Below are 287,284 nucleotides of genomic sequence, written 5' to 3' on the forward strand. Positions count from 1 at the left end.
ACCGCCTGGCGCTGAGGGGGCCTTCGCAGCGCCCACCGTGTTGCCCGTAGCAAAGATGGCGCCTCCTCCCTCGCCCACGGACTGAGTCCTCCGCATGCGGCCCTTTCCCTATGTTTCACAAGGCAGCGGCGGCAACCACAATTTTTTTTTAAAGTAGAACAGTGTCAACACGCTCCTTATTGTCACTTCCGGTAGAACACCGAAACTATTTTATTTGGTCCCAGTGAAAGACAAACGCATATAGGGCTTCCATCATAGAGATGCCAGGGGCTAGACGCCACTCCTGCGCTCATGTAGGAGAGAATCGCGGCTAATGGCGGCTTCCAGTGTAGAACCATAGACTTGCAATGGCCTTAAAAAAAAAAGTTTAAACGGAAGTCCCGGATGTAAGTCTATGGCGAGTCTAACGGCCCCCTCCCTCTCTATGAGGTTTCCTGCTTGGCAGGGGGTTGGACTCGATGGCCCTTGTGGTCTCTTCCAACTCTATGATTCTATGATTTCGCCTACGTTCTGACGCCGGAAGGGCGGCTGCTCTTGGATTACTGCGCAGGCGCCAAGGGCTTCCTTGCCAACGGAAGTGGTTCGCCGCGGGCCGGAAGTGGGAGGAAGAGCGGCTGTGACTGTGTGACAGAGATGGAGATGGAGCCGTTGAGTCCCCGCGCTGAGCACTCAGGTTGGCGGGAGAAGGAGGAACAGCGGTTATCGCCGGGGACCGCCAGCTGAGGGAGAGAGGGGACTGGCTCCCAGACCCTCCTCTGAGAGGCTCGCCCCATAAGCTGCTCTTTACATGGGCTCATCTCATAGGCTGCCGCTTGCCCTATAAGCTCCCTTCTTCCTGCCGATGGAGAGATGGGGACACGCCCCCACTCCTGACTCCCCCCTCCCGCCTCTCTGAGCTCTCATCCCCATGCTGTGTGACTGAATCAGATGTACATGCAAATAAGGCCAAGGGGTTAATATTTGCTGAGAGCCAGTGTGGTGTAATGGTTAAGAGCGGTAGATTCGTAATCTGGTGAACTGGGTTCGCGTCTCCGCTCCTCCACATGCAGCTGCTGGGTGACCTTGGGCCAGTTACACTTCTTTGAAGTCTCTCAGCCCCACTCACCTCACAGAGTGTTTGTTGTGGGGGAGGAAGGGAAAGGAAATTGTTAGCCGCTTTGAGACTCTTTCTGGTAGTGATAAAGCGGGATATCAAATCCAAACTCCTCTTCTTCTTCCATGCTCCCTCCTCTGTGACCAGTATGGAAATATAAACTGCTGGCTTTTTACCTGGCTAGGTAAAAAGAAGAAGCCTTCTACCCTGGTGGGCAAGGGATAGAGTGAACTGGCTCGCTTCTTAACAGCCTGCTGTGTTTCTGGGCTGACCATGGAGGAAGTGAATTTTCTTTGTAGCTAGCATGGAAACTTAAGTGGGCTGATGGAGAAGACAGATTGATGTGTCTGTACTCTTCCCAGTTTGCTCATTCATCCTGGAATTCTTGGTTGCCTATGGCTACCAGACAAGTTATTAAATGCAAGGCTTGTGTGAGAGGGGAGGTGCATTTTTCTTTTCCTTTTTTCACAGTTATGTCCTCCAAGGAGCTCAGGGTGACCTTTGGGTGGCGCTACCCCTTTTATCCTAACAGCCACACTGTGGAGTAGATTAAGCTGGGAAAAAGGTGAGCTTCAAGGTTCAAACAGGTTCAGATCCCTGCTCAGCTCCAAAGCTATGCCAGTTTACCCTGTCTCAGCCTAGCCTATGTTACATTGCACGCATCTTCCCTCTCAACAGTCTTGATACTACTTTCAACGTTATGCCAGCCAGACACTATGAAAATGACATAGTCTCTACCTGGGTGTCTTACAGTTTACATTTTGACATAAAATGCAGGGATGGATGATACAAAAATGAGCAAAGGGGAAGCGCCTTAAGAAAATCAGAGTGACAGAGATGTTATATTCTGAGGGAGCTCCTGGTGGTTCATTCCTTTGTCGTTAAACCAAAAGTGGGATAGGACAGAGCTGCTATGCTAGATTCCTGGCAGATGGGTGGCTGTTGTTTGCTGGGATGGAGAGGGACAAGGTGGCAGGGAGGTGGGTGTGGTTCAAATAGTCCAGCGATCCTGCCAATGTGTTTGCATTATGCCAACCTCCCTGCTTCCTTCCTTACACCCCTCATCTGGTAAGCAACAGTATCCCACTAGCCAAGAAACTAGCCTAGAGGGGGCTTGCCTGTCACCTTCTTTACAGGTGTCAGGAAAAAACATTCCTCTTCTTTGGCTAATTAAACAGTCTCTGGCCTTTTAAAACTGGGAGTGGGGGGCATTGTTGTTGTTATGCTATGTATTTTGGTGTTTTTATATTGTAAGACGTCCTTTGATCTTTGGATAATAGTGGCTTTGCCTCAGCTGGTGAACTGTGTCTGCTCTAAACCCAGGATTGCAATTTTTGTTAGAGGCAGATGCCTGCGAGTTAAATACAGTGGTACCTCAGCAGCTTCTTTTTTGTCAAGTCTTAAAATCTTAATCTTTCTTTACTCACAGTAGTGGAGGGACAGGTTTAATGAAGCCAGGGTTGTTAAAGAAAGGCTTTCCTAAAGAACTCTGTTTTCATGAAGAACTTCAGAGCAGGTGAGATTGGGAAGCAACAGCAAATAGAAGCTGACCCAAGTTGAAGAGCAACATGGGAGAAGCAACATGGGAGAAAGCGTGGGAGGCAAGAGAAGATGGTGAGCTTGTGTAGATGTAAGGAGTAAGAGATTTGGAGTAAAGGGAAGATGTATGATCAGAATGGGGGATCACATTAATAGGGAGGAATAGAAGCCTGGTGGTGGTGAAAAGTGCAGTAAGAAGCCAGTGAAGCAACTTGATGCGTCTGGGGAGTGGGAACGATTCTGAATTCTTCTCTGTCAACTCCTAGGTATTTCTTCTCTTCTGTTTCCATTTCGTCTTTGAAGACTTGATTGCCCTCATCTTCTGACTTCAGTACATAATGGTCTCCTGTGTTCTCAGGTTTCCATGCATGAGTGAATAAGTCAAAGTTCAGAGGTGGAGTGCAGGTTTTTTATGTATAAGGTGTTAGGTGCCCTGTTAAAAGATCTTGGGCATTACACTTGGGAAGCAATTTTTGCTTGTTAGAGGGTTTCTTGGTATATATGGAAAGTTAGATGGACCACTGTTTTTGTGGTGCTGGGTATCTCCTTGAAAAAATGAATGTTTGAGGAAGGTGTGTAAATGATCATATGAGAAAGCAAGAAGTGATCCTCTGATTGTAGGAGGTAAAGTGATTTGTTCGCATGAATCTGATTTTTGACCAGCTTTTTAGCCAGTTTGTTTTCACAGCTTTGTGTTCAACAACACATCAAGGTGAGCTCCCTTTGGCAAAGAAGTCATGATGCTAAAATATCTCTTAATTTGTTAGTAGTTCCCCGCACTCCCCGCTCTGGCTCAGATTTGGCCACCAGCCACCTGAATTATCAGCTTAGTGTGCATTCACATATTAGAACATATTAGAATATAATGAGTCTGGCACTGGAGGGTCACAGGCCATGTTTCATTATGTGTCAGTGTAGCAAGCACCAGGAAATGTGAGCAGCTGCCTGGATGAGTGGTAGTCAGGTGGCAGCCTTTTTGCTTGCTGCTGGTTGGGAGCAAGTGTATTCAGATTTAGCTAACCACCAGCACACATTGTGCTGTTCCTCTGTGTTATAGGTCATAAAATTAGCTCTGGGAGGCCACTGTGTTACTGCTCTTTGGGATCATGGCCACTGTCTGTGCTTTGGGAAAACCACTTTCAGCCTCCGTTTCCCATCTGTAAAACAGGACTAATAGGGTCGCCGAGGCTATGAAGCACTTTGTAAATTAAAAATGCAATAGAGATATAAAAGAGCATGGCTTTCAAAGAATGACTGAGAAGCAGAGTTAAAAAGAAAATATAAAATAAGTGATCAATATTGCATAAGTTGCTTATGGTCAGTCTGGGAGATAACACTGAAATGATGTCAGTCAAAGACATACTTGAAATTATACCCCAAAGATAAAGCTGCATGGCTGACACAAGTGTGGTGCATCCTTAGTTTAGCAACATTACAAACTCATAAGAACATAAGAACTCTGTTAAATTGGAACCAGTTAATCCGATAACTCTCCCACTCAGGAATTAATGTTTAATTTGGAGCACAGGACCAGTGGTACTATATGTGTGAATGGATGCTGGCTGGGCCCTGATTCTTCGCTTCCAAATGTATTAATATATACTACACCAAGATCTTAACAGCATGTACTGAAACTGAGACAGCTATTTTTCACTACTGTAGTTCCAAAATAGGGAGAAACCATTTTTCCGTTTCTAGAGGGATATTTGTTTCAATAAGTGCAATAAAATAAAAATTTGAAAAACAATGCAAGAGAATGGAGATGTCTTCTAAAAGTCAGGTAGTTGTTTATGATTTAAAGTGAGATATAATAAAATAACAATACAATGAAACATAACTAATAGCTATTAAAAGTAGCAATAAAATCAAGAGCATACAATGAGGCCATTAAAACACTGGAAAACAAAGAAGGCTTCCCCCTTGGTGCCTTAAAACCATCATATTTTATGCCAGACGAATGGACAGGGGGGGAGAGTTCCACAGATGATGTGAGCTGACTCTTCCTGGTAGCCACCCCCACCTCCCCTCCAAAGATGGAAGCACCCAGAGCTGGCCCTGTGGTGAAGATGTTCATGATTATGCTTTGCCTTTCTGTGCAGAGCAGTTACAGTGCATGCAATCTCTCTCCACTCCTATGAAACAACATAAACATTTTTTTTTAAATCCATACAAAAACCCTGGTCAAAACCAATCGTTATTAAAGCACAGAAGTTCATTCCAGCCCAAGAGCCTTCAAGAAAGGTGCACAGTTCATACACAACTCAAATCTTTCCGTAGGTTTTTGTGGGTGGTGGGTGGGGAATGTTTAAAAAAACCTTTAACCTCAGACAGCAAGACTCATTTCCATTAAAATAGGTATATGTTGAAGTGGAAACGGCTTTTAAAGAAATAACCTCCGCAGAGACGGTGTCCAAAAAAAGGTGGTGGGTAAGACAGCATTTCAATAAGGAAATTAAAGTGACTCAAAACGGAGGGGAAACAAACTACATCTTTTCTTTAGTCAAAAGAAATGAGCAGGTGAAGAGAATTATTTAGACTTATTAATAGAAGTATACAGTATTGAGAAATGAATTCTCGAGTTATTTTTAATATCTTAATCTACAGGATAACTGTAAATACATGGAGAGGTGCCTAAATCATTGCTTTATAGAAGAGTTCAATGCGTGCATTGCCATGGATTTTATCAGGGAATCCTGTATTATCACATATCTATAATTTGATTGCCTCAGCAATGCAAGGTGTGGAAAGGTACCAACACAGTGAGTGCCTGGTGCCCTCTGGTGGCAACTAGGCTACAGTGCAGGACTTAAAAACCATTTCATAGTTCCATTTTAAAGGATTTTTAAAAACAAAACCTGCCGTCTGGCTTTTTAGATTTGCATGCTCTTCTTGACAGGAGGGGATAAAAATGGAGGTAGAGAAGACAGGAGTAGTTTGTTATTGAAACCATTGACCTGACTAGAAATGTTGCCAGGCTTAAATTTGCATAAGTTTATTTATTTATTTTTTAAAACACACTCAAAGATTTTGAGCCACAGATGACTGCTTGGCTGTACTCATAGTGGAAAAGCAAGCCTGCTTGATAGTCTTTTGCTGATGTGGTGAGCAGTTTTACTTCCTTTTTCAAGAGGGTGTGTCTTTCTGTCCTTGGGGACAGCTCTAGCTGTTTCATCATGTTGCACAAAGCCTTTCTCTTTCATGTGCAGCTAGTTTCTGCTCTCTTTCCATTATGAGGGACAGGATGGGTATGAAGGAAGGGTTTATATATTACAACAACCCCGGGAAGGAGGTACAGTGTGTGTCTGCACATAAAGACACATTGCACACACGCTTCTGGGATCCTTGTAGATGAAGGCCAGATCACCAGTTATTGGTCTGGAGGGCAGGTTTTGCCCCCAGCACCAAAACTCTGTTAAATAGAGTTTGCTGTTCAGAGTTAGTTATGCCAGTCAGTAGCAGATAGGGCTCTCCGTGGCTCTTACTAATGATAGCTAAACAAATGCTGCTGAGTACCAGATGCTGGCACATACAGGAAGGGCTGTTGTCTTTGTGCTCTGCTGGTGAGCTTCCCGGAAGCATCTGGTTGGTCACTGTGGAAAACAGGATCCTGGATTTAGATGGACTGTTGCTCTGATCCAGCGGGCGCTGCCCCCCCCCCCCCGGTCTGCTTCTCTTAAGTGTAACTCATTATTTCGTCCTTCACCTCTATGGGGAAATTGTTCATTCATACAGAGGCAAGTAAAGGTACACTGAGTAGCCCCTTCTGGCATGGAGGATAAACCTTCTCTCTGACTTTGGTGACTCCAGCCGCTGAATGTCAAGCCTGCCCCTGTTGCATTGCTGTACCCCCTTCAACTCAATACCCCCAGGTTTTGTTCAGTGTCTTGGTCAGTTCAGAGTGCGACAATATTTCATATATTTTGGAAAGTGGTTTGTCCATCCACCCACCTGCGTGTCTGTTCTCTATAGGTTTGGCTGCATATCAATATTTTTTTGTGTGTATTTCTATTGTAAACAAATTTAATAAATAATAATAATAGATCATCCTGTGATCCTCAGATGAGGAACGGTATATAAGTTTAATAAATAATAAATAGTAATAATAATAACAACATATATCATTGCCAAACTTGGCACAAGAGTTCCCAAGTTAGGCAACTGTCTTTGTTGGTGTTGGACGTTGAGTGCCATTTTGAATCAAATGTAACCTTGGCATGACTTTGTCCAATTTTCGGTGTGACGGGTCCAAACACACAAATTGCTGTATCCTTTTAAAAATCATGATTTATTTTTGTTGTTTCTAAGAATTCCCAGGCAGTGCCAGACATTCCCCACAGGTATTTATGTAAACAGGTTCCTGTTTATGTCTGTCATTATGATGGATAGTGTGTGTGCATGGAGGAAGCGTGCAGTTAAACTATGCCATTCCCTACCACATCACAATGATAACCACCAGGAAAATGGCTAGGTAGTGCAGTCAAGAGTTAGCTTTGTTTCTTTAACTACAGTTAAAATCCCATCTTTATTCCAAGGAGTTCAAAAAAGCACATGTGGCTCTCCCATTTTATCTGTCTTAACAACCCTATTAGCCTAGAGATGGGGACTGCCCCAAGGTCACCCTGTGTAGTACAGCATCGCAGGGGCCAACCAGATGCGTCCTCTGGGAAGCCCAGAAGAAGGACCTGAGGGCAACAGCAATGCTCCCCACTTGTACTTCCCAACTACTGATATTCAGACACATGGTGCCTTTGGCAGTGGAGGTAGAGCATAGCCACCATGGCTTGTAGTCATTGATAACATTAACTTGCATGTCTAACCCTATTTTAAAGCCATCCAAGTTGTTGCCACCACTACCTCATAGCTGAGTGCAATTTGAACCTGTATCTCCTTCATCACCCAGTGGTTAGAGTCTAGAGCCACTACATCACACCTGCTCTCTTAGTCCAGAAAACGAGTGTGGAAACCATTATTTGCCTGCCATTGACAAACATGGTGCAAGTATTATCCTGCGTGATGTTGAATTTATTATTATTGATTTCAGGTTTCAAAATCTCTCGGTGGATTTTCCTGCATGGAAGGCAGTGGTGACCCATTGGATGATCTCCAAGGTCAGAATGCTGCAGAGGAAGGAAGGAGACCCTCGTTGCCAAGAGGTGGTTCGGTTTGCAGTGCTTTGCAGAGTGCTCACTCTTTTCCTCCAGGCAAGTCCCCCAATACAAAGCACTGAAATATACAATGTCGCTGAAATATAACCCGCCTGGCATTCTCATATCAGGACAGATGACATCAGAAATAAATACTGGGTTCTTTTTCATATGTTTAAAGTTCAAAAGGTAGTATATCTCTTCTAGATAGAGAGGGGTCAGACCTAGCTCAGTGTTGGAGCACACGCCTTTCTTGCAGAAAGGTGCAGGTTAAAACCCTAAACATCAGTATAGAGAGTCTGGGACAAGTGGGATCCACCAAGGATTTGTATTACGGGGCTGCTGTTTTTAACTTGCTCATAAATGATACAGGGTTTGGGGTGAGCTGTGTGTTGACCCAAGTATGCCAATGATACTAAAGTATTAAAAAGGGGATTGTGAAAATGATCAAGGAGCTGTAGCAAATCCCATGAAGAGGAAGGATTTCAGCATTGGAGCTTTTTAGCTTAGAAAAAGGGTGAATAAGGAGGGGAGAGGACATGATAGAAATGTATAAAATTATGCATGGCATGGAGAAAATGAACAGAGAGACGTTTTTAAAGTACTTTTTCATCAGCACATAGTTTGTTATTCTAAGGCTTTTGCTGCCATGCAATGTAGTAATGGCCACCAACTTAGATGGGTAGTCCAGCTGGTCTGGCAGAGTCTTGGGACCATCTGTAGCCATTGCAGCTGAAGCTTCCTCTGTCTGCTAGCGTCCTTCAATGGTGCAGGAAATATAGTGACTGGGCCCTGTCGCTACAGTTCCCCGTCGGAGACTGTTATGTAAATGATTTTTTACACCAAAAGAGGTGTAATTTTTGGAGTGTGTATGAGTAAGAATGGCATTCCCTCAGCGAATCCAACAGAAATGCAAGAGGAAGCTTCTTCTGCAGATTAGTTATTTGGATGCACAGAATTCATGTGTTGTGGCATAATAGTGTGCTCTCCACCACGTACTCAATAGTTTGGGAACCAAATGTAAGTCCACAGACATGATGTGGACTACACACTTTAAAAAATGAAAACAAAATATTCTCAATAATCCATATTCTGTTCCGGAGAGCCAGAATTTCTGAAGATTAGTAGCTGTGCCTTTGTAATCTCTGAGCAGGCAAGATTCCCCCCCCCCAGCTATTCTTGTGCTCATAGGAACATGAAGCCAGCTGCAGGAGCTCTGTCTACATAATAGGTATTTGACACTTAAATTAGGCATATTTTTACTGCAATAGCAAGGGAGGCCCTGAAAAGAGAGCATCCTGTGCATTTTGCCAAAGATACCACTTTTTCTCACAAAATCTCAACCAACTTGTGAACCGGAAGCACTGCTTTCAGGCTGATAGGAACGTTGCTCCCAATTTCTCTGTGGTGATGGCAACCAGAAATTCAGCTAACCTATGTCATTGGCAGTGTAAGATGAGTCTTCACTAGGATTAAGGCATTAGGGTTTTGGGGTGGCTAGAACCAAAATTAAATGCAGCCTGTAGGGTTAAGGTAACCTTCCCCAGCCTGGTCTACAACTCCCATTATACCTGACCATTAGCTATGCTGGTTGGGGCTGACAGGAGTTGGAGTCAGCAGCAGCTGAGGGCACCAAGCTTGGGGAAGCTGGCTTGAGTCAAGACTAAAGCAAACAGCACATACAAGTTCTGAGGCTTCATACTTGTGTAGGATGAGAAAACCAGGGTAAACTGGAGCCAGAGTAAGCTATTACTAAGAATTCAGTTATGTGAGAGTGAAATGAGGAGAGATGGAAGAGAAACAATGCATTTCTGTGGCAGCCCCCCAACTATGGAATTTATACCCAAAAGATGTCAGATTGATACTGTCCCTGATGGCTTTTGTGCAGGCAGTGAAACACTTCACTTTTTTCCTGGTTCTTAATCATGGTGTTAACTTATTTATTCTCTTTGGTTTACAACCTTTGGGTTTAATTTTGTTTAAAATTAGGTTGCAGGAGGCTAGCTTGGGAGATGGAAATCCATGGCTTGTATTTACATGACACAGAGGCTGAGGAAGTTCCCTGCTGGATCAGAGCAAAGCCCATTAAATCCAGCGTCCTGCTTCGCGTAGTGGCCAACTAGAAGTAGTGGCCAACTAGAAGCTGCACAGTAGACTGTGCAGCGCTAGATGGACAAATAGGCTAAACTGTTATAAGGCCACCTCCCATGTCCCTGTGTTGTACATGGGGCATATTAACAAAGTATGCTGGCCAAAGAGTGTTGCATATTCCAGCCTTAGAAGAACTTGGGGTAGAATGCAGTTTCATCTTGACAGCTACAATGGGATCCTACTAAAGTTCCTTGTAGGGCCATGGGTAAGTTCTTACACTGGGAACTGTGCCAAATACACAGTTGATGCCAGACAGACTGCTAGCAGGAGAATTCCTTTTTGGTCCCTTATAGCTTGGGCTGGGTATTGTCGTCTGGCCAGCCAAACAGCCACAGGGTTGTTGTTTTTTATGGAAAGGCATGACTGCCTTTATTGAGTTTGATTTCATTCGATGTGTGGCTCTCTCTGTTCCTTGTGTGCCAACACATAATTGGATTGATTGCACAAAGGAAACCCCCGAGTTTGACATTTCTGTATGCTTCTTCTGGCTCGGCAAGTTGGAATGACTTTTCATTTGGCAGATGATCTCGGTGCACATTCAGAAATTGCGGTCTTTGGCATGTTGCTCTTTTCTCCCACAGATTAGCAAGAGGTACAAAGCATGCTCACTGATCAGTTGTTTTCCCCCCAGAGCACCTTCATCTTGGCATACAGGACTGTTGGCTTAGCATAGTGGCTAAGTTGCTGGTTCAGATGCCACCTCTGCCATGAACTCATGAAACAGTCGTAGTTTCAGGCCCACATCTGCAATATGGTGATAGTAATACTGGCACCCTTTACTTGGTTGTTGTAAGGATTGCAAGATACCGAGAAGAGAGCCTTCTTGGTAGTGGTGCCCTTCCTGCAGAACGCCCTAACTGACTTTTAGAAGACATCTGAAGGCAGCCCTGTTTTGGGAAGTTTTTTAAGGATTGATGTTTTTATTATGTTTTTAGATACATTGTAAGCCACCCAGAGTGGCTGGGAAAGCCCAGCCAGATGGGCGGGGTATTACTATTACTATTATTATTATTTTACTTAACCCACTTCCTTAGTCTTATCCATTATATGCAGTTTACAGTCTGTTGGAGAAAGTCTAGAAGACATTAAGGGTTGTGTCCAATGCTAGTCCTATTTGAAGTGGGCCCTTTGGGTGGTCTTCAGGTAAGTTTTACTCAGATACACTGAAATTAATGACGTGACTAAGTTAATTCCATTAATTTCAGTAGGTCTACTGTTGAGTGAAAAGTGGAAGTTAATGGACATGATTAACTTAGGTTCATTAATTTCAGTGGGTCTACTCTGAGTAGCACTTAGTTGGACACTACCCTAAGGAAATAACATTGGTGGCTAAAGAAAAAAGTTCTCCTACTGCTGCATTTGCCCAAGTTGTCCGTTCTCCCATTTCCCCGCTAGAAATGCCTCTAAAACAGCTCCTGCATGAGAAACCGCCCCAGACCCAGACGTAATGCCTGCAAGTCCTTGTTTGGGGCAGGGGATGACTTGCTGTGCGGCTTTGAATTCCCTGGTCAGGTTCAGGTCCCAAATTGGAGGGAACATGTTGCTTTGGGGAGGGAGGGGGACAGGATGTTGACTTGGCTGTCATTTTCTATCCTTTCTTCCCACTTCCCAGGCCCTTTTCAACCTCCTGATCCCCGACCATGCTGCTGATGCCTTCTCTCCACCCCGTTTGTCTGAGTACGGGTTTTGCGACTGGATCTTGGAATGGCTCCTGGGAGGCCTGTCACGGTGGGATGCGGAGCACTTCTTGTTTATAGCTGAGCACGGCTATGTGTATGAGCACAATTGTGCCTTCTTCCCCTTGTTTCCCTTGAGCCTGCGAGCCACAGCGGAAACAGTGCTGTGGCCCTTCCAAGGCTTCTTATCTCTCCGCAGCCGCCTGCTCCTTTCTGCAGCTCTGCTCAATGGTCTGTTCTCTGCCTGGGCAGCATGGACTCTGTATAAGCTCAGCTGCGCAGTCCTGCAGTGCCGCAAGAAGGCGTTCCTATCAGCCATCCTCTTCTGCCTCACCCCTGCAAACGTCTTTATGGCAGCTGCTTATTCAGAAAGCATGTTTGTCCTCCTAGTGTTTAGTGCCATGTGGTGGCTAGAGAGAGGGCAGCATTGGGCCAGCAGCCTCCTCTTTTCGCTAGCTGCTGGCGTGCGTTCCAACGGACTGATCAATGCTGGGTTCCTCCTCTATTCCCAGACAAAACTCTTTGCCTCCCAGTTGCAGGTGAGGACAGGAACTGGAGTAAAGCCGCCACAGATCTTGGGTCAATTCCTAAACCTGGTAGCTTCCCTGGTGGTGATGTCTGCCTCTGTTTTCCTGCCATTTGCTTTGTTTCAGTTCTGGGCATACCTTCGGTTCTGCAACACCACGTTTAGCCCTGAGTATGTTGTGCCGGACCCACTGTTGCAACTGGCTGCACATAAGGGGTATCGTGTAGCAGCCTCAAATGGTGTGGCACCACCATGGTGCTCCTGGAACTTTCCTGTGCTCTACACTTACATTCAAGATACTTACTGGAATGTCGGCTTCCTCAGGTACTTTGAGCCCAGACAGATCCCCAACTTCCTGCTAGCTGCACCTGCCATTGTGCTGGGCTCCTGGGCAGCCTGGCGGTACGTCGCTGCAAACCCCTGGCACTGCCTAACACTTGGCCTGCTGAGAAGAAAGACTGAAGGAATGAAGGGAAAGGACTTGAGCAAGCCAGCTACTGGTTTTTACTCTCCTGGTGCATTTGTTTACATAGTCCACGCAACAGTTCTGTTGGTGTTTGGGACCTTCTGCATGCATGTGCAGGTGAGTTTTGCAGATTCTTGAAGGGCTGTCACATAGCGGGGTGGTGGCAACCTGAGCAAAAATGTATCATGGTGTTGTCAGTGTAGCCTGGCATAAAACCTTGAACTCTGCTTCAAAGGGATACACACTATGCAGGAGCGAATGCTCAGCAGGAAGTGGTAGCCAATCTCTGACCTAAGACATTCAGACTTGAATTTTTTTATGTGTGTAATCTGAAAACTAATCTGCCACATAGCCCCAAGGCTTTGGCCTTTCCTAGCTCTGTTAATATAACATTCCTTAAACTATAGATGAACCCTAAGTCCCTTTATGTGCTAAGCAAGTATGCTAGTATAGACTTGGCATATATTAGGGTGAGAGACCTTAGGTCATGGTAGAGCATGTGTGCTGCATGGAGGAAGTCCAGGTTTCAGTCCTTGACATATCCAGATTAAAGAGTGGCAGGTGATGAAAATGACCTGAAACCCTGAAGAGCCACAGCTGCCAGACTACTGGGCTAAATGGATGATAATCTGACCTGATATAAAACAGCTTGCTATGTTCCTGTGCACTTTGCCACTGAGCAGTTAATCTAGCTTTGGGTTAAGTACCAAGCAGAAGTGAAATAAAGGAACTAGAAGCAGTTAGCTTGGAAAAACAATGATTCTTAAGTTCAAATATGGGGGGAAAGGGATACTGTGAAAGAAGAAAGGTGGTACTCTCCTCCCAGGGAAATCAACAATATTTGAATAACAGCAGCTGAAATTTGAACTGTGCAGAAGAGAAGACTTCATACTTCTAGGCAGCTGACCTCAGTGATGAACTAGGTTGCCTGAGGAAACAGTGAATTCCCCTGCTTGAAGGGAGCAGCTGGATTATTTAGGCTGTGCAGATGTACAAGGAAAAAGGAGTGGGTGTGGACTTTTAGTTAGCTGTTAAATTTATGAATTGCTTTCCGCAGCAAAAAACCGAGAAGTGATTTACAAAATTGAAATACAAAAGTAAAATGCAGTAATAAACGTACATGAACAGACTGAAAACACAACCAAAGTATAAACATCCAATCGCTGAAACTTTTTAAACACTTAGAATCTGGGGTGAGGGGAAACTGGCCTTGTCCTTGATATTCAGACAGGCCAGTAATCACTGATGTGCAAATCTGCCTCTTGGTGGAAGCCAGAAAAATAGGCTATGCTCTCAGCATTATATGGGGCAGAAGGTGGTCTTTGTGTCTAAAAAGGGTGTGGGTACTTCCTCAGTTGACCTCACAGTTGAAATTTATACACCCTTTAAAGATGGAGAAGTGCCTCTCATTAGATTTGCAGCCTGATTCTGTCCGTGCTTATTTGGAAGCAAAGCCATAGATTTCAGAAGGGATTACTCCGAGATTAGTGTGCATCTGCAGATTACTGTGTATGGGGCTGGAGCCTTAGGCAGTGGGATTTCTTTTTGACTAAGCATGCATTGGATCTAGTGAGGTGAAGCTACCCCATTATATTTTTTGGCCCAGAGGCTCCCAGAGTAATGCATGGCATATTGATGTAAAAGAAATGTAATAATATAAAATAGCAAAAACACCAAATACTCACTAATCACACTGGATATCTGTTTGTGAGCTGTATTCATGCTCTTGCAACAGATGCAGCTTCCCAGCAATCTATCATTTCCAAGCCATGCCAGCTCTCTCACACACCCAGCCTGTCACCTAGGAACAAGGCAATCTACTACCAATCACCCTTGGGGAGTGCCATCACTCTCAACACATCCCAAAGGAACAACTGAAAGTGGCTGCCACCATAGGGCTGGCTCACTGGCAATGACCAATCACCGACAGCAGTCTCCAAGTAAATAGGTTTCCTCCCAGCAAACTAACTACACCTATGGCAAAGTTCTTGTCTTCCCTAATGGGCTAGCTGGCCAAAGATGGCTCCTCTGATAGACTGCTATTCTCAAAGTGCAGCAAAAGTGGCTGGGCAGGCTAAGGTTAGTATTCACCTCCCAAGTGAGAACTAGTGTTATGTTGTGTGCCATAATGCTCCTGCTTTAAATTTCAGTCACTGGGTAGTCTCGGGCAAGCTTCTGTTCACTCATCCTTATCTACTTGTCTGCAATATGTGGGTGGTCATACCAGCCTGCCTTACAGGACTTGTTGTAAGGTTTATTAAGATAATGTATGTGGGATGCTTTCGAACACTCAGGAAAAGCACTATATAAATACTATGCAATTAGTATTATTAATTACTGTAGCATCTTAATAGCTATGGGAGCAGCAGCTCACTGGCTCCTAGCATTAATCCCAGATGATAATTTTTATTGGGATGATTATTTTTAAATTTATATAATGCTCTGTCCAGGTGAGAACTCTGTTCAAAAGGTTGCCATATAGACAGTAGTCATCACCTGTTCCCTGGAAGTGCTTTAAGAGAGAGAAAGTTACAAGAAAGGGGAAGTAGGGAATTCCCCTAGATTCTTGGCAGCAAGAGTGTCGTGTGTTTGCTTAATCACTTCCGCTTTTGAGCCTGGTGGTTAGCAGCTTCAGAAGTCAGAGGCATGGTAGAAAAGGCACATGCTGGAAGGCACATGCCAGAACCAAACTTCCAACTGAGTCATAATTTATCTTTATTCCATAATAAATATCTTTCAAACTGAGCTTTGATCCAGAAACCCATTTTGCAATTGGTTTTCAAAGGTTCTCACTCTCGGCACCCATCAGCTGATCTGCACAGAGAGGAAGCTCCTTTTAAGGTACACTCAGCTCCAGTCAGCAGTGCACCTTCAAATGGACTTGCTTTCAGCACCCATGCCATGCCTACTAGGGCCCATGAGCCAGAGGTTCCCCAGCACTGCAGTATACTACACCCCTGGCTTGATAAACTGATAAACATTCAGAAATTTTAAAGTGGCATGCAGTTACACATAGAAAGGACAGTATTTAGTTCTTTTCTGGGTAGAACAGAAGATCTTAAATGTTGAGGCTGACCCTGACCTAAACCTGGCAAATTGTTCAGACCACTTCATCTGTATCTTGTGCTTTTTCTTAAAAGGGGATTTATGTATCTTGGAATTATGTTGAAAGGTCTTGGGCACGTGCATAATGAAATAACTTCTTCAATTTTTTAAAATAGGTCCTTACCAGATTTTTGGGCTCCTCTTCTCCAGTACTTTATTGGTTCTGTGCTCATCTGCTTCATGACTATGAGCCTTTGCTACAAAATGGGAGCGAATCTTCACAGCATGGAACACCCCACTCAGATAAGCCCTCTCTTCCTAACTGGAACAGAAATGAAAACCCTGTGCTCACACTTCTGTACAACTGGAGGCAGACTACCACTCTCACTAAGTGCATTCTGGGATATGTACTTTCCTATTGGATGTTGGGGCTGGTCCTTCACTGCAATTTTTTCCCGTGGACATAAGTATGTAGAACTGGGTAAGCTGATTGACTAGAGCATTAACCGAGCATTTTTCACCTTGGCAGTATTGAAGCTAATCAGCATCTACATGAAACTGCTAGGAGAGAGTTGGAGCTCAGTGTCACCTGTGTGCTGGTGACAACAGAATGTGCCAATTCCAGCCAAGCCAGAGAGAGTATTGAAGTGTTTTGGTTTTTTCCTCCCAATAGGCACTCAGAACTGTGTAGTTATTGAGCATACTTAGTCCGCAATTAGCTTTTGTCATTCCTCCCCACCTTTAGTGTGTGGAGTTGCCATTCTGTAAACCTTTGGGTTCTTCCACACCTGCTGATATCTCCGTCTTGTGCTTACATGGTGCTATTTTGGTTATATAAGAAATGACAATCAGGATTAGTTTTCTGTTGGTATATAGGGTGGAGCAAACAAAGTGATGCTTAATCCAGATAGAGGTGCTCTTGGTTAGAAGAGCTACCACTCTGGGAATAAGAGTTCAGTCTGTCTTGGAGGGTGGTTCACTTCCCTTAAAAACTCAGGTTCACAGCTTCAGAGTTCTAGGTTAACTCTTAGGTTTCCAGGCAGCAGCTGTGGGTAGGACACCTTAGGCTGCTGTGCCCGCTGAGGTTCCCCAAGAGAAGAGATGTAGTCACAGTAGCACATGCCTTCTGTGTTGCATCAAGATTTGCATTACTGCAGTATGTTCTACATGGGGCTGCCTTTGAAGTGTTTTTAAACTTCAGTCAGTCTGAAACACAGTAGTTAAAAGCCAGTTATTGAGAGCACATTGGTCCCATGTTGCAAGGGTTTCACCAGCTGCTGGTCTGTTTTCTAGGCCCAACTCAAAGTACTGCTTCATTTATGAGTGCTAAACAGCTTAGGACCAGGGTTTCCAAAGGGCCATCTCTCATTTGAGCTCAACTACTTATTAAGATCAACTGGAGAGATCACCAAGAACTGGAAATCCCTGCCGTTAACCTTTTTTTGTTAGTACCACAAGGTTTGGAATCTGGCACTGATGGAAAAGCTAACTCACAGATTTAAGGTGCTACAAAAAGGAACTGAGTTGGACAAATTTCAGGATTTATGGTACATTACACAGACCACCAAGGACAAAAATGTTTGTAAAGCTCTAGCCACACATGGTCAACTACACCTAAGTACTTTGGGCTGACAGATAAAATAGAAACAAAAATCAGCTAATGAACTCTCTATATTACTTTGAACCTGATTATATTATGCAACATTATATGATGAATTGTCTCTCCATTGTTACATATTTTTGTAATTTTATATCAAAATCAATAAAATACTTTTTTAAAAAATCTGCTGGAGAGTGTCTCCTTGCATCCTGTCTGTATCTTAGGTGTGTTTGGTATGGATGCAGAGGAGAGCTGTACCTAGACATTTTGAGGGTGATCTGGCTCACCTCTTGCTGGTTTCCCACCATCTCGTGGAAACTTTTGTTTTCCAGAGAGCCCTTGGCTTGCTTATTTATTATTATTTAGCTTATAATTGGTTTGTCGACTATCTGAGGAATGATATTTTTAAAGTGAAGGCAGTGAAGGTCCTGTCTGAGTGTCTGGAGGCGGTTGGAGGATGGATGGCAGCTAACGGATTGAGGTTGAATCCTGACAAGACAGATGTACTGTTCCTGAGGGACGGTCCTGGCTGGTATGGAGAACTCCCTGATCATGAATGGGGTAACTGTGCCCCTGAAGGACCAGGTGCACAGCTCGGGAGTCATTTTGGACTCACAGCTCCCCATGGAGGCGCAGGTTAATACTGTGTCCAGGGCAGCTGTTTACCAGCTCCGTCTGGTACACAGGCTGAGACCCTACCTGCCCGCAGATTGTCTTGCCAAAGTGGTGCATGCTCTAGTTATCTACTGCTTGGACTACTGCAATGCGCTCTACGTGGGACTACCTTTGAATGTGACTCGGAAACTGCAATTAATCCAGAATGTGGCAGCTAGACTGGTGACTGGGAGTGGCTGTCGAAACCATATAACACCAATCCTGAAAGATCTTCATTGGCTCCCAGTATGTTTCTGAGCACAATTCAAAGTGTTGGTGCTGACCTTTAAAGGCCTAAATGGTATCGGTCCTGTATACCTGAAGGAGCATCTCCACCCCCATCATCCAGCCCGGAAACTGAGGTCCAGCGCTCAGGGCCTTCTGGCGGTTCCCTCGCTGCGAGAAGTGGGGCTACAGGGAACCAGGAAGAGGGCCTTTTCAGTAGTAGCACCTGCCTTGTGGAATGCCCTCCCAGCAGATGTCAAGGCAATAAACTATTTTACTTTTAAAAGACAACTGAAGGCGGCCCTGTTTAGGGAAGTTTTTAATGTCTGATGCTGTATTGTTTTTAATATTCAGTTGGAAGCCGCCCAGAGTGGCTGGGGAAACCCAGCCAGATGGGCGGGGTATACATAATAAATTATTATATTATTATTATTATATTAAAGTTACCTTTTCTGTTGTTTCCTTGACTTTATAATTTTTTAAAATTATTATTATATTACATTTTAAATTTTGTAGTAAGCCACCTGTAGCATTTATTCCATAGAAAGATGAGGTATAAATATTTTAATATAAAAAAAATTCAGTATACATGAAAATGAGCTGCAGTTGGGGATAGATTGGGCACAAGTCATCACTGCTATTTATGCCTGCACATGACAGCTTTCACAAAACTTTTTTTAACAATATGCACTTTGTCTAATGTATAAAAAACACTGGATAACAACACTCTGGTGTGACCAAGAAACAGAACCTGAGATGGAGCTAAGGCATGCAGATAGGAATATGCTTGATTTTCAAAGGTTTGGATTGGGTAGGACCAGGAGCAGGTTAAGCTCCCCATGGTGCCCTGGAGTGTAATTGCTTTCCACCATTTATGTCAGAGGTGGCAAAGATGTTAGACTCCTTCCAGCTTAGCCAGCATGGCCAGTAGTTAGGGATGATGGGAGCTGAAGTCCAACATATCTGGAGGACACCATGTTGGCTACACCTGATGTAAGTGAATGGTTGCCATTCATGCCTCTGGAAAAAACTTAAGTGGGATACTTTATGGTAACACTTGTAATGGGTTTGTAAACTGGGGTGCCTGGACTTGACAGGGATCCCATGGTGGTATGTTTGCACACAGAGCAAACACTCTACAGTCCCTCTCAGACAAGGCTGCATGCAGGGTTCAAACCTGTCCTCTGCTCACCCATCACAATGAAGAGCGTTTTGCCAGGGGGAAGCCAGGTATGATTACCATTTGATATTGTAGCCCATTCATCATGTAAAGTGCAACTTACCAGCTGAATATAACACAGATGCAGACGGTGAGTCACTGCACAGGAGACAAAAATGTTTTTTCCCTTTTTTAACCACATCTTTGTTTCACTAGTGCAGCAAACCGTATTTGTCTTATATACATTGTGACTTCTTACAGGATGCAACATAATTTTCATTCATGGGAACATAATAGTATTGCTTTGAAGGGATAGTACATAATTCTGTTGACAAACAATACATGTTTACCTAAGTAAATAGGCAAGAAGTTCTGTAAGCTTAAAATGTTTAAAACAGTGCATGATAAACAATAAACCTTTCTGACATATAGCTTCTCTTGTGTGGGAATAAAGGGTAGCATTTAACTAAGTTTTACTCAGAGAAGACCCATTGAAATGGGCATTTTCTCCATATCTTTAGAAGTAGGAGAAATTATATATGATAGCCAATGGAACCTCCACCTTCAGAGTCGAGTACCAGATGCTCTTGGGAACATGCAATAATCGGAGAAAACCGGTTACAGTGCTTTCATGCCCTGCTTGTGAGATGCTCAAAAGGACCTTGATAGTTCCTTGCGGGAAACAGCATTTAAGGGATACTGATGCGTAGTAGCAACAACAACGGACCAGCCTTGTATCTTTACAAAAGGACGCCGCCGGCACTCTGCCCCGCGGTCAGAGTCACTTCCCGCGGAATTCAATTTAAAGAGAGCGGGAAAAGCCTTGAACCCTCGGAAGCCGAAGGCCCGACAGGCCTTTTGCTTGCAGACAAAGGAGTTTTCAGTATAGAGCAGCGCGGTGGGTGAGGGGAGGCGAGCGGGGCGGAGTGAAGAAGCGGAGGGAGCTGCCTGCGCGGCGGCGGCGGCGGGCCGTGGTACGCGCTTCTTCCCCCCCCTCCTGAGGGAAGGCGGCGGGAGCTGCTCAGGCAAGGCCGGCGGCTGCAGCGCGGACTCCAGGCCGGCGAGCGCGAGGGGGGCGCTGCGGCGGGAGGCCTCGGCGGGCAGGGGGGAGTGTGTGCCGGTGCCCGCCCGCCGGCCGGCTCATTCTCCCTCCGCCGCTGCCGCTGAGGGCGGGGCGAGGGAGCTGCCGAGCGGGTCTCTCCCTGCCTGCCTGCCGGGCGGTCCTGGCTGTGCCAGAGGCCGCCGCTGCCGCCGCTCGGTGGGGTCTGGACGGGGAGGCCGGCCGGCGCCATCACCATGAAGGAATGCGAGTACCGGCAGATCCCGCCGGGCACCCCGGCCGCTCCTCCTTCCTCGGAGCCTCCGGCGCCGGCAGCCTCTTCCGTGGCGGCAGCAGCCGCCGCCGCCGCCACCCCGGCGCACGGGCGCCGCCGCAAGTGGGAGGTCTTCCCCGGGCGCAACCGCTTCTACTGCGGAGGCCGCCTCATGCTAGCCCGGCACAGCGGCGTCTTTCTCCTCACGCTCGGCCTCATCGTGGTCACCAGCGGCCTCTTCTTCGCCTTCGAGTGAGTCCGTGAGTGAAGGAGCCCAGGCGGGGGGGGGGGGACACCCAACGCCCCTCCTGCTTTTTGACATTTATTTACTTCCTTGCAAAACAGTGACCTCGCTTTCCAACCCCAGCCCCCAAAACTGGCCGCAGAGTGTTTCCACATAGTCAACCTTTTTCGTTATTGCCGTCGGCAGCAACCGAGCTTAAGGTTAAGCTAATTGCTAGAGGGTGTAACCTGTTTGCGCCTTGTGGCGACTGAAAGGCTGGCCAGGTGCGGCGTGGAATCAAACCTTTTCCTCTAGAAAGTCCCGCTGTGTTCAGTGGGTGTTTCCGCCCACTTTAGGGGTGCATAGGATTGCGGACTAGAGCCCCACTTCGCCAGGCTAGTATCTAGTCCATAGAAGCTTAACATATGTAACTGTCTGTGTAGATGTAGGTAAGATTTAGGAGCCACTTTTTGATGGCGTTTTCTGAGCAGTAAACCAGTATGCCCCAGTATATTTGTTAGGTGCTGCAGTACTGTGTTTTGTGTGAAGGCACCTTGCCAAAGCTTTACTTGATAAGACAAGATAATACAGTGGTACCTCGGGTTACATATGCTTCAGGTTACAGACTCTGCTAACCCAGAAATAGTACCTCAGGTTAAGAACTTTGTTTCAGGATGAGAACAGAAATTGTGCTCTGGTGGTGTGGCAGCAGCAGGAGGCCCCATTAGCTAAAGTGGTGCTTCAGGTTAAGAACAGTTTCAGGTTAACAACAGACCTCCGGAACGAATTAAATACTTAACCCAAGGTACCACTGTACTGAAAAGGCACAGTGAAATAGGCATGGTTTTTACACTCCTTTTGAAAGGGAGGGTGTGCTTACTTCTGACCCCAACAGGGGAGGGAATTTTGTGATTCCAGTGCCACTGCTGTAATAAAGTTCCTGCTTTTGGATAGGCGCTAAATCCCCCCCCCCCCTATTACATTTCTTAGGGCTTAGGGTAGCTTCCCCCACCCCGCCAATTTATTCTTGCATCAACATTGTGAGATATGTTAGGTGTGAGAAAGCAATTGATACAAGATCATCCTGGAAATATCTGGCAGAGTTCACTTTCTCTCCCACTGGTGGGATTCCCATTGGCAGCAGTAGCCCATAAAAAGCCCTTAAAATAATGTGTTGTGGAGAGAGGCTGAGCCAGTAACACTTGGCCTCTTCTTACATTCTTACTGCTGGCATAGCTCTCCTCTGAAAATGCAGAAACTTTGCTTGGTGCCCACAGCCCACACAAGAGGCACATCAAAATACTGCCTAGTGAAGGCAACCTGCATTGCATGCTTTAATTGTAAGAAAAAGCATAATAAGAACAGTCACAGTGTTAGGAATACCAGAAAACTGGGGAGAGGTATTGACACCCCTTTCCTCCACCATCTTTCTCAGCCCCCTCTCTCCCATGCCACCAAGGTGTTAGCAGTTTTGTATTGAATTGTTAGGATCCTCCAAGGCATTTTAGGACGGATCATAACCAAAGATGAAAGGCAAGATATACATCATTAAAATAAATAAATGTGCAAGACTTTGGGCTCCTCATCTCACTCAGCCTGTATGTGTGCATGCACATTTGTTCTAATAGGAAAATAAGGGGGCGGTGCTTCTCTTTCCCCACTTTGTCTTCCAAGTGCCCTATGAATGGACCTGAGTGAATCTTTTCACCATTGGTTATTTTAGGCTAACATAAGTGAAGAAAGCTGACTTGACTCATTGAAAGTAAGATCTGAGGTTGGGATGATTTAAGAAGTTGTTTTTCAGTGAATAGCACAAACATTCAAGAAGTTAACTTCAGATGACACCATAGGAGAGACTGCCACTTCTTAAATTTGCTCCAGAGCTTAGGTGGAAATGCAAGACATCATTAGAAAGGGTACGATTCTTCTTGCAGAGTAAGAAGCATAATTGTCTATGGGGCAGGGAGAATGCAAAGAGCCACTAGGAGCTACATACATGAAGTTGGATGTTCATGCAAGTGAACGTTTGACTGAGCCCTGTCTGACTTGTGTTCATATTCTAAGCCACTTGTGGGCTGTGTTTGTGTGAGAGGAAACAAGATCTTCTGAAGGCATGCTAGCTCTCTTGCAAAGGCAGGTGGAAGTGAGTCAGGTGTGTATGTGTTTGTTCAGTGTTGTGCTAATGAGTATGATAGAAAGGTCAGCAGTTTGAATCTGCGCGATGGAGTGAGCTCCCATTGCTCTGTACCAGCTTATGCCATACCAGTTCAAGTAGATAATTAGGTACTTCTGCGATGGAAAGGTAAATGGCATTTCCATGTGCTCTGGCACTCATCACGGTCCTCCGTGCACCGGTAGCGGTTTAGTCTTGCTGGCCACGACCCGGAAGGCTGCCTGTGGACAAACGCCGGCTCCCTCGGCCTGAAAAGTAAGATGGGCGCCGCAGCCTTTGACTGGACTTAACTATCCAGGGGTCCTTTACCTTTACCTGCTAATGCGTAGAATTGAGGCAGTTTTCCAAAATACTGCTGCCACCTGGAGACCGCTTGAAACTGTCTTCATTGCTCCATTTGGGGTGTGCTAGCTTGTATCAGGTCTGCAGGGCCTGTCTCCCATTCTGCTAGAGTTGTTTGGCAGCAGTGTGGGGACCATTCAGCCTATTCAGCTGCCATGCATAAGCATTCTCCAGCAGCTTCTATATCAACCTTGTAAATGTCCACCAAAGTGTGTAGGCAGCTTGAGAGCTGGCATCCGGTTCCTTGCTGTCTATGACTAACAGGTGAGTGCTTAAATACATGCCTGCCATATCATGAGATACAACTCTTAATCTCCTTCTAACGTGCAATTAAGACATCTCTGTTAGACTCTTTACACTGACTAGAGGCTTTTAGCCAGGAATGGGTGTGGGGGGGGCATACTGTGTACCAGCTTCACGTTGTGGTATCTGGTGTTTTGCCAAGAATGGTATTTGGCTCCCCTGTTAAAAACCCTTTAAGGGGCGGCATCTTTTGTTACTTACACCCTCTCGGACCACTGGGATTAGCACCACTGTGGGGAAGGAAAAGTAGTGGAGGATTCAGGGATGTATGTGAAGGGCTTATGACATGTCCCTCTGCCCTTGGTTGCACAAAAGGGAAATCAAAGGACAGCTGCAGCAGATGATACTAGTGTTGATCTGGTGTGGCTTCACAACTGAACTTGGGAGATGCATCAGAGTCCTCTAATCCTCTCATGACTAGGTATCAGGAAGTATTTGGGCAGCTTTTTTGTATGTGTTGGGAGTCCGTGTGATTATCAGTGCTTATAATAGTAAAGTCCTTCTGCAGTGGGCGGGGGTGTTCTGTGTTTTCCTTATGTAAACGGTGCATTCCCCAGAGTGCTGGTTTTGTCTAAAGCCTCTGCTTGCGTGTCCAGCTCTCCTTGCCTTTGGTAGAAATTTAATCTTGGGAGTTTTAGCAGCTAGGCCCTGTTATTCCGTTCCAGCCATTAGGAGAGTGGAGTTGTAAGCTTTGTCTTCGCTACTGCAAAACTGTGGGCCAGTTTAATATGTTTTTCCAGCCCATGTGACCTGCGCTGTGGATGGATCTTGGTACTGGTGTGATTGTGGCATTCCTTCATTGTATGCAGTAGCACTAGCCCCATGCCATCCTGTACCACACCACACATGTCAACTACCTAAACATAAACAGAGACCAGCCGCAGTACCCTAGCTGCCTGTAAATCTACATCCAGTTGTTTGCAGTCACAGAAAACCTTAACCACCTTCAGCTTTGACTTTATATTCTCAGAAGCTGACTTTGCTTCAGAAGACATAATAATGCTGTTCCTTAAGTTGACAAGCTTCCTCTCTGGAATTTTCTCTCCCCCTCCCCTGCTAGATCAAAAGTTGATGTGATTTTGAAAAGTGAAATAGTGCCTTGGAATAACTAGGGGTTCTCTCCTCTCCTCATAGCCATATAGTTTTGCAGATTGGAGGGCTGGAGCTAGAAGGGACCTTTGCCGTTCTTTCGCTTGTGTACACTTCCCCTTTCTGCCCACTGTTCAGCGAAATCCATGCTTCTTTTGCCTTGGCTGCAAGGCAGACTGCAAGATGCTGGCTGGCAGGGGGGTTTTGTGCTATTTTCCATTTGCTTGTGCTTTTGGTTATCTGTAGTAGGGGTGGGAATGAAGGGGGAAGTGTGCTTCTTCCTCAGCCAGTGTGCTGGGTTCAAAGGCTGTTACTCCAGAATCCATGCAAATATAAATACATTATTGTTGAGATGATCCATTTCTGGACCGCCTCTCCCTATATAAACCGTCCTGGACTCAGTGTTCATCATCTGAAGCCCTTCTTTGTGTGCCGCCTCCATTTGAGGTCCAGAGGGTGGCAACACAAGAATGGGCCTTTTCTGTAGTGGCTCCCTGTTTGTGGAACACTCTCCCCAGGGGTGGGTTTGTTTGACATCTTCAGTATATACATTTTAGATACTAGGAAAAAACGTTCCTCTTCAACCTGGCTGATTAATATACTACAGCCTGTTAAATGTATCTGTGGGAAAGAGGGGTATGGTTTTGTTATTTTGGTTCAATTTTTTACTTGTGTTTTATCTTGTATTTTATTCTGTGAACTCCCCTGAGATCTTTTGATGAAGGGCGATATATAAAATCAATCAATCAATCAATCCTAGTTAGTCTTTGAAACAGCCCTGTTTACATAGATAAGCTTACGGTAAGTAGCTGCTTGGGATCCACTAAAATCAGTAGGGATTAGTAAACGTGATATGTTATATGTTGCATGCTGCTCGTGATAAACATTTAAGAGGAAGCAGGGCTTGTGCTGAATTTCCCCCCACTGACCAGGGTTGTGGGGCTTTTAGCTGGTCTCTGCATCCGTGCTTCGAATGGCACATGCCAAGAATTGGTAATATTGATCTCCAAGCTATGTGAAATTTCACCTGTTGATTTCCACAGACCAAACTGCTGTTTAAAGACACAGGATCAGACAAGGACATTTTCCCATGGTTAGTTGACAAGCCTCTGTCACAAACTGTGCTTCTGCCATAGTCTTAGTATCAGCTCATTCACTGCCCCTTCTGCAGCCTATGTGGCTGTCTTTCTGCCAAACAACCCCAGCCCTTGAAAATCTGTTCTTTACTGAAAAGAACAGAACAGAAATAGTATTAATTTACCTCATGACACACAGCTCACTCCCACTTCTCAAATCAAGCTCCCACCCACCCTGCTTCTCCTTTTTAAAAAGAATGCCATGGTTACCCTTGACAACTCCAGGCCCAGCGTGATCAGGTTCTCCCTCGCTAATTTCCCCCTCTTCCAGATACGGTGACATGTCCTTGGACTATACTTGTGGTTTCATATATTAAAACCCTAAATAAGGATTCAAATGTCATTGCTACCTCTGGATTCAGATGGAGTTACTGTTCTTTTATAAAAAGTCTTGTTTGGATCTGGCTTCGTTAACATCAGACGCAACAGTTCCGGTAATCTGGCCACCCACTTTTGTGGACCAGAGTACAGTCGTACCTTGGAAGTCAAACAGAATCTGTTCTGGAAGTCCATTCGACTTCCAAAACGTTTGGAAACAAAAGCACGGCTTCTGATTGGCTGCAGGAAGCTCCTGCAGCCAATAGGAAGACATGGAAGCCCGGACATTTGGCTTCCAAAAATAGTTCGCAAACCAGAACAGTCACTTCTGGATTTGCGGCATCCGGGAGCCAAAATGTTTGAGAACTAAGCTGTTCAGAATCTAAGGTACAACTGTATAGCTCAGAGTAGATGCTGGAGGCACAGGGTCTGGTGGCATGTCAACCTTGAGTTAAAGAGAAGGGGGAAACGGCTGTGCTTCAGCAAGGTGATCCAAAATTGCTAGAGGCAGTGAAACTTGTCCTAACCAGTGGATTCACTGTGTTTTCCAACACCAAATAATTGTGAACCAGTGTAATCCAGACAAATATTGGCATTGTCAAGTCTCATGCAGTCATACTGGCCCTGGGTAGCCGTTGACAAGTAACTTACCTCATAGTCCCTGTTCTGCTTCAGTGAAACATAATAATTGTGGCCTCCCTCACAATATCTCTGTGATAGAAATCTGAAAAGAGATTCACCTATTTGTTCATTAAAAATGGAGCTGTATCCATTATATAAAAAACAATGATAAAAGTAGATATATACACAGCAGGTTAATAAGATAAGAGGGCATCAGCTGTGCGACTAAACAGTCTTTAGAAACCGTATCAAGCTTACACTGGAAAGAACTTAGTGGAGATGTGTTGAAAAAAGGAGGGGAAAATAAAGTAACTCTAGTTTGTAGATTTGCTTTCTTCAGGATTTAAGGAAAAACTAGATTTTTTTTAAATTATTGAATTTATATACCGCCCTATACCCAATAACTCCCCCCAGCAAAAAACAAAAACAAAACACATTTTAAAAGGATTGTGTAGTAGGGAAGGATTTACTCCATGAATAAGCTATGACTGATATAAATGATTCTTACATCATAAGATAGCCATTGCTGTCCACTCTGCCCCTTAATCCAGCCTTGCATTTAGCAATTTGCCTGGCAGGCATAGGTGACCAGGAGTTTTATGTAGGCAGGCATATGAAACTCCATAAAGGGAAGGGGCAGTAGATCAGTCTGTCCCTCATCCACTCTGTCCCAACTCCACGAGCATGGATGCACAAGCAATTTGCCTCTTAGCCGACTAGTAATTTTTGCAGACATTTAACTCTTGTGAGCTTATTTGCAAGGTGGTCTTTAATCATATTTTTCTAAAAGATCTACAGAATTTTGCAAGGTAGAATATGAAGAAGTTATGATCTGTTGGCTCCAGTGGCCAACTAAGAGAAACTGTCCGTGAGTGAAGTGTTTATGTGGTGAATGGAGGCCCTACTTTAAAAATGTGTTGTTCTTTTTTTCAGCTGTCCCTTCTTGGCTCGTAACCTGACCTTGGCCATTCCCATCATTGCTGGCATCCTGTTCCTCTTTGTCATCAGCTGTTTGCTGCAGACCAGTTTCAGAGATCCTGGAATCCTGCCCAGAGCCACCCCCAGTGAAGCTGCAGACCTGGAGAAATGGATAGGTGAGGTTCTAGTTGTCATTCTTCTACATCCTTGGAAAAATTTTAAAGCTCTGCTTGTGATCTCATGGTATGCAACATCCTCGTTTGAGCATTTTCCTGAGTCTGAGACTATCATGAAGGGAGTCAAAGCAGTTGCCAGATCTTCACTGGCTTAAACCTTTTCTAGGGAAAACCCGTGGTGACATTGCCTTTCCAAAATCTCCGAGAGAGATGAATCCTGGGTACCTAGGAGTATGAATTCATTGTAGTAGGAAGCTGGATCCTAAAATGGTGATTGTGTATGTTTCAAATAAGGGAATTGCAGGTGTCTCTAGCTTCCTGTTGGATATAACCCTTCATAGGTCACATGACCAATTTCCCAGATGACTCAGCTAGATAACATACCGTATTTTTTGCTCTATAGGATGCACTTTTTCCCCTTCAAAAATGAAGGGAAGATGTGTGTGTGTCCTATGGAGCAAAGACGCCATAGCCGCGCGACCCTCTCCCGGCTGGAGAGCGCGTGAGGGGCTAAAGAAGCCATAGCCCCGTAACCCTCTCCCAGCTGGAGAGGTGACGCGCGACTATGGCAGCAGCCTCTCCGCTGCACCTTTCTGCTGCTCCCTGACCTGCTCTTTGGGGCTGGTGGTGGGCTTCCCCCCGCCAGCACCAAAGAGCAGGTCGAAAGGAACCTGAAGCCTGGAGAGTGAGAGGGGTCGGTGCACACCGACCCCTCTCGCTCTCCAGGCTTCCAAGGTAGCCGCCTGAACGGCACCTTGTTTTAGAGCGGGGAAAAAAGAAGGGGAAAATTCTCCCCCTCTCTGCGCAGCGCCTCCTGCCGCTTCGCTGAAGGGGCGCTGGGCAGAGAGGGGGAGAATTTTTTTTCTTGTTCTCCCCCCTCTAAAACAAGGTGCGTCCTATTGTCCGGTGCGTCCTATGGTGCGAAAAATACGGTAGTTCTGTTTCCTCTGCCTCAGGCATGTCCAACTCCTAAAAGTCTGCAATCTAGTCCCAGTATAAAAAAACCAAACTGGCAGTGATCTACCCATTGTCATTGGAGGGAGGAGGACTGTGCGTGGGGTGGGTGGGTGGGTGGGTGGAAGGAAGGGGAGGATATCCCAGAGTTGTTCAGCTTTTCTTGGGGATGATTCCCCACAGTTGTTGAGCTTTTATTGGAGGCGAGAGAGAAGAGTTTCTGAGCTTTTTTAAAGAGAGTATGCCAAAAATCCCTAATAGGCTGCTAATTAATGCGTCCAGCACTAAATGAAACTATTGTATCCCCAATCACCAGCAGCAGACGCCAAACGACCGCTCACTAGACGTGACGGAGCGACAGAGAGGGGGGCGGGGGGGCGAACCCATCTCCCGGGGATCTACCTGTCGATCGCGGTCAACCGGTTGGACATCTGCTCTACCCTACTGCAAAATTTGGGTTGTTTTTGTTGTGACTTCTACTAATAAAAAATGCAACCCTTTATGTGTTGTGATGGTGGCTCACTGAGCAGTCAGTCCAGAGTTACCAAGAGCAAAATGAATACTTTTTCATTAATTTTTAAAGCAAACAAGATTTTCCAAAAGATCTCTATGCTTCCTTTTTTGCCAGTGATATTCAAGGCAACTGCAAACACTCCATAACAACAGCAAACAGAATAAAAACATGTCATTGGTACAAAAATAGTAGATAAAATCCACCATTAACTAATTCAGTAAACTCATCTTCATATCAAACTGGGCAGACTAGCATAGTGATACTCACCAGTCCCTACAACAAATTATATTTAAATCATGAAAATTGTCAAAAAGATTAATATGAAGTGACCAGGAAAAGAGATGTGAATTTATTGGCTTAAATATGAATGAATGAAACTTTATTTGCGTCAGCCATCGGCCATAACAATAAAACAACAATATGGTATACAAAAAATAGAAATAAAAATCAATTATATGAAAGACATTTTAGCATTTTGAATCAATAGTCAAATAGTGGATCTTATTCTGATTGCCCCAGCTAAAAACCTTGCAACCTTTGCTGTTGGCTTAAATATTGTACCAGCCTTCTCATTTCTGCACTGTGGCTTGGAACAAATTCTGATGCAGGCATAGTGAGTGTTGAACTTGGAGCTTATCCTGTGTTTTAGCCTTGGTGGTGATAAGCTGTCAGATCATTTCTGCCAATTCCTCAACTGAGCCAGATATTTATTGTTGCTGTTTAGGGCTGGGCAATAACTGGTTTTCAAGATTGCAATTTATAACCAGCTAAACATCATGATACATTGATATCTGAAATAAGGAACTACACAGAGGCGAACAGGACAATGTCCTGGCAACTGCTACTACTTAAAGGTCTAAAACTGATAAATGATGATATTATCAATCACCTCATGGTCACTTTTAGCAGCAGGCAAGCCAAAATGTATCCGAATGAGACATTTGGTTTTGGGCTTGGCTACCAAATGGTGGTATTCCGGACAGTCCAAAGTACGGTGATTAGTTATAGTGAATACAGCCTGGCGGCAGCAGAACTATTAACAAAGAGGGCACAGAAGCAGCAGGAGCCTGGCCACAGTGGTACAATAATCAGCAGCCCACGAAGCCTCGGCACGGCAGTGGGCGGCGGCAGCAGAAGCAGTGGCAACCAGTTAGGCCTTGTGTTGGCGGCAGTAGTGCTGGTCTGCAAGGCCTTGCAGCAGTGCCAGAAGCGGTGACAGCCTGCAAGGCCTTGTCATGCCAGTGGCAGTAGCAGCGACTTGCAAGATCTTGCAGTGGTGGCAGGAGATAGTTGCCGAAGCACAGGTGGCCTGCAAGGCCTCGCTGAGGCAGGCTGCCACAACTTCTGCACCAACTCCCACTACCGCCAGGAGGACTTGCTGGCCACCACCACTTCTTGCCACTATGGCGAGGCCTCGCAGGCTGCCACTACTATTGCTGCCATCTCCTGTCACTGACGCAAGGCCTCGCAGGATGCCACTAGTGCCGTCACCTCCTGTGACTGCTGCAAGTCCCAGCTGGTCTTTGCTGCGAGAACTCGCAGACCACCACCGCTACTGCTGCCAAATCCTGTCACCACTGCGAGGCCTCACAGGCTAATGCTGTTACTGCTGCCACTTCCCATCGCCACTGGAAGGCCTCACAGGCTGCTGCCATCACTCTCTTGCAGGCCACCGCCTTTACTGCAGCCATATTCCGTTGCTGCCGTGAGGCCTTGCAGGGTGTCATTATTGCAGCTACCTTTTGTCACTGCCTTGAGGCTTTGCATGCTGCCATCGCTACAGCTGCCACCTCCCGTCACTGCTGTGAGCTCTTGAAGGCTGCCACTGCTGCTGCCACTGCCTCCCATCGCTGTTGTGAGTCTTCGCAGGGTGCTGCCGCTACTGCCGTCACTCTTAGCACTGCCACAAGGCCTCGCAGGTCACCGCTGCTTGTGCCACCACCGCTACTGCCCCCAGCTCCTGTTGCCACCGTGAGGCCTTGCAAGTTGCCACTGTTCATTCCGCCGCCACAAGGCCTTGCAGGTTGTCGCTACTACTGCCGACACATACTGCGGTCATGGCAAGCTGTTTCTGCCACTGCTGCTTCTGCCTCCTAGCCTCTGTCTCCTGCCTGCTGGCAGTCCCAGATTATTTGAATTCACTAATGACTCATTGCCGTACTTTGGATTATCCTGAATACCACCATTTGGTAGCCAAGCCCAAAACCAAAAGTCCTGTTGGGATGCATTTTGGCCTGCTGATGAAACTGAGTATGTGATGATTGATAATACTGTCATTTATCCATTTTAGACCCCTTAGTTGCAGTTGCCAGGATATTGTCCTTAGTTGCCTCTGTATAGTTCCATCCTTATTTCAGACATTGTGGTAGTTTGCAATGTTTAGCTGGTGATATTGTGAGGTTTAGCTGGTGATAACATTGCAGTGTTTAGCTGGTGAGTTATTGCGATGTTTAGCTAGTGAGTTATCGCAATGTTTAACTGGTGAGTTGTCATGATGTTGAAAACCAGATATCACCTAGCCCTTATACATTTTGTGATTCACAATATATTGCCAGCTCAAATATTATGAAACAATTATCACAATGTGAACTTCAAACCGGTTTTGGACGATATATTGCCCAGCCCTTTTCCTGTTCCATTCCTCTGAAGCAATTTGAGGGGCAGCTTGTGTGTGTTAAACAATCTTTCTCTCATTCAGAGCACGGAGGGAAGACAGCTTCTAGCTGTCTGTCATAATTTGTTTCTGGCTGTTCACTTGTAGGTGACCAGGTAGGGAAGCTTACAAAGTTGTTGGAGAGGAGAGGTTACACCAGAACTGACTGATTTTTGTGGGCAGGCACACTAGACTAAATTTTCATGGAGTAATAACTTCTATAAACATTGTAAGGTCACTATTTTATTCAGCATCTAGTCTCCCACCAGAAGTGCATTTAATGCTGCATCTTAAAATTCATTGGATTGGTAAAAGGAGGTGAAGGATGGCTTACTTGAAATCCATATGATCCCAATTCATTAGGAATTGGAAGTGTGAGTTTAAACCAGTCTTTCCCTGTGCCCAAGCTTTGTGATTGAGGAGCCAAATACCTGTTCTTGTGGCTTTACTGATTCTTCAGATACATTTTTGGAGGTTTGTTGACAGGTCTGATGAACATTGATTGGCTTGTTTAGAATTGGTTTTATTTATTGGTTTAATGTATATTGTAAACCGGTTTGTGATTTTGTTATATGAAAGCTGGTAAAGAAGTATATTATAACGTCACCCTTGTTCATTTTGTCCACTGAAATCTAAAGAACTACATTTTGAGTGTAATTCAGTTATTTGCAAATCAATTTATCCAGCAATATGGAACTGCAACTTAAATGACAATGAGGAGCTGTTGTGGAGAAGGGAAATAGAGTTGTAAGGGTAAGGAACCAAATACATGGGACAAAAGTCAATTGTCCAGATGCATTTTAGAGTTGTGATACTGGTTGGAGTCTAACTCACATGTAAATGCATATTAATCCTATTCTGTCCCAACTGCACTGCTTTCCTATTTGCTTCTGAGTTCAGTTCAAAGCATGGCATTCACCTTTACGGCTGTAAGTGGTCTGAAGCTTGTGTAGCTGTGGAAATGCCTTCTTCCATATGTTATCTCCCCAATTCCTTAGATCTGCAGGGGAGGTGCGCTGATGAAATGATTTTTAAATGTACAGTTGTTTATAGCCAAGTAGCCTGGATTTGCTTCTGGCTGTGATTTTATGTTCTGTGTTAACTGTATTTTCTGAATACAGATTTAACTACTGAAGCTGCATACCACTGAGAATCCAGCTAAATAAAATGAACTCTTCTGCCACGCTAAGAATTATTGTGCAATAGCACTACAGAAAAAATGTCTGGAGGCTGTGTTCAGTAGCTTCTCCCATTTACTTAGCTTCAGCCTGATAGTGTGATGCTAGCTGGAAGTGCTTGGATATGATGGAGATAAGGTAGAAAGTTGGCATATTTTATGTTTCACAGTGGATCAGATTATGACTAGCAGCAATTCTATAAAGAAAGCACTTAAAGCAGGAATGTCAAAGATATGCCCACAGATTGTATCAGGTCCTTTGGAGGTCTTAAATGCTCGAATTGTCATCTTTTTGCTGGAGTCATCTTAAGCCATCACTGTGTGCAAAATTTACAAAGCAAGAGTACCTACTTAGAATCTCTTAACAGTTTAAGGCACAACTAATCTGTTGTAAGTGATCCTTACTATTCAGACTTGCCAGTGGTCCACAATATTTTGCTGGCCTTGTAGTCAAGAAACAAAAACTGTGTTCCTGCATGTGCCCTCCAGCTTGACTAATGAAACCCCCTTCCTTTTTTCATATGTGGAATGCACCTTAATCAAGCATTAGCCACCCCCCTTCCTTTTTTGGCAGAGAGAGTCTTGCCTTTGGCTGCTGTTTGGCAGAGGGGCTCATCTGCTGAGTAGCAGCCAAGGAAACCTCCTACCTCCCTTTCCAGCTCTGAAGCAAGGAAGCAGGCAGGATCTTGCCCCCTTGCCTCTGTATGACTGAAGTGCTTTAGGCACCTTAGGCACATAATTGCCAAAGAATCCAGTCTTGTTTCCAACCTTGGTATTGGGGAGGGAGCCAGGGATTGTCGTAGAGTTGCTGGGACAATCCCTGCCTACCTCTGTAGTTTCAAAGCCTGGAAGTTAGGATAGATGCTGATCATGCTCATTAGGGTAGGGACTGTCTAGCTGCCCTCATTAGTTGGGCAATCAAAGATGTGGAAGCCTGCTTAAGAACATAAGATGTGCTCTTGCTGGATCAGACCATAGCTGGCCCACCTATTCCAGTATTCTTTGCAAGGATCCAAGCAAACAGCAGACACTAGGTGGCCCACAAAAATTTGGTTGATGGTAGACCATAATATAGCACCTGCTTGCTTCAGAGCTGCAAAAAAAATCTCCACAATTCTAAAGTCTCTTGCTTGTAGCCAGGGGCCTGTTCTGTTGAATGTTGCAGCCAGGCTTGTAGCACCATGGAACATAAGGACTGCATATAGGAATCCAAAGAGAAATCCTGTACAAGATCAGGATCTAAAGAGAAAGACATGTGAGAATCCGAAAGGTCTGATTCTTTCTGTCTTGAGGTCAGTAATTCACACATCTATTTTCCACTCTGGATTTTCTTAAAAATCTAATTCAAGTGAACTTTCATTTTAAAGTAGAGTATGTGTTCTGAGCATGGGTTGTTTGTTCAGAATCCTACACTTTTTGTATGAGTTATAATATTGTATAGACATGAGGAACAATGCATATTTAAAAATTAGCCTCTAAAAGATGCACTGCAAAAATGGATTCTGTTTCATACTTGTGGTGTTCTATTGTTCAGATGGCATGTGTGTGAGTTGCGAGTTCTGCTTTTGGACAGGGGACTCAAAGAGAAGATGGTCACATTCCCTCCATCCCTGTGTTCCATTCTGGGATGAGTGTAATATGTGGATGTTTTTGCCTTTGCAGACAGCCTGGGCACTTCAACCTACCGCCCACCTGCCCGCACCATGGAAGTTGTTATAAATAAATACATGGTGAAGTTGAAATACTGCTATACTTGCAAAATGTTCCGTCCTCCCAGGACCTCCCACTGCAGTGTCTGTGACAACTGTGTAGGTAAGTTCAGAAAGAATTGCCTTACAGGCTGTCAGGGTTGCAGTTCTTATCTAATCTTCCTGCTTCACCTGAAGGCCAGAAGTGTGTGAATATGAGGCAGTGTGTCTCCTCTTCCATAATCAATCTCAGCTATGCCCCAGATGATGATATTTGAGTCTGGGTAGACACACGAAGAGAAGTATTGTCTATTTGCAGAGTGAAGAGAGGGCTGGGCAGGACTTCCATTGGCTGGTTGATGGGCTTCATTGTGCTTAACAGATCAGATAGGCTTCGTTGACTGTTGCACCTCCCCACCCCAATTTTTGTTGTACTCCCATCTCCATTTTCCTGTTTTTGCTGCTTCAGTAACCACCACCCCCAATGCCAGACTTCAAACGTGAAAGCCTCAGTCTTGGAAGAACAATAATCTTTTGTTCTAAATTGCTCCAGGATTCTCTCTTGTGTACATGCAACAGATTAACCAAGCCATTTCTCTAGTGTCTTGGAGGAAGAATACATGAAACACAATACTTGTAGAATTTCTAAGGTGTATAACATTCTTTTTTATGTAAATTGCAGTGACTAGACAGTACTCCCCTCACTGAACACACACATACACAAAAATGCATGCATTTTGAAAGCAAAACTTTGGTTTCCTTGATATAGGATTTAAATTGACACATTGCACTGACTTGGGGAGCATCCTCTTGGAGAAGGGGAGATGTATATTCCTGGAAAAGATTGCCAAGTTCTTAGACATGCTAGGATCTGTTGAAGTAGTTATGGAGAGGTGACACAGCAATATTGAGCGCAATGTAACCTTGCTGAAAATTCAAGGGACAGACAAGTTGCAAAAATATTTCTGCTTTAAAGAAAATTCAGCCCTAAATGCCTTCCATTCCTGGGCTGTTTGTAATGGTGAATTTTTCCTTTAGCAGTGGATTGTAATAAACATTAAAGGGCATATCAAGACATGAACAAAAGCTTTGGATACGCCCACATTGTTAACTCTTGCCAGGACGTATAGTGCTTCAGGGGGAGGGGGAGGTCTCTGGGAGACAATCAGTCATGAAATGGATTGCTGGATGCTTGAATTGCGCAGTTTCTTTCTCTCGTTCTCTTTCTATATATGCTAAGGCAGACTGATGAGTATACCTTCAAGAATTCAGTCTGAAAACAGATTTCCTTCCTCAGCCAAGTACATGTATAGTCATGTAGGTTATAGAGAGCAATTACAAGAACCAACTCGAAGGAAGTGTAATGTTAGGTTGAGTTGCTGGGCAGCACAGAACAATCATGTTCTGGGCTGGCTATGGCCAGCAGCCATTCAAAGGCTTTTCAGTAAGACATATGTTTTATATTCATCCAAAGATCTCAAGGCAGTTTGCAGCATAAAAATACAAAATAAACAGTATCCTTTGTGTGTGTAAGAGAGAGGAGGGTGAGGAATATAGGATCAGGGACCAGATTTTATAACATGACTAGTGTACTTGTTTTTGTACAAGTAAGACCACAAATCCTTGCTTTGGGAGTCTTTAAATGCATATAGATCTGGTAGTGCTGCAGGACAAGGAATATAATTAATAACAGGATAGATCCACGCAGAGGGCTTAATGGCTAAAGGAAGACTTAGAGTTGGCTTTTCCACAACCAAGCCAACACCTGAATATCCCCCAAAAGGTGAGCCCTCAACAAGGTTATGTGTGATACAATCAGAAGCATCCATTGATTTCAGGCAAAGTGACTTGAAATAGCCACAGCCCTCTCCTTTTTTTCATTTTTTAAAAAATCAAGTTATTATTCTCACTGTGTATATATTAGAAGAGGACATAGTCCTAAGAGTGGCCTCCAGTATTATTATCTTTTTGCAGTGCATTCTCTTGAAAATATACTTGAAATGCTGAAAATAAAGCTGCCAATATAATAATGCTACTATACAAATCTATTGTGTGACTCCACTTGGAATGCTTTGTACAGTTCTGGATGCCACACCTAAAAAATGATGTTCTAGAGTTAAAAAAAGAAGCAGAAAGAGGCAACCAAAATAATCAAGGAACTGGAGCAACTGCCCAGAGAGGAATGGTTACAACTTTTTAGGTTAGAAAAAATGTCAACTTTGGGGGCACAAGATAGAAATGTATACAATTATTCATAGCGTAGAGAATGAGTACAGGAGTGAGTTCCCATCTTCTCCCTCCCTCAAAATACTAGACCCAGTGGGACATCCAATAAAGCTGAATGTTGGAAGATTCAGGACAGACAAAAAAAGAATATAGTACACAATATAAAGTGGAATTAATGGAATTAACTACCATAGGATGTAGTGATGGCAACCAACCTAAAAGGGAATTAGACAAATTCATGGTGCTGCTATGCTTCTTTTGCTTTTGTTTTCCTTGGGTTTGTGGTATGTAAACCACCCTAATATTATCATCTTGTTGCCTTCCCTCCACAGAACGGTTTGATCACCACTGTCCCTGGGTGGGCAACTGCGTAGGGAAGCGAAATTATCGATACTTCTATGCCTTCATCCTCTCCCTCTCCTTCCTGACAGCCTTCATCTTCGCTTGTGTCATTACCCATCTTGCCCTGCGTAAGTATAGCTTTTAATAAAGTACTTTCTGAACCAGAGGCTCTTCAGCTGTCCCTGTAGGTGTCTGGGTGAGCACATTTCCAAGCCAGGATGCTTTTCAATCCACCATGCCACCAATCTCTTTGGATGGAGGGAGAATTTACAACACCAAGACAACTGTAAAGTGTTATTTAAAAGCTGGTAGAACACAACATTTTACATACGTGCATTATCGTGCTAAATTTAGGCAAACCTATCCAGGATAGCCCAAAACGTGCCTCACTGCTTCAGTCTTCCTGAGAACCTGAGCTTCCAGAAGGGTTCTGTATGCTGTCAGTGTCACGTGACCTCTTGCATGCTTGAAATATAAAATGGCTTCATTCAACTCATTCCTCTTTTTGCTTTGCTTTGCAGGCTCCCAGGGAAGTGATTTTCTCACTGTTTTGAAAGCAACACCAGCAAGATATCCTTTCACTATCGGTCTTCCTCCCCCCCTCCTTTTTTTTGTTGGGGACAAAGAAAGAGCCAGTTTAGCATAACGATTCTAAAATCTAAAATGTCTTTCAACGTGTTTTCTGAGTGGGTAAAGCAAGAAACAGCCAAACTCTCATGATCACTCACATAGGGAATCTTCTTCCAGCGGTCAAAGAAAACTTTTGCTTTAGGGCTCGATCTTTGTTAATCATCTCTTTTTTTCTTTTTGCAGAATTGTCCACATAATTCTGCCTAACAGCTAGGACTGATACAAAGAATGGCTTCATTTTGTAAAAATTTGACTACGTAGCCCAGTGTTTTCAATCGTGCCCAATCTGAAAAACAAATTCCCAGTGGCCCAAAGCAGAAATAATATTCAGCCATGTGATCAGACTTCCCTTGAGAGCCAGTATGGTGTAGTGGTTAAGAGCGGTAGACTCGTAATCTGGGGAACTGGGTTCGCGTCTCTCCACTCCTCCACATGCAGCTGCTGGGTGACCTTGGGCCAGTCACACTTCTCTGAAGTCTCTCAGCCCCACTCACTTCACAGAGTGTTTGTTGTGGGGGAGGAAGGGAAAGGAGAATGTTAGCCGCTTTGAGACTCCTTAAAGGGAGTGAAAGGCGGGATATCAAATCCAAAATCATCATCATCTTCTTGATGCAGCTTGCCTGGTGCCATGTTTATTTCTTATTGGTGTCAAATGGAGACCTTTTACATCTTCATTTTAACCTGGACTGTATGGCTGTCCTGTATGATGTACTGCTTTACTTTGTTGCCGCCATTTGTTGTTAGTTTTATTTTCTTGTTCATGAGTTTTAAATTTTAAAAACCTGCTAATTACTAGTACCTTTAACTAATCATTGAATCCTTTAATCATTTAATTTAATCATTGAATCCTTTAAGTATGGTGTAGTGGTTAAGGGCAGTGGACTCGTAATCTGGTGAACCGGGTTCGATTCCCCGCTCCTCCACATGCAGCTGCTGGGTGACCTTGGGCTAGTCACACTTCTTTGAAGTCTCTCAGCCCCACTCACTTCACAGAGTGTTTCTTGTGGGGGAGGAAGGGAAAGGAGAATGTTAGCCGCTTTGAGACTCCTTAGGGTAGTGATAAAGCGGGATATCAAATCCAAACTCCTCCTCCTCCTCTTCTTCTTCTTCTTCTTCTTCTTCTTCTTCTTCTTCTTCTTCTTCTTCTTCTTCTTCTTCAGGACTGAAAAGCTGGGTATCTGATATTGCATATAAATAGCTACAGATATTAGAAACTGAATCCTGGTCCTCATGTACAGTATGTTTCTTGTTTTAGTGAACTACTTATGAGAATTATCAACCAGTTTTTTTGTTCATGCCACCTTCCAGAAATATGCTGAAAGTGGTTTGAGGGGTGGTAAGCTAAAGGAAAAGATGCTTGTCTAGGGCTATTTGGGGTGAGTGGGTTCTCCACAATCACTTACTGATGTTCCTTCCTTGACTCTTCACTCACTGTGTTGGAATTGGTGGTCTGTTTTTTCTCAGTATGGTCTATTTTTGGCCTCTCAGGGTTTCACACTTACTTAGTTGCCTCCAACTTGACAACCAATGAAGATGTGAGTATATATTTTTTCCATCTCCGTTCATCAAATAGAAGCCCAATCACTCCTTATTAGGGTTTTAAACCAATTCCATAATCAAGTAACAGTAGCACCCCTATTTCTAACCAATCACCCCAAAGACTATAATCTTTGTTTCTGGATTATACCTGCATATGCTGCATCAGGCCCCACCTTAGAAGTCATTCCCTCTTGTGTAGGAGAGAAAGGAGAATGCTTCTTCTAAAGTGGTGCTTGCTATCCACTATTTCTGTCAGATTCTCATACGAAATCCATCTGATTTCATCAGGACAACTTTTTAATTGATTATACTAACTTGTTATTTGATGAGATATGTTGTAGTCCTAATTCATGACTGAGGATAAGAGCAAAGCAGCCCTTTATGCTTCTAAAGACTTTTATTTTATATTTGAATTTGTTAGTTGCTCTTCTATTTAAAGTGTTCAGATTGGCTTGCAAGAGAACGATAAAATTCTATATTATGTAAGACTTTAATCAATATATGGGGAACAAATCATTGTCATGCACTCCTCTATTGTGGAACTCTCTGCTCTGCACCTCAATAGATTTCATATATGTAAATGGGGAGAATACAGAGTAAGGCCTCTTAGATCTCCAGCATATTGGAGCGGTAATGATGCAACAATGCAGCACCAGGGCTCTCTATGATAGCAAAGTGTCATTGTGTGGTTTATGTGCTTGTCAGTACAGTGTTACCTCGGGTTACATATGCTTCAGGTTACAGACTCTGCTAACCCACAAGTATTACCTCCGGTTAGGAACTTTGCTTCAGGATGAGAACAGAAATCATGCTTCAGCGGCACAGCAGCAGCAGGAGGCCCCATTAGCTAAAGTGGTCTTCAGGTTAAGAACAGTTTCAGGTTAAGAACGGACCTCCGGAACGAATTAAGTACTTAACCCGAGGTACCACTGTATGTACCAACTTTCATAATAAAACATTAAGATGATACAAAAATGCAGATGGTGCTCTCCACTGAATGGTTATAAATTGTGCAAAAGTCAAAGGATTGTAGGAGACTTTCAGCAGAAAATGTATTGTATAGATCACACACACACACACACACACACACAATTTCAGTTGATGCACTAAGCAATTACTGTGTTGTGCATTTTGAGCCCTGTTAAAGAGGTTAAGATTCAGCCACTAACTTGTCAAGAGAGGGAGTAGTGTTTGCATGAAACCCCTTCTTTGCTTCCCTCTAACCAAACAGTTGAAAATCCCATCCTTTGGATTAGTGTGATAAGATTTGTAGCATTAAAATATACAGTTGTTTGTGATGGAACATTCACAAATAAATGGTGTGTGCTTTGAACTTGATATGTTTAAATTTGTAAATTTTCACTTGAATCACCCATGCAACCATTTTGGCTCCCAAGGTCCAAATTTCCCTACCCATCTGTCAGTCAAAGGATGTCATATGAATGAGCACTTGGTGGGGCCACCCATCTGTCAAAATCCCTTATGCTTTGTAAAGCTAGTCTTCTTCCCTTCTTCCTTCTGCCTTTAAATCCCCAATCTCAGAGGATTAAAAGGGGAGCAGGAGGAGACTCACAAAGCTTTTTGCAAGTCTCCTCGTGCTTCGCTTTCTAAGCCTCCAAGATGAAGAACTTAAAGCGGAAGGAAGACTTGCCAAAGGCTTTAAGACAGCCCCAGTTTTCCGATTTGACCCTCCAGAAGCTCAAATGGGAGCACAGGGGTTGTCTTAAAGCCTTTGCAAAAGCCTCTTTGAAATAGCTCCCATGAGCTATTTCAAAGGGTGTTTTTGCACAGACTTTAATCCCCACTCAGATGTTGAGCGGGGAGTAAGTCCTGCTGCCTGCTGGGAACAGCCAGTGCAGGATTAAACCCCTGGTGATGTCTGCTAATGGGTGGGTGGACCTAGTTTTAAGAAAATGGCCTTGCATGTGAAATTAAAGTAGCCTGCAAGCTGGAGGTTTAGTTTATGTCTTTAAATTAGGGATAGGGAAGCTGTGACCCTCCAGATGCACATCATGCTGGTGGGAGTAGCAACAACATCTGAGGAGTGCCACTTGCTTCCAGCCTTCCAGTAGAAGAGTGATGCGGAACTTGTGGCCATCCAGATGTTGCTGGACTCCAACTGGACTCCTTGACCATTCTGTCTGGGGCTGATGAGAGTTCAACAATATCTGGAGGCCCACATCCTAATGCTCCTAATGCAGATAGATCATAGAAATTACCTAATCATGTTAACTAAAGGCAGCTGCAAGTTCAGGCACTTTGCATTCTGTGGACAGTTGTTTTCTTCAGAAATTCCTTCATTGCTGAAGTGTGCAGGCACTTCTGTGATTTGCTGATTCTTCAAAACTTGTGCATGTAGTCTATCTGCTCCAGAGCGTATATGAACGACTCCAAAATTATTTTATAGAGCATTCCAACACATGATTTTCATTATCTCCTGGCTCCCTTTCCTTTCTCTAACCATCTCTCTCTTGGATTGTAGCTCAAAGGAGCATGGTCAAATAAAAGAGGCTCTGAATTTGCCAACCCCTACAGCCATAAAAGTATCTTCACCAACTGCTGTGCAGTGCTCTGTGGACCATTCTATCCCAGGTAAGGACACTTGCTCCAGAATACCTGCTCCTGAATCATGTTCAAGTTAGGAGATAGATACTGAACAGCAGTGACTTGATGTGTGTGTCAATATTGATTTGATGGATAAGATATCACAGAATCCCAAAAGACAGGGACTTGCTAACTTGCCTAATTTTGCTTCTACTTTTGAATTGTAAAGTTGAGAGGGATGTTGCTGTTTTCTGCCATGACTGGCTTCTACTGCTACTCTGTGCTACTGTGCATGTAGGGAGAACAAAAGGGAGAAACAACCAGTGTGTCAGGATCACACAGGTGGCCCATCACCGTGAGTAAGGAAGAAATGGGCATGTGCTTCCAAAGGTGGGAAACTAACTGCAAAAACTATCTATACTGCTCAGAATGATAGCTGCTTGCTCCTTAAAGCTTGAGAGAGGTTGGTCATATTCACACATAACACAAAGCTGAGGTTATTGGCTTAATAAATCATGCTAAGCACAAAGTGCATGCAAATCAATTGCTTCCACCTCGTTCCTCCCCTGGTGAGAGTATGTAAACACAGCACAAAGGAGATGGTTTGGCATTGCCTCTAAACCCAGCATTGAGGTTGGTTTTGTCCTAACAAACAGCGATTGCTCGCCAACCTTAAACTATGATTTGTTGTTGGCTTACTGGTGGTGGTTAGGATGAAACAAACAATGATCCTGGGTTCAGATGCAACACTAAACTGTCCCCTTCATGGTTTGTTTACTTGCTCATGCCAGGAGAGGAGTGAAGCAGGACCGATTAAGTTGCATGCATGATATGATTTGTTAAGCCAAGAAGCTTTGCTTACCATTATGTGCACGCATGTCTGTTGAAACAACACACACATACTCCTGTTCAAAACATAGACTTGGAAAGATGGAGGAAATTAAAAGAGATGGCGGTGGGGAGGGCTTGGGGGACGAGACTTAAACTAAAGGTAAGCAAGAAATTAGGGACGCGGGTGGCGCTGTGGGTAAAACCTCAGTGCTTAGGACTTGCTGATTGTAAGGTCGGCAGTTCGAATCCCCGCGGCGGGGTGAGCTCCCGTTGTTCGGTCCCAGCTCCTGCCCACCTAGCAGTTCGAATGCACCCCTAAGTGCAAGTAGATAAATAGGTACTGCTTTATAGCGGGAAGGTAAACGGAGTTTCCGTGTGCTGCACTGGTGCTGGCTCGCCAGAGCAGCTTCGTCACGCTGGCCACGTGACCTGGAAGTGTCTTCGGACAGCGCCGGCTCCTGGCCTCTTGAGCGAGATGAGCGCGCAACCCTAGAGTCGGTCACGACTGGCCCGTACGGGCAGGGGTACCTTTACCTTTACCTAAGCAAGAAATTAAATGTTGAATGATGCAGAGCTCGCTCAATATATTTTTGCACTTGAGGCAGGAAATTTAAGTTCATCCTCTCTCTCCTCTCTGCCCCTTAATATCACACACAAATTGCCTCCTTCAGGCAGCTTTTCCACTCAGTCTCATGGCAGGCCCAGCCCTGGAAAGATGTCAGATCCGTAGTGGTCTGAATTGCAAGTGCTATTATGAGCATTTGACAATTGCTGCTGTGAGAAATCTCCATTGAGTAACATTCTTGTCTGTCTAGCACACAGTTCCTCTGTATTTACAGATCCAAGTTTAATCTACCTGGTGTCTCGCTGATAATCCTAATTTAGCAATCTTCATGTAGTCACAAGGGGGCAGAATTGGACAAAATGAAGGGCAATTATATCACTAGCATGTGGTGTTTATGAGATGACTCCTTGAAGGAATTCATGAATACATATACAGGAGGAAAAGTTGTCAGCAAAAGGTTTTCCATGTAGAGTTTTTGGGAAGGATGATTTGGGCAGGACCTTTTGTTTCTGTTGAGTGGTTTCTATGGTATCCTGAGAAAAACTGGACATCTATGTGAGCCGTAACTTTTACACAACTACAAAATTACATCAAATAGTCACTCCATGAACACTAAAGTTCAAATTAGGCTTGCCTCTTGGGTTCTTGATACTGTATGTTAGAGGGTACAGCCTGACGGTGGTCGAATGAAATCAGTGAAGTGAAATATAGTGAAAACTTTTTTTATTGATTTAAATGTTTATATACTGCTATATCAGAAAAATAGAGCAGTTTACATAAGAGGTTGTAATGTACGAGGCAAAGTGTGCTTTGGCAAACTCCTGTTGAACATGTCTGCAGTCCAAGAACTACAGAGGAACCTTGGTTTCTGAACTTAATCTGCTCCGGGAGTCTGTTCGATTCCCGAAACAGTTTGGGAACCAAGGCACGGCTTCTGATTGGCTGCAGCAGCTTCTAATCAGAAGCCGCGGAAGCCGCACCGGGCGTTCGGCTTCCAAAGAATGTTCAAAAACCGGAACAATTACTTCTGGTTTTCGTTTGTTCGGGGACCAGAACATTCACCTCCCAAGGCATTTGGGAGCCGAGGTTCCACTGTAGTTGAAGAGCTCTTTCAGCTCAGCTTATTTTTTTACAGTTACTTTTTGTGCCACTGTTATTTTGGATTCCTCAGCTCCTGTCTTCAATATATAGCACCTCCACATTGTTCCCTCTCTGAAACTACAATGGGCAATGAGCTGCTCTCTTCGTATGGGAGTCTGGTCTTTACAAAACTTACTCAGAACTTAGCCATGATTTAACAGTACTTCCAGTAGACAGAGCTCCATACCATCCAAACCACCTGCAACAGACACACTAAGTGTTAGATGGGCCTTGGACTCTCCACTAATCCCTTCCTGGATGGAGGAATTTATCTGCTTCAGGCCTTCTTGAAGGGAAAATTCAAGGTTTTTCTTTATGAACATTTACCTAAATTTTTGACCATATGCCTTTGTATTCCCTTTTAAACATATTTATCATTGTTTTAAAAACCAGGAAGAGAAGACGCAAGTAAATATAAAAAAGAAACATACTTTTCACCATTCATAATGCAAATCTTGATCTCCCCACCCAAGGGGCCAACTTTGAAAGGGACCACTCACCTCTCAATTATCTGACAACGTAATGACATCACATGTGGCACATGAGGAGGAGAGAGTGACCAACAGGACTGAACTTATGCACCAGCTGATGCACAAAGAGTTTCCTCCTCCTTTATGTAGAGCTTGGGGGCAGGAGAGTGTTCCCTGCAAGGAACTCACACATGCACTTGAACCAAGTGGGATTTAGGTTCTCTACCCTTGCACTAATGCATAAATGATGCCCCTGATTTCATGTTTGTGATCCAAATGCAGATTGGAATTCCCACCTCATCCACAAACATGCATTGACAAGGTGAAAAAGTGCTGCTGTTGCTGCTGCTGCTCATTTGGTTTAGCATTGATTACCAGACTGACCTCCCTGTTATTTGTTTTTCTTTCCTCCCACTCTAGCCTAATAGACAGAAGAGGATTTATCCAGGCAGATGTTGGGACCCCATCCACTCCTAAGAGTGAAATTCCTTCCTTTGGAACAAAATCTGATGCCAGCATGGTATGAGCCAACCCTTAAGCAGTCCTATGCCTATGCCTACCTCCAGCCGGTGCCTCTCCTCCATTTTACCATTTCCTGGGCCCAGGAAGGACAGCCTTGTAGGGCGGAGCCTCCAAAGTTCCTACTCAAAGCACATCCCATCGCCTTGTGCATTGATTTTTATTTGGTTTCATTTTTATACAGTGGAACTTAAATTGAACACTGCGGACTGCTGCAGTTAAGCCTCTAGACAGGGCCGTCTTTTCACAGGGGGGAAAAGAGTACTGGAGCCGCTTAGAGCAGAGAGTGCCTCTGGTTGGGAAATGCCAGCTTCTTGAAAGCCATCCATTCTCAGAGGGTCTTCTGCAGGGGTTGGTTGAAAAGGATGTAGTAACTTGCATGGAGTTAGTACAATGAAGCAGGGGGAAACCAAGGTATCTTCCCTGAAGCTATATTCTGGGTTATTTTTGAACTTGCTTCTTGGTTAAGGTGGACTGCTCTGCATAAGGGATCCCACCACAAAAGATAATTGGTGCTGCCCTAAGTTGTAAGGCAGAGAGCTGAACCATTTGAGGACACAGCACTCCATGCCGTAGCAGCAAGTGGTGCTTGCTGATCTGGTTTGCCTGGCTCCCACCGATAGGAATGAAGGGAGTGCAAACAGTTGAAGATCCCTAAGAAAGATCCTGAGCAGATCTACTGGATCAGCAGACAATGATTTCTCACTTTGGGAACTGACCAGGAGTTGTCCTTGTTCGTTTCAATTGCATGATTGCTGTGACAAGAGGATAAACACAGCCCAGTGAGGTTCTTTGTTTAATGGTTAGGAAAAAATGAAGCAAGCCAATCTGAGATTCTTAAGTGATGTGAATAGAGATGAGACATAATTCATTGATGTGCATATGGGTTAGAGAGCTATGGTGGGGATAGGGGTAAGGAAATCTGTACACAGGAGACCTGTTGACCAAAGGCTATTTTCAAAGAGGAATTTGGAGGGATATCTTCCTGCGTACACTGTCCAAAAATAAGCTTGTTTCCTGTAGGAAGTTGAGGCCATTCACTTCAATTCTTAACCAGTGACATAAAGACCAATATAACATGTTTCTTCTTACTGAAGATCCTCTTGCAGTGCCTCCCATCTTGTTCTGCTGAGTCCTTATGCATATAGGAAGGTTAAAATATGTTAGATACTTGAAATGTGTTTATTAAAAGCTGCTGGATATTTTTGCACATATTTTGTAGGTTTTTCTAAGGGTTTTTTAAAAAGTGACTTTTTACTATACATAAACCTGTGTCACAGGTTCTTGGAACCATGTTAGATATATAATTATTATTACAATGTTGAAATTTTTGTATCAAGTAATTTACATACACAAAGATCTCTAAGCCATTATTTCCTAGACTTCACCAGTCCATAGGAAAAGATGGGGAGCCCATAGCACACATTACGGCTAACTAGATTCTCCTTTCTTATCCCTATAGACCTGCAGAAACTAGGGTTTGTGGAAAACATGGTAGGATCTCTGGGCTCAAAGGGACAATTAAAGGGACAGAGAATCAGGAAAGGACAAACATTGCATTTTTTAAAAAATAAAAATTCGCATAATTGAAGTCACCTTGTAGGAATTTGTGCTAATAGCTAGTGACTGAGTTAGCAGTTGGATAGTGAATAAGTCAGATCTTTCCTTCCAACGTCATTCATGCTGTTCAGGGCCATGTGTTACATCCATCAGCACTTTTGAGTAGCACCACCCCATTCAGCAGAATGTCCTTGAGAGCGATCAGTTACAACAAACAAGCACCTGGCAGACTTCACCCACTGGCCACGTAGAGGATTCTTGTAAGGGTTTCTCAGACGGGCAGCAAATTACCCAGCACTGTAAAGAGGTATGTGTTTTGTGAAGAGGAAATTAGCATTCTCCACTCTCCATTAATAAGAGTTAACTGACATATTGTGGTGGGAGTAGCCATCTGTGTGTCCTCAAGATGTTTTTGTACTATAACTCCTATCATTCCTAACCTGATAGGAGTTGGATCTAGAGGTTCCTTATCCCACAAGTTCCTTAACCTTGTTCTATGCTTCCCTTGCTTTTCTTATTAATTTTGATTGTTCAAACAGCATAGTCCCATTCTAATGTTGCCTGACAAATCAGGAGAGTTACAGTGAGAAACCAAGAAGCTCATATAATCACTTCCCTTTCTAAAGCTTGGGTTTGTACTTAAGACAAGCTCAGGTACATACTGGACCAGGACCATACTGGAACACTCTGCTGGTGTCTAAAGACTTCCACACCATTTCCCATTCAATCGGGTGTGTGTCTGGACTTCATGATACACACCCATCTCTATAATAGGGCTGCTTGACCAGCATATTTATTCTGATAGGTAAAATTTGGCTTATTCATAGTGCAGATCTGAAGGGTTTTGTAACTGATCGGCCTCTTGGAGAACCTCTGAGTATGACTTATTCCCCCAGGAGGTATGACAGGTCTTGCAATTCTCTTCTGCTAAATATAGGAACCCAAGATACTATGGGTTTCCTAGCTAGTTCTCATCCTGACATCTGGATGCTATTGCAAAGGCTATTCCAAGTGTTGTGCTGGCTGATGCATGGGACAAGCGCTTGAACTCATGTGCCACTTAGGCAAGTGCCAAATCCGTTAATATTAACAGTCATGAACCTTGATGTTGAAGGCAGCAGTGCCCCCCAGTTGTGCCCTGCATCATGCCAGAGATGTCAGCCAGTGCTGTTCCCATCGCAGCCACATTAACAGTCTCATCTGTGAAGGGTGCATTTCCAAAGGATAGCCTTGCCAGCAAAGCAGTTTTGGTTGGCCAATGGAGCCCCATATGTTTCTGGAACTACCTTCTGAAAAGATAGCAGCTTTGCTTTCCAAGAGTTGATCTTATTTGGAAACACACTCATTTCTTGTACAACATTTCAGGAACAGAATCAGAAGTGCAGGAGGGAGAGAAGATTCCTGGCTTCCATAAGCCAGGCACACTAATCATTGTCCGTCCTAGATTACCCTCTTATTTACAGAAGGGTGGCCTCATTCCGTTATCAGGGAAGGATCCTGTTCTTGTTGAGGGAGAGCTCATGCCACCCTCCAACACCATCATATTTGTAAAGCTCAGGTGGGGAGGGAGGGGACAAGGACTTGTAGCAGTGTTACGTCTGTGTGAGGAGTTTCTTTTGTTATTTGCTTTTGTAATAAAAAAATTATTTTTAAAGAGCTAATTGCTTTGGATTTTGTGTTTGCATTTCCTTAATGCTAGATTTAAGAAGCTCAAGCTCAGGCTCCTTCCTATGCAAGAAGCTGAGCTTGGGCAAATCACTGGAGGAAGAACACCTGCTGGTTAAGATGGTTGCCTGGATGCTGACACTAGAACCCAGCAGGCATAAAAGCAAATACTAAGGGCTCTCATTGTGGTTGAGGATATACATGGGGGGTGGGGATCTGTGTACTGTTAATTGCAGTGATTTAGTAGTGTAGAGTTTCAAAGTAGCCATAACTTAAGCTGGCCAATCCCCGCACAAAGCACATTATGCTACTGATGGAGGGCACCCATGCTCTTTCTTTCTCTCTTCCCCTTTCCCTCCCCCAATTCTACTTCCCCAAACCTGAGACTGCCACGGTGCATAATCTCTGGTGTCTTCTCTAGGAGGATGCCTGCCAGGACTTTGCCATATCTTGCACTGCCTGATGGGATAACCCCATCCCACAGGATGGGTTAGCACTGCTCTCTGAAGGTTAGCTGGTAAGAACGCATTGGTTTTTTCCCCCTCGCCCTCATCTGGTGAATCATCTCATTGTTGCCGCATGAATTGCTTCAAGCCTGGAGCCCATCTATCCCTCCAGTCTGTGTGGCTGTTCTCATTTTGTTGTGTGCCCTACAACCCATCCCACCAATAGCTTAAGCCACGTGAAGATCTGTGAGGCCTGTGTGACAGCAAGGTAGCCTTCAGGGATAGGTTAGGAGAACCTTGAGCAAATGAGATAGATGTTCACGGTACCTTCTACTCTCACCTCCCACGGCAGGACTCCCTGTGGCACTAAAACCATCATTACACATGTGGAAGTTTTCCAGGCAAACTTGTCAACGTGATGGGAACATGTTTTCACACAGTCTGTTGCTTGCCATGTATGGGCTACTGCCAGATGCCCGGCTTACCCCAGTGGATTTTGAGACTACACAGAAGGCAGGAAATGTCTTCACAGGCTTTTTTGGCAGGTCTTTACACTTCTGTATGATAGGTTGGGGGACTAAAAATAAAAATTACCTCCCATGTACTAGTTACTATCATGAAGTAGTCAAAAACTAGGCAGAAATGTTTAGGTAATCTCTTGTTTGTGTAAATCAAGTTATAAATTAAGGTAGGATTGTGGTTGAGCCTAAAAGATGTCATGAGTATGCCATGCACAGTTATTTCCCAAAAGCTGGGACCAGGGAGATGCTTAAGCCAGACCTGGGGGTGGGGGTGGGGTCCAAGACCCAATACTGCCAACTCATTATTGAAACTAGTAGCAGATTATTTTTTTATAGTAGGTTATCAGCTCAAAAAAATTTGGGGGGCAGAACAAGGGATGATGTCCAGGATCATCAGCCTGCACCTACCTTGTTTTCATAAAGGATCTTTTTGTTCATGGCAGGTTAAGGTGGGGACAGGGTAGAAAATATCACCACTTAGCATTTATATATAACTTTTTATATAGTATGTGAAGAGCTTCACATTATCTCTGTTTTTCTTATGACTACAGTCTTCTCCCTATATTTCAGGTGGGACAGAGGCTGTGTGTGAGTGGTTTGCCTAATAGACCCACTCTCACATTTGAGGTGACAATTGAACCAAGAACTTCTTGGTTTACAGCCCAGTCTCTTAACCATTACCCCAGCTGGTGTGCAGGGTATCCACACCCAATTTTTTAGTGAAAAGCCAGAATCTAATCTGCTATCTTGGCTCTGCTCTTTTAATGGCTGTTGCCCCCACCCTCTCTGGTGCTCTCATTTTGTTGCCATCTCACGTCCTCCAAAATGAGGCTTAACCGTATCACATCTGTATGTGCACTGCTGGTAAGTAATTATGAGGATGCTTTGTTTGACAACAGTGTTGAATAAAGTGTGCAGGTGTTTCAGAACTCTGCTTCTCATTTGATTCAAAAGAGTATATTGATGTATGGAAGTTCATTGTTTTAACTTTGGGAAGTTCTGAATGCTTATATTACAGATAGATGGCCTGAGGTCTTGAGATGGACTTAAAATATGGATGTTCTGGAATAAGAGATATCTGGCAGCATTATCACTCGGAAACAGTCTCCTATTTTAATGTCTGTTTGCCTGGCTTGAATTGGTGCTGTTGCCCAGCCTCTTGGTTTACTTGTTGTGACTGTTCCATGGCAAAAATAGTCATAGCTTCCCAAAGTCTTTGATTTATATTAGGGATGGGCAGGGAGAGGGGTCTGCCTCTTGAGCCTCTTACCAAACCACCCCACCCCTCGCCAGGAGTGCTTTGCACCCTTCCTTGAGTGTCTTTGCCTTGAACTCTGATAATACTTTTTCACTTGTCTGGATGAAGGATAGTGTGTGTGACGTGTGTGGAAACAAGCCTGCTGTACAAAGGTAAAATTAACATTCATTGCTCCTTCTGGCCCTGCTCATGGCTGTCATTTGCCCCCTCAAGCTTGCCTAGGGCTGAAAAACAGGTTCCCCACCCCTAGTTTATATGCTACCCTTGGTGAAGAAATGCATGTTAACCACCCACTTGCCCACCTCACTTTCTCCTGTCTCCCATCAGCAAAAACAAATCTGGAGAACCTTCCTTATATCTTGCTCTCTCTTCACCTTGCCTTCCCCACTCCCCATCACTCACACAGAAGGGAGAAAGCTGTTGCTGCCCACCTGTCCTTGGCAAGAGCAAGCAAAAGGAGCAGCAGCTGGGGCAATGAGGGTTCTGCTAGCCGATAAAGTGAACTGCTTGTGTTGGGCTTGCGGCGACAGTTCTCTCCTTGCTGGAGTGCTGGGCAGAGCAGAAGAAGACTGAGCACTTGGGTTGAGCTTCCCAGCCATCTGCCTGCATTCACTGCTAGGGAAAGGGTGGGAAGTGAATTCCAAGTAGAACCCATCCCAGGCAAAATGCAACTTGCTTCCATCTGTTGCCCCACAGCCTGAGTGCTCAAGCAACCCAGCAAAGCCTCTCCTCACACCAGGGGCAGCCAACGTGATGCCCACCAACAGCTGTTGTACTGCAGCTCCCATCACCCCTAAACATTAACCATGGCAGTGGCAGGTTGGAATCCAACAACTTCTGCAGCTTCACATTGGCTATTTCCTATTTAATGACTGTTGCTGCATTTACAGTATTGTATGATGGGGGCAGTGTGAAATGAAGTTCCTAGCCATCCTGCTGAAAGTGGGCCGTGTATGTGTCTGAATGGAAGAGTCCATCAAACGGTCCTTTACCACACTATTTCTAGTGCTGAGATGCACCATGAACTTTGGGACACTTCTCTCGTCCGATGTGGCAGCAGAAGCTGTAGCTCAAACAGATGCCAAGGGAAGTGAATTAAGTGACTTGGGAGGCAACCTTACACACTTGGCTTCTGCCTGTATTTTGCTATCCAGACATTATGAGAAGGTCTTCTGTCCTTGCCTGTCCTTTTCTTACACTTGCATGCCCACATGAAACACAAATCAGAAACCTTTTTTTGTGTTTTTTTGTAATTACACTTAACTAATCAGGATCACTTTGAAATCCCTTTCTTTGGTAGTCTGAAATACCCAAGCCTCCTTTTCCTGACATTTCTCACCTGGACATTCATAAAGTCATCCTTACCAGAATGGCACTTGTTCCACATTTACCCAAACTGCACTAATTTCCCAGGATCTTCCCCCTTCCTCCTCTTTAGCTTGCCTGAAGGCACACCTACTCCTGTGATCATCCTTTTTTCTATCTCTGGTGTTTCCTTTTACTAATCCTATCTCTTTCTCTCTCTTTTTTCCCCCTTCCTGCACTGCTTGGGAACATCCAGTGTGTCCGGGGCACAAAAGAGATTTTGAGGACCCTCTGCGCCTCGTGGCAAAACCCAAGGCGACCCCAAGAGGCTCTGTCAAATATCTGAAAGTACAGCCATTGCCACCACCTGTGCCTCTCTACCCTCCAGGGCTATCTATTTATTTATATTTAATATATCGCTGCATCTCTTCCCGTTTCACAGCAAGGATAGGGAGATGCCACATGCACAAGGAAAAAGCTACTCCAAACCCTCAGGCAGAGGTTGCTCCTGCTGTCTGTAGGGTTCGAAGCTTAAAGCCATACATGCCACCTGCTGTGAGTGCAATAACGGGAGTTCCTATTTTTTTGTGGGTGGGGGGAATAGATTCTAGCATCTAAGCACATCAAAGCCGGGGAGAGTTTTTATCTAGTCCTGCTCTGCAGAAAAGATGTCTCAAGGCTCCAGAGATTCTAGGAGATAATTGTGTTACTTTTCTAGTCAATTGAAGGCACCCACCTCTTCTCTCTCCCCTCCACCCCGATCTGCTTGTGATGTCAAGAACTGATGTGTCTTTAGCTGCAGCAGAGCAGGGCCCATTAAGCTGTGTTTGCACTAGCTGTTTAATGTGCTCCCACTTGATGCAGTTGGTCAAAACTTGCATCTGTTTGAATGCGATGTGGTGCATTAGAACTGTGAACCAATACCCAGGGCTCTGTGTGTCTGTGTGTGATGTGATGTGATTCCACAGGAGCATTAAAAACAATTTTGTTTCAATGTGGTAATGGATGCAGAATTCCTGTTCCTGAGAATCATATGCTTTTTTTTCTTTAAAAAGGGCAAGTTCTAAACCTTAATTGTTACAAAGATATGCTTACTATGTGTAGGTGCTGTTTCTGCCGAAATTTCAAAGCCAGAAGGGTAGCAGACTTGGATTTCCAATGACTCAAGGTGGAGATTTGGTTCTGTACATCACCTTTCAGTCCTTCCCATCACTGGCAAAAAAAACAGAAATATGCAAATTTGTTAAATGATTATGTAAATAAGTCAACTAGCATAATTTATACACTGCGGAATTTAGCTTTTCATGATATAGAACTTTCTTTTCTTCTACCTTCTTAAGCACAGAGTGGTACACAGCCCTGCTATATAGGATGCTGTGCCTAACCCCTGTCTTGGGCTGCCCCACGAGGATGAGCGCAGCCAGGTCACCCCTGCTGAAATGCACAAATGTAGCTGATACAGCCTGCAAAGCAGGATTTTGCGTAGGCTGTGGATTAGAAAACCCACATCTAAGCTGCTTATTCAAACTTTTGAGTGTTGGGGGAAGGTGCACACTCCTTGGGTGTAGTCAGATAGGAATTTGTACCTTCCGGCATTTTAACTTGCTAATAAGCTCACTTGTTTTTAGGATTCCTTTAGATCTATTCCCTCTCTTTCATCCTCCACACCAAAAATGAATAAATATACCATTAACAGTATTTTGTAGTGCTTATCTAACAGTTCCTGTACAGAATTCTGCCTTGCCTCACCTTTTGCAGGTAGGTGAGGGCCAAGGAGCAGGGAGGTTGTCAGGCGGCTCTATACAGAGAGCAAAACCAAACCCTTTCGGTCCCTTAAGTGTAGTTGTGTAGGGTTTGAAATTCAGTTATGCCTTTCACTTTTGTAACAATAAAATTTCTCCTATCTTACTCCATGACTCTCTGGTTTTTGCGTTTTAATTGATGGAAACATCTTCTTTGCAGGGCTGTCCATTTTTCTTTGCTGCCTACTACTGTTGCAATGCAGTACTGTATACACCTAACTCTGCCTGTGATCTTGCAATCACATGGTGTGTGACATGGTGGACTGTGTTGCAAACAGCAAACTCTTTAGACTTAAATCTGCAAAGGCTAGATGGATAAATAGCTGGTACGAGGCAGCTTTGTATGATATATTCTCTCTCTCTCTCTCTCTCTCTCTCTCTCTCTCTCTCTCTCTCTCACACACACACACACACACACACACACACTGCATTGTGTACCACAGAGCTGAGGAACTTGTGTCCCTCCATCTGTTGCCTGTCTCCAGCTCCCATCATCCCTGCTCATTGGCCAGGCTGGCTGGTGCTGATGGGGGCTAGAGTCTAGCAACATCTGCAGGCTCACAGGTTCCTCACCCCTACTCTACAATGTACAAATGAGAAAACGTGGTACAGAAACTGACAACTGTGGTGGATTTTTACACTACATGTAACATTTTTATGGTACAAGCAAGACAATGTCACTCCATACTTATCAAGTCAGAAGTGTTTCTCAGATTCTAGGACAAAGACTAATGTCTGTTCTTGTAATGTATGGTTGGATAATCAAGAAAAATGAATGGAACCCAGATCTCCCTCTTTCATTGTTATTTAAATGTTGAACCAAGATAATCAGTAGAAGGTAAAGGTACCCCTGCCCGTACGGGCCAGTCTTGCCAGACTCTAGGGTTGTGCGCTCATCTCACTCTAGAGGCCGGGAGCCAGCGCTGTACGCAGACACTTCCGGGTCATGTGGCCAGCGTGACAAGCTGCATCTGGCGAGCCAGCGCAGCACACGGAACGCCGTTTACCTTCCCGCTGGTAAGCGGTCCCTATTTATCTACATTCACCCGGAGGTGCTTTCGAACTGCTAGGTTGGCAGGCGCTGGGACCGGACGACGGGAGTGCACCCCGCTGCGGGGATTTGAACCGCCGACCATGCGATCGGCAAGTCCTAGGCACTGAGGTTTTACTCACAGCGCCACCCGCGTCCCCAAGATAATCAGTACTTAGGTGTTAAAAGAAGACTGCTGCTCTGGATGCATCTGCTGTCTATGTACTGAGACAGCCTACTTTGCCTTTTTATTTTGCAGCATTTATGTTGCTGTATGTGCAAAAATATAAATTGGCTGGGGGGAGCAGAAATCTGGGAAGGATACTGGAAAGTCTGACAACCATTCTGTGTCAAGCTTTCTATGTTCAGAACCCCTTCTCTATATATTTTTGTTCTGACATTTTTTATTTTTAACATGCAGAGTTCTGGCACCCTTTGCGCTGTAGCCTTGTTTTTCCTTGGTGCAGAGTAAATATTATTATTATTATTATTATTATTATTATTATTATTATTATTACCCCGCCCATCCGCCCATCTGGCTAGGTTTCCCCAGCCATTCTGGGCAGCTTCCAACAAAATATTAAAAATACATTAAAACATCAATCATTAAAAACTTCACTAAACAGGGCTGCCTTCAGATGTCTTCTAAAAGTCAGATCGTTGTGTATTTCTTTGACATATGGTGGGAGGGCGGGCGCCACTACCGAGAAGGCTCTCTGCCTAGTTCCCTGTAACTTTGCTTCTCGCAGTGAGGGAACTGCCAGAAGGCCCTCAGCGCTGGACAATGGGGGTGAAGACACTCCTAAATGCAGCCCTAGCACGAGGTTCGAAAGTAGACAGCATGGGCACTTCTCTTTCATGATGGCAGCATGCTCTGTACTGTTTGGAACCCAGGCACAAAGACCCGCCCAGATGTCTGACATTCCAGCCTGTCATAGTGAGTTTGAGCCTTTCCTCTCTAGCAGGGCTTCCCAAGCTGTGGTCTACAGCATGGCTGTGAAGAGTTCAAACTGTAACACAGCGAAATACAACATATGAAATAAAAGCAGCAAGAAAAATACAATTAAAAGCAGTAACATGCTGACCTGTGCTCTGCATTTGCTAAAGTGGTTCACCCAGGTCCTCAGCAATTATCGAGTACTGGAGTCCATGGGGAGGTGGGGAGGGGCAGGGAGGAAGTGTGGGAACATTCAAATATCTAGTTATTTACAGCATAAAGTAAAAGTTGCTTACGGTTTAAAATATGACTCAGAGGTGGCTGGAGTGGCAAGGATAGTGGAGGGATCTTTGTGGGCATATTCCAAACTTTGGGTTGCCTGAGGTTAAGCATGTGTTTCATAGGGCAGGTGGGTTTCGAAGCAATAATAGGCACCAGCCAGAGCCCAGTTGGTAGCATTTATCTCAACCCTAGGGCAGCCTTTCAGGCCTCTAATTGGAAGGACACCAAGCACTCGCTCTCACACACAATAATTGCCAGTTAAGTCACTGCTGTCATCTCACTGTGTGTGTGGAAGGAGACGAAAAGGCTCTAGGTGACTCCTCTGCCTTAGGAAGTCATTGTCCATGGAGGTTCAAATCTCTCATCTACTATCACTTAAAGCACCCCCCCCCAAAAGAATCATGGTAACTATAGTTTATGCATGACAGCTACAATTCCCAGCATCCTTAACAAACGACAGTTTTTCTTTTTTGTGGGAGATATGTGCTTTTTAAAATATGGCAACCTTAGGATATTGACTTAGCTTACAGCAGGAATGGGTAGCCTCTTGCACTCCAGATATAGCTGAATTACAATTCTCCATCATCCCTGAGCATTGCCCATGCAGCCTGGGACTGGTAAGAGTTGGAGTTTAATAACATCTGGAGGGGTGTGAGCTCCTCACAGGTTCTCCCCTTAGAGGCTTCGGGTGCTCAAAAGCGCTTTACACATGCTAAGTATTGTTCCCTGATGTGGACAGCTGTTAGCCCTGAGAAGATGGAACCGCTTTACACAGAGGTAATAAACTTGCTGGGGCTTCTCCCCCATTTATTTATTTTTTACATCCTGCTTTTAGACTTTCTGGAGGCAGCAGGTGTCTGACTATTGCTGGGAATGTGAGCAATAGCCATCTTGTATTAGCTGAAAATACTTCTTGGTGGCTTAGTCATGACATCAGTATGCTGACCAGCAGCAGGCAAGCCCCTTAGATTCGGAGCTGACTCAAGAATCATGAACTTTCTTGGTGAGTGATTAGAAAACACTGATCTGTTTCCCAAGAGTTCTCGCCTGGCTTGCCATGGCGCATTTGCACTGATGGTACCAGCCGCATGCTCATTATATTGTGTTCTCTCCTGGGAATCGTATTCCAGCACCCCCAATGCCAGAAAACTGCTTGGAAATTCATCCTCCCAAACCAACATAGCCACAGACGTTGGGGACATTGCTAATGCCAGCAGAAGCACTGTGTTTGTCATGAAAAAGTGCCACACAAGCATATAATTAAGTGTCCTGCGATTCTGCAATCTGATACGAGACACTCCCTTAAGAACCTGCAGGAATGTGAGGAGGTTGCAAGTGTAGCTCAAGAACCACCTTAGTGCAGAATCTGATAGCAGACGCCCACAAGGTTATTTTGTTTTCCGGTGCTATTGCTTTTTCTAACATTTCTACTACCACCCTTCCTATAAAAGGCTGTGTACAATCAAGCAATGAAAACACAGGGACCCTTGACAAGAAACGCAGCCCCTCCAAGTCCTAGCTTGAGGAAAGAATTCATTGTTTGTGAACAGTTTTAATTTATTTGGATTGGAATCTTGGGGAAATACCCTGTCCCTAAAACAGGCCAACTTCCTTGCACAACCAATTAGCAGTATATGGATCTGAGTCAGACCCATGACCCATCATCTATATGGGCTGACAGCAGCTTTCTAGCTTTGAAGGCAGAGTGTCGTCCCCCACCCCCCATTCATCACTTGCTGCTTTTACAACTGAACCTGGGGCCTTCTGCATATAAATCAGGTGTTTTGGGCATATAGCATATAGCACTCTTCAAATACTTGGTGTGCTGTCATACTGAAAAAAAGGCCAAAGACTTGTTCCCTGCTGCCACAGAGGATAGGCCTAGATCACATAGGCTTAACTTACAGGGAGTTTCAGCTGAACATAAGGAGAAAGCTCTCAGCCGAGCAGTTTGCCAATGGAACCAATACCTGGGAGCAGATGGGCTCTGCCTTGCGGAGATATGCAACCAGTCACCTGCAGAGCTGCACCTAGAGGTTGGCAAGACTGCCCCCCCCATCACCCCAGAAACCTGTATCCAGCTATCTGTGAAAGACTGTGAGGTTAGATAAGAGCTGGGAGCTGAGCGGTAAGAGCAGGCATAGGCAAACTCAGCCCTCCAGATGTTTTGGGACTACAACTCCCATCATCCCTAGCTAACAGGACCAGTGGTCAGGGATTGTGGGAATTATAGTCTCAAAACATCTGGAGGGCCAAGTTTGCCTATGCCTGGGTAAGAAGAAGAGGAAGAAGAAGAGTTTGGATTTGATATCCCGCCTTTCACTCCCCTTCAGGAGTCTCAAAGCGGCTAACATTCTGCTTTCCCTTCCTCCCCCACAACAAACACTCTGTGAGGTGAGTGGGGCTGAGAGACTTCACAGAAGTGTGACTGGTCCAAGGTCACCCAGCAGCTGCATGTGGAGGAGCGGAGACTCGAACCCGGTTCCCCAGATTACAAGACTACCGCTCTTAACCACTACACCACACTGGCAAGAAATGGCAAGAGAGTATGATGGTAGATAGCTGGAGACTATGGGGTGTATGACATATATGTGTGTGGCGACGCAATGCCGCCGTCACAGCGAGATCAAACACAGGAGAAGCTTGCTTCAAGTACTTGGGTCGCGTAAAATGTAGTAATTTCTAGTTCAGCTATTGCAGTAAGGTGATTTTTTTGTGTGGAGGGGGGAGCACCAATACAGCTCCTTGCCAAGGGCGCAAGGGACCCTAGGTTTGCCTCTGGCCATCTGTAAAAGGCTGCTCTAGCTCTGGATCCCCTGCTATGAGCAAAGGTTGGATCAAATGGTTCACAAGGCCCTCTCCTTCCAGTGCTCTGAAAGTGGACACCCCTCCTACAGTGCTGGTTGCTGCCCATTGTGATTGCCGGGGCTGAATATGGGGAGCCCAAACAGTAGATGGCACCAGAGCTAATGAGAGGCAGAGCCACCTAATTCTGGTTTTGTCACCATCCTCCCAGCTGAGTTCTGCTAGGATTGCACAAAGTCAGGCAGGTGGGCTGGCTGAGACTAGAATAGAAGTTGGTGGGGCAGTACCCCATTTAGCCTAATGGACCTGATTCCACTATCCTGCTACAAGGCCCTTGAAGTCATCTGGGTGTGTTCAGGGCTCCTGACCCATTCCCCCCCCCCCTTAGGAATCTCCCTGCACCACCCAGTCGCTTGAGTTGAAAAGAAAAGTGCGGTCTGTGTCACTGTGCTAAGATGCTATGAGGGAGTTTTGCTCAGACCACATAACGTAGATCAGCAATGAGTCACCCCTGGTGGAACAATTCACCTTCTCAAGCTGGAGCAACTGAGCTATCAGCCGCACCCATCCTCTCCTCCTGCTAGCCTGGGATGTATCACCCTAGGGTCAAAAAACACTCAGCAGTGCAAGGAATTTGTCATGCAGTTGGGCTTTCTCCCGTCTGTCTCTTTGGCAGTGTCGGAAGAAAGGAGAAGTCTTTCGGCAAGTGGCAACAGGTTTAGTTCTGAGAGTGAAACTTTTTCTGTACTTTCATGGAGACAAATGTGGAGCACGGCAAAGAAAAGAGGAGAATGTATGGGTAATGTCTGTTGAAGTCTCTTTGTAGCTATATAGAAGGTTCCAGGTTCGTTCATTCCTCAGCATCCCCAAGCAGGTCTGGGGAAGACTTCTGTATGAAATCCTGGAGAGATGCTGCCAATTAGTGTAGATCAGTCAACATGGTGTCTTCCATATGTTGCTGGACTATAAGTCCCAGCATTCCTAGCCACTGGCTATACTGGCTAGTGTTAATGGGAGTTGGAGTCCATCAGCATTTGGAGGGCACCACATTGGCTATCCCTGCTGACTATATGTTACTTTATATAGCCAGTTAGTGTATATGGAGCTAGACTCTGTATATGGCTGAATCCTGTGCAATGCTGTACACGATAGGCACCAACTCCTTAGGGCTGATGTGTCTTCAGCCCAGTGGTGTAGCATGGGTTGTCAGCACCCGGGGCAAGGCAAGTAATTTGCACCCCCAACCCGTGGATTTGCACCCCCTAACCCGTGGATTTGCACCCCCTAACCCGTGGATTTGCGCCCCTAACTCTAACCCCCAGATGTTGCGCCCGGTGTGGCCGGCCCCCCCTGCACCCCCACACTACGCCACTGCTTCAGCCCCCTCCATATTGTTTAGCAGGGGGCTCAGCCCCACTCCCAATATTGAGGGGGCAGAGGAGGCTGAGCCAAATGTGGTGCAGCATCAGTGGCAGGCTCCTTTTGAGTGCGTGAGAGAGGAGGAGCTGTGGCCATTGACGGGGTGAGGCGCTGGGCTAGGCACTCAGCTGCCTCCTGACGATGCACTTGCAACATTTGTGGTGGGGAAGAGAATGTGCTTTAAATATACAGTGGTACCTCGGAAGGCTAATGGAATCCGTTCTGGAAGTCCATTCGACTTCCAAAATGTTTGGAAACTAAGGCACAGCTTCTGATTGGCTGCAGGAAGCTCCTGCAGCCAATTGGGAGCCATGGAAGCTACGTCAGACATTTGGGTTCCAAAGAACGTTCACAAACAGGAACATTCACTTCCAGGTTTGTGGTGTTTGGGAGGCAAAACGTTTGACTCGCAGGGCGTTCGTGATCTAGGGTATGCCTTGTATGGTGTATATGCAGCCTTAATGATTTGAGTAGGGCCTCTCTCAGAATGCAGTGAGTCAGTTATAGTGGTACCTCGGTTCTCGAACGTAATCTGTTCCAAAAGACTGTTCGAGTTCCAAAATGTTCGAAAACCGAGGCGCGAAGGGCTGTCCGCAAATTCAACTGAGAAAATTGAAAAACACGTAGTGGATGCCGTTCATCTTCCAAGGCGTGTTTGAAAACAGAAATGTTTACTTCCAGTTTTTCAGCATTTGGGTTCTGAAATGTTAGTCAACGGAGACATTCGAGAACCGAGGTACCACTGTATTCTGCTGCATTTGGGGGCCCTTCCTGGTGAGCTGGGCCCTGGACCTCGGTCCCAAAGTCCTTCCCTGACAGCACCTGCAGTTGCTACCAGTCAGAGTAGACAGTACTGGGCTAGATGAACCAGTAATTTGATTGACTACAAGCAGCTTCCTAAGATAGGTGTGCGAGATCCTTGGCCTGTGATGATTTGTCATGGCTGATTCACATATGCCAAACAATCACATGAGGTTGCAATCACCGAGTGTGAACATGTGTGAACAGATGCCACATCCGCACCTCTCCGAAGAGGAGTCCACTCCTCCCTGTCAAACTGTAAAGTGACTGTTAGGTGTGGCAGGTGCTTTTTGGAGATATCACAGAAAAAGAAAACGACTCCAGCCAACAAGCTTGACACCTTTGAGCTAAATCTTGATGTCTTTAAGTGATTATCTGTATTATTGTCTTCCTATTAGCTGCAAGTCACTGGGCTAAGGAGATTTATGTTCTATCACATGCAGAGTTCCTTGAACTTGGATCTCTATGTAAACTTGAATAGCTGTGTTAAAAACAGAACAGTTAGGAGGCTGGGCTATTAGGGCAAATGGGACCGTGCCCCACCAACCTCAGTCTGCCAATAAGCTTCCAGTGTCTTAGTCCTGTGCTGCCAGCCACGGCAGAGCTCAGCAGAGGGAGAAGCCAGCCAGCCAAGTCTCAGGGGGGTACTTGCCTGGAGACAGAGTTTGCATACAAGGTCCAGGCCAGTCCTAAGGTCAGGAGTATCTTAGTTCACGTAGTCAAACAATCCAGGGGTCAAGAAAGCCAAGGGTCCAAGGTCACAAGAAGCAGCAAGGACAGGCCAGGAACGACGAAGGTTGTTTCCCTCAACTGACTGAGGCTGGAAACCCTGCTTAAGAAAGTTGGATCTTGCTGGTTCTCATCAGGAGCAAGAAGGCTGATCAGCAGCAGGTGGAGTAAATTCGCCTTCGGCTCCTTCAGGCTGCTGCTCAGCAGGTGAAGCTGACTCCTGGGCCCTGACATCGAGTGAGTTTCTTCCAAAGAGCATCAACCTGGAGCTTCTCACCACTTGGAGAAGCGGGGTGAGCATAGCCATATTCAACTATCTGCACATTATTGCAGGTGGCAGTGGAAATGTGTTTAGTGGGAATATGCCATTTTGAGTTACAGGCAACTTATCATTTACACAGGGGTTACATTCCAAGCCACCATGCATTTAAGTGAAATTGCATATATTTGAAACACCATTGAAAAAGCCTGCAAACACCCTGTTCTGCCCCAACCCTGTCCCTTTCTGTGACGTTTTGGGGTCATGTCTGTGTTCGGCACGGTTGCACACAGTTTGCACACACATATTCAACACACGTAAATTGCTCCAGATAGCCAAGTATTGTTGTCTCAAATAATCCTGGGAACTCTAGTTTGTTATGGATGTTGGGAATTGCATCTCTGTAAGGGGTAAGCTGTAGTTCCCACAATTCTTTGGGTGGAACAGTGTACTTTAAATGTATGGTGTGTAGGCAGCCTAAGGCACCTTCCAATGGTCTTATGTTCCTAAATGGTAAAGCTGTTCCTGGTTAGTATTGCTTCAGTTTGCAGGTGGCTTATTTCCCCCCACATATTTGAATAAACATAGTTTAATGTTTTCTGTGTGCGGGAGAGTAGGATTACTTTTGTTTAATGGCAGAGTATCCAAACATGCACCCCTTCTCCTCTGCTGTGGTACATTTCAGGGAAAGCTTTATTTGTTAAAATAATTTACTATATATACTGCTCTCTAATTTAAAATGGCTCACGCACCCATAAAATCACAATAAAAATCCAGTTTAAAAGATCAATAAAACAACAACAGTATATCAGCCGCAGTAACCGCTGTGGTCCTGTTCCATTGATCATATAAACTGGTCCCATGTTTGGAAGGGAGGCGATTTCACATAGTCAGTACTGGGCGTGTAGATGCCACACATTTAAAGCACACACAACAACAACAATTCTGGGAACTGTAGTTTACCCCTCACAGGTCTAGGATTCCCAGCACACTTGGAAAAACTACAGTTCCCATTTTTGGGGGGAGGACGAATGTGATTAGATATATAGTTGGCATACTGAAATCCTCTGGAAAATACTGGCTAGAGAATGCTGGGGATGGACAGGTGTTAAGATTGGGACTTGTGGGTCAGGTTAGGTTTTTGTGCACTGCCCCCTGGAGGGGAACAGACACTTTTATTTGAGCTCATGCTCTGTGGCCCATTTTTGTCCATGATGCCTGTCAGGAGGACAAGCGACCTCTTGCCTAAGAGGTCTCAGGGTCTCTCTGTCTCTCTCTCTCTCTCTCTCTGCATCCCTGGGCAGGTGAGCATTCATTCACCGTCTTGCTCAAAGAGTGAATCACTGCCACTTTCCTTTTAAGGAGAGGCTGCAGGAAAGGAAGTGGGGGAAGGGCTGCTCATTGAGCGCTTCTTCACCACGCCTTGTTCTTGCTCCAGGCTGAGACGCCAAAGCCAAAAGCCGATCCCGGCAGCTGAACTCAGCAGAGACTCTTGAGGGCTCTTCGAGTAGCTGCCTGATCTCTCTCCTTGCCCAGCACTCCCTTCCGTTGCCCCCACGATGGCCAGGAACCACCAGGTGCAGAAAGCCAAGCTGGCTGAGCAGGCCGAGCGCTATGAGGACATGGCCGACTTCATGAAGGCAGTGGTGGAGGACGGAGCTGAACTCTCGAACGAGGAGCGCAACCTCCTCTCCGTCGCCTACAAGAACGTGGTCGGCTGCCAGAGGTCTGCCTGGAGGGTCATCTCCAGCATCGAGCACAAGACCGAGGAAGGCGACGACAAATCCCAGCTGGTCAACGAATACCGGGAGAAGATTGAGAAGGAGCTGAAGGATGTCTGCAACGTTGTCCTGGGGCTGCTGGACAAGCACCTCATCAAGAAAGCCAGCGACCCAGAGAGCAAAGTCTTCTACCTGAAGATGAAAGGCGACTATTTCCGCTACTTGGCCGAGGTGGCCACTGGGGATGACCGCAAGCAGATCATCGACAATGCACGGAAAGCTTACCAAGAGGCGATGGACATCAGCAAGAAGGAGATGCAGCCCACTAACCCCATCCGGCTTGGCCTCGCCCTCAACTTTTCGGTCTTCCACTATGAGATCGCCAATGCCCCAGAAGAGGCCATCAAGCTAGCCAAAACCACCTTTGACGAGGCCATGGGCGACCTCCACACGCTCAGCGAAGATTCCTACAAAGACAGCACCCTCATCATGCAGCTTCTCAGGGACAACCTCACATTATGGACCGCAGAGTGCTCAGGAGAAGAAGGGGGAGAGGCTGGTGAAGAGCCAAAGAACTGAACTTTGCAGACTGCAGAACGACGGTAACTCATTGTCTCCCCTGCAACCTCACTGTCTCTCTCCCACCCGTCCCACTTTCCCAACCCATCCTATTTTTATAAGATTCATTTTCTCCAGCTCCTGGGAGCTCCAGCTGGATTTTTATAGCAAAAGGGGACTGATCCATGCGCAAATGGGACTTCAGCATTTACCTAACTCTCCTCATGTGGCAGCTTTTTGGAGGGGCATCGCTATTTCCTGGCCTCTGTACTTCCTGGTATGTGACCTCTTCCTGCAACCCAGAGCTCCTTGCTTGTATTAACTCTTGTATCTATCTGGTCAGCACCTGGTTAACACGAGAGTCTTCCTGACCTGTCATGGAGGACAGAGATATCTGAATGTATATGTGTGTATACATATATTTAGTGTTTAACTGTGGAAGAAAGAATTTTTTTGTTTTGTTTTGTGTGGTAAAGTTGCCAAAGTAGCAGCTGAACAGAGTTAAGCAAGAGTTGTCACCTTTGCTTCTCACGGCACCTCTTTTTAAAAAGTTAATCTGCTGGGTTTTCTCACTCAGGGCATCCTGTTGTAAGAAGATGGAGGTGGTGGGCCTTTTCAAGGGTAGCGGGGGGGCAGGACGGGGGGGAACTCTTCTGAGTGGGTTAAGAATAGCAATCTCAAGAGGGCCTCTTGTTATCATGGTGTTACTGAGGTGGTTTGCTACAGTCTTCTTCCCCAATAAAAAGTTCACTTTCACACCTACCTTTTGTAGTTCTGGTCTTCACTTTCTTTCTCCCCGCACCCCAGACCCCCTGGGCAGTAGGAGGGGGAATGGGGTGGCACCCAGAGGGTTCCCCAACCCTTCTTGCTGGCATGCTGTGGGACGGGGAGAGAAGATCTGGGAAATGCGCAAGCCTAAGCAAAGCGTGTGGAAGACAGGTTGGTGCACGTCAAGGCAGCCTTTCTGCTCCTCTGAAATCGGAGGCGCTCCTGCAAGCTTCGGGGGAGGCGGGAGGAAAGGTTACGCCTGAAGGCAGAGCGGTGCAACCTGAAGATGAGGTTGGGCCTTATCTGGGAAAGAAAGAGGCCAGGGTGGAGTTGCAGAACCACCCTGGGGAGAGGCAGCCAGGGACAGGTATGGCTTTGATCTGGGCAGAAAAGGGAGGCTGCTGCTGCTGCTTACCTACCCAGGGGAAGAGCGTGCCCTTGCTTCTCTCTACCTGTGCAAATGTTTCTCCCTAGCTCAGATGACAGAGGAGACAGAGCTAATCCCACCAATGGGATCCCACCCACCCCGCACACCACAAAAAACTGCTTCAGACTTTGGACATTCAGGGAAACATTCCGCTTTGACTCATGTGCCAAGGACTCCCATTGCCATACAGAAAATTGGTGAGGAGGGTGCATGCCTTAGGGCAGGGCCATGGCTCAGTGGTACAGTGCATGTGTGTTGTGCACAGAAGGTCCTGGGTTCAATACTTGGCATTCCCAGGTCAGGCTGGGAGAGAGATTTTATCTGAATTTATGGCTGAATCCAATGCTAGTCCAGGCAAAGTAGACCCATTGATATTAATGGACCTAAGTTACAGATACATTGATTACAGTGAGTTTACTCTAGGTAGGACTAGTATTGGTGACAACGCAGAGTTCCTGTGCAGGGCACACACTGGCCTGACCAATTGGCTCCTCACAAAAATGAGAATGGGACCAATAATTTAACCAATATCCTTATGGGCTGAAAGTGTGGCTGGCCAACTGCAATTCCACTTGCAGCTTTCAGCAGAAGGGGAATAATTTTGTAGAATTTATGTGTAGGGATAGGGAAGAAACACAATCCAATTCACATTTAAAAGCAAGCTTACCTAATTTATATTTTCCGAAACAATGTGTGAACCAAAACACAGCCATCCTTTTAAATTCGCACTTCTGCAAATCTTGCTGTGGCAAGTTATATATGCAAAAATGCATTATATTTGGAGAAAATGCATTGTATAAATGTGCATACAGTATTAGGCACCAAATTTGCTCTAAAATGTTGACAATTTTTCACGAGGGCTTAAAAATACCAACCACTGCAAACTGATGTGTATAAGTAGGGAATTGAACTGACGACTGGAAAAATGAGAAACTAAAAGACACCAAAGTTGAGATATCCACACATCCCTCCTTATGTGCTATTAGCACTCACAAAGGAATCCTTGATAACCCATCCACCCATCCACCCCCAAATCCCACCGTGATTCCCTGGAACACAATAAATTAAGCCAAACCTTCCACTTTATTTCTGGAAGAAAGGGTTTATTAAACTGCATTGCCTCTATCACAGGGCGGATGAGCAAATGTTCTCAATTATCAAAGTGATTTTTCTAGTTTTCACGGAACCTGACAATGTGTTGCCAGTTTCTACTTCCAGTGAAACTGGAGAGGGTGCGGCTCAGACTGCAAGCAGCCAGCAGCTGGGACTGTCTCCTGTGGCATTTCAGTAGCCTAATGCTTTTCCCAGGACCTTGAGAGCTGCTGCAGTGCCACTCATTCCTGCAGCACGGCATGAGAAGCTTGATCTCCAGGCATGACCAGGAAAGACTCCTCTCTGAAACTCTAGGGCAGAGCTAGCCAATGCAGTGCCCTCCAGATGTTGCTGGACAGCAACTCACACCATCCTTAACTTGGCCATGTTAGCTGGGGCTAATGGGTGTTGGAATCCAACCGTATGAAGGGCACCACATTGGCTCTTCCAGCTTTGGAAATTTGTTGCCTGTCAGTGTAGACAATACTGAACCAAATGGCCCAATGGTCTTGACTCACTATAAGGCAGTTTCTTACGCAGAGATTTGGCAGGCATTTTATGTGGCAGGGCCAAGCTCAGTAGTACAGCCATGCATTGCATGCAAAAGCTCTTGGGTTCAATCCCTGCCATCTCCAGATACAACTGGAAAAGACTCCTTCCTGAAACTTTACAGAGCCACTGCCAGTCAGTGTAAACCAAACTTGGGGCTTCTGTGGCCCTCCAGGTGTCGCTGACTACAACTCCCATCATCCCTGATCATTGGCCATGGTGGCTGGGGCTGATGGAAGATGATCTCTAGCAATATCTACCAAGTTCCCCACTCCTGGTGCAGACAATGCAAAACTAGATGGACTAATGGCCTGATTCAGTATAAGGCAGGTTCTTATGTTTTCCCGGCATAGCCTGGAGTTTCTCAGTGCAGGAAGGAGTGGTTTTTCAGCAGCTTACACACCACTGAGATGAGTAGCAGGCCATGGTATCCCTTTACAGACCAGTTCGGTGTTAGGGAACACTGAAGTGGAAAATTCCACTTCTGCCTTCACCAATACTCCTGACCTACAGCCTGGTGCAAAAAACCAAAAATACATCAATGAAGGACATGGACTGGAATTGAATTTTGGATGCAGAACACTTGGTGTGCATTTACCAAATTTGCAGAGTTTATAAATATGAAAATTATGTTTGGCAAAGAACACCAGCCCATTTGTCATACACAAAGGGAACCTGCCAATCCTGAATTTATAAGCTGTGAGGCCCCTCCACATTTTCAGGCTTCTTTTGCACATGAGGCACACAATTCACAAAGAAGATCAGTTGTGCAATCCTCACTGAAGTGAACGGGAGCTGACTGAGAGCACAGCTCTGCACCTGCTCATTTCATAGCACCTCCCATTCATTTCAGTGATGCTTACAGAGAAAAACATGCCTGTCTCTTGTGCTCCATTTAATGCAAGAGGACTCTTGGCTCATGGGGAAGGAACATAGAAGGCTGCCTTATACCAAGCTGGACAATTGGCTAATCTAGCCCAGTGCTGTCCCAGTACACTGGCTGGCAATGGCTCTCCAGGCTTTCAGATGGGAGCCTTCCCCAACCCTGGAGATGCCAAGGTCTGAACCTGGGACCTCCTTCTCCAATGCAGGCCATGCAGCTTACATAGGAAGCTACCGGTACCTTATATCATTTAGCTCAGTATCATCCACACTGACTGACATCAACCCCCCCAGGGTTTCAGAAAGGGGACATTCCCAGCCATGTCTGGAGATGCAGGGCATTGATCTAGGGACTTTCTGTACCCAAAGCAGTTGTTCTACCACTGAGCTACAGCCTTTTCCCTTAGAGGCCAGTATGCCTGCAGACCTGCTGCTGTTCCGGGCACAACTTATCAGCTTCCTTTCCCTCCTTGCATTAGCTCTCTCACCCCCAAGGTATTGGGACAAGGGAGCGACTTGCAGGAATGTGGGAAGCATCCTTTTAGCATGGGAGGGCATCCGTCGCCTACAAGACATCTGGGATGAAAGCCAGCAGGGTTCTCCACCCCACTCACCCACATTCAGCTGTTGATGTATTGTGAGCTCTACCCAAAGGATTGCACTAACTTCAAACGAGCAGCGCAATCCTATAAATGTCTACTCAGAATGAAGTCCCACTGGCTTCAGTGGGGCTTATTCCCAGGAGAAACCAGAGGCCTTTCTCCTGGGCATAGTTGACCAATCGGTGTTAAAGAAGGATAGAACTTTCTTTATGTACGCCACAACAGCAGCAAGAATACTCATCACAAAATATTGGAAGACACAAGATCTACCCACTTTGGAAGAATGGCAGATGAAGGTGATGGACTATATGGAATTGCCGGAAATGACCGGCAGGATTCGAGACCAGGGAGAAGAGTCAGTGGAGGAAGATTGGAAGAAATTTAAAGATTATTTACAGAGATATTGTAAAATTAAGGAATTTTAGAATAATGTTGGATTGGAACAAAGTGGTTTCTAGCTGTGATGGGTTAAAAGAATATGAAAAAATGGGTTTATATAAGTAAAAATCTAAGATTGTAATAATTTAAGAATAAGATTTGGGTAGTAAAAAGAGGGGAAAAAATTGTTGAATTAATAATTTGATTTGGAATACAAAAAAGGGTGGTATGAGGAAGTCCGAGAAACAAGTAAATGAAAAATAAGGAGATGGAAAGATTGATTGTTTTTAACAATTTTTGTTGGATACTTTTTCTTTTTTCTGTTTTCTGTTTTTTCTTTTTTGTAATGTAAAATCCTTAATAAAAATTATTATATTAAAAAAGTGGGGCTTATTCCCAGGTAAGTATGCACAGAATACGGTTGTGGCCTAAAAACAGCACTCGTATGTATTGCCACTCCTGATGCACAAACTCAAAAACATGTAGACCATCAAGGACTGTCTACCCTCTACACTGCCCCACACAAACTGTTTCCCCCACATTGAACATTTGGAGGATAAGGCTATCGGGACCCACAATGGTTGCTGGGAATCACAAGTGTGTAGAATGCTGTAGCACTCAGGCCCGGCTGGCAGGCTTCCCACAGGCACCTGGTTGGGCACAGTGAGAAACAGGATGATTGACTAGATGGGCCACTGCCCTGATCCAGCAGGGCTATTCTTGCGTATTCACTGCCTTGCCTACCTTACAGGGTTGAGAGAATCACTGGGCCAATTCCCTGAGCACATTCTGCACTTAGACCAAGCAAAGAACAACAAAATAAATGGAATGAACACCCATGTTACATCAATGCTACTATTTTAGCATGGGGACATTATATTCAGTAGAGAGTTCTTTCATCTTTCCATTTACTATACCTCCATTAATTATCCACTGTCCATATCATGTTCTCCAAATCACTGCTTTCCCACCCCACCCCACCAGTCTGGATTTCATCATACCAGGGATACTTTGAAAAGGAGAGGGTATGAGAAATCCAGATTGAGGGAATGGGAAAGTGTGGGAAGGCCGTGATTTGGAGAAGAACGTCATATGGACAATGGATAATTATTGGGCAACCATCCAAGAATCATATATGTCAGTGGATGTGACCTGAGGCAGAAGTCAGCAGAACAAAGAGTACTAATTTGACCTTTCTCTATATGTAGGCTAGTTTCTGTGCGCACTTACACACCCCTCTCCATCCAGGCAAGCGAGAGGTGTTATCAGAGACCAAGGACACCTTCCGGCCAGGCAATCACACTCAAGGGAGGTGCAAAGCAGGTCTGGCGAGAGTGAGTGCAGCTAGGGAAGGGTGTGTGACATGGGGAGAGTCCCAAGAGCCAGGTTGACAGGCTTAGGGGGCTGTATTTGGCCCCTGGACCTGAGGCTCCCCACCCCTGCTACACATAAAAGCATCTCTGCATTTTCCTCTGGGTGACTTTTTTATTCTCACTAAGTGTTGTAGCCAACTAAATTTTAATCAGAATAGACCCAGTGAAATCAATGGACCCAAGTTAGACCTGTTCATGAACTGCAATGGGTCGGGTCTGAGTAGGACTCGTATTGGATATAGCCCTTTCCCTTTGATCATTTAGCACTGGGAAGCAGGGTGCCTCATAATGATGCAATCCATTGGGAAGTTCTCTTGCACAAGACCTCTTCAAACAAATCAGAGTTGGGGTACAAGATGCCTAGAGCTGCCATACATTCAGATTTTCCCAGGCATTACCAGGATCTAACAGGCAGAATTGACATCTGGGGGGATTTCCGAGAGGTGGCGCTTTGTCCTGGATCTTAGGCAAGTCAATCAATGACTTTCGTGGTGTCCTGGTTTTTACTCTTTGAAATATGGCAATCCTAAACATGCCCAAGTAGGAGAACCTTCTGAAGAATCATGCCCTATAGCTCAGACCTCCTGCTGCGGCATACTTAACGGTGCCTAATAAGATCCACCCCCTGAGGCTTTTGCCTCTGAATTTCTGACGTTCACCAGAATATACGTGCTAACATGTAAGCTTCTAGAAGCCGTGAGTGTCAAACGTTAGACCAGAACCACTCCCACAGCCTTGTTGGAGGAGGAGGAGGAGCCAGAGTAGCTGATGCAACATTTCCCCAATCCTCGTGGCGGATTCAAGCGGCGAATGCCCTTGCTCATCAAACACACTTAATTGCCCAGGGAAAATGAGCAGGGAACATTTCACAAGGCTATAGTTGCTGACTCAGTGCATTAATAGAGATGGTACTTAATTTGGCATTAATTGTGGGCCCACAGCTACCAGGCAGGAAGGGTCATGTGGGATATGGTGTCTTTACCCAAGCAAAATCATTGACCATGCACTTTGAACTGGTAGGAATCATACTGGGGCTGAAGGAAGGATCTCAAAGCAGCTGATGAACAATTTTGATCTTCACAGCACTCCACAACCCATTTACTCATTCATTTAAATATTGTCTCAAGGCACTGGATGGATCCATAGTAACCCTCCATCCTCACTTAGCCTCCCTTCAGCCCAATGAGGGCAGTGGGGGCTGGAGGTGGGGGAATCCACCAAAAGTGCTGGAGCTTTTTGCTAGCCCTGGACCTGTCCTGTTGACAGCCCATATGGCATACAGGAAGTAGAAGCAGATTTTCTCAATGCAGATCTCCATGCCAGGAAAAAGTCTCTTAGCTGCCAAACTGTATTACAGTATATGTTCATTTCATGTAATAATTCCCAGGAGCGTTAAAAAAAACTACAGTTCCCAGGATTTTAGGGAGGGAAATGTGCTTTAAATGTATTGTGTGTACCCAGCCTAAAAATGAAAAAAGGGTTGCCATAAAGGGAGGGCCAGCCTAAGCATTTAACAAAATGGACTGCCTTAGGCAATTGATGCTGGGGATGACGGCCAAAACAGCAGTCCCACCCTGCTGTTCTTTCTGAGGCACCCAGCCATTTCCCTATGTTGTCACATGGCCTTTCCTGGACCCCCTAAGCTGGTCTCCTGCCTGAGCGCCAGTAGCGGCTGCTATCCTGTCACCACTGTTGAAGTAAAATTGGATTACAGTGGTACCTCGGGTTACATACGCTTCAGGTTACATATGCTTCAGGTTACACACTCCGCTTACCCAGAAATAGTGCTTCAGGTTAAGAACTTTGCTTCAGGATAAGAACAGAAATCGGGCTCCGGCGGCACGGTGGCAGCAGGAGGCCCCATTAGCTAAAGTGGTGCTTCAGGTTAAGAACAGTTTCAGGTTAAGAATGGGCCTCCAGAACGAATTAAGTACTTAACCCGAGGTACCACTGTATTGTTCTAGGTGGCTTCTGCTTGGGGAATGGGGAACGGGGTGCCATCTTGTCCTTGCCTCGGGTAGCAACATGTCTTGGAGTCTGGGGTGGGGTTTGAGAGACACAATATTTGAGAAATAGTGGGCTGCTGTTTGAGAACCACATTTCTCCCTGAGCATGGGGAACTAGAAGCATGTTTTTTGGCATCCATCTGTCTTTAAAGACAATGGAGTGCACCTCCAGGGGCAAAGTCAAGCCACTGGAGAATCATAGTGCTGCTGTGGCTGCAGAGACTGGTAACTCGTAACTGCTGCCTCCCAAGTTGTTTTTCCTGCGTTAGCAGCACTGAAGTGACCTCTCCAAGGTGTAAGCCTGGGCAGTGTGTACGAAGGCTCTGGGCTGCCTAGATGATAACACCCCCTCTCAACCTCACTGATGTGGTGAAGAAGAAGAAGAGTTTGGATTTGATATCCCGCCTTTCACTCCCCTTCAGGAGTCTCAAAGCGGCTAACATTCTCCTTTCCCTTCCTCCCCCACAACAAACACTCTGTGAGGTGAGTGGGGCTAAGAGACTTCACAGAAGTGTGACTGGCCCAAGGTCACCCAGCAGCTGCATGTGGAGGAGCGGAGACGCGAACCCGGTTCCCCAGATTAGACGACTACCGCTCTTAACCACTACACCACACTGGTCCAAATGAAAGCAGAGAAATACATTTGGCACCAGCTTGGCTGCAGGAGTTGCTGCAAGGTGGTGTACAGGACGCCACCCAACCATCTTAGGAACACCAGATTTGTGTAGGGTTTACTCCTTAGCCTTTTATTCTCCCAAAGATGTTCCGCAAAACAGTGGGTATAGATTTTTCCTCAGAGTTCACTCCTAAAGCCCTTCTCATGGATGAGTATAGCTGCAAGACAGCAGACGTTTAGGATCAGAGTTTTCCTTCTCCTAGATGGGCTACCTTCCCAAGGTGACAAGCCCCACCTGCCCCTCATTTCCTTCTAAAGCACATGCAGAAACCACATTCTTGACCATTGGACACACTATTGGTCTTGTCCACTCAATCCATTTGAGCATGTTTTGGCATGCAGGCAAAGACCCTAACTAACCAAAGGTTTGAGGCCCATTGGCTACACTCACCTAGTTTAGTCAGTCAAAGCTGTTTCCCTGGGTGTGGCTGCTGTCACAAGCTGACAGCTTCTAGGAGCCACAAATGAGAGCCGAGTGCAGGGTGGAAGCAAAGATGGAAAAAACTATCCCAGAAGGAGCACGACATGTCCCCCACCAGAGGTATTAACACCCCAAACATCTCAGTCGATATACAAATGCAAAGTGTGTCAGTTCAGCTCCACCTCTGGAGTAGTTTGTGAAACTGCTGCAGGTTATTTGCTCTGGGGCCTGTTTTAATTGGGAGGAGGGCAGGGAGGAAAATATTTGCAAGAAGGAAAGAACATGTCTATAATGCTTTCAGCAAGAAACCAATAGATCCCCCAAAAGCTCCAACTTGAGTGTCTGGTTATCAGCTTACTCCTCCCTCCTGCTGCTGAACCTTTTACCAGCTGCATGCCATGAATAAATTGAGGAGGCAAAACTTCCTCACCCACCATAATCACTGGCATATCAGGGGAGGGGGCCCATGTACCCTGTGTCCTCTGTTTGAAGGGTTGTCTGGACCAAATCTTGTTGAAAGATAAGGAATGCCTAAGAAGGAAAGCTACCAACATGAGTCTGACCAAACTGCAGGAGGCAGTGGAAAACAGGAGTGCCTGGCGTGCTCTGGTCCATGGGGTCACAAAGAGTTGGACACGACTAAACAACAACAAAAGAAGGAAAGGGGGAGAGGAGGTGGAGCTTAGAAGTTGTCCATCAGTTCTGAACAGCACCTGGACAGGCACATCTGGCCACAGTCTTCCCCACTATGGGGAGATGCAGTGTTGGCCCAATACATTTTAGCACCTGAGGTGAACCACAAAATGGCGCCACGGAAGAAGGGCCGAGTGAAGATCTACATCAGGCACAAGCAGTTGCCTCACTTGGTCTCATAGATGGACTGGCTCTGGTCAGATGGATCCCATTTCTCTTTTATTTGTATTAAATATTTCTAAATCTGCACCTATACATGTAAATGAGTATGTGCATATTTTATGCAAACCCCCCTCCTACAAACACATTGTACATCTCTCAAAATTATTTAGGTTTTTCAAACTCCTTTGGCTTGCCAGCACTTATGCCTTGAATAGCTGCCTAATATGATTAGAAATTCAACAGGGGAAGCCTTCTCCATCGTGAAGCTGTGGTGAGCTAGAAAGCGGAACCTAACCTGGCAGAAATGTTGGGGCGAGGTGCCCCAGGGAATAATTGCTGAACAGCTGGAGGACAAATAGCAGGTAAACCTAAAACAGCTAAAATACTTTAATTGTATCATTTCTTACTAGGCAATTGGTTAGAATGCAACTTGCATACTTATATTGCCACACCTAAACGGAGTAGATGTGTTTCTTAAAATAAAGTTAAACATTCAAGAACAGAGCCTGAAATAACCCTGAGGTAGTTAGGCCCTCATAATCCTTGTCTCTACCCCAGGCTACACAGCACTGTGTGCCAGAGGACTTATTTCCAGCCATGCAACTGTTTTAAAGCACAAGCACCTCTGTCGGGAAAGGAGTTGGCAACCCTTTTGACACACCCTACTCTGATGGACTTGGAAGATACATCATGAAAGCAGTGAGCCAGGGAGCACTGGGTGGGTTAATGCAAAGAACTGCACCCTTGCTTGGCTGAAGCAAGAAGCAGCTTGGATCAAAGAACTTAGCACATTCCAAAACGCTTCCACACCCACCTCCTCCATTCCTCTGGGAATCGGGGAAGCTGCGCAGCTCCTGAACTGGCCCCTGTCCCATTTAATTTCTCCTGGGTGGAGCTCGGCAAGCTCAGCTGTGCTGGGGTTTCTCACTAGTTTCAACTTGAGTGATTAATTGCAGCCAAATCCAGTCATGCCACCTTAGGGCTATGAACTGTCTAAGCCAGCAGAACAGAGCCTGGGTGCCCCACGACATGGAGGGGAGGCCCAGGCAGCAGCTGCAGCGAAACTGGGTGGGTGACCAGGCCAGTGTTACTCTCTGCCTTTGAGATGCTCCTCTCTGCAGTATGCTTCCAGCAAATACCAGTTGCTGGAAACCGCAGAAGGGGAGAGTGCTGCTTCATTCATGTCCTGCTTTCGGGCTTCCCACTGCGGCAGCTGTTTGTGAGAACAGGATGCTGGACTAGATGGGCTAACTGGCCTGATCCAGCAGTGCTCTTCTGATGTCCTTGTGGGCTTTCTGTCCAGCTGTCTGTTTCTTCTCTGTCTGTTTGTACTTGGACTCTGATAATGCCTCCTGCTTGCATGTATGGAGGCTAGAGAGCAGTGTGCATAAAAAATAGCCTACTGTACAAAGGTAATATTTACATTTGTTGCTCTGTTCACTTTTGCCTCTGACCCTACCAACCCTGGCACATGTGGCCAGCCTCTGGCTGGAAAAGGTTCCTCGCCTCTGGAGTGAATGAATCTCAGCTTGAGGGTGCAAGAGTCTGGCTTGTAAAAATGAGAAATCTTATGCTCTTCCTGTGTTCTCATGTTTGCACAACAAGCAGAAATTAAGCAGCAGTGTTAGGGAAAACGTCAACTGCTGAATTTCTGCTTTGCACGGAGGGGTCTGCACAGCTGCTGGCCCACCAAGCTCATCACAGCTGTGTACTTGCACCTGCCAAGTGCAGATTTAGAAATATGCTGCTGTTTTTCAATCCTAGGCAGGGAGCAAAAAAAGCAGGAGGTTTATTAAGCACCCAGAAGGCTACTATTAGGATTGCCAGTTAACCAGAGGGGGTGGGGAAACTGGCTTGTCCTGTTTCTCTGCCTCTAAGAGAAGTTTGGGCCCAGAAATCACCAGGAGGAGCTTCCAGTGGCCAGCAGCAAAGCATTCAGTTGCTGCAAGCTATACTGCCATTCAAGAAACAGTAAAACAGGCTTGTTCAAAAGTTGGCAGTCCTAGCTGCCCAACGTAGCTGGTAGGCTTCATTTGGCCTCATGGGCCACAAATTGTGCAGGTTGTTAGTGATAGATAGATAGATAGATAATACAACTCTACCATGCCTACCCACCCCTAACTGGTCGAGTTTCTGGCATGAAAACAAAGGGATAGGTCAAGTTTTAATTCAAGGATGGGGAGCTAGTGGCCCTCTAGCCCATGTTGGCCAGAGTGGATGGGAGCTGGAGTCCAACCACATCTGGGGAGCCACAATCCCCCAGACCTGATTTCTGTATGTCATGCTGCTTGAATGCACAGGAGGACCAGTAAAAGGGGGTATTTAGTACTCCCAGCCAGATATGATGCTTCTGGTCTAATCATTTAGCTGGTGGTGATCCAGTAGCGGAAGAGAGAAGCGCAAGCAAGGAAGCATCACTCTGAGGTTTCTAATGGAAAGGGGATCGAAAATTGCTGGTGTTCACTTATTTGACCCATATCCAGAAAAGAAATCCAGTGAATATGATCAGTACTGGTTGATATGTAGTTGATTACACCCCTCCTCCCTTCGTGTTTGCTTTGCATTAAAATGAATGGGGTGGAATAACGTAATGACAATGCAATGCAATGGCAACATAATTTAGGTAATTTATGTAATTAATTACGTAAATTTGTCAATTACGTAATTTCACCATAGTGAGCAGTGAGGTAAATAATGTTATTTTTGGTGGAGGATGAACTACAGTGAAACAGAAACAGTGCTGCGTTCAATGAATACAGGGCAGAAAAACAGAAAAGAATGTGTTCTTGTATTCCTAACAGCGGGATCTTATCAGAAGTGTGCCTGCACAATGGGTGTGCCATTAAGGTCTCCCAACTCACCTTGCCTCCCCTTGGGTGTGTGCTCAGCTTTGAGCTTGGCTGCTGTGCCACACCCCAGCTGGTACTCTGCTCTGTCAGTCTTCACCTTTCTTTCAAAGTGTTTGTGGCTTCAAAGTGTGTGTACTCAGAGGCATCTATTGCCAATCTCCTGGTGCAAAGCTGCCTTGTTTGTGCCTTGCTGGAACGGATGATCCCAGCACATTCCATGATCATCATAGCCGGCTATGCCATCCATATTCCAGGTGCATTTGTCTGGAAGGAGCCCAGCCAGGTGGGTGTGGCTGCGAGCAGACTCAGCATTAAATTTTGAGCTGGGCAGTTGCTGTGCAGGCAGAATGGATGAATGAATGCTAAGCTTAATGGGGCTCTCCTGGGGTCCCCATGTCCCTGCAAGGCCATTATCCCTAGTTAGGGCTGCTGTTGGACCACTTATTTCTTTGTTTTATGGTGTTCATATGAGCCTGCTGGGTCAGGCCAGTGGCCCATCTAGTTCAGCATCCTGTTCTCACAGTGGCCAACCAAATGCTTCAATGGGAAGCCTGAAAGCAAGACTTGAGCACAACAGTACTTTTAGACTCATTCAGTTGACAGGGATCTCAAAGGTAATCTCATCCAGTGGTCTTCAACTGGTCAGGACTTGAGGTCCACCTGTGATCTCCAGCCTGCAACATGAGCCCCACTTTCACATCTTCACTTGTTTTATACGTAGGAGCACTGATAAGGCACATAATTAACCAGGCTTTGGGGTGATTACATTCTATGGCTTTGTGTTTGTGGGAGGCGAGTTATTGGTTTGTTTTTGTTTTACTACATATTTTGTGTTCTCATTTTGTATTTTTATGTTGTGAACCTCCCTGTTATCATTGGATGAAGGGTGGTAAGTTAAAGGTAAAGGGATCCTTGACCATTAGGTCCAGTCGTGACCGACTCTGGGGTTGCGGCGCTCATCTCGCTTTATTGGCCGAGGGAGCCGGCGTACAGCTTCCGGGTCATGTGGCCAGCATGACTAAAGTAGTAGTAGTAGTAAAGAAATAATGTAGGGGGTTTGCTTCAAAGAAAGCCTGTAATTGGGTTGGAGAATAGTGGAGCTGATGTGATGCAGGTATTCAAAGGGCCCTGGCATCCAATGAATCACCGCGACTCCCATTGTTCCTTCTGGGCGGGAGTGGCACAGATTAAATGGGTTTGAGCACTGGGTGGGGCAGGTGTGCTTGTGTCAGAGAGGGTTTCCATGCAGTGCCCCAAATACTTCTGCTACGAAATCTTTCAGAACACCCTCATGTTCCACGCTGGATTCCAGTGCGTGCCTATGAGTCAGCAATACCTGCCTGGGATTTCTAAAGGCTATGATGGCTAGACAATGAAACCCCAGTCAGCAAAATAGTGAAAGGGACGCTGAGTATGTTCCTGCCTCTACGCCCACTTTGTGGGGAAAATGGGGTCAAGAACTGTGTCACACTGCGAGGGGATAAGCATTGGAAGAGACGTTGGAATGAGGCCAGGCTGGTGTGGATCAGCACTGTGTTTGCATGGAGAATATTTTTATTACATTTATATTCTGCATTTCCTCCAAAGAGCTACATGGTTCTCCCCAACCCCATTTTATCCTCGCAATAACCCTGCAAGACAAATTAGGCTGAGAGATGGTTATGGGGGGCTTATCCTCACTTCCACTTGTCCTGTGGCTAGAAAGCAGGGGTCCAAGTGCTGATCCGCTTGTTCTGTGCTTTCTTGACACGGGTCCAAGAGGTTTTCCCTTTGCCTCACCACTCTAACCTAGACACGCGGAACCTTTTCAGCCTGAGGACCACATTCCCTTTTGATCAACCTTCCAGGGGCCACATGACAATGGTGGACAAGGCTAGAGACAAAGTGGCCAAGGAAATTAATGTGGCACTTTGAAAAGTAGGTCACACACACACCAAGCATGCCAAAAGCCAGGTGCTTCTATCTACTCTCATGCACCTCTGCTTCCAGTCAAGCAAGAGGCATGATCATGCTTCAAGGACATATTTCAGCCAGGCAAAAGCACCCAGGAAGGGGCCAGGGCCAGGGCCAGTGAGGGGTGTGGATGGGGAGGGTGGGTGGCCTATGGAAGGACATGGCTTGGGAAGGGTCCCAAGAGCTAGTTTGAGAAGCCTGGAGTGCAACATTTGCCCTCGTGCCTGAAGTTCCCCACCCCTGTTTTACACTCACACACCCTTCTCTATTCTCCATGCGGACAAGCAAGAGGCATTATCAGAGTTCAAGGACACATTCCAGCCAGGCTAAAACAATAATGGAGGATTCAAAGCAGGGCCGGTATGGGCCATGGCCTAGGGAGGAGTAGGCATGGCCAGGGAGGACTAGAGAGAATCTTGAGGGCCAGACAGAAAGGTCTGGAGGCCTGAGGTTCTCCACCTGTGTGCTAATTACTACACCATACTGGCTTTCTCAAAATAAGGGCCCGGAATATCTAACCTTTCCAGTTCGAAAGGATCTTGGCTAGCAGAACTGAGAAAGGCTTCTGCCTCAGATCATGAAAAGCCAGTAAAACAAGAAGTCAGTACTGGCTACATAAACCAGTGGCTCAGTATAATGTGGTTATATGAATACTGAGCAGTGGTGCGCTTAGGTAATTTTAGGACACATCCATGCTAGATAGTTAAAGCACTATAATGCTACTCTTAAGAGTCATGGCTTTCCCCAAAGAATCCTGGACCTGTGGTTTGTTAGGAGTGCTGAGACTGGTTAAGAGATCCTTATTCTGCTCACAGAAGATACCTTTCTCAAAGTGCCCTGCGAAGAGGGATTGACTGTTAAACCACTCTGGGAACTGTAGTGCTGTGAGGCGGATAGGGGTTTTCTAACAAGTCTCAGCACCCTAAACAAACTACAGTTTGCATTAATTCTTAGGTGGAAGCTCATGGCAGTTTAAAGTATAATGGTACCTCTGGTTACAGACACCTCAGGTTACAGAACAAAAAAAATTCCTTCCAGTAGCACCTTGAAGACCAACTAAGTTAGTTCTTGGTATGAGCTTGCACACGAAAGCTCATACCAAGAACTAACTTAGTTGGTCTTTAAGGTGCTACTGGAAGGAATTTTTTTTGTTTTGACTATGGCAGACCAACACGGCTACCTATCTGTAACTCAGGTTACAGACTCTGCTAACCTGGAAGTAGTACCTTGGGTTAAGAACTTTACCTCAGGATGAGAACAGAAATCGCTTGGTGGCGGCAGCGGGAGGCCCCATTAGCTAAAGTGGTGCTTCAGGTTAAGAACGGTTTCAGGTTAAGAACAAAACTCCGGAACGAATTAAGTTCTTAACTGGAGGTACCACTGTAGTGTGGTAGTGCTTTATATGCGTGGTGGTGCAGTTATGGCCTTTGGATTAATGTGGTGTGTGTGCTGCTGCTGCATGCATGCACATGTAGGTGAGAGAGAGATCACTCTTTAGATGGTAATGTGTGTAATTTCTGTTCAAAACGTAAGCCAGCCAGCCCTGTGTATTTGGGAGCCCTCCAGCTCAGGCTTTGAACTGGGGCCCTGGACTTTTTCTTCAAATTCCTGCTCTGTGTTGGCTCCTGCCTGTCTACCGGAGCCATCTGTGAACTGGACCCAGGAACTCTCTGTTCCGTTCTCTCTTGTTCATGAAGCCTTTAAGTGTGACTCTTGTGGGGTCTGAGCAACTTCAAAGGGCTGTTCTGGACATAAATGAGGAATGAAAAAGCACAGTTTGTACACCAGAAAGTACGATTCAGGCAATAAACTCAAAAGATGCAAATTACCTCAGGGATGACAAATTTCGAAAAACAGTTGTGTTTTGGTACTCATTGTTTCTGTAAGTGTGAATTAAGTAGTTCCACCCTAAAGTGCAAAGTGAATATAATGTCTCACCCAAGCCTAGTTACGTTTGAGCAGCTTGGCCTGTTTCTTGACTCGGGGTGGGAGGCCTTTTTATGGCAAAATTTTGGACCACCTGTGCCCCATTTTGTTCAGCCAAGCAGCATCTTGGTCCTCTTTGCTAGAGCATCACAGGAGGTGCTTGCGATTGGATGATTCGTTCCTTCATTTACTGGCGGTCCTACAGACAGCCACACCCATATTGGAGGGATGACCTAAATGCCTTGCTCCAGATTGCTGAGCTGTCTTTTCAGTGATGTAACCGGAGATTCTTTTGGCATTTCGTTACAACTTTCTTTCATGGGAGCACCTGTCTCTTAAGTCTTTTGTATGATGTAATGTCGTGGGAGGCAGCTCTGCGTAAACCTGGACCTGTTTGCCCTGTTTGCAACACCCAGGGCACAGCTCAGCCTAGTCCCCTCCCTGGAGTTGTCACTGGAACACTGGAGTCACACTTTAACCCTTGCAATGCTCTAATCCCCTCCCAGTTTAGAAGTCACTATCACAAGTGCTTTTTCACCATCTCCACCTGGCAAGAAAAGTACGATCCTCCCCATAGGCATCTCAGTTATCCAGAGTGACCTATGTACGATCTAGGCCAGACAGCTATGAAACCAGCTCAGCCAAGGCTGTCTTTGTAGAGAACGTGAAGCTCTGAGTTTGTTAAAATGTGTTGGCATCTTTCCTGACAGCCAGTGAGTCATGGGGAATTAGGGCTGTAGCATTTTCTTGATTAATTAATTGATTAAACACACTTTCATCAGATTAAAAATGTGCCACTTGCCTAGCAATTACTACTCAATGGAAAACAGCTCAAAATCTCACACTGGACACTTGTTACCGCTCACTCTGGAATATAGATATAATAGAGAAAATCATGCGTAATTTGAGATTTCGACAAGGACTAGAACCTCCAGACACATTTTATATGATTTGGCATTCTATCGTTTTTCAAGACAACCCTTGTTGCAATTGTGGGAAATCTGAAACTATGCTTGATGTTCTGATAAAGTTGATAGTCTTAACTTTGTTATTTAACTTATGTGCAACTACTCATTCTATGTGTCTGCTTTATAGTTTTGTACATCTTAATTTTCGTCTGTTATAATTGTTACCTTTGTTTTATATTCATTATAAAATGAAACAACAATAAAACACTTTACAAAAAAAAAGTCTCTGATTGGGCAGCAAATCCCTTTAAAGAATAAGAATAAGAAGTTAGATTTTAAAAAGTAATTACAAAACTCCCAATGGCAAACAGCATCTTCAAAGAACCATTCTGTGTTGTCTTTCACACAGGATGGAAAGCCTGCTTATATCCCCCCCTTGAGCCATTTTGGGACCATTTGGTTCCCCCTCAAAGAATGGGTCTGCTACTAGCACAGAGAAAGAAAATGAAATAAGGTCACCCCATAACTCTTTTACCCTGGTCATTAAATGCAGAACTTTTTTACACAAGTATGGGTAAGCTTTGGCCTGCCACATAATAGTTGTTGGACTCCAGCTCCCATTAACCCTAGCCAGCATGGCCAATAGTCGGGGTGATGGGGGTTGTAGTCCAGAGACCTTTACAGTAGTTTCATAACATGTATTTAATTATTATTTATAAAAGCATCCCTATACTGCCCTCTCATAAAATATCAGGGGGGTATACAGCAATATAAAAACATTATAAAATATTAAAACCCTGTACAGAAAAATAATTAAAATGACTGTCTACTTGAGAGAGTAGCAGAGGACAAGTGACACTTGATTAACTTTCATTATACAGGTGCTCCACAGTAGCAGAAGAAGAACACCCTTCAGATATGGAAAATTTTATGAAAATGGTGTACCAATGGTACTTAACTCCGGTAAAATTGGCTAAAATTTACAAATTAAAATCGAATACCTGTTGGAGATGTAAAAAAGAAATAGGAACAATGTTTCACATGTGGTGGGAATGCCGCCCTATTAAACAATTCTGGAATGAAATCTATGAAGAACTCAAAAAGATGTTTAAAATATCTTTCAGTAAAAAACCGGAGGCATTCCTTTTAGGTTTAATTACAAATGATATCCCCGAAAATCAAAGGAAAGTATTCCTTTATGCAACAACAGCTGCCAGGATGCTTATAGCTAAAAACTGGAAAGGCAGAAAAATTCCATCAGTGAAAGATTGGCAAATTAAATTTTGTGAATACATAAATCTGGCAAGACTCACAGCTTACATAAGGGGACAATCGGACCAGAAATAATTAAAAGAATGGGGTTGTGCTAAAGAGTATATGAAAAAACATTGTTCTGGAGTTAGTATATTGGTATGTAATGAATGATGCTTTACAGGGTTAAAGAAAAAGAAAAATGGTGTAAAAAGAAAAAAAGTACCAAGGTGGAAGTAATCTAATTAGGCACAACAATACAGTAAGAGTAATTTTTTTGAGGTCTTAGAACAAAGGAAGGAAGTCAATTTGTGTTTATGTACATAATGATATGGTTTTGTTCTGTAGATGTGTGCTTTTTTGTTTTTGTTTAGTTTTGTTTTGTTTCCTTTGCTTTTTGTTTCCTTTTCCTTTTCTGTTTTTTCTTCTTCTATATGTTCCGGGGATTTTTGTCTGTATAATATTATTTTGGATTCAATGTTTGTAATTTTTGTTATGATTCTGCATTGAAAATAAAAAATTCAAAAAAACAACAACAACAACAAACCAGATATGGAAGCTGCATGCCACTTTTATTCTGAGGAGAAAGCAGCCACGCAAGTTCCCAATCTGGATCATACTCCCAATCGGAACTAGGCCTCAAGCCTGTTTCCCACTGAAGAGCCATCCATCTATGCTGGCATTTGATTGATTGATTGATTGATTGATTGATTGAGTATATGGTGCTTTTCCACAGTGAACTGTGCCTAAAGCAGCTCACAGCAAACATTCAAAAACGTCAAAAGGTTGAAAATACAAATACGCAAAATACATGTTAGTAAATTCAAATGACAAACAATTGAGCAAACGCAGAATAAATATTACAAAACGACAACAACACCCAATCAATGTTTAAGTACATAAATACAAAGTAAAGTGAGAGTTAAGCAACAATAACTTGCAATCTACAGCAGCTTTGGGGACAAGTACCAGCCGTTCACTGGAAAATGGTCCAGGGCTCTGATTCAATTTGACTTCACACACACACACACACACACACACACACACACACACACACACACACACACTATGTTTTTCCTTCAAAACAGAAGTGCCACAGCTTAAATATGTGTTGTTTAAAGTCCGAATTAACATGCAGTTTGGCCCTACATTGATCTTAAACATAGTGATGGATGAGAGATGAGGTACACATGCATGTAACATATCTGTATACTGTGTAATATATGGGTGCGTAAAAAGATTTAAAAATGTAGAAGGATTGGGTGTAAGAAAATGATTGGAAGCCAAAGTTTATAACTCTAATTATTTCTATTGGAATGTTTCTGCCTCATCATCACCACTCAGATCCATCAACTGTCTGCTGCTAAATCCCATGCTGTGGAGGCCACACAGCAATTTTTATGTTAATTATATTAAATTAGAAGTAGTCTTATTTAATTAACCTATGTATATCGCCTTTGAAAATACACCCACAAAAGTTACTAGGTCTGCATAACATTTTATTTGCTGGTTAAGAGACTAGTAGCCCACATTTCCATTCTAGCCATGGAAGAGGAGAAGTCATATATTTGAAGCACATCAAACATACGTTTAAAGCACATGGCTTCCCAAAAAGATTCCTAGGAACTGTAGTTTCTGCCACAAATAGCTACAATTCCCAGTATGTACCCTTAACAAACTGGTTCCCAGGGCTTTGGAGGGAAAGTCATGTGCTTTAAATGTGCACTGGATGTGGTTTAAACAAAAGAGACAATTAAAACCAAGGGATCCATAGCCCTAGGATTACATCCTGCATTACCTAACTCCACTTGGATGGCCCCACCCCACCGAGTGTACGACCCCCTGGAGCCATCCGACGCCCAGGGCCACAGACCTCCTTCACTGTGGATCATTTGCCCTCTCTTCCACAGCCAGCACACAGAATTACAGGCTATGACCTCTTAGCAAGCTGGGTTTTTTAAAAGGTCTTCTACAAGGTGACTGGTGGAGGAGGGACAGTGTTCTATCCACTATCTCCACCAGGCTGTTGAACCCTACACTGATCATGCATTTGTATGTTATTTTTATTGATACAGTCAAACCTTGGTTGTTGAATGTAGTCTGTTCCGGAAGACCGTTCAACTTCTGAAATGTTTGACAACCAAGGCGCAGCTTCCGATTGGTTGCAAGAGCTTCTTGCACTCAAGAGGAAGCCGCGTCAGATGTTCAGGTTCCGAAAAACGTTTAAAAACCAGAGCACGCACTTCTGGTTTTTCAGTGTTCGGGAGCTGAAACATTCGAAAATTGAGCTGTTCAAGACCCGAGGTTTGACTGTATATGCACACTTTCCAATAGTACCATATGCATTTTCGTACACGTTCCTTGGCTAGAGAACTGTACTTCAAAAATTGGAGAAAGTGAATTTTTAAGGATGGCTGTGTTTTAGTTTGTGTGCTGTTTCAGAAAGTGCCAATTAGGTAAGTTTACTTTTAAATCTGAACTGAATCAAATTTATCCTCCATTCCTACAGAGGAGGGACAGGACAATCTCACTTTGAGCAATCACAGAGAGTAGCAACAACCCACTCACTCCCCTGAATATAATTCCTGGTCACCTACCCTGAACCAGACGCTGCTCAGCTCCTGTCAACTTTTCCCCAGCAATCTGTTTAAAAGCTGCTCTGCCACATTTTTTTAAGAACCAACAATTTTGTTCCATTCTGGTTCAAGTGGACCCGGTCTCTTTTGTACAGGACCAGCTTGTCCCCCTCACAGAGCTACAATTCCCAGCATCCTTAAACTCTAGTTCTCAATATTCTTTGGGGCAGGGGGTATATGCTTTAAATGTGTAGGGTGCACACAGCCTGAATATTTAAATCAAAATGAGGCCTGCTGCATTCAGGGGCCTTCCTGATTCTTCTGCTGAGTTGGACCTCTGCCCCCAAATCCTGCCTCTATGGCACCAATGACACAAAGGTACAATGCAGCACATTGCCTTTCCTTTCACATAATGCAGCGATAGCCTTTGAAGCTGTTGTTAAAATGATTACACACCTCAAATATATCTTTAACTATAAACAAGGGAGGTGGCTGGGCTGATTGCTATATTAGAATTGGGGTGTGCGTGCATACAAGCATGGCTCTACTTTATGTGAAATTAAATTTCTGTGAAATTAAATGTTGGGAAGGGCCATAGCTCAGCGATAGAGCATCTGCTTTGCATGCAGAAATTCCCATGCTCAAATCCCAGCATCTGCAAGTAGGACTGGGAGAGGAGCCCGTCTGAAATCCTAGACTGACTCAGAGTAAGGCAGCTGCCTCATCTTTGGGACGGTATGTTGATTCTCAAAAAGCTATGATGCTGAGAGCCTTCAATGAGTTAACAGGGAACAGCTGGAGCAGAGTTGCCCAATTGCAAGATAGACTGTAGCAAGCCAAGGAAACGCTAGAATTGCCATGGGCACCCAGAACCTCAAAGCCGGTCTAACGGCTTCTCTCGAGAGGCCCACAGGGCCATTGGGCTTGCTGAAAAAGCCGTTACTAAGCAGTTTGTGTAGGGTGGAGGAGCAGGGCATCTCATCACATAGGCTACCAAACAGCTGCCGCTTTGCAAACAAAGCTGTTTGCTCCAAGAGTGCCGCTTGGGTGGTAGATATGGCAGAGGAGGAACAGAAGAGTGAACTCTGGGGAACTGAAGCCAAGAGCAGGCGGAAATCAACTGCAAAGCTCCACCTTGTTCCCATCTGGGGCAGATTCAAATATCCCATTCTAGCCCCAGTCTCCAAGCATTTTCAATTTACTTATTTGTCCACATTGCAATAGTTTAGAGGTGATACATACCAAGACTGGCTGACCAGTGCTGGGCCACCACTGATTTGGGAGGCCCATTAAGGTTATAACAGCTTCCCTTGCAAGTTTCATCACAGTGCAGAACTTTGATCCCAGTTATTTGGTCTTGATTTAGCGACTCTTTTCTTTTTACATTGTGATGGCTTTAAAACATCCTGTCAAGCCTTTTTTGTTTCAAACACTTCTCCAGGAGCCTTTAATTACACTATAATAACCCATGGATAAGTACTAGTATTTCACAATTAGTTGAACCGCACTAAAGTGCATTGAAGCACATTAGCTACGTATAACTTTAATACATTGGCAAACAAGTGGCAGCATTCAAAGTATGATAAGGAACAGCAATATAATGACAACACAGCTAAAAGTGCAGGGAGGTGGAAATAGGAGTCTATTACAGCTCATTAATTCATTAATTCATTTCAGTAATATATTTGTCACTTTTCAGGACCAAGCCCACAAAGCAATCTACAAAGGCAGATAAAACAATATAACCTTAGGCAGAGTATGAAGCACTGTGTGGATACAGATATACAGATAGCCGATACTGAATTAGATTTCCAGATTCTCCTAAAGACAAGCAACAGCAAAAAGAACTGATGGGCCCAAATGAATGTTAACTCAAAGAGAGTTCCAAAATTGTGGGGACACCACCAAGAAAGGCCTTTTCTCATGTGCTTCCCAGCCTGCTACTAAATTAATATGCTACTAGGATGTTGAACCTTGGAAGCCAATTTCAGGGCTGGGAAGGGCCATAGTGCAGTCCCTGGAATCTCCAGGGCTGGGAGAGAATCCTGCCTGAAACCCTGGACAGCCGCTGCCAGTCAGTATAGAATAATACTGAGCTGGATGGATCAGGGGTCTGACTCAGTATAAGGCAGCTTCCTGCATTTCATGTCTCCCACTCTTTGAGCTCTTTCAGTCTTTATAAGGGGTGGGCCTTGACTTTGCCAGCTACTCTTACTTTACTGCCCACATCAGCTGCTGCTGAGCCCAGTGCACAGGGATGGTGTGTCCCGCTGCCTTGTCCAGTTGCTGCCACTTGTGCTGCCCATCTCTGCCAACTCTAGAGAAGCGGCGCTGGCATTGGCACCAATTCTGAGCAAGATCTCATCGATTTTGGGCAAGATTTTACACATACCGCAATATATGTTGCACAATATTGGTGTGGTCTTGGCCAAAATTGGCATTGGCACTGCAGCGGAGGTGATGGGGCAGGCAGGGTGCTTATACTGTCTGAGGCAGGAGCCTCACCCCACCTAATGATTGTGCTGGCCCTGTCAGCACATACCCTGCATAGCTCACTAAAACATGGAGGAGGCTCAAAGGCTGAGAGCTGCTGAGACCCAGCCCTGCCCCATCACACCTGTGAACCTGCCGCTGAGGCTGGCAGAGGGAAGAGCCCTGGCCTTCTTGCAGAGATAAAAGGCACTTGGGGAGGAAATCTAAAGCACCATCTGAAGCAAGGGCTGTGTCTATAGAACAATGTGCAAATCCCATAAATGGGAAATTTGCAGAGGAGGCGGCGGCAGCAAATGATGCCAACACCTTTGGGAGCCTTGGCTGGGAAGAGCTGGAGGGCTGGTCTCTGATGCTCACCCACACCCCATAAAGCTCCCAAGCCAAGAGGTTTCCACGTGCTGTCACACCTGGGCATGGACATGCAACGTAAGGTGGCATACCACCTGAAGCCTCAATCATGCACAGCATTTCCGTGGTGATGATGCAGGCTGCCTCTCAGAAAGAGTTGCCACTGGTGTGGAAAGGAAACACCGTGTGTGATCCTGGGGAGGCCCAACTAAAGCGGCACAAGATGGCTGCAGTCAGTTTAGAACAGGAACACAATATGGAGTTGCCTCCTACCAAGTCAGACTACTTACTAGTCTGTCCAACTCAGTATTGTTTACAGCAGGGATGGGGAACCTGGCTCCAGATGTTTCTTTGGACTAAACTCCCATCACCCCTGACAACTGGCCATGCTTGCTGGACCTAAAGGGGGTTGGAGCTTAACATCATTTGGTCAGACATAGGTTTCCCATTCTGAGTCTCTGGACTGGCTATGGCCATTTTAAATTTATTTTTAAAATTTCTATTTTTTTATTTTATTTATTACATTTATATACCACCCTTCGTCATAAGACCTCAGGGTGGTTTACAGACTATGGCTTGCTATGTCTCCTGACAGGGCCTCCTTCAGCATCTCTCACCTACTCTCAATGTCCTTTCTTTGTGCCAGTTGCTTTCTTACCACACTTCCCTCTCAGGCCCAATTTCTTATGCAACTTTTGCTACAGTAAAGTAGCTGTGAGTTAACAGAAAAGAGTAATTCCCTCCTGCCATTCTGGGACCGTATTAGTGAGCTGAGGTATCTTAAGCTTAAGGACAAAAGGGAAGCCAAGTGATTTCCAGAAGCTTCTCCTGAGCTTTCCAGAAGCTTCTCTCCTTGGGTTTACCTCAGCAACTATGTCCTTAATCCACTTTCACCTCATTGGTGTCAAGGACAAGAATTCACTGACTGGGCAAATACTTATAGAGAGTTCTAAAAATTGCTTACAGCATTAACAATGATTTTTTTACAGGCTTTAAAAAATATCCACAGTAATACCCAAGATCTACATTGAGACCAGAGGGCTCTTATCAGCAACACACACTCAGAGATTGTAAAAACTGCAGCCTCTGCCATGTTAGAATAGATCTAGCAAGGCAAATGTATCTGTTCTTACATGCTTAGCATTTGATTTTCCGCTTTGAGGTATGATAAAACAAGTGACTATAATGATTTCAGCAGGCTGTGTATGTCTCATGCTGTAATTCAAACACATCAACAACCAGATTTTTATTTTTTAAAGTAAGACTCAAGACAGTTCTGCAGGCTTGCTTCTCTCCCCCCTTTTTTTTGTTAGGGATCCCCATTCATAATGACACAGACCATGAGAACACGCCTAAGGCCATCTTTGTCCGCAAAGTTTTGTGCTGGAGACTAGTTTCAGTCCCAGGCACACCCAGCAGTCCTCCTACCTGTTCCTTGCAACAGCAACCCCTTGTGGCACCAGTAAAGCTGTACTCGGTTGAGTGGAAGAGATGCTTCTCCGGCAGCAGCACTCTTGCAAGATCCTTGCTGGAGGAAGCCAAAGTCCAACATCCTGTTCTCACAGTAGCCAACCAGATGCCCATGGGAAGCCAGCAAGCAGGACCAGAGTCCTGTGATTCCCAGCAACTGGTATTCAGAGGCATACTGCCTCCAACAGAGAAGGTAGAACATAGCCATTGTTCACTTGCAGGATCACCTTAACTCACATATGCCCATTCAGTCACTTTGATATGAAGAACAGACATCGTAACAGGTGCCACACATTACCCATTAGTGCTGCAGGACTGAGATAAGCTGCACCTGCTAGAATTCTCTCTACACCAGTTCCAAAGGAAGGCTCCAGCATACAACCACCACATTACAGCTTATCAAGAATTTCACTTCTTTCACCTGCAGTTCGAATCCTGAAAACAGCTTCCTGGCCCAGTGTGATTTGAATTGTGATAACGGCTTCCTTTCCCACTATAGGTGTTAAGTGATTTGGCAAAGTTTGATAATCAATTATTGCTGTGGTCATGGTGCTTTTTTTGCTTTCTTTAAAGCTTTACCTAGTAAAATTTACTATAACTGTCATAGATTTTATTTTGCCTTATTATATTTCCTTTCCATCTGAACTCACTCTTCCCATCCCTCACCCCATGAAGTGGGACTCTAGTCCATGAAAGCTTCTTCTGTACAATTTAGGCAACAAATATCTAAAAGACTGCCTGCTTCCCTGCAGACCCCATTTTGAATATTAATACCAGCAGAGCCCTCTTGGTAATTCTACCACACACAGATGTTTGGTGGCAGGAGTGGTGGCTCAAGAGAGAGCATTCTGTGGCAGATCCTAGGTTAAAGAATTCCCTCCCAAAATAGTCGTGTCTGGCTCCTTCATTATATAGTTTCCATTGAATGCTAAATATATACCCTCTTTACCCTGGCCTTTGACACTTGAGAAATGTTTGCAGGACCCACTCTATTTCTGTGACTGCAACTTGTTATTAATTGCTGTTAATATTAAATTTTACATGGCTGCAACTAGCCCTGAGACCTTATGGTAAAGGGCGAGTAAGAAATTGAACAAAATAGGAGTAGTAGTAGCAATAATGATATATTTAAAGGTGTCTTAAGTGTACAGTGGTACCTCAGGTTAAGTAATTAATTTGTTCTGGAGGTCCATTCTTAACTTGAAACTGTTCTTAACCTGAAGTACCACTTTAGCTAATAGGGCCTCCCCCTGCTGCTGCGCCGCCGGAGCACAATTTCTGTTTTCATCCTGAAGCAAAGTTCTTAACCCGAGGTACTATTTTTGGGTTAGCGGAGTCTGTAACCTGAAGCGTATGTAACCCGAGGTACCACTGTATATTGTTTCTCTTCCATGCAGTTATTGTGGGTGGGGAAGGAAAGCAATCCTCATACGAAAAGGAGAATACCAGACGTGGATATAGACACACAAGTATGGAACAGAGTGTATTGGTTGAGCAGTCCCTCCACCAGAAGAAATCTCCTAGAAGGCGAAGGCCGAAACCTGACATTTACCGGGTGTGTGTGTGTGTGTGTCACAGCAAGTGGAGTCAGGAGGCTTTGAGGGTGCTCCTGTCCCTAGTGCCCGGCATCACTGCTTGTCATCTCCACACTTTGAAATGCCAAACAGAGGCAGAGCATTGGCGGCCGCAGAAGAGAAGACAGTCAAGCTCCTATGCAATTGTACAAAGTTAACAGAATTCCATGCTTCTCAGTGAAACAACAACAGAGCGGTCACACTGACAATATTTGGTGCAAACTTCCTTCAGGAAGCAGACTTCTATTACTTTTGCCATTTCACCGGTCATCTTCTGTGCCTCGCAGCTGCCCATACCGCAGCTCACTGCTAACTGGTTTTTTTGGTGGGGAAGCCCCTCTTTGACTCAAGCACAGAGGCTCCCAAGTACACCAGAAAGAAAGTTATTGTGCGGGAGGAACCTAAAGGCACAAGCTGAATCTTGGTAGTCCATATCTCGCAGGGTACTTCTTCAGCTTCAGGTTAATACACATGGGAAACCAACTTGGATGGGAGGAGCTGTCCACCTGTAGTGGACAGTTGCAGCAGGCATGCTACACATCCATGGTTTCCTGTTCCACAGTTTTCTCCTGCGGCTGCACATACTTCTCCTGGACTGCTAACGTGCTGGTTATATGTGAGTCAAGGGGAAATAAACAGCAAGTGGTGGCTGATGCTTAGAGTGTGTGTGAGAGAGAAAGGAGCACAGATCTCTGTTTGACTGCTAGCTGACAGTGCAATTAATGTGAGGACATTCCATCCAAAAGGTACAGTATCGGAAGCAGCAAACAATACAAAAAGGAATTTGAGCTCCACGGAACAAGAGTGGGAGAAGCAATTTATCTCGATCAGAGGTGGCTATCCGGCAGCCCTCAGGCTACGTCCAGCCCACAAAACAATTTTATTCAGACCCCAGAGGTGCTCAGATTTTAATCAAAGAGTGGTAAAAAGTTTGCCCACAGCTCATAAGAAATTGTTTTCAAAAGATACGAGAAAGAGAGTCAGTATTACATCATCTTTGGGCTTTTGCTCTGCTTACTGCCCTAAGGGTTAGAAACTTACTCGTAAAGCCTAATATCTGACCGGACATGCAGAATATGGAGTAATAAACCACAGCTTATGGATTGCATCCATGCTGGCAATCTCACATGCAGGATGCAGGTGGTGTATCTTGGTGCTCCTGGATATCAGCCTGGTATCACCTACATTGGTTCTACATGTATTAATTCACAAAGCCCTAAAAAAATGGGTCCAAAAGGCTCTTAAAGACTGCCTGATTCCTTACTCTCTACTTCAATCATGAAGATCCTTCAATGGTGGTTCCTCATGCCTCTGAGTTTTGGTTGGCCTCTACTTAGGGACTGGGACTTTAGTGTGGCAGGACCTGCCTGTGGAACTCCCTGCCAGTAGAGGATCATCAGGAATCATCCATACCTTTTTTCAGATGCTTTCTGAATACAGGTCCTGCTTTGCTTAGACAGGCCTTTGCAATATGATTTTTCTTTTTCACCAACCAGTATTTACTGATGTTATAGTGAAGTTTCAAATGATGTTGCTTTCACTGATTTTATTATAATCTTGCATACTGTATACTGCCTTGATTAAATTGTATGAAAGTGTCGATTATAAATACTTCAATAAAATAAAAATAAATAAATGCTATTGATATTGTCACAAATATAGCTTATTTCCACAATCACAACACACCTTTGAAACTGGGGTGGAATTGCAGAAACAGGCTTATTCATGCACACTGCACAGGTTTGATTCATAGGTTTATACTGTACAGTGCTTCAACAGCTTTATACTATGAGGCGGACTATAAACTTGTTTAAATGAATAAAGGAAATAAGTAAAACTTCCATCTGATCAGCTACCAGTGCCAATGGTAGTGTAAACTGACCCTCAAAACTGCAATATAGTTATGGGCATGAAGCTTTCCTTTAGATGATTATTTCTTGGGATGCATAAATAAGACTCAGCCTTTCAGCAGGGAAGGGGAACACAATAAAAAAGGATACGATGTGAAGTGGAAATCAGCTCCCACTGCTGCAGACATCAGGGCTTGAAGGCTTCTGTGCTCTGCGTCTCCAAAGCAGTAGCCATTGGCTTTGTCCACCGCCTGCATCACACGCTGCATGCTCTCCTTATCCTAGGAAAATGACATGTTAGGGGCTGAAATTAATTTGTCTTTCATGTTCCATGATGCTACTCACTGGGCCAGTTAACACACAGCATGTACCATCACTTGATTCCTCACCACTTGTGATTCTCATCACTTGGGACTCCATCTGGTTTGGGTCTGATGAGATACAGAAGTTCTAGCTGTGGATTTTGAATTGTAGTAGCTCATTCACACATGCACATTGCCACTTGGTGCTGCAATCATCAGGTGATGAAAGAAGCACATGTGAGGTGGCTTACAGGCAGACTGCAATCCAAAGATCATCTTTCAATATTCCTTTCCATTTCAGCACCTTTTTTTTGTTCACTTCCAGTGTAGCTGGATTCCCCATTAAACTTCCATGATTCTTGCTCTAATATAGGCACGCCTTTCACAGATAAACAATGTCACATGGTGCTTGTATTTTTAAATCTTTTGCCTGTTAGTTCCATGCCGTATTAACAGATGTTTTCTTCTCAGAATAACTGAGCGTAAATACACATATTCATTTATATAGCATATTAATACATGTGGTAGCTTTACTTTCCTAGTGACAAATAAAAGCAGTCCAGCTCCTTGCTATATTTTTAATTCTCTTTGATCCTTTCAGCATCACTCTCCAATCTGGCTAGTATATGCAAACGCATTGCCAAATTATCATCTGTTTCTTTACTTTCTGGAACATAATTTAAGCAAACTTCCTATTTTAAAGTTAGCGTATAGCAATATTTAGCATTACTAAATAGTGCTTTAGAGCACAATCAGATACTCAGGTGCAAGCTTCACTGAGTGAAAGAGGGCTTTCCTTCCAAGTAACTGGGCACAGGATTGTGGCCAGTATTTGAAGGCAATTACAAACATTATCTGAATACTTTTTACAGTGGAAGTGGGGAGCCCATGTCCCTCTAGATGTTGGTGAACAAAAACTTCCACCATCCCTGTCTATTGGGCATGCTGGCTGACATTAATGGGAATTAGAGGCCAACATCTGGAAAGCCACAGGTTTCCCACTCCTGCTTTACAAAAATCCTGAGTCTGAAAGACAGAAGCTTGCTTAGATCAACCAAGTGAGCTCATGGTAAAGGCAGGATTTGAATTGGAGGACTCCTGGCTTCCCAGTCCAGTGTCTTAGCCACTAAACTATATTAGCCATTTATTTCATGTAATTTAATGAAACACATTATTATTTAATGCTATAGCAACAAATTACAGCCAATATCGGAAATGTAAAAGCCTATAAAATCCAGATCCTGAAAGACGCTGTTTACATTTTACAGCAGGAAAAGGAAGTACAGTGGTGCCCCGCAAGACGAATGCCTCGCAAGACGAAAAACCCGCAAGATGAAAGGGTTTTTCGGTTTTTGCGACGCTTCGCTAGACGATTTTCCCTATGGGCTTGCTTCGCAAGACGAAAGCCCATAGGGAAATCTCCGGGGACCTCTTTTAAATGCTGGCGGTGGGGAGCAAAGCCTTTCCTCCCCCCCTCCGGACTTCAGAAGAGGTCCAGGAAGGCCGGCGGGGGCGAAAGGCTTTGCTCCCCACCGCCAGCATTTTAAAAGCGGTCCGGGATAGCAGGGAAGCGCTTCCCGCTATCCCGGACGGCTTTTGAAGGCAGGCGAGGGGGAGCAAAGACTTTTGCCCCCCGCCAGCCTTCAGAAGAGGTCCAGGACCTCTGCCTAACCGGGGGCTTTTAAATCGCCCCGGGACTGTCCGGGGCGATTTAAAAGCGCCCGGACGGCTTTTGAAGGCAGGCGGGGGGAAGCAAAGACTTTTGCCCCCTGCCCGCCTTCAGAAGAGGTCCAGGACCTCTTCCGAAGGCGGGCGGGGGGCAAAAGTCTTTGTCCCCCCTGCCTGCCTAACCGGGGGCTTTTAAATCGCCCCGGGACTGTCCAGGGGCGATTTAAAAGCGCCCGGACGGCTTTTGAAGGCAGGCGGGGGGGAGCAAAGACTTTTGCCCCCCGCCAGCCTTCAGAAGAGGTCCAGGACCTCTGCCTAACCGGGGGCTTTTAAATCGCCCCGGGACTGTCCGGGGCGATTTAAAAGCGCCCGGACGGCTTTTGAAGGCAGGCGGGGGGAAGCAAAGACTTTTGCCCCCTGCCCGCCTTCAGAAGAGGTCCAGGACCTCTTCCGAAGGCGGGCGGGGGGCAAAAGTCTTTGTCCCCCCTGCCTGCCTAACCGGGGGCTTTTAAATCGCCCCGGGACTGTCCGGGGCGATTTAAAAGCGCCCGGACGGCTTTTGAAGGCAGGCGGGGGGGAGCAAAGACTTTTGCCCCCCGCCCGCCTTCAGAAGAGGTCCAGGACCTCTTCCGAAGGCGGGCGGGGGGCAAAAGTCTTTGTCCCCCCTGCCTGCCTAACCGGGGGCTTTTAAATCGCCCCGGGACTGTCCGGGGCGATTTAAAAGCGCCCGGATGGCTTTTGAAGGCAGGCGGGGGGGAGCTAAGACTTTTGCCCCCCGCCAGCCTTCAGAAGAGGTCCAGGACCTCTGCCTAACCGGGGGCTTTTAAATCGCCCCGGGACTGTCCAGGGGCGATTTAAAAGCGCCCGGACGGCTTTTGAAGGCAGGCGGGGGGGAGCTAAGACTTTTGCCCCCCGCCAGCCTTCAGAAGAGGTCCTGGACCTCTTCCGAAGGCGGGCGGGGGACAAAAGTCTTTGTCTCCCCTGCCTGCCTAACCGGGAGAGCTGGAAGGCAGCGCTACGTTTTCCGCTCTCCCGGTTAGGCAGGCAGGGGGGACAAAGACTTTTGTCCCCCGCCCACCTTCGGAAGAGGTCGGGGGACACTGTCCCCGGACCTGGTCTGAAGGCGGTTTCCATAGGAACGCATTAATTGATTTTTAATGCATTCCTATGGGAAACCGTGCTTCGCAAGACGAAAAGACTTGCGGAACGAATTAATTTCGTCTTGCGAGGCACCACTGTAGTCCAAACAGAACCTAAACTGAACAGCTGCCTGCTTCTCAAATGTCAATTATTACTTTCCTGCTGATTTGGCTTGGCTACCTGGACATTGAGAGGAACAAAAGAAACCAAGCTGTAGTCTTCAATCACTTCCACAAGCTTCTTGTTCAAGTGTTGATAGTTCTTGAAGAAAGGATCTGTAGCCAGGTGATCCACTAGATAGGACAAATCAAGAACCTCTGTGTAATAATCGAGATTGAAGGCTGCAAGACAAAACAAACAAACAAACAAACAAACAAAAACAAGTCTCTAGCAAATTCAGGAACAAAAGGTGCAGATAAAGCCAAATCACATCACTCTCTACCCATAGGCTTACAATCTAAAATAGGTATGCTATGCCTATATTAAAGGCCATTAAAGAGTTGGCAAGCCCACTGGAGATCCCAGTCTCCTGTTAATGCCAAAAAAAGTGGCTTCCTAAATATATAAAGAGCTGCCTTGGGAACCTGCAGACATTGCTGGACTCCCAACTCCCATCAGTCCCAGCTTGTATGCCCAATGATCAAGGGTGATGGGAGCTGTAGTCAGCAGCACCTGGAGAGTCTCAGGTTTCTCTTCTCTAATGTAATGACTAGAATCTAGCCCAACAGTGGGGAACATTTAGCCTCCCCGCCGACACTGCTGAACTACAGCTCCCATCAGCCTCAGCAAGCAAGGCCAATGGACAGGACTGATGGGAGTTGTAATTCAGCAATATCTGGAGGGTCAAAGGTTCTGCACTCCTGGGCTAGCCCACAGCTGTCTTCTCTAACTGGCAGCTTCTCTCTAGGGCAGGCATGGGGAATGTCAGGTATGGGGATCAAATGAGGTTCTCCACGTCTCCTTATCTAGCCCTTGGGGATCTCCCAGGCCCCATTCTCTCCAAAGCCACATCACTCAATGGCCTTGCTTTGCACTCTCCTTGTGTGTTTTTGCCTGACTAGAATTGGCCCTTGAACTCTGACAATGCTTCTTGCTTGCCTGGATGGAGGATAGGGGTGTGTATTTAAGTAGGTGTAGAAACAATCCTATGGTGCAAAGATAGAATTGACGTTCTTCACTCTGCTCGCTTTTGATTCTTGCCCATCCACCACTAGTATGAGGCTCCTGGATGCTTGCTTAGAAGGGTATGTGCCTCTCAAGCTGAAAAAAGATCCCCTCCCTTGCTCTAGGTTAGAGGGCAATTGTCTTTTCCAGAACCTGCTGTCTCCGTTTCTTTTCACTGGAAAGGTAGTAACCAAGCATGCAGGGCAGGTGCTCTAACTGAATTATGGTCTCTCTCAGGCTACAGCATCTCAATTTCCACAACTTCTCAATGTAACTTAGTAAAAGGTTACACCCGTCTTCCCCATGGCCGTTCATTCAAGGACCTCCTACTGGTGGCTCTCACCCAGTTTCCCATACTGCTCGATTAGGTCCATTTTGGAGAGGATGTTGATGTGGGGTAGCTCTACGTGCAACATGGTGGAGAGGGAAGTGCAGAGAATGGAGATGAACTTGCCGGGGTCCGTACAGTAATGAGAATCCACTAAATGGACAGCTGCCAGCTGTGCAAAGAAGAAACAAGAGAAGGATGAGAATCAGTGTTGTGTCAAGTCTGGGACATCCTGACAAGTTAATGGAACAAGTAATCACTTAAGGCAGGGATGGGGAACGTGTGGTCCTCCAGAAGTTGCTGAACTACAACTCTCAACATCCCTGATTATTGACCATGCTGGCTAAGGCTGATAGGATTTGCAGTCCAACAACATATGGAGGGCCAAAGCTTCCAAAGTCTCATTGTCTGATGCAACTGATAAATATAAGTAATATTACATAGCAACAGTAGTACCGGCTTAGGAAACCCATTGTAGTGGAAGTTGGGTTGCTTACAGAGTAAGTAAAGAAATAGCCCTCTTTCCCCTCTAAAAGCCCATAAACCAGCTGCATTGAAGACCCCCACTCCAGAATCTTGCAGAAACATGAACCTACCGGAGAAGCCAGGGATTGAACCTGCAACCATTTGCATGCAAAACTGATGCTCTACACAAAGCCCTTCCCCATGTAAACCACGCTCCATCCAGTTTACCAAACAGCAGGGTGGGGTGGGGGGAGGTTATCCAATAATAGTCTTTAGTCTTGAGGTAGGCAGCAGCAAAAAAAGAGGCAACTGCACCTTAATCAACCAGAGATCATTATTTGATATTTATTATTGTTTTCCATGAGGTGACCAGTCTGTTGCACCTAGTGGTGTTCAGAGAACAGCTAGAATGGGTTATCTCATTCCTGACATAGAGGCTTCATCTTGTGCCTCCACCTATTCAATGCCTATACAGTCTCTGTGTAAGATTATTAAGAGGTTTAAAGCCAAGTGCCATCATTACATTAAAATCAGAGAGCTGTACCTTTTCATTTACATCTGATATAGCAACTTTAGTACTGATACTTCTCTGGAATCTGAACACTATAGGAGGTTGGATGCAATTATGCCAGCTGAAGCTAAATCCAGACATGGTGGGTGGTAGATTTTTTTTTTAAATCTTCATAAAGTGATAATGGCCATCAAAACTGAAATAGGGAATACAAGAGCACAGGACACTTAATCCTAAAGCCCAATTCACACATGAATCTTTACAGCATGGTAGCCAGTCAAAAACACAGGTGCATGGAGGCATCCAAGCTATTCAGATGTCAAACCACCCCTTCCAGCTCAGGCAATTTTAACCAATCAATACAATCCACAGAAATAAAGGAGTTGCAATTGTGTAGTTTGAACTGCCTGAACCATTTCACTCAAATGGAAATGAAAATGAGTTGTAAAAGGCTACTATGCTACATAGAGCTAATGTGCATTGGAGCCAAATCTGGCTTGTAGTTTGGCACCAAAGGATGCTCTCACTCCCAGTACCCATTTTCCATGCAAAATTCTACCACCTAACATTGTTTTATTTTTCTGCACCAGGGGCAGGGGAACTTTTTCATCCTGAAAGTGGACAAAGCAGCAAGTGTGACTTTTACCTTGGTGCATTAGGCTAGTTTCAAACACTCTCACCCACCCTCTCCCTTTCCAGGCATGCAAAATACATTATCAGAATTCAAGTGCACATTGCCGCCAAGCAAAAACTGTAAAAGAAGCTTGAAGAAGAGGTGGTGAGGGGGTGCGGTGCAGGGAGAGCCCCAAGGGCCAGATACAAATGCTTGGAGGGCTACCATCCCTCATCTACACCAACCATACCCTGAAGTTCCACTTAGCAAGCTGAGCAAAGATGTTTCTCAATGAACTATGATGGGTGCAAAGCTCCACTTGTCCTGGGCAGTCAAATAAGAAGTAATGCCCCTTAAATTGGGCCAGTTTCTCTTGCAGCCAGTCCAAGTTGGCCTCCAGATACTCCATGCAATAGATCAAGCCACCGTTAGGTCCCAGTTTCAAGTTCTCCATTACATCGGCCAAGGTGATAAGTTCTGAGATATCCACAGCGCACTGGTAAGGAATCCCTTCATTGGCTGGGTCCAGGTTCACTACAGCTACTTTGCGCCCAATTGCAGAAAGAAATTCCTGCATGCCAAGACAGTAAGTTGTTTTCCCTGAGCCAGGAGGCCCAATCACTACCTGACCAAAGGCTACTGTGGGCTGCTTCTGGATGTACGACATGATGCAACTTTTGTTCTTTTTCTAAAAAAAGACAGCAAAATGTCAGAATATATGGACCATTTCACACAGTATTTAGGAAGCAAACATGGGTTTGTTATCAAGCATATTCTCAAGGAAAAAGCTGATCCAATTCTGATCCAATTGGTGAGTGTACTTCCATGACACCATGTTTGCTACATTCACAAATTACGGGCACTTCTAAAAAAACAACCCCAACAACTGAAGTGTACAACTGAAACAAAAATATTTCTAAGGTAATATCAGGTAACTACTGACTTACAGAGAGACTGATACAGTAATGAGAGCAAGGGCAGTCAATGTGATGACCTCCAGATGTTGTTGGACTACTACTCCCATTAGCCCCAGCCAGTATGGTCAATGGTCAAGGATGGGGGGAGCTGTAGTACAGCATTGTGGAGGGCACCACAATGGCTACCCTGGATTGTAGTGTTAGACCAGGGGTGTTCAGATATCTGAATTCAAATATCCAATCAGGCCCCAAAGCAGTTGATTCTTACTCTGACACTGTTGACACAGTAAATTCCTCCACTATACCTGAGGCAGCAGGATAGTTTAGTGAGACTAGGACAGACCATGCGGTCAGTACATAGTTAAGTCCTCCTATGGAGCAGTATTGTCAGGGGAGCTTAGGAGGAGGAGCTGCTGGAGGGAGAGAGAGACTGCCTATGCTGCCCCTCCAGCATCTGCTGCCTGAGGCACCCACCTCATTTTGCCTAACGATAGAGCTGGCCCTGCCAGTACTGAAATAAGATTCAACTACCAGTCCAGTCGGTACTTCATGTACTTCTGTACATGAAGAGGGCAGAGTGCACCTTGTCCTATTGCCTCTGGCAGCAAAATATCTCAAGCTGGCCCTAATTATAGTACTGTGCTATTCTGAATGAGAGTACTCCCCTATACTGGTGTTTTCTGCAGGAGTGTGTGAAGCTCCTCTACTTCTAAGAGACTTAGTGGGTAAATGGAGAAAATGAGGTGCAATTTGAATAAACTGCCTCGGCCCAGAAGTCGTGCATTTTATGGCTAGGATGGGCTTGCAGGGTTGTGCATGTGGTTGAGGGGCAAGAACTCAGAGCTGTGCCTGGAAAGGAACGGCATTGTTAAGATAGGAGGGCTCCTTTCCATTAATCAATCAATCAATCAATCAATCAATCAATCTCTTCTACGCTGCCCCTAAATAAGTTGGGGAAGAAATAAACAGAGACACAGAGGGGGCCAGGAGAGAAGGAGAATTAAGAAGCATTCAGAGCAAGCGCAAATGCGTCTCTCACCTCCCGAGCAACTGCAACACGGACTTTTTTCAACAACACACCTTGACTCTATGTCACAGAGATAGTAAAAAGGTTAGAGTGATGCACAAAGTCTGAAGATCGGCAAAAAACAACAACCCCCAGATAGCCATAGCCGTAATCACTCCACTCATTAAAACAGTCTAACTGACTTCTGGTTCACTCAGGTCTCCTCTGCCCACCTGTCCATGGTGGCTGTCAGAGCTGCCAACTGAATTTATTGGGAAAACCTCTGATTGTATGGAGTGACCAGTGTGCCTCTGTGCCACCTCACACAGCAAACTCAGGCCTTGTTTGGTGTGGAAAATGAACCAACACTTCAGTTTATTTAATTTTTTGCATTCTTTTTCTTGTGGCATTTAAAATTGCAATGTGTGTCCATGGAGGTCAACAGAGCACGAGGTTTTCTGCACACAAGAGAGCACTGCATTTGGGTAACAGAGAGAAAGGGGGCCCTTTTTCAAATCAGCATTTTTCAGACAACATAAACCCCAGATTAGAAACAATTCCACTCTTTGCTGCTTCCTTTTGTTCCAGGGTTGATTAATTGGGGCTTAGGCTTTGGGCATGATTCCTGCATTGCAGGGGTCGGACTAGATGACCCCCGGGATCCCTTCCAACTCTTAAGTTCTACTCTATGATTCTCCGTTTACTTCTACGGGCAGTTCCCAATGGACACCCCGAAAAACCAGAAACAAACCAGGAAGGTTCCTCTGCGGACAACAGGATGAGCTTCTCTACATTTCTTCCTTCTATGGTACAAGCAGCGTCGCTTTAGGGCTTGGCGCCGCCCAGGCAACTTTGGTCGCTCCGCTGTACGTTCTTATTTCAATCCGGAGGGGAAAAGGAGTGGAAAACGAAGGTTCCGCGCGTATTTTTTCGAACATGGGACTCCATCCTTATTAACTAAGCGGCGAGCGCCACTTGGAGGACAGACGTTGACATCACTTGTGCTTTTGACGTGCTCTCTGAAGACGGAGGTGGGGCATGGCAGCCATTATAGAGCGCGTAGTAAAAGCCGTGAAGTTTGGAAGGAGTTGCTATCCTTTGTTTACTGGAAAATGTGAAAATGATGAAACCAAATGGCCATGGCAATATGTTGCATTTCCAAACACTGTTTGGGTAACCAGTCATCCTCACTTCAATGTATTCAACCCCCTTTCTCCCCACTCTCCATGACCATTCGGTGGGAATAATTGTATTCCAATAGGACACCTTTTTGAGACCAGTGGCATATTTGGGAAATGTAAGACACTCATGGGCACCACCAAATACTTACATCACATGGGAGTGAGTGGGATTGTGATGCTCAGAACCTGATACACTAAACAGGCAAAATATCTACTCTCTCCAAAGCCAGTGAAACATAATGGAAAAAAAGGCAACACCTCCAGAAGAAAAACCACTGGGGAGGATAGATGCCCTGGGGCACATCATTGCAGACCCCTGCAATAGGCACTCTGTCATTATTTATGGCTACATCCTTGGCTCTTAGGCAGGGTTGACTTTGTGCCAGCACACACTAGGGCTTAACCTCCAAATTTGCTTTGGAGCTGTGCAGAAACTATGCAAATAAGTGCATCTAAGCATGGGTAGAATGTATTCCCGTCACCCTGGTCAGTCACGTTCAGAAATAGCTGCCAGGACCATTATGAGCTGGCTTTTGAGATATATTTGAAACCCAACGCTTCTCATTTTAGAAATTAAGCTGCGGGTGAAAGATACAGACATTGCTTTCTACAACAACATTGGAATTATTGTCTGCAAGCTTTAATGATTGGTCCTGATTTTATCATGCAAGGTAAAAGCCTTGCCTGTTGTTTTCTGAAGCTCTACATGTCTTGTTATACTACAGTGCGGGGTTTTTTTATGCTTTGCAAGCTTATTTCCCAATAAATGTTTTCTTTATTCACTAGTTAGCACCAGCTGTGTGTTCCCCTCTCCACACACAAACAAGGAGCAAGTGCAAAATGTTAGTGGGATAGACATAATGGATGTGTGGGGGCGAGAATCTTGAGCTCTGGAACACAGAGCAATTGGTTCAAGGCTGAACTCAATAAAAACACAGAAATGCACTGATAATGGAAGGTGAATTGACATACATCTGATCCATAGATCATGTTCCAAAGTGGTGAGACCTGCTGTATGGAAGAACTTGACTTTCTTCATAGAAGTCCCAAGGGTTGTTGGCAAGGACAAAATGAGAGCAGCAGAACACATTACGCAGGCCACTTTGAGGAACTTGAAGGGCAGGATAAAGCATAAAAACCCATTAAAGTTATCCATGGTGGCTTTAGGATGCTAAACACTACCCAGCACAGAACTGGAGCAGGGAGACCTGGCCTCAAATTACTCCTCAAATATGGATCTCATTTTCTGAGTGATTCTAAGTTCTCATGGGGTTGTTGAGACAATACAATGGCAAAACACTGTGTATGCTTCCTTGAAAGAAGTTCTAAGAAATATTATAGACCACTTTATTTTATTACTCCCAGTCCAGCAAGGTTAAAATCGCACCACTGATAAAGTTGTGGAAATTTCTGTATTTATTCATCCAGGAGTCCCACTTCTCTCTTCTCTCCACAGCAACAATATACTCCCCCCCCCCCGCAACAAATACTGCTTTCTTTTGCTATTTCTTGCTAGGAATGGTTCTCTGCATTAGAGCAATGGCACATGGAGGACATTATTCTTGATAAAGGCCATTGATTAGCTAAGCATGATGTAACGCAGCATGGATCTTGTGGCAACCCAAAAGAAACACAAGCAAGAACCCTTTAATTTAGTTTACAAGCACCAGGATGCACCCATATTGATAAAAAAACACTAAATAATAAATACTAAACATTTTGCCCTTTATTTGGCAACTTTCGTTAATTAAAAAAAATTATTTACAAAAGCAAACATTGCTGCAACATAGTCCGAAAGCCATTCCTGGCTAGCAGCCCCTTCATGAGGAACTGGAACTGTGATGAACACCATGCATGGCACGGCCAAATGCCACATCTTGGCGATGCTTCATACTGATTGGTAGCTGGCGCCGGAGCAACTGCTCTCCTGCATCCACAGGATAAGGGTCATCATAGATGGTGGAGATGAGGATGCTGTTGTCCCCACGAGGCTTCTTGGGGGGGTGAAAGTCTGGAGCTTCTCACCATGGTACCTACAGAAAAGCAATAAAAGAAAGAAAGGTTCCATCAGGCACAGGGAGAGAGACTGGACTGCAAAGCCTCTACATCAGCTTTGCAGGAAGACCACCAGGCTCCTCCCTTAGTTATCGTCTATAGCAGCCATTCTTGTCTGTGAAGCTGTAAGACCTGCTCCTTGCCATGCAGGTCTTTTCTCACCTGGACTGGGAGGGCGGGGCCCTGGCTGACTCCAGCTACGAGGCTGCTGAAGAAGCCAAAGACTACCTTGGCTTTCTCTTAGTACAGAACCAGATCATCGAGCCTGAGCTTTTACAGCCATCACCTGCCATGAACTACCACTGGAAGGATTGAAAGCAACAGCAGCAGATTTGCTCTATACTTATATTTTATTTGCTTGCTAATTATGCTATTTTGAAAGTGTGTTTTATATTTGACTTCCTTTAGTAATGTTTGCTTTTGAAATGTTTAAAGTTTTTTTGTTAACTTTGCTGCATTAAATGTGCATTCTGTAGCTGACCTCCTTTGTAATGTTTTACTGTGAAATGTTTCAAGATAATATTTTAGTTTTCTGTTAATTATGTTGCTTTGAATGTTTACTTTATATTTTACTTTCTTCTCTAATGTTTTATTCTGGATTGTTTTATTTGATGTTTTAATGTAGGTTCTAAACAGCTTTGAGATTCTTTTCTTAAAAATATAAAGCAATATGGTATTGAAATGAAAATAAAAATAAAAATAAAAATAAAGAAGAGGGGTGATTATGGAACTGCAGGCCCTCTACATTAGCTCTGCTGAAAGATAAGTAACTTTTGACTTCTCCTCTCCTAGAAACGCATGCTGCAGGTCATTACAAGAACTCTAAAAAAGAGTGCACTGAGTCGCTTCCCCAGTCCCTTTGTCATTTACAGGGTACATCTGAGGGCAGGGACTGTCCTATCAACCTTTGTCAGTTGCCCTGGGAGCCTTTTTTGTCTGAAGCGTGGGATTAAAATGCTTTAAACAAAGTCTTCAGAGACACAGCAGAGTGAACGGGAATTTAATTTGACCATATGTTTGTGGAATCCATGATCAGAATTTAAAAGATGAAAACTTTGCTCAGAGCAGATACAAGATGAGCAAGAGGCTTACTAGCAAAGGTGTGTTAAAAAACAAAACACAACAGGCCTGAAGAAATGTTCTTGCTTTCATTAAAGATGTCCATGGGGCAATGGTTCTGAAATGCTGCAGACAAGGAATTCCTCACTTGAGTTATGATCTAAGTGTTTGGCTCATGGGAGCGCTGTGAAAACAGACTGGAAAACATGGAGGCAACATTTGCCCAAAAATCCAGTGTTTTGTGTTGAGGAGAGGAAAGGGGTGAGAAAAGTGCAGAGTTCCTGGGTCCTAGGTGGCTGCCTGTTCTTACCATCATTTCTAGTCACTCTCCCTTAGCCAGTGTACTACTGTAGTGGTTAGTTTTGACCAAGACTGGAAACAACCAGGTGCAAATCCCCGACAACAAGTGTCTCTTAGCCTAACCTATCTCACAAGGTTGCTGTGAGGATAAAAAGGGGAGGGGAAGACACATGCATGCCACCTAGAGCTCCGTGAACAAAAGGTGGAATATAAATGTAACAATAAATAAATATTATTACAGTGGTACCTCGGGATGCAAACGGGATCCGTTCCGGAGCCCCGTTCGCATCCCGAACAGAACACAAGACACGACGGCGCCTTTGTGCGTGCGCGGGCCGCGTTTCGCCGCTTCCGCACATGTGCGTGACATCATTTTGAGTGTCTGCGCATGCGTGAGCAGCGAAACCCAGAAGTAATGTGCTCCGTTACTTCCGGGTTGCCACAGAGTGCAACTCGAATGCGTTCAACCCGAAGCGCATTCAGCTTGAGTATGACTGTATCTTTATTTATTTTATATAGGTGGAGAGGCTGAATGTCTCAACTGCGTGTATTTTTAAAGGACACTCTTCACTTACCCCAAGCCCCTCTTGCATTTGGGATTCTGGCCTTCATTGTCTAGTGCTTCAGTCATCCCTGAGTTGCTGCTTCCCAGCCCAAGACCCTCAGTCCAGCCTTGCCTCTCCATCACTTTCCTGCCGATACCCTGGGGAGGAAAAAATATGTTACTTTAGAGATTCTTCTATCAATTCCAGAACAAAGAGAGCAATTGCTGAGGACACTTAGCATCAGAACCAGATTGAGAATGATTGGCACTCGCCCCAAAAAGGCCATTATCAGCAGACCCAATACAGCACAACAACCCCCTACCCTTTGTATTAAAAGTACTAATGCAGTTCAGATCCCCAGGCTCTTACAATAGGGATTTTTCAAATCAAAATAAGTTCAGATGTTTCTATGCTCTTCCCTTTTTTTATTCTTACCTTGGTGTATTTTTCAAAGTTTCCAATTTGTTGGCTCAGAACAGACCCATCTTCCAAACCATCCCGGAGTCTCTGCTCAAACCGCATCTGGACCAAATCCCGGGCATCCTTGTCACCACCATCTGGAATGAATGGAAACCCTGTTATCATTGTCTCCCCATGAAGACCTGAGCTTAGTGGAGAGCAAGTGTATGCAGAAGGCCCAGGTTCATCTCTGGTTAAAAAGAGAGCAGGCAAAAGGTCTGGGAAAGGACTCTAACAGAGACCTCGCAGAGCCACTTCCTGTCAAGCAGATAGTACTGGGCTTAGGTGGACAAAGAGCCTGAGTGTAAAACAGCTTCAGATGTTCATAGGTCTAGAGTCTCTTTTTTAAGAGAGAGACTATAAGAACAACCACCACGAATTCTTCATTGCAGCTTTGCCACCTTAATACAGCCACTGCATTTTTTAACAGTTTCTGTTACTGTCTGGTCGGTGTTCGAAATAAATATTTACTGATTGATTGAACTGTTTCTGTTATACTAAGCGCTGCTGATCTTATGTTAGTTGCCTGGAAAAGTAGCATAAGGTAAAGGTAAAGGTACCCCTGCCCGTACGGGCCAGTCTTGCCAGACTCCGGGGTTGTGCGCCCATCTCACTCAAGAGGCCAGGGGCCAGCGCTGTCCGAAGACACTTCCGGGTCACGTGGCCAGCGTGACATCGCTGCTCTGGCGAGCCAGAGCTGCACACGGAAACGCTGTTTACCTTCCCGCTGGTAAGCGGTCCCTATTTATCTACTTGCACCCGAGAGTGCTTTCGAACTGCTAGGTTGGCAGGTGCTGGGACCGAGCAACGGGAGCGCACCCCGCCGCGGGGATTCGAACCGCCGACCTTTTGATCGGCAAGCCCTAGGCGCTGAGGCTTTTACCCACAGCGCCACCCGCGACCCCGAAAAGTAGCATATAAACCTTTTAAACAACAAGAGGCATTGATAGCATAAAGAAGGTACTTCCCCTCTCAGTCATCTTTAGCCTTAGCAATCACAATGAGAGAAATAATAGACTAATACCTGTTATGCTGGGCTCAAGTAAAAGCTTTGCCAATTTTACTAATCTGGAACAGTTTCACTCGCTTGGGAGGAAGTGGGAATCCATTTTGGGGTGAATTTGTTGTCATTCATTTTTAAAAACCAAAATTATGAGGTAGGCAATTCTAAACAGGGCTTGGAAGGGGTGGTAGTGAAGAAAGGAACTGGACTGGTTCATGTTCAGAGGTTGGAGTAGGAAGGTGCCAACCAGGGTAGAGGAGTATGTAGGATGTTGCAAGGCAACCTGCCACCCTTCAGATGCTGCTGCACTACAATATCCAACACCCATAACCTGTTGCCACACTGATTAGGGCTGATGGGAGCTGCAGTCCAGCCTCTGGAAGGCACCAGACTGGGGAAGGCTATTAAGCCCACATACTGGGGCAGGATAGCAGCTATGAAGATTTGTCATATTACAACTGACACTAGAGCATGTTATTTGAAATCTGATCACAGCACAGCAGGATGACTAACACAAACACACACAAGCCCCAGCACCTTGAATTGTGTCTGGAAGACTGAAGGGTGCCAGTGGAAATGCTGGAGCCCTAGTGCAATATGTTTGTGACGCCCCATGTAGCCAAGTAGTTGCAGAAGCTAAAGCTTCCAAAATGCATTAACAGCAGCCTCAAGTACAGCATGAGGCACTAGTTTAGGTTCTGTCCATTCCTTGCATCACAGATCAACAGCCCTTAGCTCAAGTACCTTTATCATAGTAGATGCTCATGTCTACATCCCAGTCGTCCGCTGTCTGCTCATCAAAATCTGCCAAAAGAAAAGTTAATACATCAAGCAGGAGGTATTGGCTCATTGCAGATGAGTGTTACATTAAGATCATCCTCCCCTTTCCCACATTACGATCATGCTCCTCTTCCACATCCAAAGACTGCAGGATTAATTTTATGCAGGACATGCTGAACATAGATCTAGAGTTCAGCATCCTAAAAATCTCAGCCCCATTCCTCCCCTTTTGTACAGGGATTTATTCCAGGACAAAGCAGCTCTCACTAAGGCTGAAATATTTAGAGATGGGGAGAAAGCCCTCTCTTCAGAGAGCTTACTGCAGACATAACTATTAACCCCCAATGTAGCTTTGAAGATTCCCCTTATAATCACCATGACCTAATCTATTAGGTCCTCTTGACCACTTCACCAATTTAGCAAACATGGTGAACTGCCCTGGATAGAACTGCCCAGGATACAACTGCCCTGGATAATTCTTTGTAGGGCCTGCTGTAGCTGTAGCAGCTGTAGCAGCAGCAGCCAGTGGCGTAGCGTGGGTTGTCAGCACCCGGGGCAAGGCAAGTAAATTGCACCCCCTAACCCGTGGATTTGCGTCCCCTAACCCTAACCCCCAGATGTTGCGCCCGGTGCGGCCGGCCCCCCCTGCACCCCCCACGCTACGCCACTGGCAGCAGCAGCAGCGAAAAGAACCTTATTCTTGCCAGTGCCATCTGGGTTTTCATGCTCCATGTTTAGGTCATGGGGAATAAATGAAGAGCGGAGGCCTTGTGCACCAGGAAGTAAAAAACACACAGTGGTCAATGAAAGGGGGCAGGGAAAGATATCAGTGGACTTGGACCATTGGAGGATAAACAACAGAACAGCAAGAGATATCAGGGGAAGAAGTGACAGACTCCAGTAGAGAGCAAGACAAGAAGTATGCCAGGAAACAGTATGGCTACATTCTTGATATTTTTGCATAAAAGTGTCTCAGACCAGTCCCGAGACATTTTCATGTCTTATTAATGAGGGATTTTGCAAACTGTCTATCTGGAGATGGGCCATGAGTTCACAAAGACTACGCTGATGCACACTCTATCCCAGCTCTCAGCAACAAAGTAGAATCAAATCCAGGATGTGTTGTTCAGGGTTACCTCCTTCTTCTTCTTCTTGCCAGTACTGCGCATCTGTGTAGAAGACCAACCCAGAGCCCCCCTTCTCCCACTTCAGTTCAATCTCCTCCTCAAACAAACGTTCCTTTGTGCGCTCCTGGCTGGTGACATCCTCATGCAAAGCCTCGTGCCGCTCCCACTCTTCGCATCTGTCATCGTCATCCTGTAGTAGAAGGGGGTGGGGTGGGGACAAATACAGGAAAGGTTTAGGCCAGTTTCCCCTCTTTGCCCACTTCCTCAGTTTCACTGGGCCTAGTTGTAATAAGCTCACTGCTAAGGGCCTGCTCAGACAGAACTCATCTTGAACTTCAGGAGACGGAGAAATTAGGAGAACAGAAACATAATAGACTGGTTTTTAGAAGCTTATTGTATGTATGATTATGGACTCACTATAGTTCTGCCAGGACCCTTCATTGTGGTGGACACTGTTTTTAAACATTTTTTATGGCTTAATGAACGCCATAAAGTTATCATTATGCACAAAGGCCAATGGATTCAAAATGTGGAGAGATCTTTAACAGGCAGTAAAAAGTTTTTAAGGGATGGGAACCAGGCTGGGTAGTAACAGGATCTTATCTATGTAGGAGAGTTGGCAGAATCAGGTTACGGGAGATGGTCTTCTCAGCTCTATCGTTAGTATCTTACTTGCATTATTTTACCATAGTTTCCTCCCGTCACCCTATTCTCTACCATGCATGTGTATATACAATTTGCATCTTAAGAGACCACAGGTTCCTTTAGTGCAAAGCAGTCACCCTTGGCTGTGAACTAGTATTCATATTAAACCAGTCAACCCCCACCCCCTTGCCATAGCCTCAGTTTGGTTACAAAGTATTTTCCAGTTAAGCACCTAGCTTGCAGTGTGATGGGCTAATGGAGCTATACAGTTAGAATAAAAGCAAGCTTGGCAGAATGAATAAGGGGGACATTACAAAATGTCAGAATTGATTCTCCCAGAAGATCATCAATTCTGAGGTTTTAATGAGTAAAATATTTTTTTCAGCTAGAGTACAAGAATTCCAGCAAAACTTTTCTACCTAACATTATCATTATGGGCAGCTGCTACCCTGAAGAATGGGAAACCTTGATTCAAAACGCAGTCCATAGGCTCATTTGTGTGGGTCACATTAGTTTTCAGATTCATAAAATAACATATTTCCCAACTTGTAAGGATGAATAAGTATTAGCACATTTCCTTCTTCCTTACAAAATAATATAATTACTTCTCTAAAATAGCTACAAGCACATAACATGACATTGTGTAATTAGGAAAAAAACTACTTACATCATCCAACTCAGCTTCTGCTTCACTCTCTGGATCATTCAAGTATCTCTCTGCCATGCCATTGCCTTGATTGGCTGTGCTCACTCTTGATAGGTCTCCCCCTTCTGTTATCTCCTCTCCTGAAGCTGTGTAAACTCGTTCCTCTCCTACAATAGTCTCAGTTTCTTCATATGAAAATGGTACATTTCCATACCTGCGAGAAGAGCCAGTTCTGGGAAACTGCAACCGCAGCTTCTTGATGGCACGAGAAGGCATCCTGCAGGCTTTAATGAGATCTAAAAAGACACTCAAAGGAGTTCCCACATTCCCACAGGGCATGAAAGATGGTGGGTTTAGTTCAGGAAGCCGTTTTAAATCATCCTCAGTGAAAGTTTCATTTGAGGATGTGCGGAGCTCCTTTTTAGTCTTATAAGAGAGTGTTTCAGCATCTGTAAAAATTATAAACACAAGGGGCAAGAAAAATCACTTAGCAGTAACCCACCAACTTGTATTACATCAGTATACCACTTACATATCTTTGCTTCAGTCTCATTCTACTCTCCCCAGCCAAAAGGAACAAAGTGTTTCCCAGAATGACAGCAGAGTCCATCTACTACTGTGGCATCTGAATATAGACTGCATTTTTAATCAAGACTTATATTGGCTTATATCTTGATCAGGTTCCTAAATTAAATGGGCTTAGATTTTCAAAGGTTTCATGCCAGGCAGAAAAAAACCTTGGCAAGAGGTTTTCTCCTAAGACAAGAGGGCCCCATTGATGGGAAATTACATATGCTGCCCCAAGGCTGAAAAAACACTATTAAGAATGGGTAAATAGTAAAATAATACCAATGTGCCTCCCAGTAAAATGAGCCATATCTTCTTCCTAAGGTTGAAAGGCCAAGAGCAAATGGTTTTGAAAAACAACTGGCTGGAGAAGGGGGGGAGTGTAAACAGGGGAAGAGACTTTTTCTTCACTTTTTATTTTGAGGCTGTAAACTGTTCCTTCCTTTTACTTTGAGGAGATTTATCCTTCTAAAAAGCTATATATGATAATGTATGAAATATATTAGCTTAAATATATTGGCTTAAATGTAATTATGCAAAGGATTTAAGAAATGCTAGATTCATAGAGTCATATTGCAATAGGAGACCAGAGGGGCAAATGAGCCTAGCCCCCCCTTGCCAGACAGGAGACGCCATCGAACACTTCTGATATATAGTTGTCAGGCATTTGTTTAAAAGACCCTCAAATGAAGGAGATCTTTCAATGTTGATGTGAACTCAAGATCCTTGACATCTGTTGAACATAAAAATGTAAGATTAAACATTTGTTTTAGAAGGCAATAGGGCAAGAGGTGAGCTGGTAATTAAGATTCCATGTAAGATATATTATTACTTATATGTCAAATATATAGCTCTTTGTCTCCCTTATAAGGATAGGAGGATATGGGTGTATCTTTTTGTGATTAGTTATAGCAATCAGCCAATAGGAAATCCAACCAGGCTGATTGAACAGAGGCAGCCCCAGGAGGAGCAAAGGGGGCTGGATTAAGGGAATATAAGTGCTGGCCATAATGGCAGGAGGCAGGCCAGAGCTTGGTAACCATATACCACTGAGCCTCTCATTTATTTGTCTGACAAATAAATTATTATTTTAATTTCTCTGTTGCTGCGTTGAATATTTCATTCCAGCTAAGCGTTAACCACAAGCAGGGTGCTACATTTTATGGTGCCTGCGACTCGGATAAGTGGTCTGCTGGAACGCAGCCCCTTCGCCCTATTGGACAGGGTACAAGAGAGAGGATCTCTAAACTGCTTCCCAGCGCGCACTGGTAAATTTTTCCAGGGGGAACGCAGAAGTCTCGTCTGTCTGATACCCTGCCCACTGACGGCGACGGACCGGGGGGGACCAGAGAAATAAACAGGCAACCAGCTAAGGGTAAGTGCACTAAGGGGTTTTGGCCCTCCAATTAATTGGGAGGAAGAGAAGTCCTGATCAAACTTCTGCGTCTCAGTAAAGGGGAACTGAGTACGCTAGGTGGCTGGGTACATCAGATGGTGATCTGGTGTAGGGCAAAGGGAAGATTGGGAGGTAGAGTGTGGTTGAAGTATCTAGTGCATTGCATGTGTGAGAAAGTACAATGTGTAGCTGACCTAAGTGTGGAGTGAGTACTACTTCGTTTCCCAGTAAGGCGTGTGTGTGAGTGACTGAGTGGATACTTCACAGGGCCATACAATGGGAGTTGGGGGTTCAAAGGGGGAAATACACCTCTTGAATGTATGTTAAATAATTTTAAGAAAGCCTTCTCAGGGGCATATGGAGTCAAAATGACGCCAGAGCGCTTGAGAACGTTATGTGAATTAGGGTAGCCAAAACAAAGTACTGGATGGCCATCCCAGGGAACCTTTGATATAAATTTAGTAAGCAAACTTTGGTCTAACATCACCAAAGAAACTGGAGGGTGCCCAGAACAATTTTCATATATAGATTCCTGGCTGAGCACATTAAAAAAAAAAAAAAAATCCTCCATGGATAAGGGAATGCAAAGTCCAACGATGCAAATTATTGGCTGTAAAAGCCGAAGCTAGGAAAGGAATCTTGCCAAATAAACTTAAACCCATTTTTGAGGGACCAGAGGAAGAGGTGCTTCCACCTCCACCCTATGCTCCACAACGAAGGGAGTCTAATCCAAACACTCCACCAGTTGTAACCCCAAGGCAAGAAACTGGAATGAATAATGGGAGTGGAGTCACAGAGCTTGATTCCTTGATAGATTATGATAAATATCTTCAGGAGGCATTGGAGTCCTATAATGAAGCCCAAGCAGAAGTGGTTATTCCACCTGTGAGTCCCAGTAGAACTCCATCTACAGTCTCTTTTAGTGGAACAACTGATTGCCTACCCCAAACCCCTGTACATCCAAGTCCTAGAGAATTATTACAGAAGTTACAGGGAGACCTTAATCGGTCAGCAAGCAATACAGCCAGGCGTATAAAGCTGCTAAAAGAACGCCTTGGGACAAATACCATCCCCTATGATTTGAGGCCCCTAGAGCAAAGTGAAGAAAAAGGTCACGTAGTAGCCCCTCTTAGAAGAGTATTTGATGCACTTGAGGAGCCTGTGCTGGTTAATGGGCAACCTGGACCACGGCCACCTCGAACTTCGACCCTGCAATGTATTCCATTCACAACTACAGATCTGATGAATTGGAAAACACCCCATCTTTCGCAGAAAAACCTCAGGCTATGATGGACTTGGTGACCTCAATAGTAATAGTCCTATTTGGACAGATTGTCGCCAGCTCCTGAATACTCTTTTCACCACTGAGGAAAGGAGAGACATAATTGAAAAGGCACAGATATATTTGCGTGAGCAGGCCAGAGTGGGAAATATTTATAATATTGACCATCATCTCCAGGACAACTTTCCCTTGGAAGATCCTAATTGGGATCCAAACAATGCAATTCACCTGGCCAGGCTTACTACCTACCGCCAGACACTTGTGCAAGGCATCTGCAGGGCATGCCAGAAGCCCACTAATATGTCTAAAGCAGGGGTGTCAAACTCAAATTCATCGGGGGGCCGCATCAACAGTTTGGTCACCCTCAAAGGGTCGGTTGTATCTGTAGGACTATGTGTCCACTCTTTATTTGTATGGTGCATGTATGGGGACATATTTATACTACTGCTGGCATTATATCACTCCGTTTCTCCTCTCTTCTACAATGGGAATAACCATGGCCTACCTCCTAGGATTGTTGTGAGATCACATTAAGTGTGTGCAGTCGGGTACTGCTGCTGCAAGGCTGAAAACAAGAAACCAGCTCCCTAAAATACAAGCTGGCAATAGCCCATTATGTGGGTCAGAGGCGGCTCTGGTGCAAGTTCAGCTTTTCTGCGGAGCTCAGAGAGGCATTTGCCACCCTAACCCACCACGCTCCGTTGGCCCCAGTGTCTGTTGCGTGTGCCCCCGGGGGGGGGGATGATTGCCACGAGGCTTCCGGCAGGTGCTTCACCCAGGAGGGAGAGGGCCCAGCCTGCCTCCATCTCTTACGGCCCTGCACCCCAGGGACCAGGCCGGGCTGTGCCAAGCCTGCAAAGGAAAAGCACAGGCTGCTTTAATATCCCCATGTGCTTGCTGACCCATAACACTGTTTCGTGTTCGGTGCGCACCCACAAAAAGACTTAAGTTGTCACCTTTTGAGCTCCTGTATGGGAGGCCGCCCTCCTTTGTTCAGGATATTCCAACTGACCTCAAACAAATAGGAGACCATGTGACACAGGGACAAGTGCAATCTCTCCCGTGTTTTTGTCTCTCTCCCGTGTTTGTTTGTTTTTTTATCTTAACAGGTGGGCCCTCAAGCACACGCCGTGCAGCATTGCCAAGCCGATTCATCAGCTCCAGACTGGCATAGCATATGGGTGAAAGAGTGGAAACGTGATCCACTTGCACCTAAGTGGCGTGGACCTTACACCGTCCTGCTCTCTATTCTAACAGCGGTGAAGGTAGCTGAGGTGACCCCCTGGATTCATCACTCTCGTTTAAAGAAGTCTGAAGGCAGTTGGACATGCAAAGGTGACCCCTCTAATCCTTTAAAACTGACTCTCTCCAAAAACCCCTGTATCTAGCCCTACCGGGAGCGGGTTAGGTCACGGGCAACATTTGACGACCGGCCTGCTGCAGCCACAACCTGGAAGCTGGCTGACCTGCGCACGCCTGAAGCTTGAGGAGCGTCTAAACCAGCAATTGTGAACGGGAAGATTCTCTTATACAATTGATTGACTGCCCCCTTGTGGAACAATTATAAGTGATATTACACATTGGGGATCCTTGGGATATATGTTTTGGTCTTGGTGGTTCCCCATTTCTGTCACTGGGGGAATTATATTGGGACTAATAATTATTTGCTATCACAATAAGGTAATCTTTTGTGGAAGGAATGCATATGCTAGACATCAACATGATTTTATTATTAATCCTGATCCCTTGGGAAGGGGAAGGGTCCATGAATCTGACCAAATTTGCTAAATATGGATTCCGCCATGACCACAATATGTGGGTAGGCTTAGCTGAGATGATAGCCAATGTTGCAAATAGGACTAATTGCCTTGTTTGCTCTCTTGGGCCAGATGATTCAGAGGGAGGTATGCCCTTATTACCAATACCATTAAGTGCCATTGGTATGGTAAGCGAAATGCCACACCAAACAGAAGTACAGAATTTCCCCGGTTGGAACTCAACTAAACCAATACGAGTTATACCTGTGCAAGGGGAAATCTGTGTGCATAAATCATCAGATGCAGCTGACCCTACCATGATAGGCTCTTCTCATTGCCACTATACTTGGGATTATATTAAGAATAGTCAAACCTGGGCAAACGGTACTACGTATCGAACTCGGAATACCTTGCCCTGTGCACCTCCTTTTATTTATGCATGGAAAGTGGTGTGGAACATAACTGTGACAGAAAAAGGCAATCTAACATACTGCACTGTGAACTCTCTACCTCTTTTGATATTTTCGCCTTCTGTACTCCAAGTACCAAAAACCTCAGACCCGATGGTTGTGGTGGATATGTGGAGAATGGGCATACAAGAAACTCCCTTCCAAATGGAGTGGGACTTGTTTCCTGGGATGGGTATTACCACCAATGTGGATTATGCCCACTAGTTCAGCTAAGCGAACACGAAGGAATGCTGATATTTCTCGTATAGCAGGAGGAAGTACCCAAAGTTGGAGCGGTACTGATGATTGGCCGCCAGAGCGCATTATAGCCTATTATGATCCTGCCTCCTGGAATCCTGGTGAGCTCATACAAGGGGCACGGGATCCTATTTATAAACTAAACAGAATAATTCGATTGCAAGCAGTAGTGGAACTTGTAACCAATGCAACGGCCCAGAGTTTGAGACTTATTGCACAACAGTTGGATGAAAGTAGAGCCGCCATTATGCAGCTGAAAATGGGAATGGATTATGTACTTGCCAGGCAGGGAGGCCTATGTGGAGTCTTGAACTTGACAGGGAATGCCTGTTGCTTTAACATTTCTGATAATGGTGAGGCAATCCGTGTGTTGGCTACAAAGATGGAGAATATAGCACATGTCCAAGTATAAACATGGGAAGGATGGGATATGGGATGGCTCACCAATTGGTTACCTAATGTTGCGGGACTCAAAGGGATATTATTGTCTTGCTTGTTTTTCTTGACGGTAGTAATAATGGTTTTATGTATGGTGCCATGTATCATCTCATGTTTTAGAAGTACAATTAGCAAGATGATTTCGAATGAAACTCTACCTCATATCATGGCCCTATACAGAGCTTTACCTCAGGAATATGATGATCAAGCTATCAAGGACGCTTGGTAAGCAAGGTCCTTGAGCTTGAAAGGGGGGAATGTGGCATCTGAATATAGACTGCATTTTTAATCAAGACTTATATTGGCTTATATCTTGATCAGGTTCCTAAATTAAATGGGCTTAGATTTTCAAAGGTTTCATGCCAGGCAGAAAAAAACCTTGGCAAGAGGTTTTCTCCTAAGACAAGAGGGCCCCATTGATGGGAAATTACATATGCTGCCCCAAGGCTGAAAAAACACTATTAAGAATGGGTAAATAGTAAAATAATACCAATGTGCCTCCCAGTAAAATGAGCCATATCTTCTTCCTAAGGTTGAAAGGCCAAGAGCAAATGGTTTTGAAAAACAACTGGCTGGAGAAGGGGGGGAGTGTAAACAGGGGAAGAGACTTTTTCTTCACTTTTTATTTTGAGGCTGTAAACTGTTCCTTCCTTTTACTTTGAGGAGATTTATCCTTCTAAAAAGCTATATATGATAATGTATGAAATATATTAGCTTAAATATATTGGCTTAAATGTAATTATGCAAAGGATTTAAGAAATGCTAGATTCATAGAGTCATATTGCAATAGGAGACCAGAGGGGCAAATGAGCCTAGCCCCCCCTTGCCAGACAGGAGACGCCATCGAACACTTCTGATATATAGTTGTCAGGCATTTGTTTAAAAGACCCTCAAATGAAGGAGATCTTTCAATGTTGATGTGAACTCAAGATCCTTGACATCTGTTGAACATAAAAATGTAAGATTAAACATTTGTTTTAGAAGGCAATAGGGCAAGAGGTGAGCTGGTAATTAAGATTCCATGTAAGATATATTATTACTTATATGTCAAATATATAGCTCTTTGTCTCCCTTATAAGGATAGGAGGATATGGGTGTATCTTTTTGTGATTAGTTATAGCAATCAGCCAATAGGAAATCCAACCAGGCTGATTGAACAGAGGCAGCCCCAGGAGGAGCAAAGGGGGCTGGATTAAGGGAATATAAGTGCTGGCCATAATGGCAGGAGGCAGGCCAGAGCTTGGTAACCATATACCACTGAGCCTCTCATTTATTTGTCTGACAAATAAATTATTATTTTAATTTCTCTGTTGCTGCGTTGAATATTTCATTCCAGCTAAGCGTTAACCACAAGCAGGGTGCTACACTACAGCAAACACACATGAAAAGTCTTATGCTATTTACAAGACTAACAGTTCTAACGTGGCCATAAACTGTAATAGGCTAAAGCCAAATTCATTAGATACATAAAGACACCATCTCATTGACTTGTACATAGGGGAGAAAATGAAATCAATGGACCCAAAATGCTTTAAAATGCATTAAGTGCCATCCATAATTCAAAGCTCGAATATATCAAAGGTAAATACAGTGACCACTCCCAGCACCTCTCCTTCTTGCCTTTCAGTACCTTTGTCAAAGGAAACTCGAACCCTTCGTATAAGGCACCGGCCAGGCAACGTCTCTCCCTGCGCGTCGATCCAGCGCTTTCCCGAGTACATACGGACCAAGCGGCGGGACCAGCCGGGCTTCACCGCCACCAGGCAGCAGCAGGTCGGGCCTGCCCGGGAAGGAGCGCTCGGACCCTCTATACGTTCAGGGCGATGGCGGTAATGGAAGCAGAGGAAGCCACCGGCCTCGATGAACTGGCTGAAGTAGAAACGGAGATCGGTGGAGCGAAGCTGGGCCGGAACGCAACTGATAAGGCAATATCGGCCGCCGGGCTGGAGGGAAGGAGGGTCAGTGGTGGGCACCGCCATCTTGCAACACCGGAAGCGCATCACGTGAGACGGAGACAGCATATGACCGTGTCAGCGGCGCAAGGTAATGGCGTCACGCCAGGCTCCTCTCCCGACGATGCCAATCATAAACCACAGAGATGAAAAAGGCTAGGCACTGTTAGAGTCACGTGCCAGACATAGACGTGCCAATGGATAGAGCGACCCACTCTGAGGGATTTGGGTTGTATGGTCTAGTCTCTATGATCCTTCTGGTGGTCAGGACGGAGGGACCTCGAGCTTGCTCTTTTCATCGTCTCTGTGGGCCTTCTGCAGTTAACCACATGATCTTGAGGCTGAAGTGTGACAGCTGCTGGACCCTCTTTGCGTCTGGCGTCCACCTTTTAAACTTTCATATTGGAGCTCTAAATGGTGGCTGCTACGCACAATTTTTTTTGTACTTTTAGCAGCTGCGGGACAGGCTGAAATTGGACAGGTGCAGCTTCCCTTCACCCTCAGCATGGGAAATGGTGCAGCTGTTGAATTCCTGCCTATAAATAGGCACAGGAGTCCTGCTACGCTGGCGGGGGAGCATCTCATAGTTCTTTTTAAAAATATAAAACTTCTACTGATCATATTCCTGGGTACAGATTTAATTTTGTAGGGAGTGGGGAAGAAACTACCCAGTTATTCCCTGGTATATGCTTATAAATTAGAACTAGGTACACTTTCTTTTTCATAGTGTTAGTGGAGAAGCAAGAAAAGCATGCCATCTTACCAGATCTATTGGCTTGCAGGGAAGTACAGCCTGCTAAATAAGCGTAGCTTATATGCCAAACACTTAAAAAATACATATTTTTACACTTACAAACTTGAAATCGAGTTCCTCCAGGTCACTACTGTGCAGTCAGACCTCGGCTCCCAAATGGCTCCGTTTTGGAAAGTTTCAGCTACCGGACGCTGAAAACCTGGAAGTAAATGCTCCAGTTTTCAAATGTTTTTTGGAAGCTGAACGTCTGACACAGCTTCTGCTTGAGTGCAGTAAGCTCCTGCAACCAATCGGAAGCCACACCTCGTTTGTCAAACATTTTGGAAGCCGAACAGGCTTCCGGGATGGATTATGTTCAACAACTTACATTCAGTACCAAGGGCTGGCATTCTACTAGTCAATGGATACATGGTATCCTTCAGAGACATTCCATATGCATTTGCAATGGAAACACATAATGAAAAAATTGGATGCCCCCTTGTACAACTGGAAAGTACACAATATGGGAATGGGAGGAGATAACTAGGCTACTCTACCTGTGCTTGAGGGTGGGGATAGGGTAGTTAGTACTCTTTAGTCCTAATCAAAACTATGAGCATGAGTTGAAAATTCGGAACTCAATACAAACATCCTAAGTTGGCTTATCCCCTCTTGACCAACCCCGTGTTCTAGATTTGTGTTTTGACAAGAAATGATGGGCCAGGGACCTTGCAGAAGAGAAAGTACAACTGCTAATAAATTGAGAATTCCTTCTAAATTTCTTTTCAGAAGTTGCTTTGGACTGGTGTGAACTTGAAGATGGCAACAACAACAATTAAATTATTGCAATGTGCAGGCTAGATTGTTGAATATTGGGGCATCAATTTACCTTAGAAGCGGAGCTCTGGCTATTCAGAATGTCTCCATTGGCTAATGGGAGCAACTAAATTTGATTAACAGCATCATCCTGTAACTAAGATACTGTCTTTGAATGTGTCTTTGAATTCTGAAAATAGCTTTTGCTTGTCTGCACAGAGGATTGAGTGGGATGTGTGTGCATGGAAACTAGCTTGCTAGACAATGGTAAAGTTAGTTGCTCTGTCCACTTTTGCCTCTGGCCCCACCCATCACTGGCATGTAGTTCAAAGGTTGCCCAAAAGGGAATGAAGCCTTTGGGATGGAAACGGTTTCTCATTCCTGGACTATAGGATACGACAGAATCCCCACCCTGTTGGTGCAACATAAGATACACGACCATTGTGAAATAGATGCCGTCATGAATGATGTCACACAAACTGCTTAGGTGTATCTGTGCCAATACTGTACTGTTAGAATCATGGAGTCTCTCTCCTTTCAGCATGATTCATATAGGATAGCTCAGCGCATGGTGATATAATCTTTTGCTGGAAATATAATCACTACAGACAGACTCTCAGGAGACATGCAGAACCTGGCACCCTCAGCTGTACATATGGTCTATTTTATAATGCAATCAGGTTCTGTTATGATTTTTGGTAGAAAAGGAGACAGTGAGCTGATTTGCAGTCATGTAGTGTGGACAAGCAACATGCTGTAGTCAACTATGGTGTCTCTACTGATGAACATTTGGTGAAGGATTTGGGCAGCCTAAGTGGGACATTTGTGGATGATGTGTGAATTCCAAAACAGACATATATTGCTCTAAAATTTGAAAAGAAACAGATTTGGACACAATATCTTTATTATACCTTGGTGTTAAACTATTGATCAGCCCAAATCCCTCCAGTCTTCAAAATGACACCAGCAATTGTCCAAATTGCAAAAACGTTTTATTCATTGTTGAGGTGGTGTTTTTTAAAAAATAATAACTTAGCACATCTTAGTTTTACACACAAATTACAAGAAAGCATCCATCTACAAAATACTGACACCCAAAGTTTATGCCAAGATGGTCTCATCCCGTGTACTACAAACTGGAGCAAATGGGCACTACATGTGAGGGTAGGCTGGAGTCTAGCGAAATCAGGGAGGGCAGCTTTTATATGGATAGTGTGATGAATAGCAGGCAAGAGGAATTACGGTTTCTGAAAGCTGTTCTGAATGTCATGGCAAGCAAAGGTTGAAGAGAAATAGACAGAGCCACCAGTCACAGAAACTATGTTCCAACTAAATACTTTGGTTACAGGAACAGCAGCTCCCAAGGCCAGGACTTTGCAGGCAGTGGACTTGGAGTCCACTCAACAGATTGGGCTAGTGCTCCTCCTCCCAAACACAACAGGACTGGCTCATCACATTCTGAAGTAAGAGATTTAATACATAATACAATCTAAAGCAGAGTGGGGGCCGCTCCTGTAAAACCATTGAAGCCCACAGAATAACATTCCTGAACTGCACCACTGACTGTAATCAGGGCCAGATCAACACATTTTCCTGCTGTCAACGAAGGAAAAAATGCTTGCCCACCACCTTTCTGCAAAAAGCAGCTCATTGGATTAGCAGCTGAATCTTATTTCAGCACTGGTGATGGGACAAGCTAGTTTAGGGGCACAGGATAGCCTGAGGGGCTCATAAAGAGCTATATTTCTTCACTGTGTCTCCACCCTCCCCTTGTTGCCTGAGATGGCTGCCTCACTCCCTCATGGAAGGCTGTACGTCCCTTTGTATTCTAAGATCTGCCATCCAGTAGCCCCTTTGTCTGAAAAGTCATCACTAGGAGGCAGGCTCTCTCTGCCACTGCACGATCCAGATGGACTGCACACCGCCACTTGGAAACTGGAGCAAAACTGAGCATGTGGTGGGTGACCTGGGAGCCAACCCAACTGGAGTCACTGTGGCCAAGGGAGCTCTCTCGCCAGCATCATTTCTGTCAGTAGCTCCAGAATGTCTGCATTCCCAATGACCGGTTGGAAGAAAAGGGCAGTGAGGAGGGCAGGAGGGATGGATTTCAGCGAGGAGGAGATCAGCAGGACATGGGCAAAGCGGCCTTGGTCCTCTGGGTGGAGAAAGGTCATGACTTCTTGGAGTGCTCGCTGAGCTTCTCGCTGAAGGCTCTCGATGTACGAGGAAGCCTTAAGACCAGGCACGTCTGGGAGCAGAGAGAGAGGAGAGAGAAGAGGAAACTCAGATTATTCACAGGCTCTGTGAAAATGTCAAATGATTTGAACGCTTCAATACTGGGCCCCGTCTGCACTACACATTTTAAGCAGCATCATACCACCTTTAAACAGTCATGCCTTCTCTCCGTGAATCCTGGGAGCTGTAGTTAAGGGGTGATGGGAGTTTGGAAACCACTACTTCCCCTCACAGAGCTAACATTCCCAGAGTTCCCTGGGAAGAAGGATTGACTGTTAAACCACTCTGTAGCTCTGTGAGGGGATTAGGGGTCTCCTAGCAACACTCAGCACCCTTAACAAACTACACTTCCCAGGATTCTTTGGGGGAAGCTATGACTGATTAAAGTGTTGTGATACAATGCATTGGGCCCTGGAAGCAGGGGTGGGGGGAATGCAGAAGAAACAAAGGGCATTCAAGTGGACTCACTTGGATGATTTTCATCAGAACATTGTTGCTGGCTGATGGGGCTCTTGTTTTCGCCACCAAGCCAATCCAGAATCAACATGCTCTAGAATGCTTTCTCTACCTTGAAACTCAGAACCTAATCTCTACCAGCTGTCAGTAACTCAGGAGCTTAGAGTGGAGGGTTTCATGAAGGCTACAGGCCTAGCTATCATTTTTTGGAGAAAAAATGAAGTGCTGTGCTATAGTGTTTAGAGCAGGAATTTCAAGAAACGGAATTCAGGCACTCTTAAGAAGCAACAAATTGTCACCCTTAATTTTTTAAAAACCACACTGGGGCAGAGTGATTTGGTCCAGTAAAACTTCATGGGGACAACCCTGTGTCCTAAGCCAAGCAGCAGTGGTTAAAATGCCAGATTAAAACCTGGGAGACTAGGGTTCAAAACACCTCTCATCTCTGAAGCTCACTGGGTGATCTGGGACCAGTTAGTCACTATCCAATCTCTATCCAACCTCGCAGGGTTGTTGTGAGAATAAGGTGGGAAGAACCATATATACAACCCTAAACTTTCTAAAGGAAGAACAGGATGTCAGTGCAATAAACAGTGTTTGGCATACTTATAGCATTTACTGACATTAACGGGCATGACAAACTTAGCACCATTAATTTAAGTGAATCTACTCTGGGCAATTTTTTCTCTCTCTGAGCAAAACTTAGTTGGCTTCAACCCCAGGTTCTTGAAGCAGGTAAATTGGATGCAATCTAGTTTCATCTTACCTCATACTCAGAGGAGGGGCATTGAAATCAATAGACACGATTAACTTAAATCCATTTATTCCAACAGGTGTGCTCTATGGCATAGTTGGATACAAGCCCGCTGTGTGATTTTCTCTCTCCCTCCCCCATGCCCGTGACTGCGCAATTGCACATCGGTAAACAACAGGATTTTAAAAACAAGCACTCTGTGTATCCACTAATCTTCTCTTCAAAGGAAACCAACTCAGCAAAACCAGCCTGGAGCTCTCCACCACTTTGTAGCAGAAAGGTGTGTGATAATCTTTTGCCAGTGAGGATTCATCCAGACCCTAGGGAAATGCTCTTGCTTAGACTATGAACTATCTGTTCATTTCTAGCATGGAAACCTAAGGTTGCACTGGTTCCTTGATAAGAAGAAAGTTAGGATCAACTAAAAAGGTGGATCCATTTAATTAACCAAAAGATTTTGTTTTCAAAAAGCCACCAGAAACAGGCATGTGTGAAGACTGCATTTTGCAAGCACCATCTTAAATGAAGCAGTCTCCCTTCTCTCATAGATGGAAGAAGTTCTCCTTTAAGATTATGCTTCTTTTGATGCATGGATATTATCACCTAAAGGAAGAACAAGTGGGAAACGCAACCAAATGCTGCAGCATGGGTTCCCACCAACCATGGGCTCTTAAAAACAACCAACCAGCCACCCAACCAAAAAACCGCCTCAATTATTTATTTATATCCCACCTTTTTCTCCAAGGAGCTCAAGTTAGCACACATGGTTCTCCCCCTCTTCATTTAATCCCCCACAATAACCCTGTAAGGTAGGTTAGGCTCAGAGGCAGTGACTGGCCCAAGGTCACCCAGTGAGCTTCATGGCCAACTGAGGATTTGACCCCTGGTCCCCCAGGTCCTAGTCTGACACACTTACCACTGCACCACATTGTCCTTTCTCCCATGCCCTCAGTCAGGGCTCTGTGTTCACTGAGCATAATTACTTCTCACTTGAACGTTTCAGGGGTCCCATTTGAGCCTGTCTCCCTCTGGGTTTGTTTACTTCTGTAGTTTAGGGTTCTCCAAAGTCCGTTAATCGCTCACCTCTGGTGAGTAGGTGGTTCTGTTTTGACTGTGCAAGGACCCACACATGCAGAAAAGAGTTTGCTACTAGTACAAAGGATGCTTCTTGTTTTGGAAATATTTTTAAAATCTATTTTTAATGTATTTTTCATTATGCCAGTACTGATCTTATTTGTAAACAATTTTTATATTTACTGCCACTCATTAATTTCTTGAGGATGCATCTTGCTACTGTTTGTACTCATGCCTCAAAAAAGTCATGTCTATTTCAATCTCTGAAAAATAGACCCATAAGATACACACCACCAGGGGTGATGCAGAACCCACAGACTTCGCATCTGTTTGGTGGTTGTTTGTAATTTATATGTCCAAAGAATCTCATGGTTGGTACATTCTTATCAAATATAATTTTATTTGGCGACACTTTATATGCTTTGTGTAAATACGAATCTGTATCCCACCATGGAATATTTTACATAATCCATTCTTTCTTTAGCTTTCTTTCCCCACCTTGTATTTTCATTCTCTTCGCACTTATAACTTTTTTCACGACGTATTTTAATTCGTTGTTTTTTGGTATTTGTAACTTTTATTAAAGCTTTAACAAGAATCATTTTTTTTTACCCTTATCAGATAATTGGCTAAAAATGCATTTGATGAAATGGATTCAAAGTTCTTGACTCAGAATGCAGCCTATGGAAAACACATCCCTAACATGCACTGTTATGATTCTAGCCCTTTTAGTCTACTGTCAATGAAAAGCAATGGCCTTTACAAAGGGCTCCTTTGCTATGCCAGGGTCCAGTGGCACTTACCGGGGTTGAACAGAATTGCGCCCTTCAGATAGGCGTACTCTTTAGGGCTCAGGTCCAGGCTCCAGAAAGAGTTCAGGCTGCACTGGAGACGCTGAACGCTGGCCAGGGTGGGCTGCGCCCTCTGCAGCTCCTGCCTCTTACACGGGCCGTCGAGGAGGATCCTCTCCAGCATGCTGGGGGCTGGGGTCTCCATCACCTCAAAGGTCACCATCTCCTGGACCAAGCCCAGAAGGAAGAGGGGAGCCCAGCAGCTGTCCAGCAGCAGGAGCTGGTCTTTCCAGGGCAGGAGCTGGAAGGAAGGCAAGTTCTTCATGAAGCTGATGGTCTTCACCAAGACATCAGACGCCGCTTGGCAGGTGGCTTGAGGGGTCCGGAGGCAGACGGTGCGGCGCTTCTGGCACAAGCAACGCTTCTGGGAAGGGCTGTGGCTGCCCCTGTGATGGCTCAGGTTCTGGCTCAGGAGGCTGTAGAGGATGGCGTTCTGGTTCTCTTCGTGGTGGCAGGAACACCTCTCGTACTCCATCTCCACGTTGGAGGGCGGCTTGCAGGATCGCTGCTTGGGAGAGCAAATGCTTTATCTGGCCCTGCTGAGCGTGTCCGGTCCCGTTGCAGAGTTTCTTGGTAATTTTTTATGCTATAGGGACCTGGCACCTTCTCTTCGCTTCACACCCTCTTTTTGTCCTTCCAGCAATGGTGGCTGTTGCTTCTCAGCTCTGCTTATAAGGCCCCCGGCAGGGTGAATGAAACCACCCCCCTTCGGCGGCCTTGACCTTCCTTTGACGAGTAGCAGCAGCTCATTGAAAAACAAGTCTGTCCCAAAGTAATTGGTTGGGCAAGCAGCATCTCTACGTGGCACAGAGAAAAGGTTTTCTCAATGAAGGTGCCAGCCAGAGCCAGGAGACTCAGAGGGCTGCCTTATCTGGATTGCCCTTATCAGTATAAACAAAGTCATTAACCCAGCCTGTACCAAGGCACCAAGGCTTCAGGTGTGTAATCAGGTTTCAGGATATGGCAGGGGTCACTGCCAAGGAGTTCACACAACACATCCTGATCACAGCCCAGTGGCAAAACAGCTCATAAAATTCTAACCTTGGAACAAGCAACCTGGAAGTCAAGTTATCTGCAGATTGTTTGTTTAACTCAGACAGTTGCTCTTTGCTGATAACAAAGGAAGGGTAAGGGAGGTGGAGGAGCCAGTAAGTTACTACTAAAAGAAAAAAGGGCAAGTCTGGGTTCCACATGAGGCTGACTCAAGTGCTTTTGCTGCTCTTGGCTGAAAATGAATGGTGGTCTCAACTGCATCTACAAGGGTCGGGGAAAATGAGTGTCCGATTGCAGCCCCCTCATTCTATACCAGTGAAAGCCATGCAATGTTCATGGCTGCGATGAAGTCTTAAACAATTCCAATGAAAATGATTACAGTTAATAAAACTTTCAGTTCTTCTATAGAATAAAATGTTTGGAGCCTTGTAATGTTTAAGCAACATACAGTTGAGGAAAGGAGAAGGTAAAGCACAATGGCAACACTACTTCTACAGCATTAGGAGGGGCAGCTATTGAACTGCTTGGTCACTTTTACTCATTTTGTTCTCTTGTTTTCATTTTAAATGCACCGAGCTCTTGGAAAGAAGACCTGCACCTTTCCCCCTTGTACCCCAGAGGTTTTGGTCCTATGAGGCTCACCACACCTTGCTAAGTCAATGGACAGAAGACAGGATAATCAGACTTGCAAGGAAGAGAAACACATTTCTGCAGGCACAAAACAGGTGAAAGCTTTGTCGTCTGCCAGCCAGCAAGGGTCGGTAGACAACCAAGGCCATTCCAAGGTTCAGAGGATGACAAAAGAGCACAATGGCACAGGGACACTGTATACTGTTGCCTCATGGTGGAAAGTCGAACAGTCATGGGATGGCCACAGGGCGCAAATGAATGGGGTCAATGGCCTGTAGTCAGCTTAGGAAAAAGGGGAAAGGTTGCAGCTTGCACCACAGGGAGCAGGGGTGGAACAGCCCACTGTCAAAGTATGTGAGGGGTGGCTGACATCCTGGAACTTATTTAAAATGACTGGCTACAATGCTGTACATCAGTCTATGTCAACCTGGTGCTCTCCAGGTGTTCAGAACTACAACTCCCATCAGCTGAAACCAGCACTGCCTTGAATGCCATATATTCTATGCCCTTGCCTATATTTTATTCCCAGTCACTGCTCTTCCTTCACTGGAAGAACGAGGGTTCATAAATACTCTAATTACAGTTTAGGAAGGTATGGACAATTTTTTCTTTAATATTCCATACCTTCATAAACTCTGTAAGAGCTGCTAGCTACCTTCTGGTGGCTCAAAAGTTATTCTGGTAGATGGATAACTGGAATATAGTCACATGACACCACATGAAAACTTCACCTTTTTATTTATACATGCAGAATACAAGCCGTTTTTAAAGCAACCACCACAAAAAAATAGAACATGCAGAAGGCTCTTGCTTGGCATGTCCAACACCAAAAGGGGAATGTATGTGGAGTCGCTTCAATGAGGTGGACAGCTGGTCTCTAACAAACCAGAGATCTGTCCGCCATCCAACATGTGTCTGTGAACAGCAGAAAAACCTTGCCTACTGCTAGTTTTAGACACCAGCATTGTTTGTATGGATCAATTCATTTTAGCTACAACAAGAGTAGAGCAAGTCAACCTTTTTGAAGTAACTGATCACTTAACAGACCCTTCCTATTCCTAAATATTGGTTATGTAAGGCCAAATCACCAGCAGTATTGCAACAGGAAGGATAAGGAAGTCATTCTGAAGGGCAAAACCTCTAATATCTGGGGCAAATATACAAGATTGAAGCTCTGAAGTGGGTCCATCAGGGCCTGGCAGAAACAGCTGAGTGACAGATCCAAGTGGAACAACATGTAGGACTGATATACCAGATTCTGATGTGGCCTAAACAGTTTGATACTCCTACACACCACCCATAAGCCTAAACAGAGATGCAAAAGCCATCTATCCCTTTTGCCTCCAAGCTTCTGAACGTAACACTTGAAATACTACAGAAACTTTAGAGGTTATAGAAAGTTCTGACAAGCAGATAGATGGGTGCTTTGTGAAGCTGCTTCTCGTGCTTTCATTTTAACGTCTAATGGGAACTTCCTTGAGTGAAGTGCTTATCACTCCAACACAAGCTATTCCTTGGGAACAATGGTGCAAGTGCAACAAGCATGAGACACCCGTGGATCAAATTTGTCAGTATTTTTTCTTGCAACGTCTGAAAATGCTCAGCGTTGTTGCACTGAATTAGAAGTCTGCAGGGGTTGCTTTGTTTGTAGAAGGAAGGCTGCAGGAAGACTTTCAGCTCTGATTTCAAGAGTAGGAGCTGGGAGAGTAGAGGATGACGAAGGCTGAGTGTCTCTCTTGCTACTTAAATTATTATATTTTAAATGATACTTCCTAGACACTAAGCAAGAACCAAGGGACAATCTGATAGTACTCCCTTTTCCCATCACTCCTTCCTCTCCCTGAAATATTCTTCCCTGTGAAAAGGTAAAATGGGCCTTAGGTGATTGATACTGCTGTTGAAAATCCAGAAGCGTAAGCAGTGTGCTACACGGATTAACCAGTGCAACTCTTTTTACACAGAAAGTTCACTCTGAGGTGATGTGAGCAGTCCCAGGGCTGGGTGAAACGACTATACCGTCTTGCTGATTTATTTTCATTTATATTTTATCCTAATGAGTTTAGAGGAGGGGAGGGGAGAAGAAAAAGGCCAACCATATCAGTTGAATTTTGCTTTTGAGAAATCCATTTCTGGATGCTGTTCCATGAACCTGTAAATATGAGAGAAGCACACATTAGTTGAAAAAGCTAGTAAAGAAGAATCAGAAAGGCAATGTTATGAGTCCGTGAAAATCAGTATTGCCCTCCCTAGGACCATGTACCTACTCTGAGTTTCACTTGCCAGGTAAAAATGAATTTACTTAAAAAATCAGGATTGTGTTGCTGCTTTCAGCATTTATTTATAGCTCTTTTATGCTACTGTACACTCTGGGGTTTCAAGACAGTTTATAAGAGTTACTGTTTTGGTTGACAGATGCTTTGTTTTTTTAAAAAAAATCACATTGTTTTTATTATGGTCCACATGCCTCGTGTTTTATTGGTTGATGTTTTACCACTGGGGGTTTGGGGAATTGCATCAAGCTGAAAACAGATTCCACACTTTGATATTGCCCATTTTGGTTGTTGCATGTTTGAGTTCATGTGCAGTGTTAGGGAAGATGCCCTCACTGCTACACGATGTCAACTTCATTATGCAGTCTAACCAGCTGGCTCAGGGAAAAGGCCCACCTAGTCCAGCATTCCATTCTCACAGGGGCCAACCAGATGCCAATAAAAAGCCCATAAGCAGGACTGCAGCACAACATGCTTTTCCCCACGTGTGATTCTCAGCAACTGGTATATACTTGTGAAAGGGTCGGTTTTGTGAAGGAAAACACACTACTGGCCCCTGGGCCATTATCTGAAAAATAAAGCAGCCTCTTAAAGGCAGGCAGCTGTCATACTGGTTATTAAAGTCATTAAGCTACTGCAGGACCACCATCCACCCTGTCTTGGAACATCACAGGTGACCCTGATATCATTATGACTCTGACTAACTGTAGCCTATGATGCTGCCTTAAGTCTCCCATTAGCAGTATCAGTAAAATTGCCCCATAACGACGTACTACAGTTGTAAATGAGGAATGACAAATTAATCTAACGTGCCCTTGGGAACTATTAGCTTCAGTTCAGACACGTAGCACCTGGCTTATAGAAATGAGTTTTCAAGTCTATGCAAACATCATTTCTGTTTGTGCAATAAGAACACCATGGACTGAAGGGGAACCTTAGAGAAAAACATGTTTAAAAGTCAGGCTTCAGATCTTTCTGGAAGATTTGCTCTGACTTGGGTCTCTTTACCACCAAAACCATGCCAGGAACACTACACAGAAGTATTCAATCTTTTATGCAGCACTTAGCTCATGACCTTGTTTATTTTGGTGACAAATCTGTTCTTTATATTATATTTTTGCAATTCTCCAGTTACAAATGAAAGAAAGAATATAAACACATTAACATTCAAACGAAGAGAAAATGTGGTGGTGGTGAAACAATATATGGAAGGGGACTGAAGGGAAAAGTGGGTTAAGGTGCATCAAGCACATGAAAGATACAGATGAACGATGATTCTGCAAGTTAGATCTTTATACTTTGCCCAATTGATGGGATGAAGTTCAAAGCATTGCCTTAAAGTCACTCCACTGGACACATGCGTAGTCTGGCAAAACAGGCAAGTAGCTGGGTGGTCTATGCTAGTGAGCAACAGCAAAGAGATTGTATGCTTCCAAGTTACCAGGTTCCATACATTTGTCACCTGGCAAGTCATTTTGGACTGGCAATCTTAAAACTATCAGCCTGTATTTGTCTAGCAGCCACAGGCAGCAAAAAACCGTGCATGGGTGATTGAATATCCAGCAAAGCAAGCAGGTAGGCTGCCAGAGGATAAAAATCATTGCCCAGCATAGAAATGTAGCAGGATGCCCATTTCTCATTTGCCAGCCACCAGCAGGCCACTAACTTTCATGGGCTTTTTTACAAGACTGCTACAAATCCATTCTCTCACAACCTGTTTGCTTATTGTACTATTAAATGTACATCTAATGTGCTATCTTGGATAAGAAAGAGGACACCTTTACTAGATGAATAACTGCACATGGTCTACTAGTGTATTTGAGGGTTGTTTGGCCCAAAGTCAATGAGCTCAGATGTGAAGCAGCTAAATTATTATTTAAATCAGCCTCCTTACCATTACAGCCATTAGCAGCAGTGAAGGGAAAATAGGATTCATGGTGGAAATCTTGAAAAAGATCCTGTTTTTGACTTGGACATATATTTGAGGAAAGTGCAAATTCTCAGCTCATCAGCAACACTAAAGACTTCTTCTGAAGCATTGAACGAAGCTCTACAGGTAACAGAAGCAGATGCTGCTGCATTTGATGCTTGCCAATATTAAGACAGTGCATAGCACCTCAGTTCTACTCAGAGTAGACCCACTGAAATTTATAGTTCTCAGCTGATCATACCCATTAATTTCAGTGGGACCATTCTGAGGCTATGGATGCTGCTATTGTGATCAGCCTCTTGTTCTGGCTTTGAAGCACATGGCGATTACAGTCACACAGCACGTAATTGTGCCAAGCAGAGATGGTACTGCCAGGTAGGTAGCTGTGTGCCCTGTAGTTACCCTCTTTCCAACCCAGAGAGCAGGAAGCATCACCCTGCATGGCCTTAACAGGATAATTACTCACAGAAGCATATAGGCAACCTCTGCCAAACAGGGCAATAAAGCTATAAATGAATGTCTAGAGATCCATCTATTGCTGGGGTGAAAGAGGTTAGGCAATCTGGCTCTGAGGAAATTATAGTTACACACCACGTAATTGATAAAAGCCGAGATGGTACTGCCAGGTCATTTGTTCCTGGACAGTGCCCTACTCCCTGGACCTAGAGCTGAACTAGAGCTACAGGTGAGCCATTTCTCACCAACAAGGACTTCTTGGATTCATTGGCCACCAAGATGTGGGTTGGTTTGTGATGCTGTTGACTATACGGATATTTTACTGATTTTGAATTTTAAACTATCAAGGGTACAGGTAATTTGGTGGTACAGCAATGCACAAATGCAGATATCTGTGCTCAGAAAGCGACCCTTCATACTTTCCCCTCATATTCCCCATGAGACACACAAACTGGTCTTACTCACTTTTTCAGGATGTCCTGCTTCTTCTGCTCATCAGATGTGGGGAGCCCCATTGATTTCTGCCGCTGGTCATACATCATTTTCTCCACCATGCTGCGGGTTTCACTATCCAGATCTGATAACTGGTTGCAATGGGAACAAAGCAATGTGGTTTCACTATGGTGTGGGGAATAATTGAAATTCACGCCCCAGCCCTTTCCTTCTCAGCACTTTCTAGCTGCTGCCTTCCTGGCAGCAGCGCATACCAAGGATCTCTGAGTCACGGGCTGAGCAGCCAGAACCACTGCTGGCAGCAGCATATAAAAGGAGAAACCTGTGCCTCTTTAGGGAAGCACACCAACTTCTGAGAACCACAGGATTGTGTGTAATGACTTTGTGTTCTATGAGTTCTCCCATTGAAGATGGCACAAAATCTTGACAATTTTTGAACCAAGGAAAGGTATTCATTGTGGGAAATACATCAGGAAAGGACAGTGACAGAGCATTTGCTTTCTATGCAGAAGTTCAATCCATGGCATTTCTAGGAACGGCTGGGGAAGACCCCTGTCTGAGACCCTGGGGAGCTGCTGCCAATCAGTATAGACAATACTGAGCTAGATAAACCAATGGTCTGATCTGACAGAAGACAGCTTCCTCTGTTCTGACCCAGTGAACACTATCAAATGATGAACTCTCCAGATGAATAGTATATGTACTTGTTCCATGAAACAACAAGCTGTCACTCATCCTTTTAAATAAAAAATTAAGAGCATGAAATGAGCCCTGTTGGATCAAACCAAAGGCTTATCTAGTCCAACATCCTGATTCTTACAGTAGCCAACAAGATGCCTGTCAAAAGCCCACAAGCAGGGCATGACCACAACTGAGCAGGAAAAGCACTCACTTTTGAGTTCTCTGGGTTAATTTTCTTGGTGTTAATCTCTGGGTCTGTTTGGACTAACTTGTTCCACCATTCCATCTTGTTGATCTAAAAGAAACAAGATTGCAGAATTAAATGTTTTCACAACCAGCGTTAGTCATTAAAATTGTTATCGTAGGCTAGGGCAACCCAAAGTAATTTACAACCAAAAAGGCAGTAAAGCCAAGAGGAAACAGATTAAAAAAATATCACCCACTTCCTAAAAGGCTGCAGATAGTTTAAGACCAAAGGCCTCGTTATAGGGAAAAGTTTTCGCCTAGTGCCTAAATATATATGACGACGGTGCCAGGTGAACCTCCCTGGTGAGAGCATTCCACGGAAAAGAGTACCTGCTCTGAAAAGCAGGGGGTGAGGAAGGGGACGTGGGATAGAAAGGGAGGTGGCCAAAGATTTTCAGATAACATCCTGGCCTTGTGGCTCACTGTGGCATGGTAGCCCATTTGATTTGGATGATCAGACAAAACAAAAAGTAGTATTCATATTGCGAGCTCAGTTTTTGAAGCTCCTCTCTTCAACTGGACATTCAACAGCACATTCAAGAATTTACAACTCTACCAAAATTAGGCATGAACATGGTCTGAATCTTTTGCTGTTACCTTCTCCAGATGCACAGTGACTATTTTCCCATCCTCAATCAGCCATGAACTCTCCTCCACCTTCACCTCATTATATAAGTCTTCATCAATCACAGGTGGGTGGCCCTTCAGTCCCACCTTCAGGTGCCGTCTCTGTATGTCGACCAACATATCCTTGCCCTTCAGCCTGAAGTTGACTTTAAATGGGACGGCCAGCTAGATAGGAGAGGGAGCATTGAATCCACACATATAAACCTCTTGTACAGACAATTTGTTAACCGTTACTTGCGGCAATCTATTCCGCCACGGATGCTATATCAGGTCTCCAAGTTTTTTCTTTCTGGAACTGATTCTGTGTCCCAAACTAGTATAGTCTGAAGCAGTCATTAATTAACAAGACTGAGACCCAGGAACAACAACTCCCAATGTTATTCACCTCCCGTCTGTATTTTCCCCCCTTAACAATCAATGCAGGACATACTTGTCTTTTTATGACTCATCATTAAGTTTATCACCTAGTTAAAACATCTCATGTTCTTTTTAAAAAACCATATACTTACATCCAGTTCAGAGAGGGTCTGTGTCCACCTGTAGTTTGGAAGGTCTGCCCCATTCCCAGAGTTTGGTTTAAGCTTGCCTTTGTCCTTCTCATCTTCTTCCTCCTCATCTGTATCCTAGACAAAACAGTAAAAATACTTCTTAGTATTCAACTTTTAGCAAGCCAATTTCATGTAGTCTTTTCCCTGCCTGTTGTATCTTCTGTATAATTGGTGGTTCAGAGGTTCTGCATGAACCTTCTTGAAAGATTATCTTGCTCATGAATCTAATTTTTAATAGTTCTAAGGCCTCAACAACTCCTATGTGGGTTCTTTGAAACAAAGCAATCCAGAGGTTTTCCAGTGTTCACATGTATAAACTCTAGAATTCTATTCTGGTAAGCATACTGTGTGAGCATCCACCACCAAAAACCATCTTAAACCAATGTAGGTTTAAGATGGGAACCAATATCTGTTCACAAGTTTCAAAAACTTCTGAGAATACATTACCTGTTTGCTGGACTCAGGAGATTCCACTGGATTCTCAGCAGGCTTGGAAGGGATACCTTGGGCCTCATTTTCTTTCTTCTCTTTTTTCTGTTTTAGAAGATAACAGTTGAGATCTACAAACCTCTGTGAAATGTTATTTACTGTTAATAGCAGTAGCACCCTGCCCCTTTGTTAGTTCAAAGCGGCTAGGGGGGAGGGCTTTTTGCTACTTCAAAGCACTATAAGTAGTTGTGATGATTTTGCCATGTGGAACATTGTGGGGAATTTCCAGATACAGAATGTATAACGGTCTGGGAAGTGCTATGCCTTAGAACATAAGCAAAGAGAAGGAACTGATTGGAGATATTCTAAGACAGTATCAAAATAATTCTATAGGAGTTGATGCTTTCATGGTTGGTTAAATGCAGTCTTCAGTCAAATGGAAAGCCACTGATAACCAATCAAGCCAGACAGACATAAGCAACATACTTGTTCTTCCATTACAGTGAAGATCCAGTTACAGCAAATGAGATTCACACCTGGTCAATTTCCAGTTGCAACCTTTCTGCCTCCTCCTCAGTCAGTTCTTTAATCCTTGGCTCACTTTCTTCCTGTTTTTCTTCTTTGGCAAGTTTTGCAGCACGCTCTGCTTTCTCCCGCTTTTCTGCCTCTTGACGGGCCTTCTTCTCTTTCTGTGCTTTCAGAGCTAGCTTGTTGTGGCGACTGAATGTCTCTGTGATTAACTGGGGAGACGGAATAAATCCTGTGAAAAACTAGTTAAGAAGCAGCATCCTGTAGTAGACAAAATGGCTTTATCTTTCTCTGTGGTCTAACTTAAGCCGTGCTCTTCTATGAAAGGAAGGTACTTAGTATCAATTCCACCCCCACTCCTCCAATTTGATACATTTGGTGATAAAGGGGATCAGGATTACTTTCATATCACTTTCAAGTTCTATCATCAGCCATTTTTTTAATGGGACAGACACATGATGTGACAACCATTAGCAATAGAAAGGCTATTAATTAATTAATTAAATTTCTAGATCACCCTTCATCACAAGATCTCAGGGAGGTTCACAGAATAAAATACAAGATAAAATACAAGAAAATAATTAAAACAAAAACAACAAAACAATAATGCCCCCTCCCCACAAACACACTTAAAAGGTTGTAAAATATTAATCTGCCAAGGGCCTGACTGAAGAGGAATGTTTTCGTCTGATGCCTAAAAATATATACAGTGGTACCTTGGTTTAAGAACAGCTAAGTTTATGAACAACTTGGATTAATAATGCTGCAAACCCAGAAGTAGGTGTTTTGGTTCGTGAACTTTGCCTTGGAAGCAGAACATGTTTCGCTTCCTGTTGAGTGTAAATTGAGTCCCCCGCTGCTATGGGAAAGCACATCTTGGTTTCAGAACGGACTTCCGGAACGGACTACATTTGTAAACCAAGGTACCACTGTACTGAAGGAGCCAGGCAAACCTCCCCGGGGAGAGCATTCTACAAAAGGAGAACCACTACAGAAAAGGAGGCACATGAATAAGGGCCTCAGATGATGAATGCAGAGTCTGGGACAATTTGTATGGGGAAAGGGGGTCCCTGAAGTACTGAGGTCTTGAGATTCCTATCAACTAGGGAGCTTTTCTTCCATCAGGGCTCATTAAAAAAAGTTACTTGCAGTAACTTATCAGCCCTTTCCCCAAGAGCCCAGAGTTGGAATGACAGGAATACCTTTGCCCACAATTCAGGGAAAAGAGAGAGAGAGGGGCGTGGGGAGAGGAGAGAGACTGAAGGTCAGGGCTCTAATATGTTTGCTGCAAGAGGTGATGTAGTCATCTGACTGCATAACAGACTGAATTTTAAGAATTCCTGCTGCTGGGTGACCTTCACAGCTGCTGCAGCAACTAAAGGCCATGAACAGAAGCACTGACATTGGAACACATGATCCAGCGTGCCCTTTGGACAGTGACATGTTGAAGACTTGTGCCTACTGAAAAAAAACAGATTAAAATCTTGTGTCTCACATTTTAAAAAAATAGAAGCAATCTTTAGATAGTGTGTAACTTAGATATGAATTGAGAAATCTCTGGTTCCATCCATAATATGGAATCTGACTTGTTAGCATAGACTCTGGTAGCTGTAACTGAATTGTATGTTTCTACTGACCTCCCCCCTCTCATTTTATCAACTTTTTAAAAAGCAGAAAAGCATTCCTCCGTAACATGAATTCCTGTTTCCATGTCCCTAACACCTATTGTTCCACAATGTCCACTGGCTTCTTGCATTCCTCAGGATTCTGCCAGGTAAAGAAAAATCCAAACTCTTAAATCCCTGAACTTTTTTTCCACTTTAAATATTAATATTCCGCCCCCTCCAACAAGTGCAACACAAAAGAAAACCTTGTTGCAATAATCCCACTTCCACTTCTTTTATTGACTTGAGAAACAGGCTTGGGTTGAACTTCTAAGGACAAAAGGAATGGCCTGACATGGAAAATATCTCAGAGAATGGAAGGGCAACCTGTAGCGTTAATGATGCATAGAGGGTGCAATATCTCACTTCTTATACAGGGCCTCATTTAAGACCTCAGTGGTTTAAAAAAAACCTCCACATTTCTATGTAGATTGATTTTATTTAATCTAATTCCTAGTTGTTGTTGGGGAATACAGATTTCTCTGAAGTTCTTACATTCACTGGAAGATTAAGTAAGAGTTGTCAAATTCTAAAGGTAGGCTATGTCATATGCTTCTCCTCCTAAAATTAGCAAAGGAACTAAATAATCACATAGCATCTAAGATCACCAGCAGCATTTCTCACATGGTTAAGCAAACTTTTCTATTGGGGGTGGGGGCGGGGGCAAAGCTACCACTGCAGAAGTGGACTTTAGTGCTTTTCTAGGAGTGAACAAACAGAGCAAGCTGGAATTATTGATCCATTGGTGTCTGTTGGAGTTAACTCAGTACGTCTCAGCATGCTTGCTTTTGAAGCTAGCCTTTGTTCAAACAGCAGCAAAAAAAAAAAAATCACAACCAAACAACCTCTCCACTCTCCGAAAAGGTTGTTAGTAGTGTCATCTGCAGATGTGTATATGCTCCTGGCCTTTCACAACTGAGACGTGTGTTTATTGGGGCCCATCTTATACCTGTGACAGCTCTGCTGCGGCTGTTTTTAATTCTGAATTTTAAATTGCTGCAATCCTCCCTGTGACCTGCTGGTGAAGGGCTGGTGAAGGGCGGGTAGGAAACCCAGCCAGAAGGCGGGGTATAAGTAATAAATTATATTATTATTATAAATTTAACAACAACTGATAAACAGGATACCTTCTCAGCGGCACCCTCTTCTCCTCCTACAAAGAAATCAGTCTTGCGCCTCAAGAAGCTAAAAAAGGTGTTCACAAGCTGTAAGGAAAGGATACAATATGTTTTCAAGAACTTGTTCTAAACTCCACAATGAGGAATATGCTCTTTAAAAATTCAATGTCTCTTACAAGTGATCTGATTTGTAAAAGAGCTCCCAATATTGTTACAGTAGCAATGCAATATATGAAATTAATGGCTGCTAATAATATTTCACTATCAAACTTTGCAATCATGATGTCAAAATGCTAAATGCCTTCTTACATACCTTTCTGTTCTTGTTAGTTACAGATAGGTAGCCGTGTTGGTCTGCCATAGTCAAAACAAAAAAAATTCCTTCCAGTAGCACCTTAAAGACCAACTAAGTCAGTTCTTGGTATGAGCTTTCGTGTGCATGCACACTTCTTCAGATACACACTTGTTAGGTTATACATAATGGGAACTGAAGCTCTCAAAGAGGATGTGCAAAAACAACAAATTGCAAGGAAGTTGCCTAGTTGGACAAACAATTTTGTTTTTAATTCATATTTTTTCCACAATATACATATGATTGACTGCCACTGCAAGATGATGTGATGGCCACAAACTTAGTCAGCTTTTAAAAAGGATTTGGCAAATTCATGGAGCAAAGCACTATTTAACATAATGGTAGCTAAATGGAAGCTCCATATTTCATAACAGCAGGAAACCCATCGCCCTCCAACTGTTGTTAGATACCAATACCCATCAACCCCAGAAGCAAATCACGTTACTCAACTGCAGTGTGATTTGCTTTATTATCAAGCCCAACAACCCAGATGGAAAACCACTGTTTGCTCAAAAATCAATAATTATCTAGAAGCTAGCTATGGTCACAGTTTCTAAGGACTTCAATAGGCTAAGGTCCATGTAACCTAGGAACCAGCAGCAAGTCAGATGTCACTTAGGTGCTTGCAAGCAGAATGTGAAAAAGGCTTTCTCTCCAGCATAAAGTATTCCGATACTGGCTCTATAGAGCAGAGGTGTGGGGCCAGTATCCCTCTAGATGTTACAGAACTAAAATTGCCACCATTTCTGGCTGCTGGAGTTGATGGAAGTTGGCATTGCAATAGTTGACGGATCATGGGTTCCCCACCCATACAAAATATGGAGCTTCCATTTACCTATCATGGCTAATAGTAACAGGCTTTTGCTCCATGAATTTGCCAAATCCTCCTTAAAGCTATCTAAGCTTGTGACCATTATCCTATAAATTTATTTTGGAAAACAGTTCTTTTGACCAGTCCCGCACCTGTTATTAGCCAACTTATTAGGTGACCTTGAGTTTTAATATTATAAGGGGAAACTGTTTTCTATAGAGGTCAATATAAATGAAACTGGAAACTTTTGCTTTATGAAACTTAAGTGTATTACAATTATGTCCGTACATGTGATCTTAACACCTTTTGCTGTCTGTTTATGGCACACTTAGATCAACATTTTATGTATCCTTGAATGGCAACAGAAGTTGGATTCTTGTCAAGAAATGGATTTTTAGGGTCTATGCTGTTCTTTCATTAAAACACAGGAATTTCCTCCTATGTCATAAATCAGCATCACATAATACTGAAGGGTGGTCTTATGCAAAAAGCCTACTGTGTTGTCTAAACAGGTGCTTTCTACATTGCACAGAAGCACATACAGGCATCCCCACACTTATGCAGAGAATACTTTCCGGACCTCCACACATATAAGTGAAATCATGTAAAGTGGGGAGCACCCTCTGCATGCCTATTTCCCCCTGCTCTCCAATCCAGACCAAAATATCGAAGTTGAAGCTCTGGGGGCAGATGGAGGCTGTGCAGAAAAGCAGCTGTCAGGCTGGGAGGCTGAGCAGCCTAAACAAAACCCAGCTGTGCCTCCAGTCTCTGCAGGGCATCCTCAGCTTTCAGTGACATCCTCTTCAGGCTCCAGGGAGGGTCTTCTCACAAGCCAAGAGAACTCTCCAGCTCTCTCCTGCCATTTCCTGGTAGGATTAAAGTTATTTATTTATTTCCTGGCACTGTGCCTATATGCAGTTGCAGATGGGTAGAATGCACTAAGAGGTGTTTGTGCGCCTGTATTTTGAAGGTACCATTTCAAACTTTTTCATGGTGCTTATGGAACTCTCCCAAGATCTAATGGAAGGCATTCACACTTTTCCATTATGTCAAGCAACAAAGTGAGTACTATGCTGGCTATCAATGCACCTCCTAGAGACAGGATACTAGTTAGATGAACCATAAATTTGACCTAGAAGAAATAATAAAACAGTGTCAGAACACAGTGGGTTAAAGTAATGGGGCGGGGGGGGGGAATCGACAAGACGTTGCCTCCCTCTCCTGGAGCAACCCTGCAGGTGTCCAAAAGAATTGATCCAGAGATTCCCCACTCCTCTGGAGCATATTTGGAGGAGGTGCGGGGAGATGCAGGGGAGGGAAAGAGGAAGGTGAAGTCATCCAATTTGGTGGCCATCAGTTGCATTTCATGGCAGGTGTTTTTAACATGCGGGCAGCAGCTGTCGCCTGCTGCTCTTCACCACCAAACGGTATTCGGAGAGAAGGGAAATCCTGAGGGGGAGGGGCTAGGCCAGCGAGGGGGTTCGCGAAAGAGAGACTCCAGGAAGGGAGACGGTTAAACGGCGGAGCGGGAGGAGAACTCGGATGAAGGGCCTCCCTTCCTGCCCTCCATCTTACCTCCCGGACGCCGCCTTGGTGCTGCTGGGCCATCGCGAGCAACATGCCGTCGAAGCGCTCCTCGCTATCCGTCCCATCCTCCCCGCTGGCCCCCATCGCCCGCTTAACCGCTTCGCTCTTATTTCAGCTCCGACCACAGACGCTCCGACCTCGCTCCTCTGTTACCAGCACGCTCCGTCAGCGGCGACCCCGGAAGCGGAAACAGCGCGCACTCTGCCGAACCCGTTCCTCGGCAGGCTTCTGGCCAACCGCCGGCTTCTCTGCGTTAACTGGCAAGCGTCTCGTCCAATCAGAGATGAAAGGGAAGGTCAGGGGACGAACCGTTGGTGGCGGTGTTGGGCTCCGTTTGGCGTCCGTTTCCGTGGTTACCGGTTTCCGATGTGCGCGAAGGACGACGGGAAGCTCTAGAAAGCTCTCGTTCATTCCGGACGCGCGCGGAGTCTAAAGCTCGCACGTTGGTCGCACCGGAGCTTGGTGTTTATTTATGGCTTGAAATAACGATTTAAGGCGGGAGCTCTGTACTCGCTTACCTTGGGATTTCTCCCCATTGAACTCAATGGGGTTTACTCCTGAGCAGGCGTGTGGGGTTGCGCTGTAACCTGTGGGTCCCCAGGTGTTGTTGAACTCCCATCACCTGTAGCTAGCAAGGCCAGAGCTCAGGGATGATGGGAGTTGTAGTCCAACAGCATCGGGGACCCACAGGTTGAGAACCCCTAAGCCTTGCTTGCATGCGTTTTATCTGTTTATTAAAGTTGCATCTTGACGTTCCTCCAATAAACCCAGAGTGTCATCACAACAACCCTGCGAGGTATTGTAAGTGGAGATTTAACTGGCCCTGGCCCAAGGTCGTCAAATGTGCAGTGCCAAGTTTCTTGACACTGCACATTTCAATCCAGGGCAGCTCACAGCCTCACACAACAAACGTTAAACGTGCATTGAGTCTGATGTTCTCCAGCTCTTCAGTTTTAGAATTCCTGAATATTGTATATTTTAAAAGCAACAGGGAGGTAGTTAAGTAATGTGTCCTTTTCAAAAAGGTGATGGTGGTGGTAGGAGAATTAATCACACCCAAATGTACGACTGAAATGAAAATAGCGTATGCCCATCCTGGCAACCACCAACATCACCTAGTGAGTTTATAGTAAATGAAAGACTAGAACAGGGTCCTCCTGGTTTGTAGCTCAGTCTCTTAGCCACCATGCTATGCCATAAATAAATGAATACAATAAATGTACTTCAGCACAATCTTATTCTACTTGCTCAGAAATGAGCCCTACAGACAAGGTGTTTAGGATTGCAGACTATTGCATCTTCATCATGAGCTTCTAGGCCAAGACTAGGGCTCCTGTGGCCCTCCAGATGTTTGTTGATGTACAACTCCCACCCGCAGTGACCATGGGTCATGGTGGCTGGGGCTGATGGGAACTGGAGTCCAACAATATCTGGAGGGCCAGATACTGTTTTCCATTTTTGTTGTAGAGGGAAAGACATGGAGTGCTAGAAATCCACATCTTTCCTGGCTCTCTCCAGTCTTGTGATTTTGCTTTATTTCAGCATTAGCATTCAGGGGCTCCTTTGATCTTCAAAGCAGGATAAAAACAATCCATCTGGGGAAATCCACCTAAAGCCCTTCCTATGGAGCAATCAACAATGCAGGAAATTGCACAAGGCAAGGTCATCAGAGAGAAACACCTTCTATTCCGCAGACTTCAAGGGTTAAAGTCCATAGATTTAGGCCTAAAGCCAACTTTAGTTCACAAGCGATCATTCCCGTTTGTAAAAGTTAGAAGATATGTGCAATTAAAAAAGTTGCTAAGAAATGTACAGCCTGAATCTGAAATGTTTACATCAAAGTCTAGTACATTCACCTCAACTGTTTTACCATGAAATTTCCCTGGTTATACCTGTCCTCAGTAAACCATTGTCTAGAGCTCCTATTTTTGCCTTTTAGATGGTGTCTTTAAAAGTCTTATACCACTAAAGCACACTCAAAGCACATTCTTTCACTCAAAGAATTCTAAGTTGGTCTCTAAGGTGCTATTGGACATTTTATTTATTTATTTCGACTGCGTCAGACCAACACGGCTACCTACCTGAATCAAAGAATTCTGGGCACTTTAAGGGCTGAAGGGAATTGTAACTCTGAGAGTGGTAAACTACAGTTCTCAGGATTCTTTGTGTAAAGCCATGTGCTTTAAATGTGTGTTAAAAGTATGGTGCATACACGGTCGATGTGTGTGTGTTGTGTGTTATTCCCACAGCAACTTCAAAGTTTGCAAGGCAAAATGAGAATGACATTGTATACATCTTGGGTTCACTTGGAGGAAGTTTAAAAAGTGGAAGAGATATAGAAACAGCTAACCAAAATGATCGGGGGCCTAGAGAAACTCCCCTGTGAAGAAAGGTTATGACTTTTTAGCTGGGCGAAGGCAGGAGAACATGACAGGTGCATTGCATTGTGGAGAGGCTTTCCCTCTCAAGACCAGAACTCAGGCTAACCCAATGAAGCTGAATTGTGGGAGACTCTGAATAGACAAAAGGAAGTTGTTCTTCATACAGGGCACAGTTTAACTATGGAATTTGCTGCCAGAAGATGTAGTGGTGGCCATGGGAAACTTTGAAAGGGGATGAGACATACTCATGGAGGGCAAGGTGAGGAGTGGCTACTAGTCATCATGATGGTTATGTATTGTTATACACCACCCCAATCTCGACAGCAGTGTGAGATTCCAGGGGTTCCAGACAGTTACTCAGGGTTTGTGTGTTTCCTTTTGGACAATGAGGCACAGCAGAGACTGTGAGGCCTTTATGATATATGGTTTATTTACACATATATACTGCCTGAGACTACAATGGAGGAGTTCACAGCATTCACACCCCAAGAGGTTCTGGCTTCTCCCATAGCCACAGCAGCCTCAGACTAAAACAGATTCCAATCATTGCTCTCAGATGTTGCTCTCTGACTCCCTCTCCAGCCCACTGCTTACTATCGGTGTTGCATAACTCATAACTGCAATCCTAAACACTAACATAACACTGGCATTGTCTTTTAAACTAACTCTCAGCTGAGGGAGGGAGGGAGCCAACTCATTAGCACATGCGATTTGTCCTTGATCCTTTGTGTTGCCCAAACTATCACCTCAAAAGGAAATAAGCCTGGCTAAATTAGCTCATAACACTTGTTGATTCCCTATGATTAAAGAGGTTTCTTGATACACAGCCCAATACACACAGGTCTTAATTAAATTTTAACACTAGCTTGATTCGGAACTTAAGGTGTCTTGCACTGACAAGTCATAAGAGTATTATATTCAGGTCAGCGTAGAATCCCTCTGTGTAACAGTAGCTGGGGAACATGAGTGAGGAGAGTGCTGTTGTACTCAAGTCCTGATTGTGGACTTAACATAGCCTTTTGGTCGGGCACTGAGAACAACATCCGGTAGAGCCTCTTATGTTCCTTCCCTTAGGAAAGTTTGCTGCTGCTCACCAATCTTATTACTTAGAAGCTCTATTTCACCTAATGAGTTTTATTATTGTCTTAGTTTGCCCTGCACGCCTCTCACCTGTGCTGCAGGAAAACAAGGCTGTAGAAGTAGTCATAGCCATCGCTCAGCCTATGAGTTACCCAGCATAAACAGGCAGGTCTCGCTCTGCTTTTCCCGATACAAGGCCACCATGGCGGATTGCCACAGATGCAGTGCTGTCATTGAAGGCCAAAATGTTCAGGAACCGCGGCCTTGGCTGGGCTTAGCGCAAACAGCCTGCCATGTCCTGCAGTTATGAAAACAAACAGGCATGACGGGAATGGACTTTAGCCCTGTGTCCAGAGTGCTCCTTTTGCTTGAGCTGAAGTTGGCTGGGTCAGGTGGCAATGGTGGAGTTTTCTAGGCACAGGAATGGGAAAAATCCAACTGGGGGACACACAGATAATGTTGACCTAGCGTTCAGTTCAGGTAGAAATTCCCCGCCTGTGCATATCTAGATAGGGGTTAGAAACACAGGCTGTTTTTCTGTTGGCACCAGAATTACACATTACAGAGGTCACTGCCCTATAAGCAAGGTTTTTGCCATTACCAGGTCAAAATGCGTCAGCTGGACCCTGATTCCACTGACTAAGGTGCATCAGGTGAAGGTTAAGACTGTCCTGTCCTCATGATAGCTAAATAAAACGTATCGTCTGCAGAACAAAGTCCCCTATGTCTAGGGCATCTCTTCAAGCAGTGACTCCTGTAGACACCTGAGGCCCTCTAGTAGGGTGGCAGCTCATGCTCTGTCAAAAAAGAGGAAACGTCACTATAAAATGGCAAAAGATACTGATTTGCATGTGGTGATTTACAGATACCAATGTCGAGATAATTATTACAATTTAAATAGAAAAACAACACATCTCACCCAAGTGGGAAAGACTGTGCCCATGTGATCTGTGTCTGTGTCCAGGTGCTTCTAACTGGATGAGCAACTTCAAGCCCCCACGAGCTCCTGTACAGTGGTACCTCGGGTTAAAAACTTAATTCATTCTGGAGGTCTGTTCTTAACCTGAAACTATTCTTAACCTGAAGCATCACTTTAGCTAATGGGGCCTCCTGTGCCGCTGCCGTGCGATTTCTGTTCTCATCTTGATGCAAAGTTCGTAACCCGAGGTAACCCGAGGTACCTCTGTATTTGAATTATATCTCCTTATTTATCAATGATTATTAGCCATGATAGATATGTTCTCCCTCCACTGTTGGAGGCAGTATGGCTCTGAATGCCAATGACTGAAAACCACAAGTGTGCTCAGGTCCTCCTGAGCTTCCCATAGCCATTTGGTTGGCTACTATGGAAACAGGATGTCGGGCCGTTATTACTGTTGAGCTTTCTCCGGTCTTGCTAACCTATGACTTCCAAGGCAGAGAGTGGAAAGGATGATTTTCCAGTTTTCTTCCTTACAAGAATCCTTTTCAAATAATGTGCAGGATGTTAAATAGTGGGTAGACATAGCAGACGACACAGCGATTTCTCCAAAGCAGCTCTTTATTTGTAAGCTGGAACAGAACTGAACAGCAAGCAGCTCAGCCGGCCTGCTTTTATAGGCAGCTGGCTGTCAACAACAACCCAGGGTTTCCCGCCTAAAGTAACTGACGTGGACCTGAGTGAAAACTGCATACACGATACTCCTTTTGGCCAGGGTGAGAACTTCAATACATAACACTGGATCCGCAGCAAAATGTTGCAGTAACTAATGTTGCTGTTCAGGATTCCAGCCACTCCACTGCTTTCACACACTCTCAAGTTATCCAACTTCCACCCAGTCAGTGTTTCATGCCCACTTAGACCTCATAGGGCTGTTTAGGCCCCACTCCCTGCCCTGCCCAGGGTCCTTTCTCCTCATTTTTTATTTTCATATTTCTGCAACTTTTGGAATTCCCCCAGGGCTACAGAGAGTGTAGGTGTTGTTGTTGTTTTGGCTCCATGAACAACAGCGCTCGCACTCTGAACATTAGAGATAGATGGATTATCATATTCATTGTCATTATTCCTTACCCACTTTTCTACATACTGTTCAAAGCAGCTTATGCAGAATGATTTGCAAAATGCAATTAAAACCCCAAATAACATGTCACTCAGTGAAATGGCAGCAATAAAACATGGGAGTAGCAATTGTAATAAAAAACCATATCAGACCTGATCATAAAACTGAATGGCAGTCGCCAGAAAATTCCTAAAAGAGCAGAAAAGTTAAACATTAAAAGCCTATCCAAATAAAAATGGCTTCAATCATTGCTTAAACACAAAACGGAGAGGGAGAATCCCTGTGGCAATTCGGAGTAGGGATAGGCAAAAATGTCAATTTTGGCTGCTGATTTTTCCAGTCATCAGTTCTCCACATTTCCGCATCAGTTTGCAAATAGTCTTTAAAAAATAATTCCCCATGAAATTTCACCAGCATTTTATTGCAAATTTCTCATAATACACATTTTCTTATGGCGTTTTGCCTAAGACACGAACTTTTGCAAAGCTGTTTCCCCTTCTGTATATATGCACACTTTACCCTAGTGTATACTGTTAAGTTGTGGGTGAACATATCAGATGACACAGCAATTCTTCAAACAGCTCTTGTTTATTCACAAGCCAGAACAGAACTGAACTGAAGGGTTCAGCCAGCCTGCTTATATAGAGCTCCAGTACAACGCAACTGTAACAACTTTCTGTAACTATCCAATCACTGAACATCACTTTCAATCCCTTATTTGCATATGTGGACCTGAGTGAAAACTATCTACAGTATTCCCCTGCTAGCCCAGGGTGAGAACTTCAGTACATAACATATACATTTTAGCATTTTGGCTGAAGAACTCCATTGCAGAATTCAGAGCAAATTTTGAAGGATTATTGTATTTCAGTACACAGAGTGTTTAGGAAAGTGTTAATCAGGGAGTAGGTTTGCCTTCAAATGTGAATTGAACCACATTTCTCCCCCCTCCCCACCCCTAGTGGGGAAATGCCACTAGGAAATGCCACTTTTGTCACCAAGAAGGCATCTCAAATGCACAGTGCAAATGATTCTGGGAGCACAAACCTTTCGGGTTCCTCCTTGTTCTACATGAGCTGAGAGCACCAGGGCACAGCTAGAGAATTTTAGACTATGACTAGTCTTTTTTGTGTGAGAATACTCTTTAGGTGGCAATGCGTATTTCTTCACTTACTTCAAAATGTGGAAAGCCAGTCTTGCTGTGTTTGGAGGCCCTCCTGCTAATTCCCTTGAGTGGGGCCCAAAGTCCTGTCCTGATGGTACCAACCAGTGGCAAAGGAAGATGGGTGCTGGTGAATTATTATATTTATTGACACACTGCCTTTTTCTCTGACAAGGCGGCTTACAAATAAAAACAAGAACTGCTAAAAACACAGAAAAACAATAATTTAAAAACAACATGAATGGAATTTATAACTACAGACATATATAAAATCTATTAAAACCATGCCAAAAACAGGAAAGTCTTCCTCTGTCAATGGAGGGACAAACAAGGAGGGAGCCAGTCAAGTTTGTCTAGTAGCCAGTGGAGCTGTTACAGCAAAGGAATGACGTAAGTAAGCTTTCTTTCAGTGAAGCTGTCTGCCATTTGTAAACCACTTTGAGGTTTGCTTGTTTGTGTGTTCGTTTTACAATCAAGCTGTGTAACATTTTATGAATCAAATCAACAGCTAATTAGGGAACTTGTTGACAAATGAGATTCAAAAATAACTGTTTGGAAAGTAACTCCAAAAAGTACTTCCTGTTCTGTGAATTTAACTCAAGGTCAAGATTTTGTTCTTTTGCAGAATTAAGGCAATGTGCAATATTATGTCAACTCTGGGGAAAAAAACTTTATTTTATTTTTGTTGCTGCTGCAAAATTCACTTCTACAGTAGTAAATGTATCCTGCAATTCCTTCTTCTGGCACTACATCCTTGATTGACAAGAATTTGAACTGCCTGTTTTGAAGCGGTGCCTATCTTTTGCATTAGCCAGATGTTTGAAATTCCCCAGCCAGTTTATCGTGGTGATGCTGCCACCCTCTGGGAAAGAGAAGTGGAGCATGTGTTATGGCTGTACTAAGAACATAAGAGGGACATGGACGGCACTATGGGTTAAACCACAGAGCCTAGGACTTGCCGATTGGAAGGTCGGCGGTTTGAATCCCCGTGACGGGGTGAGCTCCGTTGCTCGGTCCCTGCTCCTGCCCACCTAGCAGTTCGAAAGCACGTCAACGTGCAAGTAGATAAATAGGTACCGCTCCGGCAGGAAGATAAACGGCGTTTCTGTGTGCTGCTCTGTGGCTTAGTCATGCTGGCCACATGACCAGGAAGCTGTACGCTGGCTCCCTCGGCCAATAAAGCGAGATGAGCACCGCAACCCCATAGTTGGTGACGACTGGACCTAATGGTCAGGGGTCCCTTTACCTTTTAAGAACCTAAGAATGCAAGAAGAGCCAAAGGCCAACATAAGAAGTGCCTGCTGGATCAGACCAATGATCCACCTGGGCCAGCATCCTCTTCTCAGTGGCCGACCAGGTGCCTCTGTGAAGCCTGCAAGCAGAATGTCAGCACAACATCATTTCCCCCTCCTGTGATTCCCAGCAATTGGCATACAGAGGTGTACTGCCTCCGATAGTGGATTTTAATGTCAGATTTTAAATTGTTGTAACCTGCCCTGAGACCTTAGGGTGAAGGCAGGCATATCATCATCATCAAACATAATTGTGAATTTGTCTAATTATCTTTTAAAGCCATCCAAGTTGTTGGCCATCACTACTTCTTGTGGGAGTGAGTTCCATTGTTTAACTATCTCTGTGTGAAAAAGTATGTTCTGTTGTCCGTCCTGAATCTTCCACCATTCAGCCTCATTGAATTTTCCCGGAACTTTGCTTTGATGAAGAACAAAGCTGCTCTGTCTGCTGTCTCCAACCCATTTTATATACCTCCATCATGACTCATCTTCCTCACCTTTGCTCTAAGCTAAAAAGCGTCAAATGTTGTAAACTCTCCAGAGGTATTCTTCCAATTAACAATCATCAGTAAGTTCTCATGAAAAATGGAAATCAATGAACTGGAGAAGAGAAGGTGGCCACCTCAGCTCTATTGTTACTTTCCACTGAAACAAAAATGAGCGTTCATGACCACATTTTAAACAGCAGGAGCTGATTATGCCCCATAGTCACACCAAGGAGAGTCAAAAAGAAAAGCAGCTGAGTTGATTCATAATACAGTGGTACCTCGGGTTAAGTACTTAATTCGTTCTGGAGGTCCATACTTAACCTGAAACTGTTCTTAACCTGAAGCACCACTTTAGCTAATGGGGCCTCCTCCTGCTGCTGCCGCACCGCCGGAGCACGATTTCTGTTCTCATCCTGAAGCAAAGTTCTTAACCTGAAGCACTATTTCTGGGTTAGTGGAGTCAGTAACCTGAAGCGTATGTAACCTGAGGTTCCACTGTATATTTTACCCCTGCTTTGGGCTGGGTGGGCAGCAGCAATACATATAATGCCCAGTTTATTAGGATCAGCATGACTTTAATCCCATGCATCATTTCCTGGGAGTAACTGCCACTGAACTCCCAGTGGTGCTTTCTTCTGACTGCAGAGTGCCAACTTGTATTTATTTGGGATGGCTCAAAGCTTATTATGATGTGCACACACCTGTTCCTTGTTTTTTATTGTCATCTCAGAGAGGCACTGGTAGAAGCTTAAAATTTCTTTTTTCTGCAGAAGAAGTTGATGGTGAAAGCTGGGGGGGAGAGAGATTTTTCTCCTAGTAGTAGGAGAAAGGGGAAAACTGGTTCATCAAGTCCAGTGTGTTCTAACCTTTGATATCCCCTGAAGCTATCTGTTCTCTGACAAAGAGGCAGAGACTTAATCCACCTTGGGCACATTTGAAGCATTTTCCTTAAGACCACACAAGCCTACACCATTTGGCTTCCTTATCTGTGCACACCCACAACTGATACTGCTCCCCATAGGAATTTGCTCTTATTTTTCAGGGTCATCAAATGCTGCTTGAAAGGCGAGTTCCAGACCACATGCAACAGATCATACGCTTCCTAAACCAACCAAACCTAAGGGCTCAGACACTACTCAACCTAAACAGCTTTGAACAATTATTTGATACTACCAACACACTGGAAAAAGGAATCATTTCCAAACTATATAAAAACCTCTTGCTACCCCTCCTCTTATTTCATTTTATTAAGAATAAAATGGGGAAAATATTGTGGAGAAGAGCTAGAGGAACAACTATGGAAACAAAATTGGACTAGACTACCATTCGGATCTCTCTCAATTAGGACTTGAGAAAATGCTCTAAAAATAGCACATGTGCCCAGTCAGATTGAATAAAATTAACAATACATCCAAATTCTGCTGGCAGGAATGCAATTTGCCTAGTTCCCTAATAATCTTTTTGCCCCATTCATTTTCTTTTCGGGGAAATTATTCTTTCAAATAATTAATCAGATGACAGGACAGTCACTATGATGAGACCCAAAACTAGCCCTTTTATTTTACTCTTCAGATTAAGAATACAATTAATAAATATCTCATCCTTCGTTGCAGATTGATTAGTGATAAACAAAGAACTGGAAAGCCTTTAAATGCAAAACTTTTTGAAGCTTGAATTTTGCAAGTACGGGACATTGTGCTTATGGACAAACTATCTCATGAAAGGAACATTGATCTGGAAAAAAAGGACTCGCGTCTTCTTCTGTACAACATGGTATCCTTTTATTGACTTTGTTAAGACAATTGAACATGGTTTTCACCCTCCATTGACACACAGAACCCTGTGATGGACCTTCATTTGACTGCCTACTTTCGAATGTTTTAAGACCACAACCATCAACTGATTTCTTTCTTTCCTGAACAACTGTTAAGTTCTGTATTCCATTTGTGGGTATGTTTTTTGTCAACTGAAATTAATAATCAATAAAAATATGTACATATTTGCAAGTGGAACAAACAAACCATTAGAACATTATGCAAAGTTCGTGGTATTTGCAAAAGGCAACATCGGAACCCATTCCTAAATGCGGCTGTCATCCTTGAGATTAAACCCATACCTTGGTATGGGTGGAAGAGGGGTAGATTTTTTAAAAAATCATCATAATCATCATTACTATTTTTTAAAAGTTCACTGGCTTTTTAAAAAGAGCAAAAGGACATGTATTTTCCATATTAGCTCCTTTCCCAAAGAAAACACACTACTATTTCGAAAATGTCCCCTCCAGGCAAGTTAAGGTACAAAACAGAAAGGTGCAGGAGAGAAAGAGAGAGGCAACAGTGGGGAGTGACTGGCACTTTTTAAAAAATCAGCACAGTATTGTGTATCCAGTGTGTTACTGACAACTAAGTGTGCACATTTAAAAGAGGGGAAATTATACACTGCTACCAGTTCTGATCAAGCCTAAGTTAAAAATGAAGATAAGTATACAGCAAATCACCAAAATGCCACCAGCTGCATGAATTAACCTGGCTGAGGATTTCCCTGCAGTCTTCTGCAAAGAAAAAAACACACACTGGTCCAATCTGGGAAGACACCAGGTGAGAATACTGGGGTTGGGGGAACAGAAAGGAGAAGGAATTCACTCACGAGATGTTAGTGGGGGTGAGGGAAAGGGAGAGCTATGCATTCTCTCTCTCCCCCGTCCCCCTCACAACATATGCATCCTCCCAAGAGCTCCAAAAACAGTATGCAGAGTTGTGGGGCTCTGGACTGTGGCCGCTGTTTAATAACATTACACAAACGTGCTTGCTCTGCCCAGCTAAGCCCAATGTTACACCACACTTATCAGTGGGTCAGTGTGTGATGCTGCCATCAACAGCTCCAGGGACAAGAGTCTTTTTGCACAGCCATCGTTGGAAACTACCCATCCGCAGTTGCAGAACATTTCATCAACATCTCAGCTCTTCCGCCACTGAAATCAAAGCAGCCTGAATTTGAGGCACAAAGGTGAAAAGGGCTCTGAACAAAGGAGCCCTGGGTACCTTTATTCTGTCAACAGATTATAGGATTGCTAAAAGGATGGCTAGTAACAATTCACATTGCTATCTGAGGGAAGCAAAACAACGTAAATGGGTTTCAAACCAGTTTGAATTTCAAGTTAAATGTCCCAGATACACTGTGGATCCCCATCCATCGCAAACTCCTTGACGTTCCATATGAGAAAAAATGTATCAAGTTTCTAAATGTCATTCTGAGGCTTGACAATTACTATGAAAGCTATGATTTGCTTGATATAAGCTGGCTTGTTTATAAACTGGTTTCTTCTTTTACCCTCCAAGGCTTAACTTTGATGTAGAGCGGGATGGACTTAGACAAAAAGAATTGAAAATGACATGTGATGCCGAGTGCTATGGTTTTTCATAGCAAGCCCCAATCTAGCTATCATTTCCAACCCTGGATGATGGTTGTCAGTTGATTGAAACAATGCTCTGCAACAAATGGTTGGTAAGCCATATGAAGTCACGTCTTGGCTGGTTTTCCAAGCAGCTTGCGTTAACTTAGTTAGAAAGTCTGTAGGATGGCCACGGATTACACACTGCTTGAAAGTTGATTTGCCATCATTCATGTCAATTTGCCATCATTGAAGGCGGTTTCATCATCACTCGCTCAACACAGTCCATCCAAGGCACAGATGTGGTACTCTTGAGCCAAGCATACTGTACTAAGTAACGACAGATGTAGAAAGATGTCTTCAAGGTCTCCAAGCACCATCAAACCAACATAATGTGGGATATTGCATAACAGGAGCCCTTACACTAGTGGGACGATCACACTTAGAAAGACGTGTGCAAAAAAACCATCACTGCTACTTAACGTCCATTACAGCAAAAAGTTGCTTATGGATGTAGTGAAAAAGGCACTAGCTTGGTCATCTGAAGGCAAGTTTACAGCAGAATCTATCTTGGAAAATGGCACCAGAACCAGGCATTTTGGGAAAGCCCAACTTATGGCTGGTGCCAATATCCTTTTCCTGTCATTTTGCTGCTAGACAACAATCTGCTTATGAGGCTCCCTTAAAATGCAAGTTAAGGGAGTCAAGTTCAATTATTAAAAATTGACAAACAAAATAAAGTGGCATCGTATTTGTCATTTAGAAATCGGGCACTTGCCCCGTGGCCTCGTTGCCTAGCACGTTATTTCCCGAGGTCCATTTTTCAGCAATATACTTTCAGCAGAGGAGCTCCAGAGGAATCTGTCTCTGTATCTTGGAAAGAAGAGCCTCTGCTCAGGGGAGATCCTTGAGAGGGGAAAACAAAGAAGAGGGTGTTTTAGTTTTAGTTTTTGTTGTAAATAACAGATCACACTGAGTTTTATACATAATATACAAAAGCCTGGAAAATGCATACCCAAAGGATAAGCTGGAACGCTGTACTATAACCAGGGCTGTATATCATCAGCACACCCACCCACCCCAAATTCAGTGAAGGGGGGGAGGGGGAAAGAGAGAGAGAATGAATGAATGAATAATTCTGGTAATTTGAATTGGTCAAATTTGTTTTACTTTAAGTTCCCAAGAGGCTGCAATTTGACATTTTGGAGACTACAAGTTGCATCTGCAACAGAGTTTTGTGTCAAGTGCTCCTGTTCAAGATTACAGACAGTCCATTCCACCAGCTGGCAGTCATTCAGCATTCTATGCCCATGGAACATACTCAGTCCACTTTCGGCTGTTATGGACTTCTGCCAGCCTTAGGGTTCCTTATTTTTCCTAGTCCCTGGGGGCGAAGTTTGACATATGGCTAGGACAACTCCCCTGTCAATCAACTGATATCATGATGGTGGCAGCACCTACTGCAAGCCCCCTCGGACCCACCTACACCTTAACCTGCCCCAGGCATGAGTGGCTTGGGCAAAATGGTCCTGAGGTCCAAATGGTGCTGTGGTCCTAATTAGGCCTACAGTCCAGTGGTTGCCCGCCCCGGTACATATAATAGTTATAGGGCAAGAGGTAGTTCAGGATCTACTGGGCGATGTGCAATGGATTAGCAAAGATTTCCAACCCATAACTGATTAACAAATGCAACAACCAAACAGCTCTCCCCACCCCAATTATGTTGCTGAGATGAAGATTTGGTAACTGAGAGTGGACTTTTAAAAAAAGAAAGAATTGTGAGCTCAGGTCAGTTCTGGTACTCGAACCAAGTTCCGAGGCTCAGAATGTGCTCAGAGGGACTCTTGCTCTTTCATTTGTACTTGGCTCTTGGTTTGTACATCTTTAGGTTCTAGTAAAAAAGGAGAAAAAAGTAGATCCAACAAGCCTGAAATCTGTCCACCCCTCTTGTATTATTTGTTAAGCTGTTTAACTGCAGCAAAAAGGTTTTGCTCAGCTGTTGGAAATTCCATTTTCCATCCATAGTGGAAGATATGAAATTGCACAAATGGGTAAACTGACAGACCACATCTGTCAAAGAAGTAGAGAAAAATAAACAGTCCTCCTCACAAAAAATGGAACCAATTCATCATTTATTGGACTGAAAATCACAATGCAGGAAAACAGCATCTTCTCATATTTATGTAAACATGGTTGCTTTTTAGTTGTTTTTTTAAACCCTGGACCCATCTGCACCATACGTTTAAAGCAGTATCATACTACTTTAAATAGTCTTGGATTCCCCACAAAGAATCCTGGGGACTGTAGTTTGTTAAAGGTGCTGGGAGTTGCAAGAAGACCCCTATTCCCCTCACAGAGCTACAATTCCACAGTGGTTCAATAGCCAACCCCTCTTCCCACAGAACTCTGGGAATCACAGCTCTATTAGGGAAATTGGGGTCTCCTAACCACTTTCAGCACCCTTAACGAAGTACAGTTCCCAAGACTCTTTGGAGGAAGCCATAACTGTTTAAAGTGGTATGATACCAATGAATTCAAATTACACAAAAAAAAGATTCTGACTAAACATTTGGGGAAACTTCCTGATGTTAAGAGCTTTCGACAGTGGAACGGACTACCTCAGAAAGAGGTGGACTCTCCAGCCCAACAGAGGCTGGATGGCCATCTGTTAGGAATTATTTAGCATTGCAGGACTGCATAAGATTGGGGTCCCTTCCAATTCTACAAGTCTAGGATCCTATGATACTGCTTTAAATATATAATGCAGATGAGGCCCCCGTTTCTGTTTGCCATAAAGAAACAGCATTAAAGCCCAGTAGACTACAGAAGTGCTGTTTCATGTTCAGCTGAAGAAGACTTAACTGCATATCTTGAAGTGTCTCTTTGTAGCTACAAAAACTTGAAGCTCATCTTGAGAGGTAGGTGGGGAAAGAAAGCCAGCATTCTTAGCCAAACCCTGCATCATGGATGTGCAGAAGACTCACAGCCCTGTTTATAACTAACCCAAGATCCCATGTAAGACCCAAGAACTGCACCCAGCCATTCTTGCATCAAGCTCGGGGAATGTAGCTTGACCACAAGCTGTGTGCAAGGTGCTCTTGAACTCTGTCATAGTCGGTGTCTGCTAAAGCACAGCTAAGGCACACTGGTGATGCTGCTCTTGGCAGCCATTTTAACCCTAAGAACAGGAGGCAGAAAGAACAAGAAGAGGGAGAGGAGAGCCATACAGGACTATGGCATACCTAGGAAAGGGGTAGAAGAAAAAGAAAATATCTGCAAAAATGGTACGCTGCAACCCCTATATTCCAACGCAAGCAGTGGATCCCTCTCAAAAAGTCCACAGCCATGAGGACTAGAACCTGACTTTTGGTAAGAACAAACAGAACCTGAGATTCTTTGTACCCTACTTAACCTGGTAGATTCCACATCAGACATTACAGCCTGCATTCCACAATACAATCATGGCAAAAGCTGTCTGGCAATGAGAAAGACTGTCATGGGAGACAGTAGGCTCTCTTTCATGGAATAACTTAAGCAGAGGCTGAATGACAGCTGTTAGGGATAGCCATAGTTGTGTCCTGCATTAAGCAGGCAGCTGGACTATAAGGTCTCCCCTGTCTCTGTGACTCAGATTGATGCAGCCTCCACCCTCCACTCCCACCAATCACTTGTGTGGAAACAGGTATTGCAGGAGAGAAGTCAAAACTCCTAAGAATCTCGGCGAGCCTGTAAAAACCAAGAGCAAGTTCTTAGCCTTCAAGGATGTGCAAAGTAGGGTCAGAAAAACACAGGCAATGGCCTTGGGAAACCTCAGGAAGAAGCCGGCAGAGAGAGAACCATTTCCAGCTGCCAGACAGCAGGGCTTCCGTACCTTGTATAGTACTTTGCCTCTCTCCACGGCTAGCAGAAAAAGAATAACGTTACCAAAGGTTGTTGCATATATTAAAACAGGTCAGCAAGACCATAGCCAGAAATGTGCGTGGAAGAGGGTATAGGCTAAAAAGCTAGGCTCATCCAAGAATTTTAAAACAGGATTATCATGGGGAAAGAAGTAGTGACTGGAATTAGTTGCTACGCTCTCTTCTCAAGTCATGTCTCCGATTCTCCTCATTCATCAGTAACACTGAAATAATTAAGCCAATAAATAAAACCAACCCCAAAGTCACATAGGAGAACATTCCACCCACCCTGCTGCCAAAGCAAAGGGCTTGCGAATCCTACCAGTGCCTTTGGGCTCATTAGGCAGAAGGCAGGAATGGGTTTACTTTGCACTCAAGCCAATTGTATGTATCACAGGATCAAAAATATATCTCTAAACAGTTTACATAAAATGGTATAAAATATTCATTACATGTTTTGGGTAGACTAGCCCACATAAAACATTTTTGGGCAGCTGTCAAAAATAATACAAGAGAATTGCCTGCTTGACATTAACAGGTAGGGGATTTCAGAAAATAGGTGCTGCCACGGTAAAAGACTGATTTCTTGCAAGTGCAGAGTGGGTCATTTAAAAGCACCAGTTCCAAAGTGGGAGCATATAGGGGAAGGAGATCCTTCAAGTACATGGGTCTGAAGCTGTTGCAGGTTTTATATATTAACAGTAACACCTTGGATTTATTGGCAGCCAGAGCAAATCTTTGAGCAGATGTGCATTATGCTGACAGGGTCTCACCCCTTCTTATAATCTCTATAAACAAGTTGATAATTCAGGGCTGCGTCACAAGTTTCCTAGCCCTGGAGTTCAGAAGCGCTGTTTAGACAACATACCCCATGCACCTTCAGTTGAACACCTGATTTTCCAGAATTCCCAATAACATAAATAAACGTGCATCATAGGTTCCGCACACTTGTTCAAAGGAAATCGTCGAATTAATCTGCAGTTGGATCCCCAGGACCAGTTGGTGTTACCCATTTCTACATTTGAATATTCAAATTGCATGATTAAACTGCATGGAGCAGAGCTGTGCTCTAAGCCAGGAGTTCCCAAAGAGTGGTCCATGGACCACCAACAGTCCATGACTCAGCTTCATTTGTGTGTGTGTGGCACTGATTCTGTGGAGTTGTGCAGTTATATGTACAGTCATGGGGAAAAGAAAGTGCACTCTCTTTGAATTATGTGGTTTTACATATGGAGACCTAATAGCAATCATTTGTTCCTTAGCAGGTCTTAAAATTAGGTAAATACAAGCTCAGATGAACAACAACACAAGGCATCTTATACTGTGTCATGATTTATTTAACAGAAATAAAGCCAATATAGAGAAATCATGTGTGAAAAACTAAGTGCACCCTTACTGCTTCCATAGGATAATGAAGAACAATGTACGTGTGTGAAAAGCAGAAGATGCAGAGGCTGTCTCTCTCTGAGAATAAAGGCAAGTACAGCAGCCACTCCAATGTTCTTCGAAACTAGGTGGTTTGCAGAATGGAGCGGTTGGAAGAAGGCTCTGTCTTCCTTAAAGGAATAACGCTGCAGCAAATGACCATTGCTAAACAGGCAGAAAAATCATTAAGTGGTTTGCCAAGACCTTCAGCAATTTTCAACTGGTCCAGGGGACAAATAGTTTGAGAATCACGTGGGGGAATCTTGGGAACCACATGGGGAATCTTGACTGTGCAGAGTTCTGCAGGTTCCCCCAAAAGCATAGGTGGGTTAGGGGTAGGATTGCAATGTTGGTGGGGGGCTGGTACAGTGGGCACCGCCAGAGCTCTATACGATTATTCATTCTGCAAGTTGAACTCCTGAATAAGGCTCATGCTATTACTTCAATATAAAACCCAAGCCAATACCTTGCTTAGTAACAAACAATAGTACTGTCTGCAAACAACGTTTATAATGAGCCTAATTCTAAGTGACTTCAGGCTCACTTTGGGAAGGCGGTGATGGCTCGATGGTCGCAAATGGAAAAAGGAGGTAATACGATTCATTCTGTGAAGATGGCTTACCAGCAGCGCTGTATGCTCCATGCCGCATGTTCCTGGCTTTCATATCTGCTGTGGTTTCTACAGATATCTGAACAGGGAAATCTAGAAGACAGATAACCAAAAGAAGAAGAAGAAATTTGAAAGGAAACCCACATCATTTGGCATCTACATATTTTAGGGATATACCCAAACAGCTAAGTGTATGAATGTGGGGAACGGGGAGCTGATGAGCACACACTGGCAACACAGCCAGGTTTGCCTCTGTGAAACAGACAAGGGTATAGCCAGTTTGCTAGTGAGTGCACAAAATGTTACAACCCCCAAATGTACCCAGGATCTTATGTAAGAAAACTTGAGCTTATTTCAGTTTGTAGTCCACCCTCATTCTTTCATTCCTTCTCATCATCACCCTTCAAATTGTGTTACCATTAAATACGAGGTTGAGGCTTAGAGGTAGTAACTTGGAGAATGACTCAGCTGCTGAACTGGGATTTTGGTTCAAGTCTTTGCTGAGTCTTCTAGTGGCCAGGTCCAGTTGCTAAAGGAGAGCCCACCATATGCTGCCTTAGCTATGAGCGAATATTTTCAAGTCATTCAAAATAAGAAGCTACTGATAACCTATTGCAGGAAACCTGTGAATCTCAAGATATTGCTGGACTACAGCTCCCATCACCCCTCATAACTATGTTGGCTGGGTCTGTTGGGAGTCCAACAACATGTGGAAGGACAGGGCTCTCCATCCCTGGCATTCGGGGTGCATGTGAGAGACACAAAAGCATTCTCCTTTGCTTGCCTCCCAGGCATTTCTGGCCTACAGCGAAGAAAAAAGCATGAATTCAGATAGCCTTCCAAGCTGGATTTTCATAGCTTATCAGGGAGTGTTGGCTGCAAACACCCCAGGCATTTGACCCTAGCAGAAGGCTCCTACTAGGTAGCAACACAAGGCCCCTCCTCCTTTTTAGAGGAGGTAATGGCCCCAGGCCTCACACAAGCAGGGGCCACATTCATACTGACGAAACAGTGCGCTCCAGTTGAGGGGTATAAATGACATTGATGTAGGTTTGTGTGTGAAGGAAGGGGGCACATTCTGCCCCTGGGCCTCTCCACATCTTAAACATGCCGGTGTGGCAACTGTGACACTTTGGGAAAAGATGGCTGTTTGAACCTACTTAGGAAGAGTGAGGGATATGCATGTGCATGTGGGAGAGGAGTATACATACAAGCATGCCCACCAAAGGATTTTATTGCATTCTTATTCTATCACTCCTGCAAGCAGCTCAGGGTAGCATACTTTGTTCCCTGCTGCCACTATTGTCTCCACCCTCCATCCAGTTTCATCTTCACAACAGGCCTTCCCAGCAGGGGGACATAAGTGCAAATGGACAACTGATCCAAAATCACCCAGTGATCTTTCTGACCAAACAGGGATTTGGCCAGGGTCTCCCACATTACTCCAGCTTCCAAAGCTTTAAAGTTGCCCATCGCCATATTGTAATGCAGAGCTAGGACCTACAGTGGCATCCTTTTGCAATTTGGGAAGGTAGAGTACCTATGAATGCTGACTCCAGGGGAGGATTAGTGTTGTTTGTTAAGCAAATTGGGCTAAAATACAGGCTATTTCTTTGTATATGGTGTATGGGAATTGGAATAACTACCACCGAGAGAAACCAGATCTGGTATTAAAACTGGTGCTTAACTACTCATGCATATTTGCTTATTTCTTCTTCTTCTCTCTCTCTAATATGTATTAAAAAGCCCCATACTTCATAGGCTTTTTAATGTATCTGTGGTACATTACCCTTGAATATTATGGCTCCCTTTTGCTCTACACACAGCACAAAGCTTCATACGTACCTCCTTCGCTAGGGAGCACAGATGCCAACATGGTCTCGTTGCCACTGTCTGGCAGATTGCCTCTGCTCATGCTCTCCTCCAGACTTGGGCGGGTCGGGACAGAAACGCGGGGGCGGACCCGGCTCTTGCGTGTGCTGATGCGTATGATCCCCCGGACCAGCCTGCATTCGGCATCCTGCTCATCCAAGTGATAATCCTGAGTGATGCTGTTGATGAGGTCTGAGATCTTGTTGGTCTTCTCCAGGAAGACGGTGTCCGACGTACACTTGGCCAGCTCGTCAATTTGGTGAATGCTGAAGAGCTCGGTCAGTTTCCTGTGGATCAGGTAATCAATCCGACCACTGGATATAGAGCTATTCTTTGGGTCACTGTCACTGTCGGTATCCAAATCGTCGGCGGAGTAATCCTCAGAGCTTCGAAGGCTGCTGGGGAGAGGTTGCTTCTCTATGCTGTTCCTGGCTATCTTCTCCGGAAGAGGCTCCTTGTAGCATGAATCAGTATCTGTGTGGGGGCTAGGGGTATAAATCCCCACTGGGATCCCTTTCAGTTTCACATCTGGGTAGCTGAAACTGCTCCCAATTGTGCTCTTTTTGGTTTGGCTCCCGTTTTTTTCAGCAGGGGAGCTATTGGCAGGACTGTTTGGCGAACGCCCATTGCACTCTCGGCTCTCATCTGTCAGTGCCTCATTGTAGAGGCTCCTAGAAGGGCAGTCCCTGAAGCAGTCCCCGCATGTCACAATGCAGCAGAAGATCGCTTTGTAAACACTCCAGGCCTGGGACAGAGTGGGGCAGCATGGGGGCCGGGGGGTCTCCACAGCGCCAGGGATAAAGGTACTTGTTTCGCCCTCCCTCCCACTGGCATCTTTGGGGTCGGCTTTGCGGCTTCTCGCAGCTCGTGTTGGCTTGCGGGTTTGCTTGAGCTCAGGGGTAGAGCCACTGAACACCTCCAGGCTAATGTCAGTTGCTCTGGGAGAGTTGATCTGCTGGGGTACCGCAACATCTTTATGGGGCTGGTGGTAGCTGCTTAGGTTTTGGCGATGTCCTTGTGTCTTTCCAAGCATGACTTGCCACCCTTTCGACTCCTGACAGGGAGAGAGGAAAAAAACAGAAAACAAAAACCACACATGCTCAAACACACATGTTCCCCATCAAATCCAGATGACCTGAGCAGAAGCGGCAGAAGAGAAAGAGGTTAAGATGCTCAAGTTCTGCCTCTACCAGGACAGCCAGAGTCTGCTACGGTCAAGATTCACTTGGTATTAGGTCCCATGTTACTGCTGCTGTAGTGTGGGATCTGTAGCTGCACAAAAATCCCACAAAGCAGAGATTGCAAGTGGCTCAGAGAAAGAACGATGAAAGGCCAGTTTTCTAATGAAAAACTCCTTTGGGCACTGGGAATGCACCAAAGACCCTCCTCCAACATTGTATATAGGTGTCAGATGATACAAGTTTCCCATGAGGCTCCTTTAAGAGGCCAACAAGCTGTGGAACAAAGATTTTCTGTACTAGTGCCCACTTCAGATTCTTACCCTCCACCCTTTGCATTATGTGCTGCAATTCAATGGAAGCACATGTGGCAACATTGGATGCAGAATGCAGTTTCCTGAGAAGATCAACTTTCTGTTTGAAATAAAAATAAATCAAGTTTCTAGCCCTTTGAAGATACAATGGAGTTCCAGATGACCCCACATATAAACATAAAGCACTTCTGTTATTGGTGTTGAAGACAAGGCTTGCCAACGTTGCTTTCCAAGTGCAACCCTTTGTGTCATATGGAATTTTTGCCCAGGGCTTTCAAGCATAGCTTTTGGAAGGGTAGATATGCCTGCAGGAAGCTGAAGTGAGGATGAGCCAGGAAAAGACATGTGCAATGTGTCTGGGGTGGTTGCGGCTGGTGGTGGGAGTTCTGTGCACACACAACACACCTGTCCTATGTGGGCGCTGGGTGGCTGAAGAAAACCTCCAGTGGTGAAGGGGAGAGTCTGAGCTTTGGCATCACACAGAGCTCCTTGTAATGGCAAAGCCAGAATCAAGTTATGGAACGCCATAAATATTGCAGGATTACACAAATTAAGGAATCGTGCAAATGATCTCATTTTGCCTTATTTGTACAGGTCTAACAAAGAATTCAGCTTTCCTTGAAGACAGAAATAGAGTGGCCTGAGGGAAGAAAGGCAGGATTCCCCCCCTCCCCCCAGCACAGAGCATGTCATAATCTTTGTGCCGACTTTTTCCACCTCCCTTCTCTTCCCCCTCTCTCCCCCCAAAAAAACCCTCTCCTTTTTTGTTATTTACCTTTTGCTTTGTCTTCTTTGGGGTTAATCTAGACCCTAAGCAGCCGCTTCGTCCATTTCAGAATATCCTGTGCTCACAAAGACAAAAAGGAAAAGTTTTGTTTTTATTAAGTAGATTCAGAGGATTCGTTTCTCTTAGTTTGTAACTGTGCAAAAGAGACTGCTTTCCCAGGGCAGCTGACTAAGATATTAAAACAATTTTAAAACGACATACAAATATCAAACATTTCGCTAATGTCAATAGCAGCGGTAAATCATTCTCCCTTCTTCCAATCCAGTTCCATTAGCCATCCATCTGAACAAAGTTAAGAAGCTCCTTACCTCTTGCATATCCCCCCCAAAAGCAGTCACAAATACAAATTTAAAAATGCATTTCGGTCCCTCTTAAGTGTTATCAAGAAGGAGTCTGATTGTGTATCCTGGGTTAGGGAGCTCCACAATTGTGGAGCCACAATGGAAAAAGCCCCAATCCTTCCTGTCTGCTAGCCTGGCCTCTTTTCCCGACAGGTGTATGAGTAGGGCCTCTGTCAAGAAGCTTAAATATCTGGCAGGTTTGCATGGGGGTAGGCAGCCTTTTTTAAAATAACTGGGCCCTAAACCATTAAGGCAGGGGTTGCCAACTGTTTAAAGTCTTTGGATTTTTGAGCAAGTGGTATGGGTACCACCCAGGGCTGGATTAACCATTAAGCAAAATAAGCATGTGCTTAGAGCATCAAGGAAAAGGGGGGCACCACTGAATTTTTCCATTGCCAGATTTACCATGGACCATATGGCACAGCTGAACAAAAAAACAACATTATTTATACAAATATACAAAAATCAACATTGTTTTCCATCTTATTGTAGGTTTCTTTTTATTTTGGCGGCGGCGAATTATTTTACGGTTCATTATTTATATTAAAATTAGATATATATATGGGGAGGGGGGGGGCCTAAATCTTTTAAGTGCTTAGGACCTCTAAAGGTCTTAATCCATCCCTGTTACCGTCCCCTCTGGTCACTTCTCTTTCCCCTTTCCCAAACCAGCCCTCACCCGCCTAGAGAGAGAAAAAAAGAAAGTGTGCGCACCACCTTCACTTTTTCAAGGGATCTTGGTAGAAGTCAGATCCAGTAGAATCTGCCTGAAAAAACACATCAGACTGAAAGAGGAAGGGAGGGGGCAGCACCACACTTCCAACTTCATCCTTCAGCTCTATGAACTTTTTGAGGGAGAAAAAGGTAATCACCTCCACCATCTCATGACCAAGGGGCCGGGCTCAGAGGTGTTGTCAGCACCAGGGAATGGACTCAATGGCACCATTGTTCTCATAGATGCCACACTGGCAAGCCCAATTAAGGGCTTTAAAGGTCATAGTTAGCACTTTGGTGGGACCCATGCTCTTAGGTAAGAAGCACCTAATAAGTCCAAATAAATAATTAACAACAACAACAGCAACATAAAAGCCTTCATGTGTTTTAAGATCCTCTGCAGAAGCCCAGCTACAAGTAACTTCTTTAACTGGGGTACATTATGAATTTACAAAGGAGAGGTGTTTTCTACAGTGGTGCCCCAACTCCAGAATCCCATCCTTAAAGGAGCACTTCTGGTGCCAGCATTACGATCTTTTTGGCCCCGTGTTAAGACCTTTCTGTATGTCTCATTTTAGGCATTTTACTTGGGATTTTGCCTTATTCAGCTCTTCATTCATTTTACTGCATATTGTTATGCTTATTTGTAGGGTTTGACATTGCACTTCTCTTGTGTAAGTAGCTTTATCCACCCCTTTGTACAAAGACTTGTAGTTAAGAAATATTTTAAATTAATACAAATCAATGCTTGTGCAATGGGAACCCTCCAGAGGAAGTAGAACTTTTCCAGGAACTGTGAGCTGTATCCAAAATTAGTCATACTCGGAGAAAAAGGTAGAAGGTAAATGATCCTTGGACGGTTAAGTCCAGACTAAAGGGTGAGGTGCTCATCTCACTTCAGGCCAAAGGAGCCAGTGTTTGTCTGCAGGCAGCCTTCCGGGTCATGTGGCCAGCATGACTAAGCTTCTTCTGGCACAACAGAACACTGTGATGGAAGCCAGAGCACATGGAATCACCGTTTACCTTCCCGCCACAGCTGTACCTATTTATCTACTTGCATTGGTGTGCTTTTCAACTGCTAGGTTGGCAGAAGCTGGGACACAGAGCAGACCCACTGAAATGAATGGACATGACTAACTTTATGACAAATCAGTGGCCGCTAACCATGATGTCTATGTACTATCACCACTGCTGGTGGCAGTATGCCTCTGATGGGGATCACAAGTGGTGAAAGCGCTATTGTACTCAGGTCCTCCTTGCAAGCTTCTCTTAAGCAACTGGTTGGCTTCAGTGAGAAAAGGATGTTGGGTGAGATGGGCCACTGGCCTGAGCCAGGAGGCTCTTCTTATATTGTTCTTAGGTAACTTAGGTCCACTAATTTCAATCGGTATACTTTGTGTAGAACTTAATTGGATATAACCCTGTGTGTTGATAACGGCTTCATCACAAACATTTCTAGGACCTATCTGATACAGATGCAAGAAAATCCAGAAGAACATGAATGCATGGTGAGAATTAAAAGGCTTTGTGAGAGTAATAAGGGGAAGCTTAAGCAGTTAGGCTCAAGCCAGGGTGTCCTTGGTGGACAGGAGCTGTTAAGGTATATGACCAGCATTCAGCATTGCTGCACAAAGGGGTGACTTTGAAATGAAGGAAGGAGACAGACATGTTGAGCAAACACAAGATCTCTCTGTTGGATTCCCTTGCTAAATAATTCCAGAATCATCAGATCAAGCTATGCCACCTATTTGTAGTTTTTTGTTTTGCTTTTTAAAAAGAGAATTGCCCCCCACCTGCATAATTCCTGTTATTGCTTTGGTTTCAACCAAAACAACTGTTCCAATGTTATATGTAACCCCCGCTTCCCCAGTACAACAGCCAAAGCCAGTAATCACCAGTTTCTTTTGGCCACACTATATTTGTAAACAGAATAACTACTGCTGAGGTGGTGTGCAATATGTAGATGACTGTTCTGGCAATGGTGGGTAGGACCACAGCCATAAACCAAGCAACAGTCTACTGCATATGACTTACCCCTTAACATACAGTGGTACCTCGGGTTAAGTACTTAATTCGTTCCGGAGGTCCGTTCTTAACCTGAAAATATTCTTAACCTGAAGCACCACTTTAGCTAATGGGCCTCCTGCTGCTGCCGCGCCGCCGGAGCATGATTTCTGTTCTCATCCTGAAGCAAAGTTCTTAACCCGAGGTAATATTTTTGGGTTAGCGGAGTCTGTAACCTGAAGCGTATGTAACCCAAGGTACCACTGTATTCTGAATCTCCATCCTACCCTTAAATTTCTGACAAAGTCAAGGGTGATCTTGGATAGTGGAACATTTGCTCCTACCAGTATATCAATAAGTATATCTATACTGACCACAAAGGCAAAATAAAGTAGTTACCCTGCATTCCAGGAAGAATGGGGCAGACATTTTAAGGGCTACTCTTTCAGTTCAGTGAGAGTGACATGTTTGCTCCAAAGAAAAGAGAGTGCATGCATATGTTATGGGGTGCAGAGTCTCTGGACTGGTCAAGTTAGTGAGTCTTCAAAAAAACCCAGTTTTTTTGTAAACCACTTTGAGGTTTCTTTCAAATGGTGCATACATTTTATGAGCTAACTAAATAAATACAAGTCGTCTGTGCATAGACAGTCCTGTTAAATCAGACAAGAGGAAGTTCCAAATTTAAAATACTGGTAAACCTCTAGGCTAAAAATCACCAATTCCCCTCCGCTTGAGGCTATAATCTCAAACATACTCACTTGAGCATAAGCAGTAGGAGCAGCACTCTCGCCCTGAAATCGATAGGGCCCCCTGGGATTCATATGCAGGATTGGAGGTGAAAAAGCTACTGCAGATTACCTGTAATGCGGTGGGGTGGTTTCTCCACGTAAGCAAGTGTCAGACCTGCATCCGCCTGTCCCCTCAAAGTTGGTCTGGCCTCAGATCTTCTGGGTTAAAGCCCTTCCTCCCCAAATCGAGGAAGATGCCTGGGTGGGAGGCGAGGGGGGGAGACGGGGGTGGGAACCACTCGAAGACTAGGAGGCGGAAGGAAGGGGGCGACGAGCGAGGCGCCGAGGGGATTGGTGTCACCATTAACACCTGGGCAGGGCCTAGTCCTTCTACAGGTAGGTCTGAGCCTAGCCTAGCCGAGGCCGCTGGGGTGCCCCGGGGCCCGCGCCCGCTTCTCTCCAAGATCCCTGCTGGATCCCTGCGCCCCTCTTCCCCCCGGGAATGGTTTCCGCCCCGCCAGCCCCGCCTTGGCATTACCTGCCGAGCCAGGTGAACGGCGTCCAGGGCCCCTCCTTCACCTGAGCCCAGGTGAGGTCACGTGTCTACGGGTTGCCTCGCGGGACACACTTTTGCGGAAGGCAAAAACCCCCATAAAACAAATAAATCGCTCCCTGGATAGGCCACCGTGTTCCCCCTCCCCACTCGCGGGAATGGTCTCCGCCCCCAGTAAGTAACTCTCACGCAACCCCTGACCCCTCCCTCTCAGTTAAGACACTTCCAAAAAACAAGTTAAGATAGTGGATGAGCAACAGTGTTTTTTAATTAATCTCGGATTCGAGGGGTTTTTATTGCACTTGCTTAGCGGTTAGGGAAAGGCACTCTGTAGCTGCTCAAAAGCATTATTTAATCATTGCTTTTATCTCCCCTGCATATATATAGTAGCCAGGGAATTGTCCAATATCGCAATTCCCTCTGTTTTCAAAGTTAAGAGGTGAGCGTGGATCTTTATGCAGCCAAAACGGAATAATCGATGTGTAAGCAGACTTGGAGAAACCTCAAGATTTGCAGAACTGCAGCAACACACACACAAAAACCAAATGGGGTTGGGGAGTACTAAAATTGCCCAGTGGGAATGGAGCTATTTAGTGGCCACCACACAGGGTGAGAAACTGGTTTTGCGGGTAGGGGGGTGTAAAATATGAGGGAGGGGGTGGACTATTCTGGTAGAGCAGAGGGTGTTGCTGTCTTTTGGATAGCTGAACAGGAGCATTTCACGCTGCAACCCTTTGTTGCAGATTCAATTTTCTATTGTATTCTATTCCTCTCCTGGGATATTTTTTGTTGTTTGTTTTTTAAATCTGACCTGCTGCTGGCTGGAACAAGATTTCAGCATGACGCAGTTAAAATACACTTTGTATTGAAAACCAAGGCAAATGTCACATACCAGGTGGTTATCTCCACAGCGGCAGCTAGGACAATTAGGATTTTTGAAGCTGAATGTTGTTCATTCTTCCCAGCAGGTCTTGCCTCTATGAAGCAGTTGCCAAGACTAGAGGTCCCTGCCTCCCTCCAGCCGTCTATGTCCCCTTCTCCCCAGGGCTTTCCCGAAGCAATAAGAGATTGCGCCTGTGTGCCTGTCTTTGCTCTGTAACTGTATAATGCACACAGATATACCACAACACTGGGAGAGCTGTGTGGTGTGTGTGTGTGTGTGGCAGGTTTCTTCCTCATTGTTAGAAGTAAGTAGTAGGAGTCACGGAGGCTGGTCTTTGCTGTTGACTTCCATGTGACCTGCTTCTTCATTTGTCTCAGGTTAGGTGATACTGATCTTTCTCATGGCTGGGCCTGCTTAATTAACCAAGCCAGAAAAAGAGCTTTCAGATCTTTTGAGATGAAAGAAGTTTCAGAAAAGCAATCTAAATGAAGAAGAGAGTTGAAGGACTGTGTCCGCTAGGTGGCGGGCTAGAACTATGGGCTTTGATCCAGACCAAGTCACACTGAAATCAGTCGGAGAAGTTAGGCGTGGCCAACTTAAAATCTGGATCCAACCCTATGTATGTGGTTTAATGCACTTGCTAATTAGCTCACCAGTACCCAGATGTTTGTGTTATTGTGAGGTTTCATCAGTGTTTTGTGAATAGTTACTGTAATTATTTTACATGCATTTACTTTCTGATGGTAAGAACTGTTCAGATATACCCACAACGTAACTGGCTGTATTTAACTATATAAATTATTTATACATTATATAAACACAACTCTTTTCACATTATCTAGTTGAGTAGAAGCTATTAAGGACCAACATTTAGAACAGAAAATACAAATAGATCAGTTCTTATATGCGTAATGTCCAAATAGAAGCTTTTGTGTTCCATGTATGTACAAATGAATCAGTTTATTTAAACGTAATGTGCAAATAAAAGCTTTTTCTGTTCCACGTATGTCTTAGTGAATACCAGTGTCAAACGTAACAACTTTTAAGAAGCAGTACTTGCAAAAGATGAACTTTTCCTTGTAATGTTCCACATCTGCCTTTGGAAAGTATGGTTGTTGTATGCAGCTGCTGTATGCAGGTATCAGACGAAGGATACAAAAGATCTTAACATTGCCTTTGCAAAATATAGTTGTTGTTTGCCGGTATCAGGCAAAAGAACTTAAACATGACAAGGATTCCCGGAATGATACCTTGTTTCGCCCCGCTGGACTTCGTAAGCCGAGCATACTCTAAATAATGCAGATAAAATTAATAATGTAGTTTTTTTTTACAAATTAGAAAATAAAACATATAACACACATATTGAACAATGGATCTACATACCATATATTGTGTATCAGAGACATGACACAACAGAATCATGTATAACCACCCCAAAACCCAAAGCATCATGATGCACAATAAAAAACTTGTTTGGAGGTTGCCATTGGTTGTTTAGTAGTAAGTAAACCTGTGGTATAGCATGAGTACAAAACATGCTCTAGATCAGGCTTCCTCAACCTCGGCCCTGCAGATGTTTTGTGACTACAATTCCCATCATCCCTGACCACTGGTCCTGCTAGTTAGGGATCATGGGAGTTGTAGGCCAAAAATATCTGGAGGGCTGAGGTTGAGGAAGCCTGCTCTAGATACATTGGCTACTGCCCAGCTTGTGTTGTGTTGGATTGGACTTGCAAGCAGTCTTGGTTAAGTCCTCCTAGCATTCTGCTCCTGTGTGTGAGTCACTATTTTTCTGAATAGGAGTGACTCACACTCTCAAAGTGTCTGGTGGAAAGAAACAAAGTAGCACCTCCAGATTGTCACTATTTTCCAAGGTGGTTTCATGCACATATCCAGAATGTTAGGTTTCTGCTGATAAAGTATATTAAAGGACTCTGTTGCCCTAGCCCAACAAATCCACTTAAGAAAAAATGTAAGATTTTTTTGCAGTTTGCAAAGTGTCAGAGAAATGGACTGAAAAGTGTGGGATGAATGAAAGGCTAATGGGAAGGTGTATAAACACTCCACAAGCAAACCAGGATAAATCTTGCATTGCATATTCTGTACAGGTGCAGACAGACTTCAGGCTTGCAGAACTACTTTGGTTTTTCTAGAACAAAGAGATCCACCAAGTGGAGCCAGGTAGGTGCAAAAAACATAAGCTTAAAATAAAAGAACCCTATGCCAAGGAATTTGAGAACTGCTTTGAGAACCTCAGGTGTGGGAAAGCTTTGGCCCTCCTGAAATTGCTGAACTACAACTTCCATCATCTCTGACCATTGCCTTTGCATGCTGGGCCTCTGGGAGTTGTAGTTCATCAACATACAACTGAACTGAGTTCATAGTCCTTCCACACAAACATCCACTCCTGATTACCTGCACCCCATAACACTTCCTTCCTGCAGTATAATTCAAGGAAAGAGGGGGTGACCATCTTGTTGCCATTGTTAAACAATTGGGAATTTCAATCCATGCCAATCTACTACACATCAAGCAAAGAACTAGCAGCAGATCCTGATCCCCCTTCTGCCCACCCATTCTCTAGAACCAATCTGTTAATGATGTGGTAAGTGGGTATGTTTGTCTGTTTTCTGATCTCTCCAGTGTTGACAACCTACCAGAATGTCACTCTAGAATTGCTGATTGCAGGATCAGGATGTGCACTTTGGCAAGAGCGAGCTGCAGACACATTTGCTGCCTGAGTGATGTCCTGCATCCCAAAGTGAAACGCAGTGTTACTACTCAGCAGACAGAGCTGTGCAGCCAACAGCGCATTAAGGCAGCAGCTGCTGACGTCAAGGCTGCTTATTGGGGGCTGAGCTCCCAGATGGATAAGGCTTGGATGAGGGGCCTGAATGCATCTTCAGTGCAGGATGGGCTGGCGGGCTGCTAATTTAAGCATCTGTTCTGCTCATTGTGGTTGATTGGAGGAAAATCCTGCTGTGTTCTTGAACTCAAGGTGCTGCAGCCAATTTCTGATGCACTTAAAAAATAAATAAATCAGCTATGCAGTCAGAGCCAGCCCAAACATATATTGGAGAACTGCAAAATTCAAGTGGCATTCATCTTCCTTCCAGTGAATGCAGTGCACCATCTATTGGAAAGTTTTCCTGAGTGAATCCCAGTTAAATGAAAAGGAGCTACGCAGAGGCTTGACAACCATATGTCAGGAGTGCTCTGATGGTGTTTCCTGCTTGGCAGGGGGTTGGACTCGATGGCCCTTGTGGTGTCTTCCAATTCTATGATTCTAAGAGTGATCATTCGTATGCTAGAGCTATATTTATAGGGAGGTTTATGCAGTGGAGCATTCAGAGATGGTATATCCACTTAGCTATTTGTGGATGTGTTTCACTACATATGATCTACATAAGTAAATCTCCTCCTGTGCCCAAGAGGAAATTAATCAGCAAAAGTAGGTTCCTCTTGCAGCTTGAATTAGCTGTCCTGGGTCACCTTGCCCAGAAACGCTCAGAGTCGCAGGTCACCTTCCTTGCCTGGTAATAGAACTGGCCAGGAGCATTTGCTACTGATGCAGAGCTATATTCAGAAATGGCTGAAATGCCTGCAAAGCTGAAAAGGGCAGGCTGGTGGTGGTTACAATGGGCCCTGGCTGTGCAATGCATCTGTCATGACAGCAGATGGTTTGAAGAGTTGGGTCAATGCCAGAGTAGAGACCAAATAGAAGGCACCATCTCCACCCCTGCCAGAGTGCTAATCCAGATCAGGCTCCCAAGGCCTATTATTTACTCATAAAATTCATGTTCATGTTATGAACAATGGTTATGTGCCTGAGGTCATGTACATGCTATACCATTCAAGCACATTCAAAAGCACATTTTCCCTCTTAAAGACTTCTGGGCACTGTAGTTTGCAGACTCTCCAAGTGTCCCTATTTTCCAGGGACAGTCCCAGGGACAGTCCCAGATTTACAGAAGCCATCCGAGTTTCTGATTTGATCCCAGAATGCCCTGCATTTTCTTAGGACATCCCTATTTTCATGAGATAAATGTTGGAGGGTATGGAGTTATCTGACCCCCGAGCCTTCTGTATTTTGAAAAAAAAAAATGAACAAATTCCTATGCCTCACAAATAACTCAGAGATGCATTTTAAATAAAAGCACACATTCTACCTATGTAAAAACACGCTGATTCCCAGTCTGTCCTCAGGCCGGACTTAGAAGGTGATTGGGCCTTAGTTTGCCTACCCATGAACTGGAGCTTCCTGAGAAAACCCTGTACTGGAGACAAGTGAAGGAGGATATTCATAGATATTTAACCAGTGTCAGCTTAGCAAACAAGCAGTGCTTTTTTCTAGGAAAAGAGGTGCCAGTACTCACCATAAAGCTGTTACAGTAAACGCCACACTTTTTAACAACAACAAAAGAGGTGCCAGTACTTTGTACCCTGGAATACTCCCTGAACAAAAAAAGGACTGGAAACAAGACTTTGTTCAAAATAAAATGTCAGCTCAATCCATCTCCCCGCTCCTTTACTGAGATTTTGTAACAAATACTTCAAAGAAACCCTGCATTATAAAAGAGACATCAGGTCGAAGAGGGTTTAAATATTTCATCCTATTTAATAAATAGATGTATCCCGGCAGCCTAGTTATGAACAGAGGACTGCAGTAGCACAATCTGCCAGGAAAGGGCAATCATTTAGCAAGTGATGTGCAGCCCAGCAATGAATTTATTCCTGATTTTCTGTAGCACTCCCCAGAATGACCGTACATTGTTCTTTGCCTTCCCATATGTACAGTCAATTTTCTAAGAAAGCATTTCCGTTAGTTTTCAGACAAGAGTGCCTATTTCCAGCTCTGGCTAGTTTTTTAGCTACAGCCCCTTTTGGGCAGAGGCGATCTGGCCATGGTACTGCACACTCTGGTAACTTCTAGATTGCATCACTGCAATGCACTCTACATGGGGCTGCCCTTGAAAAGGACTCTGAAAATATTAACTGCCCCAAAATGGAGCTGGATAACTCAGTTGGTTAGAGCATGGTGCGGATAATGCCAAAGTTGTGCAGGTTCAATCCCCATATGGGACAGCTGCATATTCCTGCAGAGGGGTTGGACTAGATGATCCTCAGGGTCCCTTCCAACTCTACAATTCTAAGATTCTATGCAGCAGCCAGCTTATTGGATGGGATTGCCTTTAGAACTCGTATAACTCTTGTTCTAAAGCAGACACATTGGCTGCCAGTTCATTTCTGAGCCCAATTTTAAGGCGCTCTGCTAGTGTTTAAAGCTACAAACAACTTAGGCCGCAAACATCTCCTTCCCCACAGAATCTCCTGGGTCTTAAATCAGCAGAGGGGATCCTCTTGGTAGTTCCACCTCCCTCAGAAATGTTGGGCGCGACCCCAGAGAGGGCATTCTCTGTGGCAGCCCCTAAGTTGTGGAATTCCTTCCCCACAGAGGTACGTCTGGCTTCTTCACTATACAGCTGAGGGCCCAAGCATTTTCATATAAATGACGCTTGTACTTGACTGGATGACCCTCGGGGATCCCTGACCACTCCACATTTCCATGAGCTGGGGCAATTGCTAACACATGACACTGTTACAATAAAGAGCCATCTTCCTGATATTGCACGGGTCTGTTTCATGTCCTCCAGTATTGTAAACTCACCCTCCCCTAGCCTTTTTAAGGTTCCCTATTGAGAGGCTTAACTTCATGCTATTTTCCTTAGGGAAAAAGACTGGAGAGTAATGGGTAGGTGTACCTCTTGGTCTCCTGAGGCAACCTGGCAGATGGGAAGCACCGCTGATCATTAGAGTGATGTGCCAAGAAAAGCCTTGCCTCAGGGCCATCTTTGATCACCTCCTGCTTCTTACTGGTGTTCTGTGTGTTGGTAAAACCAATTCCACTGGGGCTCATTGTGTAAAAGCTGTACCCCATAGACAAGTGTTCCTTAGGGCCATTCATTTGCAATCATCACATCTTCCAGTCACATGTGCACCTGGCAGAGCTGTTGTCCTTTTGAAGTCTTCAAGCCTGATCCTTTAGGACAAATAGGGCCCTCAGCCAGCCCATCCTCTCTCTGTCCTCTTACAACCAGTTCAGAGGGTAGCACGGGTTGTCAGCTACCTCCTCAACCTTAGTCTTACGTGTTGCACTTGTAGAACCCAGCAGGGAGGAAGGTGGGGACAAAAGTAGTTTTAGTTTGCTCTGCCTGTCAATGGCTTTGATGCCCCCTACAGTGAACCTCCTGCCTTGCACTCTGCCAACCCCAACCGGAACCAGGGACCCTTCCCTACAAATATATCCCCTCTCTCTCACAGGCCTTTTGAAGGGTACTGAAATCCCCACAGTGCACCTCAAAACAGTGGAGCAGTCTACAGCACAGATTTAAAACACTTAAACCAGGAACAGGGAACACAAGGATCTCCAGCTTATAACTCCCATCATCCCTGACTATTGGCTATGTTGACTGGGGCTGATAGGAACTGGAGCCCCACAAAATCTGGAGGGCCGCAGGCTCACCATCTCTGGGTTAAACAGTAATTTCCTCTCTCCAGGGAACGCTGGAAGTGGTAGTTATGTGAGGGGGCATCACATCAGCAGGTCTCTATCTGAAAGCCCCAGCAAACTACAGAGATCTGAATTCAAATCCCCACTCAGTCATGAATCTCAGTGTGACCTGGGACCATATTTCAGCCTAGCCTACCTCACAGGGTTGCTGTGAAAATAAAATTGGCAGTGGGACAGGAGAGAACCATGAATGCTGCTCTAAGCTCCTTGGAGGAAGGGCAAGATATAACAAGTAACAATGATGTTCAACTGAATGTACAGGACCCCTTTTTTTGCAAGCTATGGTCCTTGATTCAGACACAGGAATAAAAGCTTACCTTATGAGTCAGCAAAAGAAAATCTGCAAATGAAGCAGCGTCTGCCTTTTTCTTTTTTTTTTTGCATGTGTTCTATATTATGTTTATGCACAATAGAATATATCTTGCCTCAAGGCAGGAAGGGTCTGTATTCTCATGCCTGGTCTTTGTCTTCAGAGGACAAAGAACAATTCCTTCCAGGACAGGTATAAATCTCTTTGATGTTAACTCCCCCCCCCCCAAACCCAACCCTCCTTTGTCAGCTTTGCAAGGTGATATCAGGAGATCAGCTCAGAATGAAAAGTCTTTAAATAATTTAGCAAAGAGGCTGAGCTGAGGCTCAGAAATGGAGATGTTTGGAGCTGCATTTCTGCAAGAAGCCAAAACATGTTACATTTATACTGGGGTGGGGAAATCTCAGGCCTGGGGGCTGAATGCAGCCCCCCCCCCCCAGGATTCCCTTGGGACTCTCACCAGGCCAAGCCCTTCACCGGTCCTGCTCCATGCCTTCCTCAAGTGCTTTTACCTGGCTAGTCCTTGAATTGTGACAATGCCCATTGCATTTAAAGCACATCTTATCCCAAAGAATCCTGAGAACCACAGTTTACTCCTCACAAGCTACATCTCCCAGCACCCTTAACAAACTACAGTTCCCAGGATTCTTTGGGGGCGGGTGGGAAGTAATGTGTTTAAATGTACAGTACGCATGCAGCTTGTCTGTGTGTACAAAAACTCTTGACTTTTTTTGGGCCTGAATGTCACATTGCTCCACTCACTTTTGTCTTTGGTCCCACCCAACTGACATGCATCTCCCGGCAGTTTCCCCTAGTGTGACTGCGGTCCTTGGGCCAAAAAAGAATTGCTACTTGCACCATGGATAGTGATCCTGTTTGCATTTCTAGCTGTGCAGTTCTGCCTGCTCAGAAATAAACCTCAATTGTACTCACATGAGGTTTACACCCAGGTACTGCCTTAAAACCTAATGACAGAATTGAATGGGTGGAATTTGCATAAAATGAGCCTCCCTCCTCTTGAACATGGAGGTTTGGATAAGAATGCTGGCCACAATGCGGGATTTTATATCCAATTATTATCAGGCTGGGTGCTCTTAAAAGGAGGGAACAACATTTCTGGGAGAAGAAAGGGCGTCGAGTCCTCTCTCTCCCTCTTTTCTTCTTCATATTGCAAGCCTGCTGGGGAGCAGGGATCTGTTTGTACTCTTTTCATTTGACAGCATATGCCGTGAAGCTGCAGAGTCAGTCAAGCTATAAGCTGAAACAGGCAAACAAACATATTGGATGAAGCCCCCAAGTCCCCAAATTCATACTGCAAATTCACCAGTGTCCAGTCTGTTCCAGTTCTAACCAGAAGCAGGGGGGGGGGGAAATCAAATTTTAAAAAAATTCAATTTAGAAAGAACATCCCCAATGGGTAGGCTGCCAACGCTACCTCCTGTTTAGCAGGATACAGCCAGCTCTATGGATGACATTTCGCTGCCACACAGCTCTCAATCTTGTTCTGAGTGGGTTTCCTGTGGTTTCCTGCCAACCCATCCCACTTTAAGCCTTATTAATAAAGCCTTATGTAACCGTGCTGTTGGCAGACACGTTGCAGTATCAGGTGGAACATCTAGTGGAAGGATGCTGTAATTCAGAGAATGTGCAGAAATGGTGGTTATGTGCATGTGTGAGGGGGAGTAATGCGATTAAACAACTCGGAGAGAACAGGAAAACTTGGGGACGGTTCCTTGGGATGAGAAGTGCGAAAATGGGGGGAAAGCTAAATTGTGTATGGAATGGCCACTAAGGGTGAAGCAAGTAAACAGACAGAGCTGGGCGAGGTTCTGCTTTCTTGGTAGGAACCTCTGAGCCCTCATTCTCCCAGGCACAATGAACTGTCACTCCAGGCATCTTCCCAAAGGGATGCAGGTGGAACCGTGGTCTAAACCACTGAGCCTCTTGGGCTTGCTGATCAGAAGGTCGGCGGTTCAAATCCCTGTGACAGGGTGAGCTCCCATTGCTCTCTCCCATGTTTAGAACTGTCACTCCAAGCATGTTCCAGTCTCTCGCTTCCCTTGGCCCTGGCCCCAAAATTCTCCAGCCCATCCGAGTGCTGTTTAAAACCTTCCAACAAATAAAAATAAAAGTATTTCCCCCATAACATAGGAAGAGAGGATGCTGCCTTATACTGAGCCAGTTCACTGGTCCATCGCCACTTAACTGACAGCAGCTCTCCCTACCTGGGATTGAACCCAGGGCCTTCTGCATCCAAAGCAGATGCTCAACCACTAAGCCACAACCCTTCCCCTAAAGAGCTAATGTATAATATAAATTAAAGCATTTATTCCATACCCCACTCAGATCTGCCTGGTTCATGTAATAGAAGGCTGGGTGTTTTGGGGTTGATGAATCTAAGTTCCATTGGAGAAGAATAGCATGTGCATATGCTGCCCTTGTCAGGATTAGGAAATCAAGTAAATATGCACCTCTTTCCAGTAACCACCCATTATCTCCTTTCTCACTGGGCTGCACTGTGTCCCTAAGGTCAATATTTTCCTGTCTGGATTACTATAGAAACATTTCCCGCAGGATGTTGCCAAGGTTTCACCCTCTCATCCGTTACCCCCTCTGAATTCACGCAGGAGGCATGACTGAGACAGCTGAAGCTGCGGCTCTTTGATGAAACTGACTCAAGCTTGCAGTAGCTGCCTTTGCAGGTGGGGTGGGCATGGCAAAGAGAGTCACCTGCATTTTGCACACTGCAGAGAAGGAGCTGAACCAGCCCCCAGTCATGCTTTTTCGGCTGCAATCTGATAAAGCTTTTTCCAGGGAGTCAGTTCTCTTGACTGAGCGGGACTTAATTTCTGAGTAGACATGAGGAGGATTGCACTGTGTTTTACCAGCTGCAAGGGAAGAAAGAAGTTTGCAGATTAATCCCTTCTAGAACAACAAAAATGCAAGCAGCAGAATGCAGAAAGTTAATATTATGATATATTATATACAGAGGGCAGTATCCATCTAACTCACCCTGCCGGTGAAAAGATTTAAGCTTGTGCAACAAAACTCCCCCTCTCCTCCTGTACCCTCCCCAAATCTGCTCCAGAGGGTTGGGGGGGGGGACTCCCAGAACAGATTAGGGAGGGGCACAGGGAAAGCCAGGAGGGGAAAGTTTCATTGTGCAAGACAAAATCATTGAGCCAAAGAAACTATTCACTTAGTGATACCTCGAATATAACCCAACATTCCTAAAATCTGCAAGAAAAGTTAACGAGAAAAAGAAAAGATGGCACCAAAATGGCATAAAAATGAGAGGAAAGCTTCAAGCAGTTTCTGGATAATTTATTGTCCAGGATGCTGCTACAGTTGTCCTCATCAGGGGTGCTGGAAATACAGATAGGAAAAAAGTAAAATCAATATGTAACTTTCTATAGTAAATCTCAAAGGAAACCAATCAGAGTACAAAATGGGCAAAAGCAGAAACTTACTCTATTATTTCATTTTTATTTATTAAAAAAGCCTACCACTCACTGAGACCCCAAATACTAGATTGGGGTAAAACATAAAAATAAATTATAATACTTAATCAATAAAACATCCAATTCATTAAAATATTGGAGAGGCAGCTAAAAACAATAGAGGAAGCTGCATAACAAGGGAGGGGAACAATTTTCCACATTATTTTTCTTCTATTGATTTATTACTCTGTAGATCATTGGTTGATCAATCAATCAATGAAAGCTCATTGGATTGACAGTGCAATCCTATGTTCATTTCCTCAGAAGTCAGTATAAGTTTAGGATATAGGTTTAATTATTACATTTACTTGGAAAATGTGTAGACCATGAAACTTAAGCTAATATCTTTACAGGGTTTACTGGGCCTGTGACTACTATAGTAAAATTCATAATGCATTGCAATGAACAATAAGACTGCAATAAGACAATCAATTTTGTACAGATAGGATTGTATTAAGATTTCTTTCATCAGCCCTAGTTGTTAATGGGTGGAAGGTAAAGGTAAAGGAGCCCTGGACAGTTGAGTCTAGTCAAGGGCAACTATGGGGTGTGGTGCTCAGCTCACTTCAGGCTGAGGGAGCTGGCATTTGTCCACAGACATCCGTCCAGGTCATGTAGCCAGCATGACTAAACCACTTCTGGCGCAACGGGACACTGGGACGGAAGTCAGAGTGCACAGAAACGCCATTTTCTTTCCAGCTGCAGCAGTACCTATTTATCTACTTGCACCGGCAAGCTTTCGAAATGCTAGGTTGGCAGAAGCTGGGACAGAACGGGAGCTCACCCTGTCACACAGATTTGAACCACCGACCTTCTGATCAGCAAGCCCAAGAGGCATAGTGGTTTAGTCTTAGACCACAATCCCACCCGCTCCCTGTTCTTTATGGTCATGGGGATGGGAATTTGCCATGATTAGCAAGCGTGTGTGTTAAGTCAATGTGCCTGTCCACCTTTGCCAGAAGAATGTACTTTGCCCTCAGCAGGGGGTGGGGGAGCCTCGAGTAAAAGTGTGCTATTGGCACGTGTGTATCCGTCGAGGGAAAGGGCGTCGTGAGAAAGGGGTGTGTTTGTGCGTGATCTGGTCTGCCTCCAAGCAGAGCGAAAACGTGTCTGGCCAGAAGCTCCTGCGGCAGGTTGCTGCTGGGTTCGCAGCTGTTCCGTACTGAGGCAAGGGGCGTCCGCGGAGGACAAACAGCGGAGAGTCCCCAGGCGGACGTGCGCGAAGGTGATGCAACCGCCAGGCGGGAAGAGGGGAGCCGGGGTCGGGACTGGCGAAGGGATGCGCACCGGCTGCAGCCGGGTGGGCGGGCAGGCACCGGGCGGGGATTCGCCGGCTGAGTGATGCTCCCGCCGCTTCGATGACTGGCTCAGGGCGGCATCTCTCAGCCGCCCCCCTGCCAACACCCCGCCCGCCCTGCCGTCCCGTTATAAGAGCGCTCGGAGCCATTCGCCACTTCGCCACAACATCATAGACCGGCGAGACTTGCGCCTCGCTGCCGCAGCAGCAACGCCGCCGCCGCCGGTCCCCTGGCTGGAGCCTCGGGGCGGGGGATCGGGGGAGAGAAAGCGCACCCCGAATCCCCGAGGCGAACCTGGGAAGAAGCTCCTTAGCCCCGTCGAGAGCGGAGCCCGGCGCGCCCCGGGCGCCTCGCCAACAGCAGCAGCAGCCGCGGCGGCTTCTCCAAGGTGCGGCGGGGCGCTCCTCTCGCTCTCGGAAGCGCGCGCGCCTGGATGCCCGGCTGCGGACCCGCGCCCTCTGCCGGCGAAGCCATGACGCCGCACAGCCGCTCGGAGGCCGGGAAGCCTGAGCAGGCGGCCGCGGCCGCCGCAGCCAGCCGCGAGCTGGAGTTGCGCGGCGCGGGCGCCTCCGCCTCGTCCCTGCCCGCGGCGGTGCGGGGCGCGCTGGAGCTGGCCGAAGCCCGGCGCCGGCTGCTGGAGGCGGAAGGGCGCCGGCAGTTGGTGTCGGAGCTGGAGAGGCGCGTCGAGCAGCTGCACCGCGTCTTCATCGAGGCCGAGCTGCGCATGGCCAACCGCGCCGAGAGCCTGGGCCGCCTGGGCAGCGGCGTGGCGCAGGCCGAGCTCTACCTGACCGCGCACGGGCAGCGCCTGAAGAAGAGCCTGCGGCGCTGCAAGAAAGCCAGGCCGCCCGCCTTGCTGGCTTCGGCGCTGGGACTGAGCAGCTGCGTGCCTTGGGCTGACTGCAGAATGCGCCGCGGCCGAGGGGGCGCCCCGGAGCCGCCCGAGTCCCCCTTCAAGAGGATCCAGCAGGGGGCAACTCCTTCTCCCCATCAACCCCGGCGAACCCGGCCTTAGAAGTGGGGCGGGGCGCTGCACCCCTCTGCCACCCGCTGGGGGGATGTCGCTAGGAGGGTGGGGTGGAAGGCGACGGGTGCTAATAAGCGTGCAGAGGGTCTTCCTTGCAGAATTTCCCTCCACGAATGGGGACCGTTTCCCGAGCCCCCCAGAGCAGGAGGGTGTGATGATGATGTTGATGAGCATCCTTCCTTCCTTCCCCATCTGCTTGTGGCAAACAGGTCTCTCCAGGCAGATCCACATTATGCATTTAAAGCATACTTAATGCACATTTAAAGTATATGACTTCCCCCAAGGAATCCTGGCAACTATAAATTTGTTAAAGGTGCTGAAAAGGTCTGTGAAGGAGTAAACTACAGTTCCTAGATTCTTTATGGGGAGTTAAATATGCTTCAGATGTATAGTGTGGCTCTTTTCCAGCTGCTCGTCGTCATCAGATCTCTTGGCCTTGGGCTCAACTGTAGGAGACATCTGATTCTCATGACCATCTCATTCATTGACTTTCCTTTGGTTTGGATAAGTTTGGCTTGCAACCAGCCCCAGATTCAGCTGCTGCTCTGCTGCTCTTGAACTGGTCTGCTGAAGCTTTGAAGTTGTTCCAGAACTGGCTTTTTTGCTCTGACGGTCAGAGGGTGAGATGATGGTGAGAACCAGTCCTGGACCGCTGGCCTTTAGGAAGCAAAAAACAGCACGTTCTGCTCCTAGCCAATGAGTCCTTTTTACCAGGAGTCGAGCAGTTGGGCGCTTCAGTTTTGTCTTTTAGCAATGTCTGTTACCACAGGAGGCCTCTGCACTGTATTCTAGAGAGGACCCAGAGCAAAATGGGCGGCATGGATATGTCTAGGCAGCCATTTTGGCAGCAGCTGGAGAGAGGCTGTTGAGTCTGCTGGTTCTTATGCAATCGAAAAGTACCCATCTGTTTTGTAGAAACTCATCCTCTTTAGTCCAGGGCCTGGGAGAGCTTCTGGATTCTGCAGAACTTGGAAACATTTCATCTTTGCATAACTCTTAAAAGCAGACAGTTTTTTGTGACTTGACATTGCCCCTCCTTAACTCTGCTAGTACCCACGGGGCTTTGAAGAAAGAAATTTTGGTACAGGAGGAGAAGAGCAAGTCCCATCCCTCTGATTTTTTTTTGGCTTGGCTTCCAAGTTGTCTGCTAAATATTCCACCTTGGAGTTGCTTGTCCGGCCATGGGACTTTAGTGATGTGGAGGAGTAGGCTTGCCCAAAGGTAAGCACCTGCTTAACAGACTTGACCTTCACCTGACACTCTGCTGCTAGATCTTCCTCAACGCAGGTGCTTCTTTTACCCAGCAAGGCTGCTGGTCATGCTTGGCTTCTGTTCTCCCCTCACCATCACATTTCCGCTTACTGGATCCAAGAAATTGGCCTTAATTTTGCCCTTGTACATAACAAAAGCTTCCTTTGTACACCAGGGGAAAACTGCTATCGAACTGCAACCAAGACAAGAGGTACCACGAATTGCTCCTTCCTGCTGTTTTGGACAATGGCGTTAAGGGGGACTAAGCAGGAACTTCCTACAATGATTGTATTAGAGCTCTTCTTTAGCCTCTTGTCTAGCACTTACTGACCTGAGTTGGACTGACCTGCTGTTCTGAACATCAGAAACACTATAATTTCTCATATTGAGAATCTATCCTGGTCTTTATGGGGGCTAGATTTTGCCTCTTGCTGGTTAGCTGATGGGAACTTCTGAAATACTTTTATTGCACTTTTAATGTAGATGTTGGCGTTGCTTTGCCATTTAGAATCTTACAGGGTAATGAATGGGTGCAGAATATCCACTGGATATTGTGCCCTTGATCCTCTGTATCCAACAGGTTTGGGTATATGGGGTGAAGAAATGCCAGCTTTGTACTTTTGTATTAGTTCCACTTTCAGCTGCTTTGACAAAGGAACAGATTGAATCAGATTTCAAAACGGGGGTCAAAACAGGGCTCTGAAAATGCTGAAACGAAGCCAGGCTGCATTTCTCTTAGGTAGGGCTACAGTATGTGCTTAGAATTCGAAACTAAAATACTCGTTATGTAACAGGAATGTATTGTGCAGTCTAAGTAATACTGGACAAAATTGCACAACTTTCTCACTGCAAAAATAACTGTAGGGGTTTTCTTGTAGAATTCGGATTACTTTTGCATCTAGCGAGGTAGCCTAGTTTCTCTTCTGCATCAAACGCAACAAGAAGCTTTGGGCACCTGTGAGGTTCACCAAGTTTAAGCTTTAGGTGGTGCCATCCAGGTAGGACTGTGGGGCAAATGTCCAGGGCTGCACTCAGCCGAATGGGCATCGGGTAGGGGTGGGGGACCTACGCCACAGGTTTGGCTAATCACATTCTGAAGTAAATGAAGTAAACAGGCATTGCCATCAAAAGAGGTAGGGAGACAAGACCATTAATTCCAGAGATACTGCAATTCTAACACCGCGTACCTGGGAGCATGCCCCATTTGATTCAGTTGGTCTTACTTCTGAGTAGGCATGGTTAGAACTGCATTCTAAAATTACCTAGCTGTGCTGCTGCAGGAACTGGAGCAGTGAAGGAGATTGAGGCATGAAGCACAGGGAGATAGTAGGCGGAGTGGTGCAGTAGGAAGAAAAGGAGCTCAGGAAGAGGCATGAGCTCATTGGGGAAATGTGAGTGTCCAGAGAAACCACTTGGGTTTGATAACAGCCAGACTTAAAAGCAAGAGGGGTAGAAAATCCCTTTAAGAAAAAAGGAGGGAGATTGCAAAATCAGGACTGAAATAAAGTCACTGCATTTAACTTGATGTTATCATAACCACCAGGATAACAAGAGGTTGTTTGAACAACAATAAAAATAGTGGGGACAGCAGGAGAGGAATTTTAACATTCTCATTTTTGAACACAGATTTCTCAAGAGACTGACGTAGTATTTAAAAAAAATATTGGTGTGTATTTAAAGCTTCTGAAATAAGAAGCTTTAAATACACACTAAGGGCTCACCCAAACTTACACTAGGCACAGGTCCACACTTTAAAGCACTGTGTCCCAGCGCTCCCCCCCCCACTTTCCCCAGGTTGAAACCCTGGAAGGACATCTTGAATGGGTTAAATGCATTGAAGAGTGACTGTATGAAGAATGACCATTATCCAAATATTCAACCCCTCTTTTTCTCTGGAACATATACAGTGCAGTCCTATATAGGTCCACTCAGAAGTAAGTCCTACTGTGTTCAAGTGTGGATAGGATTGCAGCCAGGCTGCCAACCACTAGCAATTTGGATAAATGCATGCTTTCAACCACAGAGTTGCATTCATATAGAGCAGGGATGTCCAGCTTCCGAGAGACTGTGATCTACTTGCACTAAAAAAACACTGGCAGTGATCTACCCATTGTATTGACCTTAGTTGTTGAACTTCTTTTAGGGAGCAAAATTTGTTGATTTTTTTTTTGGGGGGGGGTCAGTGTCTCGCGATCGACCAGGCTTGACCACGGACACTCTGTGATCGACCAGTAGATCGCAATCGACCTGTTGGACAGCCCTGACATAGAGCAAAGAAAATTGGGATTCATGTGGTTTGGATAATGAGGGTGCGAGTGTTACTGGTTCTGACCTAGCTGTCTTGCATGGTTGCCAGGCGCAAAAGAGGACAGGGCTCCTGTACTTTTAGTAGCAATGTAGAAAAGGGAATTTCAGCAACTATAGCTGGTCATGAAGCTATTAAAGGTGCAGGAGCCCTCTCTTTTGCATCTGGGTACCCTATTCAGTTATAATATTTCCCCTTCCTGTACAGCAATCCATTTAAAGAATGTAAAGGATAGGAAATTTTGAAGCTGTTTCTCCCCTCCACCCCGACCTTTGGCATCAGAAAGGGACTCGTGTTATCTTCGCCTAGTAGGGGTAAAATGATATGTCCACTCTCCTCTTTTATAAAGGAACTCAAAGGTATTTGCTGGTGTGTTTGTTTTAGAAATAAATAGATAAATAAATTGCTATTTCATGAAAGTGCTGCAGGGACTACCTTAATGTGGAAGAGATAATCAGGCAGCTGGTCTGTTACGTAATCTTTGCCTCCCATATGTTTCTGGTGAAGGGCTCCTGCCCTGCTGATGCGGCATTTGGGCTCTGTTGGAACAAATGTACATATTTTGCTACAGGCACCAGCTGGAAAAAAGCACATAGTTTATACCCAAATAAACATTGTGTTCATTGTTTTGAAGGTGGTTGACTTAAGTCAGATGGAAGAGGTGAGACACACAAAGCACATCCCAGCACCTGGGTGATAGCTTTGCAAATAAACAATGGGAAATACTTTGAAAGTGCAATTTTCTCCCTCCCTATGGTTGAACACCTGTGCATGCTTACCTGGGAGTAAGTCTCATTGGGTATTGCTTTCAAGAGGGCATGTGTAGGAATGCTGAATAGCCACGATCACAAAATCATATGAATCTGGAGGAGTGTCATTGAAATTAAAAGTGCTTATTGAGTAGATTTCTGCAGCTGAAAAAATAAAGGCACATGACGCAAAGTGGAGGCTGACTGATTTATGGGAACGTGAATGTGCTGGTAAGGCGTTGACAGATGCTTGAAGTAGGCTGAGAAGCTGGTAAGTAAAGAGTGGAGAAACCTTTTAGGCTGGTGCAATCATTGTCCCTACCTTCATGGGTCAATGTTGACAGGAGGGTGGGACAACCCACCTGTCAATTATCCATAAATCCCTTGTGGTGCTTCCCAAGCACCCAGCAGACAGCTGGTTGTCTGACACTTGGGAAGAGCAGTGCAGGAGGCTTTGCAAGCCCTTTGCTCAGCATTCAGGATTTGCTGAGCACAGGGCTTGCAAAGTGCTTTGGACAGCACTTCCCAAGCACTTGACCACTAGCAGGATGGCAAAGATGCTGTTTGCGTGTTATCTGCTGTGGGATTGAGTTTGCCACAGGGAATTGTTGTGTAGCTGATGCAGCTGTGTCTCCATCTGCCCCACACGTGACATCACGTCAAACAAACAAACAACCCAAAGCCACATCCTGGTAGCAATATGAGCTGGGAATGAATCTGATCAGGGTTGCAGCACAGTGCAGAAGCTGTGAATGCCTCCTAATACCTTAATGAACACCAGTCATTGCAAGTGCACAATAAAAAATGTTTGGAGAGGCCAACAGAAAATACACCTAATGGCAGACGCACAGGTTGGTATGTTTTGTTCCCAATATGTTTTGAAAAATGTTTCTTAAGGAAAAACAAACACCATTTATTTGCAGTGTGCACCTTAGTAAGATCTGGGAGTGGGAGGAAACTGATGCTGCAGCTCACCAAAACTGACACATAAAACTCCCCAGTGTCATGCACTTAGAACACTGTCAAAGAGTCAATAATGGGCACACCAAGCCTCAAGTCACAATTCAAAAGCATCTCTGCTCTGCCTGACTTAAGAGCAAACAAAATTAAGGCACAGTGTCACAGAGTGCTTGTGTGTGATGGGAATGGCTCACAGGAGCAGCCCGTGAATGAAAATTGTAACGTAGAGAACCACCCCTGCATGATGCAGCCCTATTCATGCTTACTCAGAAGCAAGTCTGCTTGACTTCATCAGAACATATGACTCATCCAGACTTGCCCTTGCCCCAACACTTTCCTCCCAAAAAGCCCAATCTTTAGTGGTATACGTCAATCGGGTTCTGCAGGTTTTCTGGGGGAAAGTGGCGGGGCTAGAGCAAAACCACTTGTCCCACACTTTCTAGGCACAGGTGCAACTGGAAAACCACTAGGACCTGTCCTTTCTAGGCAGGAGACAAACGTAAGTCTGGATGAGCTCTTAGTGTGCTTCGGTCAGGACTATAGTCTTGTCATCCCCAGCACCCCAGCCATGATTACGTTGTTATCCCTCCACTGTTGGAAGCAGTATACCTCTGAATATCCATTTCTGGGAATCACAAGTGGGGAGATTGCTGTTGCTTTCTGTTCCTTCTGTTCCTTCTTGTGGGTTTCTCGGAGGAGACATCTGGTTGGCCACTGTGAGAACAGGATGCCGGACCTTTGACCTGATCTAGCAGGGCTCTTTTTATGTTCTGTTGCCTCTCAGTCATTTCTCCTGCAGCACACGGAACTCCTTCAACCTTTCCTCAAAGTACTTGGATGGAAGGTTTTAGATGTACAATGCAAATCTACACACGTTTCCGCAGAAGTAAGTGCCATTATGCCAATGTTCCCCCAGTGTGACAAGTTACTGAGATGCTCCATGAGGAGGCAACACAAATAAGCAAGCAATTCTTTAAAAAAACAAAACAAACAACACCTCTGCTTGAAATATTCCTGGCAGTGATCCCCAAGCCAGTACTGTTTCCCTTAACCAGCCTGGTGACTTTTCCTACTGCTGTGTCAGAATGTACCAACGCTGTGCGTCACGGTGCCAGCTCATACTGTGGAAATGCCAAGAGGCCTAGCTTGCAGCTGACTCATGCTGCCTGCCTTTCTTCATGCTAATGGGGAAAATGAGCTCCTTCTCAATCCCTCCACTTGCTCCAAACTTCACACTGAGCCATGACAATGTCCAGGGAGGTATGGCACTGTTGAAGTTGACGTAGGTTGTACCGTAAGTCAGCTGCTGCCAGTGTCAGATTCAGGCTTCAAGGGGGATTGAGCTCAGATGAAGTCTGAGGAAAGCCAACTGAAGCCAAGGAACTGATCACAAAGATCAGTGCTTCCACAAGTTTTTTTTAATAATTTGTTTTATTTGGTGGAATGTTTATATCTCAACACCCTTCATCAAACTGATGGGCCCAGGATAAGTAACAAGATGTAGTCCTCATAAGAAACTGCTTATAAAATTGCAGCCAACAGGGTTGCAAGCACGCTTTGTTTGTGTTTCCTTTTGTAAAATGGGGCACTGCGGAGACTCTGGTGTCTTTATGCTATATGGTTCATTTACACATATATACAACCTGAGTATACCTGGGTCAATGCATTACACTCCAAGAGGGTCACTTGCTTCTCTCATAGACATAGCACAGACTATGGGTCTAAGAACAGAGAAATCAGCCATGCTCCCTGTCTCTTGGTTGCAGCCTGTTGCAGTCAGCCCACATGGTGCTTTTCACCCCCATTCTTCTTCCTTTTCACCGCTAACCCAGTGAAACTACCCCCCTCCAGCCTCCATCATCCAAACAGAAATTCTAAACCATTTTTTTGTCTCTGCCCACTAACACACAGCTGGAGGAGGGGCTCCATCCCTCTTGCTGTCTGGCACTGAACGTCATGATGACTCATCTTTTGTTAGGTTAACGATTCAGCCATTGTCAGTCAATTACTTCAGGAGGAAGCCAGCATGTGTTATTTCCATCTTGAATCCTTACTGGATCTGGGAGTTCAGTGTTTGCAGTTTAACTCCCACAACCTTGATTAAAATCTAACACTAAATCTAGAACTTCTGCACCCACAAGCTCTAGCACCAAAAAATTATAACAATATATTTTCTTTAAAAAAACTCCAACAACCTTAGATGTCCTCAGTAGGCTGATCACATGAAAAAAGGTGTTCCTGCACCTTAAGAATGTTGGTTTGCAAGCCCCCTCCATAGAGGCTGGCCCCTCTCACTGTCCTCGGAGCTTGCTTACCGGTAACCTCCTCTGGCTGATATCCAGACAGACCAGGGAGATTTTGATAGGCGACATTTTCCCAAGAGTGGGTAAAATGCACAACCCCTCTCTCCTGCTTCCGCAGGGGAAAGAAAAATAAGTCAGAAATCTATTTACATGATGTTTATTTCTGACATTACAGCAGTAGAGAAAAACACGTCCTTTCAGTTCAGTTCTTCTAGCAAGTCTGACAAACTTCCTGAACATGTGCAGTCAGAAGGCTTCAAGTTACACTCTTCACAAAGACTTATCCAGCCTGTGAACGTCCTGGGAAATTGTTCTTTCCCACAGATAAGTGCATCATGTGATGTCAACAAACTGGCTGTCTGCAGCGGTGATGTTTCCATACACTGACAAAGAACTGTTTCCAGATGGGTGGCCCCTAATGCTGCCCAGCAGTGACTTGGCTGGTAGGCAGAGCAGCAACAATAGCTGCTGCTTAGTGGGAGACCAATGCAAGGCCTATATTTTCAGTGTTGGATTGCAACTCAGCTTGTATTGAATACTGCTGTGTCTGAATGGGGAGAAAGAGGAGAGAGAGAGGGACCTCCAAGCTCCCTAGACCAGGCATGGCCAAACTTGGCCCTCCAGCTGTTTTGGGACTACAACTCCCATCACCCCTAGCTCACAGGACCAGTGGTCATGGACGATGGGAATTGTAGTCCCAAAACAGCTGGAGGGCCAAGTTTGGCCATGCCTGCCCTGGGGCTGTCCTTCAACATGTGCTGACCTTTCTTCGGGTGCTAGACTGATACTCTCTGGGTTGCTTTCCTCATTTCCTTTCCCCTTCTCATTCATCTTCACATTGGGAGGGGAGACATCTTTTTATGTCCCTCCTGCCGAGAGCAAAGTGCAGGCACATGGCTCTTTGCATCTCTCCACCTGGATTAGACAGGCTCTTTCCTAACAAGTATGCATTTCCTTAGATAAACTTAGCATTCTTACATTACAAAACTGAGGGTCTCATTGCGATTATAACCAAGGGTAAGCTGTGCTTATCCAGCAGGGAGCCAGTGCTCTCTTCGGCTTCCAAGCTGTGTGTTAACCCTGCACGCACATTTCCACATAATTGTGTGTGTGTTTATAAAGTCTCCATGAAAATTCATCATCACTTTAATGTGAATTTCTTTTGATATACACATTTGGTATGCAGTTATGCCTAATATATACATTTTTGCAAAAAAACCTTTCCCTTAACATTACCCAGTTCTGTATGTTATTTTCACTATGTTCACTTTGCGGTTTTTGTACACATGGCTTGGCTGCAGCATTGTGGTGCAAAATTCAAAGAAGTGAATTTTTTTCCAGTAGCACCTTAAAGACCAACTAAGTTAGTTCTTGGTATGAGCTTTCGTGTGCATGCACACTTCTTCAGATACTTGTTAGGAAAGAGCCTGTCTAATCCAGGTGGAGAGATGCAAAGAGCCATGTGCCTGCACTTTGCTCTCGGCAGGAGAGACATAAAAGGTATCTGAAGAAGTGTGCATGCACACGAAAGCTCATACCAAGAACTAACTTAGTTGGTCTTTAAGGTGCTACTGGAAGGAAATTTTTTTTGTTTTGACTATGGCAGACCAACACGGCTACCTATCTGTAACTGTGAATTTTTTTGTTTTGTTTTGGTTGTTGTATTATTTGGGAAAGTTCAAATTACCGTAGGTAGATTCATCTTTAAATGCAAATTGAATCTAAAATCTCCCCTATCCCTAGTGGAGAGTGCCACTTTGACCCGGTCTTGTTTTTATTTCATTGATCTTTTAACTATTACTAAAACACAGTCTGCTGCTGCTTCTTTAAGTGAAAGACAGATATGGCACCATAGACCCCATAAAGGAAGTGGAGGAAGGGAAGGCAGAGCAGACCCCCTCCTTTCTCACTGTTGCCATAATCTCATCCAGGGTCTAGTTGGCCAAAAGGAAAGTGGAGAGGATGGTTTTAATAGCAGTGTAAGGGAGGGAGGGATGGAGGAGGGTTCAGACAGGAGAAGGAACACATTATCTCACAGAGGGTTTCAATTAATGATATGAAATGCACAGCTTGGTCTTAAATCCTCCCGTTCTCTCTCCTCACTCCCAATGAGCGATTATTTTCAAATCAGCTTTTGACCCTATTATAGCAAAGCCTACTTAAAAGAATTGAAAAGAAGAGTCTGTAAAAAAAAAAGGAACCCACAAAGATTAAGATAATGCAGTCTGCCTCCCTTTTTGACCCCTTTTAAACATCCAAAAGGAGACACTAGGATATAGAAATAACACAAATATAAGAACAATTAGAGACCACAAAAAGCCAAATCGGAGCAGAGTAAAATAACAACTGTAATATGCCTGGTCAAACAGATAGATTTTGACCTTGAATTGGGCCTGGAAATGAGCTGGCAACCCATGCAGCTTTTTTAGAGCAGTGATTATATGAGTTCTAAAAGCAACTCAAGCCAGTAATCTGCATTTTTTTAAAAATTATTTTTTATTAAAGATTTTCCTCATGCATTGTCTGTTTCTTCAGGTTGTGTTTTCTACAGATCAGTTACATTTGTTGTGAGACATTGGCGTTATATGAAGTATAGGGCTGGGAAGAAAAGTGGTGGGGACAGGAGAGGGGTGGTGGCAAAGCTTATGTTCTTTTACTTAGTGTATGTGTGGGGTTTTTGTGTCAGCGTCATTTGGGTATGTTCTCTTTCTATTCGCTTATGATGTTTCCTTGGTGATGAGAGAGGTTGGTGTGGCCTAGGGCAGGGGTCTGCAACCTTTAAGACAAAAAGAGCCACTTGGACCCGTTTCCAAAGAAAAAACAAACTGGGAGCCGCAAAGCTCGTCATTATAAAAATAACTTTTTTGTCACTTTTTTATTATTTCTTTGTTTGACCCCTCAGAATTACTCCTCCTCATAGAAATAAACATTAAATTAACAAGTTACCTTTTTGTGTGTGTGTGTTCTTCACTCCCCTTCAAAACAGTGACCAGCGTACATGCCCCCTTTCAATGCAGTAACCAGCGTACATGCCCCTTACAATGTAGCGGGTGGGTGGGCGGGAAGGTGATGTTGGGACGGTGCGTGACTAACGCACGCACTGCCCCCATGCGATGTCACAGCCAGTACAGCGCCCGCCACAGTGGGGAGTGTCAGGGCGCACAATGCGCCTCCTCCCCTCGCTAGTATCCACCCTGGAGCCACGGCAAAGGTGTAAAAGAGCCACATGCGGACTTCCGGGTTGACGTGATCGGTGTAATGGCGGATTCCCTCCGAGCTCCGGAGGGAATCGGCTCCACTGAGGACGGGTCTTGCCGCGCCGGCGACGCGGGGACCCTCAGAAACCACAGGTGCTGATACCTGTGGACTTGGTGACTCAGCGGGCACCTTAAGCGCCCCCCTCGACAGTCGAAGAGCCTTTTTAAAGGCTGCGGAGAAGGTACGGGGGGTGGCGTGGTGCTGAGAGTAGACCGCTACCTCAGTGGAGTGAAGCCGCAAGCCATTCACCGGAGAACGTCAACTTTCTACCTGAAAATTGGATTGGAAACAAACACCCCGTGAGTAGAAGGAAATTTGGACTTTAAAAAAAATTATTTTTAATTGGGCAAACGGGGGGGATGTGCTAAAGGGAAGTCCGCACCCCCCCTTCATACAGGCAATTGGAAGCAAGGAGCGAAAACCTAAGATCGGGAAAAAAAGATCCCGTGTCTATTGAGACCGATAAGAGATTCCATTAATTTTTGAGAACAAGCTTTTATCTTTTTAAGTTGTGCTGGAGGGAAGAGGTGAATTTTGGAAACTTTTGTGACCCCCCCCCTTGGACCTGGGAGCGTCCTGCATCAACTTAGCCTGCAGGAATTGGAGTTTGACAGCTGTCAATTGAGCTGTCAGACAGTTGAATAAAGGACAAAATTGTATTGGTTTAAAGGTGTTACATATAAGCAGATGTGATTTGTAACAAAGTAAATAAACAACAGGGTAAAGGACTGCTGGCGTAGAACTCTGAACAATGGCAACCCCCCTAGGGGAAACCAGTGACATTACAATGGCTGCAGAAGGAAAATTACTAGCAGAAATAGAGAGAGCTTTTTTTCTCGTGGGAATTTTGCAAGAGCAAGCCACGGAAATGGACAAACAACTTACGTCCTTGAGTTCTAAAACAAGCAACCCTGTTGACGGAACTAAAGACTTGTTTTTGAAAGTCTCCGCAGCTGAACCAGAAATGATATCCTTGGAGTTGGTGGAAAAGGAAGTCGGAGGAGGGAAAGTGTGGACAAAAAATTTTGAACAGAAATCTATGCTGCCAGGAAACAAAGAAACCCTTTGGATTACAAAACATGAACAGACGAGACTGAGGAGAAAAGTTAAGGAGGAAGTCCCCGGAAACCATGGAATTTTGAAATTTAAAGGAGTAAAGAAACACAACTGGGACTTCCTCCTCTTTTCTGGCCTTGACCATTTGGAATTTGAGGGATTTTTGGTAGAACCCTGGCAACAAGTTTCTTCAATAAGGTTTGAACTGGGAGAAGACGAAGCAATCGTGACAGATATTTTTCGAGACCTGAAGACCAGCAAAGAGGACTATCGGCAGAAAAGCCAGAGAGAGACTGAAATGGATTTGAGAGCGGTGGACGTGAGGAATCCTGGCTAGGAGAGGAGGAGGAGAGTTATTTGGGAAGGGACAGATACCCGGGCAGGGAGGGAGGGGAAAACAGATTTTTAAAAATTTTAGGACTTTTGGTTATTGTAAATTTGATTCATATTTTAATATAAAAAAGGGGAATTTATGGTATTAAAACCTTGATTGATCTTAGAAAAAGGATCTATCGCATATGAGAGAATAGGATAATAATATTGGGCCTAATAGGGAGAATTAAGTTGGAAAATAATGAGAATAAGTTTAGAGAGAGGAATAAGAACTTGCTGAATTAAATAGGGGAAGTGGGATGTATGTGGGGGGGTGGGGGGAAGTCATATGTGTTGTTTGTCTTTATAAAATGTGAAAACCCAATAAAAATTTATATATATATAAAAAAGAGCCACATGCTGCTCCGGAGCCGCGGGTTGCAGACCCCTGGCCTAGGGTGTTGTTGATTGTCTTTGGTTGGCTGCAGTGGAATTTGTTTATGTGTGGGTGTGGCTTGTTGGGTCAAGTTAGCCATATTGAATCGAATGCTGTCGGTAGGTTCATGTTGTTGTCTTGTTGGGCTGTGTATGTGATAAAGGGGAGCCATACCAGAGTGAAGGCGTCGTCTTCTATTTGTCCCCGTGTCAGTTTAAGTCTATTGGTTAGCATTTCTAGTAAGGCTGTTTCTTGATAACAGTGTTCCATGTTTATTCCTGACAGGTCCCTGACAGGCTATGATGTTTCTGGCTGCTGAGAGTAGGTGGGTTATGAGCTCTTTATAGTATGAGTAGGCATTGTTATCTTGGAAGATGTTCAGTAGGGCCAGTTCTGGGGTGACTTCTAGTACCTGTTTAGCTATTTTGCTTATTTCTTGCATGATTGCCGTTTGACGTTTCCAAGTCATTTTCAAGGGCAGCCCCATATACAGTGGTACTTCGGGTTACATATGCTTCAGGTTACATATGCTTCAGGTTACAGATTGAGCTAACCCAGAAATAGTACCTCAGGTTAAGTACTTTGCTTCAGGATGAGAACAGAAATTGTGCTCCATTCGGTGCGGCGGCAGCAGGAGGCCCCATTAGCTAAAGTGGTGCTTCAGGTTAAGAACAGTTTCAGGTTAAGTACAGACCTCCAGAACGAATTAAGTACTTAACCCGAGGTACCACTGTACTGTGCATTGCATTAACCCAGTCTGGGAATTAGCAGTGCATGCAGTTGCATGGCCAGGTCATCTCCGTCCAAAAGTGGTTGTTGTTGGTGAACTAGAAGGAGCTGGTAATAGGCACCCCCAGCGTGGCCATCGACACCACCTGGACCCCTCAAGTGACAATGTTTGATCTAGGTGTACCCACAAGATGTGAACCTGCTCCTTCCAGAGAAGTGCAACCCCAACCAGAGCAGGCCATCTTCCCACCTCCTGGACTTGAGAACTTGGAACATACCTGTAGAATACCTCAGTCTTTTCAAGAAGAAGAAGAAGAAGGTTTGGATTTGATATCCTATTTTATCACTCCCCGAAGGAGTCTCAAAGCGGCTAACATTCTCCTTTCCCTTCCTCCCCCACAACAAACACTCTGTGAGGCGAGTGAGGCTGAGAGACTTCAGAGAAGCGTGACTAGCCCAAGGTCACCCAGCAGCTGCCTGTGGAGGAGCGGAGACGCGAACCCGGTTCACCAGATTACGAGTCTACCACTGTTAACCACTACACCGCACTGGCTCTCAGTTTCCATTTGTTGGCCCACATCCAGCCCATCACTGCTTCCAAGCACCTGCTTAGCATCTCAACTGCCTTACCTGATTCAGATGGAACAGAGAGAACGAGTTGGGTGTCAGTCATATGTTGGTGACCACTACTTGATTGCAGATCCCAGTGGCTTCATATAGGTGTTAAACAGCATGGGGGACAAGCTGTGTAGCAACCACTTCCACCTGAATTATAGAATCATAGACTCATAGATACATTTGAGAGTGTATATCTTGAGAGCCAGACAGCAGCTAAGTGCAGGAACAAAACTGTGGGGTGAATATTTCAGCCCATAATAGTATTTCTGGAAGCAGTAGGGTAACATGCCCTTTTTATGATAAATTGCACAGCATTACTCCATGAGGATGTTAATGTAACTCCAAAGACAGGATCAATCTCCTGAAAGATGCCCCACCTTCAACCACCACCACCTCCTGCACAAACTCAGATCTGTTCCAGGACCTTGGAATACAATGATACAAATGCATACTTGGGAGATAGAGAGATCAACCAACATAAGCTTTAGTAGACATTTCTCCTCCCTAGACTGTGCACCCCCCCCTTAACATGACATGCTTGCATTTTGGAACTGTTGGGAACTGTGGATTGTAACTAGTGTTGTGAGTTGACAGGAGACCACTGTTTCCCTCATGGAACTACAGTTCCCAGACTGATTTAACAAACAATTCCTCTGCCCAGGAAAGAAATAAATAAAATAGGGTGATAACTTTCTTTTTGACCAATATCTAATGCAGGAGTTAGGAATCTTTTCCTGACTGAGGGCCATATTTTCTCCTGGGTAACCTTCTGGGGGCCACATGCCAGTGATGGGCAGGGCCAGAAACAAATGTGAGGGGAGCAATGTATATACTTCTTAATCTTACACACAGTAGGCTTATTTTACGCATTATCAGAGTTCAAGGACACATTCCAGTCAGGAGGAAACACTCACAGAAGTGGCAAACTATGGTTGGTGAAGAGGGTGTGGCCTGGGAAGAGGAAATATGGCTGAGGAAAATGTGTAGCCTAGAGAATGACCTGAAAACCAGAGAGATCGGGGGGGGGGGCAATTTCTCCCTCAGAGCAAGAACTGGCCATCTGTTTAGGGTGCTGACCTCTGACAGGACCTTCCCCTCTCCCCACACCATGGAAGAACATATCAAATATCTCCTTCAAGGGTGGAGTTATTTAAGCCACTAGGAAACAGTGTGGCATGCAAATGAGGTGAGTGTGTCTGCATATGAGATGGGTTTATGACATGTGCTTGTACAGCCCAGTGTGTGCGCCTAGAGAGTATCTGGAGGGAGCTACCATATGGTGGTACTGATCAAAGGAGCTCTCAAGGGACATGTCCACAATGAACGGTTTGGGGAGTTGCCTGAGCTGGAGGGATGAGGATGCTGGACTGGTACTGCTGCTGCTAAGGTATCTCTTCTTTCTGCTGACAACGTTCCCTTTGCCAGCCACTGCTGGGAATGGGATGTCTAGTAGAACAGTCATTTTAGGCATGAGGGTGGAGAACAGCACCAAACCAGGTACTACAGTCTTGGAAAACGGCATCATCCAAGTGGTGGAAGGAAGCACCATCCGGCTTCGGATCTTCGGCCAGGGCATCCACCGACCTACTTGCCAGATGTTATACTTTGCTGACTTACCTGATGTGTCAGATGGTAATGCTCATGGAGACCCCTGCATCAAGAAGAGCAGTGACATGCTGGTGAACCCATACTGCCATGAGGTACGGAACACCACTGCCCTGGTGGATGTGTCAGTCCAGATCCTGCGGAAGGAAATCGAGTTCAAGAACTATGTGATGTGCTTGGAAGATCATTCGGGCAAGCCACGGTATTGGTTCAGCGACCGTGATTTGGTGATCCAAGTGATCGAGGGAGATAATTTCAAACTGCCTCTCTGGCTGAAGTTAGTCCTGGTGGTCATCCTGCTGGCGTTGTCAGGCATGTTTAGTGGTCTCAACCTGGGCCTGATGTCCCTGGACCCCATGGAGCTGCGCATCGTCCAAAACTGTGGCACACCCAAGGAGAAGAAGTATGCCACCATGATCGAGCCTGTTCGGCGGCACGGCAATTACCTGCTCTGTTCTTTGCTCCTCGGCAATGTCTTAGTCAACGCCTCCTTCACCATACTGTTTGACTCCATGGTTAGCGCAAGCCTTCTGGCTATAGTGGCCTCTACATTTGGCATTGTTCTCTTTGGGGAGATAATCCCCCAGGCCCTCTGCTGCCGCCATGGCTTGGAAGTGGGTGCCAAAACCATTGTCATCACCAAGCTTGTCATGCTGCTGACTTTCCCTCTCTCCTACCCTATGAGTAAAATACTGGACTATGTACTCGGTCAAGAAATGGGCCTCCGGTACAACCGAGAGAAGCTGATGGAGATGCTGAGGCTGACGGAGCCGTACATGGACCTGCTGAAGCAAGAGCTGAATATCATCCAAGGAGCACTGGAGCTGAGGACTAAGGCAGTGGAGCACGTCATGACCCCCCTGCATGATTGCTTCTTGCTCAACAGCAACGCCGTCCTTGACTTCAACACCATGACGGAGATCATGGAGAGCGGCTACACACGCATCCCCATCTACGATAAGGAGAGGACGAATATAGTTGATATGCTGTATGTCAAGGATCTAGCCTTTGTGGACCCAGATGACTGCACCCCGCTGAAGACGATCACTAAATTTTACAACCATCCGGTGCATTTTGTTTGCCACAATACCAAACTGGATGCCGTGCTTGAAGAGTTCAAAAAAGGTAACAAGGTGGAGATCGAGTCAGCTTCAGCCTCCATTTAAAAGTTAACTTTTTGTTTCTCTTTTGGAGAAGAAGCAACTTTAAAATAGTGGTTACCTTTAGAACAGGCCAGAGGGGTTGGTCATCATCCAGAGAAAGCGATGGCATAGATTGGTGCCAACATTTTATGGATGACAGAAATGACCCTAGCATTTGAGGCCCAGTGTCTCCCCAGGCAGAACTCAGATGAATCACAGGAGGTGGGGTGAGAGAAGAGTTCAGCACCCCCTTATACAGCACCCTGTCAGGGGCAGCCCAACCTGTTTTGCCACCTGAGGTGAAACAGGAAAGTGCCACCCACGCTGCCACAGTCTTGTGATAGCCCCACAAGAACTCACGGAGCTCTCTCAGGGCTCTGGCAAGATCTTGCCATAACTCAGAAGTCTCAGCCACTTCTCCTTACTTCTCTGCCAGTGGGGGCACCCATGGCAGCACCCCTTGGATTCTGCCACCTGAGTCGGCTGCCTCACTCTGCCTCATGGGTGAGCTGGCCTGAGCACATGGCTCTGTCATCGCTCTTGGCCTCTGGGGATGACTGTCCTGTAACTTCTCGCACTCCATAGCCATAAGGATGTAAAAAGAGCCCTGTGAGATCAGGCCAAAGGCCCATCTTAGTCCAGCATCCTTTTCTCCCAATGGCCAACCACATGCTTATAGGTAGCCTGCAAGCAGGACCTGAATGCAACAGCCCTCTCTCCACTTGTCTTTCCCAGCAACTGGTGAATCCTATGCAGAAGCAGGTGACTGCAGAATCAGCTACAGGCACTTTAAGGATTGCAGGCAGCTTTCCTGAAGGAACAGGAGAAGGATCTCCTACAGCCTTCCCCAAACCTGGTGCCAAGCTCCAGGTGTTGTTTTTCCTTAACTCACAGCCAGAATAGGGATGCCAGGAGTTGTGGCCCAACAATATCTGGAGGGCACCAAATTGGGGGAGGCATATATACTATGACTCTTCTTTAAATGCAACAGTTGTCTTAGTTAAAGCAGAATGGAAGCGGGGGATCTACAGGATGAAAGAAAAAGGCATGTCGGAGGTGGGATTGCATTGAAAGCAGAAAAGTCCTGTGTCCAGTCCCTGACACATTCCATTTAAAAGGGTCAAATAGCAGAGATGTGGAATATTATTTCCCATCAGAGACTTTGGGGAGCCACTGCCAGGCAGAATAGGTTGGGCTAGATGGACAAATGGTCAGACCTATAGATAAGTTTGCTGAAGAGCTGTCAGGCACACCTTGAGAGACACAGGTTTCCCATCTCCATGAAAGAACATCTGTGGGCCAAAGCCAAGATTATATAAGAATTTTATTTAATGGATATACCGGTAACTCTTCAAAACTTTTTTTGAAACTAATATATATATATATATTTGTTTGTTTTTAAAAACATCATCAAATGATGTCTTCGCCTCAGTGCATGGGTGTAGCCAGGATTTTTGTTGGGGGGGGGGAGGACTTTGTTAGGGGGCAGAACTGATGTGATTAGTCAGTTAGTTAAGTACTTCCATTGTTTTACTTGATCTAGGGGGGGAGCTGCCCCCTGCTTCTCCCCTTGGCTATGCCCATGCCTCAGTGATATAACCAAAGTCTGCCCCACAGGTAAATCTCACCTGGCCATTGTCCAAAAGAAGAATGAGGTTGAACATGAAGATGAAGGTGAAGTGTTGGGTATCGTGACCCTGGAGGATGTCATTGAAGAGATAATCAAGTCAGAGATCCTTGACGAATCAGATCTCTACAGTTAGGTTCATTCCTAGTTGTTTTTCTACCTATGAAACAGCAGTGTGTGTGTGTGTGTGTGTGTGTGTGTGAGTGAGAGAGAGAGAGAGAGAGACAGACAGACAGACAGACAGACAGACAGAATCATTGCACTATATTTCCTCATCTTGGGTATGGGTGGGGAAGCTATGGCCCTACAGATGTTGTTGGACTCTAACTTCCATTAGCCTCAGTTAGTATGGCCAATTTTTAGTGATGATGGGAGTCCTACAATATTTGGCAGGCCTTGTATTCCTCACCTGTCTTCAGGTGCAACTGTATTTTGTTCCCAGCAATGGTGACTCAGCTAGCCTATCTTGGACCACTGCCATTTCTGCAGAAAACTCTCTGAGAAGAACGGTAGAGGGAAAAGATCATGATCGGCACTAGTTGTTTCCAACTGAATTTTGCTCTTGCAGTCTGCCTAGAATCAATAGTGTCATGAGGTAATTTGGGACTCTGGCCTTGGGTTTAAGGTTACTGAGATACTGTTGCAGGACCTATAATTGCTCCAAGCTCCAATGTTATGAAGCACCAATAGGCAGAATTAAAATAAGGAAATTATGGGCTGTCAAAACAAGGTGGTGCAGAAGTCCAGGACCTCACTCAGCAGAAGCAAGTGGAGGAATACACATTTATCTGAGGAGCCCTCCTGAATAATCATTACCTAACTGCACCACTGCTTCTGACCTGCTCCCAATGGACTGGTGCCCATTGGGCCTGGTGGAGCTCAGGGCATTGCAAACAGAGCCAGGGAAAACAATAGGCGAAGCGAATAGTCTTTTCTATGGCAACAGTTCCACCAACCCATTTCATGGAAGGCAGCATGGTGAGGCTCAGAGGCACTGCCCCACCTTGTCCTTTTGAGGGGCGCTCTCTAGTTGCTCCCCAGTCTTGCCTCATGGTTTGCCCTTCAGTCCTGGCGTTTGGTTTGCTCCTCAACCTTGCTTCCTGATTTGTCCTCCAGTTCCAACCACCTCCTTGGTCCTGACTGCTGGCTTTGCCCCGGACTCTGATCCCTTTGTGCAACTCCTAGTTCCCGGTTTGGGGCCCCCAGCTCATTAAACTGCAGACAGGTATGGAGCCCTGCCGTTTATCCTTACCTAGCCCTCTGCGTTGCCAGGAAAAATGAGAAGCTTTGAGAAATTCCAAGTACAATCCAGGTTGCGTGTTGACGGTTTTTTCAAAAAAGGCTAAACTCCATGGATATATCAACTCTGAACTTGATCTTGCCAGTTAAACACATTTATATTGGTTTTATTATATGAGGAACGGCTAAGGGAGCTGGGCATGTTTAGCCTGGAGAAGAGGAGGTTAAGGGGTGATATGATAGCCATGTTCAAATATATAAAAGGATGTCACATTGAGGAGGGAGAAAGGTTGTTTTCTGCTGCTCCAGAGAAGCGGACACGGAGCAAGAAAGAAGATTCCACCTAAGCATTAGGAAGAACTTCCTGACAGTAAGAGCTGTTCGACAGTGGAATTTGCTGCCAAGGAGTGTGGTGGAGTCTCCTTCTTTGGAGGTCTTTAAGCAGAGGCTTGACAACCATATGTCAGGAGTGCTCTGATGGCGTTTCCTGCTTGGCAGGGGGTTGGACTCGATGGCCCTTGTGGTCTCTTCCAACTCTATGATTCTATGATTATCTGATATTTATACAAACGTATTTGTTTGGTGTGCTCTGAAGGGACATGATGCAGCCAACATGCTCAAGCTAAGCAGATCTGGGGCTGCTCAGTGCCTTGACGAGGGACCACATGGGGAGTCCTGGGGATGCCATTTTGGGTCCCATCATGGAAAATTTCAATAAAAGCCTAACTTAGGGTGTCCCTGCCACCAAAGGCGTGGTGGGCTAAAGGGGAAGCAAAATTGGTGTTGAGATGGGGGGTCACCCCCTCAGAAGGGGGGACAAGACAAGAAGCTCCCAAATTCCATATCACTGGTTTCTGAGCCATCTCGCAGATAGCTACCATGTGCTTTCAGATTTTCCTCAGTGATCATGAGGACTAGAAACATATATGTTCGTTTAGATCCATATGCGACTGCGAGATTCTGTTCTCTCCATTTCCTTCCACTCTTACATCGCATAGTGTGCCCATGGCTGCTTCTGTAACCACACAGTGTAGTGATTCCTTATTTGGTTTCTTCCCTTGCAGCCTACAATCGTACCAGAAGACGAGATGCCAGCCCAAGGAAGTGGGACTTCTCTGCCTTCAGGGGCAATGACACTGAGTTGAAGATCTCCCGTCAGCTACTCCTGGCTGCACACCGCTTTCTCTCTACAGGTACGAGCCCTCAGGGACCACCTGGGCCACTGGGAAGGTGGAGAAGGCCCTCTAGCACGACTATGAAATCGCTTGATAACTCCTTGCAGGGTTGACCCTGCTGCGCAGCAGGATAAATTGGCCTGCTTCAGACAGCACAATGATGGGCAAAGTGGGCCTGGCCCTACCATTAGGCAGAGTGAGGGGGCTGCCTCGGGCGGCAGATGCTGGGAGCAGTGAGGTGCTTGAGGACAGAGCTGTGTGTGCCACATCATCTGCCCTGCACATCCTAAACCAGTATGAACATGAGTACATAATAAAGAGCTGTGCTGTATCAGGCCAAAAGCCCATTGCACATCAGTGCAGCTGCACTCTCCCCATTTGTGATTCCCAGCAACTGGAGTTCAGAATAGGAAAGGACAAGAAAATGGATTCAGTTCACACTTAAAGCCAAACCTACCTGATTCACATTTTCTGAAACAATACAAGAACTGAAACATAGCCATCCTAGAACATTCTACTTCCTCAATGTCTGCAGCCCAGTTATCCAGCCATGTAATGGGCACAAAAATGCATTGATTGGGGTCAGGTGCCGTAAAAATGCATATATTAGTAGCAGATGTAAAACAAGTAGTTATCATAAATAAAAGTACTGCAGAGGGGAAGAGAGGTAGGACATCAGCTTTGAATGCAAAGGGTCCCAGGTTCAGTCCCTGCCCCCAGCGTCCTCAAGTACGGCCAGGAATGTCCCGTCTGATCTGAAACTTAAAGCCAAACCTACCTGAGTCGCACACATGCATATTCAAACTCCTAGCTCTGTACACATACAGAGTATCTTCCCAATGAGCTGTGCTCCTGCTCAGTTCCTGTTCACTTCAGTGCAGCAGGCACAAAAGGATTTTCAGGTAGCTGACACCCATAATATGTGAGTGCCATCACTCTCCTACTCTGTTCCATCCGACGCCACCCACCATCTGCCTCCAGCTGGCTAACTCGCTTTGCCTCATGGTGGCATGGATCTGGGAAAGGATTTTGCTTCCAGGAAGCATTCTTTGATTCCTGTGCCCTCTCCTTGTCATGCAGAGGTCTTGCAATTTTGCCCGAGCCTCATCTCCGAGAAGTACCTGCTACGTCTCCTCAAGCATCCTGGTGTCATCTGTGAGCTGAAAATTGATGAGCAGGACAAGGAATCTCCCGAATGTAACTTGTATGAAAAGAACAAGCCGGCAGATTACTTCATTCTCATTTTACAGGTACTTTGTTGGCACTTCCTACTCTCTCCGCACAGCCAAGGAAGCACCAAGTGCATGACCTAATCTGTGGGTCATCAATGCGGCACTTTGGGTAGCCAAGGTGCCCACAGATGTCTTCCTGGTGCCTGCTGGGTCCCATCTTTGTGCTGAAACTTAAAAAAGGCCTTCTTTAGCCAAAGGGGGTGGGGTTTACAGCTAGGGAGCAAAGTACATGTGTGAGGCCCACAACAACTTCTATGGTTTGGCATAAGGGCCCATGGATGCAGAAGTACCCCATGCTTAGGCTATAGTCATGTATTCAGACAAGACGACTCTCATGGTCCCTTCCAACTGTAGTTCCATGATTCTGTGACCCTGCTAGTGACAGGCCAATTGGAACAGAGCCCACCTTAAAAGTCTTATCATTCGTGGCACTCCATGTGGCATGTCAGTACCAACTGCGTGTCCTACGGCAACTGTGTACAGCATCTACAGGCCAATGTTGCAGAACACAAAAGGGGGAGGGACCCATGAGGTCATCTGGATCAACCCCCTCGTGTAGGAGGAAATGTGCTCACCATCATCCCTAGTGGGGCATGACATACTACAGGATATATATAACTACACACCAGCATACATGTATATATATATGCAGGCATACATAATAAAATAGGAAGGCCACTGCTGGACATCTAGTCCAACCAAGCAAGCAAGCTGGAAAACCAGTATACACACAAACATACACGCATGCATCCAAATTAATTCTATTAGTAATCCTGTGTAGGGTAATAATTGGTGCCATAACAGGAATATGCAGCTGCCCCATACAGGGATTGGACCTGCCACCTTTGGCAGTTTGTAAGAGGCACTGAGCACAAACCCTCCATTGTAGATGCCAAGCGATAAACCAGGCATCTACTGCGAATGTGCTTGTGCAGATCACATGGCGCCGACCATGTGGCCAAAAACAAAATGGCGCCGACCATGTGATCACAGCAACATGGCACCGTCCATGCATCAGGGACAAAATTAACACCAGCCATGTGAAATAACCTGGTGCTGAACTTGTGTCCCCAAGGGGGGGGGGTTAGCCTGGATGCAACCCCTCCCCCCCTCCCCCCAAGGAGGTCGCTGCCTGCGGACCCAGCAATCCGCCCGTCAGCGCCAGAATAAAGGAAGCCCAGCATTGAGGAGGAGGCAACAACAGGCACCACAACATTGAGACCTGGGCCATGTTACCTTAAGAGTCCAGCTGTGGACCCTGTAAATCCTTGAGTGTGCTTCTAAGAGAAAAGTTATGGTAACCTGTTATGTACTTTATGAAACTGATGATTTTGCAAATTGCCACTGCTCCCCCCCAAATGGGGCAGGAATACAGCTAATACAGTCATAGCTCGGGTTAAATTTGCTTCAAGTTGAGCAGCAACCCGGAAGTAAGGGAGTGTGTTACTTCCGGGTTTCACCGCTTGCGCATGCGCAGACGCTCAAAATGACGTCACGCACAAGCGCAGAAGTGGCGAAAACAGGCTCTGGAACAGATCCTGTTCGTATCTAGAGGTACCTATGTATCTATGTGAATCACAAAGATACAGCTCCCGTTCATATCTAGAGGTACCTATGTATCTATGTGAATCACAAAGATATAGCTCAAAGCTAGAACATAAGTTGCTACATGGTGCAAATGGCTACACGTAACATAGGTTCCCAACACGCACACTAACACAATGTAACAGAACATGGTGGGAATCAGAACTTAATCAGCAGAAATTGCCAGTGCTTATTGCACATGTGTATTAAACATGAAATGAGGTAATGATGTATATGATTGGTGGAAACTGAAGTGCTTTGTTTGAAATTTTATAAATACCACCGCCTGGACCACCAGACGGGGTTGCAGTTTTGCGGAACAATCCGACTGTGACCTATTGCTTTGCAATAAACAAGACTGGACTCCTAACTCCTCATGTTTCTGAGTTTTATAGGTGTAAACTCAGGAGATAAGCTATTTTCTGGCTTATAACAAAACAACGACCTTCCTCGCTGATGCTCTGACCAGAATGGCTGACCAGCATTGACTGCAGCTTCCTTTTCTGGTCCCCAGCTCTGGCCCCAGGGCCGCAGCCAATTGGCTGATGGTGCCGGTTACATGGATAATAATGATTATAAATAAAATTCATTTAAAAAAAAGATTGATGGGAGTCAAAGTCCAGCAACATCTAGAGGGCCACAGGTTCCCCATACCTGCAGTGCTGTAAGTAAAAAAAAAAATAAACAATAATTATTGCAGAATCATAGAATTGTAGAGTTGGAAGGGACCATGAGAATCATCTAGTCCAACCCCCTGTAGTGCAGGAATATTTTGCCCAATATGGGTCTTGAACCCATGACCCTGAGATCAAGAGTCTCATGCTCTGCCCACTGAGCTGTCCTGCGCAACAGAGTGATAGCAGTTGGTCCCTACTTAGAATTAAGGAGCAGGCCTTCTTTCTGGGCCTATCCTACACATGCCAAAGCTACCAAGCCCGTTGTTTGAGAGATGTGAATAATGCTTGTCTGCAATGTTTTCTTTGACTGGGTTTCTTGGGAGTTACTTCTGCTTGCCATGGAATGGATTGCTGTGAGATTCCAGATTGGCTTGGGTGCTACAGGTTGACCCTTCTCTGACAAATCAAGTTTAAAGGTCCTAATATTGCCTCTCTGTTCCAGGGAAAGGTGGAGGTTGAAGCGTGCAAGGAAAACATGAAGTTTGAGAACGGACCCTTCTCCTACTATGGAGTCATGGCCTTGGGTACACCCATCCAAGGAGGTAATCTGCATTCCTTCTCCTCCCACAGTCAGAAACTCTCCCCACTTGATAGTTTAGGCCAGGGGTCAGCAAGATTTTTTGGCAGGGGGGTGGTCCACTGTCCCTCAGACCTTGTGGGAGGCCAAACTATATTTTGGAAAAAAATACGAACAAATTCCTATGCCCCACAAATAACCCAGAGATGCATTTTAAATAAAAGCACACATTCTACTCATGTAAAAACACCAGGCAGGCCCCACAAATAACCCAGAAATGCATTTTTAATAAAAGGACACATTCTACTCATGTAAAAACACGCTGATTCCTGGACCTTCCGCAGGCCAGGTTTAGAAGGCAATTGAGCTGGATCCGGCTCCTGGGCCTTAGTTTGTCTACCCATGGTTTAGGTTATAACCCTAAACACGTCTGCTCAGAAGCAAGTCCTACTGAATTCGATAGGGCTTATTACCAGGTAAGGAGATAAGAATACATCATTTTGCATTATGTCTTCTATTTGTCTCATGCATCACTGTTTCCATTCCACAGCAGTTAATTCTGCACTAAAAAGTGCATTACTTGCCTTTCTGCTGCAGCAAAATTACATAAATTACGTTGCTATTACATTATTCCACCCCATTTATTTCAAGTCAAAGGAAACACAATGCATATGGCAGGAAAAAAATGATAAGTATCCATGATTTGCAGACTGAAAGAAACACAAGTACATCCCAGGTTCAGTTGGCAGAGCATAGAAGGGTTTTCTGTGGGAAAACCAGCAGGGCAAAGGCAAAACCACTCTCACCCATGCCTAGAAAATGTGGGACAAGCAGAAAACCTCTTGGATCCATGCATTCCAGGCATAGGACAAGCGGGAGTATGGGTGAGCCCTATGTGCATTTGGTCTGATTTATTTACGGAACAGTTTACAACAAAGAGCATGCATCCTAGTTTTCTCATGGGCAGGGGTGGAGGAAGGGGTGTGGGGGGTGGTGGGCCACCCCAGGTGTCACCACGGGGGGGGGGGACAAAATGCAGCCACGCAGCGCGCCCGAGCCATGCATCTTTCCTGGGAGTGACGCGGTGGCTTGGGCACCCGCAGGCTCCACGCTGCCCCAAACAGTCCACCCACCGCCTCCCCTCCAGCTGTAGAGTGGCTGAGGGGGAAGAGGCAGGCAGACTCCTTGGAGGCCTCACGGAGTGCCCTGCCCCACCTGGTCCCACCCCTTGGGCATGTGGCCCTGCCCCTGGGCACGGGGCACGCACGCCGCACCAGGCGCCTGATCGACTTGCTCTGCCACTGCTCATGGGGTTTTTATATTCTTTTCATTAATCAGAGGCACCAGGTTGCCCCTGAGACTGAGGGGACCCTGGCATGTGATGCATGTGAAATATCACATTGTCTGGAGGAGGCCAAGCACTTTGGAGGAGCCGGGCACTGAAGCTGTGACGCCGCGCACGCATGACGACCCACACATGCAATGCGCACTGGCCTCCCTCAACAAATATTGAGGGGGCCGAAGATACCTCGGCTCCCTGGAGTTGGCATACCTGCCATTAACCATTCAGTCCACACTCCCCCCCCCTTCACTTTCTTGGCTGCAAAAGGTCAGGTTGGTTTTTAAAAGTGGATTTGTTGTGCCAGGACAACAGAGCAAATTTGGTGGTGATGGAATTGAAAAGTAAATTGTGTGTGTGTGCAAAGCGGCTGAAGCAGCAATTAGTCATCCGTTCCTGTGCATTTTTGGAGGCTGGACAATTGCGTACTTGGTTTGCGCCGTAGTCTGGTGCCATCTAGTGGTTTAATCTGAGCAATTCATCCATCCCCAGTACAACATTCAGGGAAGGGCCCTTGAGTTTGCCTGAGGGTGCCAGACCTTCTTGTGGCTGTTTCCCAGACAATACAACTCCCTCTGGCTCATCATTTCTGCTCTCTCTCTCCCTCTTGGTTAAAAGAGTCCTATAAGCAAGTAGTGCTCAGGCATAGGCATGAAAAGTCTAGCACAATGTTGCTTTAACCAAGCAAGCAGGCAAAACAATCCCACCAGTACCTGCTGCCATCCCCTGTTCCCCAGATCTGCTATTCTCAGTGACCAGCACTCTAGGCAGCCGCCTGGTATCCCCTAGAGACAAACCTGACTGACGGTTGTGGGAGAGGGCTGACAGCTGGGAGAAGGAAATGGAGTACAGCGGCATATTGAATAGCAGCACTTCACAAGGCAACATTTTGTTGCAGGTTCCAGATCTATATCCTTCCATCCATGGCTTCTAGTTTCCCAAATTGTTTCAGTGGCCTCTTTACAGGGATTGTGTCCTTGGCAAGGAGAGACTCTGAAACACAACAGATGTGGGACACATGCGCATAAGCAGCGCTAGCCTCAAAGCAGAACCATTCCCCCCCACCCAAAAAACAACAGCACACCCTTGCTGTTCCCAGAGGCTGCTTCTTGCAGATTGGAACTGTTCATCTCTGTGTCCAGTTCAATGTTCCCTCTTGTTCCCTTTCTCTTGGATACACTTTCCTAGGCAGGACCCTGGCCTGAGCCCCTCCCCTGCTACATAAATGTGACTTGCATTTCTAGCTTCCTTGGGTTGGTGGAAACATGGTTGAAGGCGGGTCAGCAAAAGTAGATGGAGCTGGGGAGGTGTGTTGGTGGGCCAAGGGAAGAAGCTGGGGAAAAGACCGAGGGGAGCAGGCTGGAGTGTACAATTCTTGCTTCACTTTTCCCCATGTGCAGGTATGGAATTCATAGGCTCCCAGATTCGCATGAGCAATATGCAATGCTTTAGCATCACCAGCACCAACCAGGTCCTCCCCAGCAACAGCCTACAGTACATGGCAGACTACACTGTCCGTGCTCTCACTGACCTCCTGTACATCAAGGTGAGGCCTCGACAGATTTGTTTGACCCCCGAAAAGGAGATTCTGGGTGAGGTGAAGGGTGATACTTTCCTAATAGATGCTGGTATATTCATTCATCTATAACAAGGGTGGGGAAACTTTAGCACCCCAGATGTTGCTTTGACAACTCTCATCAGCTCTAGCAAGCCTAACCAGTGGTCGGGGAAGATGGAAGTTGTAGTTCGGCAGCATCTGAAGGGCCCACCTCTGATCTAGAAAATTCCAAAGCTGCCCTCAGTTGAGAAGACAGCTTCAGCTGGATTCACAGCCATTTCCTTTTCTCAGGGGCAAATGGAATGTAATGGCAGCAGACCTGTGTGAAGACTTGGGTCTCCCAGGACATTCCTCTAAGGCAATGGGATGCAAGGGGCATGACTAAAGCACTTCTATGTAGGTCTGCTCAGACATAAGTTCCACTGAGTTCAATGGGACTTCTTCCAGGGTAAGCATGCATAAGACTGTGGCTTTGCATTCACTTTTTGCAGGGTCATAGCCCCACCAATGAATATTTTTGTGTACTAGGTGGAGGTCAAAGGTGTGGTTTAGCATTTGGCGCTCAGGCCCAACCTTTGCTTTGTAACTAGCCATGCTGCTCAGGGCAGCCATTTGCTGTTGGCACCTGCGGCCATGTCTCAGATTTCCAAATGTGCCCCTGGTCATCAATAGTTCCCAACCCCTCATAGCTCATTCTTGAAACGGTCTGTTGAGGCAGGAGAGGAACGCCCTCAGGTTATAGGAACTTGAGAATGTGGTCGCATCTCTCATTATTTTTAGAGTATTCCACTGCCCATCTAGGCTTCACAGAATTGTGGGGGGTCTCCCTCCTCCCAAAGGCGGAGCTAGCTGCTCCAGCACCTGGAGCAGCGCACATGCTGTGTCTTTGGGGGGGCGGCGCTGTGATGTCACACCACCTCACGGATGACACCTGGGGCAGGCTGCACCCCCTGCACCCCCTTCCTCCGCCACTGCCTCCTCCCACTTGGGCAGTTGATTTCACCATCCTGATAAGGCTTCTCTTTAGACACCTATGTGCAGGTGGGTGCAAACTTGATGTTTGCTACTTCTGACTTCTTTGCAGCTTATTCTTTGGCCACCTGCAGTTTGTGGGAGAAGGGGCTGAGCTGCCACCTCAGCAGCCCCCACCACACCATTTCTGGCCAGACTACCTGTGTTTACATAAGGCAGGAGTGAGGAATCTCTTTCAGTCAGAGGGCCTCAATCCCTTCTAGGCAACTTTATTGGAACCACATGCCAGTGATGGGCAGAGCCACGAATGTGAATGTTTACCTTTTATACACCAGGCTGATTTTTACTCACCCCCCTCTCTCACACACCTCTGTTTCCTCCATCCAGGCAAGAGAGAACCATGATCAGAGTTCAAGAATACACCCCAGCCAGACAAAAACACTCAGCCTGCACTTTCCTTGTGTGTTTTTACCTGGCTGGAAAGCGTGAGTAGGCCTGGGGGAGAATCCTGAGGGCCAGATAGTGAGGCTTGGAGGGTAGCATTGCATAGCCCTCAAAAGTCCTGGGGAAAATGAAACATCCTGGTATTTTGTTCGACAGCATGGTGGCCATTGCAAATCTCCTATGTTGGGTGGCTTAGCAAATTAAATAAATTGTAATAATATTAGATAGGTGAGGTCTGGTTGTGCATGCTGGGTGTTGGCAGTATGCTTCTGGAGTAATTGCTTTCTCTCTCCAAAACAGATCACACGGAATCAGTATCAGAACTGTCTTATGGCCTCACTGGCGGAAGTCAATGCAGCTGCAAGTGTCATCCCGCAGGCTGAGACTTCTGACTAGAGTCGGTGCTCCAAAGTGTACCCCAGGCTTGAATTGTCTAGAGTCAGTGCTCCGAAGTGTACCCCAGGCTTGAATTGAATTGAATGAATCTTTATTTGCGTCAGCCATCGGCCATAGCAATCTTTCTTTCTCTTTCTTTGGCTATCACTCGTAGCCAAGTAAGATCGTCTTCCATAAACACGGTTTCAACAATGAGTCCGTAAGTGACTGTGGAGGCCAATTCTGGATCCACACATCTTTCCACAATGGGGACATTGGTTTCTGGGTGGGAGTTGACCACGGTTGGATTCGCCAAGCATGCCTTCCTCTTAGCGTGTTTCTCCCTTGCGTCCTGAGTTTGAGTATCTTCAAAGCCCATGACACCTTTGGTAAAGGCTGTTCTCCAATTGGAGCGTTTGCAGGCAAGTGTTTCCCCATTGTTGGTGTTTATACTACGTTTTTAAAGATTTGCCTTGATACAGTCATTAAACCTCTTTTGTTGACCACTAGCATTATGCTTTCCATTTTTAAGAGTAGTTGCTTTGGAAGACCGATAATTGGCATCCACACAACATGACCAGTCCAACAAAGTTGATGTTGAAGAATCATTGCTTCAACACTGGTGATCTTTGCTTCTTGCAGTACACTGGTATTAGTACGCCTGTTTCTCAAGTGATGTGTACAATTTTTCAGAGACACCGTAGATGGAATCTTTTGAGGAGCTGGATTTGGCATTTATAAATAGTCCATGTTTCACAAGTATACAGTAAGGTTGGTAGTGCAATAGCTTTGTAAACAAGCATTTTGGTTTCCCTGCGAATGTCCCGGTCCTCAAACACTTTGCACTTCTGTTGGGAGAAAGCCTCACTCACAGAGCTCAGGCAATGCTTGATTTTGGCATCAATGGCGGCCCTTGTGGAAAGATAACTGCCCAGGTAGGAGAAGTGATTGACATTTTCCAACATTACACCCTTGAATTGGATTTGTGGTGCTGCAGAGGGGTTATTTTGTACCTGTTGGTACAGCGCTTTGGTTTTTTTGGATGTTGAGTGATAGGCCAAGCTTTTCATAAGCTTCTGCAAAGATATTTAGGATGGTTTGGAGGTAATCCTGTGAGCGTGCACACACTGCGTTGTCATCAGCATACTGAAGTTCTATGACGGAAGTTAAGATAACCTTACTCTTTGCTTTCAGCCTGCTCAGATTGAAGAGCTTTCCGTCTGTTTTATATATGATTTCTACTCTGGTGGGGAGTTTCCCTTCGACAAAGTGTAGGATCATGGCAATGAAGATAATGAATTGAGTTGGGGCAATAACACAACCCTGTTTAACACCTGATCCCAATGGTTCACTTTGAGAGCCATTGTTACCTGTGATTGTTGCTGTCATATTATCATGGAGGAGCCGAATGATGTTCACAAATTTCTCTGGGCAGCCAATTTTCAGAAGGACAGTCCACAGGGCATTACGATTTACAGTGTTAATAGCCTTAGTTTGGTCAATAAATGCCATATACAGGGGTTGGTTTTGCTCTCTGCATTTTTCTTGAATTGAATGCATCTTTATTTGTGTCAGCTATTGGCCATAGCAATACAACAACAATATGATATACAAAGAATAAAAATAAAAAGTCAATTATATAAAATACATTTTAGGGTGTTGATTCAATAGTCAAATAGTGGATCTTATTCTAATTGCCCCAGCTAAAAAACCTTGCAACCTTTGCTGTCACCTGCTCATTTTGATCAATCTCATTACATTCAGACTGCTAGAGTCTTCAGGGAAGCTTCATTCTGTGACCTCCTCACTGGGAAAGTCATAACTGGCCGTGACCCTACAGATAAGAACCAAAAAACCTTACATTCCAAATGTTGCAAACCTGTCAGCCGTGCCAGAAACCAAGAGCCAAACATAGAACGCTTTAATCTGAGGGGGCAATCAGCTGACTTCAAATCAACAACTCTGACACATCCTGGTGCACCCCAGGCTTTACTCAGTTCCTTCCTAAACAAGGACAAGAAGGGACACGGGTGCCAAAAGTGAGGACAGTTGTGTGTCAGTCCAGCAGGCCATGTGGAGCTAAGTCCAAATGAGATGCCTGCTACCCCATCATCAGTGTGAACCTCCCAACTTGTCACTTTCTGGTACTTTATTTCTCTGAGATGGTTTACAATACAGTGGTACCTTGGTTTACAACCATAATCCGTTCTGGAGGTCCATTTGTAAACCCAAACAGGTTATAGCCCAAGGTGCGCTTTCACCAATGGGGCCTCCCCCCAAAAATTGTTTGTAATCCCCCCCCCATGGGTTGTAATCCAAAAGAAATTTGCAAACCGGGACACACACTTCCAGGTTTGACGTGTTTGTAATCCAAAACGTATGCAAACCAGACTGTTTGCAAACCAAGGTACCACTGTAAATGCACCTCAAGGTTAGAAAAAGAAAAGAAAAAAAGGGACCTATGGACTGCTGCCTTGCATTCCTATCCACTCTGTTTCTCTCTTTTTTTTGCTGTTGATTGCCCTCCTGTGAATTGCTATTATCTGTTAGGAAAAGCCTCCCACTGGAGCCAATGGAAGTCTCTTCTTCCTCCTTTCTAACAGCAGCATAGCACAGGGATGAGCGAATCTGTCAATTTCGGTTTCCATCTGTTCCTCATTTTTCCAGTTTTAAGTTGAGTTCACCACATTTCTGCACCAGTTTTTTGTTTTAGGTCTTCATGAACATTCACCAGCATTGTAGTGTGAATTTCTTCTGATATACCTATCTTTGTGTGCAAATTTGCCTAATGTATACATTTTTGAGGACATATTTTCCCTGAATATAATGCATTTTTGTACGTTATTTTCTCTATTTAAATGCAGTTTACCCTGGTAGATGCATTTTGTACATATTATTTGGCCGGAAAACTGTGTTACAAAAATCAGACAAGTGCAGTTTCAAAGGATGGCTGTGCTTATGCTTGTGTATTGTTTCAGAAAGCATAAATTAGGTACATTCACCATTAAATGTGAACTGGAAAAAATATTGTCCCCCATCCCTAGCATGGAGAGGAAGAATTTGAATCAGGACTGTTGCTGGGAGGGGGAGGATTAATCCTCTTGTCCTTGTTCAGCAAAGAGCCACCCTTCCTCTTCTCTTTCTTTATAAACTTGATGTAATGATGTGTTTAGCTTCTTGTCTACTTTGACCCATGGCTATCCTAGCTGGGCACCATAAGCAAATACTCATAACTACTTATTTGGTGACTGGTGACTGGGGGCGGCCGCCTAGACCATATAACACCGGTCTTGAAAGACCTACATTGGCTCCCAGTACGTTACTGAGCACAATTCAAAGTGTTGGTGCTGACCTTTAAAGCCCTAAACAGCCTCGGTCCAGTATACCTGAAGGAGCGTCTCCACCCCCATCATTCTGCCTGGACGCTGAGGTCCAGCGCCGAGGGCCTTCTGGTGGTTCCCTCATTGCAAGAAACAAAGCTACAGGGAACCAGGCAGAGGGCCTTCTCGGTAGTGGCGCCCGCCCTGTGGAACGCGATGTCAAAGCGATAAACAACTACCTGACATTCAGAAGACATCTTAAGGCAGCCCTGTTCAGGGATGTTTTTAACGTGTGATATTTTACTGTATTTTTGGTTTCTATGGAAGCCGCCCAGAGTGGCTGGGGAGGCCCAGCCAGATGGGTGGGGTATAGATAATAAATTATTATTATTATTATTATTATTATTATTATTATTATTATTATTATTATTTTATTTAACAGGACTTATATGCTGCTTAAATTACCAAAAAACCTCCAAGTGTCTTGCATAAAACAAAACAATTTTTTTCATTAAAACTACAAATAAAGCCAAACATTAAAAGCAAGTTGACCAAAAATGTATCAAAATGTTTATTATTTATTATTTATATTTTTTATCTCACCCTTCATCCCAAGGTCCCAGGACAGGATACAACATTAAAACACAATATTTTAAAAAAAAACAAAAATGAAAAAGGCACTCTGCACATGTTTGAGGGAGCCCTAGTCCTCATGACAGTCCTCAAATATTCTAGAGCTCAGCTGAGTGTTGGCACTGGAAACAGGTTCCAGGAAGACTAAATTCTGACGAAGCCTGACTCTAATAATTAATCCTTCTTGTAGGCAGTTTGTGTGTGAGGCTTTAAGGAATTAAGGGATGGGTTGTCTTCCTGGCCCCACCCAACACCTCCACCTTCCATTTTAAAGCGGAGTTGCCATTTATTTTACGGATCCTGCTCCTGCACCTTCAAGGCAGTCTGAGACAGAAAGTATTTTTCTAGTATGAAACATATTTTCCAACCCCCCCTTAATTTCTGCACTCAGGTTGCTGTTAAAGGCATGGCTCCAGTAAAAAAAGGAGAACCAAGCTCTATATTAAGCCTTTTGCTCACTTGCCCCCTCCCATGACTACATCTATCCTTCCATTGAGATGGGGGGGGGGGGGGAATACTTGGAGACCAGCTAGGAATCCAGATCCAAGATTGAGAGAATGTACCTTTTCATTTTCATCTCTGCATTTGTGATGTCTGGTTTTTAGAACCTTGCAGGGAACTCGGACCACAACTGGGAAATAAACTTTCTCTTGCTTTCAAGACATATGTAAACTAGGCTTGCCAACTTTCTCCCCCAAACCCTGCTCCTGTGCTAGGGTAGCCAAATGCAAAAGAGGGCAGGGCTTCTGAGCCTTTAATTGCGGCTTGATTTGTAGACAGTGGCAGTGCTTACCTCTATGTCCTATGGAAACCATTTAACAGCTAATGTTTGCTGCCATTAAGGGCACAAGAGCAGGGCTTTCTTTCTTTCTTTCTTTCTTTCTTTCTTTCTTTCTTTCTTTCTTTCTTTCTTTCTTTCTTTCTTTCTTTCTTTCTTTCTTTCTTTCTTTCTTTCTTTCTTTCTAAAAAGCATTTATGTATTAATACATTAATTTCAACATTTCCTCCAAGAAGGCCAGGGTGAATCTCTCCCTCCCCATTTTCCCTTTACAACAAACCTGTGAGGTGGGTTAGGCTGAGAGAGAAAAGTCACCCAGTGAGCTTCGTGGCCGTGTGAGGATTTGAACCCAGGTCCACCGAGGCCTAGGCCCAGCAGTCTGACCCACTGCACTACCCTGTCTCTCTTGATTTGTTGGCAATCCTAATGTAAATTAAAGCCAGGCACAAATACTTTCCCACAAAGGACTCAGCCCCTGTGCTTTGTCTGGGGCTCAGATGTGGGAGGAATTTTGAGCTTCAGTTCCTCGACTGAGCTTCTGTGCAATGAGCCACGACAACCTGGATTGTCTCAGTTCACCTTCCCACAGCTGTCACTGGCAGCCAGGTGACAAGTGAGCAAGGGATTACAGACAAATAGCTGGCAAAATCTTTTTTGACATCTGAGGAAGCAGGAAGGGAACCCTCCCACAGCCTTGGGGATTAGGGCCAAGATGATGATGATGACAATTCAGCCCAGCCCTGCGGTTGATGTTTGAAGTCCCTTCTGCTTCCTTTCCTTTCCTTGTTTAGATGACAGAATAAAAGGCTGAGCTAGCAATAATCCCAGCCGTTCTACTTTCAGTAAAGTTCTATATATTTATATGTCTCACCCACACACCCACACATCAACATTCAGTAAGTAACCTTTGTCAGAATTGAGTTGCTTGGCATCTAGCATGAGGTAGTTCAACTGTGAGCAGGAACAGAAAGATGTGTCATTTTCGGTTCTCTCAGGTTCTCATTTTTCCATTCTTAAATTTCATTCTCTACACCCCTTCAACAATTTGTGATTTCTTTTCCTTTAAAATCCTTATGAAAATTCATTAGCATTTGGGTGTGAATTTATCCTAATAAACACATTTTTGTGTGTGCATTTTTGACTAAATGAGAATAATAATAATAATAATAAATTATTATTATTATTATTATTATTATTATTATTATTATTATTATTATTTATACCCCGCCCATCTGGCTGGGTTTCTCCAGCCACTCTGGCTGGCTTCCAACAGAATATTAAAATACAATAATCTATTAAACATTAAAAGCTTCCCTAAAATACACATTCTGGCAACAATTTTTTCCTAATGGAATGCATTTTTGTATGTTGTTTTTTCCCCACCAATATATTCATTTGTATCCACACTTTCCCCTTTGTAAACATTGCTGGGTGAATCGAAAACGAGAGTTAAGTGCGAATTTTTAAAGGAAGCTCTGTTTCAGTTCACATCATTGCCACAGAAAATGTGTGACACATTAGCCTTTGAACATGAAGTGAATCAAATTTCTCCCCCGTCCCTAACTGTGGGCTCATCCAGACTTGCCCTTGCCCTGCTGCTTCCCCCCAGGAAATCCTGATCTGCATTGCTGAATTGGAGCAAACGTCAATCAGGCTTTCTCCTAAAGAGGGTTTTCCCAGGGAAACTGGCAGGGAAAGAGCAACACTGCTCAGACCTGTGCCTAGAAAGCACGGAGCAACCAGAAAACCGCTCTGACCCCTTGTTTTCTAGGCGTGGGGCAAGTGGAAGTGCGGACGAGCCCCATGAAAAACCTGTCTTTCCTCTCCCATCCTTATTGTTAAGTGGATGTTAGTGGGTGGATGCTTTGCCATTGGGCCACAAGTTATTCCTTTATTAATTGCATTCACACCCCACTTTTTCTCCAAGGAGCTCATGGTGGCCTACATGGTTCTTCCCTCCTCATTTAATCCCCACAACAACCCTGTGAGGTAGGTTAGGCTGACAGACAGTAACTGGCCCAAGGTCACCTAGTGACCTAGAGCCCAGGTTGAGATCCGAACTCAGGTCCTCGCCTGACACTCTAACCACTACACCATACTGCCTTCTCCCTTACTGGGGCTGTGTTTTGAGGTTATACATTCAGAGCTCATTCACACTTACTTTTTGCCTCACGCTTTCTAGGTACAGGTCCACATTTTAAAGCTCTGCATCCAAGCCCCCCCCCCTTGCCCTGCTGCTTTCCCCAAGTGGCAAAATCTCTTGGGCTGACCTCATGTCTGACCTATTCTCTCCTGGGATCAAGCCACTGAGGAATTAGGATCAGTGCTTTCTTTATTTCTCTACCTTCTTCCCCTTCATCAGGTCACTGTGCTAAACTCATCTTGTGCCAGATTCTGACTTCTACTTGTTGTTGTTTAGTCGTTTAGTCGTGTCCGACTCTTCGTGACCCCATGGACCAGAGCACGCCAGGCACTCCTATCTTCCACTGCCTCCCGCAGTTTGGTCAGACTCATGTTTGTAGCTTCGAGAACACTGTCCAACCATCTTGTCCTCTGTCGTCCCCTTCTTCTTGTGCCCTCAATCTTTCCCAACATCAGGGTCTTTTCCAGAGAATCTTCTCTTCTCATGAGGTGGCCAAAGTATTGGAGCCTCAGCTTCACGATCTGTCCTTCCAGTGAGCACTCAGGGCTGATTTCCTTCAGAATGGATAGGTTTGATCTTCTTGCAGTCCATGGGACTCTCAAGAGTTTCCTCTGGCACCATAATTCAAAAGCATCAATTCTTCGGCGATCAGCCTTCTTTATGGTCCAGCTCTCACTTCCATACATCACTACTGGGAAAACCATGGCTTTAACTATACGGACCTTTGTTGGTAAGGTGATGTCTCTACTTTTTAAGATGCTATCTAGGTTTGCCATCGCCTTTCTCCCAAGGAGCAGGCGTCTTTTGATTTCGTGACTGCTGTCACCATCTGCAGTGATCATGGAGCCCAAGAAAGTAAAATCTCTCACTGCCTCCATTTCTTCCCCTTCTATTTGCCAGGAGGTGATGGGCCCAGTGGCCATGATCTTTGTTTTTTTGATGTTGAGCTTCAGACCATATTTTGCACTCTCCTCTTTCACCCTCATTAAGAGGTTCTTTAATTCCCCCTCACTTTCTGCCATCAAGGTTGTATCATCTGCATATCTGAGGCTGTTGATATTTCTTCCAGTAATCTCAATTCTGGCTTGGGATTCATTCAGCCCAGCCTTCCGCATGATGAATTCTGCATATAAGTTAAATAAGCAGGGAGACAATATACAGCCTTGCTGTACTCCTTTCCCAATTTTGAACCAATCAGTTGTTCCATATCCAGTTCTAACTGTAGCTTCTTGTCCCACATAGAGATTTCTCAGGAGACAGATGAGGTGATCAGGCACTCCCATTTCTTTAAGAACTTGCCATAGTTTGCTGTGGTCGACACAGTCAAAGGCTTTTGCATAGTCAATGAAGCAGAAGTAGATGTCTTTCTGGAACTCTCTAGCTTTCTCCATAATCCAGCGCATGTTTTTAATTTGGTCTCTGGTTCCTCTGCCCCTTCGAAATCCAGCTTGCACTTCTGGGAGTTCTCAGTCCACATACTGCTTAAGCCTGCCTTGTAGAATTTTAAGCATAACCTTGCTAGCGTGTGAAATGAGTGCAATTGTGCGGTAGTTGGAGCATTCTTTGGCACTGCCCTTCTTTGGGATTGGGATGTAGACTGATCTTCTCCAATCCTCTGGCCACTGTTGAGTTTTCCAAATTTGCTGGCATATTGAGTGTAGCACCTTAACAGCATCATCTTTTAAAATTTTAAATAGTTCAGCTGGAATACCATCACTTCCACTGGCTTTGTTATTAGCAGTGCTTTCTAAGGCCCATTTCACTTCACTCTCCAGGATGTCTGGCTCAAGGTCAGCAACCACACTACCTGGGGTATACGAGACATCCATTTCTTTCTGGTATAGTTCCTCTGTGTATTCTTGCCACCTCTTCTTGATGTCTTCTGCTTCTGTTAGGTCCTTTCCACTTTTGTCTTTTAATATGGAAATCTTTGTACGAAATGTTCCTTTCATATCTCCAATTTTCTTGAACAGATCTCTGGTTTTTCCCATTCTATAGTTTTCCTCCATTTCTTTGCATTGCTTGTTTAAGAAGGCCTTCTTGTCTCTCCTTGCTATTTTTTGGAAATCTGCATTCAACTTCTTGTATCTTTCACTATCTCCCTCGCATTTTGCTTGCCTTCTCCCCCCCCCCCCGCTATTTGTAAGGCCTTGTTGGACAGCCATTTTGCTTTCTTGCATTTCCTTTTCATTGGGATGGTTTTACTTCCTGCCTCCTGTATAATGTTACGAGCCTCCATCCATAGTTCTTCAGGCATTCTGTCCACCAAATCTAAATCCTTAAACCTGTTCCTCACTTCCACTGTGTATTCATAAGGGATTTGACTTAGATTGTATCTTACCGGCCCAGTGGTTTTTCCTACTTTCTTCAGTTTAAGCTTGAATTTTGCTATAAGAAGCTGATGATCTGAGCCACAGTCAGCTCCAGGTCTTGTTTTTGCTTACTATATAGAGCTTCTCCATCTTTGGCTGCAGAGAATATAATCAATCTGATTTCGATGCTGCCCATCTGGTGATGCCCATGTGTAGAGTCGTCTCTTGTGTTGTTGGAAAAGAGTGTTTGTGATGACCAACTTGTTCTCTTGGCAGAACTCGATTAGCCTTTGCCATGCTTCGTATTGAACTCCAAGGCCAAACTTGCCAGTTGTTCCTTTTATCTCTTGACTCCCTACTTTAGCATTCCAATCCCCTATAATGAGAAGAACATCCTTCTTTGGTGTCATTTCTATAAGGTGTTGTAAGTCTTCATAGAATTGGTCGATTTCAGTTTCTTCAGCACCAGTAGTTGGTGCATAAACTTGGATTACTGTGATGTTAAAAGGTCTGCCTTAGATTCGTATCGAGATCATTCTATCATTTTTTAGATTGCATCCCAGTACAGCTTTTGACACTCTTTTGTTGACTATGAGGGCCACTCCATTTCTTTTACGGGATTCTTGCCCACAGTAGTAGATGTGATGGTCATCCGAACTGAATTCGCCCATTCCTGTCCATTTTAGTTCACTGATGCCCAGGATGTCAATATTTATTCTTGCCATCTCACTTTTGACCACATCCAACTTACCCAGGTTCATGGTTCTTACATTCCAGGTTCCTATGCAATATTTTTCTTTACAGCATTGGACTTTCCTTTCGCTTCCAGGCATATCCGCAACTGAGCGTCCTTTCGGCTTTGGCCCAGACGCTTCATCAGCTCTGAATCTACTTGTACTTGTCCTCCACTCTTCCTCAGAAGCATGTTGGACGCCTTCTGACCTGAGGGGCTCATCTTCCAGCGTCATAACTTTTATATGCCTGTTGTCTTTGTCCATGGAGTTTTCTTGGCAGGGATACTGGAGTGGCTTGCCGGTTCCTGCTCCAGGTGGATCACGTTTGGTCAAAACTCTCCACTATGACCTGTCCATCTTGGGTGGCCCTGCACGGCATAGCTCATAGCTTCTCTGAGTTATTCAAGCCCCTTCGCCACGGCAAGGGAGTGATCCATGAAGGGGACCTTCTACTTAAGCCCCTCAAATCATTGACCCAGTTATACCTCGGAAAACCGGTTTGTTTTACTCTCTGCACATTAAGATAGCTGACTGACCTTGCTCCCTTCCTGCATCCTGGTCTATTAACTGTTTGATGGTTAGACATCTCCTGACCCAAGCCAATTTGGGGTGTGTAGGAGCTAATGTGCATTATGCATAGAGAGATAACTATTATTGACTATAAGGTTTATTTTTTGAAGCAATTATTTAACGTTGCATGTTCAATGCATGGAAATATATTCTTATTAAAATTTATAGACTACCATGACTTATTTATCCGTCAGGGAATATGAGGTTTCCCACAGGCATCTGGTTGGCCACTGTGAGAATGCTGGACTGAGTGGGCCATTGGCCTGATCCAGCAGGTTCTTCTTATACATGAAAAGCAGATGGATTACCACTGAGCTACTGCCCTTCCCCACACTTGCCACAGAAAGTGATCAAAGCCACAGAACCTGCAATGCTCAACAGGTTAAAAGCGCCACCGCTTCATCTCCTGCCTGTTTAACACACTTGACCACATCTCTGATTAATAGCCTTTTCACAATACACTGAAGGACGCCCCGTGTCTATTTCTGTCCACTTCCCTAATCCGTTGGTTGTGCAGCAGCCAGCTAAGCAGCTCCTGCCAGCCAGCCTTTGGGGCATTCATGCCTCCTGGCAAGGCACATTTAGAGAAAATATTTGAGCCAATAGAGATGGCCCATAGATTTGTTGAGAGCATAAAGGGTCAAGTAGTTTCCTTCACCTCTAATTCCCATGCATTTTATGGCCAGCTAAAACATACAGGCCCATGACAGGGGATTCAGTTACAATGGCAAAGAAAAAGCACTTCATATGCATTGTATATGCATTTTAACACTGTGACACCAGATGGCGCTGTGGAGTTCTGTTTTTGCCAACCCGATTTCTCATACAAAGTTTAACAGAAACACTTCTGGTTATGGTGAAAAGGGAAGGTCACTACAACCTTTCCCACTAGGGATGGAGGAAGAAATTGATTCTGCTTGCATTTTAATGCAAACCTACTTACCAAACCAATACACCAGGGCCGGAGTACATTTTTCAGACTGAGGGTCATGTTCCCTTCTCGCAGCCTTCTGTCAACAGTGTGTGGGGACAGAGGCAAAAGTAGGTGGAGCAACAGAGGCATAGGTGGTGGGCACCAGGGATGGCATCCTTGATTTGAAGAGGTCTATAGGGAAAAGAGTATAGGAGCTTAGGAATCTGCCTGCTGCTGCTGCTGCCAGAAACTAAACAGCAGGGGTCTCCTGACAAGCACCAGAAAGTCGCTAAAGCAGATTCTACACCTTTAAGCCTTGTTTAGATCTGTGCAAACTTAGGTATGAAATTGAACGTTGTCTGAATTGGAGGCGTGAGGGGGTGGTGGGGTTTACAGTGACACAATGCCAGAGAGCCCACCGGTGTAGCTAGCAGCCCCAAGGCCCTGAACATGGAACTGTACTGAGGGCTCCCTCAGTACAGCCGAATTCCTTCCGGCCTGCCTCAGCATCTTGGACGTCAGCAGGGAGTGAAGCAAGGGACTATATCTGTCAGTGACAGGTCAGAATGGAATGTGCTGGGGTGCCAAGATGGGGCCTTTTTCTCTTTCTCCTGTCCACCTCTCCTCTTATGGAGAAGAAGAGAAGGGAGGGCTGAGGGGGGAAAGCCTGGGACCTCTGCACCCACAGCCTGAACAGCTCCTCTTATGGAAAGGCAATGGGGGAAGCCCTCCGTGTCAGCAGCAAGGTGTAAGAGATTCTCCAGGCCTCCCCACAGCTTAACACAGGCTGGAATACTAGCAAAGTGGAATAGCGATGCACTGCATGGACGTCAGTGCAGGACAATCTCCCATCCCTGCCTTGCAGATTCCAGAGAAAGTTGCACTCCAACTTTGTATGGTTATATAGGGGTGTAAAAGATATGCTTCGCTGTCCAAACCAGAGGCAACACGATATATCCCCCTGCTGCCACATTGGAATGCATGTTTAAGATGGTTTAATGTGGGTGGATTAGCTACCCCTTAATTAAAGCCATTTTTGTGCAGCATGCAAGCAGAGTGGGTAAAGGGTAAAAAGAATGTTGCACCCTTTCAATGCATGCCTGTTTAGTTTATGCTGCTTTTATCTTATACTTGTGGGACGCGGGTGGTGCTGTGGGTTAAACCACAGAGCCTAGGGCTTGCCGATCAGAAGGTTGGCGGTTCAAATCCCCGTTACGGGGTGAGCTCCCATTGCTTGGTCCCAGCTCCTGCCAACCTAGCAGTTCGAACACACGTTAAAGTGCAAGTAGATAAATAGGTACCGCTCCTGCGGGAAGGTAAACGGCATTTCTGTGCACTGCTCCAGTTCGCCAGAACCGGCTTAGTCATGCTGGCCATATGACCCAGAAGCTTTACGCCGGCTCCCTCGGCCAATAAAGCGAGATGAGCACCGCAACCCCACAGTCGTCCGCCACTGGACCTAATGGTCAGGGGTCCCTTTACCTTTATCTTGTATATCTTGAACGCCTCCTTCTGATACCACCTGCAGCCAAGCTGGTGCCAAACATATAGACTACTTTCCCTTGGGCCACATCAGTGAGACTGAGAGGGGAGTCTTATTATCTGGGCAGCCCAGGACCCCCATATACACTGCAAAGGCTTGCACGCTGGGGAGGTCACTTCACCCCCTGAGGCACACTCCACTGTGGCTATTGGATGGCCCCAATTTTATGGAGCTCTCCCAGCTACAGTTAGACAGCTCCCCTCAGGGTCTGGGATGCTCCTGACCTGGCAACCTGGCAACCCTAGATGTGCTCAGAGCAAGGCATGATTTCCTGTCCATAACCTGCACATGACCGAGACAGGGAGAGGTGGCTTCCCGTTTCCCTCCCTCCCTCTTCTTTCCCTTCCTTCTCTTTCCATGTTCCCTTTCTTCCGTTCCCTTCATTCTCTGAGTCACTGAACAGTGTTCCTGACCAGGAGCGATTCTTGCCAGTTGGATTTGGATTTCTCTTCCACCTGCTTGAAAGCATAACTCAACTGACAGTTGTGGAGGCCACAATTCCATCAGGGGAAAAGAAAATGAAAGAGCTGCTGCGAAGGAGGACGTTTTCATCCAACGTGCCCAGTTTTCAAGATGGAATGTTCCAGATCCTGTTTATCTGGCTTTGCCTATGAGGAGGCCCGTATAACTCAGGCTCCAACAACTGAGATTTTGGATTGTACATAACAGTAGGGGGGCTTCTTCAGATCAGGACACAGAAGAGACGCTGGTAAAGCTACAGATCGCAGGAAGATGGCAGGGTTAAGGGTCGTCTAACCGGTAGAGGAACTCTCAGAAAAGATAAGGCTGTGTGAATTCTGTTCAAGTAAAGGGAACAGATGGCAAACCTGTCAATTTTGGTTTATCTCAGTTTCTCAATTTTTCCAGCCTTAAGTTTCACATCAGTTTGCTTTGTTTAAAAAGGGGGGGAAGCCATCATTTAAATTCACCAGCATTTTATTATTATTACATTATATTTATACTCCACTTTTTCTCCAAGGAGCTCAAGGTGGTTGTACACGCATCTCCTGCTTACCATTTTATCCTCACAACAAACCTATGAGGTAGGTTAGGCTAAGAGTGAATGGCTGGCCCAAGATCACTCAGTGAGTGGAGAGTTGAGCCTTGATTTTCCAAGTCCTAGTCCAGCACATCACACTAGTGTTGATTTCTCCTTGAGAACACATTTGTATGCAATTTGTTGAATATGCACATTTTTGCATTTTTTCATGTTTCATGAATGTATGCATTTTTACACACACTTTACCTTCACATACAGTGGTGCCCCGCAAGACGAACGCCTCGCAAGACGAAAAACCCGCTAGACGAAAGGGTTTTCCGTTTTGGAGGCGCTTCGCAAAACGAATTTCCCTATGGGGTTGCTTCACAAGACGAAAAAATCTTGCGTCCCCCGGTGGGTTTTTTTTTGCTTTTTTTGCCCTTTTCCTAAGCCGCTAAGCCGCTTATCAGCTGTTCCGCTGATAAGCCGCTTAACAGCTGATCGCTGGAAGCCGCTTGACAGCTCTAGCACTAATCCGCTAAGCTGTCAATGGGCTTGCTTCGCAAGACGAAAAAACCGCTAGACGAAGAGAATCGCGGAACGGATTCTTTTCATCTAGTGAGGCACCACTGTATGTTTTGCTTTTCGTTTTACAAAAGAAATGCATTACTTCCTCAAGAACTGCATTGCAAAATTCAAAGACTTTCAAATTTTGAAGGCTCTCTGTGTTTTGGTGTATATGTTGCTTCAGGAATCAAATCTCTCTCCCATCGCAGAAAATCAGTGTGTGTGTACAGACACATGGACAAAACACACAGCAAGTGTCTCTAGTCCTTTTTTGTTCAGTATCTAGCCAATGCTTACCGACATCTCAGAAGTCAGATCACACACACACACACACACACACACACATACACACACCGGAGAGTTTATAATCCTTATTGCTGAAAGAGTATGGGCACTGCAGGCTCACATCTCAGGTGTCAAAAGGGTCACTAAATGTGAAGAGGAAGGAACTGGTCCAGCTTTCTTCTCTTTCTTTGCAGTCTTCTTGGACAGAATCCAATTACATCCCTATCTGGTTTCCTAGGCACAATTAGATTGACACCATAAAGTGCTAGGGTCTTAGCACTAACGATGAGTTAGAAATGTGATTCGGTTTTAATTTCAAGGCCAACCTCCCTAATTCACACTTTCCAAAACAATACACAAAGTGAAACACAGCTGTCCTTCAGAATTCAAAATCATCTAAATGTAATGTGTAGAAAATGCATATAATGGAAGAAAGGTTACCTAAAAATGCACTTAGTAAAAATAACATAAAAAGGGGCAATATTATATATTCAAATTGTAATAATGACAAAGGTGCATCATTATATACGGGGAAATTGCTTTGGTAAAATGTGAAAACTAGGCAAAACAACATACAAAGATGTATATACATGCAGTCCCCACTTACCAAACATAATGCATTCTCTGGATATTGGTCGTTAGGTGAAGACTCACATAACGAGTCCACAATTTCTATTGATTCCTTTGAGAACATTTCTAATCCAGGATTTGTCTGATCTCTCTTGCCCCTCTGAGTAACAGCCAACCAGCAAAAGAGAGATAAAAAGGAAAACTGATCTCTCCTTCTGTCTGATTAGTTCAGGGGTCAGCAACCTTTTTCAGCTGTGGGCTGGTCCACTGTCCCTCAGACCTTGGGGGAGGCCAAACTATATTTTGGAAAAAAATACGAACGAATTCCTATGTCCCACAAATAACCCAGAGTTGCATTTTAAACAAAGTCACATATTCTACTCATGTAAAAACACCAGGCAGGCCCCACAAATAACCCAGAGATGCATTTTAAATAAAAGGACACATTCTACTCATGTAAAAACACGCTGATTCCTGGACCGTCTGGGGACCGGATTGAGAAGGCGATTGGGCCAAATCCGGCCCACGGGCCTTAGGTTGCCTACCCCTGGATTAGTTCACTTTCATTCGCTTGTCCATTCCCTACATGATTTCTGCCCCAAAATGGCTGCCACTGGCCAGCAAAGCACAAATAAGTGAGGGATTAAGGAAGTGGGCAAACTTCCGCTGTTCAGATATCTGAATTTGTGGAGGGTATAGTGAAGTTTGGACATACAGTAATTATTTACATTCGGAAAAGTGAATATTTGCTTAGCGAGCAGGCAGAAACCAGGACCTATGTGTATTACGAGAAATTCGCACAAAAATGAATTTTCAGAACGGCTTTGAAAAAATTAACAAATCACAAAAACACATGGAAATGTGGAGAACCGATGACTGGGACAAGGAGAAACTGATAGTGACAGATTGTCCCATCCTAACATAGCACATGCGTGTGCATGGCAACCGTATTCAAACATATGCATATTGACAACAGAAACAACTGGACTGGATTTGGTCCTCCCTCCTTGATTTTCTACCCTCCAATTCTGGACATTGGCTGAGAAGATCTTCCTTCCTTCCTTCCTTCCTTCCTTCCTTCCTTCCTTCCTTCCTTCCTTCCTTCCTTCCTCCTCTGTATGTGCATGACTGGAAATGGGAGAATGGGTCATCGGATGGCCTTGTGGACCTCCCTGTTCATGGGAAACCGGCAGAGGGCAGCAAGAGGAGCTCTCTGCACAGAAGCACACGCCGCATCTCGTAGGCCTGGGCGTTCTTGTGCCAGGTAACGCTAACCATCAATTAGGCAGTTCAAGGAATGGTTGTTATGGCGATGCTTTGTCTATTAAACAATATGGCTGTGATTAGGAGGCATTCTATGTGCCAAGCAAGATGGGCGGTGTTGGTGATTTATAAGTGTGCAAGAAATGTCTGGATGTTTAATGAGATTGCATTGGGGCTTCCCCAATTTAATTTCCGCTCTTCAGTGATGAGGTCACTAGGCTGGTTGGCCTTCTGCCCTCGGTGACGAGCTCTGCTTTCTCACATCCAGGCAGTGGCATCCTGATACTATTAGCAGGGCTTGGAATGAACTAGTTTGATTTAACAAATTTCAGGGGCCCATCTGCATTATACATTTAAAGCACTGTTGTAGCACAGTCATGGCTTCCCTCAAAGAATCCTGGGAACTGCAGTTTGCTAAGGGTGCCAAGAGTTGTTAGGAGACCCTTATTCTCCTCACAGAACCGCAATTCTCAGAGCTTCCTGAAATGAGCTACTGACTGCTAAGCCACTACAGTCCCCAGGATTCTTTGAGGGAAGCCACAGCCTTTTAAAGTAGTATAATAGGGTTTTAAGTGTCGTGTAGCCTAGTTCAGAACTCTGAACTACACCTGAAAGTAGTTCTCCAAATTCCTGAGTGACCTGAACTTTTGGGGGCAGTACTTTGAGCAATCTAGAACACTTAATAGAATAGTCAACATTCAACATCTTCAAATTCAATATGTTAAAAATTTGGGGCCTTTAAGATTAAATATCATATTTCTTGGGGGAAATAAATCTAACAATTCACATTCCTCTGTATCTCTGTTTTTTGTTTTGTTTTCTTAGTCTGTATATTTTATGCTTCAGCACTGCAGCTTGTAATATTCCACATGCTGAAAGTTGTTGTTTTTTCATTTCTGGCCAAGGATCGTTTGGATGGATCAAACTGTGAACTGAACGTGAAACAAATCAGATCATTTTGTAAAGGGACAAAAAGGATCTGGAATAAATTGCTTTGGGGGACATGTTGAATTTTAATTAGTTCCTTTTAAAAACGAACTTTCCAAGTTCTGACTCTCAGTCTCTCTTAACATTCCTATTGTTCATTTCAAGGGAGCAAAGTGCCCAAGTAGCCTTTTGCATATAACACTAGCTCTTGTTAAAAGCACAGTTTGCAAACTCCAAGCTGGTCTTGTGACCACCTGCTCCTTCTTTCCATCTCACTTTTCCCCACACCACTTCTCTGATATCCTCCTCCTTGCCCATCCATTTGTTTCTGCATCCAGTGGGAGTAAGGAGGAAAAGGGGCCATTCACTGTCATGGGAGGTGCCCACTTGGAAGAGCCACCAGAGGGCCCACCAGTGTTGGAGCCAGTCAGGTGCCTCCTCATCTCTGGTGCAGTTTTTCAACTGTGGAGGGGAAATTGATCATGCAATTAAATAAGTAGTCAAGTTGTAAGCAAAAACACATCTGTCAATTGCATTGCAACTTGTGATCATGAGGGGTGGGGCAAGGAAATGGGCTCCCCCTTTGTTTTTAAGGTACAGCACCCAAAGAGTGCTGAGGAACACACACATATGTTCCCCCTTTGCCTAGATTTCTTCATTTTAACTGCTGTATGGAGCAGGGAACTGCCAAATGGAACCCTGCCATTTCCTCATCATGAAAATCTATGGGCCAGATGTTATTTTGACAGGTTCGTGCAATAGTTACATATGTTTTGCTTGTGTAACTAACTTTTCAGTAAGCATGCTGTAACGTACAACTGCTGGTGGTTTGGGATGTTCGCTTATCCCTTCTATCTTGAAGGTCTGGCAATGAAGGAGCATGCATTGAGCCTCTGCCAGATCAACCCCACATTATGCATTCTTTTGTGGTGTGGACTCCTAAAGGACAAAGATTTACAGCATGTGACATAATAAAAACTAAGGCCTAGTTCTTCACCAAGGTCATAAGCTGTGGGCTGTACCATTTCATATGGAATGCTTTATTCAAAACAAAAACAACTTCCTGTAGCCTGCCAAAGGGAAATATAAATTACATTCTTTCATAATTAGCTTTCTGTGTGCAGGGATTTAATTTTTGTTAATAAGTAGAAGCATTCAGTCCTGAGAAGTGGTCTCCTGTTTACAGTCAGTAGTGGTACAATTCTAGGACAGGTTTACTGTTCTTAATACCTCAGTTGTGGTGTTATATATTTATTTACTATTACATTTATATCCCAAATTTCCCCCAAAGAGAAAGATGGGATACAAACTTCTCCCCCTCTCTGTTGTATCCTCACAGCAACACTGTGAGGTAGGTTAGGATGAGAGACAGAAACTGGCCCAAAGTCACCCAGTGGCTTCATGGCTGAGTGGAGATTTGAACCTTGATCTCTCAGGTCCTAGTCCAGCACTCAAACTACTACTCCATACTGGCTGTTTAATAATATTAATGTTATAATATTAATAAGCCATGTGGTAAGCCTTCTTATTAACAACCCCACAGAGGGTGACAAAGGTATACAGGATTGCTTATAGCTTCATTGGTGTGAAAAAATTTATGGAACTAGTTTATGGAACTAGTTTTGGACTTCGCTACCATTTGTTTGTAAAAATGGTGGTCGGTCTTCTAGGAGGAGAACTATAGTTGTATAGGGAATTTAATGGGGTAATGAATCCCACATTGGACAGGCCAAGTAGTGACACATAAGGCCAATGTGCTAATCTCTTATACCACAGGAATGTAAAAAGTCCAGACCAGATGGAGGGCTGACAGATTTATGGGCGTTCTTTATTCCAAAAAGGTAAAAAATAAAATAAAAGAGAGAGGGGGCAAATATCATTCTGCTAGAGTGGGGGGTGGTATCTCCTCATGAATCAGTATAATTGCTTTATAATATCCAAAGTATTGCAGATGACTACTTATTGGCTTGGCAGTCTGATCCTAAATCAATCTGACAGAGTACAAGGCATTTACTCATAAGCATGGCCCCAGGTACAGATTTTTGAGGGGGTGCGAGATAGGTGCCTCCACACAGGCAACCCCAGGGCAGCCCAGCCTGGTGCTCCTCTCCCAGGTTTGAAGAACCAATGTTCACAAAGAGGAGCACTGGGCCAGGCCGCCCTGGGGGTGCTGGCATGGGGGCGCCTGGTTTGTGCCTGCCAAGAGTTGCGTCAGGTGGGCAGAGGACGCAGTGCGGCCCTGCTTGACTTCTGGGTGGGGCAGTGTCACCTCAGCAGTGAGGGCTGAGGTGCTGCGGCGGGGTCCTTCACCCTTCGCGCCCTGCCAGCACCCTCCGGGCACACGTGTAGCTCCCCAGCAATTGTATAATTAAAATCAGTAAATCACAGCTTATCATTTTCTATGCAGAGAATGCTTAGATCAGACAACTGATCTTGGGACATTGTTGACTGTAGGTCATTCTTTATCCTTTTTAGTCTAGAAAATGATTTTCATCAGAACAGTGTGTAACCATTAAACACAGGAACATCCTGAACATTGTTTCCACATTTGGAAAAGCTGTCTGAATTTTCTCCTGGAATATTATTTGATTCATACCTTGGTGTTTGGTATTTTCTTTTTCAGGGTGAGCTTTTTTGGCGTACAGGTGGAAGAGCAAAAATTCATCAACTAGACTAAGGTCAACATCCTTTGGATACTTCTGCATCAACACCTTAATGCCATTGTGAATTTGTTCCTTGGCTTCTCACAGGTTCATACAAAAATGAAAAATTGCCAGCTACACTCCTACACTGTTGCTCTTCTTATCTAGGTTGGTTTTGAGAACATTCATGACAGGAATAAATTAATTTACCCTAAACTTGTCCCTTGAAGAAAGTTCATCTAAGGTTTCGGGTGCTGTCCCCCCCTTTTTTGTACCCTCTGTCTTCTTTTGACAGTTTTGTACTCCATATCCGGTACAGCAAATTTCTCTAAAACAGAACAGAAAACATTGGCACCAGGATAACTAAACTTCAGTTGTCATTTGCTATTACTCTAACTCCCCTATCCTACCTCTGCAATATGGGCTTTATCTCCCATGATTTTTTTTTAATGGGTCCAAACTAAATACACTTATTCTGCAATAAGCCTGAGTTAGAAAGATCACGAACTCCTGTCTTTGCTACTACCTTTTGTTTTTGGGTACCCGTGCTACAATCACAGGTACATGGAAATGTTTTCTTAGGAGCGACAATCGCTTCACCACCAAAGAACAATTAAAGGCTTTAAAACGAAGAAATACGTTCCTTTACCATGCAGCGGGTGTGTCCCTCTGGCTTTTCTCTTTGTCTAACTGTCATTATTGCCATGGCTTCTTCATGCCTTGGGTAAAAATACCGAAAGGCAGGAAGAGGCTAGTTTCACTTGAAACAAACAGTGCCTGCATGTTTTGCCTCAAATCTTGGGTTAGGCACTTCAAAACAAAACAAAACAAAACAAAACAATATGGAGAATATGGCTTAACCAGGGAAAGGATTTCCCCCCTCTCTTACCCCCTCCCCAGTAGATCACCTCAAAAATGATATTGTACAGTTGGAAAAGTTTCAGAAAGAGGCAACACAAATGATCAAAGGGATGGAGTGTGGAAAGGCTGCACTGTTTGGGACTTTAGTTCAAAGGAAAGATGAGTAAGGGACAACATGGCGGAAGTGTATAAACTTACGCATGGTGTAGAGAAAGTGGGATAGAGAAAAGTTTTCCTTCTCTCATGGACATCCATGCAAATTCACTGAGAAGAAGGCCATCTGTGGCTACTAGTCATGATGCCTCTGTTCTGCTTCCACTACCAGAGGCATTGTGCTTTCGCTGTGAATCTCAGGTGGGCGAGGTGCTGCTGTGCTCACATCCTGCTTGCGGGGTCCCTGTCCACTGTACGAACTGGACGCTGGACTAAATGGGCCACTGGCACGATCCATCAGGCTCGCCTTATTACATTCTGATGGGTGCCAAGTAGCCCATCTGTCTCTGATACCTCACTTCCCTTGTTGGACTGTAGTCTTCCCAAAAGTAGGAATCATGAATTGTTTTAAGTCTGTGTTGCAGGTACGCCCATACTTCTGTGCAGCCCATGTGCATCTTAAGCACAGTCAGGAACTTTATAAATTCCCTGAACTGAGGATTATGTTCAGCTACAGCAAGATAGTTTCCAGAGGGGCAACTGCATCACTCTATTGCAGAAAATAGGAGACCCACCCGATCAACTACTAAAGGATATTCTGTGGTGATAAAGGATTTATAATAGAATTAATGGGTATTACTTCAAGACACAATCCAAACCACCTTTGTGTTGGGCTGGTGGAAGGGGGCTTGGATTGGGTGGCCCTGCCCCCCACAGCTCTGCCAGCCTCCACCCATGGAGTGATGCCAAAGCCACTCCACCTGGATGAATATTGCATTCCACCCCTCAAATGTGTGGGCAGAAGAATCACCAGTGGGACCCCCCTGGGGTGTTCTGGGGTTGGCAAGGGGTTGAGCTGGCCTAAGTTCTGCTAGATCCTAAGCTGTCCCCACAGCCATCACTTGCTGGCACTAAGCCTGATCCAGACTTAGTTGCTGTACCAGCTGCAGGCCTGTCCCCACTTTCTGCTCTACAGCGCCATCATTCCCTGCCTCTGCCCTTCTCTGATTTGGGTTGTCCTGCCCAATTGCTGTTTTGAGAGCACCAGGTCTTTGTCATTATACATGGTTGTGTCCAGCATCATAAACTCTGCTGGTGAACTACTGTCACTAGCAATTGCAACTTTGCAGATGTTCTATCTCAATTTTGTGGGCCCTTGTTAAGGTTTCTGTCACCTTGAAGATCAGAAGTGACTAAGCCCTCATTCAGGGGCATTTTTTTCCTGCCACCCACCCCAAGTGCCCACTGATTTTTAAGGCAGTGGCAAAACTATGTATATTTAAGTGCATAGCCCACCCCTTTCACAGTTGTTTAGTAATTTGGTCAAGTTGGAGGTGGGTGATGCCTCCATAGATGAGCTGAAGGGAGACACTGACTGTGTTTGTGTGTGTGTGTGTGTGTGTGTGTGTGCGCCTTGTGAGTGTGTGCATAAGAAAGCATAGTGTAGCCACACCCACTACCCTGGAGAGTTGGCCAAGGGTGTACATGGTTTTCAGCCCTTGTTAAAGAAGGGAAGGATATATTCATGATGGCATCAGCTTTCATGGGCTAAAGCCCATGACTCAGATCTCACAGGACTCCTTGTTCTCTTTCTCATTATAGCTGTAACTTTCTAGAGAGGAAGTTAGAACTTGTCTCCATGTTACTTTTCTCACCCAGTGCAAACTTGGAGCAGCCTCTGCCTGAGGGCTTTTCCACGCCACTATCAGGAATGGGTGAATCTCTCCATTTCCACTTCTCTCATTTTATTGTTTCTTCCACTTCTCTGCATTTCCACATCAGTTTGTAATTTATTTCACCAGCCTTGTAGTGCAAATTTCTCCTAATGCAGGATACACAGTTTTCTGTGCAATTTCCCCTAACAGACACATTTTTACAAATCAGTTTCCCATAATATCATGCATTTTTGTGTTTTGTTGTCACTAACATATGCTTTTCCATTCAGTACGTATCCTGTAACTTCCTGCTGAAATCCTGTAACTTTTCATACCACAAACGCTTGGGGTGTATGAATGTGTCATGATTTTCTTATGCTATAGTCCCTTCGAAGAGCAGTAATACGGTATCGTCACAGAACAACAAATATAGCAGAATAAACGCACCATTTGTGGAATATTTTTGCTAGGGAGAAGTGCCTGGTGCCTTAATCAGTTTTATTTAGGGGTGGTTATTGGTTTGTTTTTGTTTCTGATTTCATTTTATGTATTTTGTATTCTCGTTTTGTATTTTTCTGTTGTCAACTGCCTTGGGATTTTCAGATGAAGGGCAGTATACAATTTTTTAAAACAACAACATACACACACTATTATTGTGTCAAGAACACATGGCAGAATACATCTGCACCATCGTGGAAGGGCCCTAAGAAATAATAAAATACTTCATTGCTTTGCAGTAGCAAAGAAGGGAATAGCGGAAGGGAATACAGGGTAGAAATTGGAGAGAGGTGGCTGATGCACATGAGTATTTTAGGATGAAGTCATTGGGGTCCATTTGCAAATAATCTAAAAGGTTTTGGAGTTCATAGGCCAAGGTACCTGAATGTTATATTACACCCATTTCACTCAAGGCTGTTTCCGAAATCACCCAAGAAATGTCATGTTGGTGCCTCAGTTTAACTTATAAGTGGGACTGGGACTTGCAACAAAATCTTGCAGCGTGGAGTACTCCTGCTAGTCTTCAAGGAGCCACTTTTTTTAAAAAAAAACACTGCAATAATTATTTGGGTCAAGGTAAAGCGAGATGAGTGCTGCAACCCCAGAGTCGTCCACGACTGGACCTAATGGTAAGGGGTCCCTTTACCTTTACCTTTACTCTGAGGCAGGGGCTGCTGCCAATGTCCCACCTCCCCAAACCAGTTCAAATTTTCATCCCATCTACCAACAGCTGTTTTTGCATTCACTCTGAAGTAAGTAGTAATGTTTATTGTCCTTTGAGAACACCCTGAGACAGACAGGAACGTCTGTTGCAGGAGTCTCAATACTGGAGTGTGTTATGTGCACCCCACCGATCTGGGTCATCTGAAGTTTCTGTCCCTTCACAGCCTCTTCTTTCCCGGCTGCTTCACAACTGCTAAGTTGGAGCTGTTTCTCTTGGCTTGTGACTCAGGACATTTGGCTGGAGTGTAAAAAAAAAAGGAGGGGGGAGGGAGGGAGTAACGGCCTGACTTGGCCAGAAGCAGCTGTTAGTAATGGCTGGGGACAGCTACTGAGCAATGGAAAATACCAGGAGCTCCACAAAGGCAGGGGGCAAACTGGGAATCTTGGATTCTTGCAGTGGTGCATCTGTGGGTGCTAGGCACAGCGGCACATGTATCATCTCTGGCCACTGTGCTCCATGCTTTGGTAACTTCCAAGCTGGATGACTGCAGCATGATCTGTGTGGGGCTGCCCTTGAAGATACTTCAGTGCAGCAGCCAGATTGCTGGTTGTGGTTCCATAGATAGATAGATAGATAGATTCTAAATTAAATGTTATTCCATCATATATTATTCTAACGTATTTTTAATCTTTGTTGGAAGCCGCCCAGAATGGCTGGGGAAACGCAGCCGGATGGGCGGGGTACAAATAATAAATTATTATTATATTATTATTATATTAGATTTAAACACAAACAATACAGGTAGGATATTAGATTTGTCAACAAAATCAGAAGAGGAGAGGAGATACCTATTAGGAGAAACATATTTCCCACATCAGAAGCTCCAGGGAGTCCTGGGGGTTAGTTGTATTGGTATAAAAGATAAAGATCCCACCACACCATATTAAAATGTTCTGGATTTTCTAAGCTGGGATTCCATTTAGAATTCATACAACCGCTGTCATAAAACAAAGAAGAAAAAAAAGCATCTTACTTGCTTCAGCCTGGCAGCAGCTGGCTACAATTTATTACAGAGACTCAGGATATGAATGTGATTGATAAATAAATACATTTAGGTGTTCGTTTTCTATAGGGCTTTTATACGACCTCATCAATACGTCATGATTTTCCTGTGCTTTCTCCTATCTCTTCTAGGAACTCAGGACATCTGACCTTTTAAGGAAGGAACAGATAAGTTTAATTTCCACAAGGGTAGATCATCTCTCCTCCATGATGCCTCTTCACTTTAGACCCATTTCACTCTTTCCTTTCTGGCAGTGTTCATTTCAGCAGCAATGTTTTTAGCTGTTTGGTTTTTGTTTTTTTTAATTGTGCTTTAAAACTCACTTGCCCGCGGTCATTCAAAAAAGATTCATGCATTTGCACAGTACCACTTAAACAATGACAAAAGTTCTATCACAATTTAAAAAGTGGATTTTAAATTTAAAATTAATATGCTGCTAAAATGGTGTGCTTACATGCATTGCTACTCCCCCAATCTCATGCCTAGTGTGGACAGAATGTAGCACGATGCAAAACCTCTACACCTCCCAAAGCATGGAAAGTGAGTTGCAACAAACCACAAGGACAAGCCATTGTAACCATAAGGACTAGGACATTACATTTTCTCATTTCTTTTTATTAAATGAAAGCTGAGATTGTCAGGGAGCAGAATTCTTTGCTAGGGCTGCCATGCACCTGGGGAATTTCTGGTTTGTCCTGGATCTTCAGCAAGTCAACCAAAAAAGCTCAGAAACTTTGAGGGCATCCAGATTTTTACTTCTCGAAATATGACAACCCTATCTTTGGCCAACACCATCTTATACTTTTTCTGTGTTTTTGCAGAATCACAGCACATTTACATACAACCTGGGCTCTGGTTGACCAGGGGAGCCTGGTCCATTTGGGCGAATGGGTCAATACCCTACCAAGCTCAGTCTTCCCTAGGCTAGCTCCCCAGCTGCCTACCTACCTTACCTACGAATTCTCCAGAGGTAGCCCAACCCTTGTAAAACTCATCAGGACTGAGAATGGGGCAAAATCGTCTCTGCCTGTTGTTGGCTGTGTCTCTGCCCATCATTGCCTCTAGCTCCACCTACTGTTAGCCTCCCTGCCTTTCACCCCACCAGTCCCAATGGACACCAGCCACCACTGTGGTTGCTGATGTGTATTGAATTTCTAGCTAGTATGCCGACACATCTTCCAACTTTACCCAGTCCTGCTGCAGGACTTTCAAATGTTGGCAGTTCTGCAGCAGAAAGCTAGATTTTTCTCTGCCTCTGCCCTTTCCCCCCAGAAAAGGGAGGGATTGATTGCTAAGCTGGCCTCTGCCAGCCACACCCGTCAATGTGCAAGGGTGTTGACTGCATCTATTCAGTCCCAAGGAAAAGGGATTCTGCACATGTTCAGAGACACCAGCATTGCTATGATGGCTTTCCAATGTTCCAGGGCTGAACCTTAAAAATCCAGGCTAAAAGAAAAAGCCTGCCTGCTGTTTGCACAGCCGCACCCGTGTTTTTCTAGACATCTCATTCATGCCAGGGCAGAAAGGTGTGTATTTAGCTCAGGATAAATTCATCAGTCTGAAGGAAGCAAAATAATTCAGTGAATTCCGCCATGCTGTGAGCATGTATGTGTTGGTTACCAGATCTTCTCTCCAGGCCTGCCTGAGGTCTCCTGTCCCCTGTGTGTGTTCTCTGACTAATCTCTTACCCATTCCTGTGGCCAGGCTTCCCCATCAAAGAGAGAGAGAGAGAGAGAGAGAGAGAGAGAGAGAGAGAGAGAGAGAGAGAGAGACAGCCAGCAGATACTAAGAGGAATCCCTCCGCCCAGCCCGGCAGCGGTGTCCCTGGGCAGACGGCACAGGACAAACCTCGCTGCTGGATCCCTGGGTCTTTCTGGAGTGGAAAAAGTTTCTCAAGACAGTTCTTTCCGAGGACAGAGCTGAGATAGCACCAGAGATGGGGCTGCGGGGAAGAGAAGAGGAGATTTGTGTTTGCATTGCATTGAGAAGCCTAAAATGAAATGTTGCAATGCGGTGTGCTCCTCTTTGGGACCAGCCCACCTGTGGGGCAAAGTGAGACAGTTGCCTCAGGTGGCAGATCTGGCCTCTGAGGAACACACTGCCTGCCTTCCTGCCTGCCTGCGTGCCTGCGTGCCTGCCTGCCTGCCACCTTCTCCTCTGGGGCTGCCCGGGGCCGCCCACCACAGCCTGCCTCCTGCTTCTCTCTGGCCTTCTTTTACTCCTCTGTTGCCTTCAGCATGGAGCTGCGGAGAAGGAGGAAGAGGCAGCAGAAGAGGAGGAGGTAGGGGGCCAGCACTTTCTGTTTTGTCTCAAGCGGTAAAACATCCTGGAGCAGCCTTGCTCCTCTCCAGGGTTCCAATCTGCCAGCCAGCCAGCCAGCCAGCCAGCCAGTCATGCCCTCCTCTGGGCACCTCCATTCCATTCCCCATGGAGGAAGTCATGTGCTTTAAATGTGTGTTTGATGTGTTTTAGGTGTATGGTGTAGATCTACCCTTAAAGCGGTATAGCAGTGCTTCAAGTGTCTGGTATGGATATGGCCAAACATTTGTGCTTTAGTCTGAAGTTTGGACTCTGAAATGGGATAGTAGGGAATGGAGAGCACAGCTATTTCCAGGGCAGCCCAAGACATTTTTGTTCCTTGAACTGGAATGGCAAATAGCCCCCTTCCCACCCTCAGTCGAGGTGCAGAGTATCCAAGGCCAGCCAAGTAATTTTGGCACCTGAGGCAGAAAATCCTACAGGTGGTTCTTTTCCTCCCTGGCAGTAAAAATGCAAAGGCTGAATGTTAGAACAAAGTACAAGAATACATTTAAATAAGTAACCCTTTGCTGCCTTTCCATGACACACCAAATCAGCTGCTTCACTCTGCCTAATGACAGTTTCTCATTTTCCCAATCTTAAATTTAATTCTCCACATTTTTGCAGCAATTTTGGATATATATATATATACCCTCAAGAAAATTCACCGCCATTTTTGTATGGTTTTCTCCAAATAAACACATTTCTCTATGACAGTTTGCCAAAGACACATTTTTGCAAAGCTATTCTCCCTAATATAACACATTTTTTGTATGCTGTTTTCACTAATATACGGTCTTTCTCTTATTTTGGCATTCTTTACCCTCATATAGACATATTTTTACATGTTACTTAGCTGGAGAACTGCACTGCAAAATTTAGAGAAGTGCACGTTTTGAAGGAAGATTTGTGTTTCAGTTTGCATATTGTTTCAGAGAATCTGTATTTGGAGGTTTGCCTTGAAAGCAAGTTGAATCAAATTTCTCTGCCACCCCAAGCAGTCCTGTGTGGCCTGTGGGTGGAACCTGGACCTTTGAGCCTCCCTCCTCTGCCTCCTTGTTCTTCCTATATATCAGCACCTGATTGCGCAGAGAGATATGAAGGGAAAGAATCCTTGTTTCGGTTTCTGCATATACGTGCTACCTTACAACAGGTACCTGCCTATTTAAATTTTGGGTGCCATATACGCATTGCCAAACCTGAAGACATCCCTCACCCTAAAGGAGCAAAAGATACAGATTTGCATAAAATTTGTTTACCCTGGTGTGCCTGCATGTATGAACATTTAATTTAATACATCTCACTGTAGTGGATAATGATTTGAGTGGGTGATCTATGTACCAGCTCAGTCTGCTGTCCTGGTGCTAATTGTTGATGGGCAACTTCCAGGCCCCTCTTGCTCTCCCTTTTCAGGGCTCTTGATGTTTAAAGTGGACTTGGGCTGGGTTTAGACCAGATAACAGAGTGAAGGACTGCTCTGTAAAGTAGGACACATGGCCACTCCATTTAAAAGCAGGCCAACAGGGAGATGAATGAGCCTCCCTTGATCCTACCATCCCCACCCACTTTTTGGTTTTTTTGGCTGAAAGATTGAATGAATTGTAGGTATGGATGTGAATGTATTGTTATGGGTTTGAGGGGTGCCTGGACCCCTCTTCTGATTCCTGGACCCTTTCTTTTGACTCTTGGTGCCAGACACTGGATTTTGCATGTTAAAATACAGGTCAAACCAGCTTGCCATGTTCAAGAAATCACTTGGGAGATCACCCATGAACCAAAGAACAAAGGGAAGGTAATGACCCATTAAGAAAGCCATTAAGAAGGCAAAGTCTGAGCCAGGCGGCCCTTGGGAGGGGCCCCTCCTCCAGCTCTGAGTTAATTAGCAGGACAAAGGTCAGAGTTGGGAGGAGAGCAGGGGTTTAGGATTGCAGTTGGCTGGGATGGGAGCTCAGAGAGGAAAAAGTGGGAGGGTGCTAAAAGTCAGCAAGCTGGAACAGAGTCAGAGAGCCATGGCTGATTTCTGCTGGCCTGCACAGCTGTGGCTATGGAAGAAACACTCTTGGAGTGCTAATGCTGTTAGCCCTTCAGTCACAGGTTGTATATATGGGTAAATAAACCATATAACATAAAGACACCACAGTCACCACTGTGTCTCATTTCCGAAAAGAAAACACCAACTGTGAGTAAGCACCTAGCTCCCCTGGAAGCTCACACTGCTCAGAGATTGGGGTGGCATGGAACAGTATTTATTTTGCCAATTTATACATTGCTTAGATTACAATTGTAAGCACAAGTGTGCTCAACGAACGCAGTAGAGATGAGATCCATTAAAAGCTAACTATAAAATAAGTGAATTTAAATGCCCAATGAAAGAAAAATAATCAGTAGGTACTAGATGTATAACAGAGGGAGTGCTTGTCTGCCTACAATACTCAAAGCACAGCTCCTGATGGAATCACCGCCTCTCAGCCTAAGCCTACCTCACAGGGTTGTTGTGAAGATAAAATGGGGAGGGGGAAACCATGTACACCACCTTAAGCTCCTTGTAGGAAAAAAGTGGCATGCAAATGTAATTAAGTGAATAAATAATAAATAAATAAATAATATGAGCGGCACATCCAAACCGTGGGGGACTGCTCACAGTGATTCTCCCTGAAGAGCTCAGTGTTTGGGTAGAGATATATGTACACACATAAATGCCCAGTTCACCTATAGCCTATGAATCTATGAGTGAATGGCACAGGGACCTACATCCATCAATGTCTGTGTTTATGCTGAATCTGCTTTGAATACATTCAAACTGAGGACTGTCCACTGTAGAGCAGGACACATTTGCAATCTGTTTCTTTTTTTCCAAAGTCCGTTCCTCTGTTTTCTGTGATGGTAACAGCTTTTGGCCCCCCAGTTTGGAACATTTCATTTCAGTAGCAGCTGCTGTCTTGCTTATCAGAAAAATCTATGGCAAGTTCTAACAAACTACATGATCTACTTCCCTGAAGGCATGGGCACTCCAACTCACTGAGATATCTCTGCTTGTGGAAGTAGAATTTGGGCTTTCACAAATTGAAACACAGTGAGATCTTTCCTCCCCCCCCCCACTGCTTTTCAAGTCGCTTTCTTACGTCACTGTACGCACCAGAGAGGAGACGGGCATGTCTTCACCTGGTGCCCATTATCTGATTTGTTTCCCTGTGCTGAACTGCAAATTCACTGAAGCTGTCATCTGTGCATATGCAATGGCTGCCTGAAATGTACACACCTCAGCTTAACTGCGGATTTTGTTTTCTAATCGGATGGATGCGGCTCAAGAGAAAGCACATCAAACGGGATTATTTCTCGAGAAACTACAGGGTACTGATGGATTGTGGTTAACGACATGTATACTCATGTGTAACACCAGTGTTGGGAGCGCAATGGAGTAAGTGGTAATGTATACACAGCCTTGGAGTGTGAAATTGTTGTATCACCCTCCACCTTGTGATGGTCAACTGGGCTTTACCCAACTGGGTGGATGATATCCAATCGGGGACACTAGTGTGCATGGCTAATTCTGTCTCTTCAACTAGAGTTGAATCTCAGTCCAAGTGTTTAAACCTCAACTTTTCCTCCTGATTTTAAAGTAGTTATGAAGAATGTGTTTTATTCTATTCAGCTTCCCTGCCACACAAAGTTCATTATTTATTTGTGTCCTGGCTTTGTACGAGCCAGCAGAATGCCCAATTCAGTGAACGATAAGGCTCAGTGTAGCAATTTATCCCTGAGAACAGAGTCCTAGGTAGATGCCCATAACTAGATAGCAGCCAAGATGATAATCCAGGTTGCTAAGTGGCCAGAAAAGCAACACCGCCAGGCCAGCTCCTCTTTCTTTCACAGAGGCTTGTACTGCAGGAATCAGCAGGTAAAGTAACATCAGAAAAGCCTGCTGGATCAGGCCAATGCCCTGTCTAGCCCAGCATCCTGTTCTCACAGTGGCCAACAAGAGGTCTCAAAGGGAAGTGTCACAGTCCGGTTCATGGGCGATCAAAGTCCCAGCAGGGGACACCAGGACCGGGGGCAAGATGGCGGGGTAGGAGCAGGAACAGGGGTCCAGAAGCCAGGAGTCAAGAAGCCGAGGGTCCGAGGGTCAGGAAGAAAGGAGGCACTGTGGGGAACTCTGTGGGGAATAGGGGACCTCCTAACAACACTTAGTACCCTTAACAAACTACAATTCCCAGGATTCTTTGGGGGAAACCATGACTGCTTAATGTGGTAGACAACACTGAGCTAGACAGGCCAATGGGTCAGACAGTATAAGGCAGCCTGTTGGCAGTGGGTTCAGAACAAAAATATCACACACACACACACACACACATTCACTGATGTGTAGATTTCATCATTTAAATGGCTTTTAAGAGTCTGTCAATAGCCATTAGTCATGAGAGGTAAGAACTGCAAAATAAATAAATAAATAAATGTTGCAGTGTGGAGCTTTCCTGCTCCTGGTCTCAGGCAGGCAGCCAGCCATAACCTCTTCCAGGAAACTCCATTCCCTTGCCTATCCCACCTGGTTTTCTGTTCCACTCCTCCAAAGTCAGCACACTCATTCCTTAGTACACTATTCCCAATGTCTTTTTCCCCTAAAGTTTTTTTTTTGTTGTTGTTCTTAGTTCTGCAAAGCTTGGGATTCCCCTCCTCCCCCACAGGCTTCTGGTATCTCCCTCTTGCATGTGGAACTGGATGGTGCCATTTTGGCTATATAAGGACAGGCAGTCAGACAACTGAGGTTGCTATTAGTATAGACATCAGAGCCATCCATTATTTTAGGTCCCCCCCCCCTTTAACAGTTTTATTTTAAATTTGCAATTGCTTTTTAAAATATATATATATATATTACCTCCAAATACTCTTTAGCACTTTCTCTGATGACTTCCAGCATTTTTCCTTGACACAGACAAGGACAGAAGGTCGGGAATGCATCCCCGACATGGAATGAAAGCGGAGGCTGGAATTCTTGGAATAGCAACGTACTGAGTTAACGGTTCTAACTTTCTTCATAGAAACAAAGTCCAGACGTTGGTTGCCTGTTCCAAGTCCCAGCTGGCAGCCTGTCTGGGGGCCAGAGGTAGGGGAGGACACTGGCATGATCAGAGAAGCTAGTGAAGATTTCCTTCTGAAAAAATCGTATTAGGACAAAACCACCCTCCTAAATTCCACCACCATGGGAATTCTGGAAACAATTAACCCATTTGTTCCTGGACCACCAAAAGTGCAGAGTGGAAGGAGGGCTCTTGCCTGCTATGTTGTGCTAAAAGGGAGAATTGTATATGTCTATATTGTTTTTGATGGGATTGGTTTATTGCGTGGTTTAACGATGTGTTCTTTCAGTGCACTGTGTGCTCTTGCTGATTCAGGGACCCTACTTCATGGGAGACAGTCCTCCAAGTCTGCTAAGGGATCGTAAGATGGGGGAGCAGCAGGGGCCTTGAGGTTTCCCCATCAACAGAGAGCATCTGGATAATGGACTGAGCTCACCTGGTCACAAACCTCTCTGCTATGGTGAGATGGATTTGATTTCCATTTAAATCATATTCATTATTTCTACATGTAAATTAGCATATGCCAATTGAACGCAAACCTGTGTCCTCTTTCATCCTTTGTGTGTGTATGTAATACATTTGCTTTACTTTGGTGATCCATAAAAGGTCACCCTACTATCTATCTATAAAACTCTTACAAATGGAACTGAAGTATCTAAATTCAGCAGAAAAGGTAGGTCCACAAAATGAAATATCTTAACTACAGAGTTCCGTCCATCTAGCCAGTGTTGCTTACTCTAATCGGCACCAGATCTCCAAGGCCAGCTTTTTCCAAGTCCTGCTCCTGAGATCCTTTTCAGCTGGAGAACGAACCACATTCTCCGCAACTGGGCTGTGTCATGGAGATAAGAGCCGCTCAATTCCTCACCTGTTAACTTCCTGTGTGCTGGGCTGCTGCTCCAAGCACAGGAGCAGTGTTCATTTAAAAGATAGAAACACTAACTCCCGGTTAGGGATGGGTGAATCTGTCAATTTCTGTTTCTCTCCATTTCACATTTTCCCAATCTCAAATTCAGTTCTGCACATTTCCATATCAGCTTGTGATTTGTTTTTAAAAAGTCATCATGAAAATTCATTCGTTTTTGGTGAAAAGTCCTCCTAATATACACTTTTTTTGGCAAAGCAATTTCCCCTAATATACTGAGTTTTTGCATGTCATGCATATTCAGGCAAAGAGTGCATTAAAATGTATAATGCACTCTTTGCCTGAATATATGCATTTTTATACACATTACTTGGTAAATTATTATTATTGTGAGAAGCAAAGCTACAGGGAACCAGGCAGAGGGCCTTTTCGGTAGTGGCGCCCGCCCTGTGGAACGCCCTCCCATCAGATGTCAAAACGATAAACAACTACCTGACATTCAGAAGACATCTTAAGGCAGCCCTGTTCAGGGAAGTTTTTAATGTATGATATTTTAGTGTTTTTTGGTTTCTATGGAAGCCGCCCAGAGTGGCTGGGGAAACCCAGCCAGATGGGCGGGGTACAAATAATAAATTATTATTATTATTATTATTATTATTATTATTGGTCAGAGAACTGCATTGCAAAATTCAGAGAAGTGCAGACTGTGAAACGTGACTGGTTTCAAAAAATGCAAATCGATAGACTTGCTTTCAGTTGTGAATTGAACCAAATTTCTCCCCATTCCTACCCCAAGTAGACCAGTCCTTGGTTAAATTCCACAGCTTGCAGCATCCATATCCCTTCCCACACTCTTTTCTATGTATTATCTTGCCAATTTGACTGGCAAATGCACTATTGGCTTCCTGTTGTGAATTACAGAGTGTAGCTGCTGTTTTTGTAATAATACTGAATGCATGCAACTCATTTGCCTGAGTGGGAATGCTCCAAACATTTAAACAATGCTAACACAGCGTCCTTGGGGCAAGCTAGAATCACCAACAGGATCTGGAGAGGGGATAGAGAAACTCTTTGCCTGGGCTCCAGCCAGTTGAGTTTCCTATGCAAAATACGTCTGGTGCCTAACAGTATTAGGATAAAAATAAATGCCTTCGTCAGATCCGCAGTCCCTCTAGCTCACTGCTATTTGAGCTAACTGAGAGCGACTCTCCAAAATGTATCAGGCAGAGTTTCTTTCCTAGGCCTACAACGTCAGATCTTTAAACTGGAGATTCAATCGACTGAATAAGGGAGAAGGTGACCATGACTGGATACACACCATACTTGTAAACCACATTAAAAGCAGCTTATTTTTCCCCCACCCAAGAATCCTGGGAACTGTAGTTTGTTAAGGACGCTGGGATTTGTAGCACTGTGGTGGGTAAACTACAGTTCCCAGATTTCTTTGGGGGATAATAATTTGCTTTTGATGCACTTTAAATGTATGGTGTATATGCAGCCCAAATGCAAAGGTGGATCAGCTTCCTGTACTTTTAATAACTCTAGGCAAACGAGGGAGGATTTTGTTTTTCTCACCTCTGGCAGGAGGGGGGGGTGGTACTTTGCCATGACACAGTGCTGCAGCCATTTGAAAAGTCCCATCATTTGAAATCTCTCCCCCTCCCTGCCATTAGAATGATGATTAGGGTAAGACCATTAGGCTGGGTGTTTTGCACGACGTTGTTGTACAAATTGGCGGGGGGTTGTGGCAGTGGCTCTGGGGTAGCATCAGACAGCGTAATGGAAAGGTCGGTCAACAAAGGGAAATGGACATGGCTTGCACAATTGGAATCCAACACAGAACTAAATGGGGAGGGGGGAATGAGGCCTATCTACTCATGCTACAAGACTTCCCTCCTCTTCTCCTCCTGTGCACCTCCTAAACCCGTTTTGTGAGTTCCTCAACCCTCCAGAGCAAATTTTGGGGGTGCAAGGGTAGAAAGGGCGGGGGAGTCTCTACTGCATATGCAACAACTTAGTTGAATCCTCTCTATACAAATTGCCATTTTATTTCCTTACACATGTATATCCCACCTTACATGGGCTCCAAGGTGGCATCCAAGTGGCTCTTAGGTGGTCGCCCATCCAGGTATGAACCAGGCCCAGACCTGCTTAGCTTCAGCACAGTGGTAGCCACATGTGCCTTCAGGCCATACTGAAACTGAAGTTCTTCTGGTGGACTTTCCAGAGGCATCTGAGAACAGGATGCCAGAGTGGATGAGCCTTTGGACATATTCAGTGGGGCTTTTTGTATCTTCTTGTATGAGGGCACATGTCCTCACAGTAGGCCTTCTTTTCTTTCTTTTTTGGAACTGCTGGTTCTTTCTCTCAGTGGCCACTGCAAGGCTGTAGGGTATGTTGACCTCGTAGGAAGCCAGCTGCCAGATCTTTATATAACAACCTTGCACTTTTACTCTCATTCTTCCACCATCTGGATTTGGCCTCTATCTCTTGATAAGAAAAACAAATGGAAATTCTCCCAAGCGATCTGTTGTCCCTCTTGATACTGGCACAGTGAGTTCTTTGGTACCAAATGGGAAAAAAAAACACCCCACAAGTGGCCAGCCAGAGCAAGGAAATCTGACCAATCCGGCCTATTAATATCCGGGATGAAAGTTCCTTCCTACTTTGCTGATAAACTCAGGTGTGCAGTTGTGTTAAACAAGAGCTCTCACCTTGCTGCTTTTCCAGGTCTGGGCCAAGATATTTTGCTGCCTGAGGTAAAAGATAAGATGCCGTCTCCCACCACCATTCCACATACAGAAGATGCCTGGTGTGGCTACTGAATCTTACTTAAGCACCAGTGGCGTAGCGTGGGGGGTGCAGGGGGGGCCGGCCGCACCGGCCGCAACATCGGGGGGGCGCGCTCGCACTCACAGCTCTCTGCCCCTACCTGGCTCACTCACTCTCTCTCACTGCAGTGCTGGCTGTGCGAATCCGATCCGAGCCACAGGGTCGCCGCCCACTGTGGAGGGGGTGGGTGCCAGGCGTGCGGTGTGGAGAGAGAGCGAGGGACTATCTGGGGGAGGGACAGTGCAACGGCCGCCCAGCGCAGCGCTGAGCGCGGGAGAGAACCACACCAGCCCAGCCCAGGCAGCAGCAAGAAGAAGCTGGCAGCGGCGGCAGGTTAGGGGTTAGGGGGCGCAAATTACTTGCCTTGCCCCGGGTGCTGACAACCCACGCTACGCCACTGTTAAGCACTAGTGATGGGATAGTGCCATACCTCAGTGGTCGGGCATCTGGTTTGCATGGAGGCGTCAGGTTCAATCCTACAGTAAATATCTTGTGTAGAAGCACCCTAAGTTCCCCTCTCCTCTGCTTCTTCTCAGCTACATAGAACTTCCCTCCTGCACCACACTAAGCAAAGAAAAAGGGCAGCTGGGGTATTATCATGACTGTTGCCATTTTTGTTTATGGATCCCCCCACTTCTTCTGATGATTGCAAGGATTGTTAAATCCTACATAAGAAAAGAAATACCATGGGCTTCCCACAGGCATCTGGTTGGCCACTGTGAGAAAGAGGTTGCTGGGCTTGATAGGCCATTGGCCTGATCCAGCAAGGCTGTTCTTACGCTCTTGTGATAAATGGATATTAGTCAATAAGTCATTTTGGGACTAAAAAGCTACATTACTCCAGTCCAACGTGCAGCTTGACCCAGGAAGAGCTGACATTGTATTTAGCATTATCTCTGAAGGGTGCAGGGCAAGCTCTGATACCTCCTTCAATACCATATCTTCCCAAGCACTCTGTGTGGTCACTTGTGGCTGAGAGTGAGCTGCATGGATCAAAGTCTGCTTGGTCAGCTTCGCGTCTGAGCGGAGGGCCCAAACAAATGGAGATTTAGGCTGGATGTGATTTCCCCTCCTCTCCCACCCCAACCTTAAAGCACATGCCATGGAAGTGGGCCAGGGGGAGCTTTTGTTCCCAGCAGGAGGGGCTCTTCTTACTTCCCACCCACCCAGCAAGCAAAAAATAAAAAAGCAGCAACAAAAACTGATTCTTCCACATTGTGACAGGTAAGCACAATGGATCATGCACAGGCCAGAGCCAGAGGGGAGAAATCAGGCAGAGGAGCATGGCAGGATTTAGCAGAATGTCTTCAGACGATGTCCAGAAAAACAAATAATACCACACATGGAATGTTACAAAGTACCCCATAAAAATCCACACTTTCTGAGACTGTTTCCCCTTCTTTGAGGGAGGCTTGAAGGAGGGTGACAAGGGAGAAGGCATTTTTTGTCTCCCCGTTTGTGGAATGCCCTCCCTGGTGAGATCTGCCTGGCACTTTCTCAGCATCAGGTAAAAACATTCCCCCTCCTGACACTGCCCCAATACATTTGATGGGCTATGGTGTCCTTGTCTGCTCTTAGGGTACCATCATAGCTTCCTGCTGATGCCGGCGGTGGGTGAGGTTAATTTGGGTATTTTTTTAATGACCTGCCTGTCTTTTTGTGTGAACATGCTTATATTGTAATGTATTCCCCCCCAACGTTTTTGTTTTAAATATGTTGTAAGTGGCATGGATACCCTTTTGTGTAGCAAGTTTAAGAAATAATAATAATAAATAATTCTCCCAGCACTGCTTCCCTGATAAAAAAAACTACTTCCCAAAGCTGCTGTTGCTTGCTTATTTATTATTAAAATAGTTTACCCTTCCTTCCTTTCCATCCTTCAAATGAGACTGTCTGTGTTAAGAGCTCCAAATTATTTCACAATTTAAAATCTTAGCAACAATAAATGTCAGAAAAATATTCTCAGGTCGGCCTCAGGAGCTGATAGCACAAGGTCCCTGGCCTGCTCTCCCTTTCTTGCACATGCCTGGTGCTACGGCATTTGCACCAACATTTCGATAGACTTTGCTGTTAAGGAAGGTCATGTACCTGTTTTGCTTGTTTTTTAGTTACATTATATTCCAGGAGGATATGACCTTAAGGTTGTAACGGATAGCTCAGTGAAGATGTTGCCCCAGGGCCTGGCAGCTGTGGAAAAGGGCACATTCAATGCTAGGGGTCATTAGGAAAGAAATTGAAAACAAACGTGCTGATGTCACAATGCCATTATCCAAATTTATGGCACAAGCACCTTGGGAATGTGCTGTACAGTTCTGGTCGCCTCACAAAGGATATTGTAGAGTTGGAAAAGAGCCACCAAAATGATCAAGGGGATGGAGTTGACTTCCCTTTGAGGAAAGGTTGCAGCATATGGGGCTCTTCAGTTTACAGAAAAGGCGAGTAAGAGTTTGTAAAATGATACATGGCATGGAGAAAGTGGATAGAGAAAAGTCCCCACCCCACCCCAACACTTGACCTCATGGACATCAGCTGATGCTGAATGTTTGGAGATTCAGTGCAGATTTTTAAAAAAGAACCTCTTCACACAGCACACAGGAACTCGCTCCCGCAAATGGCAGTGATGGCCACCAGCTTAGATGGCTTTAAAAGCACTGGACAAGTTCAGGAAAGACCAGGCTATTATTGATGGCTACTACCTAGGATGGCTATGTTCTACCTTCACTGTCAGAGGCAATATGCCCCTGAACACCAGCTGCTGGGAGTCACAGGTGGAGAGAGGACTATTGTGCTCAGGTGCTGCTTGCGGGCTTACCAAGAGCATCTGGTTGGCCACTGTGAGAACAGGATGCTGACCAGATGGGCCACTGGCTTGAGCAAGCAAACTCTTCTTTTGTTCTTGGGATAAATGACTACTAGTCATTATGACAGGGCCAGCTAGTATAGCCAGTGTTCAGGGATGATGGGAGTCGTAGTCCAACAACACCTGGAGCGCCACAGGTTCTCATCCCTACAGTGTGTTTATATGCTGCCACTAGGATCAGAGGCCACATCCCTCTGGATTCCAGTTCCTGGGGAAGAACTGCAAGAGAGGGCTATTCCAGCTCATATCCTGCTTGCAAACTGTCCAGAGTTTGGTCTGGCTCCCTACCATTGGAAACACAATATTGGACTCGGTAGACCTTTGATCTGATCCAGTGGGACTCTTCTTATGCCCAGTTCATCTGGATTTCATGTCGTCCAGTCCTATGCTTGCCCAATTGTGTTCAGTGCCGTTTATTCCTTAGCAAGCATGCTTAGATTGCAACCTAAAATTCCATGCCAAGAAGCAAAAAAGCAAAAAAAAAATCATGTTGATTTAATGATATTCACATTGCCTTATATAACTGACAACACTGTCTACCTGGACAAAGGCTTTAATTCTCCCCTCCTCCCTGCAATGTTTGGAATAAGTTTGCAGCCTAATCTGATGGCATTCCGCACACTCATATGTATGTATAGCAATGCATTAACCTATAACCTCACACACCAGTGTGCTAGGGAGCAAACATTTCCCTTAAGTGTGCACAGCCTTGAGAAGATAATAGCACAAACTCCAAAATGTCAATATTTAACAGGTCTTTATTGGAACAATCCTTTTGGTTTATAGGGAGAAAACAGATCTGGAAGGAAAATATTTATTTCCTTTTCGTTAAACAGACAGGTTATTCATTTAGGAGCTGCTTTGGGGGGACAGTTCCTTTGAAATTATGATGTGCAGAGAGAAATAAAACAACAGAAACTCAGCTAGCGTGATCATAGATAAATTGACACATGAGGGATACTGAACTGGATCACCAGCATTTTCTTTAGGAAATGCAATAGTAAAAATATAAGGCCTTAAGGCCTCCTTGAATGCTAGAATGGAAGGGGGCAAATGAAGGCTAACAACTGGAGCGCAAAGTACCTTAAAGACCACCTGATTCTTTATGTTCCACCTTGATCACTGAGATCTTCTCATGGAGCACTTTTTTGTGGTTCCCCCCACACCTCCACTCTGCCTTAGTCTTTCTAACTACCAGACAGTTGAGGAAGGAGCTCACACCCATTTGCCCCCTGGTGCAGAGCCACTTCCTTAACAACCCATAGTTAGGGGGCCATGACCATGAAGCTGGCCTAGCTGCTTCAACTATTGAATCCCCCATTAGATTTTAGCTCTTGCTGGATCCAGGAATTAGAAGGGACTCAGGCACACAGCCTAATCCTGCCCCCAAACTCACAACAATACATTCAGTATTCCATCTTGTTTGACCCTAAGAAGGACGCTCGGAGACTTTGGACCTGATTGTTTGGACTTTGGACCATTGACTATGGTGCTGGGGCTGATGAGAGTTGTGGTTCACAACAACTGGAGGGCAGCATGCTGGTTACTCCTGCCCTAGATGCTTGAGTGGAGGAGGTGGCAGGAAGACACTTGACGTTGGTTCCTCTAGCTAAGCATTGGCTCCATATCAGGGTTGGGAAACCTGCAGTCCCAAGGGCTGCCTGTGGCCCTCGGCCTCATTTCATGCAGCCCTTGGCCTAGTTTCAAAAGTCTGACCACTTCAGAAACTCCACCCATCTTGGAGCTGGCTCTCCCCATTTTGTCCCCAGTTCCACCCACATTTGGGCCCAGCTCCACCTACTCTTGTGTCTGGTTCTGTCCCCTGTGGCGATGCAGGCCCTGAAAGGTCCCCCCCACCCCTGATCTACATACACTGACCTGCAGCTGCTTGCCAGCATTTCAGCCAGGAGTCTTCCTCAGCCCTACCTGGAGACAGAACCTGGGACCTTCTACAGGCAAAGAAACTGCTCTAACTCTAAGGTCCAGCAGCCTACTGCCTCTGCACATGGAAATTCCATTATTCATTATAGCTAGTCACTGTTGAAAGACCTCTACACTGCAAGAAATCATTATATATCTAGCTCTTAATTACAACAAGACGCAAGAGCATTTATCTTTGGTAACTACTCGTTGCAACACAGAGCTGGAAGCTATGTGATCAAGAGACAGAATGGATCGACAATTACTTAATTACCATGGGATCCTTAAAAAAAAATGGTTCCACATTTATGACCCCAACGTTGATTTCATTGCCGAAGACATCTGTGTCTCTTCAGTAGGAAATCCAACTGTTTATTTTTGTTTATTAATTAAATTTCTGTACCACCCTTCATCCATGTCGGCTTACAAACATGCAGAAATCGAAGACCCTAGACCAGGGAAACAAACCAAACAAAGCTCACTCAGGAGGGGAAAAGATGCCTCCCTTCTCCCCAGCCAATCAAAAGCCAGGAATCACAGGGCCATTGGGTTGCGATAATCACTGATTTGCCATTTATGCCAAGTTGTTTGCTCTGGTTGAGGCTTTGGAATGGGACCGGTTGTTTGCACACCTGACAACTTTGGTCTGTCGGGCCCATTCATCTGGTGCCATAATTGCCCTGAATCAACTCTGGGCTTTTAAAATGGCTATCACCTAATGCTGATAACCTTCCCAGCTATGTACATAAACGAAGCCTACACACAGCCCTTTCTCAAGCCTATGCATGGAGATTGCACAAAGGAGGACCACAATCTTGAAATACGGGAAGAACAGGGTTCTTCCACGGTGGCTCTGAGTGATGTTAAAGAAGGCATTGGAGCAGCACGTGGACCTCAGAGTCACAAAGTGTGTTAAATAGCTTAATAGTAGAGTAATTTTTTTAAAAAATTGTTTATAAAATCCAACTGCCATATGCTTGCATTCTGATGACTGCTGAAATAGATAGATAGCTATTCCATCGAGATATTCAGAACATTTAGAGCTATTTTAGGGACTAAGAGTATTTCATCTCTTGAGGACATATTTGGTCAGGAGGTACACCCTGGGGATGGGCATCTTTGGGGTAAATGTTTAGTGCTTGTTGGAGAGCACATTGAGCCCCTTTTGCTACACAGATTGGAGAACTGCTGCACAGACCTTCTTTCTATCATCTCTGAAAAGGGCTGCCTCACCATTAACAGGACACTGCCACTGATCTAGTCCATGTTATGGGAGACTTAAACACTGCTCAGGAAGTAAGGCTGGAATGTTATTGGGCTGGTTCACAGATAACGTGGCTTAGCTTTATGTGTGAACCCAACCTAGCAGCTTAACTATGGTTTATTACCGTGGTTAAAAGTTGCCTGTTAAATGAGCTGTGAGTAAAGAGCGGCAAAAAATTCAAACTGCTCTCAAGACTGCTCTCGGTGGTGCTTGTGACTATTCTGTGACACCATAAACCAAAAAGGTGATCACCATATTCTCTGATCACCTGCTAGATGCCTCATCTTTAGCTATGGTTTATTAACTATGGTCAGCTTCAATTATAGTTAATAGTATTCATGAATTAGCGTCATTTGCAAACCACTGCTCTCTTAAACAAGGACACCACAGACACAGTAAATACCCCACCCTGACCCCAGTCCCAGTTCAATTCAGTCTTTGCTAGTTCATTGGAATTTGTATTGGGCCATGAGTAGTTTTAACAATGTGCTTGAGCAAGAAGAGAGAGAAGGGGCACCATCTGAATGCAGCTAAGGTATTTCAGAGAACTTGAAAGCTTGCACAGTTTTTGTGACATTTTGGTTGGCCTAATATTGTTCTAAATGTGGATTTTGGAACTATCCACAAAGTTGCTGAAGAGGGGTTTTCATCCTGGGCTCCATGGTTTTGCTTCTACAGTGGTACCTCGGGTTAAGTACTTAATTCGTTCCGGAGGTCCGTTCTTAACCTGAAACTGTTCTTAACCTGAAGCACCACTTTAGCTAATGGGGCCTCCTGCTGCCGCCGCACCTCCGGAGCACAATTTCTGTTCTTATCCTGAAGCAAAGTTCTTAACCTGAAGCACTATTTCTGGGTTAGCGGAGTCTGTAACCTGAAGCGTATGTAACCTGAAGCGTATGTAACCCGAGGTACCACTATATTTCCTCCTGCCAGACCTGCAGGAAATTGAGGTCACTCACGCATCCCTGCTTCTATCTAATGCTGTTCCTCCTCAGGAAGGCAATTGCCTGGCGCCTCCCCAGCAAAGTTCCTGCTAAGGTTGCCTTGGGAGAAAATTCTTTCCCAGCGCATTCCATTCCTTGATTGATCCAGCCCAAGACATATGAGCAATAGGAGAAATACTTTGGGCTTGCACTTTACATGCCTTTGCCTTTGGCTGGTATGAAGCAATTGGGCTCCACCGTTGGGGTCAAATGGACAGCAAAGGGGCATTGCCAATCAGCTGGCGGGGGCATGCTCTTTCGTTGTATTTCACATAGAACAGGAGTGGGGAGACTGTGGCCCTCCAGGTGTCATTAAACTCCAATTCCCATCAGCCCCAGCCAGCATGGGCCAATTGTCAGGGACCATGGGAATTTGTTTATTTTTAATTCATAAAATTTATATACCACTTGATTGTGTGTGGGGGGGGGGGACAACTAAAAGTGGTTTACAAAAAGGTAAAACAATAAGCTCACTAAATATTTACAACCACAATTTACAACATATGGAGAATCAAAAACATAATACAGTAGACTAAGACTGCCATATTTTCAGAGGTAAAAATACAGACAAAAAAAAATTGAGCTTAAAATTTGCATAAAAAATCCCTCCGGACGGGCATGTAGCCCCGCCCCTCAAGAGGACATGTCCAGGGTTTCCTGGACGTATGTATGACAACCCTGGCTAAAAGAAAATAAAACTCATATAAACTTTCCAAACATCTGGGTAGGTTTATCTAAATAATAATGTCTGCAGCAGGGACAGAAAAAATGCAGTGGAGGTATTTGCCTGCCTGATATAAACAGGCAGGGAGTTCCAACGTGTCTGTGCCGCCACACCAAACGATTGGGTTCTTACAGACGTGGTGTGGTCATCATGGGGCACCTGTAAAAGTGGTAGTACAAAGCCGTTTGGAGGGTCACAAGTTTCCCCACCTCTGATATGGATGGAAACTTTCAACTGAACTCCATTGAACTTCTGAGCAGTATGGAAAGAGCTATGTCATTGGATTTAAATGGTTTCTTAAAGGATCAGTCCCTCTCCACCCTGTTATCCTGGCAAATATAGTTCTGCAAGAAGGTGAGCAGAATAGGGACCTCTAATACAGAATTCTTACCTCCCCAAAAGCAAACGTGTGGTTGACTGCCATTAATCGTTGAATAAAACAGAGATGTGGACCCCAGTTGCCATCAACCAACAGCACTTGGAGGGTCATAGTTTAGCACTTGATGACTTGCAGCTGACCAAACTATGCTGCCAGCAACCCCACAGGGTCTGCAAGAGAAGTCTCTTGGTAGAGGAAGAAGACACCCACGTGTACACAACTCTCCGTTTGCTTGTTGCCTGCACTGGAATGTCACTCTGAGGATTCCCTCTTAGGTTATTGCTGTTATTATCGTTTGTGCAGACGCGACACACACCCTTTGGACAATTACACACTCTCTGACTTCACCAGCGTACCTACCCGTGCACTGTCTCATCACAAAAGGAATGTTGTAGCACCAAGGTAGGTGAAGCTCCCAGGCCCAGAAGCAGGAATGAGAAACTGCATTGGAATCTCAGAAAACCCCAGGCTCCAAATTTAGAACCCTGGGGCTGATGCCTTCCCCCAGGTTTCCATATCCTCCAACATTTCTCTGATGAAAATAGGGATAATAATAATAATAATAATAATAATAATAATAATAATAATAATACCTTGCCCATCTGACTGGGTTGCCCCAGCCACACTGGGCAGTTTCCAACAAGTATAGAAACATTATGAAACATTAAACATTAAAAAAACTGACTTCAGATGGCTCAGGGGGTATCAGATAACTCCATACCCTCTAACATTTCTCCGATGAAAACAGGGGCATCCTAAGAAAAAATGGGATATTCTGGGCTCAAATCAAAAACTGGGACGGCTTCTGTAAATCCAGGACCGTCCCTAGAAAACACCTGGAGAATGTGGGCTTTGCAGGCTCCATTCATCACTTCTTCATTTAATGTTCATTCAGATGGTGGCATCTTGAGCACGTTCCTTGAGAGATGTGCTGGGGCCCGAGGAAGATGGGAGTGATCAGCCCTCAGCATATTTCTCTGTGTCGGAGCACGTGTGTTTATGAGTCAACACTTGCAAAGCCAAATGCAATTAACTCTAAACGAAGATCTCAATTAAATGGTGATCATCTGCTGAAGCATCCCATTGCCTTGGATGTCTGTTTTAGGTCTTCCATTGTGAGCAGCACGAGCAGAATTACTAAAGGTCTGTGATGCATTTCCCAGCTAGGAGTCAGTCTCTGCTACATTTGGGCACGTTTTATGCAAAGAGTGGTGATCACGGGATACTGTGGAAACGACAAGCGGCTCGTAAGACGGGTTGCTTTGCTTCCCTGTGGCCCTTGGGTCTGAACAAATTACCCAATTATGACACATTTCAGACCAGCCTGGATGAACATAGCAGGGCAACCCACCCCCCAACAACAACACCTATGATGAAAATACCAGAGCTCTTCTTCCCACCTTCTGGAAACGCTTCCTGTCACACATTTGCTTGTTTTCCACCTCAAACATCTGCACTGGCCATGGAAAGCCTCAGCTGAGAAGAATAAGAAGTAAAAGAGATCCAGTCACCCAAAGCCCTCTTCCTTACTCTGCCCCTTTCTCCCTTGTTGCCCCCTATGACTGGAGCTGCCTCCCAGAATGCCTCTGTGCCACTCCCACCACCACCTCCTTTCTTTCCTTCAATACCCCCTTCTAAATCCACCCTTTCTTGTAAGGCTTTAGGACACCCCCTAACTCCAGATAGCCATATTGTAACCAAATTAATCATTGTAATTCAACTCCCCACATTATCTACCCCCTCTCTATTTCCTTTTCCTTTGTCATTTTCACGTGTCAAATTTTAGGTTGTACGCCTGTGAAGGATATTATTTGCAGAGTGTCATATACATCTGGGGTGTGGCGTTTCCCCCAAATCACACCCACCAGCCCCACACCTGATGTGGGCCAGGTCTTCCTTGGGACTTCCTGTGTGGCTAGTTCCTACACAGATGGAACGTACCACCCCAACTCTCCTGTGAAATTGTAGGCAGAGGAACTGTTGATTGTTCTTCATTCATGGAAGTAGCCGGCCATACTGACAGCAGCATGAAGGATTAGATTTTGATGCTGCTTATGACAAAGTGTGTACCCCAGTTTTATGTTTTGCTGCTCTAGGCAGAGGCCTTACACCATGTGTGTATGATTGGGCCAGCTCTACCTGGACAACCACAGCCCCAAAGAGATGGCCTAAGGAACATACTTTTCATTCTTCACCAGATATTTATACATCCATCCATCCTTTTTTTCAAATAGTGTATAGAAGGGTGTGTGTGTGTGTGTGTGTGTGTGTGTGTTTTCACACATATATAAATTTGCATATACAATCATCAATGGCAAAATTACTCAATTACAATCCAAATGTCTGAATCATATATATCCATTTACAACCCTTGCTTTAAATTAACTACAATTATCTTGTCTTCTAACAATGAAATAATTTAGGCTGCAATCCTAAAAGCAGGGTGTGGTGGAAGAACTAATGGTGAGTGAACTACCAGAGTGAGCAGGCTCTTTTGCACAGATGTCTTCACTGATTCGCCTCCTTTGCTGTCTGTCAGTGTTGAAGCTCAGACATTGGTGAGGGCAAGGCTGCAGAGATTTCTGCAGTGGCAATACAGGGGCCTATGGCAAGGTCAGGTCTCTCTTTCCCTTCCTTCAAATAAGAAGATTCACTTGATCAGGGCTTCCCCCCCCCCAGCTGGAACACACCGGAACTCAGTTCCGGCACCTCTCAGGTGGGCACCATTGCCATTCTAAGAGAACGAGGGAGGTGTTCCTGGTGAGTTCCGGCACTTCTTTTTCTAGAAAAATAGCCCTGTGCTTGATCCTATGGCTTTGGGGGAGCACTTCTAGGGGCCAAAGGATGGTGGGATCCAATAATTAAAAAATGAAAGTTTATAAAGAAAGAATGATCAAAGAAAGAAGCATATCTTCTAATTTGGAACCTGAGACAATGTGGTCTATTGTTTTTAAGCTGGTGGGTCAAGACCCACTCCTGGGTTGCGTCTTGATCCAAGGTGGTTCGCTGCCACCAGTCATGTGCCCCAAAGAGCCATTGCGAAGATCTTGTCATCATGGTTCACCCAGTGAGACCCAGCGAGTGTATGCATTTTTGAATGCATTACTTGACTGGAGAACTGCACTGTGAAATCCAAAAATTTTGAAGGCTGGCTGCATCTCGGTTCACAAAGTCTGAATTAGATAGGTTCACCTTTAAATGTGAACCTGAATCAAATTTATCCCCCATCCCTAACTAGGGACAAGGAGATCTTCCTTCAAGCCCTAGGAATTTATCATATGAGGGAAGAGTAGCTGGCTGGTTAATGACAGCTTCAATAGTCAAACATTAAACCTGACAAGTTGGCACTTCTCTCCAAAAGTAAACAAGGGGATCACACAGCCGAGAGCAGCTGCCTAGTGCCATGTTATCCCCTGCTCCCTTTGCCTACTGTGGATGACCCCAGATGCTCTCCCCCAAGGCCTGAAGCGACAAGTGCCCCAGTGTTCCTGTCAAAAGAAGAACAAGGAGAAATTACCAGGTCACCTCTTCTGGTTTGTGTTCGCCGAGTCAAACCAAACTGTGATTGTTTTGGTCTCTGCATTCAGAACTTCCTGAGATTCACTAGAAGTCCTGGGTTAAGGCAGGAGGTTATAGGAGGTGCACAGATCAGAGATGAAACAGGGTGTCTGGCCTTAAATTTTCACAGGGGCAAACAGCATTGAAAGCAAGAGCCTGTTGGATCAGGCCAATGGCCCACATAGAGCCCAGCTTCCTGTTCTCACAGTGGCCGACCAGATGCCCGTGGGAAGCCCATAAGCAGGAGCCAAGCATCAGAGCCCTTTTCCCCTCTTGTGCTTTCCATCAACTGGTATTTAGCAACCTTACTGCCTCCATCTGTGGAGGCAGAGCATAGCCATCACGACTAGTAGCCAACGAGAGCCAAACAGGATATGTAACTGCCCAGATAACATCATGAGCATAAATAATATTGAATGCACAGTAATAAAGGCTGTCCAGCCCTAAGTTCTACTCAGACCTACTGAAATGAATGAACCCAAGGGAGTCATTCATTTCAGAGGGTTGTCTCCAAAGTAAGTCCTATTTAGAGTTTATCCACTGAAATAATGGGCACGACTAACTTAGGTCCATGGATTTCAATGGATCTACTCTGAGTGGGGCTATCATTGGCTGATCATACAGGGAGAGTGCAGGGCTCCTTGCCCAGTCAAAATGTGGCACCTTTTGGGAGTGTGTCTGTCGCAGATATTTAGATTTTTGAATCTTGGGATCAGCATGGCTTGGGATTCAGTTGTTCATCTCAATTATTAAAAGTATTAAAAACTATTTTCTTTATATTAATACTTCTAGACCAGGCATATCCAACTCCCAAGAGACTGATCTACTCCCAGTATAAAAAAAAACTGGCAGTGGGGAGGATTGCACAGAGTTTTTTTTAGCTTTCCCCCCATAACTTTTTGTACATCGTAAGGATCCCATGATCTACCAGGATCAGCTGGGGATCTACTGGTAGATTACAAATCTACTGGTTGGACATCCCAGTTCTAGACCCCTTCTCTACCCATGGACCCCCCCCCCCCGAGTTTGCAAAGTTTGACCAAAGTTTAAAAGAAAGTAAAAAGCTTAAAAATACACAACCTAACAACAGAGCCATGTACTCATTGGTGGGGAACATAAGGCCCAGGGGCCAATGCAGCTCTCCAACCATCTCACATTGGCCCTTGAGATTCTCCCAAGGCCATTCCCCTCCCCAGGCTGCACCCCTCACTGGCCCTGCCGCATACTCTCCTCCAGAACTTTTGCCTGGCTGGAAGGTTTCCTAAACTCCTGTAATGACTTGCTTACTCGGATGGAGAATAGAGAGGGGTGTGAAAATCTAGCCTACCGTACAAAGAGATATTCTCTCGCTCCACTCAGCATTGGCATGTGGCCCCCAGAAGGGAATGCACCCCCCTGCAAGGACTAATATGATAATCAATCCATTGTGGAAGGAAGCAAAGAGGGAGGAGGAAACAGTGGGGCTTTTTAATAGAGTCCTCTGCTTCATCCCAGTTAATTGTGGCCTGTCTCTTGTTTTATCTAATTGTGTGCATAGGAGTGGGATTAATTTGATGGAGATGGTGAAGAAACCCACACCAAAAGATTATGAAATGCCCCTTTACATTCTAATTCTGCAAATGAGGGTGCTGGAACTGTCACCTGATGGCCTCTGCTTTTGTCTCATTCTTGGCCGTGCAAACTTGAGAGTTGGCCTCTCTCCATTTCTCATTACCGGCAATACAAGAGGAAGGAGCTGCCCAGGGGAGTCATAGGAGGCGGTAGTCCTAGGTAAAACCAGCAGCGCCTGCAAACACAGCTCCTGCTTTCTTTGCTGACCCTTCATGGCTCGTTCTGGTGCAGCCGCTATGCTGGCGATGGGCAGAACCCCAGCTCCAAATCCCAGCTGTGTGGGACGATGACGTCTCTTGTCATGGATCATTTGTCAAAGGGCTTAGCAGCACTTTGTAGGGCTGGAGGGATCCGGCTTCCTGCTGCTGGGGCTTCAGGCCCTGCTGAGAATGGTTAACTGAGCATAGGGATGGAAGGATCTCTCCAGTCCAGCCTTAAATTCAGTTCCCCACATTTCTTCAGCAATTTGTGACTATTTATTTTTTTTAATCTTCATGGGAATTCATCCGCAGTTTAGTGCAAATTTCCCCTAATAGAACACATTTTTTTATGCACTTTTGATTAATGTACACATTTTTGCAAGCAATTTCTCCTAACACGATGCATTTTTGTATGTTAATTTCACCGATACATTGATTTTTATGCACGCATTCCCCCAATATATGCATTTTGGAGAACGGCATCGCAAAATTAGGATAAGTGTGAATTTCAAAGGATAGCTGTGTTTTGGTTTGCATATTGTTTCAGAAAGTGTGGATTGGATCAATTTGCCTTTAAATGAGAACTGGATCCAATTTCCCCCTCATCTGTAGCTGGGCATCTGCTCACAGCAGTGACAGAAAGGCTGAAAGGCTGTATAGATGACAGGAGGGTTTGTCAGACAGCTGGCTTAAAGGTCATGGTGGACACTAAGCTTGAATGAATGGTGGGGAATCTTTTTTTACCTGGACTCAACTGAGCAGAGAAGCAGTCGCAGAGCATTTCCTAGTTTTGAAAAAAGAAACCATCATGTGCAAGACAGTATGATAAGGAATGAATGATTTACTTCTATGGGAGCCAGGCATTTGTGATGGGAATAATCATTCTCCTTTTACTAACCTTTAAAAAAACCAAAACCTTCTCTTTTAAATGTACTCTACTACACCATCTATTATAGCACCTTCAAAGCAGGCACACCTTTAAAAGCTGGGTGATTTTGGCAACACAAATCTGAACATAGGCAGACAGAAGATCAGCTGGAGCAGATCAGTGGCTCATCAGTGGTCCAGCATCCTTTTCCCTAGAGTATTCTACCAGCTGCCTTTAGGAAGGCCACAGGCAGGGCACAAAGGCAACAGCCCTCTCCTATTGTTGCTTCCAGGAGTTTATATTTAGCTATCATGGGTGTTAATGCCTGCTGATGGACCTGTCCTCCATACTTTTGTCTAATTCAGTGGTGTCCAAACATTTTTCAAAGAGGGCCAGATTTGATGCTTGAGGGCCGGCCAAAGTTGTTGAGCTTTTATTAGGATTGAAGTTGTTGAGCTTCTTTTAGGATTAAAGGCAGATGGCCAGGAGAGCAAGACAAATGAGAGAGTGAGCAGCACACTGAGCACACAACGGTCACGATAGGGTGCATGTGCGAGCTGGCAGGTGGACGGTTCCAAGGGTCAATGCTGGAGAGCTGCAGCTCTCTGTTGATGCGTTGGCTTCTGGGCAGAAGAAGCTGAGCAGCAGACACTCGGGGGCTGCAAGAGATTAATTTCTCAGAATTGCTTGGGGGGGCGGATTAAATCAACCAGGGAGCCGGATTTGGCCTGGCGGGCCGGACTTTGGACATGCCTGGTCTAATCCTTATCTAACAGGACTGTGATGGCCAGAAATGATGGGAGTTGTAGTCCAAAAACATTTGTAGAGAACCACATTGCCTACCTCTGGCCTAAGCCCATTTTAGCCAACTATGCCGGTGGCCATCATTTCAGATTGTGTAGCAATGAACCCAACTAATTATGTGTTTTAAACTGAGCTTTAAATTGCTTTTGAGCCTCTCTTGTACTGTTTATGTTAACTTCTGGTTTTGTTTGTGCAGAAGCGAAGCATTTGTAATGTGAGTGAGCACTATTTACTGTAGGGACAGGGAACATTTTTTGCTTGGCGGGCCAGAACCATATTTTCCCCATACCAGCAGACCAATCTTGATGTCACAATGGTGTCATGTGATTGATGGGTGGGTGGATTGTCTCACCCACCTACCAAACCCAGCCATTGTGGGTAGGGAGATACTGCTCAAGCAGAATTGAACTCTCCACACACTAGCCGATCTATGTGTGCGTGTTTCAGTCTTTTTTTCTGAGCATGCCAGTCAGCTCCCAACAAGAACACTCTGACGTGTCTTGTGAATTATTAGCTGATCTGCAGGGAGCTCAGTCCTGCATTTGATAGCTGCAGCTCTACTTTGACCAACACCTGACATCACATACTACATAATGGGTGGGACATGTAGATGTAGCTTTGGGAAATGGCTTTACAGGCCAAATGGGGAGGTCTGGCCGGCCACGTTTACTCTGTAAGTTTAAGTTTTACTAGGTAAGTTTTCTGATCCCATTAAAAACCCCACTGAAGCAAGAATGCCTAAGCCACATGTATGAAAATGTTCTAAGTGTATGAGCTGGATTCTCTTAGGTAAGGCACTATTTTCTCAGCCCTGGTTCAAAGGCTGCAAAATGGGATTACTTACACTGACCTAATTGATAGGATTGTTGCACAAACTGCTGAAATGATGTATGAAATGTTCTTCCAAAGATCTGCAATGCTGTATAAATGCTAATTACTATTGTTACCTGTGACTGTCAAGGCCCCAAGCCTTTGGGGATGGAGTAGATTTCGGGAGGCAGGGGGGAGGCGGCAAGCTTTCATTTTCTTCCTTTAATATATTCAAATTTAATTGTAGCTTTACGTGCATATTAGTTCACTGAGAAGACACTTGAACTTTTCTTATTTTTTCATCATCCTGCAAACAAAAAGCACCTACATGTTTAACTAATAAACAAATTTATTAGTGAAAACCTGGACATTTTTAATTGCTTGGCAACCCTAGTTAAAAGTCTAAGCCAGTCTTTGGGGATGAACTCTCCCTTAGAGGATCCTGTTGCACACGAGTAACAACAATGGAACCCCAGCTTTTGAGTTATTTTTATTTACTATATTTATATCCTGGCTTCTTCCACATAGACCTCAAGGTGACATACATGGTGTTTTCAGGTGGGTTCCTATCCAGGCTCTGACCAGACCAAGACCTGCTTAGCTTCAGCAAGGTGGTGACTTCATGTGTCCTGAGACCATGTTCTGGGATTTTCAGGGAGACTGGGGCCCCCATCTACACTAGACAGTTAAAGCCATATTATTCCCCTATAGAATCCAGGGAACTGTAGTTTGTTAAGGGTACCCACGCAGTGTGTGAGATCTGTAAGTGAAACTCCCTTCCCTAGGTGAGGTTCCCTCTACAGGTGGTTGGAAACTAGTTGGAACCTTTGTCTTGCCTGTGTAGCAAGTCTTAGCTGCTATGCCAAGTTGTTGACCTGTTGTTCATTAATAAATACAACAATTAAAGCTACTCTGCTTCCTGGTATTATGAAAGGTTTCCTCACATAGTAAGTACTCTTCCCAAATCCATAGGATACTACAGCTGAGAGTTGTTAGGGAGCCCCTATCCCCCTCACAGAACTGCAATTCCCAGAGTTCCCTGGGAAAGATTGATTGTTAAACCATTCCAGTGAGGACTGTAGCTCTGTGAGGGGAATAGGTGTCTCCTAAGGACTCTCAACACCCCAAACAAATTACACTTCCCAGGATTCCTTGGGGGAAGCCATGACTGTTTTAGGTGGCCTAGAAGAACAGTCATGGAGCCATTTCCACAGGTGCCAGCAAAAAACTAATGCAGGCAGAAATGGATAACATACAACTATAGAGCCTAGAAGGTCAATCTGTCCACACTTCTGTCTTAAAACACTAACAAGTTTGGGGCTTACCTTCTACTACCACTCTAGGCCCATATAGTCAGGGTGAACCAAAAAGTTACTCATTGCCTTAGGTATGGATGAGTAAAGATACCTTCACTGTGGCAATGGAAGCACATTTCTCATCTGGAGACTGAACTCTTCTGAGAAGAGCAATCAAATGCCTCGTGTCTTTAGCAGCAATACCAAAGCTGAAAGCCTGTGCAGAAGCAAACAACTCCAAGTTCTCACAGAAATATTGATACTGGAGGGCCAAAGATGGCAGGTTCAAGTGTTGCAGACACACATAACTGGAATAGGCAACTCTGTCCATTTCAGTTCCTCACTTTCCCACTCTTATGTTCAGTTCTCCACAATTTTACATCAGTCTGCAATATATTTTTCAAGTTCTTGTGAAAATTCAGCAGCATTGTAGCACAAATTTCTCCTAAAATGCCAAATAAACACATCTTTGCAAAGTAATTTCCCCATATTTAATGCATTCGGGGCTGTTATCTCTACTAATGTGCATGTTTTAATGCACACTTTCTCCAGATGTTCATTTTTGAACATGCTACTTTGAGAGAAGACACCCATGCAAAATTTAAAGAAGCGCAGATTTCGTAGGATGGGTGTGTTTTGGTTCATAGATTTATATTTTTTTTGAAAGTGTGAATTATGTTGGTTCGCCGTTAGATGTGAACTGCACCTTCAAATTTCTCCCTCATCTCTGGGAAGAGGGATTAATTATTAAAACACTCGGAATTGTATCTCTGGGAGGGGAATAGGGGTTTCCTACAACTCCCAGCACTCTTAACAAACAACAGCTCCCATGATTTTCTGGGGGAACCCATGATTATTTAAACTAGTACCATAGTGCTTTAAATGTATGGTGTGAATGGAGCCTATAATGTGCACAGGTGGTAGATGCCAGCTTTCCTCAGTACAGAATGTTATTGACATTCTGGTATAGAATTTTGGGTAGATCCTTGTAGTACATGGTGCCCTTCATTTGCTTTCCTTGAAAAACTGTTCATTATTCTGTTCTACATTTCCTTTTTGTGATAATCTATAGTGACATGTACTACACCATAGTTGGCTTTTAAGAAAGAAAGAAAGAAAGAAAGAAAGAAAGAAAGAAAGAAAGAAAGAAAGAAAGAAAGAGAGATGTCTAATTGCTGCTCTTTTGTCCGGGACACACAAATTTATAGATCTGGGATCTATAAATGTCTCAGTGTGTGACAAACTGCTATGACATTATCATGAGACTGAGAAGGAGTGTACACGCAGGAGCAGGTGTCATGAATACTGGGTTGTTGACCCATTGAAACAAATGAACTTGCTAACCAGGCCCATTGATTTTAAGAAGTTTGACTTAGTTGGATACAACACTCAGAACCGATTTATTCACTGCCTTTGTTTTCTTTTACTTTTCTTCCTAGGAATTCAAGAAGGCAAACATTTTTATTATTGATTGGTTGATTACAGTGATTTGCATGCTGCATTTCGGGATATGAATCCTTACAAAGCTTACAAGTACATAACAGTAAATTACATGGTTTTCTTTCTCCCCCCCCCCCCGCCCTTGCATTTTGTGCTTACAACATCTCTGTGAGGTAGGCCTAGCTAACGAGTCCATTACTAGTCACCCAGTGAACATGGCTGACTGGGGAATGTCTTGTTTTTATTGGTCTTTGCAAGTCACTCTGGAAGCCTTTTGGGCTAAAGAGTGGCATAAAAATACTTCCAACCAATACTACTAGTATTAATAACCATGATAAACACATGGCATTGTAGGAAGCTCAGGGAAAACTCTGCTTCAGCTTTGCTGCAGGATGAACAAGACACTTGGCACTTGGTAAGGAGGAAACTCCTTTGCTGAGTCTTAATTATACCCTTTGCGACGCAGTTTACGATTTCTGGGTTAGTAGTATATGGGAATTTTTGCTATATGAACCATTGATTGCTGTTGATATGGAAAAACTGGCTCAGCTTGTACTCTAGAGATCTGAAGAAGAGGATGGGAGAGTGGAGAGCTGAATGCATGTTAACATTCTGTCCAGCTGCTAATGAATTTAGTTCACATTCATTAGCAGAGCAGGAGTTACATGAATCACCCTATAGCCTTGCAGAGTGAGCACCTAGTTCAAACAACCTCTAATTGCGTACTGAGCAGGGAGAGATGCTTTAAAGTAATCAGATGTTCCATACTTCCACCGCCTTATTTGTGTGTAAAGGAAGGAGAGATGGGTGTGTCTTTACGGCGGATGACTCCTCCTCGCATTTGGGAGCCAAATGTAGGACAAGCTATAAACATCCCTCGGAACGAACTGAAGTTGCTTGCCTTTGCTTTGAAGGCATGGTGACACTGTTCTCACTGAAACTGCCTTTTGATAGTGGGCAGAGATAAGGAGGGTAAATATGCAATGGTGGCAGCATGGAAGCAAGGATCAATGTCTGATTTGGGGTCAGAGGGACCCTGCCAGGAACATCACAGAGGTGAATTCCCTATCAGTGGCTTGAAAAGGGATTGATTAAACAGCTGTCGTTTGAGTTAGAAAGAAAGGCTGGACTGGACACAACATACTCTTTTGTAAAGAATCCAGGACTTTGGTCACAACACGCCCCCTCCACCGCATACTTTTAAGTCACACGGATTCCCCAAAAGAATCCTGGGAACTGTAGTTTATCCCTCACAAAGCTTCAGTTCCCAGTACCCTCATCAAGTTACAGTTCCCAGGACTCTTTGGTGGAAGCCACACATTTTAAATGGGCTTTAAGCATTATGGTCTGGATATAGCCGTAATTTCATGTTCCATAAGCGGAATGTCTAGGAACAAAACGTTATGCAATCCTCTGACATGCAGGTGCTGTGCAGGTAGAAGAAGACATTCCCTTTCTCCCCAGAAAACACACCACCACCACTTTCACCTGCCACATCTCTCGCCTCACCTCTGCACAGAAAGCCTCCACCAGTTTGGTAGGTCAAAGCCAAGCCATCAATCTCTGTGGCATGTCAGAAAAGTCCTGTTGTTTCATTACGACTGTGGCTCTTTTTGGGGACGCCAGAGAGATGGAAGAAAGGGAGATCCTGGTTGTTTCCAGGGTGTCAATATTTTGTGGTAGGTCTTCCACTGCACACTGGCAAATGCAGAAAGGATAGTAACAGGGAAAACCACTAGGAAGTGTGGGGTCCATTGAAAGGAAGTTGCCCAACCTCTGCTCAAACCAGTAGGATAGATGCTCAATAAACAGGTGAGCTCTGTGAAAGAGAGGAATCTAGGGCTTTGGATAGGGTCTGCCCCAGTGTAGAGACAAAGGGATGTGGAGGTAATGTCCTTGGGAGTGAGGTGAGGGGACTAGCCGTGATAGCCAATGTGGTGTGGAGTGTTAGACTAGGACCTAGGAGAGCAAAATTCAAATCCATACCCCATCTTTAAGCTTACTGGGTGACTTTGGGCCAATCACCACCTCTCAGCCTACCTACCTCGTAGGGTTTTTGTGAGGATAAAACAGAGAGGAAGAGAACTATGTGTAGCTCCTTGCAGGAAGGTGGGATAAAAATGCAGTAAGTAGAACAGAACCAACAGAACAGATAGCTACGGTCTACTTCCACTGCTGGAGTCAGCATGCCTTTTCTGGGAATTGCAGGTGGCGAGACTGATTGCTGGCTTCCCATGGGTATCTGATTGAGAACAGAGTGCTGGACTAGATGGGCCTTTGACCTGACCCGGCAGAGCTCTTCTTCTGTTCTAATAACTGGAAGGGAAGATTAATCTTGGGTAGTTTCTACAGGGGTTTTTTTGGGGGGGGGAGGTCTTATTATTTTGCACTTTGTGAAACTGTGAAGCATGGTAGATGCTTCGTGTCGGCAGGATGGAAGGGGGAGAATTGTTGTCAAAGTGTAAACTGTCCTCAGCCTTTGGAACAGGGTGGAACTTCTTTTTTAAAAAATAAATAAAATAAAAATCTAAGTAGAATATTATAGCAGAGGAGAGCCTGAAGCACCCTCATTACGGACAGGAGTTCACTAACCCACATCAGAACCTCAAAGATAAGGAAAAAGCTTCCAGGGTTCATAGCAAGCTCTCTTCACACCTCCTCACATGCCCCTCTGGTTTTCTTTTTTTATGCACAGACTTTAAAGGCCCAACCTTAGTTTGGGGGATGGGGGTCTGTCCCAAATGGTTCTCTCATTCCAGGGATGATCTCTGCATCTAGAAACCATATTTTTTTAAAAAAAAATCAGCCCCCATAAAAGGGCACCAACTGAACATCCCTGGCAAATTGACGTGAAATTCCCCTAACATAGAATATAGCTGGCAAATAACAGTGTAACTGTCTGGGTATGTGTTTGCAGCACAAAGAGAGTTTGGGGATATTGGCTTTCAGCCCTTCAGTGCAGGGCCAGATTTAAGTTTGATGAGGCCCTAAGCTACTGAAAGTAATAGGGCCCTTTATATGTCCAGCTGTCTTTTGTCGACAACAAATTGTCACTGTTTTTTTGTGTTGAATACCGTATATGCTATATGGTAATTTGTGGACCTAATAGGTATCTAAAGCCATAATGGGATCAAAATAAATAAATTATGTATTACATGAAATCAAACAGTAGGCATAAGACCCATCCCCTTAGTCTATGCTGCCTGATCAGTCTACAAGCACTCTTTAATATTAGATAACAGGTATAACAGCTTGACCTACATTCAACTGTGTTGCACTGCAGTCTGCAGCTGCATTCTCCGTGTTGCCATGCAACCAGTCCATGCAGAATATAGGCACCCTATATATAGAAATGAGCAAACCAGTGGTATTTTAGGGAGCAGGCTAGCAGGCGGGGCCCATTACTTACATCATAAGAGCCTACACAACACAAAACACTGTTGCATTGCCCGAGATGGCTGTATATCCTACTAAAAAGAGGACAGTCCTTTATTTGAAGGGTTGTCAAAGGACAGTTCTCTGTTTCAAGGGTAGGGAACCTCTGGGCCCCAGGCAAACTTTGGCCTGTGAGGCCTCCTCATTTAGCTCGCTATGCCATTTCCTCCAAACCACATCCACCTGCTCCATACCATACATCATATGTGATGTCAGGTATGGGGCAGGTAGAGAAGCAGTTGGATTGGCTGCTGGGAAGTCCCCAAGCAGGACTGAACTCCCCACTCATCAGCTGTTGGGTGGGGAGTCATTATCCTCACCCTCACTGGCCAGCTGCAACAAGTAGGCAGTACCATCGACCTGCCAATCACTTAAACTCCTATGATACCAGATGGTTGATAGGTGGGTTGTCCCACTCACCCATCTAAGTTGAACCAAAGGGATAGGTAAAGATCTGGCCTGCTAGGCCAATAAAGCTTTCCCGCTCATGCTCTGTTTGAAGGAGTTCACTATTTGAAAGACTGTCTGGTCCAAGTCTGATTTGAAGGCAAAGAGTATTAACAAGGAGGAGAGCGGGAGGGATCTTAAAATTGCCAATCAACAGTTAACAGCACCTGGGCAGCAGACAGAGCAGGCACATGCAGCTCACCTGGGGACAGTCTTCCTTGCTATTGTGACATGGGCTGTATCTCAATTTAAATTATATTTAAAAATTCCCAAATTTGTACCTGTCTGTATAAATTTGCACATGCATTCTTAATGCAAATCTGTAACTTTGTCCTTTTTGGGGTGATGTTTAAACAGCCACCCTAGTGTCCCTTGCCAGGCACTGGATTTTCCAAAAATTGTGGGTGGGTGGAGGTAATTTCCCATCTGTAGGGAAATAATTAAGGGGTTTTTTTTTAATTAAAAAATGGATCTCCCCTTCCCACGGGTTTGCGTGCTTTTATCATTGTGGTATTAAAATATTGGTTCAATATCCACCCTACCCAACCCCCACAAAAAGGTATTTTAGATGGGATTGTTTTGCCCTTAGAAGTTCCAGACTCTGCAAAGGAAGCAGAGAAATGATGAGCGTTAATAAGATAACAAAGACATTTCAGCAAAGCAGGAAAACACATAATGAGATTTTATCTAACTGCTGACTGGAGCTATTTGGCTGGGACAAGCCTATCTATTTAACAAGGAAAGTGCATCTCTCAGGTTTCACTGGTGCCCTGACATTTGAAAATCACCTTGTGAATGTTTTAAGAGCAAGTCCTTTTAAAGCATTGCAGCTGGATGACACACCAGGCAAGCACAATGGGGCTGTTGCTCACTGGGTGTGGGTCCACGAGGCAGTGACTTGTCTCATCGCCATTTGTTGCGTCCCACCCTCTCCACTCCTGTCTGCATAACAGACTGGCATGATGGCAGCAGTGGCGGGGTTGCATTGTTCAAAGGAACGGCGTCAGCACCTGCTCTACCTATACTGCACCGGTCTCGGCTTGAGGTGCTGCAATCTGTCTCGCAGCCGTTCCGCCCACATGGGGCCCATCGGAATTGATAGTGGAAACCTGGCTCAAGCTACGACTTTCGAGTGAGCATCACATGTGACTTGTCTGATCACCTGTGTGCCCTGCCCTCTCTGCCTGTCATGACAGCAACAGCCGTGATTGCATTGTGAGAAGGAACGGTGTCAACAGAGGCCTTTCCCTCCGGGTAGCATTGAACTACAGCCCCCACATCATCCCTGGCCATTGGCTGTGCTAACTGGGGTGGATGGGAGTTGGGAGTCCAGCATCAACAGGAGAGCCACAAGCTGGCCAGCCCTGGCACAGAACTGTGGGGTCCCTATTGGAACCGAGAGTGCAAAGCTGGCAATGCAATGAGCACAGAATGGCCTGCTATATTTGCTGCAGCTTTGTGGGTTATATTCCTTGGCAATGTTGTTGTTTAAATTGCTAGAGCACAAGCTGTCTTGACATGTATTGATTAAACATGGATAAAGGTAAAGGTAAAGGTACCCCTGCCCGTACGGGCCAGTCTTGCCAGACTCTAGGGTTGTGCGCTCATCTCACTCTATAGGCCAGGAGCCAGCGCTGTCCGCTGACACTTCCGGGTCACGTGGCCAGCGTGACGAAGCTGCATCTGGCAAGCCAGCGCAGCACACGGAACGCCGTTTACCTTTCCGCTGGTAAGCGGTCCCTATTTATCTACTTGCACCCGAAGGTGCTTTCGAACTGCTAGGTTGGCAGGCGCTGGGACCGAATGACGGGAGCGCACCCTGCCGCGGGGATTCGAACCGCCGGCCATGCGATCGGCAAGTCCTAGGCACTGAGGTTTTACCCACAGCGCCACCCGCGTCCCTTAAATGGATAAACATGGATAGCTGTTTTTAAATGGATGACGAAAATAAAACAGAAAATGTGTCACCTGTGGGCTGACATATTTTGAAGAGCAAAAAAAGAGGATGCATTTGCCAACTTCTGCTTTTAACTTTGGATCGCTAGGACGCATGAAAAAGAGAACGTGTCCCAGAAAAGGAGGACATATGGCAACCCTAATTATTTGACTATGATCCTCAGGGTCCCTTCCAACTAAAAAATTCTATGATTCTATGCCGAGCACAATGATTTATTTTTCTTCTGTGGACACTAGGTCCCTACAAAAGTGTGTTGTTAACTACCATAGTACGAAACGTTTGCTCACTTTATTAAGTTGCACTTTGCATCGAGCCTGAAAATGATTGGGCAACCGACACCACTGGACAGAACTGGTGCAACATGATCTGAATGCCAGGCCTCCTCGAGCAACCTGCCAGCTACATGCTGTGCTGGCTGAAGCGCCTCAGCTCTTTAAGGGAGCGCATTACAGCGGCCTAGTCTAGCACTTGAGAGCATGTTACGAGAGCCCTTGTTTGGAGTTTGGAGTATATCTGGTCCTTGCAGCCCAGTCCACACTGCTTCTCTCACCCTACTGGCACACAGTGATGGATGGGGTGACTAAAGGATGGGTCCAGCTTGTTCAGTCTAAATGCAGTCCCCATGGGCCCCAGAAAGAAGGGCTGTGGCTCAGGGGCAGAACACCTGCTTTCCTTGTGAAATGTTCTGCGTTCAGCCTGGGGTAGGGCAGAGAAAGAGACAGACACCCCTGCCTGAAACACCGGAGACCACAGCCAGACAATGTAAACCAGGGATGGGGAGCTTGGGGTCTTCTAGATGTTGCTGGACTCCATTGCCCGTCAGCCTCAGCCAACATGGCCACTGGTAAAAGATGGAGTGAGTTGCAGTCCAGGAGCATTTGATGGGCTACAAGTTCCCCATTCTCAGTGTAAATAAAACTGAGATAGATTTATACTGAGTCAAAGCAAGCCTCCAATTAAGAGCTAAGTGTTCTTACAGAGTAGTGGGGGTAGACTGGGAATCTACCTGCCATTCCCAGGCCAGAACTCGTGATCCAAAAATGCCAAGAGGTATGGGCAGAACTAGCCTTTTTGCTGCCACAGGCCAAGTCACGCTGTCTATGTCATAGTGCTCCAGACCAACCTCCCAATAAAACATGTCCTCAGTGTCCCTGCCTAATATATCACCCTGGAGGGATTTTCTGCTATACTGTTACTGTGCCCATCAAGAAAGGGTAGAGCCAGGGAGCTTTAGATCCCCAGGGCTTTATATTTTGGCAGGGACAGATCCCATCTCTGTGTCATGTAAGATCAGCAGAAGTCCTCATGAGAAAGACAAATTATAAATGTAGTTTAATCTCTCTCCTGACAGTCCATTTCTCCTCCAGATATTTGTGGTTTCCCAACCCCTGGTAGCTCCAGGCAGCATGGCCAAGCCAAGGGAGCTGTAGTCTAACTACATCTGAAGATGCAGAGATTCCACATTCCTAGAAAAACAAACAGCCAAGCCCAGAGACTTTTGAGAGGGGGAAATAGGTATGTTTGTGCAAAATGCAGAGCGAGCGAGCGAGCGAGCGAGAGCGTCATTATTCAATTGCACGTTAATGCATGGCAATGCTCCTTTCTTCCAGGGAGCTCAGAGTGACACACATCATAGAATCTTACTGCTGGAAGGGACCCAAGGGTCATCTAGTCCAACCCCCTGCAATGCAGGAATCCCAGCTAAAGTATTCCTGACATATGGCCATCCAGTCTCCAAGGAAGGTTTGCCCTTGCATCTTACTCCCACAACGCCCCTGTGTGGTAGGCTGAGCTGAGAAGTCCAAAGGTAAGCTTCAATGAAGTAAACCAGCTCAAACACAGCTATTCCTGCTCCAAGTCCACATCCTGGCTCACATGAAGATAGCTTCACAGCAGGCAGGCCCAACAAATTTGTTTATGTACCACTTCTGAAAGCAGATACTGGGAAACCCTGAATTGCCAATTGTGATACCAACCCTGTCCTGAAATTCCAAGTGGAAAGCAGCAGGCAATGAGCTGCTAGATATCAAAGGGCAAAATATGGGGCTTATTCATACTTTCCCTCTGTCTTTCCATGCAGAGTTCATGCTTTAAAGCTCTGTGTATGAGCACCGTTTTTCCCATCCAGAGCTTTCCCCCCACACACCCCTCTTTAATATTGTGATGGAGCAAATGGCAACCCACAGAAAAACCAAATTGCTGTTTGCTCTGATTGAGAGCTAAAGAACAGGTTTTCATGAGGGCAAAAAAGGGTGTTCTGATGGTTTGAAACGTGAACCTGAGTCTTGAAAGAGAACAAAAGGTAAGTGTGGATAAATCCAAAGTTGTGTTTGCCCAAAAGTCCTATTTAAGATGCACTTTACCCCAACAGACTTATGTATTCATTGCATTTATATCCCACCCTTTTCCCTCAAAGGAGCACACATGGCACACATGGTTCACCCCCTCCTCATTTAATCCCCACAATAACCCTATGAGGTAGGTTAGGGCTGAGGCAGTGACCGAAGGTCTCCCAGAGAGCTCCATGGCCGAGTGGGGATTCGAACCCTGGTCTTCCAGGTCTTACTCCAAAGCTAAGTGCTACCTTACACTGGCTCTCTACTGAAAGCAGAAAGTCTTAAAAAAAAAAACTCATCTGACTCCCCATTCCCCAAGTAAGTAAGTATTAAAAACAGTGCTATCAACTCAATAATAATAATAATTTATTATTCATACCCCGCCCATCTGGCTGAGTTTCCCCAGCCACTCTGAGCGGCTTCCAATCAAGTGTTAAAAACAATACAGCATTGTTTCTCTGAAATAAGTTGCCATTATATTTTCTGGGGATCTAGTGAAGTGTCTCAGCTTTGATTGTTAAGACAAACTGACAGGCCAGTAATGAGCTTATAGGCATTGATAAACCATTGCCTTTTAGCATTTTTGTATTCTGCTTATCCAAGAAATGACAGACCACCTTCTGAGAAAATATATTTTTTTATTTCATTTTTTTTAAAAGATCAGACACTAAAAAAAAATTTTGAAAGCCTCTTTTCAGATCAAACCTAGTGTTTTCTACCAGCATCCTTTTGTTCAAACAGATCAGGCTAAACAATGGAAAAAGCCAACCAGGTCAGGTGTTTTGTGCTGCTCTAGTCAGATTAAAAGAGACAACTGTCTACTGCAGAAAATAATGGACAGGAAAGATCATGCAACTGGAATAGCAAAAGAGAAAAACTTGGTAGGGAGAAACCGAAGGCATACTATGCATAAGGGTAATGTGTCCTAACACAAGGAAGTCTTAGTTCTGCCTTGAATTCTCCCAGTGAGCTGCGCATTGATTGCTGACACAGAACTAGGGCAGTACATGTAGGTTGCTAAATTTGACGTTGTCTGAGCCCATGTATCCACCCCACTCTAATTCTGATATTAGACTGCAATTTCCAGCCAAAGAAACATTATTTCCCTTGTAATCCAGCTCAGCTTTCCCTAACCTGGTTCCTTACAGTATTTGACAATGCTCATTGACTCCTGACCATGCTATCTAGGGCTGATAGAAGTCAGGAGATAAAACGATACCTAACAGGCACCAGGTTGGGGGTTTTCTAGCTCAGGTGTGGGGAACCAGATATTGCTCAGCTACAATGCTGGGGCTGATGGGAGCTGTAGTTCAACACCACTAGGTGGGCCAAAGGTTCCCAAATCCCGCTGAGTTTAATGGCTTGCTTATGCAACGCTTAGCCTCAAGCTAATTTGGCCATCTCATGGATCAAGGTTTCTCAATGAATTGCTCCCACCACAATTAAGTCCGCTTTCTCCAGCTTGTTGCCCTCTAGATGATGCAGAAATTCTATTCTCAGAGGCTGATGGGAGTTGGAGTCTGACAGCCTTCATGGGGACCCAGGCTGGAGGAAAAGCTCCTTTAAACTTTGCTTCCACCCCTGACCAGTCACTCAACTCCAGGAACAGACTTAAACAAGCCTTCATCACAAGCAGTATGCCTGGCAGTTAACGGAGCACAGGTAGAAACATTCATTCTACCAACTTTAGTTAAAAGGGGGGCCTATATGTGCTTGTAATTACTCTCTGCCTTCTTCGTTAAGGTGGCTGCCATCAGTCCCGGTGTAATACAACTGGTGAGGTGCCAGCCATTGTTTCTGAAGTGCCTGAGAAGATATTCGGCAGAAGATAGGGTAGCAATTTGAAAGCCAACTCAGGGGACAGGAATGCTCACGACCTCTTTTTGCCCAATTCGCCTTGTTTCAGACAAGTCATCTCAAAGGGCAGAAGGGTGGCAAGTGGTCATGGCACCGTCGTGCAATCAAGTAAGAAGAATAACCCAAAAAAGTTCAATACATTGTATTTATTTATGGTGACAGATTCTAAAGAATCTAGCAAGTTACGTCAGGCCTACTGCATGACAGGTTCGATAGCTGCAGAACACATTCAAACGCAAGACTGGAAATGCCAAAGTGTTACACTCTTCGAATCTTTCAGATACCCCCACACATACAAAGAAACAGCAGGATCACAGCATTTGTTTGATGCAGCCATTTGTGAGAATTTCACCACGCATTCGCACACCACAAAAAGTGCAATTTTCTTTAAATTTCTCCAGCAAGCCCTTGGATTGGAGGGGAAAGTTTGTTTGCTTAAACGAGGCAGGTCTACCACTTAGGCTTCTCATTCACAATTCTGCCAAAAAGTGCTGCTAATCAGCTGTGCTCCTTTAGTGCGAAACCACTTCTCCCCTTTTAAATGTGAAGTACTGAAAGCTGTCAAAAAGGAGATAATCGAGAAGAAGCCCTTTCCTCAAGTGAAGGAGGAATAACCTGGTGAAGCCCCTTACATTAGACCCTGCAGCCACACACATCTTGGAGCATGGAAGGATTTACTGTACATAAAGGAAATGTCTTTGAGAGCCGTTTATTTTTCGGGGAACTCTTCACTTACATAGTATTGGACCTCTTAAAAGATGAGCAATTGTGCCTTCTCAGCCAGTCAGAGTCGTGACAAGACAGAAGCAAACAACATGGCAGCAGACTTTTAAAACAAACAGCCCAGCTTGGTCTTGCCAGACTAGCTCGTGTTTCCCAGGAAGAGGCAGAATTTTACTTAGACACAATCCAAGTATGATATTTTATTTCAATTTTTTTTCAGCCTGCCCAAATGTGGTACAGCTTTACTGCAAAGAAACAGATTAGTAAGTCAGTCGCCCTTCAAGGATACACCATGAAGCATCTTCTTGTAGCCCTTTCAAAAAAAGCAGGTCTACCCAAAAAGCTAGCAATCTTTGCCTCAGCTTCCTAAAAAAGCATTAAAACAACCTGAACTGACACATTGCACAAGGAACTGGCAGGCAATCCAAAAACATCAGTAAAAAGAACTATTGTGCTGTGCAAGTAACTACTTCAAAAGCTTGTGTATTTCAGGTGTAGGCAACACGGTGCTTTCTAGATGTTTCTGGACCAACTCCCATCACTACTCAGTCAATAAGCCATGCTAGCTGGAGCTAATGGGAGTTGTGGTCCAACAGCTGGCAGCCTCTGTATTGACTCTTCCTATTGCATTTGAACAAGACACCAAGAGCCTCTTGGGTTCAGAAATTTGGCTACCAACAGCTCTCTCCCACTGCCTTTCCACTGCTAACACCAAAGTACCAAAACTTGGGAATCTTTTCCATATGGAGCCAAGCAGCTGCACACAGGCCTCCAGAAAGAAGAGCAGCTTTCAGAGCCTATGGATGATGTTGGCAGCTGCTGCCCTTCACTAAGAGGATCAGGGCATCTGGATCAGCTCTGCAACTACTAAAATGAACAGACTTCTCTGCCCATGTTGGCGCACTGTGTGCAGCTCATTTAAACTCCTAATAAAAGTTAGCCAGTCATTTTAATATCACACTGAATTCCCATACCTGCTCATTCCCCTGATGTTACTGATACAGCAAACACTAGTCTAGATCCTTTCCTTCAGAAAGTCACATCTTTGGGGGGTTTTTTGGCACGGCACATTGAGTAAGAGTAATACTTTGGGGGCAGGTTCCCATTCTTTTAGTGCTCATGATCATCTGTCAAAACATCTGCTGCTGTGAATCCAACCCCATTCTCTTGTCCCACCCCCACCCTACCCCACAGCTCTCCTCTGACTAATAAATACAGCTGGTCCATCGGGGCAGCAAGCCATGGTACACTGGCTCCTTTTACAAGCCCCCGGCCCACTTCGGTTCCCCCAACAGAAATGATCAAGCGACCCCCAAACTCCCCCAATATTCATCGCAGACATCCCAAACTGAACTACCAACAGGGAGTTCTACCCCCTACAAAAAAAAAATTAAGGTACAGTGCTTTTTTTTCTTTTTTCTTTTCTGTTTTTTTTTTGGTTGCAGGCACTTGAATAGGATTTCTTTGGTCCCCTAAAAGGAATCTGCCACTCTGGCATATCTTCAGAAACAGAGTCTGCACAGCCCTTAATGCTTCGTGTACTAAAGAAAGAAAATCAGCTTGCATCTCAGGTAGTGCAGCTCTGCTTTTTTAACCTAATCCTATCCATCCACCTCATACATAAACTCAATCATTTTCTTACTGTAAACATCTCTGGTAACTACTCATAACACTGCACAATTGCCCACAATATACAGCAGACTTTGTTCCTATGTAGGAGGAAGACATTTTGAGCAAGAGACCCATTTTTCTTCTGAATTGTACAGCCTCTGCTTCCCAGAGAACAAGGACTGGAGCAATGTCAGTGGTTAGTTGCAGGGAAGCCAAGTTGGATAGGAGTGACTGCAAGGCAGCAGAGGCTGCATGTGGGTTACATAGTAGTTTACGTTTACTTCGCTGGCGTAAGGGGCTGGCTGATAATAGCAGGTCACGTTCGTGACAGTCGGGATTATGTTCTGCTCAGCCAGGACCCTCACAGCCAACATGGCAATGAGGTTCAGCGTCTGCCTCCTCTCGTGTCCCATCAGGCACACCGTACTCTCATTCACCACCCTGTGAAGGGTCATCAGGCAATCGTACCGCTTGCTCTCCATCCCCGCAAAGTGGCTCTGAAGGTAAGACTCCAGCTTCCGCTGCTGCTCCCCAATGTCAGGAAAGTCTATAAAAAACCTGGAGCACATGTATCGCTGTAGCGCCTTCATGTCTACTTCCGATTTGGGCTTAAATCCCCTCACCAGGAGGTTGCAGTACTTCAGAAGCCCACCACCTCTGATCTCCTCTGGATTCCTGGTGGCAATGATCCGGTTCCTCAGGTGGTCCATTGCCTCCTCAAAGTCCCCGTACATGCTCTCCCCGGTGACTGTCGGGTGGAAGTTTGCAGACATCGGGTTCTCTGAGCACTCTCCAAAAAGCAACAGTGAGTCCAATATTATCTGGAAGGAATCTACGCTGAACTCAAACTGCCGCCGGAGAGTGTCTACAAATTTGAGCTCCACATTCTTCCCGCTGTTGTTTGAAAGTGAAATAAGGCTCCAGCGGTCTGTTTCATTGCACACTTTCACTAGCTTCTGCACATAGGCCTCCTTTAGCGTCATAGGAGTGATCTTATCTTTATTTACCCCTTCCGGGAGGAAGTCCAACAGACAGTCCATCACTACATCTTTCACTAGCTGGAAGACGTCCTCACTCTTCAAGTCTACACCAAAAATGAGGTCCAGATCTTTATACCCCAGACCGCTGTCCTGATGCAGCACGTGGCTTGCGGCCGAGCCATTCAACCTCACGTTGTGGACTGCAATTCCCTGCTTCTCCAGACGGCTACGGACCACCTACAACACGGGGAAAAGCACATTGCTGTAAGTATGGGAGGAAACTTTAAATGGCCTAAGCAAACATCAGCTGGTGTGTTTAAATCGGTGACCTGTGTGAGTATGTTAACCTAAGGGCTAAATGCAAGACTTGGGGCATATCCAACACATCCCATCAATACAAGAATTTCCGCTCATGCTATGCAACTTCCCTCCTCTCAGTCCTCTGCACATGGCCCAACATACTCCCCAAATCTGCTCCAAAGGGTGGTCATGGTGGGGAACTCCTAAAACACATTCAAGGGGTGCTGGGGGGGGGAGGCATCCATTGTGCAAGGAGAAATCCATGTACTGATTAAATGAGTTGCTTAATGCTACTGAGGATACAACCTTTAGTTTCCATGGATGCAACTAGATCAGGAGATCAGTGATCATACGTTTTTGGTTTTAAAAGTAGTTCAGCAGCAGCAGGGGCCACAGGTCTGATGGTAACCATGCTGCTTCTACTAGCCATTCAGCCTTCTCCAATGTGCCAGCACCTCCACTAAGCTGCTCAGTGACTCAGAGGGGAACCCAGGCCATAGGTACCTGTATGTTTCCAGGGGCGAGTTGCTTTGACAGAGCAATTTCAAACTAGGGAGTGACATGGGAAGGGTTTACACCTACCCAAGCGACTATTCCATTGAACAAAAAAACAAAAAAAACTGGAAGATCACCTATCTGCTGACGTCGCATCTCGTTTGACCTCAAATAGGCTTCGGAGCACAAATGGGCTTACATGAGCACTGCTGTTCAGGCATTCCATGTTGGGAACTGGAGATCTGTTGCTGATCCCCACCCTAAAGCAGCAGCTGCCTGGACAAGTTCAATGCAGGAAACCATGCCTCCTCCTACAGCCTTTATTCTTAAGCCAAGAGTATCCTAGAACTTTCATCTGGCGTGCAAAATGGCAAGATTAAGAGCCAAGGGAGGAGCCTACAGCACCAAACACGTCTAACTGGCACAAGGCGCCTAAAAATATTGGTGGTGCTTTTGTTCATTTCTGGAGCTGCTCTTACCAGGGCTCTATAGCAAAAGAACCGCCATATGAACCTAACCAGAGTCTTGGGTTTCCAGGCTGTGTCTTTTTTGAGCACCTTTGGCCTCTCCAGAGGCTGCTGAACTACAACTCCCATCAGTGCCAGCAAGTTGTCAGGGATGATGGGAGTTGTAGTTCAGCAACACCTGGAGAGCCAAAGGTTCTCCACTCCTATTTTAGAGATTTAACTTGCCAACATGAAGCCAATCCAAGGGGCAGCTGCAAGGGTGACGCTAACTGTGAGAATCAAGGTAGGTTAAAATATACCAGGCGTCAAAGGGAAAGCCCTGTTTTTTGGGAGTTCAGGTCAAAGTTGTTGAGCTTTTCTTAGGGAGGAGGAAAGCCCCATATTTTGGGGGTGCACGGCAGACATCCAGTGACCTACTGGTAGATCACAATCTACCTGTTGGACGTGCCTGAAATATACCAAAGGGGAAATAAACCACACCCACAGTCTGTTAGTGGATCTTCCAGAGTAAGTCACCGTAACTTCAATATGCCTGCACCAAACATGTAGGCCAAGTACAACCAGGTATTTGCAAGTACTGAAAGGGTAGCTGAACCATACAAAGTGTATCCTTCGTCATCCGGACAAAGGCTGGAGGCAAATATAATTCATCTTGGAGGCATTTATATTATGCTTTTTTAAAAAACAAACAAACCCCCAACTAGAACACTAACACCGGATTCATAAACCTAGAGCAGAATTTAGCCTACGAGTACAGCTTAGTCAAACTTTCAAATATGCAGCAGGGAAGAGAAGACTTCGCTTTCAGATATATTAGGAAAGAAGCTATCTTAATTGTGTATAAGGGGGGGGGGAGCTTTAATATGAAGGAATTTGGTAAATTTTAATGTTAAGGAAGTTGGTAACTTTATTACTTTTATCCCTGACAAATGTGATGCGCCCCCGGCGGTTGTAAAATAGCAAAAAAATAATTAAAACATGAACAGGCACACTTCAGTTTGGATTATGAAAAGAAGAAAGCTGTGTGGTAGGGCAAACTCTCATTTATCTAGCAACAATTTGGGCTGCTTGTTGGCAGAAGCTAACAGAAGAGGGCTGCTTGCCTTCTTTTGGGGAACACGGGTCCGTATATAGAGCTACTGTGTTGCCACCTACCCACTTGGTAGGCCAGACACAGCAGCTTATTCAGCTGCCTTTTCATCCAGTGTTCCTTACCTCTTTTGGTTTAAAGGCTACACACATCAAGCATTCACAAAACTGACTGCCTTTTTAGGTTACTTGCTCAAGACTGGCAAGCTCTGCATCTGAGACTGACTAATGTTTATCTGGTCAGAGTCATTCGCCTTTCTGTTTACAGAAAACTGCCGGGAGCTGTTTGAGTGTGCGGCTAGGGTTCTTTTTGTTTTGTTTTTAAAAAGCACTGGCTTCCCTTTAAAAACATCAGCCCTTTAATGCTAAAGTAGCATTGCTGAAAGCTACATGGGTGTGATGTTTCTTAAAACAAAAAAAGATGTGTGGGCAGACACATGCCATCTATAAAATATAATAATAATAATAATAATAATAATAATAATAATAATAATAATAATAATAACAATTTTATTGCTTATACCCCACCCATCTGAGTTGCCCCAACCACTCTGGTTGTTTAAATGGATGGGCAACAAAAGGCCCTTCTTAAAACCTGTGCTTTGGCACAGTCGAATCTATGAGGCATGTTGGCTCCTCTGGATCTATTTGTCACACTGCAATGCAGGCTATAATTAACATCTAACAAGGGATGAAGCCAAACAGAGGTACGGTATGTCTACTCCAAAGGGTACCCCCAGTGCTGACACTTTTGACAAGTTCACTTTCTAGAGTAAAATGAAACTAGTTGGATCAAATTGGCCCTGTTTGTATATCGTAGTAAACCATAAAGATGGCTCTAGCTTCAGTCTACCCTTAGCCTGAGCATCAAACCAAGGTCCCGGGGCCAGGTTTCTTGCGTTGCTCAGGCCATCCATGATTGATAAAGCCAACAAACTTTGTCCTCAGAATGTGGCTCCTGGGTTTGGGTGCCAAAATTGTGGCTTGTTGCCTTTTCAAGCAGAGCAAGAACCACCTGCACATTCAGAGTAGACTGATGGTTTAGCACAGTGTGCAAATGCAGCCACAGAAAAGTGCTATGCTACCCTTTCTGCTAGATGATGGAAGTGCTGGACGGATGCAGTTGTTTAGTGACGTGTCTTCCAAATGACCTGGGCAACATCTTTTGTAAAATATGTAAATGCCATGCAAGTTCTATGGAGTGGTTAAGTAGGTTATATACCGGTACTTATTGGAGGCATCTGCAAAAGCTTTTACAAAATTGGCTGTGACCTGCCTAAAACAGGGTGCTTTGCCCCAACCCATCTGCCTAAATAAGAGCTTGAACAACTCAGGCTTGCAGTTTCTTTCTAGCCAATCAATAGATTAACTTAAATTGCAGCGCATTATACATAATCAGATACCACCTCTATTTGCATTCAATAGAAACTGCACTGTTGCATTTGGTTCAGTGCTCTACTTCTACTTGTCTTCTTCCCCACTCTCAAATGATAGCTACTTTGAATCACATTGCAGCCTGGCATATTTCTGCTAACAAGCATTCTATTTAGATTTCATAGGTATGCGTCCACCAGTTACATGGTGTGTTTAGCATGTCATCCAATTGCAACCAGTTCCATGCCTTAGGATTTCTGAGCATTTCGTAGCCAGGGCAAATGGCTCCCTTTTGACTAGTACAAAGTAGTAGGAAGTTTAGGAAGTTACTCCTGCAAAGGAGGAAGTTACTTCGAAGAGGCAAATCTCTATTACTCTGTATCGTCTTGGAATTCTGCAAAGAAAGTGGATTTGCTTGTGTGTCGGTTTCATCATTCCACAGAACTGGAGAGTGTGTGCTGTGTTCTTGCTTCTCGTGCTTGTATAAGGAAACCAGGCAGATACAGAGCATGGGTAGTTGCTGCCAGGACCATTTACTGCCTGTGCTACAATTTCACATACCAGTCCTGATGCTCCCTCAAGGCATCAAACCCAAAATGGATCAGAAAGGCAAACTGCCTACCCAGAGGCCATAACCATCCCTTTAGTCAAAAAAGCTGTTTTCGTTTCCAGTGAGGGAGTGGGGCCAGTTAGAACTACTGATCTAAACCCAGGTGTCTCCATCCAGTTCTAGCATGCCAGCCTTCTACATCTAGTCTGCTAAAATCCCATCATCAGCATTACTGCTATCTCCCAACTGCTATCCCTAACCCAATAAAGTTGAATTCATCAAACAAGCCCATTTCCTACATGCCAGCGCTTGCCTTCCAAATCTTTAGCATACTGGATTAGCACTTTATCGCTTGCCAGCAGAATCTTCTCCACTAGCTGCCACATCATTTGTGCCGTCCCACAAAGAAAAACCTTGCAGGTGCCACACAGCAGCTGCTTTGCCTCTGTGCAACCATTCCTTGTTGACTGGCGTTGCTAATTTAGAAACAGCACAGACATGGGACATGTACATGGGCACCACACCATGGGAACACAGGCCTAGTCCACATAAAAGCTATTCACAATATGTTCTCTTCCTACGTATACACTTTATTGTCTACCTTGGCAAGTGCAGTTTTACCTTAAGTTTTAGGGTATGAGAAGTACACAATTCAAAAGCTCAATGAAATGGAGTGTTCTGCTTAGGGTTGCCATTTATTTCAAACAGTGAAAATACTGACAGAAAAGTTTAGCTTTTTTGTAGTAAAAGAAAAGGAATTTCTGAGCTATTTTTAAGGAAAATCATGACACTGCTGACAAAATTTAACAGCATTTTGAACTTGCACATAATTCATTCAATGAGTGCATGCACCTCTTGAAGACCTTCAACTCCTGATAACTGATGTTGTGAAAGGCAGCCAGCTTTATAACAATGCTTTAAAAAAAATCAGAAACCAATGTGAGTTATTTTACATTAGTGAGTCATTGCAGAGGAATGAAGCCACCTCCCATACAAAATGAATATGCAGCAGCTTATTGGTGCAACGTTAATGCCTACTAAGCACACTGTTGCTACTTCACGGACAAACAAATCCCTAGTAATTTGTGGCAATTATGACACACAGCAGAGCAGGCTATTTCAGGGCAAATGGACTGTACTGGAAACAACCTTCAGTGCTATCTAGCTTCATTGGAAGAGTCAACAAGCATTGGACAGTTTTGTGGCTGTTGGAGATTTCAGTGTACTGACTTTCTACACAGATGCTCACTTAAGTCAAGTATACCAAGAAGGCCTTGCTTCCATGTACATGTTAGCACTAACACATGCCCCTCCCTGACAAATGAATATAATCACTATGTAAAGAAATATAATGTGTTACAGCCAGTGTGGTTCAGGGAGATCCGGGTTCAAAGCCCAACTTAGGCATTGTTTGCAGGATGACTTGGGGCTGGTCAGTTTCTCTCAGCCTAACTTACATCACAAAACAGTTTGGATGAAATTGGGGTGGAGGGAGAACCTTTGGCTACTTGAAGGATGGCTGTTGATACAGAGGATAATAATTTATAAAATATTAAAGCAAACCACAACCGCCTGTAGTTAAATTGCACATATCAGTTTGATTCACTTTCGGTACATACAAACCAGGGCGCCGAGTTCTCCGGCAGCTCCAGCCCTGTGCATGCAACTGACTTCTGCCTTGCCATGCAGAAACTGCCCTCCATAAGGGAGAGAAAGGAAATGTACTTCCATATCAGACCTTCCTGTTAAACTGCCAAGTACAAACGAAGTCCAATTTCCACCCAGAAGTGTTACAATGTGCTAAGATTCGCTTTCTGCAGATTGGAAGTGTTTGGCAGCCAAGTGCCAAAATTGTAAACAGTCACGCTTTGGAAGTGAGTGTAATGTTCAGCTAAATGGTGACTGCATAGTTACCTGTCTCAGGTTGTCCCCATTTCAGCTATAGCTCAGGCTACTGTGTTGTACTTAGATGTCTACTTTAAGGGCACTGCGTTCCAGTTAGAATGTTAAAAATCCACCTTGATATTTAGACATGGAGTTGTAGTTTTACCTTTCCAGGAAGTCCAAGCTAGTAGGTAAAGCTGGGCACAAGTTGCTTTGTGCCTGTTAAACCTGTAGGGTTAATCTGTCATTAACCCAGAAGGCACAGAAGCAAGTCAAAGTGTGCTGGAGATAAAAAGAACCAGCAATATCAGCTGATGCTAAACTGCTATAAGTCAGGTTTGTATCTACGAATCTAGAACATGTTGGTCTACTTTGTTATTAAACCTTTGCCATCAAGATAATATCCAAGACTAAAGACCAGTAATAACCATCTATTGTCAATAAAAAAGCAAATAAATAAATAAATATCTGTCCATCTGGCACGAGCATTGTCGTCATTACTACCTCCCCCATATGTGATAGCCTATCATCAGGTTTTGTCTTGTAGGTCAGTTTTACAGCAATTCTTGGTTGAGCTGGTCAGGTAGAAACAGATATGAACAAATAGAGATTTGAACCCATGATGCTCAGCAAAGTGGCACTGGACAAGTCACCATTATCTCATCTCAGTCTACCTCACAAGGGCTGTGCAATACACTTGTGTGTAAACCTACACTTCTTGGATCAAGTACATGGAAATGCTCTACAGCTGTGATGGCCAAACTTGGCCCTCCAGCTGTTTTAGGACTACAGTTCCCATCACCCCTGACCACTGGGTCCCGTTAGCTAGGGATGATGTGAGTTGTAGTCCCAAAACAGCTGGAGAGCAAAGTTTGGCCGTCACTGCTCTGCAGTAACCTTTCTCAACCTTGGGTTCCCATATGTTCTTGAACTACAACTCCCATCATTTATGACCACTGACCATGCTAGCTAAGAATGATGGGAGCTGCAGTCCAACATCATCTAAGGATCCAAGGTTGAGAAAGGCTGCTCTATAGAGCCTGTCTTTGTACACACATCTGTGCTGCCTACAATTACTTAAACTTATTTACTATTTTATTAACCCCAATAACCCATTTCTGTCCAGTTAACTTAAAATGCAGACCTGTTGTATAATGGTCACCTGCAATATTTACCATCAAAAGTTGGAAGAAGTTGAAAATATTTTAACGGCCCCAACTCCTGCAGTCAGATGGCCCACTACATCTCTCAACCATAGGGACTAGGAAACCTGCACAGATTTTTCCATTCCCGCTACAGCTAGAGACTCCCAAGCCCTGATGGCACAGAGCCAAGCCCAAGAGACCAG

The 287,284-nt window shown here is 45.0% G+C and overlaps 11 protein-coding genes across 24 annotated transcripts in view; 5 read left to right on the forward strand and 6 right to left on the reverse strand.

The window, feature by feature from the left end:
• The first annotated feature begins 502 nt into the window (after positions 1-502).
• On the forward strand, positions 503-17,438 carry PIGV (phosphatidylinositol glycan anchor biosynthesis class V). 7 transcript variants are annotated; one of them, XM_081920707.1, is made up of 5 exons: positions 529-673; positions 1,565-1,658; positions 7,674-7,833; positions 11,540-12,712; positions 15,817-17,438. In XM_081920707.1, the coding sequence occupies exons 3-5, from the start codon at positions 7,729-7,731 to the stop codon at positions 16,105-16,107; spliced, it is 1,569 nt and encodes a 522-aa protein (XP_081776833.1). In that variant the 5' UTR covers positions 529-673; positions 1,565-1,658; positions 7,674-7,728; the 3' UTR covers positions 16,108-17,438. The 7 variants fall into 7 exon arrangements, with proteins under 7 accessions (XP_081776835.1, XP_081776833.1, XP_081776832.1 ...); XM_081920711.1 differs by lacking the exon at positions 1,565-1,658 and having other exon boundaries at positions 542-673; positions 11,540-11,655; positions 12,257-12,712; positions 15,817-17,433; XM_081920708.1 differs by having other exon boundaries at positions 607-624.
• A 2,960-nt stretch (positions 17,439-20,398) lies between these two features.
• Positions 20,399-54,345, forward strand: ZDHHC18 (zDHHC palmitoyltransferase 18). Of its 3 annotated transcripts, XM_081920786.1 has the most exons (10): positions 20,399-20,843; positions 27,730-27,890; positions 34,851-35,000; positions 37,435-37,572; positions 37,966-38,014; positions 39,507-39,609; positions 42,096-42,205; positions 45,584-45,683; positions 49,329-49,424; positions 52,694-54,345. In XM_081920786.1, exons 1-9 carry the CDS (start codon positions 20,575-20,577, stop codon positions 49,368-49,370), a joined length of 1,122 nt encoding a protein of 373 aa, XP_081776912.1. In that variant the 5' UTR covers positions 20,399-20,574; the 3' UTR covers positions 49,371-49,424; positions 52,694-54,345. The 3 variants fall into 3 exon arrangements, with proteins under 3 accessions (XP_081776912.1, XP_081776911.1, XP_081776913.1); XM_081920785.1 differs by lacking the exon at positions 49,329-49,424; XM_081920787.1 differs by lacking the exons at positions 49,329-49,424; positions 52,694-54,345 and having other exon boundaries at positions 20,403-20,843; positions 45,584-46,892.
• GPN2 (GPN-loop GTPase 2) lies at positions 46,466-103,019 on the reverse strand. Of its 3 annotated transcripts, none has more exons than XM_081920846.1 (8): positions 102,873-103,019; positions 100,449-100,886; positions 98,625-98,781; positions 97,298-97,458; positions 94,158-94,288; positions 89,404-92,763; positions 53,533-53,649; positions 46,466-46,817 (listed from the first exon to the last, which is right to left on the reverse strand). In XM_081920846.1, the coding sequence occupies exons 2-6, from the start codon at positions 100,863-100,865 to the stop codon at positions 92,691-92,693; spliced, it is 939 nt and encodes a 312-aa protein (XP_081776972.1). In that variant the 5' UTR covers positions 100,866-100,886; positions 102,873-103,019; the 3' UTR covers positions 46,466-46,817; positions 53,533-53,649; positions 89,404-92,690. The 3 variants fall into 3 exon arrangements, with proteins under 3 accessions (XP_081776972.1, XP_081776973.1, XP_081776971.1); XM_081920847.1 differs by lacking the exon at positions 102,873-103,019 and adding an exon at positions 102,155-102,221 and having other exon boundaries at positions 90,542-92,763; XM_081920845.1 differs by lacking the exon at positions 102,873-103,019 and adding an exon at positions 102,155-102,221.
• SFN (stratifin) lies at positions 63,964-65,542 on the forward strand. The gene has a single exon (XM_081920944.1). It carries the CDS (start codon positions 64,061-64,063, stop codon positions 64,799-64,801), a length of 741 nt encoding a protein of 246 aa, XP_081777070.1. The 5' UTR covers positions 63,964-64,060; the 3' UTR covers positions 64,802-65,542.
• Positions 103,020-105,040: 2,021 nt separating the features above from the next.
• Positions 105,041-120,088, reverse strand: GPATCH3 (G-patch domain containing 3). Its single transcript, XM_081920717.1, is given in 8 exon segments — positions 105,041-105,301; positions 105,304-105,335; positions 107,292-107,419; positions 107,697-107,818; positions 109,468-109,527; positions 110,640-110,820; positions 111,943-112,370; positions 119,699-120,088. Coding segments are annotated over 8 exon segments (1,500 nt in total). The 5' UTR covers positions 120,069-120,088; the 3' UTR covers positions 105,041-105,122.
• A 2,367-nt stretch (positions 120,089-122,455) lies between these two features.
• Positions 122,456-127,753, reverse strand: NR0B2 (nuclear receptor subfamily 0 group B member 2). Its single transcript, XM_081920919.1, has 2 exons — positions 126,892-127,753; positions 122,456-123,817 (listed from the first exon to the last, which is right to left on the reverse strand). The coding sequence occupies exons 1-2, from the start codon at positions 127,412-127,414 to the stop codon at positions 123,558-123,560; spliced, it is 783 nt and encodes a 260-aa protein (XP_081777045.1). The 5' UTR covers positions 127,415-127,753; the 3' UTR covers positions 122,456-123,557.
• Positions 127,754-129,281: 1,528 nt separating this feature from the next.
• NUDC (nuclear distribution C, dynein complex regulator) lies at positions 129,282-142,451 on the reverse strand. The gene is made up of 9 exons (XM_081920815.1): positions 142,251-142,451; positions 139,522-139,599; positions 136,739-136,942; positions 136,221-136,307; positions 135,735-135,848; positions 135,196-135,390; positions 134,564-134,647; positions 133,684-133,802; positions 129,282-130,711 (listed from the first exon to the last, which is right to left on the reverse strand). The coding sequence occupies exons 1-9, from the start codon at positions 142,344-142,346 to the stop codon at positions 130,660-130,662; spliced, it is 1,029 nt and encodes a 342-aa protein (XP_081776941.1). The 5' UTR covers positions 142,347-142,451; the 3' UTR covers positions 129,282-130,659.
• A 10,009-nt stretch (positions 142,452-152,460) lies between these two features.
• On the reverse strand, positions 152,461-168,616 carry KDF1 (keratinocyte differentiation factor 1). 4 transcript variants are annotated; one of them, XM_081920781.1, is made up of 6 exons: positions 168,506-168,616; positions 164,169-164,235; positions 161,875-162,955; positions 160,042-160,122; positions 157,967-157,995; positions 152,461-155,001 (listed from the first exon to the last, which is right to left on the reverse strand). In XM_081920781.1, the coding sequence occupies exons 3-6, from the start codon at positions 162,932-162,934 to the stop codon at positions 154,990-154,992; spliced, it is 1,182 nt and encodes a 393-aa protein (XP_081776907.1). In that variant the 5' UTR covers positions 162,935-162,955; positions 164,169-164,235; positions 168,506-168,616; the 3' UTR covers positions 152,461-154,989. The 4 variants fall into 4 exon arrangements, with proteins under 4 accessions (XP_081776907.1, XP_081776904.1, XP_081776905.1 ...); XM_081920778.1 differs by lacking the exon at positions 157,967-157,995 and having other exon boundaries at positions 168,506-168,614; XM_081920779.1 differs by lacking the exons at positions 157,967-157,995; positions 168,506-168,616 and adding an exon at positions 168,098-168,468.
• Positions 168,617-180,589: 11,973 nt separating this feature from the next.
• On the forward strand, positions 180,590-186,607 carry TRNP1 (TMF1 regulated nuclear protein 1). The gene has a single exon (XM_081921662.1). The coding sequence runs from the start codon at positions 181,516-181,518 to the stop codon at positions 182,095-182,097; it is 582 nt and encodes a 193-aa protein (XP_081777788.1). The 5' UTR covers positions 180,590-181,515; the 3' UTR covers positions 182,098-186,607.
• A 10,613-nt stretch (positions 186,608-197,220) lies between these two features.
• LOC309375121 (metal transporter CNNM4-like) lies at positions 197,221-211,696 on the forward strand. The gene is made up of 7 exons (XM_081920596.1): positions 197,221-198,816; positions 200,451-200,591; positions 202,764-202,892; positions 203,955-204,124; positions 206,810-206,909; positions 209,624-209,769; positions 211,498-211,696. Exons 1-7 carry the CDS (start codon positions 197,397-197,399, stop codon positions 211,591-211,593), a joined length of 2,202 nt encoding a protein of 733 aa, XP_081776722.1. The 5' UTR covers positions 197,221-197,396; the 3' UTR covers positions 211,594-211,696.
• Positions 211,697-276,594: 64,898 nt separating this feature from the next.
• TENT5B (terminal nucleotidyltransferase 5B) overlaps positions 276,595-287,284 on the reverse strand; it is a 15,883-nt gene continuing 5,193 nt past the window's right edge. Inside the window, exon 2 of the mRNA XM_081920772.1 lies at positions 276,595-280,014. Coding sequence (XP_081776898.1) covers positions 278,995-280,014 — 1,020 coding nt within the window. The 3' untranslated portion in view covers positions 276,595-278,994. The remainder of the gene's footprint in view (positions 280,015-287,284) is intronic.

Source organism: Podarcis melisellensis, assembly GCF_964234715.1.
Source record: "Podarcis melisellensis genome assembly, chromosome: 8".
NCBI classification, from domain to species: Eukaryota; Metazoa; Chordata; class Lepidosauria; order Squamata; family Lacertidae; genus Podarcis; species Podarcis melisellensis.

Coding starts and splice junctions, on each gene's coding strand:
- ZDHHC18 (XM_081920785.1), top strand. CDS start 20,575: ATGAAGGAATGCGAGTACCGGCAGATCCCGCCGGGCACCCCGGCCGCT. Junction 37,573..37,965: donor CATTACCCATCTTGCCCTGC/GTAAGTATAGCT, acceptor TTTGCTTTGCAG/GCTCCCAGGGAAGTGATTTT. Junction 39,610..42,095: donor ACTTGACAACCAATGAAGAT/GTGAGTATATAT, acceptor CTTGGATTGTAG/CTCAAAGGAGCATGGTCAAA.
- TRNP1 (XM_081921662.1), top strand. CDS start 181,516: ATGCCCGGCTGCGGACCCGCGCCCTCTGCCGGCGAAGCCATGACGCCG.
- NR0B2 (XM_081920919.1), bottom strand. CDS start 127,414: ATGGAGTACGAGAGGTGTTCCTGCCACCACGAAGAGAACCAGAACGCC. Junction 123,818..126,891: donor CGCAATTCTGTTCAACCCCG/GTAAGTGCCACT, acceptor CTCTGCTCCCAG/ACGTGCCTGGTCTTAAGGCT.
- LOC309375121 (XM_081920596.1), top strand. CDS start 197,397: ATGTCCACAATGAACGGTTTGGGGAGTTGCCTGAGCTGGAGGGATGAG. Junction 198,817..200,450: donor GCTTGAAGAGTTCAAAAAAG/GTAACAAGGTGG, acceptor TCTGCCCCACAG/GTAAATCTCACCTGGCCATT. Junction 206,910..209,623: donor GGGTACACCCATCCAAGGAG/GTAATCTGCATT, acceptor CCCCATGTGCAG/GTATGGAATTCATAGGCTCC.
- KDF1 (XM_081920778.1), bottom strand. CDS start 162,934: ATGCTTGGAAAGACACAAGGACATCGCCAAAACCTAAGCAGCTACCAC. Junction 160,123..161,874: donor TGTGCTCCCTAGCGAAGGAG/GTACGTATGAAG, acceptor TCTGTCTTCTAG/ATTTCCCTGTTCAGATATCT. Junction 155,002..160,041: donor TGGAGCATACAGCGCTGCTG/GTAAGCCATCTT, acceptor TCCCCTCTCAAG/GATCTCCCCTGAGCAGAGGC.
- GPN2 (XM_081920846.1), bottom strand. CDS start 100,865: ATGTCGTACATCCAGAAGCAGCCCACAGTAGCCTTTGGTCAGGTAGTG. Junction 98,782..100,448: donor TTGCTAAGTGGAACTTCAGG/GTATGGTTGGTG, acceptor TTCTTTGCACAG/CTGGCAGCTGTCCATTTAGT. Junction 92,764..94,157: donor GCTGATTTCCACTTCACATC/GTATCCTTTTTT, acceptor ACATATAACCAG/CACGTTAGCAGTCCAGGAGA.
- NUDC (XM_081920815.1), bottom strand. CDS start 142,346: ATGGGGGCCAGCGGGGAGGATGGGACGGATAGCGAGGAGCGCTTCGAC. Junction 136,943..139,521: donor AAGAGGGTGCCGCTGAGAAG/GTATCCTGTTTA, acceptor CCGTCTCCCCAG/TTAATCACAGAGACATTCAG. Junction 133,803..134,563: donor TTAACCCAGAGAACTCAAAA/GTGAGTGCTTTT, acceptor CATTGCAACCAG/TTATCAGATCTGGATAGTGA.
- SFN (XM_081920944.1), top strand. CDS start 64,061: ATGGCCAGGAACCACCAGGTGCAGAAAGCCAAGCTGGCTGAGCAGGCC.
- PIGV (XM_081920709.1), top strand. CDS start 7,729: ATGATCTCCAAGGTCAGAATGCTGCAGAGGAAGGAAGGAGACCCTCGT. Junction 7,834..11,539: donor TGCTCACTCTTTTCCTCCAG/GCAAGTCCCCCA, acceptor CCCACTTCCCAG/GCCCTTTTCAACCTCCTGAT. Junction 12,713..15,816: donor CCTTCTGCATGCATGTGCAG/GTGAGTTTTGCA, acceptor TTTTTAAAATAG/GTCCTTACCAGATTTTTGGG.